Here is a 282,220-nt window from a genome sequence, read left to right as displayed (position 1 = left end):
ACCATGGAGCTACTTTCACTTTAATATCATACTTAGATTCCATGCTTTCAAAATAATTGCTGCAGTGTCTGTCATTGTCATTAAAGGAAGGTATTTTGGGTGTTTCCCCTGGGTCTGATCCAATTTTTTCCTGAGAATTGTACCAAGTGTCCCCATCCATGCTGAGGCAGCTCACAGTGGAGCTTTATTGCCCAAGGAATTTAGTAGTTTACTTTTTAAAATTTTAGCAGACAGCTAGAGTTGATAAATGTGAAGCTCAGCAGATAAAGACATTGTTCATTTTTACAGCACTGGATAAAAATACCTCAGAGACTTATAAGCCTGGCATAAGAGAAAGAGCTAAGCATTATAATAACATTTAATGACCAAAAAAAGAAGCAGATAGTGAGTAGTTTGTAATTGGAATAGAACCTCTTGCCTACAGCTGCTCAGAGAGGCTCTGATGCCCTGGGATGGGCTCTGCACAGCCCTTGAGGAGCAGCACCCAGAAGAGTAAAGAGTTGTTTCTTTGGGAAAATCCAAAGACCCTGGAGACAAAGAAACAGATCCCAACCATGATCTGCAGATCTAAACAAATTCCAAACTCAGACTCCATCTCTGCTTCCTGTTTACAGGCTGGGAGATGAAATGCAGCTGGGTACAGTACTGACCCCTGGAGTGGGAGCTTCTCCTCTTTGCTCCAGCACGCTCATGAAGGTAAGCACTGCATTATATCACAGAGCTTAAGGATGAAGCACAAGGGGACTGTGATCCAGAGCAAGGTCTGCAGCTGCTACACTTGGAGAATTGCAATGGCTGAGCTGAGCCAGGCCCAGCAGCTCTCTGATCACTCACAGGTGAATATTGCCCAGAAGAAAGGAGAAATGCACAAAGCAAAGCAGAGCTGGTGGAACATCCCCAGCTAAATATCTAAAGGATATTTTCTAATTATTTTGCTTCCTTCCTGTATTTGCTTGTACACACAGCAGTCACCTTGACAGCAAAATCTTCTGAGAAGGGGGTGAGCTGAAAGGGCTCTGCAGTTCCCTGGGGGGTTAGGACCAGACATTCCTCCCTCTCTGTGGCAGTGCTGAGGCTGCAGTCACACAGATTCAATGGCAATGGGCTATATGCTAGAAAATGGTCACCTGGAAAACTTTTTGGTTCTTCCATGATGCAGGAAATCTCCTCAATTGCTGCTGAAGATAATTCTGCTCTCACAATGGAAGGATCCTCTTAGAAGAGATTTCTCCCACAGAGAGTTTCCTTACAAGTTGCAAAAGTAGAGAAAATCGGAGTGATGCTTCATTTCTCTCTTTTGATTTCTGCTTCTAGCTAGGAACAAGGCTTACAGTAGTCTCTATTTTAAAATGAGCATTGGCATTTTGTGAGTTGCTGCTCTGTGCAGAGCACCTTTCCCTGCTGAGATTGTAAATCATGGTCCTTGCTGTGGGTGAAGTCACACCCTCCTTGCTTCCTGTTTTTGTCTTGTTCTCCTCTCTTTCTTTTTTCAACTTTTTTTAGCTTTCCCTTAAAGCAGAATTTGCATCACTTGCTTTAAGCCTCCACATTGCAGCTGTCTGAATGAGTCACCCTGGAAAGCCAGAAAAAAGCAGAGTTTCCCAGGAAGTGACTGCTCTGATCCTCCTTGTGCTTGGCTAACTGCACCATCCAGTGTTTTGTGCTAAAGGGAGCAGTGGGCTGGACAAAACTCACAGTCTCATCCCCCAGCCCAGAGCCCACCACCCATCCTTTGGGGCACAGCAAAGAGGATCAAGGTGAAATGGGCTTCTCCCAGGCTTTGTGACCCAGAGCAAGCACTGGCCACAGGGAAACCCTGCAAGGCAGAGAGCAAATCTCCACTGTGCAGGTTCAGCCACAAGGTACCAAAGTGCTGCAGTCATTGCTCCCTCAAATTCTGCAGCAAGATTTCAAGAGCAGGAATTCTTGCTCTTGAGTTCAATGCACACCACAAGGCCAGTTTCTTGCTCTCTGCTGAACAGTTATTCTGTAGAATGCTTCTCTTGTTGTACACACACAGAAAAGAACAATATTCCAGGCAAGATGGGGTGACAGATATGATAATTCCAATAATACAACTCCTCTGAAGGTAGCACCTGACCCAGCTTCCCTTGGTTTCAACCACAATGGAAAAGTCTGCATAGTTTTATATTATCACTCCCATGTCTGTTGGATATGCTATTTCTTGGGCTTTTGCTTATCAATAGTGTCTTGATTTGTCTTTGCAGTTGGTTGGGGATTGGGAGAGCTTTGCAGTGAGGAGTGAAAAGGCACCAATGGGAATTACTACAGATACAGACAGAACAAGCCATTTCCAGTTTGAAGAATGTCCTGCAAGAATCACTTTCACAGGGCAGTCCTTCATTTTCCTTTTTGGCAGATAGATTCAAAGATGCTTCTCAAAGAGCAAAACCCACTTCAGAGATGGTGAGGAGAGCTCAGTCCTTGCTGGGCTGTGGCAGCACAAACAGCTGGAAGCACTCTCAGTGTCTTTGCTCACTTCAGCACTGCAGTGGAGTGGAGAGCACAACCACAGAGGCTTTTCCTGTCAGTACAGGCATTCTGTGGATGATACAATCCCTCCAGAGCCATCTTCCCCTGGCCCCTGGAACTTACTATAATAGATAAGGTCTCCTAGATATGAAGGCTGAGCCAAATTCCTTGAGAATTTGGTCACTCTCTAACACTTTGGAAGATAATTGGTTAGAAATTAGTTTGTGTAATTGGTCAGTTCACCTTTAGAACTTCTCACTTAGATTGGATGCTGTTCTTTGTATAAACTTTTTATTGGCTGTAGTTTGAATCCACCCTGAACCTATAAATGTGACTGTCTGCCCTTTGTCTCTGAGAGAATCCTGCTTGCCCACCCTTGGCATGAAATAAAGATTCTTGTGGAACACAAGCAAGGCTCCGGTCTTTCTCTGCTGGCTGATGTGAGCTCCTGAGAGATGGCTGATGGATATCAGCACTCTCTGGTCCTGGTAAAACAACCACCAGGGACCAAAAGGGAAGCTTATAGCAATTCCTTACCTTGCTCACCCTGAGAAGCAGTCCATGCCCTGCTCAAGGTGCTCTCACTGGAGTCTGGATCACAGATGTAGGAGCAGAGCTCACTGCTGGGTTCAGAGTTTCTGCCTTGGCCCTCATCCACTATGAATTGTGGTTTAGAATAACCCCAGGGTCCTGGCCATGCCCCTCCTGGCTCCTGCAAAAAATCAACCAGGACAACTGAAGCCACTTGTACCCCTTTTATTTTGTAGCTTCTTCAATAACTAATTAAAAAATTATTTTAATAATTAAAAAAACCAAAAATGAAATGTGAAATGTGATTCCTGAGGCATTATGTGGGTCTGATTTTAATTACCTTGTCCCAGATATTGATGCAATGATGACCCTTTATTTATATGCAATCTCTTATTCCATCCATAGCCATAGGGTGTCAAAGGCCACGTCCTGACTGACCTGTTATGTAATGACAGGTGGGAAGGACAGATCTGGCTTTGGAACAGACCTCACTGCACAGAGTGAAGCAAACCAGCATTGGCTTGAGGCAAGATCTGGTGATGGAAGGAGATCTGGCACCCAGTCCACTCACCCTGAGGGGCAAAAATCCCACCAGGCACACGTGGGGATTTTCTCCTCTTTGTGAACCCTAAAACATGCAGAAATGTGCAGCTTGTCCTTGTTTTATCCTGGGGGTTGTCATGATTTGGCAGGGAGTTTGAGCTGCTGTAATGCAGGGGAATTTTGCAACATTCAACTCACTGAGCACTCTTGGAAACCCCTTTATTTTCTTCTTGTAGTTGTGTGGCCTTCTTCCTACTGTTAAATGCAAAGGTGGAGATAATGGTATCTGTTATATTAAAAATACATTGACTTTAAACTTCTAATTATACACTGACCAATTTACAGAAATGTCTCATTTTAATCACTCTTCAGTATGCCAGAAAAAATCACTTTAAAAAGGCAGTTCTAACTGCATTTTCATGTCAGTGGGAGAAGTGCAAGCCAACATTTTGTCAAATATGCTAAATATCACGAGGAAGGGGCTGTATATATCTTTAACTGAGGATGCTGTGTGAGGAAGGACCAGTGTGGAGAAAGCTCTGGCACAGAGCAATGAGTGAGGACAATGCTTTGAGCAAGAACTACTGGGGGAAAAAATTACAAAGCAACATCCATCACAGCTTTGTCCAAATGCAATGCCTTGAGACTGAGGTTCAGACCTGAATCACCAATTCATCACAGTTTTCTTTGTTATTTGTTTATAATTTGCAGAATTATGGAGTAATACAAGACTTCTAAGGATCACCTGGTCCAACCAACCTCCCTTAAGTAGGGCCAGCTTTAAAGGTAGATTTAATTTTCAAATTAATTCAGGTTTTCGAGGGCCTTTCATTTTTAATATCTTCAAGAATGGAGCCTCCACACCCTCACTGGGTTCCTCTTCCAGTGTTTAATTCCCCACTTCAGTGTGGAACCATTTAATATTTAGAAATCTGGAAACAGTAATTCATATTTTTCTAGCAGACTGAGCAGGCAAGTTCCAGACTCTTTTACAGAATTGAAAATTCAGCATGGCTCATGAAATAGTTAATGAGATCAAAACCTCCTGCTCCTGAAAATCCCAACCAAACAGCCTGTTTTTCTCATGTTTTGGAGCTTTTTCAGCACCAACTGGGTGGCACTGATCCCCATTATCAGCTTCCTGGGCAGAACATTAGCCTGCACTTGCTGTGTTCTCTGGAGATGCAATCCTGGTTCCACGTGCTCTGACTCACTTGCTGGAAGAGACACGGGGAGCTCTCAGAGCCAGCTGATTTGCAAGATGCTACACTTCTTTAATTGATCTTATCTGCCTGTGAGCATGTTTGTATTCAAGATAAGACATCTTTGATATGAGATCCAGCTCCACCATGGCAGAGAACATCCCCTGACCAAAAAAAGTGAGATTCTGTTTGTTACCCTCAGTGGGTTTCACATCCAGTCAGAGAGGCCCATCTGCCTGGCAGTGCAGGAGCAGACAGGCAGTCTGTAGCTCAGGCAGATCCAGTCACTCTGCAATAATGTTGGCAGACTCTGGGATGTGTAGGTCTATCATGTGCAAGTCTTCAGTCGCTCCCACAGGATGTGGTTTCATGGGAGCAAAACACTGAGCTAGCAGTTGGAGCAGGCTCTGCACCAGGTTTTCCTGGAGCTGGGGGTGCTAGTTCATCTCCCAGGATAATATTTCCTTTTCAAGGGAGCCATGTCCATGCCACATTGTCTAGGTTTGACAAGTGTCTGCTGAGAAAGGCAGGAGCCTCTCTTTGAAATGGAGAATGTAAACCCCCTCTCTCCAAATTATTATAATTTTGAAATTAAGGAGCTCTCAGGCAAAGATATGGGAATTAGGAATAACAGTTCTTTACTAGGGAAATTAAAATAGAAATACAGCACTACAAAGAACAAACCCAAGCCCTGCCAGAGTCAGAATCCAAGCTGACAGCCGTCAGTCAGGCAGGGTGTTGGCAGCAGTCCCATCCCATGGTGGCTGCATCCTCCTGCAGTGACAGATGTGGCTCAGCTGGAGCAGTGCTCCTGTACAAGGTGCAGTTTCCTCCCAAGCTCCAGTGGTGATGTGGAAGGGTCTGGTTTTCCTCTGGAATCCAGTGGGAAAGGCTGCTCTGATGTTCCAAATCTCAGATTTTATCCAGGTAGGAAATGTTTGGCTCCTCCCCTGGCTGGAGCATCTCCCCATGGGATGATGGAATTTTATCAGCCATGCACTGGGACTCCATGGCCATGAACAGGAGAGATCTCCTGGAGGGAGGATGGGCTGTGAAAAGATAAAGAACACTGCCCCAGCTGGTTTAACAGCTGGCCCATTAACAGGAGATCTCCACAGGAAATTAACAGGAAATCAGGATCCCTGCCCCACCTGGTTTAACAGATGGTGATAGAACACAAACTTTTGGTCACATCCTGTATTGCAACCTAAGACACACATCCATGATCCAGATGCAGTATTTGTCTGCACATGGTCCAGAACAATTCCCATTCCAGCAGGCACCAGGAGGAGATGGGCAACACCTCCAAAGCTGTCTGAGAGGATGAGCAGACTGCTGGCACTGTGTCACAGGGTCTGCCTGGCCATGCAACATCTTGTCGCTTGAGTGAGTCCAGAGCAGGCAACGAGGCTGGGAAGGAAAACAAACCCTGTGAGGAAGGGCTGAGGGAGCTGGGCTTGTTCAGCCTGGAGAAAAGGAGACTCAGGGGTGACCTCATCACTCTCTACAGCTCCCTGAAAGGTGGCTGTGCTCAGCTGGGGTTGGTCTCTGTCAGGCAGCACTGACAGAACCAGAGGACACAGCCTCAAGCTGTGCCAGGGAGATACAGGTTGGATATTAGGAAAAAGTTTTTCACAGAAAGAGTGATTAAGTACTGGAATTATCTGCCCAGGGAGATGGTGGAGTCGCCATCCCTGGATGTGTTTAAGCAAAGACTGGATGTGGCACTGGGTGCCATGGTCTAGCTGAGGTGTTAGGGCATGGGTTGGACTCGATGATCTTGAAGGTCTCTTCCAACCCAGTGATTCTGTGATTCTGTTGCCAGGTCATTTTGTCCCTCTCCAGTGCTCCCCACTGACTCTGTTTCCAGCTCAGCTCTGAGGTTACTCAAACACCTGGTTCCACCCTGGGACAGCTCAGCCTCTCCTCTCTTTAAATGGACACTTCCTACTCTGTACCTTTTGGTAGCTGCATCCCTTAACTCTCCTGCTTTCCCTCACCTCCACAACTTGCTTTTGCAGGCTCAGGCACTTTAGATGAGAGACCCTGCTGTGCTGAGTCCAGCTTTGCAGCCTCCAACACAAGGAAAATATGGACCTGTTGGAACTATCCTTTTTCTCTTGCATCAAGGCTTGGACTGGACACTTGAAAGGCAAAATTAAGCAGCAAATTCTTACAGTTTCTGAAACAGAGAGAAATAGTTCTGTTGGAACAGAACCACAGCATGACAAATGATTTTTTTCTGACATTTTGAAATGAAAGCTTTTCTTTTTAACATTTTAAAATGTATTGCTTTCCCCCTCCCCTCAGTTTTTGTGTTCAAATTTTCAATTTAAAATTTTAAGTAAACTCAGCGTGAGTGGAAGGCAAACTGCATCAACAAAAATGGACAAACATGACTCCTTGTTCATCCTTCCCACCCCACCACTCCTGCAGGAGGCAAATACTCCATTTTGAATAAAGCAGAATATTTTCTTTTGTCCCAAAAGAAGCCATTTTGGTTTTCCAAATTAATTAAATCAAATCCAATATTAAACATAATGAATGCAGAAGCCACAATATCTGCCTTCCCTCCTGTACACAACCATATGTTTCAGAGAAAAGTGCAGGAATCTCTTTATAGCAGCGTTGCCCCAGCCCTACCAGTCCAAACCATCTGCTTTTGGGCTGAATTTTAAAAGGGAGAGGGTCTCTAAAGAGAAATATGCAACTTTTCCTCATGAGATCCACACAGCTCCATCTAGAATTCCCAGGAATGTTTTGGTGCTCCAGAGCTTCTCTGTTTCTCCAAGCTGGTCCTCTTCCTACAACTCTGTACACTGAGGTGTATTATTCTTAATCCACAGATTAAAGAGGGACACTACACACAAGTGTTTGCATTTGTCTGCTGCAAAATGTCTCAATTCTACCTGGACCCACCTGTCCCCACATTGCACCCCCCAGAGCAGGGTCACTGAGCCCCTCTAGAGGAAGGTTGGGCTGGGTGGGAGAAGCTGAAGCACTCAGAGGAGTACAGCCCCATTCACACTGTCAGGATAAGGCCCAAGGTATCCAAAATTCTCCAATTTCCTTTTGCAAGTGAAAATCTTGCTGCTTAACTCAGTGTCAGCTGAGCCTTGCAGAGAAGGTTTCTAGCAGAGGCGAGTCCTGTGACGTAGCACTGAGTCTATATTTGAGCACAGAGAGGACAGTTCACCCACTCTATGTATAGAAAACCTAAATGTGTCCTGTGTGTTAGCTGCTTTTGCTGTGTGTGCTCACACACCCTCTGTAAAACATTCAGGCTGCTCTACAGAACCCTCCCTGCTCCAGACTCACCCTGGTTCCCACAGTGGCTGCATTGCACAGGAGAGAAGAGCCAGCACAACCATTCCCAAACTGGGTGTACAGCAAATCCTGCATCCCCTCTGTGAGTCTCTGTGGATGATACAACCCCTTCAAAGCCATCTTCCCCTGGCCCCTGGAACTTGCTATAACAGATAAGGTCTCCTAGATATCAAGGCTGAGCCAAATTCCTTAAGAATTTGGTCACTCTCTAACACCTTGGAAGATAATTGGTTAGAAATTAGTTTGTGTAATTGGTCAGTTCACCTTTAGAACTTCTCACTTAGATTGGATGCTGTTCTTTGTATAAACTTTTATTGGCTGTAGTTTCAATCCCCCCTGAACCTATAAATGTGACTGACTGCCCTTTGTCTCTGAGAGAATCCTGCTTGAGCACCCTTGGCATGAAATAAAGATTCTTGTGGAACGCGTCAAGCAAGGCTCCGGTCTTTCTCTGCTGGCTGATGTGAGCTCCTGAGAGATGGCTGATGGATATCAGCACTCTCAGGTCCTGGTAAAACAACCACCAGGGACAAAAAGAAAGCTTACAAGTCACCATCACCCAGATCTGGTCACACTAAAGAAGATTTTTGGCTGTGTGGTCAATCCAAACAGCTAACTGAAAATTCACCGCAATGAAAGCCCAGCAGAATTTTAAAGGAGATTTTAAACTTTCATGTAAACTTGGAGTATTTTTCTCAAGCCTTAATAAAAATTCAGCTTTATATTCTGGATTTACTTAGCTCTTTCACTTACATGAAGCTCATTTTTCTAAGTAAATGTTGAATATTTTCCTTTAGAAAAGTTTTGCACCAAAAACGTTACCAGTTTGTCTTCTCTTTGTCTTAGGATTTAGCCTGCATATTAAATGTAATTAATGAGATACTGTGTAAAATATAAAATTTAATAATCCTAATGCTAACTTAAACAAAAAGCATATTGAATAAACTGTATTTCTTAAAGCCTAATTTCATAAACACTCCAGTGGTTTATTTAAGTAGCTTTTCCCTTTCAGCCATTCACACAATCCCTTTCTTTGCACTTCTTCCCTTTAGATTGAAATTAATGAGAAGGAGGTGTCTACAAAGAGTGGGGGTGCTGGTAGATAAATACTGATAGGTGAAAGAAGCAATTGGGAGGAATCAGAAACTCCATAGGAATTCCACTAATTGACACAGACTGTCACTCAAGACTGTGTTAAATTAAATCCCTGGACTTAGAGAAAAAGAAGAGAGACACGAGGAAAATATATAGAGGGGTGGGGAATGCACATTCAAAGGGGGTCTGTATTGGGTGTTTGGGGAAGTCTGGACCTCTCAAGTGCCTCAGCAAGTGGGGAAAGAGAGAAGGAAATGCACCTTGGAAATTGGGATATAAAGGAGGCTGTGCTCTCCAACAACCTGAGAGACCCCACAGGAATGCCCCACGGCCTCTGCCTTTATTCCAATAAAATTACATGGCTCCTGTCTCCTTTTTGGACATAAACCTCTGGTGTTTGTGGATTAATTTTCCTGACAAGATCTTTAGAGCAGCAATCTGTCTCCTCATCAGTACAACAGAAGACAGAATGTGTATTTGGTCTGTGGTACTTTGCTGTCATCCACCTGCTGTAGGGGTGCATGTGCTCTGCTGAATTCATTTGCATCTTGTCTTGATACAAATGACATTTTTCTCAGTGCTAATCAATTTTATTGCATGGTCCTTACCCTGGTTTTCTTCTGATGTTTTCACACACAAGACATGTGAAAAATCCAAAGTCATGTGTCATGAAATTATTTTTCTCTGCACAACCTGGGCTATGTGTGAATTAAATTTTTTCTGTTGCACATCCTGGCCAGAACAACATCCTGGACAGAATAAAGTAATGCCTCAATTGTCTAACACTAAAGATATTGTTGGAGAGTTTTTGTTTTTTCTGCAGTTTCAGTGAACCTGGGTGAAACGTTTTTGTGGTTATTCAGGTTGACATCCAAGCTGTCACAGAGGTGGGAATTGATGCTCCCTTTCTTTGCCAAACACTATTCAATTGATATTCTGTTTAGCCACTCACGTCTCCATAGCCACCTTCCTTCCTGGTACAGACACCCTCCTACTCCTACAAATGTTCCTGCTCACATACTCACTGAGCCAATCTACTGCACTTGATGCTCAGAATATAGGAGGGTTGGAGTAATTAATAATGGTACCCCTGGTGGTTCTGTTATTTTCTTTCAACAACCATACTCAAAGAAGTTCTCAAATGGACTACAGAGGTGGTATCATGAATATCCTAGGGAAGAATTATTAACCAGAGCATTTTGATAACAGCACTTACAGTTAATTATATTCTTTTAAATTTAGTCTGAAGACTGTAAAGTCAAAAATCACCGATTCTGTCTTGGATATGTGAAAGACTTCCATTGTCATTTGGGTGAGTGACCACATAGAGGAATTAGCCTGTCAGGAGGTCCCAACTGGAAAAAGTCCCAAACAAGCTGTTACAACTGGTTCCTTCCATGTCCTTACATCCTGTGATTACATGATCTATTAAACAGTCCTTTACAGTTTGTGGAATAATGTGACAGACATTTCTGTTAGCATTTCAAATGCAGCCCTGAATTTTCAGCAGCTCATTAAAGTGCTCATTAAAGCCAGCTCAATGAGAGCTTTGAGTGGGTATTTGCATCAGTGAAACAGGAACATTGAAACCTTGCAAGGAGAAAATGGGAAACGACACAGAATGCAAAACACAAATGCTCAACTGATAACATGTTCTTTTCAGCTAAAGTAGCACTCAGAACCAGTCTTACTGAACAGTTTCCTCCCAAATGAACTATTGGCACTAAGTCAGCTTTCCTGGAGCTCCTGGACTTGTTCTTGAAGCACAGTTCAAGGCACCCTGTGCCTTGGGTTAAGGCTGTGGGGTGATGCTTTGGGCAGGACAAATAAGCCTCATGGCAGGACCAGAGGTGCTGCCTCTCTTTGCCATATGCACGAGGAGTCTGGGCAGCAGGGTCAGAACCCTCCTCTCCAGAGTGTCTTCAATGGAAACTGCTGAACCTGTCCACAACCATGCTTAGTTTTCCCTTGGACAATGGGCCACAAGTGAAACAACAGGACATTTGATGACTTTGCTGTAAAGTGAAAAAATATTGTCATCATTTTTTGCTGGTCATAAAGTCTGTGAATTAGAGACATTGAAGAGAATTAGCTCTTGGGGCTCTCTCTCAAAATGAGTTTCTTGAGAAATATGATTATTTTCCATGTCCTGCTGTGCAGTGCAAGGGGAAGAGAAAAGTGCTGCCTAAAGGCTGGGGAGTGCAAGAAAGGTGATTATGGCATGGCAGTCTTGTCAAATCACTTCAGGATGTTCTAAAGATAAACTATCAGCTTGTCACTACCCATCATCTTCTTGCAGTCTGGCACAGAACAAGATGGTTCAAGATGAACTGGCAGCATCACAGAGGCCTTGGAGCAGGTACTGGAGGGCTTGAATTACTTTAACTTGAATTGCTAAGGTAAGGTTCTCACCTTTATTTGTGGAGCAAAATCTTCCAAAAGCATGAAACACTGGGCATTTCTGTCCTTAAATCCATCAGGCTGGCAATCTGTAAGCAAACAGATTCAATAACTTCTATCTGATTCTTCCACATACAAGAATGGACTAGTCCCTTCCACAGGAAATGAAAGAGAATGTTTTGAGACAGGAAGATGAAGGCCAGACTCTAAGGAAGATCAAAACCCAGATGAAACCATGAATGATGTGCAGAAGTGCCAAAGGGAAGAACAAGAACATGCAAGAGTTAGGAAACAGCAGCCACTGTGTTCCTCCTTCAAAAGAGCCATCACAGCCTTGGGCTCCCAGAAGGGGAGACAGCAGCTGCTGGATCATGGTTCTGGTTTTGAGCACATCAGATGGAAAAGCAGAAAAAGGCTCAGCTGCTTTACCTAAAGGACAAAGATGAGTCAAACCCCATGGTTTGAGCTCCTGTGTCAGTAGCTCATTACCAGACTTCCTTTCTTAGGAAGAAAGTGTGTCCTGCCATGGAATCAGTGAGTGCCCAGAACCACCTCACTGCAAGGTGGAGAGGAACAAACAGCACAGCTGGATCAAGGGTTTGGTGAAGAGGAGAATGTTTTCTGACATCTTCCACCTCTGGGACTGAATGGCTGATCCTGGAGATCTCTTTCAACTCCACTCCTGATGAGAAGTGTGACAGATGAGAGAACTACTGTCCAAAGATCCTTCCTGAAGCTACCAACAGTGGTCACTGCTTTGGAATTTTCTTCTGGGTCCTGTTTCCTGTGGACCATCCTTTCTATCAACCACTTGACAGCAGTGTCCTGATGGATGGGCAGAATCTGTGAAATGGGAAACAGTTTCATGTGTTCAGATTGGGTTAAAAATATTTGAGTAGATCATAGCAATGTATCTGAACAGTCTAGGCCATAATCTGTATCAAGTGCACCAGCCAAACTATATTTATTGTTTTACTTTTTTGGTTTAAACCATTGTTTCTAACAGGTGCACTAGATAAGCCATTTTTAAGTGTTTTTCTGCAGTCTATCAAATTTTCTGAAACTCTTCAAGGCTACTAAAACACAAATTGTGCTAAATGAAGAGAAAAGAAACTAAAAAACAAAATATTAAAATTTAAAAAGCCAAAATAAAAGTGGGCAGTGATGCTCTAAACTACAACCAGTTGTCTTACCTGCAAAGCACGTAAACAAAATAAAAACAAGAATCAAAAAATGCATGATCATGGAAACAGTAGTTTTAAAATGTATAAGTAAAGTTAAAAGTAAACAATAAATCAGCTTCTACATAATCATATTATGTAATTTGCTGTCCAAAAATCCTTCATTCCCACAGTAACCTGACAGTCAGTTTTTCCCAGTAGCCCTACTTAAAGTCTGCATCTATTTTCTGTAGTTCCAGTACATTTAACTATTATCCCTTTTCCTACATCCCCACTCAACGTGCATCATTTTAACAGCAGGAAAAAGAGTTTTTTCCCTTGGGTAAGCACCATGCACTCACAGTGTTAATCCATGCTCAGCAATGAGCAGTTTTAGCTGGCTGTGTGACCCACAGACCAAAGATGATCCAACACTTCTTTCCACCCGGCAGGTTCTGGAGAAGATGCTGTGTCTGAGGGCCAGCATGGCAGGGGCAGAGGGTGACCCCAGCACCAAGAGGGTCCTTTGTCACAGATTTGGCACGTGATGAGTGATGTCCAAGGTCCATCCCTGTATTCCAAACAGGAACTAAGGGAGATGAAGCCAAACTCAGGGCTGGAAATGAGCCTACACCAGGGGTTCCAGAATGGATGCTTCAAACAAAGAACTTGGAAGAAAAAGCAAGTCACTAAGGACCTGTGGTCAGGGGTGTCTCTGGAGCCTGAGCTGACCACCTGTTTGTGTTTTAGAGTCTCTGTGTCCCAGCCTGAGCACTGGAGAGAGAGTCAGGAGACTCTTCTGTTGTTTCCAGAGGTGTTTATTTTATCTCATCTCAAAGTTCTTTCCCTGCCCAGCCCAGGTCCGTTCAGCAGCTCAGCCCCAGGCACACTGCCCACCCTGGGCTGGGATTATCTTTTTATACTATAAACTACAGAAACATTATTTACAATTATCTCCCAATACCTATCACTTATATTGTACAGTCTGGTTCTGCTCTAAACCAATCTAAAAGTGCCAACATCACCCAGAAGATGGATGCCAAAAAAGAGAAAGGACAGAACACACCCAGGTTCCTCCAGCTTGACCCCAGACCCTTGCTATAAACAATCCTAAAAACCTACTTTTTCACCTTGTGATAATCTAACTTACACTCTACTTATTTTTGTGACTTGTAATTCTTCATGTAAGGGTGGTAATTTTTCTCAGGGAGAGAAATCCAAGGCACAGGGGTTCTGGGCTCTGTGCCAAGGCTCCTGAGCCCCTGCCTGGGTCTGGAACCATCCAGAGAAGCCAGAGGGATGTCCTGGGTTCCCACAAGGACACAGCCAAATTTTGAACCCCTCCAGTGATGGAACCCCCAGAGCCTCCATAAATTTCTGCCCTTGTCTTTGGCCACTCCAAGTTAGTCTGGTTTTGGTTGTGCCTGTTCAGACTTTCCCTTTCTGTATGCCCACTGCCTTTGGCTGCTATCTGTGTGAAAACACTGCCTGGTGAGGCAAGGAGGTGTGGGAGGCTCAAGCAGAGCAGAGAGGATGAAACCTTCTCTCAGAGCCACCACTTTGCATGACACAAAACTTTTCCTGACTGAACTCCTGGCTCTTCACCAAGGTGGAGGATGCCAGAGCTCTTCCAGGAGAACTTGCTCACAAAAATAATATTTTCCTATATTGCTGGAAATTGCTGTGGAATGTATTCAAGCTGTAGAGAACAACTTGGAATAAATGGGACTGTACAAATCATATAGAGTACAGAATATTTCAGAAAAGGATTGTTGAATTACATGTGATATATGGGAGAAGAAAAAGAAAGTTCCTAGTGCAGGTAATTTGAATTTTCTAGCAATATTGTGTTGACAGCTCAGATTTGGAAACTGAGTTGGAAGCTTTGGTACAGATAAGGAAAGACCTTTGTTGGCAATTTGTTGTTGCTGGTATTCATTACTGTCTTGGGGCAAAAGAATTAGATCAACATGTCAGACCCAGACACAGTAAGTGCTTGGAGGTATAATCTGATTCCCCACAAGGAGCAAACACCATTCCAGACCACCCACAGAAAGTGAGTTTGTTTGGCCCTACTAATGACTTCTTCCACCTGGAGGAAGTACAGATTCTAGGATTCTAGAACTCTATGAACCAACATCGGGTGTTTCTGAAATACTCAGACCCATTGTTGCACCACTGGTTTGAACTCGAATTTTGCTCTGATGAGGGCCCTAAGACCACAACCAAGGGTCTAAAAGAATTCCAAAGCTGTTTTTCCTTTGTCATGGCAGTTCATCACATTCAGGGTGGATTTTTTAGTGGTAACTTAATGCTAAATTACTTTTAGCACTTAGATACCCTAAATCAGCACACAAGCCTGTAGGTTTGCATCACTCTAACTACTTACACTCCCACTGCAAGGCATACATGACCAAGTTCTGCAGTGATGCACAGGCAGCACCTTTTTTATGTCACAGTCTTGACAGGATTCACAAATGAGATTTTCTTCCCACCTCATCTCGGGACAGGATTTGTCAGATTTTAAAATAAAAGATAAAGACTGCAAACTCTACCATGCATGGCTCACATCTCTCCCCATTCCTGAGAGTTTACTGTCCCTGTTCTGTGCTCAGGGAGCCAACAGGTTGGATTTGGAGAGAATCATCCTCCTTAGGGCCTTTTTATTGCTTTCTTTTGGAGTTCCAGTGACCCCAGTTAGCTCTTAGAGTATCACTGGTGAAAAACATATTAAAAAAAAGATAGGGAAAGAAAACTGGAGCCCTCAAATGGAGCCAAAAAGCCTAACTGACTCTAAGACTCATTCATTAAATACTAAAAACAGTGCTATGAGCACAGGGAGTCCAAAATGCTTCACACAGGGGGGAGTCTCATGATGTGCTGTGAAAAGAGCTAATCCCTTGTTCTCCCTGCTGAGAAAGCAGAGGCATGTGGGGCCAAATCCACAGCACAGTGCAGTGCTGCTGCCAGGAGACATCTTGGATGAGTCAAGGTTCCCTTCTGGCTCCCTGAGCACTGCCATGCAGTTATCACTAACGTGGGCTTCAATCCTGGAGCTTTGTTTCTGCCCCGTGCCATTGGCCAAGACAACCAGGAGAGCAGATTCCCTTGGAGCCACAACACCTCACCCACACCTCAGCTCAAGGACTCTCTCCCTTAAGGTGTGTCCTAGTTTGGAGGACAGGTGTCTGCTGAGAAAGGCAGGAGCCTCTCTTTGAAATGGAGAACGTAAACCCCCTCCCTCCAAATTATTATCATTTTGAAATCAAGGGGCTCTCAGGCAAAGATATGGGAATTAGGAATAACAGTTCTTTACTAGGGAAATTAAAATAGAAATACAGCACTACAAAGAAACAAACCCCAAACCCTGACACAGTCAGAGTACAACCTGACACAGTCAGAGTACAACCTGACACCCGTCAGTCAGGCAGGGTGTTGGCAGCAGTCCCATCCCATGGTGGCTGCATCCTCCTGCAGTGACAGATGTGGCTCAGCTGGAGCAGTGCTCCTGTACAAGGTGCAGTTTCCTCCCAAGCTCCAGTGGTGATGTGGAGCAATCCCATTTCCCTCTGGAGTCCAGTGCAGAAAGGGCTCCCTTAGTGTCCCAAACCCTCTGTTTTTATCTTGGTAAGAAATGTTGGGCTCTTCCCCCTGGCTAGAGCAACTCCCAATGGGATGCAGTAATTTTATCAGTCCCACAGTGGGACTCAATGGCCATGAGCAGAAAATGACTGGCTGGAGGAAGGATGGGTTGTGAAAAGATAAAGAACACTGCCCCAGCTGGTTTATAAACCATGGCCATGAACAGGAGATATCCCATGAGATAAAGAACACTGCCCCAGCTGGTTTATAAACCATGGCCATGAACAGGAGATATCCCATGAGATAAAGAACACTGCCCCAGCTGGTTTCAATGGATGCCCATTAGCAGAATATCTCCCACGGAGATCAGGATCACTGCCCCACCCTCAACAGATGGTGATAGAACAGATACCTTTGATCACATCCTGTATTGTAACCCAAGACAAGGTGCTGCTCCTTCTCAATAAGCTTTATAAATAAGCTAAAGTGGCCTTTGTGTTGGGCTTTGCCACCCATTATCAAAAGGATCAAATCCCTGGGACAGCCTCACCCCAGACATGATCCCACCAAGGGGACACAACAACAGCTCCAGAGGATCACTCATTAAGAACAAGAATGGTGATTTGGAGGCACTGATGGAGGCCAGGTATCTGGTTTGGGGTAGGGTCCTCAGTGTTTACTGAGTGGGGATATTGGGGGGCTATTGGAGGGTTTTGGGGGTTGATGAGAGAAAACAGATAATTGCACTGAGGAGAAAGGAGAGGTGAGGTTGTTGGAAAGAGAACTGAATGAGGGACTAGGATGGTGTGATCAGTAAATATCTCAGGTTGGAAGGCATTCATAAAGATCAATGAATCTCCCCTTTTATGATGCAGACAATAAACCTCCTCTCTGGAGCAGAGGAGAGAGAAACCCCAATCCCAACACCCCAGGCATTGTCCCAGCAGTAGGATCCACTTTCCCTCCTCCATGAGCATCCAGTCCTTGGCCAGGAGGGAAGAGGCCCTGGGGAGGACAATCCCCCTCCTGTGTTCTGGTGTGGGTGAGCCCTTCAGCTCACACCTTGGTTTTGCCATTTGTTTCAGAGATTTGGCAGTGGTGTGTTGAGATCAAACAGGACCAGCCAGTTTCTCAGTACCTAATGCCTTTTCCAAATTCCTGCCTGCTCTGTATTGCATCTTCCACAATAGCATTGGTTACTAACAGGAGTGGATGAGGGATCAAGCTGCCCTTTTCCCTGCACCCTTCTGCCCTGCCATCTCCACCCTTGGAGTGGAGCTTCTGCACCAAGAGCCTGGGCAAGGGCTGGGACATCTGCAGCAGCTGAGTCCTGTATTCTCCCACCCTCCTAGCCCAGCTGTAGGGTCAGTGCCTGCACTGAACTCAGAGATTTTATGCAGAAAGAAAATCTGACCTGATTGATTGGGAACTAAAAAACTTTAATGCTAGAAAACAACAAACAGCAAAGCTGAACAGTTTGTACTGAACAAACTGGGCAAGATGGTACAGGGAGGTTTGATCCATGCACGAGGGCAAAATGGCCAAAAGCAGGTGTCAGGACAGGGCAGGGGTGTTCATAAACTTGGAGGAGGGGAGGAATTAGGGCTGGGTTTAGGGAGGGGGTCCAATAGGGAAGGGCAATTAGAAATATTTAAATTATTGCAGCAAAGAGGAACCAATGATAACAAGGGAAGCAGAGAACTTTCTGGTGATGATCAACATATGGAGCTGGAGGATTCTGGGGGTGATTTTTTGCTCACCCCTGCTTTAGGGTTTTCCCACAGCCTTAAGCCATGATCCTCTGCACTTTCATTGGAGCTAACTGCAAGAGACTGTGATGGTGAAGGAGCTGGGATGGCTGAGCTGAGCAGACCATGTGCTGCCAAGCATCTCCTCTCCGCCTGCTCATTCCCAAGGTGTGGCTCTTGGACCATGCCATGTTCCATCCCAGAATCTCCTTCAGAGCTTGCATGACCCTGAGGTGGTAACTCAAACCTTGGAGGTGGAGATGTGATGGGAGCAGAGTCCTCCAGTTACCCAGCCCATGGCAGCTCCAGGGCAGCACTGAGCACTGGGGGCAGGATAAAACCCTGTTATTGATCCTAAGCAATTCAGACACACTTACTGGCTGTCACAGCACTTTCTAGCAGGAGTAATGTTACCTTCATCAATAATTTAACTCAATAACTGTTTCCTCAAAAGAGACCAAGATATTATGTTGAAAAATTACACAATAATCTTATTTTTAATGCAGAGGGAAATCAACAGTGATTCTATATAGGGAAAAAGACATTCAAAGTACCAATAACACTAAGAAATTCTAATGAAACAACAGCAACTGAGTAACATGGAGAGGAAGAGGGTCAGAGAGGATGCCACAGATGAGAAAGCAATCAGGAGCTAGTGCAGACAAAGCTTTTAAAAATTAACTTCCATGCTCTCCATATGCTGCATTATTTAACATAGTGTGGTTACAATACACTTTCACTTATCCAAGTTGCCATCTTAGAACCAACTTCCTATAGCTCTGGAGATGTCTGGGACAGAGGAACATTGTGGAAAACACCCAGTTAAAGCTGCTGTCTGAGGACTGAGAGTTGGGTGTGCTCAAGAAGCAGGTTCACACACAGGGCACCATCTCTGCAGCCTGGCACTAACACAGCTCAGGCACCACTTGCAGCCGTGGGTCTGGTACTGCAGGATGAGTTCAGGGCTGGTTCTAACCAGGCAGCAGGCAGGGGACAGCCTGAAAACCTTCCTGTACACCCAGTGGTGTCTCAGCTGCCTGAGGAGCTTTGCAAACCCAGGTGAGCTGAGCCCTCCATTCTCCCTCTCACCCAGTCCTCTCGAGGCTGTGTCTTACCCAAAGGGCCAGGTCAGAGAATGCCAGCAGTGCTGCAGGGGGAACCCTGGAGGGCACCAGCCCACCCTCCCACATGGAGCAGGGCCATTCCCCAAAAGCTCAGGTTGGCCATGGCATTGCCTAACTCAGCTCTTGTTGCACTCCCTGGGGAAGAAGCTTTTCTTCTCCAAGTTCTCACTGCACACCTGGACACCGTGCCCTGGCACACACTGGGCTGTGGTCCCCAGATCACACAGAAGAGTGTGACCCACGTCCCTGCAAGGAACATTCCCTGCAAGGCAACATTCCCCTAGCATGCAGGCTGCTTGGGAAACCTCCCTCTCTGATGCTGCCTTGGCCTCCATCACTGCAAGAGGAGGCAGCTGGAGGAGCTTCAGCTCTCTCATCTGGCTCTTGGTTCCATGAACTCCTTCTTCCCCCACCAGTGGCAGTGGGCAGCTTTCCAGTGATGCTGTTCTCATGGATGATAAGTGGTCACAGCATCCTCTGCCTCTGTGGGGCAGCTCAGCTGACCACTATCACAAATACAGCTTTGTCCTCCCCAAAGGACCCTTCCCTGCAACCCACCTAGGGCTCAGGGGCTCCTGGACATCTCCTGCACTGGAGATGTTGTCTGTGTAACAGGGTTTTCTTCTCAGATCATTTTCCAAGAACATGTGAGCCCTCACCCTCCCTGCTACCCCAAACAACCATGTCTACGTGTTTCACTGTGTGCCAAGGGACTGGCTGTGGTTTGGCTCACATCCACCAGTTTCTTCTGACATCCCCAGATCTTATTCTGGGTAAATGGGAGTATTGAGCCCTTCAATCTAAATGGGATAATCCTGAACACACTCCTGAGCATTTTCTGTGCAGTTTGAGCTGTCCTGATCGATTCAGCCACTTCTCTCACAAAAGTTATTCCTTAACTTCTGTTGTCTTTGCTGCTCCTTTCTGAACTTCTCCCTGCAAGTTTACCTTCTTCAAACAGCTGCTACAGACAGCATTGCTATATGGACAGGCCAGGGATTTAAAGAGCATTGCAAACACATCTTGTATTGTTTTTAAGCCCTTTTCTTAGTTTCTAGCATCTGAGTGAAATGTACAGCCCTTGCTGTCTGGGTAAAATCAGGATCACTTTTCCTACATTGATGGATATCACTTGCAGTAGCTTTCCCAGCCTTGCTGATTTGTCATCAGGGCTTTAATAAAAAAAGGCAGAGCACTCCCCTATGTTATCTTCGAACAGGCTTCAAACCCTCTGAAAGTATTGTACCTTCTGGTCTGCTCTTTTGTTTCTTCTTTAACAAGACTTTTTTTGTTTTCATTCCTCATCAAACACTACTGCAGATGACTTTGTCATTTCACTGTCCCTGCACAAGGCAAATCAAACAAACCCTCTGCCAAACCAGGCCATGTCAAAAGTCAATTCTTTTGTGGGTTCCCTATTCTCTGCTGCTCAAAACAGTTTCACCTTTCTTGCATTCAGTCATTCCAACATCCCTCTGTTGCCTGATTCAGATCTAAATGTTCCTTTAGCTTTTAGGCCTATAACTTCATTCCAAAAGGGCTTTGTGTTATTTATTGAGCCACTTATTTGCCTCAATGTTCCCTTAGTACATGGCACCACATGACACTGGAGATGTTATGTATTGTGCATCCTAGCAGCAGTGCATTCCTGGCACCAGGTGGCTGCTGTAATGTGCTTTCTGGTGTCCTCATTTAAAACTAGGATTTCAGCTCTTCTCTTCTGGCATCTGTGAGGAAGAATGAGACATTTCAAGGGCTAGTGGGCCTTAAATGAGCATCACAGCTCCTGTAACCTGGGATTCTGTTATCCAAGAGCCTCATGTGACTGTCTGCTGGCCACCATGCAGTGCTACTCCTAAATCAAATAAGCTTTTTAAATCCCAGTGGTTGACTTTGAACTACAATCACCTAAGCTTGTCTTGTCCTCAGCATTGATCCCTCAGACTTGCTCTGCCTAAAGCAGACCTAACAATTTCTGTAGCATAAGCAGTAAGAGATTTTCACCCTGCAGCTATCCTTTCATTCCCCAGGGCAGGAAATCATAGCCACTCCTTCATGTTCCAGCACCTGTCAGCTTTCCATCTCAGCACAGCAACATCAATACCCCAGGGTGACTCACAATAAAAATATAAGAAGTGTAAATGCCTTGGGAATGGAAGATAGAAGCCATCCCACTGCTCACCAAGACTGGCATAAGAAGTGAAGAACAGACTGGCACAAAAGGTGGAGAATGTTGCCCTGCAGAGGGCATGTGTGATGGCACAGCACGTGTTTGAGGCTCTGGAGGGCTGCATGTGCCCTGTTTGCACATCCCACCCTGGCACTTCCTTGTCTCCTGGCTCTGCTTGTACATCAGTCTGGATCTAAGTGCAACTTCCAGGTGAGTTCCTCTCCTCTCCCATATGGAACCCTTCCTCTGAATGCAGCATGTGCTGTTTGATGCCCTGCAGACACCTCCCAGAGCAGCCCAGGAGCTGCTGGCAGTGCTCTACAGTGGCAATTAATTCATTGTCCTCCCACCACACCCCTGTGTGCATCAGAGCCAGGATTTCCCCAGTCCCTGTTGGAACCATCAGGCAGCAGAGCACTCCTGACCCAGTGGGACACAGCCCCTGGGGACAGGTCTCTGCCCCATGTCCCTGTCCTGGCAAGAGACAGGCTCTTGCTCACAGCAGAAAGCCAGTCTGAAATCCTGAAGCCCATGGCCAGAGCAATGTGAGGACAAGCTGGCCTGGCACAAGACTAGCAGGGGTGACAGGAACACCTGAGTAGTGACAGCAATGGTCTCCTTTGCCCAAGTGCACCTAGCAGTCACAGCAGTACAGGACAGGGAATGGTGTCTTCATGTTTCATCATGTTTCAATGCAGCTAATTCTGCTGATTCCTGCTTTCCACATCAATTCCTACACCTTGCCCATAGTTTGCCAGCTTGTCATCTCAGGAGCAGCATGTGGGAGGGCATGGCTCCATGGGACAGGATTCCTCAGCCTTCCTGGGCAGCTCATGCACCCCTCTGGCCACAGTCCCAGTTTGCTCCCACTGCAGGTTCTGCTCAGGCAGAGCCTTCCTTATCTGCTGCTTAACACTGACCACCAGAACCTTTCCATGAGCTCCTCAGAATGCTCTCAAGGGTCTCTGTAAACCTTAGATGAGGTAGATGTGCCAGTTCAAAGATGGCTGTAGCATGAGCTTTGTGGGCAAATGCATTTTATAAGTTTTCAGAAGTGTTTCTTTGGAAGGTGTCACATTCCAGACCCAGGATGGTGCAAAATCACTCTGTGAAGGGACCATCCTTTCACTCAGCACATTTGCATTTGTCCTACTTCTATTCCTGTAGACCTAAAAATCATCAAATTCCTCCTCTCTGATATGCAGCACCACCCTCCCCAGAATGCTATACCACAGCATTTGAGCAGAATATGTCAGGACTACACAGAAAATATTTTAAGATCCTACCCCGTGTTAGGAACTCCCCCAAACTCACGTCTGTTCTGATTTCACTTCACCCCAAATCGCCTGAACAGTCAAAAGAAGAGACAAAATATGAACATGAACAATACCTGTTTTATTTTACAGCTTCTCTGTACTTTTTTTTTTTATAAGTAAGAAAAAATCATACAAAAAACAATACAATTTCAGGCTGGTATGGCTGCAATGAGCACAAAGCAGGAGTGTGATTTCCTCCAAGGCTGTAACCAAAAGGCCTAGGGCAGCAGAGGGCTGGAGCTCCTGTGCCCTGCAGAGCCAGGAGAGCAGGAGCAGGGGTCCTGTGCTCACATGCCAGAGAGATGCCAAGGCCATGCTTCAATGAAACAGCATCTCTGAGGGGCACACAAATCCCATCTATTCCTCTCCATCCTATTCAGAGGTTTCTGAATGTGCCAAACCTTCCCACTGGGTTCTCTTCAGCAGCTCTCAGCCTGGCTGGAGAACACAGTCATGTCCTGCCTCCAGCCACACACTGGAATTGTGTTCAGGTCACAGCATCTCCACTGCACAATCTCCCTGGGAGGAGCATCATCACTGCTCTCGTTATCCCATCAGCAATTCCCTCCTGCCAGGACCCTGCTGCTCAGGAGGAACCAACACTCCAGAGCCATTCCTGCAGTGCCCAGCCCTCCCTGCAAAGGGATAACCCCCACCGGGAGAGGGAAGGAGACTCCTCCAAAACCCTGCAGGTGGGAGCAGCTGCCCCAGCCCAGCCTCTGGGGAAAGCTGCTCCTTGGGGAAGAGCTCTGGCAGGGTCATCACTGGCTGCATTCAGACCAGCTGCAGGGATATCCCTGCTCAGGAGGTGACAGCTGGCTCCTGTGCTCCTCCTGCAGAACACAGTGTGTCCCATGCTTCCACATATACAAGGACATCCAGACCACCCAGCCCACTGGTCACAGGAAGCTCCAGCGTGGATGAAAGGGAGCACACGGGGAGAGGAGGTCCTTGCTGCAGGGCCAGGCTTGGGCAGCTCTCCAGGCACAGCCTCCAGCTGGGCTTTGCCTGGAGCAGGGCCCTCCCTGCATTTAGCACATGTATCAAATCTACATATGAATGTATTCATCTGTCTGGGCAGGTCCCACTCCTGCTGCAGCCAGAGGCCATACTTTCCACCCACCGGAGAACATTTATTTTTGCTAATAAACAATAAATAAAGAGAAAAACCAGAGCATTGTCCCAGTCTGGGGCTGGAAAGCAGCTCCCCCTGCATGCCTACCCCCACAGCACCAGGGTGCATGAAACCATCCCCACATTGCACAAAGAAGATGAGGGCAATTGCATACTTAAATCATGAATCCCCAAGTATTTTAATGCACTCAAGGAGCCTCAGGATCTCTAATCTGATTAGAGACACTTGCTGAACCACAGGAGGTGGCTCCTGTTTGCACAGGGGTGCAGGGAGCCAGGGAATCCCCAGGCTGGAGGTTCCCAAAGCAAAACAAAAGGCAGGTAGAGCTACAGGTTTCCAGCCAAGGCAGCCAGGGCACAGAAATAACCAGATTTCACAGAATTTCAGTGTGAAGACTCCTTTAAAGGCCTTGAAAGTTTTGATGTAGGAAGGAGCTCAGTGACAGAGTTCAGATGTGGGAGGCAGTGCCAGCAGCTGCAGACAGGTAATGACACAGATCATCACAGCAGACAATACTCGGGTAGAAGAGCTGTAAGTGGATGTGGGTGGTTTCAGAGAGTTCACTGGTGTTCAGGACCACACCTGAGCAGGGCCCAGTGACACCCAGCTCCAACAGCTCTTTGCCATGGAGGAAGGTGCAGGCTGTGTGCCAAGGCAGGGCAAGCACTGGAATGCAGATGTGGTCCCAGTTCCACCCTGCATCACAGCATGTGCCCTAGGATACCATGGCCTTGTTTTTTCTGTCCTAAAATGCACAACTCACTCCAAATCTCTAAAAGCCTTCCTCATCCAGGAGAGCCCCAGAGCTGCTGTACCACACACAATCACAGAATGGTTGGGGTTGGAATGGACCTTAAAGATCATCTCATTCCAGCCCCTGCCATGGCAGGGACACCTCCCACTGTCCCAGGCTGCTCTAAGCCCCGTCCAACCTGGCTTTGGACACTTCAGTGATCCAGGGGCAGCCACAGCTTATCTGGGGGCCTCTGCACCATCACACAGAAAATTTTCTCTCCAATATCCCATCTATCCCTGCCCTCTAGCAGTGGGAAGCCCTTCCCCTTTGTCCTGTCCCTCCAGACCCTTGTTCAAAGTCCCTCTCAGCTCTCCTGGAGCCCCTTTAGGCACTGCAAGCGGGCTCTCAGGTCTCCCTGGAGCCTTCTCCAGGCTGAACAGTCCCAGTTCTTCCATCCTGTCTCCACAGCCCTCAGAGTATCTCTGTGGCCTCCCCTGTGTTCCCTCCTCACAGCAGCTCCTCACCCAACCCAGCCCATCTCTGGGCACAGCCACTATCAGCATCCCTGGGGGGTCTCTGGATCCAGCATCTCTGGAGTCCCTGAGGGACAGGTAGAGGGGTCTACAGTAACTACTGCTAAAGCCTGAGGTGTGTAAAGCTCTGGGGAAGAGATTTTATTACTTTTCATGTTTTGCAAGACTGTAGGAAATCCATTTCATCATAAAGTAAAAAGAAACTGCATAGAGAGAAAATACAGGAAAAAGCATCAGAAATCAGAAGCAGAAACAGTGAAGGCAGACACCAAGCATAAATCTTTGGAGCACTGGGAGTGATCACAGGACATATGTTTAAACTAGATCATAACTGACAGTTCATGACATTATCAACACAACAATAACCATTGTCACCTGCTGTTCTTCAGTTTAACATTTTTACATCACTTGCAGGTGGGTTGGGTTCCTCCAAGCCATCCATGCCAGGAAATTTTGTACTCATTTTCCTGGTACACCCCCAGGTCACAATGGGACAACAAGCTAATTTTTAGTGATCCTGGCTAGAGCAGGATTTTCCACAGTCACCCAAAATCAGCAGCACTGATGTAACCAGTGAGCCAGGCTTACAGCAGTGCTGGTTCCTGCAGGGTCTGACCAGTGCAATCCAGAGCAGCACAGCTCAGGAGGAAAGATTAATATCAAATTTATACTGCAGAGTTGTCCAATTCCATTCCAAAGGTCCTCCTGGATGAAGGGCAGGCCCAGGAATGCAAAAATCCCCAAAATTATCACCAAGGTTGCTGTATTTGTCTGGAAATATTTGTTTCTGGAGCTGCAGGTCCCAGTTTCCCAACACTGCCCTGTTCATGTGCTGTCCCCATTCCCAGTGCTGCAGCCAGGGTACATCTGCCCCCTCAGCTGACAGCACTGACATTTGCACACTATTTTCCAATTCAGTCTACTATCAAATTTTTTTGATTTCCTTATAAAGATAAAATTCAAATATTGGCCTTCAGTTGTTTTCTCAGTTGATCTTTACAAACACAATGATGAGTCAATGAGGGGTTTGGTAAGGGACAGGTTACCTGCATTTCTTTAAGTACATCTCTAATGTACTTGCCTTCATCCAAGGGCATTTCAGGTAGCCAAAATACTTTAAAAAAGAAATCTGACTTTTTATTTGAACTCCAGTAGGTGGCAATAAAATCACCTGTAAAGAGCTGGATGTTAATTTTTAAAATGCAAGAACCACATGCCAAGAAAAATTTGTCTATGACTGATCAAATAAATTGTTTGGGGCAAAAAAAAGTAAAATACTGAGAACATAACTCTGTTCCAGCTCTCCTGGAGCCCCTTTAGGCACTGGAAGGGGCTCTGAAGTCTCCCCCAAGCCTTCTCCAGGTGAGCACCCCCAGCTCTCCCAGCTCCAGAACAGCTCCAGCCCTCAGAGCATCTCCATGGTCTCTTCTGGACTCTGTCCAGCAGCTCCTTGTCCTTGGGACCTCACAGAGGGGGATGCAGCACTGCAGTGGGATCTCACACAAATACAATTTACACACAAGATTCATTTCCAATTCACAGGTGCCTTTAGAAAAAGCAAGAATTCACACAATCCAACACAAACAGAAAGCAAGTTTATTCCTGTTCTGGTGGACTTGCAGGGCTGGGGATGGCTCCTCATCTGTAGCCAGTGATTCCTTCAGGCCAGTCCTAGTTGAAAAGTGTCTCCTCTCTCCATGTGAAAGTGCTTGGTTATTCACAGGATAAACATTTTTCATAACAGGAGACATTCAGTGAATTTTGATTGAACACAACATCGCACCATCCTGTTCCCAGGGAGCAGGTGCTGCCAGCACCAGGGACTGTGCTCAGGAACTGCACACACAGCACTGCCACCACCACGTGCCAAAATGAGACATCCAAGAAGATTTTGTTTGCTTGAGGAGGGTTAGAACTGAATCAAACATCAAAACTTCTGGATTTTAAGTTGACAAACATGTTTTGTTTTGCTTTTTTTTTTTAAGTTGCCAAACATATTTGTCATAGGATTAACTATAATCCTGTTTTCATGGCCAAGTCTCCAAAATAACCTCGTGCCAGCTTCTTAATTTACACTTCTGTAGCAGCTGTTGTTAGGAAATGTACATTCCTGCTATTCAGCAAGATTAGTACAATACTGCATGTAAAAAGGATTAAGCACAGGAGAAAAGAGTGTCTTTCTGAGGGCTTCTGGTAATGTCTGCCCAGCTGAACTGAAAAACAAAGGCAAACAGATCTCCACAACATGCCAGAACACTGCTATAGAAAAAAAGGGATTTTGAAGTCAATACACACATGCACACAAATTTTCACCTCTTGAAAACAGATCTGCATGGGCACACAGGCTACCTTCCATCCTCCCTGGAAAGAACCAAATGGAGGAATATTGAAAACACACCACTGGGTGCATTCTACTCTCTTCTCAGTCCTTTGAAACAAAAACTTGCAAGCCAGGATGAAGCCAAACTCTTGGTATTCATGTAAGCACAAGGGAGTTCACCTTCATATGGCTGAAGTTTCCCCACAAGGACTTGGCACTTCACAGGAACAAAAGCCCAAGATCACAACTTCCCATTTGTTTCACCATCATTTCCCAAACCAACATTCAGATTTTCTTTTTCTTCATGAGAATTTATTTTTTGCTTATAGTGGTTTTCTTGTGATCTTAAGCATCAGGACACTCCAAGAAAATACTCAAAACAGAGAAACTACTGGCAAAGGTCTTGTGTGGACATAGCAGCTTCAAGTAAGGTTTTTATTCAAAGGAAGCAGTTAGGAGTTTCTCTTCTCCTCCCTGCATGATCCAAAGAATACATCAGGAGGATGTACCTGACACATGGGAACTTGGACCCTTGGAAATCAGCCACAAAGCAAAGACTTCAAAAGATGTTTATTAGGAAAACTGGACATTACAAGAGGACCAAACAGATTGTACAAGGCACGTGCAGTTTCCAGTACAATTCAGAGAACAAGAAAATTCTGCAAACAGAGGTAACACACCCACCTGAACTGCTGCCATGGGCACATCACTGCTCAGCTCACTTGCCATGAAAGGCAGGTGTGGGGTTCTTCAGGCAGCCAGCCAGTCCCTGGGATGTTTCACATTTCCTGCAGAAGTACAGATTGTGCACAGAGCTTTAATGACAGTTAAACCAAAATTACTACTCAGGAATTCCTACATCCAAGTTGGAGCATTAATATACAGTATCTAATAAAATTTTATTTCTTTGTTGCCCTTTAAGGTCATCTAGATTTCATGTTCTTAAAATGCATTTTTCCTTACAGAAATTAAACCTTGCTGTCTTCACATGATTCTGCCTAGCAAAGCATATCTGAGACTGCTTGCTTTGTTAGCCAAGGAGGAGATCCAGATTTAATTACCTGTCAAAACAAGGTAATTCAGATGTATTGACAGGCAAGTCCTTTATAACCCACATCAGAGAACTGAGATATATATTAGCTAATGCTTTGAATAGGCTTTAGAACAAACACATCCTAAATTTGACCAAACTGAGGAATTCTTGTCTTTAAAGCACAGCTAACAGCAATCCCCCATCACAGAGTGGAGAGCAAAACTCACTGAGCTCAGCAGAGAAAAATGAACATGACCAGCTCAATAGTTTCTAGCAACAAATGAGACACTAACACTAAATCAGGAAAATTAATAGGAAAAATATCTCACTGAACAGATTGGTGAATTTGCATCTGTGTCTGTATATTAAAGGATAAATATATACTGCAAGAATGGTTAAAAATCTAATTCTCAAATTAGTCTCTTCTCCTCCTCATATAATATATAATAAATGCCCTGTTTCTTGCCATTTTGTAATGGTTTTAGAAGCTGCCTGATCATTCTGACAGATGTCCATAAATCCAACATCTGCCCATAATCTCTAAGGATTGTATCAGAAAAAAAAAACCAAAACAGATTAACTATCCAGCTTGGTTTTCAACCCTTTCATCCCCAGCCCCAAGCTCTAAACTTACCTTCTCTGTTGAACTCAGCTGCTGGATATGCTATAAATAAAGACAAACATTTCAATCAACACTGAAATTAATAAATGGAGACACACAGCACCTAAGCCTTCTCCTCAGACACATCAGACCACTGGACCAGATAGGAGTACCTGCCACCAGAGTGCACACTTCAGGTCCATGCTTTAGTGCCCATCACAGTGTCTATCCTTCATCATCTAAAAACAGACCAGAAATAATGGCATTTCAAAGAGGAGAAAGTTATTAAAACAAAGAGCACAGATCCTGCAGTCCTACCCCATGGAAAAGAGGAAGCTGACACTCAGCAGATACCAAAGCAGCAAACATGAATAAAATAGAATTCACAGTGTCAGGAAAGGCTCTTCACTAATGTGAATAATTCAAGATTGCTGGGTAGTGATATTAATATGCAAATAGTTCATCAGCTCTCACACACACTGTTTACAGAAGTGCAGTGAGCATGAGCAGGTGTTTTACCATCCTCCTGCCTCTCTAGAAAGCCAAAGGTAACTGAAACCAAGTCACCTATCTCACATGCCACCAAATATCCCAAATTACTGAGGCAGACTTGGAAAGATCCTTACAGGGTTTTTTCAAAATAAGCTACAACTCTTTGCATCATACAATTGTCTGTAAGCTAAAAGTTAGGACTGGATGTGGAAACAAGAATGCAGGTGATGTTCACCTGAGCTGCTGCTTCAGCTCACTAAAGGAAATGTGACATACTGCCAGAGCTGATTTCAGCCCTTTTTACACTTCAGTTTTTGAATACCACTTTGGAGGTTTGGTCCATGGTAAGGAATGAATATCCATGTTTCTTGACTTTAGTGGTAAGGCTTTCTTCTTTTTAATTCTGCTCTTCCTGCTATTTTTTAGATGCTTCTCTTAAGCATGCAGAATGAAAAGGAATCCCAGCTATTGTGGAACAGATCATCATCTTTTCCAAACTGGCCATTGAGGAGAGAGAAACTGTTCAGAGATGGATCAACCTGAACATCCTGCAGATGAAATAAAATGCAACAGTCACTTCACTAACATCTGCTCAGGCAATTCATAACATTGTGCAGCTGTGACATTAACTGGTGTTTGCTTACTCTTTTTTTAAGACAAGGCAAGGATTTAAAGACCTAAATTACTCTGGTGTACTCACATGAATAATGAATAAGCAGGCTGCAAGATTTCACGTTGCCTGTGCAAATGTAAGTGATGATACAAGTCAAGGTGTCAGCAGCAAGGTGGCACCTCAGGAGGCAGTGCTCTACCACACCCCCAAGAGCATTTTCTAAAACTAACAGCCAAAAGCCATGAATACAAACCAGCTTATTCCAGAGAAACTAGAGATTTTGAGATTCAAGAACTGTGATCACAACATCCTATTTCTCTAAAACATAAATGAAGCCTGAAGAGATCAAGAGGCATAAGCTAAGCTGGGATGATGACCCAGCACGTGACAGAGACCAGAGATCAAAGAACCCAGACAAAAATCACCTCAGATTAATGCAACCAACAAATAAGTGCTCAAAGAAGCCATGAAGGTTGATGGGATATAAAGCTCTAAAGCTCACTCAAACCAAGCTGATTTCTGGACTTAAAACTCTTGGGTCACAAGACATGCAATTAGTATCAGAAAGGGCTCAGACAACACAGCAAAATCACAAAGCCAAAAAGGCTTGATCTTGTCCTTCCTGTTACCTCTGGTAATGCTCTGGAAGATGGAAACTCTTCCAAATCAGAGTGCCAGGAAGGCAGTACTACAGACATGGCAACACCTCAATGGAATGGAAAGGTTTTTAGAGTCAATGAAACAGAATCACCTCAAACATCACCTACTAGTGCCACACCTCAGACATTACCCTGGACTCTGAGTGATGTCAGGATGGACAAAACCCATCAAAATGAACAAAAGGATTGAAAATATTTTACTTCTTGTAAACATAAACCAGGTAGGAGACTGGAAGACACCAAGACTTGAGGAGCCATTATGAAAAGCAGAAAAGGTCCAAGCCCAAAGAGGATGAAAAGCAGAAAAGGTCCAAGCCCAAAGAGGAAAGTGTCACACAAAGTGGAAACACAGACAAGCACAGACTTCTGTGGCAAAACACATAAAAGCTGAAAAGCTGCAGGCAAAGTTACACTTTTTGTTTGGATTTTATAAGACCAGGAACTTCCCTGAGAGAAACTGGAAAGGATGAAGGTGTACAGGGCCTGACACCTTTGTGACCAAGGAGAGAGAGGCTGCAGGAATAGGTCAAGCACAAGGAAAGCAAGGGTTGAGCAAGGAAAAGCTGCACCAATGCCTTACCTCTCTGCAGCTCCCAGGGGCTGCCCTCCTTCAGCCAGCTCATGCAGCTCTGTGCTGCTCTTCACCAGCTATCAATGGACAAAACACCAAAACTATTGGTTCAGTTCTTGTCCCAACCCAAATCACACATGAAAAAAGGAGGCACTGAGCTCCACTTCTGAGAACACAATGGATTTTTATCCTCCTCTGCCTCTCTTGTGTCAGTCTCACAAATTTTCCACCTGAGCCTTGAAAAGCAGCAGGTTCCTGAGAAGGCACTGAGTCAAGTGACAACCAAAAAATTATTTCAGACAAATAAAATGAGCAGTTACACAAATCCTTCTCTATCTCACCTCTAGTAAAAGCTCATTAAAACCCAGTTCCCTAATCACTTCAATTTAAAATATAGAAAACCAGGAAGATGTGAAATACTAGTTTCTTTTTTTTTCCCTTCTTAAATGTTTGCAAGGAGAATCAGTTCTAAACTGTGAGGTAAATATGACCCTTCTGACTACTGGTGCATGATGAACCTTAAGAGATTGAGAAGGACAAAGCCTAAATCCAGCAAATGTAGAAAACACCTAGAAAAGGAAACATATTTTAAAAATGTAACAATAAATAGGGCAAAGAAACTAGGGAGCCATATAATCTTCTGTCCAATTTCACTATTTGTCCTTTATTTCTTCTTCTTTTTTCTTTTTTTTTTTTTTTAATGGAGCCCTGAGAAGCCACCTACTGGTATGCCCAAATTCCTTCAGTCCAGAGTCAGCTGAAATTTGTATGCAACACTGTAAGAAGCAATTATAAATACATCAAAAACAAGTTTTGCCTGAGCAGTTTCAATTCAAAAACCACTGGGATAAAATAAACTTGATTTAAGTAGTGGAGCCTATGTTGATTATTCCAGGTATTATTTAACAAGTTGAAGAGCATGGTACCCAGCCCAAGAATCCAGGATGAGATTGATATTTGTGCTCTAGTATCTTGTTTCCTGTTCTGCCAGACATCCTGCATCAGCCAGGCAGGGAAGAGCAGCATTGCCCTCCAGGCTACAACCCCAGCACTGCCACAGGCCAGGGAAATAGGAATTTTCATACAGGGAATAGGAATTTTGCTAGATTTTTGTAAATTTAAAAGCATATCCAGGCTCCAGCTGACTTGATAATGTAGCAAAGCTTTAGTACCCAGTGTGTGTGCAAAGGCTGTTAATACCAGATGGCATCAATGAACTCCTGAAGTCCTTTCAGGAAAGCCAGAAATCAAACTTCTCCACAGGTACAAGGAGGGGTTACTTACCAACTCAATTCATACAGCATCATGGATGCTCTTCAGGGATTGTGAGATGAGATGAGAATGGAAGCTAAAACATTATTAATAGATAAAGGGGTCCAGGCATTTGTGCACTGAAGATAAAAAAAATGAGTTTTAACTTCTTCAGAGCTTGATTTCTGATTGCTGTTAATAACTACAGTTTCAAAAATAGCTTATTTAGACAACTAATAAAGGGGGGAAAAAAGTGTGCATTTGCACAGCCACAGATTTGTGCTTCTCCCTTCATTCTGCCACCAGCATCTTACAGGCAGCAGAAGACACCTGCACTGGCTGAAGTGCTTTAATGACAGGACTGAACCATGAGTCTAACAAGGAAATGAACATCTAATCAAACTTACATCTCAATTTTCATCAAGCAATCTTATCTCTGTAAGTAACTACAATCATTCTCATGCTCTTGGTATTAAAGTCTGATTGTGGGTTTTTTCTCACTGAAGGTTTTGTGGTCTCAGTTTGGAACAGAGAAGAATTTTTTGCTAACACAAGCAGAGGCTCTGTGCATCAAAAATGAGTCTGTCTTTCCTTGAGACCCACCTGGCTCTGCCAAGCCCACACTTCCTCCTGGAAGTCTTCTCACACATTTATACCCTGCAGTTCCTCCATGCCCAGGGGATTAATCAATTCAGGCATCATTATCTAATTTTCACCTACCAACACAGTACCTGACAAGAGGGAATCAATCTGAATTATGTACCCCATGTTTCTGTTACATCAAGAGCAAAATTCAGAGTCTCTGTGGCCAGATCCAGCTCAGTATCTGCAAAACATGTATTTTTAAATAGAAAAAAAAGTTACACCAAATATCCTCATGGTCTGTCCTGCATTAATTAATTTACTACTAGAGGCTTTGTAAGAAATACACAATGGTTAGAAGGATGTAAAACACAGAACTTCTTTGTATTTCAAGCTTGTAGAAGCTCAAACTGAAACAGCCACAGAAGACAGCACAGATATTTAGTGTTAGTACTTCCTACTCCTCTCCTGGTTACCCAGCCTACAAGCAAGTCACTACTTTGGATTTGGGTTTCATGCTAGAGAAAAGCTGCTTCATTGCTGCCATGCTTTTCACCATGCACTTGTAAAGCAGTTTTCTCCTGTATCCTCTGTCCAAAGGGATGCACTCCTAGTGGGACTAACTGAGCTGAGAGGAAGAGATGAAAATGGAAAGATACATTAAAAAAAAAAAAATTCTTAAAAAAAACTTTCTTAAAAAAACCCCTGCAACTTTACCAGCTTTCTTCTCCCCACCTAAATACTATTGCTGCTTTGTACCCAGCCATCATATTTAGAAAAAAATAAGCCATAACACAGAAGACTGAGACTACATCAGACTACATCAGCTTACTTTTAATGCAATTTAGATATTACTGCAAGTGTTCCTTTAACTGCCAATGCAAAATTCCTTTGGAAACTTTTACTTCAGTTCAGGGTTTTAGACTTCCCATACACTTCACTTCAAAAACCTGAGATGACTTTACTTGCCTGACATGCACATCTCAGAAGTGGAGTCCACTGGTGTGTGGTGGGCACACTTTCAGGAAAGCACTCCAGCAGCACAGCCCACATGTGCTCTTCAGAGATATTACAGGAGACTGAAGTCAAACAGCAGTGCTGCCTGCCAGACAACTCCACAGCACACTTAGAACAAGATCCTGTAATCCCACCCATCTCTGCAGTCTTTGGGTGGAATTCCCCAGCTCACCCACACAGATCTGTGCCACTTCTTTATTCCCTGTTTACAGCAGCCACTGTCTGCATCTCACATACATCACTCATTTCTCCTAGCCTTGTATTTGCCTATTCTCACCAGATGATTTTATTTTTTAACTGAAATGAAAACCTACAAATAGCTTGCCAGCACTTGTCCTCAGCTGGGGAATGTTCCATCACCACGTGCCTACATCTTAAGCTGAACACCTGAAATCATTTCACCTATTTAACTCAGCCTTCCTGCCCAACTCCTGGAAACTTCTTTATGGTTCCTTTAATGTAGCTGCTCATTCTGGCAGGGAATGGCTGCCAGCCTAGCATGGAAATGTGGTCACATGTACTATCAAGGAGATGTAACCAACACTCTCCCAGTAAAATCAGACTAGCAGAAGTGTTTCCCATTTGGAAAGTCATGAGGTAAATGATGGGATCCACCCCACTCAATCCTTTTGTATGATTCACTCTCCTACAGCCATCTTCCTGGAGTGCACAAAAAGCCATATCCTGGCTCTTCCCTGGCTCTCATTATCAACCCTAAAAAAACCTGCACTGCAGCCAAACCAGAAACCAGAGTGTTAGTGTGAGAAATTAATGAAGTCTGTTTGCAAGGACCTGTGTGCACTTAAATATAAAATATTTGTTCCAGCCAGCTCAAACAAATTACAGATCTCTGAGACAAACTCCTAAGAGAGCTTCAGAAGGGAAAATAAAGTCCATTAGTGAAGACTGCCTGTACTGGTCTAATGTACAACTATTCTAAATGTCTGATGCCCCCTCTTTTTCCTAAGGTCAGTCATTCTGTAGAAGTGTAGAGTAGAAAACTTTCTGAGCTAATTCACTTCCACTCTTTGCTGACATAAAAACAGCACTGAAAATAGCTCATCTCAGTAGGAACTGCTCAGGAGATCACATCTGCAGACACATGCTTTCAGTTGCACTTGACAGTTCAAACAAGACAAGTTTACCAAAAAATTAAGCAATTTTCTTCAGAATGCCAAAAAACTCTACCTTGCAGAAATAATCTTCATGGAAAGTCAGGATATCACACCTGAATGCCCAGAACTCAAATATATGGCCTTTGTATAATTAGAGAACAGAAAACACAGAATCAGTACAAAAAATTCAAACAAGTGGAAATTACTGAAGTTAAAGGAATAAACATTCCAAGTGCTGTTTCTGAGAAGAAGGATGATTATTCCCACTGCAAAATTGGACTCTACATTTTTATGCTAGAGTCTAGACTTTGCTATAACAGAAGAGCATTGCTTTTCATGTATTCCTGCAATGCAAATTTCCATTATTACTTATTCTTCAGTCAAAGAAGGGGTGGAGCTAATCACAGCAATTAAGAGCTGAACAACCACATTAATTTTCTTCCATATGTATAAACAAACACTCTGCCCATCCCACAGTGCCCACATCTCATACCAGAAAAATCACAGAGCTACACAAATACTTGCACATCTGTATCTCATTTCAGCAACTTCTACTGATACAGCCACACATTTGATGTTCTTCAGCTGCTTCTATTTTAACCCTCAGCCTAGCTGCTAAAAGGATTTTTCAAGCTATTTCCAAGGAAAGAAAAAAGATGACCTACATTGATGGTGATACTTCTCTGGCCACACAGCCTCCCACACTGGGGAAGGTGCAGCCTTCACTCCACAGACCCCACTTTGGCCCAGTGAAATAGATTTAATTTGTGACCTTTAGATTTTACATGCTACACTGCACTCCTAAGGCATGTAGATGAAAACATCTATTTGACATGAGAGAAAAGGCTAAAACTTTACAACCAAGAATCAGTCAAGCAAAAAGCAGAGGGGAAAAAAGCACATTTATTTTCTATGAACTGCCATGAAAGAAACATAGAGATTTAATGTTTACCAGAACATTAAAGAAAAGATATGTTTTAATGCTTCACAAACATGATGAATGATGAATGGTTTTTTGCATAAAATTATTTTATGAGCAAATTAGCTCCTAAGTGCATGACTACATTTCTCTGCAGCATCTATCATCTAGAAATGCTGACACAAATTCTGAATGAGAAGCAGCTGAGAAATCCTGCTGGCAAGTTCAGCAGAACTGCTACAGACTCACTCTTCAACCTGAAACTGAATTTTGCCTCTGACCTATGTGTTCAGCTCAGCAGTGCTCTATGAAAAGCCTACAGAATGTTTATTAGATGTAATGCAATGTATTGGCATACTGCAGATGTACAGCAATTTGGAAAATCAAAGTTACAGAAATCCAAAACATGGATGGCATAAAGACTGACTAGGTATTCATTAATAGGGTTTTTGTAGTGAATCCCTAAATAATACCTGAAAGAAAATCAGTAGGGTAGAAAAACAAATTTGACAGAAATGGTCATGGTTAAGAGTCATCTTTAAAGCTGTGTCCACCAAAAATTTTTAATTTAATCCAGAACTGTTTGGAAACAGTATAAAGGTGGCTGCTCAGCTTTCTGGAGTAAGCACAATGGGATAAGCAGGACTGTCCTTATTTATGAGCTTACTGCTCAGCTATCTGGCTATTAAAGGACCCTCTTATGATCTACACTCCTCCAGTGTTTGACCCAGTTGAACTTCACTTGCAGAATGCTAGTGTGCTAATACTCTCCTGGCTTCATTTTTAACACTGCACAAGATCTCTGGAATCCCAGCAGATTTCCATGAACACCTCACCACAGCCCTTTTCAACTCTAACCTTCCTGATACTGCATCAAGGACACTTCCAAGGTGGGAAGACAACACCAACTGCAGCATGAACAGATTTATAAAATACCTGAAAAGTGGCCATACCAGCAAAAACAGAAAGCAAAAAGAATTCACAGTTCTTTTCCTCTTCCTGGAGCAGCACACTTTGGTGAAAGCCCCCAGACCTGATGTCAGACTAGAGCCATTCCTGCCAATAACTCATGTTTACTGAAAAATGAACCAGCTGTTCCTGAACTGCTGCATTAGTGGGGTGTTTCCCAAACCTGACCAGCTATCACCTACCTGCAGGACACTACTGCAACTCCTCTGTCCTTCCCAGGCAGAGAAGGAAAAGGTGCCCAGTCTGCAGGGTGCTGTGGGCACAGCCATGGTGTCTTTCCTTGCTTGGGACTTTGGATTTTTTTTGTAAAGGTTGTTTGCTTGGTTTTGGTCTTTTATTAAGAACTGCAACTATTTTTAATGACAGGACTTTTAGCCCATGCAGCTTCCCTTTTTCTGCAGCAGTTAAAGCAGCACAGCAGGGAACTTCAGGAAGAAGCATCCATTGCTAAGACAGCTGAATGCTCTCCAAAATTAGATTCCTTTCCTATAATGAAATTAATGCTTACACCACATCTCCTCTGAAATTCCAGCTGGGTATGCACCTTCTGCACACCAAATCTGAAATGTCTCAAGGTATGTCAGAAAGAGTAATGTCATGTGAACAGGTGCTGATGCAATGGATGCTCATTCCTTGAAATTAAAACAGAAACACGATCACCTCTCACAGGCTGCTGTGAAGATTTAAAAACAAGAAAGAGAAAAATCTGTGTATCCTACACTTACACAAACTCTGCAGGAAGTTCAGCAGGAAAATCCAATGAGAAGACTGTATGCTCACTGGTGCTTAGGAAGGAAAAAAAGTGAAGCTTGTGTCTGAAGCAAGGGCAGAACTGGAATTTGGTCTGCTTTTCATTCTTTTTTCCCCCTTCTTTTTTTTTTGCATTTAATGCAATTTAGTTGCTTACAATCACATAAATATATACTGACATTGTGTTTAAGCTCAGTGATAAGAGACTGATGTTTTATGAAGGAGCATGTCCCATTCCCATTATTTCCAGCTATCTCCAAATTCCTCATGTGCAAAAAGCAATCCATTCAGTGGCTTTTTCTCCTGTAAGGACCTTGCCATCTGCTTCCTTTCCCAGAGACAGGCCACCTGAGCATGTGCAACACATCCTACTACACTCACTATCAGCAGCTTTATGGGACATGCAGACTGGAAAATCCAGAATTAAGAGATCCTCTTTTTTCTGTTGATGATCTTTCAAGTGAAACAACATTGATGACTTTGTGTGATCATAACTGTTCTCAAGTCGCAGTATGCTGAGTGAAGTTTATCTGGAATTAAACAAATACTTCATTTCTGAAAAATCCTTACAAAATACCTTTACTCACCAGGCACATTTCTTCTGCAGTTGGTGTCAGAACTGGCATGCTATTCAGTCCCACGGTAAACAATGAGTGCACCTGGAATGCTCCTCTAGCCTAGTAAGCTTTTCCAACTTCTCTGCTCCTTTCCAAGTACTGCATGAACAAGCAGGAAAAGACAAGTCTGCTGGCTGAGGAAAGGTGCAAGATGAGCAGGTGCCATGAAGAATTCAACATGTCCAAGTATTTGATTTGCAAACCTGTTCTTCAGCTTTTGCTATTTGTTTAGAATCAACATATGCCCTCCACAAAATGAGATGATTATTAAAATCCAGTGGGATTTTATAATGGGATCAACTACAGCTGTCCCTTGGTACAAAAGCCATTCTCTCTCAATTAGTGCCTTCTAAGCATTATCATGTTCAATATGGAAATGATTCAAACTCATGATATGCCAGTTTTGTTATTTCCAAGGCAAAATTTTATTATTTTCCAGAGATCTACTTGGACACATTTCTTAACAGCATTCTTAAGCTTTGAAGAAGTGTGCTGCAAATTCTTTGCTTTTCCACGGTTGGGGAAAGAAATCCAACCCATACCTGGATTTAATTAGAGAGGAAAAATTTAAATGTTCAAAATGTTTTATGCTTCCAGCACCCCTAAAAGAGCATCCACCCTTCTTCTGAAGTGCAAGCCATCTTTATTTTCAAATTAATTTCAAGAACCTGTGCCACGCCTCTCTTGGACAAATTTAACCTCAACCTTTACCTTCCACACTTGCAATCTCTCCATGGTAAAATGGCAGATTTTGAAAACTACTCCAGTGCTCAGGTCTGTGGAGCTCATATCCCCCCTCCTCCCACACCAACCCTTTCACCTTACTGAAGGAAATGAGAAAGAAAGGTTTCTTACCATAACTCCAAGGTTAATGTCCCCTGCGAACCCCACCTAGCAAGTCGACATCATGACATGTCAGGTCAGCCTCAATCACGCTTCCCTGATAGTCAGGTAAAAGGAAGGAGTTAAAATACAAAATTGACACTTGCAGATTTCTGGACATCAGAAAATATATTCTGAACTGTCTTTCAGAGCTTCTGGTAACCTCCAAGTTGTTAAAACATTTCTTCAGAGGGATTCTCCTGTTCTAAAATTTCAGAGGTTCCTGATCAATAACCAAGTATCGCAGATCCACCTTGACTATTTTATTTGAATGAGACCAAAAGCTTATGGTTTCCCTTTACTACAAGTTGTTTGTTTTCTCTCTTACTCTACACATTTTATCAACTAATACATGCTCAACAAAACTGCTGTGGATTTCAAAGGACAATTTAAGCCAACAGACTACAACAGCTTCATTTAAATTCTAAGTTAACAGAAGCTCTAACTTCTTTTTTTGTAGTTGTTTTAGAAAAAACAGGAACACAACGTGGTACACTCTTTCTATAAGGCTCTGAGCTACTCACGTAGGTCACGTGAATGCCACAATTCCACTGCCAACCTCCAGCTCCAAGCAATCCTTAATCACACACATCCTCCACCTCAAGTCATGCAAATCAAAGATTGCTGATGACACATTTCTAGGCTAGGTCCTTGCTGTTCTATGGATGGGCCACCAGCGTTTTTGGATAACAATTAAGTCTTGCTGAAAATGCATTCATTCAGTAGGGTCTACAGGTCTTGGTACCAAATGTTTTTGAGAGGTTGAAGACTTTTTGCTCAGCACTTCACATTTATTTCTCTCCTAGCCTTATAATAAGAGTGCCCTCTGTATTTTTTTTTCTGTGTAGTTCAAATTACAGAAATGGGCTTAATGTCCAAACACAGAAAGGACAAAAAGTGAGGTCAGGTTTTTATACAGAGTCACCAAAATCATGCGGTGATCTTCTACTTTGAGTTTATTTTGGAAAGGTTTAAGCAATGCAGTTGTCATTCTTTAATAATCAGACTACAGAAGCTGAGATTTAAAAATAAACAATTGCTAGAAAAAAATTTACCCTTTAACACTTTGAAAAAATCCAAACTACTTTGAATGAAATACTAAAATTTTAAGTTGAGTTTAGTAAACTGACTTGTTCATAAAGTGAAATTAAGTATATAATAACACAGTAGCTGTAAAAGTATTTTGCTCAAGTTTTGGAACTGCTAGGAATCTGGTAACTTGCTTCTAAAGTCAAAGACCTTATCAATACAGACATTTAAGCAACTGCTATAAATGAGTGATCAAATGATTACTAAAACTCCATTTCATGGCTCCTCCTCCAATGCCAGCAGGACACTCATAAAAGCAAAATATTGGTGTGCAAGTTGAAATCCATTTTCAACATATTATAGAGGATCTTTGCTAAGTTATACTGAAAAAACAATCAAAAGAAATGCACGAGAGTAAATTTAAATTTATTTTGCAACTAGATGTCAAAATTGTGCTGAGAAATTCTTCCCTTGAGTCAGGCATGGTAGTTTTCCACTGAACTACAGTATCTTTGCTTGATAATTTTCTCCATCATTTCATTAAGTTCTTCAAGTTCAGCACACACCACTATTCAAGTAAGCTGTAGCACACCTTATCTAAGGATTTAATAAAAGTACTGCTGCAAATTTAAAAGGTGAATTTGAGTAGCCATAAACCATCTAAGTCAAAGAACTGGTAAATACAAACTTCTATTGAGTTTAACTGTTATTTTCATTTATAAAAATGTTTAGCTTTCTCCTGATATTTAATAGAACTACTAGAATAAATGGTGATTTGGGCAGCAGCAAATAAAAGACGCAGCCTTACAGTTCTTGAGGAAGATAATTTAAACAATTCTGGTTATCAGCTCTTTTATAAGCACTGTAATTGAGGTGTTTCACTTCCTCCCCACTCCCCCCACAGCATTTACTAGCACCTCACCTCTCCTAGGCTAACATGCAATATGGGAACACTACCTTCTTCAAGGTGGAGAGGACTTGGAACATGATTCCAGTTAAGCTCCTTGTACTAGATCCCCTTTACAATCAATACTGAAAAGCCAATGCTCATTGGGACTACAGGGTTCTGCTCAGCACTACAGCAGCTGTATAACTATCAGAAAGTCATATGGATAGGGCAGCAAAACTTTGTGTTAGAACAGAATTGCAAACCACATCCTTCTCACAGGTGAAAACCTGAACAGATACTCGGGCAATAGCCCTCTGAGTTCACTGCTCAGGTAAGAAACAGAGCACCTGATTTGGCCCCATTAACTTTATAAGTGGGGGAAAAAAAAACCCCAAACCCCAACATACTAGGTATTGATTTTTTTAAAAGCACTTTCAAGCTACTTATGACCAATTGTATTAATTGGAAGAGCCTGACACGGGCAAACCCATTTCTGAGAAGCAGATAAGACATCTTCGATTCAGGGCACAACTCAAACCCTGCAATCCCATTCCAGATCCACAGCAGTGTGGGCAGGCTCATCTTACTGGATATATTCTGACATAACACACTTGAGACACCAGACAGGAATAGAAGACAAAGGGAGGAGTATGAAGTTTAACTTCCTCAATAGTCTGTGTTTGGAATGCTGTAAATCAAGTATGAGCAATGTATTGGATTTGGATATTTAGAGGTCCGGCAATAGTTTTCTTTAGAGAAAGTATAAATCCGTTTGTTTCTCTCTTTTCTTGAGAAGCAAATGTTCTTCATTGGGGTACAGAATGGTTTAGATGCAACACAAGAGTAATGTCATGATTTGCCAGTTAAAATTGACATCTGGGAATGTCCAAGACAAGGGTCAAAGCAACACATAATATAATGTAGCTAGCAATGCCCTCAAAAGATAAAGTCTTAAATTTTTTAACAGCCTTTATTATAAGGCAGGAGAATTCTAAGGCAAATTGTTCATCATGGCAGAACATCAAATTAAAATGTCAAGATAGAAATAAGCAGAATCTGGAGAGTATGTTTGTGTTATCCGTAGCAAGAAGTTAGTTTAGTGTGCCACAGCACCCAAGTTGTAATTCTCATTCCTAGTCAAGTATTATTTTAGATTAGACTAAAATGCTCGAGATCAAAATAATTTCCCTGTGTGTTTGTACGCTCAATTGTACAGAAAGGCTGGATCCTACCAGAACAGCCTCCACAGGACATCAAAGGAACAAAATTAACACCATTGTAGGATCTGCTTCCTGCTCCACATTACGAGACTAGATTTAAATTAGATCTCTGTGAATGCCTGGATACAATTCGACACTTTTAAATAGGAAAAAAAGTTTCAAAATTAGATGCTGATAAATTATTGAACAGCAATTAAACAGTGAGTGCCTTTTGGGCTGTCTGTAATTTCTCCTAGTTTTCAGTCTGATGTCCACAGTGCTACATGTTGGAAAGCACAGGAAATTTTGCATGAATTTGATCACTCACATAGGCAGTTATACTTTGAAAACAATATTTTTCACAAGAATTACCAATGAAATAATGTTTTAGGACACAATTGAATTTGAAATAGGTAATGTTTTGAATAGATTTTTGAGTTTTATTGAAATCTTACATGAACAAGAAATTGGAAATACAATCACATCAAGGAACAAATTGCCACGGCTTTGACGTTTTAAGCCAAACAAATTTTGTAGGGCAGATTTTCAAAAAGGTGTGAAGTTATAACAATTTAAAAACACAGTTATCCTACTTCTAGGAATGCAAAACATACAATCATGTTATTTTCAATACAAGAAAACTTAATTTGTTGTAATTTCTTAAAACTACTAAGACAAAGCACTAGCTTTTACTTTTATGTACAGCATACTCCTATGTAGTCTATCCCAAATCAAAAAAAAAATTAAAAAAAATTAAAAAAAAAAATAGAAACTGTCCAAAACCAGAGGTTCTGCAAAATCATGATTGAACAGTGTGCCATTCCTGCTTTTAAACTGCTAAAATGAAGCCTAAAATGATAAAAGCGCTGAAACCCCGTATGGAGTTCAGGAATTCTGCAAGCCCAGTAATGTCCAAGTGCGTTTATGAAAAAAGAAAACTAAGAGACTCGAGTATATACACAATAGAGTGATTCTTCAGCCCAATACAAATGGCAGCCAATCGCTACTGAAGGATGAAACATTAAGCCAATTTTTTTTTTTTGTTGGTTTTTTTTTTTTGAAAGATGTAGAGCTATAGCCAATTCTATGTTTCCAATATTCTCAATCCCTCCTCACTTGTCTACTTCCACTGTTGCCCATAAGTATCCTGATAAAATTCCTGGTTGTCATTATTGTAACCATAGTTACCGGCATAGTCACCACCTTGCTGGAGCGGCTGCTGAGCGATGGGTTGGGAGCCCCAGTTCTGCTGGTTGTTGGTCTGCCGGCGCTTGGAATCAGGCTGGTTGTACCCATCTGCCTTTCTCTTGCCTCCTACGTTGCCCCCACGGTTGCCCCTGGCTCCGCGAGCACCGCGTCCTCTCTGCTGCTGCGCAGGGCCCCCTCTCCCCCCCCTGGCTCCTCTCGGCGGTCCCATGGGTGCCCCCCTCTGTGAGTAGCCAGCTCTACCTCTTGGTGGTGGTGCTCCCCGCCCCCTAGGTGGTGGAGGGGCACCTCTCCCACCCCTTCCTCCTCCTCCTCTTCCTCTTATAGCATAGCCATCATCATAGCCGTAATAGGGATCTTCATAGCCACCACGGTAGTCATGATAGTCATAGCCATAGTAATCATCGTAATAATCTTCATAGCCATAGTAATCTGGGGGATAGCCATATCCACCTCTTCCTCCACGGCCTCGGCCTCTCATAGGAGGTGGCATGCGAGGTGGAGGGTAGTAATAATAGTCTTCATACCTAGGAAGAACAAAACACTGAATTATTTATCTCCAAAAGGAGCCCAAAACACAACACACGTTTGCCCTTGTTGAGTAACAACATGCAGCAAGGAGAGAAGTGAAGTGGGTGAGGTTCTGTAAGCAGCCCCAGTTTCCCAGCACAGCATTGCCCAGGGCAGGGTGACACTCACGCAGTGCTCCGGGAGGCCTGTCTGGCAGCCTGACGTTCTTTCCTTTTCTTATCCGGTGGCTTTGCTAATACTATTTCAATTTCTTCCCCTTCTATCTCTTTCCCATTCATTTCATTCATAGCCTGTACAAAAATTAAAAGAAGAACAACTAAAAATTTTTTTCCATTCAAAAAGGAACTAAAAGTTACTACAAGAAACGAGGCAGTTGGGCTGCTCCAGGCTGAGCTGTGCTTTGCTTTTGTGCTACATAAATAGAATTACACATCACTTTTCCAAGTCCTACTTTATTCACCAGTTACAGGAAAGTAGTATTTTTTTTCAATATACTCTATCATAAGATAAAATAGAGGATTAAAACATATTAAGTATTATTTTTATAGTCAGACATAGCACCATGAGATTTTATGTTCCTCTATCTCCTAGAAACCTTTCAGAAATAGACAACTTCTCACTATTCACACTGACATAAACACTCACTGCACTTATAAGCCTGGTAGAACATGTGCTTACAAGAGAAAGAATTGTTATATTTGGGGTTCCCAGGTAGCTGAATGTGAGTCAAGTGACTGAGAAAATGAAGTAGTTCTGAGGACACATACTTGAGGAAAAAGAAAAAACCAAAAAAGATTACTGAATCCTGGTGATCTCATCAAGCAAGCCCCGAATCCTCCAGAAAATTAATGTGCAAATTTTTACTATCAAATGCACCCACAGTGAGAACTTAATACACAATTCCTCACCCAGTATCTGCTTTGCATTAAACTTTTTGGGTATTAATATTTGCATTAATGAAGACTGTGTCTGTACAGTTCCATGCCTCAAAAGCATCAGAAATTATGGCAATTTATTTCCAGGACGGTATGAAAATCAGTAGACACTAGAATCAATGAGCCAGTTCCCTGCACTCCATACCATAACTATCTCCATGCAAGCTGAAACAGTCATACACCAAAGTATCTCATGAAGTTCCTAAGCCAACTTAGTGCCATGAAGCAGTCACATGAGCCAGATGTGATATTTCCAGTTTGAGATGAGCATTAGTGATGTATTCGATCTTTTTCCCAACTGCTACAAGTTTCCAGCTGCTGAAATCTAACAGAGCATTTAGCAGGTACTGGGAAGGGGCTGGAGATTGTTTCCACACATACTACAGAAAACCACGTCCAGAGAAGGTGTTGCTGACTTACCCCTTGTTTCAACAATTTCTTGTCCTCCCTCAGACATAGTCTAAACCCATCCAAACCAATCTCAATCTCATTAAATATGTCATATTCATCCTAAAGCTATACTCAAGATATTCTGATCTCATGTGTAGTAAAATCCAGAGCAATTAAGTGGCTATAAAATCATTAGTAAGATGGAGTACAGAGCCTTTGAACTGTCCATGTAGCCACATACAATATATCTGCTTCAAGACTCCCAAATGCAAAAACACTTCCTACTCTCCTTCTCTGCCCCTGAATCATTGATTTAAAAAACAAATGGAGTAATTTCTACAGAATTCAATACACTGAAGCACAGACAGCAGATATTAATGACCTTCTCAACAGCTCACAAAAGAGAACTCTGAAGCTTACAATAATCATCTTCAAGATTAAGGAGTCATTGAGAAGAAACCTCAGGTGCAAGCAGAGTTAAGAACAGGTAACACTCAGAGTTGTCAACACCTTCTCCTCTCCTGCACAAAGCATTTTTTAATTACCTCCCACTTTCTATTTGATACCTTTGTCACTCCAAAACTACACACAGTCTTTATATAGGGATCTTTGAGAGACAACTGATACCTTCTGCCAGTGTTTACTCAGAAAAATGTCTGGGTTGATCTTTTTTTATTTCCTCTTCTCTAGACTCTCCTGCATTGCTCTATACCTCTTTTCCAGTCTACTTGTCAACTTGCTACAGTTTTGTCCTTTAAAGTTTCACATCCTCCTAGCTACTGAAATCATAGGAACAAAATTATTAGCATTAAAATTCTCACAGTGGGAACCATTTGGGCTCTATGGTTTCCTTTATCGAGGTATTTATTGTAAAGAAATTTCTTAAAACCATTCGTACAAAATAAAGTGTTCTCACCAACTTAGCTAGGAAAGAATAATCAACCTACCTTCACTGCTGCACCTCTGTCCTCAAAATGAACAAATGCATAATCCTTCAATTTCTTTACTCTTTCCAACTTTCCAAATTCAGAAAAGGATTTCTCAAGAATTTCTTCTGTCACAGTAGTGGCCAAGTTTCTTACAAATAAAACTTTAACCTGGTGAAAAAATGAGAACAAAGATATAATCTTTAAAAGTCAAACCTCAAAGGAAACCACCAGCAAGCAAGATATTACTCCTTTTTTTGTTGCATTAAGAAATTTGGGTAACTTTACTAATTCTGTATCTGTTAAAAAAAGAAAGAAAAAAAAGAAAAGTGCCTTGTTATTACCTTCATGAAGTTTCTACAACTTCTCTCCTTCCACAGTTCCCTTCCATAACCAGAAGAATATCCAATTTTGCTTTTCTGCTTCTGGGATGCTACAAATCCCAGCAAAATTTTAAAAACAGACCTCAAGGACAGCAAAGAGTTACCCCAAAACACTGGGATAAAGTGCACATCATTCCCCAGGCTGAACTTCACATTCATCTCAGTCTGGAAAAGTTTCACACAATACCTACCTGGTATTGATTACAGCTAAAGCAGAAAATGCACAGCCTGATGTGTCAATCCAGCAGGATAACCCTGCATAAGACTGGTTTAGATGTTTCAATAATTAGTTACAGCACATTTCCAACATCTTCCAACAGCCTCATCCTCAGTGCTCAGACCATGCCACTTGCACAGCTTATTGTAAAAATGTCTCTAAAATTGCTTTTTGTGCCTCAAAACTAGCCTTGCTCAGCTGGAACAAATCTTTGTCACTATAGCATAAAGCAATTCCTCCCAAAGCTCAAGAGCATCCAGTGAAGTCTTTACTGACCTTTGCCATGACTTCTGGATCAGGTTCCTCTACTGGATCAGCCCATTCCACTGTAACAACATTTCCCCAGACTTTTACTTTGCCACTCATCAGGCGCCGGCGAGCTTGCGCTGCTGACTTGTGATCCTCATATTCCAAGAAGCAGAATCCTCGATTCTTCTTTTTATCATCAGGTTGATGATACAAAATTACATCCACCAAACCCTCTGAAAAACAGATCTTTAGTACTGAGCTTCAAAAGGAAAAAAAAAAAAAAATCTAGAGTTTACCCTAAGATGCCTTCACTTGTGTTTTGCAGTGAATTTGAATTTTATACCTGAAAAGGGGTGGGAGCACAAGAAAAGCAAAACAAAAAGCAGATATCCATCCAATTAACTCAAAAACAAGTCACCTGACAAGTGAAATTCTACAGAAGAAACTTACCTCACAATTAGGCTCTGCAAAACATCAACCTCAGCAACTCACACAGTTTTAAGTTTTCTATACTTTTAAAATAATTTTTACATCTTTGAAAGGTAGCCAGCACTAACACATGACCTCTCCCCTGCCTCCTGCAGAACTTAGAAGGAACATCTTGCACATCTCTCCAAAAAAGAGGAGAGAGAACTAAATGAATATTCACCTTCTGTTTTCACCACTTCCCTGAAGTACTTATAAATAGCAATCCTAAAAAAGAAGCAGGAGGTTAAAGCTCTCCTACAGGAACAACAGCAAGTGACTCAAACTCTTATCTAAGGCAGAAGCACCCTTTCAGTGATGAGCTGACTTCTCTTCTTCCTACTTGCTGCACATAGTGGAGAATGCTGAAAAACTGGGACAAAAATTAGTCTGTTTTTAAATATTTCTCTAATAATATTCCCTTTAAAAAATTTAGTATTCCCTCCTCCCCTTCACTGCTCAGGAACACATTTGCTTCAGGTTCTCCAAAAAACTTCTCTGTGTTGACAGCAGAAACTCCTGTAGATCCAGTAACAAATACAGAGCCTTCAAGAGAAAGCTAAAACAGGTAACAGAACAGGAACCTTCATTCTTTTCTGAGTTCATGTGTGCTGGTTTGTCTAACTCATTTGAGCTGTTTCCATCCAACTGTAAAGTCACATCATCACTCATTTAACACTCACTAAAACAAACATGAGTCACTTTGCACTCCACCTTAAGATATAGTACATATATAAAATTTCTAACAGAATCAAACTTGGAGTCCAACTTGATACCTGAACACATCTAGACACACAGGGATGAACACATCAAACAACTACACCTACAAAACAGAGACTAAATAAATGGTATTCTGGGACTCAGCAAGTCTTACCTGTGACTTTACCAAACTCTTCCAATATGTTTTCCTTAGTTTTGTTCTTTGGAATTGACCCAACAAATAACCTGTTGTTTGCCACGGAGATGCAAACTCCAAGGTGCTTTCCAGGACGGATTTCATAGTTGTCACACTGAAAAAACAAAGCCATTGATTTGCTTTATCCACAATACTATGCATAAAAAATCCCCAAATCATAAAATCAAGTATTTTCTTCATCATCTACTACTTTTATACATAGCACATTGAATTGGCATTGCAAGAGAATTCCTAGAGCAGCTGTTTTTGTGTTGGCATTCACTTGGAAGAACAGTGCCAAGCTCAGGATTTCCACAAACTTCAGAAGTCCTGTTGAATGGAAAGCTACAAAAAAATTACAGTAACAGTAACAACCACATACAAATTGCATGGCATAAATTTATTCACCTACTGTTTATCTCAGACTTGAAAGATCTTTCTAGCACTTGTTACTGCTTCCTCTGCTGTCAGTCAACTGCTGCTATCAGTAAGCAAATACATGGCATTAAAGATACTGGGAGTTCTTCCTGTTTCCTTGGATAGCTCTGAACACTGAGAAGGTTTGCCAAGACAATCAACAGCCTAAATCAGTCTGTGACCTGATCTGCAATGAGGTACAGATAACAGTCTTACAAGTATCAGTACTTACTAATGAAATCAGGAGGCAATTTTTAAGAAAGTAGAATTTTGAGTCTGTCAATGGATGCTTTAAAGACTTCATTACTTAAGAAATTTCCCACATGTTTGCTGTTTACTTTGTCTTGACCTGTCTAGAAATAAGTTAACTCACCAGTTTGACTGCTTCTTGTGCTGCATCTTTACTACAAAAGGTAATGAAAGCATAACCTCTGTTTTGACCAGAAAGAGGATCCATCATGAGACGCAGATCCCAGATTGGACCAGCCTTCTCAAAGAGTGGTACCAATTCATCTTCATAAAGGTCTCGGGGAATTTTACCAACAAAAACCTAAAAAGGAAGAGGACACTTGAAACAAAGCTTTTTCAGAAATATAAGCTTCTTTTTAACACTTGAAATTTCCTTGGAAAGGAAGAACAATGCAGATAAACCAGCAGAGCAGAAACACTGCAGTCACCAGTGCAGCCTTCAGAGCAGCTGATGTGATTGTATGTCCCAAGTGTTCTAATCCTCCTGCCCCTTGTACAAGGCTTTACACACAGAAAACCTGGGTTTGTTATTTATGTTGAAGAGGCTGTGAATTTCCCCTGCTGAAGAGATAAATGGTTCTTACCTGGTTTTAGTTTTGGCAGTTAAAAACTAAGACTTTACAGACTATCTAGTGGGGTACCATATGTTAAAGCAGGCCAAGCACTTCCTTGCTCTTGCAGTATTTTCAAATCCCTCTGTAAATTAATCTTCCTTGGAAAGTTACAGAAATGGAAAAATAATTTAATAATTATTATTTCCTGTTAATTGCTTGATGCACGTTTTCCACTTCTAATGTATACTGTAGTCTTGTTTCAGCTTCCACCAACTGAATGTTTAATATTTACTTAAGCAAACCTGTGAGTTTGCTCCTTACAAATAACTTGGGTTAAGTTTTGTTAAGGAGTTAATATCTTTAGCTGAGGTCTCCCCACAAAGACCCCCCCAGTTGTTTAATCACTGCAGCTCTCCTCTCAATTCTCAAAACCTCATCCTTGTTAATACAAAGAAAACATTCCAAACACCCATTAAGATCAAAATACATTTATTTTAACTTCAAAAACTTTTTGTAGAAAATAAAGCCATGAGTCAACATCTTCCTTCTCAGTAAGGCCTTGTCATAACTGGATCTCACACTGAAGGCAGAATTAGCAGAACTAAATAGCAGAATTTCAGAACTAAAGACACCCAGCATGCCCATGGAAGTACCAAAATAACAAACTCATGAGAATGCTAGAAACTTGAAAAACAGAGAACACAGTAGAACTTCTAGAGATTTCATGTTATACATATTCCTGAAATTCAGTTTCCAGAACATTCTTTAAAAGTTTAGCCTCTCTCAGTTCAGTGTGAATGCTGACTGAACATTATTTATTCAGGAGAAAAGAAAGGAACTGATTTATTACATTAAGTGAAAGTTTAATAGCAGAGCCAAAAGGTTCTCCCCACCATCTCCCTAGAAAGCTTAAGGTATTCCTCTAAATAGGTATTTACATTGTCATTACTTCTAGAACACTTAATTGTAACTCATTTGGACCTTTTTAAGATAAAACCTCAATTAGCATAGAGCACACAGACCTGAGCAAAGCTTGAGGAGTTACACACATCAGTTATTATCTTTCAGTTCAAGGACACATTCTAACGATTTAACACCACCACTAAATTAATTTTCCTTCATGGAATATGAACATTCCCTTTAGATGTCATCCTTACTGTGATACTTCTTGACATCTTCTTGACAATAAATGCAAGAGCTTCAGCATCTCAAAGAATGGAAAGCTTCTCTATAAATTGAAAGAAATTTCTCAAAACTAGTCTGGTGACTTATAGAAAAATCTGAAATAACTCCTGCATTAGACACACAGCAGTGTGACAGAATATATACAGAGTTGAGCATGGATTACAAAGCAACCTGCTAGAGACTAAAACCTTTAAGAATAGCTATGTGAAGAAATAAACAGTTCGAGTATTTTCATAACCAAGCCTAAGTTTGCTCACAGCTTGCTAGGAAGATGCACAGGTTGAATCATAACCTTAAATTTCCAAATAACTGCTTGCAGACTAGACTTAGCTCTTTGGAAAGAAAAAAAAATTAAGTCTTTGAAACTCTTTCAATTATCTTTTAACTTTAAAAAGAGCAGCAGGTGTAACATGGGGTAAGAAAATGCAGAGAAACAAAGATGTTAGAAATGTTAAAGCAGAACTAAGGAACGCTGCACAAGCCCCTCAGGATAAGCAGTTATTAGTGTGTGCAGATGCAAAGGACAAAGTGAGTGTAAGGACAGAAGGAAACACACTTTTATTCTCATCAACATACACCCCAAATACCAAGTACCAACATCATGTGGCCTCACTATAAGCAAAATGCCTTACAGTGGAGCAGCAATTCCTTCAGTAAAAGGAACACTCAATATTACACAACAAATCCTACTGCCATTATTTTCTTCTTTAAAACCTTCTGCGCAGCTGTACCTTTGTCTTTATTACAGAATCACATTCCAGGAAAGTCCAACTGCTCTTACAGCTCACCCACTTAAAAAAAATACACAGGACTGCTTCACCCACCCAATCCTTGCAGCCAAGTGTTCATTGTGCCAGTCTGTTAATGTTCAGCATGCTGAGCAGCCAGAATAGTTTATCAATACTTCAGCTTTATTGCAGAATGCAGCTTTAGCTCTCAAGACATCCATCTCTATCTTGAGGGCTAAAGCTACAATTAACATACAATGAATTCCACCTCATGTTTTAAAAATGAGTTGGTGTACAGATATTTACAGCAGAAAGACCTGTGCATCTTAGAGGGAAAGAAGTCTAATACACATCTTCAAATCAGTAACAGTACTTGGGAATCCTCAAGAACCAAATTGCCATTATTGTCACATGAGTGACAGATCTGCATCTGTCTGAGCTGACACAAGCTACAAGAGCTTTAGTATTATTTAAATAAGTTTCAGACAAAAATGCACTGTCACAATCCAAAGGAATACTTTAAAAAACTTTTTTATCCCTAACATTGGAAAAGAAGCATCTACACTACTATATAACCAGAAGTGCCAGAAAAAATGAGAAGTGGTACTCAAAAGCTTAAGGAAAAAAAGGAAACAAAAAACACCACCAAAAACCAAAACCCCACCCACCTCACTGTGGCAGAAAAGTGCCCACAATGATCACATCACTATGTGCAAGCATGCTCTGCCTGGCACCAAATCCCAGGATCCTGTTTAAATTGATCCTGTGCTCAGAGCCCAACAGCAGGAGCCTAAGTCTGCATTCCACAGAACATACACCAGTTTCAGCAACATGTTCAGTGTCTCAGGATGTCAAACCAAACAGCATGTCTAACTCAGTAACCAGCCCTTAAATCCCACAAAATGCCACCAGTACAGTCATTTAGTAGAGGTATCATTTCTAGAACCAGCTGGCTGAGGTTTGCTATAGCTTCTAATGCTGATTCAAGGCAGAAGTATTTCTATTAAGGGAATTTCCACAAGTTCTAGCTTCAGGAAACTTAAAAATATAGAAACACTCTTCATAGTATGAAAGTGCAGCTAAATTTATGGCTTTCCTGTGAACTCCTAAAAAGCCAAACCACCACTGGACAATATATTTAAGAGCAGCAGTCAAGGACTTGCAGTCATGAGAGGAGTTCACTGTAGGAAAGGACCTAAAACAATCAGCCAGTCCAATGGTCTGTCCACTTCAGGGCTGACTAAAAGGTAAATCATGTTATCAAAGGCACTGTCCACACACTCCTGAACCCTGGCAAACCTGAGGCACCCACCAGCTCTGACCACCCTACTGGTAAAGAGATGCTTCTTTACATCAGTGAGACACAGTGCAATTAAATAACTTTATACATCCCATAATCACCCTGGCAACATCACTAAGTTGGTAAACCTTTTCAAGTGCAGAAATGGGGAAAAAAACAACAAAAAACCAAACAAAACCATGAAGCTACAAGGTCTCTTTCCAGTGTAGTAGTTGTGCTAGTTTCATTATACTGGTCCATGCAATCATCAAGGATTTCTTCTTTTAGATTGAAACAAAAGCAAATAAACAAATCCTTGATTATTACTAACCTCAGCTGTCCTCTTCAAAATTTTTATGTGAGTACTTCATACAACACCCAAGTCTTTTTCATTTTTAGCACACTGCATGAAACCAAGCTACTATTCCATTTCTTGTAAACAGCATCAAATATCTTGAAGTCACATGTTTACCTACTCATGCAATGGACTATAAACTTGAGGGTGAAACATGAAGTCTGATGATTTAATTTTAAGAAATTTGCACAGCCTTTCTTAGTATATTCCACCTCTTTTTTTTCCACTTTAACCCATCCTTACTGGGGAGTAAGAAAGACTGATTAAGACACACACACAGAAGATTATTTTCCTCTACAACACATTAAACTTGTAATATCGTTTATTTTCAAGTTTTTCCTATTTATGAGTTTGCAAAGCAATTATCAGATTAGTCTATGTATACCAACCTCTGTTCCAATGCCAGGCTGAACACCAGAATATACAGTATCTGGAGGAGGACCCCCATATTTCCTCTGTCCTGTAGTTACATCCAAAGTGTAACCAGTCCGCTCTAGCAAAGCCTGAAAAAAAAATTAAAAAGTCAGACTGCTTACAGGAGACAGGGTAGTGGGTTAAAATATACAGAACAAAAAAGATAAGCAATTCTAAGATAAGCAATTTTTTATCTGCTCCTTGCCACACTTGATAAGGTATAAGAGACAGAACCTACAAACCCTGTGGTTTTGTGGGTTTGAAAAGCTGTTATAAACAGCAACGTTTGTTTTATTTACAAGGTCGCTGGAAAGAATTTGTTTGTCTTTTCCCTTATTTTCCATTTTATATGTAGCACCCCAAGAAGTGCAGAACACCAGAAAACTCAGACAATTCTTAAACAGATATCAATGTTCTTATAGAGCTTAAATTTTGGCAACTGTGTGATCAGAAAGAGCTGCATTTCCAACAAGCCTTCTCTCTAGAATCTCTGTCACACACACACTTCTCTAAAGCCAAGTGTGAATACACTTATCCAGGTGCTATTGATGTGTTTTAAGTTCACATTCAGTCTCTGTACAAGTAATATCAGCTAGTACAGAATAACCAGTATCTCTAAGTGTTACCTTAATCTTTGCTTCATCTGGTCCCTTCGTTGATTCCTGTACTTTGCTGCCTTGTTTCTCTCTTTGCCTGTAGGTCTTCATAACTCCACATAAAAATGCACTTTTGTTCTGTAGATACAATTTACAAAACAACTCAATTGTGTGTTTGACATGCCCTGGGAATCCACTGACTCTTACACTCCATACCATGAAGTCACTACTTCAAGTCAATGCAATAAATCAAATGCCAAAAGAATCCTTCAGGAAAATAGAATCATTAATTAATAACAAACTTGTCAGATTAAAAAAGCCATCAGATTCCAAACAGCATTTTAATCTATTTTCTCAACTGCACACATATTTTTATTATCTGGGAGCTTTTGCTTTGTGCTTAAATACCTACACATTTAAGGCAGTTTTTAACAGACTTGTTATTTGGGTTTGAAATACAATACAGCAACATCAGTGAATTTCTAAGTTACAGCTCTCCTGCCAGCAGTGCCAGAACACCATTTACACTCATGTGCTCACACTCCTGGGGCTCTCACCTTACCTGTACATGCGACAGGTCACTTTCTTTAAATTGCTGTAATACAGAGAGGGCTCCTTCTTCATTAAATTCCCTAAGAGCATCAATTGCTCTTTCATCAAGATCGACATAAGCTACCAACCCTAAAAGTTAAAGATAAACAAGTTACAGATTTCTATTGAATTGCATACAAACTAAGAACTATGCAGTTTGCTTTTAAAGCCAAAAAGTTACATTCCATAGCAACAGAATTATACATTTAATTATATATTCCTACACAAGTATATGAAAGAATATGAGTACAATGAAAAAGTTAAATTAAAATGTATATACCTAAACACTAACTGATGTGCAAGATTATATCCCGTGTGTAACAGTTTTGTAGCATTCAGGAATGCAATCTGCATAAAAGCAGTATTACACACCATGGTCTGAAACAATGAACTCTGGCTCACTTTTAATAATTTGAATTTTGTTTGTTTATCCCTCATTTTAAGTTCCACACTTCCTTCTCTTGAGTTGAGCTATTCTAGAGTAAACTGACGGGTGAACATTGCAAGTATCCTATTGTATGGGAAAAAGGAGCTACAGAACTGATGATCAAATACCTAGCAAGCTCTACCCCACAAAATATTAGGAAGTAAAAATTGTTTGTTCACTCTTTCCTCCAGCTTCAATAAAGCAGGAGTCAGTGGACTTCATGTGTAACTTCAACAGTGTTTGGGGTTTCTTGAATTCATGTTGTTGCTCTATGCAGTTCCAAGAGCCAGAATTCAAAAAGGTATTATTTTAAGCCCTGCTATGTACCCAAAAAAGATGATTTTACAGGTACAGACTCCCCCAAGAAACACTGGACCAGTTCTGAAGCATTTTCTTTTTAAGGATCTTTAAAATGTTGTTGTTTGTTTTTTTTTCCTTTTGTAATGCACTTGCATCAGTTGTGGAGTCAAGACATATAGACTGAGATTTACACTTTTAGAGTAACACATCCAAATTTAGGACAAATACCAAAAACTCCACACACTTTGCAACAGCTTGATCTCCAAATTAGAGAGATTATTTCACTGCTACTTGATTTGGAAAATGCACAGTAGTGCCAAGCCCAAGGACTACATTTCAGAAGTGATCCTGCATATTGGAAGGCACCTGTATCTCTCGTAGAAGACTTCAGCAGATTAAAAAATCGCTGAATTCAACTCCAAATTTGGCTCAAGTGTCAAAAGCAGTTTGCTTCACTGATAAACCCCTCCACAATGCAAACACCTTCAGTGGCATTAATGAAGTGTAAATAAATGTCTTCAGTTTCTCCTGCAGTGGAATTCTACTTGGTAGTCAGGTTCTGGGCTGAAAAGATTTTAAACTCTTTAAGAACTGCTCACAACACAACCTAACTGCACCACATGTCAGAATCCCACGAGTTCCTCTGTTTATTTACACCTTCTCTCAGACCATCAAGTGCACATGATCATGACCCACAGTTGGAAAGTGCATCTCTACAGCCAATAAAAGCTGGTAAAGGCTTGAAGAAAGCTCACTGTGAATGACTTCCAAAAGGCATCACCCACGTGAGCCAGTTTCACACTGAGGATTGGTAAGGTCTTGGTTTTGAACTGCCTTCACTTGATCAGTGTAATTTTAACTCTTTTCAAGAAAAACTGCCACCCAGGCATTCAAGATAAGCACATAGAGCAGTTCTACTGCTTCTTGTAAATCTGTTCACAGAACACACTCTATAAAGGAAAAGAAAGCCTGTCTGTAAGATAATATAGGGTGGTTTTAAAACAAAATAGGAAAACCTCTGTATATAAAGAAACCTCTTTAGAAGTTGCAGAGACCACTTGCTACCAGCAAGGTGTTACTCGAGTTGCTAGATAGCTTAGTCCTCAACTTTGTTAGTGTCAGGCTGAACATTTCAGTGTAGTAACCAACATGGATTAAACTGTCCACTCAGAACCAGAGAGAACAAAAAATCCACAGGCAGACTCAATTCAAATGTAGTCCCAGGCAAGACAAGCTAGTTGCTTCCCTCACTAAGTCACCTATCCAGCCTTTGAGTGTTTTAGAATCACTGTGACAGTAGAAACGTAAAAGCAAAATGATGATTCAGACTGAAGAAAAAAAATATGTACAGTTTAGTATGTGGACACATACATCTTCATTTGATGTCTAAGAAACTAGTGCTCTGTGCCCTAAAGCAACTAAGATATCACATACAACTCCAAGGATGTGTCAAGTAATTAGTCAATGTCAAACCAAATTTGCCTTTAGGGAAATCAAAGTAGCAAAACATTCAGAGCTACACAGATCAAAAACAATGAATTTTTAAATCTTAATCTATAAAAATTTGAAAATGGTATGCCCTCACTTTCATAACCAATCAGAAACAAGAAATGCATATTATACCTGTCTGAAATATTTCATCAAGTCTCTCTGCCACCTTCTGTGGGAGGCCTGCCTCTATCAGTGTCTTGTAGTGTTCTGTGTGAGTTACACTGGAAGTATCCATTGGTTCTTCCTCTTCTTTTAACTGTACCGCATTACCATTCACCTGATTAGCCATTTTATTATGCTGCTGGAAAAAATTCAGGAGCTATATTACAATAAGCCAGAAATAACTAGTTTGTAGGACAATGCATGATTTATCTAAACTAATTTGTATACATGCTGCAAAATCACCTGTATCAAGTTTTATTTAATACTGTTTGGATGCAGCTGATCTAAGTTTCAAAAGAAAGTACAACCCTTAATACTGTGGAAAATGTACATGGAAGAATTTACATAACTTTTAAAAAATGTACTTCATGTACATAACAATGTCTAAACTCCATCTACTGATTGTCATTAACTGGTTACCATAGCAGCTAGAATGTATGGGGACATGGCAGTAACATCCTTCAGCAAAGACTCAGAAGATCTAGGGCTATTTCCATTTCCCATTCTGCTACTTTTAAAACAATCCTTTAAAATGTACTGAACACATAACCCTGCAGAGTAGCTTAAGGTATAAAAATGTTAATATTTGTTCTTGTTAATACTTATTTCCACTTGCTTGGCTTGTTGCCATGTCTTCCTTCAAACCCAACATGCTGCACAAGACTAGCCACACGCGTTCTCACGACGCTGTCAGAACTCGAGGACAGAAAGACAAAAATTGCACTTTGATGGACATTGTCATTTGAAGCTGCAATGAACAGTTTCCATGCTTTCAGGTTCCCTCAAATAGGAGCTGTACAAATCACAGCTACTATTTCAATAATATATACCTTATTGGTTTGAAAGGAAGGCATGACTGCAGCATCTTCAGTTCTTTATGTTAATGAAAGTACTTGCTTTCAGAATTAACAATCTGATTCCAAATACGTGCACCGAAAAATGCACAACTCTCTTCTCAGACAATTCCAGTGGGCTTTGCCCAATTCATTAAAGACTGTTTCAATTTCCCAATTAGCCAGCCAGCTGATATTCAGTGCTTTCAAATAAAAAGGCTGCCAAGAGACAATTCAACTACCCGGCAGAGAACATAAGGATGATCAGCTGTTAGGTTCAGAAATGAAACAAGCCTGAGGCTTTAATTGACAGGGCAGAAGTTGACGAGCAGCAGTGAAATGATAACCAGGTAGACAATGCAGCATGGTTGGAGCAATGCAATTAAGTACTGGAATACAGGTATGAAGATGATTCAAGAACAGGTTTTTTAAAACATGCTGAGGCCTCAAGCTATTTACTACGCTGCAAAACAGGTCTCCAAGCATAAGCACACCTCTAACAGTCCCTTGAACACCCAACCTTTCCAGACTACAGCTCATGAACTGGTTGGAAGATATCCTATGAAGATTTGCAAGCTAGAGCAAGGGAAGAAAAAAACCAAATCATTTTTCTTCAGACAGTAATGATTTTACTAAAGCTGTCTTATCTTGAAGGGCAATTTTAGAGACATACAAAGCAGCCTCACTGTTTCTGTCAGATGCCACTTCTTTAAGCCATTAGTGTGGAAAAGAAAGGAAGTTTTCCATAGCTACATGGCATATATATACACACACATTCAGTTACTTGGCAAAGAGAAATTACTTTCTAACCAATTCAGTTTACTTAAAAGCAACTACAGCCTATTTACAGAAGGAAAAAAAACCTGCTACCTGAAGCTACAATAATGCTTCCCTATCCTTACAGGTATTAACTATCAAAACCCTAATGAACATCAATTTTCTGTAGGTTATGAACATCACAAAAGGCAAAACTCAGCTACATGTCTGCTTGCTAGACAGCCTCAGCAAGAGCTCAAATTTGAAACAGTGCAGGGCAGAGGGGGTTTAATTACTCCAAAAATGCTTTGGATACAGTATCATTCCCAACCCGTCTTCTCAAAAACTCACAAGCTGAGACACACAAAAAAGATATTAAAAGGAAAGCATTTTTGTGTTTACCTTTCTACTGCCTCATAAAATCATTTAATTACATGTATACTGTCTCCTCTGTACAGAGAAAAAACCAAAACAAACCATGATGAACTGAGAGGTTACAGCAACACATAAATCCAGAAAATTTACTTGAAGCAATTACTAGAACCTTCTGAACTACAAGGGCTTATGGTGACACTCAAGGACAGTTTTTGTTAAACCAGAGTAGCTTCCAAATGTCACATACCCAAAAGTTTAACAATTTTTTCAGCATTGCCTATAAGTGTACAAAAGTTTGACAAGCTATGCTGTGCTCAGGTAGAAACACCTCAGGAGTACAGAAACTCAAACTTCTGACAGGCAAGATTCACAGCACATAAAGCTATCAGCCTTCACCACCAGCACACACAGTGTGGGGAGCAGGATCTAACCCTAAGGATCAGATTACTACCCAGCATCACAGCTCAAAGGCTTTTAAAAGCAGGCTTTTAGGCAATTTAAATCAATACTCAGCTATGTAATTCACTGGCTGTATTGTTTATTTTTGCTTAAGAATTACTGTCTTCATAAAGAACTAAAGTCAAGTGCAATGCGTGTTCTGTTTGGGTGTTCAAATTTTAGCTATTTCCTGTCACACAACTTAATTTAAAAGGTTTTCCTAAAGAAATATACTATAGAAAATTCTGAAGTGACACAGCTGCCAAAATACTCAGGTACCAAGAGCATCCAGAAGACACATTTCTTCTCACAGATACAGCAATAGATCCCCTAATGGCTTGGCAAGCTTGGCCTGAGATCTGAAATGGAATTGACTTTTCTTCCGCAACAATCACCAACAAGCAAAACTGCATCCCTTCTAACACTGATTCCTCCCTCTGAGTTCAGCAGAGATATGTGGGTGAAAGTCAGCTGAAAAACACTGTTTAGCTCTCCCTCTAGGTAACATCAGTAAGTTGTAGCTAGAAAAATATTTTTAACTGAATTTTATCTAGTAAGTAAAGCACGCAATGATTACTTTAACATTTTTATTCTGCTCTAAAAAATACTAAAAGCATGTTAAACAGGAGTGCTATCTCTGAATGCACAGTGTGTCCATGTGACTCAGCCTATGGCAGGCCAGGCCATGCAGAAGAGCACCTGCATACACTCAGTTTTTTTAAATAAGATATTAAAATAGCTAGAAAAGAGGGAGACTGGTTGAATCAGAAGGACTTCAAGGCTGGATTATAAATAAAGAATTAGGTATATAAGTATATGTGGGATATGTATTTGTTTTTAAAACATGCAGAAATGGATGAATTTAGAACAGTATACACAAAACTATGCTTACCAAATGAGCAGAAGTAATAAATTGACATTGGGGACAATTTTACATAGGCAAGGAGAATTCTCACTGGTGCCCAAGATGTTACCTACCCTCATCACATCCTAACTGCATGCTGGGAAGGGTCTTGTTTCAAGTTTTAACTGTTGCTGCAAACAATACTTTTTCTGAAGACTTCATGACAAAAAGGATGTTTTTAGCTGTTCACTATCCTTCATCCAAAATTCCTGCATCTCAAGTGTCATTTACAGAGTTACTAGCCCCTTTTTAAAGTTCTCATATGACAAGTAGGAAGTTAAAACTACAGGTGCTGCCAGTGTTTCATAACTCCAACAGCTCAATTTGTTACTTTTCTAGAAAACAGAAAAATTAACAGAGGTGTGGTCCTGACAGTGTATGGCATCTTGAAAAGAGATACCTGATCACAGCCTTAATCTGACAATCACTGGTTAAACAGCCATGATGTTACTATTCCCTTTATCTTCTACCATGCCTCTAACAGAGGTTGCCACCTACAGACTATCTAAGTATAACTCCATCCAATTAATTATAAATTCAGTCTAGTTAACTCAAAACATGCTTAGGGACAGTTTAATTGAGAAGAACAGAAAATTTCTGGCAAAAGGACAATATCTAAAACGACCATAATGAACTTCACAGTAATTATAACCAATACTGGTTTTTGCTGCTGAAAATTTAGTTTCATGCAGGAATGGAACTTCCTTAGCTCAGGTGCACAGGAAGCCAACTAAAGCATACATAAAAACTCTGCACCAAAGTCATTCCACTTGCTGCTGCTGCTGCTACTCCTTCTAACTAATATATTATCTGTGCCAAGCTGTTAAGTTAAATCATGTTAAAAATAACACAGCAGGAAGTTTGGGAGACATTTGTTTGGTTTTGTTGTTTTAATTGACCACAAGAAAACAACTGCAGTCCCTAAAATTATGTCTCACACTTCAAGAAGGTTCTTGTCGAGCAAGGAAGATAAAACATACAGGGAGGGAAATAAGAATTCGCATCTAAAGACTGAACAGGGGTTTTACTAAAACCTCACTTGTTCAGAAACATTTCTGTACATGAAGGGTGGGCTCTTTATTCTGTACATGAAGGCATTATAGCTATTTCTTTTGTCCCTTAGCTTATTCAGACACAGAAAGCACATTTTAATAGCTTAATTATGATATGCTAAGTGTTTCTTAGCATGAATTACAAGAAACCTTATTTTAAAGTCATCACAGCCTAAAGACCTTTACACAGTGGCCAGGATTTTTCACTACCTGAAAGTCAAAATGCAGCTGGCACCCTCAACTCTCCAGCTCAGCCTTGCTCACTCCACAGCCCCTCAGAAAAATCTGAGAACCTCCAGTATGATACTAAACAAGAGACCAGCACAGCCCACAGAGGAAAAAAAACTTAACTTCAATACCCACACAACTATGATTGGGAGATGACTTTAGCACAGCAGGTTAGCAACGTGCCCATCAGTGCCATTAAAAAACACTCACTGCACCAACAGCTCCTATGTTTGCTAACCTAAACCATGAAGTCTGCCCATGCTCACTTCTCACTGGAGTTGGCTTTTCAGAGCTCATCTGCTTGTCTGGGTTGCACTAAACAACACTCCTGGTACTCCAGTTCCAAGCAACACTTTAACAAAAATGAGCTTTGTTCTGAAGAATTTATCCTCAAAGAATTGTGCAGATGTCAGTCTTATAAAGCAGGGAGTATTGGGATTTTTGACTAAACTAGGAACTTGAGTGCTACCAGGAGACTCGAGCATTACTTCAACACCTAGACAGAAAAACTGAGAGGTAAGGACATGTAAAGCTTGTGGGAAATACAATTTCAAGGATGCAAAAGTATCAAGCAGACACTGCTCGTTTGCAAACACTACGAAAACCTTCTACTGTGAGATGCAAAATTCGTTAGATTACTTTTATAAGTAAAAAACAAAAGCAAAAAAGTGCAGTCTCAAAGGAAAATAAAAAAACCAACAAACACTAACCAATCAAAAAACCAAAGCACCAGCTTCATGAGCATTAATGTCCTCTGCAGCACCAAGTGGTAGCGGGATCCTTTAGAGCCATAAACATGGGAAAGGGAACCCAACACACTGTTTCAAAAAGAGTAGCCCAGCACAGCTTATGCACTGAAGTAGCATGTTCAAAGACTGACAGGTAACAAGGCTGCTTAGACCGAGTAAATAAAGTCTTATTTCGAAAGTATTTGCAATAACGATGCATTTAAGCAAAACTTTTCAAGATTTAGCAAAGGCTTTAGACAAAAGTTAATTGAAGAAAAACAATGTCTTAACAACAAAACTTCGGACAGTTTCTCCTTTAAGCGCTTGACACGCGTGATTCCCTCCATGGAAGGAGGAAGCGCAGAGCCAGCGCTGCGGGTGGGTGCAGCTGTCCCCTCCCGGCTCTAGCACATCATGCGCTGCCCAAGATCTAAGGGCGCGCTGCGGCGGCGACGCATTTGCTGCTGAGAGCGTTCTTCTGTGCCTGCGGGCAGAGCGGAGCGGGCACAACCGCAACCGCCGGGGCTGCTGCGGCTTTAAGAGCCCGGAGGGACCGAGCAGGGACCCGACCCGACCCACAGCCCCGGGAGAGGCGCGTCCCGGCCGCCCGTCACATGCAACCCTGATCCGCAAGGCTGGGCGGAGCGGGCCGCCCCCCCACCACCACCCGCCGGGCCCGCCCCCGGCCCCTCCCCGGCGCCGCTCCCGCGCCCGCGCCCGCCCGCCTTGCCCGCGGAGCAGCCCCGCGATGGCCCCCGCCCCCCTCCGATCCGCCGCGCCAGCGCCCCGGGCCCGTCCCCGCCCGCGCCGGGCCTGCCCGCAGCCCGCGCTGCCCGTCCCCTCGCGGGGCCCACGCAGCACAGCTCGGCGCGGCCGCGGAGCGCCCCTGTCCCGCGGGGCGGCCCCGGCACTCACCGGAGCGGGGCCGGCGCGGCGCAGCTCGGGCCCAAGCAGCGACGGCAAATGGCGCGCGCTCCTCCTTCTCCTCATGGACGGCGGCGCGACCCCGGCAGCACGCGGGGTTTCCCGGAACTGTTTCCAGGGACCGCTGCTTCGCCCACTCAGGAGCCCGCGCTACGGACGGGCAGCCGGCGGGGCCAATCAGGTGCGAGAGGCGGGGCGCGCCGGTCCTGCCGGCGGCCAATGAGAGCGAGGCGCCGTAACCAATCGCGGGGCGCCTTCCACCCGGCGCGCCGGTAGGGCCGGACTGGGGGCATTTAAAGGGGCAGCGCCCGCCGCGACCCGAACAAAGGGAGCGCGCGGGGCCGCTCCGCTCGACTCCGCCTCGCGCGCCCGGGGCGGGGCCTGCGCTGAGGGGGCGAAACCGGGGCCGGAGCCGCCCCGGGCCCTGCGGCTGCCCCGGGCCCTGCCGCCCGCGCTGTGCCCAGGACCCCGGCCCAGCCCTGCCTGCCCTGCGGCCTGTCGCGCTCTCCGAGCCGTGCCTCGTGTGAGCCCCCGGACCGAGTCTGGCCGCGTTGCCCTCCAGGCCCGAGGCAGGGAGGAGAAGCTCTGCGGCCGCGAGCTGCGGGTCAGGCTCATCTCAGGACGCTGGCGTGCGGGGCTCTGCAGCTGCTAATCTGTAATTAATCGGTGATTAAGTCTTACGTGCTCACCAGATTTCCTTGATCAGGCTTTCGATGAGTGCAGACTGGACACAATAAATAGTTAAGTCAGGAAGAAATCAGCCTGTTGGCACCGCTGGTGTCGTGCGGCCTTCACGTGCTTGCCGTGCTGTTGCATAACGTGGAAGTCAATGTGTGCTGGGATGGGTCAGGCTGAGTCCCAGAGTGCCGTGTCAAACTAAACCCAGAGAAGCTGCGTGTGTTCCTACGGTCATGTGAACTGAGCAGCTGGAGTCTGGTAAAGAAAAGTAGCAGCTCACATACTCTCAGGAAAGGTTCTTCCAGTACCTTCACCCCAAAATTAGTCTCCTGAGGATGGCATGTACCTGTGTGGTGAATCACGTGTGTGTTATATCCTACCACTGGTAATGAGGGACATGTGGGAAAAAGTGGAACCAGAGTGGTATGTATGCTTCCAAAGCAAAGCTGGAGGCAAGGTTGTGCAGAGACTGGAGGTGCTCAGTCTGTCTTGCTGAACCTGTCTGGTGTAGACATGCTCCTTTTGTAGAATTGGCACTGCCTCAGTGACTTTCCTCTTGAGATTTGGCAGTACAGCCAGCCCTTCATTGTTGGATGTAGGGTCTGCTGTGGTGTAGAAGTGGAAGGAGGGGGAATCATTCATTGCCTTGTCCATCCCAATTCACTGCAGCAGTTTTTCTGGGAGTTAAGAATGATGAGTTAAAGGAGTTCTCGTAATACAAATATTGAGAGTAATTGAGGGAGCTGAGCATCTTTAGTGGTGCTATTAAGCACCACTAAATGTCTCTCAAATCTCTTAAATTTTTTATAATATAGTATCCAGGAGTGAATGATGAAGTATAATGACATATGTCCTGTGAGCTGGCAACTGAACATGATGAGGCTAATGAGCAAAATGTATATTGAGGTATGTATGATTCTGCAGTGTAATAAATTGAGTAGTTTCCAGAATATCTCTAGCAACTACCACCCTATCTCCTGTGTGCTTTGCAGTGCTTTGTTCTCTGGTCTCATGTTCCACACTACAGCCTCTGCCCAAAATGGTCTGAACTTAGGACACCTCTAACCAGGAACCAGCTTATAGCCTGCAGGTAGTTGGGTTAGTGCCAGACAGCAAGCTGTGCCTGAGAGGAGGTCCTAGATGCTCTGAGATGATAAAATTTAAATTTTTGCTAGATTTCTGAATTTTAATTTTTGCTAGAAAATCCCAGAATGAGATTAGTTACAGCTCTCTGTGATTGGAGCTGAATAGGTATATGCAAGATCTGATTTAGTCCTTGGCCAAAGCAAAACAAAGATCATCTTGGAACCAAGGAGAGGGTTAATCTCAGCTGCTGAGAGCTGGGAGGGCAAGACATTCCTGCTGCCCCTGACCATGCAGAGGGAGAGCCTGCCTCTGGCAAGGCTGCCCTGCTCTGCTCCTTCAGCACGTTCGAGTCCTGCAGGGGGAAACGCTGAGCAAACCCGTGAGGGAACAGACCAAAGGAAGTGAAGGGATCCAGCTTTCCCACAGCTCTGTATATTCACTCCTCAACCTGTTGTCATTTTTGTATGTTCAGTGCCCAGAGGTTACTGAGGTTCAGCATGTTCCCATCAGTTTGTTGCTTCTCTTCCACACTGGGCTGAAATTCCTGTGTTCTACATCACTGGCAAGATGACAGAGTAGAATCTGTTGTAATTTGTGGGTGAGCTGTTAACTTATTTATGGAACATGACATCTCCTGATGCTCTAGACTTCTCATCCTGGCCAATCATTAGTGCAGCATATTATGGATAATATGTTACAGATGTACCTCCTTCCAGCAAGTATCTTGTTCCCTGGAGCTCTGTGTTGCAGCTCTTACCTGTTTGCTAAATCCCAGGCTTTCAGGGAAAGGTCTGTCTTAAAAATCTTTATTTATAAGGAACTTTCTGAGCACCCCCAGTGTGTGACAAAAAGGCCCAAAGAAACAAGACTGGGCTACCTGGGTGCCTTGCACTAAAACCAGCTTGCTAAAGATCTTGGATCTCACTCTCCTTTAATTTTTTCCCCCACCCCTGAGCCAAGGATTCTTGGCAATTTCCATCACAGGATGGAATGTGTAGGATGCAGCACAAACAGAGCAACTTGGAAAATAGCTTCTGTTTGCTGCAGCAAAAATCACCAACTCAGTTTAGCTGAGAACAAATTGCAGTTTTCCTGCTCCTGCAGTGGCCAAGCAGTGTTAGGCTGTGATCTTTAGAAGCGCAGTGCAGACAGAGGATCTGGTGCTAAGGAAGGATAAGCATCTCATTGAGACATAAGGTGGCTTCAAGAAGTGAAACTTTTCATGGAGCTGCTCTGTAGGTGGCTGTGGGAAGTCAGGCTGTTGTGAATAGGGTCAGTCCAACCCTGAAGAACTAGAAAATAACAAAGATGCAGCAGTTCTGGCAAAGAAGAGAGAAGAATCCCTTCCTTTGTGTACCCCTGTGCCTGTGGGACAAAGCAGGGGCCTAGTCATGCCATCAGCCATTCCAGAGGGACTGAGGAAACCCAGAACAATTAGCCTCTCTATGGCCTGTTATCTGAGTTCAGCACTGTCCTTGCAGCCTTACCAGTTCCAAACATCAGCTTTGGGTTTTGTTGCTCTGATCCAGAATTGCCTGGAAGCAGATGGCAGAAGTTTGTAGCTTCAGAAAGAGAACTAAGCCCTATCTTCCAGGTCACACAGACTGAGGGGGAGTCCTGGAAAGGTCTCTAGACAACTTTTGCCTTTTTAACTCCCCAGCAATCACCTAGCTCCAAGGTATAATCTTGTTTTACTCCCTAGCATTCCTGCTCTGGAATCCTGCAGCCAACAGCCTGTAGCTGGCATCTCCCCATCCACGGGCCCTGGAAGTGGTGACTGAAGCCAGACAAACTGCTTGCTGCAAATCATTCAAATGCTCATGTCATATGGTGGTGTAGCAAGGTACTGACTTGCACACTGCAGCCCTGAGGGACTTCAGAGTTTGTAACACCTCTCTCTGTGGTACAGTTGATCACAAAGGTCCAAATCAGTGCATTCCCAGTCTCAAAGAAAATCCTTACAGGTGCACAGAAACTCTGTGGCTGAGGTTACATGACAAAGTCAGTGCACCAAAATGCAGAATAAAACCCAGAGACATGAATTTAAACCTTCATCTGTTCCCTTCTGAATAGAGTTGTCCTAATATTTATGTCAGCTCTCCACAGTCCACTGAACTGTTATGCCAAACTTCTCACTAGTGACTCTGCAGCTTTTGGGGAAGCCAACCCCAGATGACAGATACAATAGGAAAAACATTCTGAAAAGGGTAAAAAAATTGGATATACCTATATATATGATATATTTAAATAGGTATAACCCAAACAGGTCAATTGCTTTTCATGACTGTTAATCTCACCAGGTTCAGCGGTGGGGAAGGTACTCACATTTTGTTAATTAACCATGACTAAAAGGAACAAAGCCCACAGCAAAGCTCTGTACACAGCCTTGGCAGAACTCACCACACCACCCTTTCTCACAGACTGAGCATGGCCAGGCAAGGACACTCCACAGCATCTCTTCCAGGGCTGATCACATGGGTGACATCTTCATGAAGAACAGTGTTTAAGGGCATCACAGTGGTGTCATTTACTCTGCAGACAAGATGTGCCACTACCTGCAATATTCACCAAGTGAGGGCAGCCCAAAGGGAGCAGCTGGCTGGGGATGTACCAGGAAACACAGGAGAAACTGGGACACCTTCAGCCAGCTAGTCACACCCTTGTAAACCACTTTCAACATCAAAGGCATCGTCTGCCTCCTCCACTTTCACACAGGGCAGTTCCAGGCGTGGACCCACCCACTCCAAAGTTGTTGCCACCCTTCACCAGTGCTGCACAGTGAGCCTGTTTGGGGAGATTTACAGACATGACAGTGCTGGTACACAAGGAAAGACTGTGTTCTTACCTGCCTGTTGATGCAGTAAGGGCACATTGTTCCAGATCACTTATTGTGTACTTTATGATAAGTTTCCTACATTAAAGTGTCAAAAGTGATGTGAAACTGCATAAAACTTGTCTGAATCCATCCTTCTTTGGAAAGAGACTGAGCTATGGAACAGAAGTTAAGACAGTAAAAGAACCCACTAATCTACTGGGCAGGTGAAGTCATTGTGGAAGAGAACATTCACATGAAGTTAGGATCTCAGCTGTCTTGCTCCAGGAATTAGGACTATAAATGAAATCAGCATAACTTAGAACACTATTTTTCTCTCTAGTTAATAAATACTATTTTCTTTCTCAGTTTATGGCACTATGCACTAAGTGCAACAAGTGAACCTTTTTTTTTTTTTGTCATCTGTTAGTTCAGTGGAGATAATGCCCATCTAGGCCACAAAGTCTAAAGTTTCTTCTCTGTGAATGGATTGCTACACAGGTACTATTTTCCCCTAACACTTCTTGCAGCTTAAAATTTAAAGTTATTCCACTAGGCACAAATGGTAATTTCTTTCAAAGAAATTGAAAAAAATAGCTCAGCTCTATACAGGCCTGCCTACTCAAAGACTGGAGCTTTACTTTGGAAGAAAATGAAGTTTAAAACCAGATAGTGAGGTTGGTTGTTTTTGTTTGCATTGAACAGTTACTGAGCAAGCAAGTGAAGCTGAGTAGTTTATTTGATGTTGTTGCAGATATAATTGTATGGATTTGGATTATGTTGACCAAAAAATACAGTCTTCACGCTGTTTTACACCATTATCAGTATTGGCCATGCACATTCAACAACAGCACCAGCTTAGTCATCTTTCAGCTGCTTAATCTTATGCTTATGGCGCTCGATTTCTTTCTGCAGACGCTCAATCTCTTTCTGGTGGTGGTGGATCTCCTCCTCGTGGTGTTTCCGTAAGGCAGAGAGCTGCTCCCGCTCCTTTTCCCTGCAAGAGAGCACGGCAGCAGTGCAGCAGTGCAGCCCGGCAGCAGTGCAGCCCCACGGGAGAGGCGGCCGGGCCCTGCCCCGGCTCGTGGAGAGCGGCCCCGCAGGCCCCGGCCCCGCTCACCTGAAGTACCGCTCCTCCTCGGCCGCCTGCTTCTTCCCGAAGGCGCCGCCGGCCTCACGGATGGACCCGCCACCGCCTCCGCCCTTGCCAGCGCCTTTACCCAGCTCGCCCAGCTGCGGGAGAGACGGCGGTGAGCGCGGAAGGACAGACGGACAGGCAGAGGGACAAAGCGACAGACTGCCGACAGTGCGGGACTGAGGGGCAAAGGGACAGACGGGCAGAGGGGAGGAAGGACAAAGGGACGGACGGACGGACGGAGAGGAGAAGAGACACTCTCGGAACACGCACCTGGTCGGCGCCCGATCCCGAGCTCCAGCGCTGCTGCTGCACCAGCAGAGCCCCTCGCAGGCCGCCCCGCGCCGCCGCAACCGCCACGGCCGCCATAGCCGCCTGCCCTTGGAGCGCCGGACGAGCCGCCGGGCGGGCCCGCCCAGCCGCGCCTGCGCAGCCGCGGCCCCGCCCCTCCCGCCCCAGGGCCCGGCGGCGCGGGGCGGGTTCTGTGACGTCACAAGGCGGGGCCTCGGGCCCGCGCGCGCTCTCAATCCGCCCGCGCGCCGTGGGGGGCGGGGCTGTCACTGCGGCGCGCGCCGCGGTCACGTGTGGTGACGCCGCGGTCACGTGTGGGTGGCGATGGCGGCGGCGGCGGCGGGGCCCGGCGCGGGCGCGGCCGAGGACGCGTTCCTGACCTTCTATAACGAGGTACCGCCCGTGCCCCCGCCGCCCCGGGGCCCGCGGGCCGTGCGGAGCCGGGCTCTGCCGGGGGCGGGGGCCGCCAGGGGGCGGGACGGGCGGAGCCGCTCTCGGCGCTGGGCAGGGAGTGGGCGAGTGACGAATGCCGTGGGTTCGTGCTCGGTCCGGCCCTCCCACAGCCCTGCTGGTGGCTGGGGTCGGGACCTCGCGTTCGCTACTGGTTCCGCCCGGCTGAGCCCGGGGGGAGCTGTGCGCTCTCGGTCCGTGCGCGCGTGGCCCCCGCTCGGCCTTGCTGTGGGCAAACTGTCAGCGGGGCCGGGCCCGGCTGTGGGCACACGGCCTGAGCGCTGCCCGCACAAAGCCTGTGCACTTCGGTGGATGCGCATTTCTTTAAATAAAGGTGAACATTAGATGTAAATGCATGGTTTGGTTCGGCGTAGTACTGTGAAGGGTAAAAACGGAATTAAATAACCTGGTCGGAGTAAAGTGGGCTTGTGTGTTTGCATCAGTATCAGTTAACGTGTTTAAAGGGCTGCACTGCCAACAACAGGTTAAAAGTATTAATGCCGTGGTTTCCAAGGAATCACAGTGACAAAACTGCTGGAGGTGCGTGGGGAGGAGGGAAGGCACGGCTGTAGAGCAGGCCATAGAAAAGACAGGCAGAACTGTTTTGCTGCATTTTTTATCGTTAAAATGTGATGCTGAAAATACTGTTGGGCTGTAGGAAAAGCTAAAAAATATGTGTCTGAGAAAATAACTGCAGGCTTGGGGTAAGTAAGGGGCATTGTGAATTGTAGTACAGGACAAGGATGACGGGTATACTAACAACATGGAATAAACAGGTGAGGGTGTTGTGATGGTCAGTTCATACAGGTCTCTGTTGTTCTTTAGGTAAAGCAAATTGAGAAACGAGACTCTGTTTTAACATCAAAAAACCAAATTGACCGGCTGACCCGACCTGGATCTTCATATTTCAACCTGAACCCTTTTGAGGTTAGTTTGAACATTCTGTCCTCCTTTCTGAATTGGTGTATGAGCTTCCTGATTTCCTGAGTATTTATTCCAGTAAAAGACAATATAAGGAAAGAAGAAAATTCTCTGGGCACACATTACTGAGCAGAAGTTTTGCACAAGTCAGCAGGATGATGTTTATGTGCTCACTGTCTTTCTCAGTGTTTGATGGCAGCACAAACTGTAAATTGTCCCATTTCCCTCATACAACAGGACTGAATGATTTGGCTGGATACTTTCTAAACAGGGAGGTAGTAGCTGGAGGTGGCAGCTTGGCAGGTTTTTTATTTTGGGTGTTCATTGTGTTCATCCCCCTGAACTTGTATAGTGGACAGAGTAAGAGAAGGTCTCTCAGTGGTCGCTCAAATGAGTAGTCTCTGAGGAACCGTTGGGTAATGGCTAATTAATCCCCTTGAACTTTATAGTGTTTGATTCCAGTTGGAGTCAGTTATAAAGTCTTAGTAAGTAGGAAAGCCTGAGGAAGACAATAAATAAACAATCTGGTATTCATCTGGAGTTGGCTTGCCCTGGGTGTGTTCCTTCCTGGTGTCATCTTCGCTGTTGTTTTCAAGCCTCAGGTGCTTTTTGTAGTCCCAGTTCAGGGCTGGTCAGCCAGATGAGTCAGCAGATTCACTTTGGCAACATTCAGTTTTGTGTAGGTCTTAGCCCTTTACTTGAAGAGTAAATTAAGAAAGCCATTTCAGAGTAGACTGTAGCTTTCCTGTGGGAGATTTATTTACAGATTATCTGAGTCAGACCAGTGCACATCTGATCACTTGTTGCTTAAATCTTACGTTCAGTAAATTAATTCACAAAAGAGTTCCTAAACTTTGCTACATCTGTATAGATCAATAAACAAGTGGTCTCACTTATGGAAACCAAACAGTAAAACTCTACTGTCTTCTTTCAAAATGATAAAATTAGTAAATTCTTATAAAATCCTATGTTTCCTGTCCAGCATTCTGAGTGATCTGACATTGTCCCCAAACCACCGTATGCTGTTGTTTCTGTCAGACTGAGTGTTGCTATGGGACTGGTGGAAGGTTCAGACCAATTTATGGATCATAGCTGTCTACACAAGATTTGAACAGAAAGGACACTGGCATAGCCAGAGGAATCTAGCATTGCTGAAAGTAGTGTCATGAATGTCAAAAAGACTGAAATGTTTCTGTTTTACTGGGTGATACTTCGTGTCGTTGTGGGGCAAGCTTTGTGGTATGTGTCTGTGTGCCAGTGAAACAAGTGTTACAGAATCATAGAATGTGCTGGGTTGAAAGGCACCCATCAGGATCATCCAGTCCAACCCTGTCCCTGCCCAGACCCTCCAACAATCCCCCCTGTCCATCCCTGGAGCTCTGGCAGCCTCGGGGCCGTGCCCATTCCCTGGGGAGCCTGGGCAGTACCAGCACCCTCTGGGGGAGGGAAGAACCTTTTCCTGATATCCAACTTAAACCTCCCCTGACTCAGTTTCATGCAGTTTCCTCATGTCCTGTCACTGGTCATGAGAGTGAAGAGATCAGTGCCTGCCCCTGAGCTGCTCTTGGAAGGATGTTTGAGTATAATGAGTTCTCTCTGAGCCTCCTCTTCTTCAGGCTGAGCAAACCAAGTGACTTCAGCCACTCCTCATGAGAGTGTTAGAGCTTGGTGACAGAAACCTGAAACATAGAGAGTAGCATCAAACTTGCTCTGCTTTCATGTTCTCTTTTAGGTGTTGCAGATGGATCCTGAAGCCACAGATGAAGAGATAAAGAAAAGATTCAGACAGGTATTCAGCTTTTTTTAGTCTTTGGAAGGGAAATAGAAGTGCTATAGAGATTGTGCAGCTGGGTGTGGGCACAAGAAAAATGGTGGTAAAGCTGTACCTGGGTAGAGGGGTGTCTATTTTTGGTAGAAATGCGTAGAACAATGCTGGTATCAACAAGAGGAGAGCTGCAGCAGTGTCCATGGTCCAAGCATGAGAGGCTGCTTTGCCTATGCCATGAGTGATGGGGCTATTGCAAGCTAATACAGCCATGGATAATCAGACTCTTGAGCTTGAGTTCAAAAGGAAGATCAAAAGATATTTTTGTCAAATATATGGACTTGGATCCAGATTTTCTCTGAGATTTCTTTAAGAATTTCCATGGTAGTTTTTAGTGGCTTGGTTACCTGGAAAAGAGGCAGTCCTGCTTATTGGCAGGTCTGCAACAGGAAACATTATCCCTCTGCTGACAGACCTGCAAGAAAAGTTTTGAGTTTAATCAGTGCATACAGCAAATAAACAGTATTTGGAGGGCTGCTACCTCCACCTGAATTAATGGTGTGAGTGTCTTTAGACAGGAAGATGCTGGATGGCAGAGGAACAGCATGTGGGCTGCTCCTGTATGTGGGAAGTGAGAGGATAACTTTTTGGTCTGTTGCTGACTTCTCACTTGTGCAAGACAATCAAGTGTGACCCCCTCAGCTTGGGGCTGCTAAAACACTACAGGGAGATGTTTTGAATTCAGGGTAATGAAATGAAAAATGTGCATGTAATGAAGAAATCAAACACCTAAGTGTAGAATGTGGAGCAGCCAACAAAGGGGAAAAAAGGCAGAAGTAAATCTGTACAGGACTGAAGGCAAACCTTTCCCTGGGAGCTCCAAGCTGGCAGCTGTAGAGTTCCAAAAGTGGTTATTTTTATACTTCAGCAATTTCAGTTGCTGCTCTGTACAGCAATGGCAAAAATAAAAGGTCTATATAAAAAAGAAGCCATATGGGAGAAGTTTGAAATAACTTTCTGAAAGAGGAATGTGGAGGATGTGGTTTCCAGCCCAGTTAAAGTTCCCCTCAGGATGGTAGTGATCCATGTCCTGTCTCTGCCAGGTAGAGTACAGGCAGAAGTTTTCTTAACTTTCAGTAAAGCAGCCTGAGCTAAAATGACCACTCTTAATTGGTTTGGTGTTTGGACAGCCTTGGGGATGCTGGAGAACTCCTTGAGAGACTGGTTGAAGATTATCCTTTTATGTTTGTTTCCTGTCAAGACCAAGGATACAAATCTTTGATGACCCAGGGGTTCATACCAGCCCAGGCACTGCAGCTGAGGGATGTGAAATTGTTCCTCTCATCACAAGCTGCAGCTTTTCTTGGACAGCATGTTTGTTACAGGGATTGTTTGTTCTATCAGCTTGTACTGGCACATACTCATGCATGTTGTCAGCTGGTTTGTCCATCTACAAAGGAATGTGATCTCTTTGGATTCTTTCTGTCTGAGACTATTTCCCTTCTCTCAAAAATCTCTGAAATATGCTTCATCTTTTACCGTGATCTTGACAGCAAGATCCTTTTCCTTGCAGCTGTCAATATTGGTGCACCCAGACAAAAACCAAGATGATGCAGATAGAGCTCAGAAGGCATTTGAAGGTAATACTCTTTCTCTGAGTTAGTAGCTGCAGCTTTTCTGGTGCTGGTTTAAAAGTTCATTAAGGTGCAGGGGACAGAAGGGTGGCTGTGCAGGTGCTTTAGCTGAGGCAAAAACAGCTGCTGTGAGGTGGTGGCATTTCAGCAGGTGGCACTAGGTGGCAACAATGCCATTGTCATGTCACAGCAGGGAGCAACATCTTCATGGGGTTTTGGGATTGTTCAAGAAAAACTGTTTAATCTGTGCATTAGATTTTATTCAAAGGCCATATGACAAAAGCAGAGTGATGGTTTTGGGTGTGTGCTTTGCATCACAGTGAGGTGTTCATGTCCATAACTACAGCTGGTGGGGCTGATGCTTTCACCTGTTCCCTCCAGAAGGTATCAGACAGTTCCTGCCATTACTGTACCCCCAAACTCATTCAATTAATTATGTTATCACTTTCCTAAATGTATTTAGTAACAAAACAGACTGCCAAACAAATGATCTCTACAAATTCTAGAAACCAAATTAGTAATGCCAACAAGTAGCAGTCTTGTGATGCCTTGTGAACATGACTGCTGGTGCTATTAATACTGATGCTTTTTGTTAGCTGTAGATAAAGCTTACAAGCTGCTGCTAGATCAGGAGCAAAAGAAGAGAGCCTTGGATGTGATACAGGCAGGAAAAGAATATGTGGAACACACTGTGAGTATTCTGTGGGAACATTCAGTTGGGGGTGTGGGGTAATCAGTCATATTTTGCTTTTTGGTACATTTGCTTCATGTTTAGGTCACTAAACTGAGCAAACCTTGTAATGGCACTGTGCAGGTGGTTTCCAAGCTCTTCACAGCAGAAACAAGTCTGCTGTGTCCAGGACTGCTGTTGAGCTCAGTGCAAGATAATTCAGTGAAATTCAGTACTTGAAATAATCAGGTCAGACCACATGATCTGACCTAAATATTTTTTTCCAAGAATGATGCAGTTGAGATATGTGTAGGTGGAAGAGAATAGGTGGTGACAGCAGGAGACTGGGAAATTTGGGGGATACTGACCTATAAGATAAGAAAAGGAGCTTGGATTGCATTGGCTTAGGTAGAGTGATGTGGGTGGATTAAAACACCTAAAGCTGGGGGAAGCAGATGATACAGGAGAACTCAGATACTCTAAACACAAGGAACACTTGATGTTCTGTTTGTTCTTAGTCACCTAAATATCATGAAGTAAATAAACCTCCTGCTGGATTGGATGGTGTATGTTGAATAAGAATATATCTTTCAAGAAACCAGAAAGGATTATGTTGAAGGAATAGTATCCAACACAGCATTTTTGATTACTACAGTTCATGTGATAATAATCTTGTATGTGCTGTCTGGGCCTAGGAGGGTTTGGTGTAAAACAAAACACCAATCAAGAACAGCTCTTTCTGTACATTGGAATAGGAATGCAGAACCACTTGGATACAATTATGTAAGCCCTACAAAATTTTTAAGGCTCTTATTTTTGTTCTTAATCTTTAGGTGAAAGAAAAAAAGAAGCAGCTGAAGAAGGATGGAAAACCTCCCACTGTAGAGGAGGATGATCCTGAAGTTGTAAGTTGTACTATGTTCAGAAAAACTGGAGAGTACAAAATGTGTTTTGAGGAATTAAGATTCAAAGCCAATACAGAAGTGTTTATTAGACTTGTTAATGTTGTAAACCCTTTCATTTACAGAAGAATAAATTCTGCTTAGCCACTGTAGAATATCATGTGTCAGGTGATGCCTGTGTACTGTGCAAAATAGCTTTACTGTAGAGTAAAGTATAAATATGTTGTGAGATTATATAGATGAAAATACCCTGTTCTTTTCTCAAAGCAAGTCTTCATTGCTTGTGCATCATGTATTCTTTTTTGATTTGAATTTCTTTTCTTCTGGCTGCTGGAACCATGGCAATCCTGCTGCTGGCAGAGGCACATGTAGCACTCACTGCAGTGTGGCTAAAATGAGCTTGTGGCTTCTTAATGAAAGTGGTTTCATGCCTGTAGCACTGAGGGACAGATGTGCTGTTCTGCACCAAACCACTTGTATGAAAAAGGGCTGGCACAACTTAGTTCTTACCTGGGTTCTAGACTGGAGAAGTCCAGCAGTATGAGAGGCTGTAACAGTGATAGGTGATTACCAAACATTGGTTTCATTACTCTCATTGCCCTTTTTTTTTCCTGGAAACTGATTTTTTCCTGTCAATATGACCACAGTAACCCCATAACAATCCTATTTTTCATTTTTCAGAAGTCTGTTGCTCTTCTTTAGTAATGAAGATTGGTTTAAGCATACTGATTTCCTACTGGGAAGCCAATGCTAGATTTTTACAACAATCAAGAAGATCTGCTGGATAATTACTCTCTCAAACTGTGACCATTTTGTCCTTTTTTTTTTTTTTTTGTCAAATGTAACAATGCAAGACTTAACCCAAAAAATAAGAGGGTTTAAGTGAACAGTTCTGTTTAGGCACAGCTTCATGAATACAAATTTAAATGAGACTAATATGAGGTTAATATGCAGTTTCATTGTGCTAGGACCAGAATTTAATCAGCAGTGGTTTGTACCTTTCTTTGGGCTGCTGCTATTGTCAGGGTAGGATAGGGGCTATGTGGGCACACCTGTGGTTTGCTTTCTTCTTAGCTTCTTATATTTGTATGGAAAACTGACTTTAACTGTGTTGAAAGGCATTGTTTTAAGACTGGATTTGTGTTTTTCAGTTCAAACAAGCTGTATACAAACAGACAATGAAGCTCTTTGCTGAACTGGAAATTAAGAGGAAAGAAAGAGAAGCAAAAGAAATGCATGAAAGGTATAAATGACATTCTGCTTGTGTAATTCAGACTCTTCTTCCCCCTCATGCTTCCTCAGAGAAGATAAGGGATCAGAGTCTTAGAAGAGTCTCTAAATTGGAATGAACCTCTGGAGATCATCTGCTGAAAGCAGGGCCTTGGATTAGTTTAAGAAGGGTCCTGTCTAGCTGATTTCCAATAATAATAATATATTCTGCCACTTCTCTGGGTAGCCTGTGGGTTGTAGACCCCTATGCTTGAGAAAAACACACAGGAAATTTGCCCTCCTGTGCTGAAGATGTCAATGTATTTTATATCCTTGTATTCTCTTATGTGTACACATGCAGGCCAGCCACAATAGTGAAATGGTGACAGAATCCTGCATGCTATTAGCTTGCAAAGGATTAATTTTTAATTTTATTTAAGTGCCAGAAATACCCTGTGGCATGTGTGATCCTGAACTATTTTAAGTGTTTTGATCATGATGCCTGTGTGGTCACTGTGAAACACTTCCTGCAGCAGGGTTCTGTGGGATGATGGCTGTAGGAAATTGCTTTTGATTGCAGGTGAAAAACAGGAGTTTAAAAGTGTAATTTGTACTTTGCATGCTGAAATGGTTATTAACTTCTCAGAACATGTACTTTCAGCAGTTCTAGAGACTTAACACTACAGTGATGTCCAGCTTCTTGAATAAAGCAGTCCAGCTTGTTTTGCTGAGCAAGAGAAGTCAACTCCTTAATTGTACACCTGCTGTCAGCAGGGCCAAACCATCTTCTCTGCTCACTGCTTGACCAAATTTGAAACCAAATTCTGTTTGCTGTGCTATCTTAGGTGTGCATATTTATCTCTTCTGTAATCTACCAAAAAAAATTAGAAAGTATATTCAAGATGTTTTGAAAATATTGCCTTACTTTTTAAAATAGGTGCTTGTGGGTTTGTAAATTTTGTGGCTTCCCTTCCAGGAAGCGGCAGAGGGAAGAGGAAATCGAAGCACAAGAGAAAGCTAAACGAGAACGAGAATGGCAGAAGAACTTTGAGGTATTTAGCAGTTTAACTTACAGAACAGGCCTCAGCAATTCTTATCTATGTTGCAGGGAATGCCCCTAGAGAGATGAGAGACCTTTTGTATGCAAGTCTGTAAGATAATTTAATAGATCTGCACCAGCCTGGATTTTGTTCATGTGTGTGGAGACCCCATCAATAGGGTTTTGGAATCACCTATGCAGAAACAGGTCTGGTAAATTGAGGTATACTATTTCTCATCTCTGTCAGCAGTTCATTCTTGACTTTAGTTGCAAAAATAGAATTGCTGTTTAGTCCCAGGTCACTGGTGACCACTAAAACTTACTCTGGAAAGTGTTTGTGTGGACTGTTGGTGGTACTTTCCACTCTGGTTGCCCCAGCATCCAGATCCCTGCTGGAACACTGGGCCCTCTCCCATCCTGCCATGGGAAAGGGGGCAGGGAAGGAGACAGCTGCTGTAGCCAGAGCCCATCTGCAGCTCTGGCATTGCAGAGATGGACCTGGAGTGGATGGGTCACATGCTGTGAAGTGGATCCTTCCTGGACTTGTTCTGTCCTGCTGTGAAATCTTCAGCCTGTAGAGACCATAGGTTGGGTTTGTGGGGAGAGTTGGGGTTTTAGGAGGTTTCTTGTGGGTTTTGCTCTTTGATTTGGTTTCTGTTTTGGGTTTTTTTATCTCCTCAGGAAAGGTTTCTGCTGCTCAGCAGATAGGGCAGAGAGATCAGAGAAGTGCACCAGAGGCCTTTTTTCTCATTGTGTCGATGTGATGAGACTTTGGGCAAGCATGAGAGAAGGCAATAAAACATTTCCCTTCTCCCTGCCTCCAGTCTGCAGCACCAGGAGAGTGAGGAGCTGAGACAGAGAAAGGACATGGCACATTCTGGGCTGACAGATTAGGAACATCCATTTCAGAGCTTTCTTGTTTCCTTTGAGGATTCTGTAGAGAGTAAGAACTGCCCAACCCAATCTGGTGATTCTGAAACAAGAATCCAGTACAGTGCTTATACTGGGTGTGTAAGCTCACTTGTAGTTCCAGTGCACTGTGTTGCTCTGGCTCTTCCCAGTGTCTTTGTGTCTTGGCTGCATGCTGGATAAGGGGAAATTGCTGCTGATCTCCTGAAACTGGTGTGTACAACCTGTGCTTTGGCTCTTGCACTTGTTAACTCTCCACTTCCTCCCTGCTGTTCCCAGGAAAGTCGGGATGGTCGTGTAGACAGCTGGAGAAATTTCCAGGCAAATACAAAGGGGAAGAAAGAAAAGAAAAACAGGACCTTCCTGAGACCTCCCAAAGTAAAAATGGAGCAGCGTGAATGATCGTGGCAGCACTGCCCAAGTGCAGCTCCTCAGTCCCTCTCTGCTTTTAAGGACTCATTGGCACCTAGAGTAAGATTTGCTTTTTAGTAGACTGTTTGTTTCCAGTACAGTTAATTATCAGTCAAAGTATTTTTTGTACTCTGTCTGTTTGAAATAGGGCCAGAGAATGACTCTGGCCAGGGCCCCACTCCACATAGAGCACTTGGCTTAGGAGAGTCCCCTCCAATCCTGCTGTCCCGTGTGTCTGCTGCCCTGTAACTCGGTGTTTTGTACTTCACAGAGACTGTGCTGTTTCACCACTTCTGTTTCTAGTTTGAGAGCTGAACAAAATACTGGAAATGCATCCAAACCCTTCCAGGCACCATCTTTCTCTCCAAGTTCAGCTTGGGAAAGATCTGGACTGACTCTGGGAGGTTGCTTCCAGCACTGTGCAGTGCAGCTGGCCTGCAGTTAAATCCTGCAGCTCCTCACTGCATTGAGTGGTGCTTGGAAAGAGCCTACCCCAAGATCTGATTTCCAAACTAAAATTCCAGCTCTCAGGCTTAGACTTCTGTTAATCTCAGACCAGCTGGTCACTTCCTATAAAGGAAAATAACTTCTCTTGATTAATAGTTAAGCTGCGATGGTCTGTATGTAAAATAAATTTTTACCCAAATTACCCGAGTTTTTTTCTTGGAATTATTAAAAAATGCAATAGCAAGGGTGTGAATAGAGTGCTGTCACTGAGATGCTGCTGCTCTTCAGCATGAGCCTGTACCCCAAGCTCAGACTGTGGTGCCAGCTTTCTGCCTTTTCAGTTCTCCACATCCCATTTAAGCTGTCCAAGCTGTTCCAAGTGCAGTGGCACCAGCCTGGTGCAGAGGGGACATTAACTGTTCTCATTCTCTGGCAGTGCTCCTGGCAGAGCCTGGCTGCCTTAATCCACAGCCTGGCTGTCTGCTGGCAAAGAGCAGAGACAACTGTCTGTGCTGGCAGCTGTCTGTTCAACTGGTGCAGCTTGGTTGTTTGGTTGGGAAGTTGGGATGTTTGCTGCAGCTCTGCAGTTGGTGCCTGGGGAGCTCCAGGGCACACACAGCCAGCCAGTTCCTTTGTGCACCTATGGGTTGTGACTGTCTGGCTCTTCAGGACTGTCTTAAAAGCTTCACACTTCCTTTTCTGGCAAAATGAGAGCCAATTCTTATTAACAAGGAAACCCCAAGAACATTTCCTTGTTAAATAACCCATGGGCCATAAAGGGAGCAGACAGAAACACATGATTTCTTGTTATGAGTGACTCAGGTGGATGTTGTGCCTGTGATCTGAGCCATGCCAGTGCCACAGATTATGTTGGGGAAACCCCCATGTGGAATCTGGGCAGGGCAGTGCCAGTGGCAGCAGGAAGGAGTGGGTCCCCCATGTGCCCATCCACCTTTTCTTCCCAGGCTGAAGGAGCACAAGGACCAAGGGTGGTTTATAATGCTGCAGAAGGGGTACAGGAATGAGCTGACATAGCTTGGGGTATCTCCTGGCTGATATTTTCTGATTTGAGGACTTCACAGCAGAGCAATGCCCTTCCTGGCTCTTGGCCCAATGAATCTCCACCTATCATGGAAGCCCTGGAACAAGTACTCACTGTGCTTCCTCCAGGACCTGGAAGGAAATGAGGAGCCCAGAGGACAGATCTGGTGAGGGTACTGGCCCCCTCTTGCTGAGCTGGGACCACTTCTCTGCTCCTGACCCAACCAGGGAGTGCTCCTGACCTGGAGCTGCTCCAGGGCTATCCCATCTCTGCCCTGTGAGGCACCAGGTGCCACAGGAGTGCAACAAGCCCTCACCATCGATGGAGCCTCAGCCACTGTTCCTTCTACTGCTTGCCCAAGGAAGAACCACAGGAACTGGTGTCAAGATCCAGGGTGCAGCCAGGGCACGGCTAAGCATGTAACAAATGCCAAGAGGGAAGTGAGTCACTCACCTGGGAGCCAGCACAACGCCCTCTTTCCTGTCAGTCTCTTCCCAGACAGGAGCATACACTCAGCTCAGCCCTGCTGCTCCACTTGGAGCACAGACTCGGTGGGCTGGGGTCTGTGAACTGCAGCAGGTGCTCTGTGACTCCAAGGTAAGATGCTCCTTTCCCTTCTGCTTGCTCTCCCAGACCTCTCTCCCCAAGCTCTTTCTGTGTCTGGGTAACTGAGGGCATGGGCTGGCTCCCTATTCCCCATGGATCTCTGAGCCATGGCGTCTCAGACAGGGCCAAGGCTTCTGAGACATCTTCAGCCTCCCAGTGTGGGTGTGGGAAGACACTCCTTGTTCCTCACTCCCAGCAAGCAGGGATGAGGTGACGAGGTGCATGGTGACAGTGTGAGTCAGGTGAGTGCTGCTGGTGCCTGTGGGGCTCTGGGGAGGGGGACTGCTCTCACCAAGGTCCCATTCCACCCCTGAGTGAACAACCCTGGCTTCACTTTGATGCTGTGAAGCAAGGTGAGGAGCCCTGCCTGGTCCTTACTCCTGTGAGGAAGAGGAGGCAGTGCTTGGAGCCTCTCAGGGAGGGCAGCTCTCTCATCCCACTCATGCACAGCCCCTGCCCAGGCTGGGCAGGCAGATGGGGCAGGAGGCCAGCAGCAGCTGTGGCAGGAGGTGTCTGGCTGCAGCTGGAGCAGCAGGAGCACTGTCCCAGCTGTGGCAGGAGGTGTCTGGGAGCAGCAGGAGCACTGTCCCAGCTGTGGCAGGAGGTGTCTGGGAGCAGCTGGGAGCAGCAGGAGCACTGTCCCAGCTGTGGCAGCTCAGGCTGGACGTGGCTTTTGCCTCTGGCAGAGCTGTGACAGCCTGGGGCTGTAGCACACAAATCCTGACGTGGTGAACTCACCCCTCTGCCCAGTGCAGCAGGGCTGGGCTTGGGAACCAAGAGCAGCTGGAGGCTGCCCTGCTCCCTTACCTCAGTGCTGTGAGGCTGTCCAGCTACCAACAGTGACATTCTCTGCCAGCCTGGGCAATCCCTGTGGCACAGCCAGCAGCTGAAGCCATGCTCTGCCTCAACAGCTGTCAGAGGGTACCCAGGCAGTGCCACTGCCCCAGGAGAGGCTCCTGGCCATTTGGTTGGTGTGTTTTCCTGCTGAGCAAGTCCAGCTCCAGGGCACATTCCTGCAGAGTTGGTAGTGAGGTGGTGACGGGCTGTGCTCATGATAGGGCAAGCTGAGTTTATTTAATGTTTCTTTCCTGCAACAAGCAAAAGAAATTTTTGTGGAGTGTTACATGAGTAGTGTGAACTCACAGACAGTAACACTGAGCACCAGCTGACTGTGTGCTGCAGCTCCAAAAGAATTTCATGGTTTTTCAAAGACCCATCCTGGCACTCAAGAATGTGTCCTGGGGACTGGAACCAGCAGGGACCAAGCTCATCTGTGTGCCAGTGGCTGGTGCTGTCACTAGCTGCATGTTGGCATTTCATCTTGTCCTTACTTGCTGCTTGTGTCACTGACAGTCAACTGAAATGCTGCTCCTCCATTTGCACTCCTTAGAGGGCTCTTCTCTGCCAAGGCAGTGTACCTTGCTCTTGATAAGAAATCTCTGAATATTTGCTTATAAACCCAAGAGTTTCTGATCCCTCCAAAATTTACGTGTGGTTATCCAAAGTGAGTGTGTTGCTAATGGGTTAAGTCTAAGAAGGAAATGACCACAAGGACACGTGCCAGAGGCAGGTGGGGCTTACAGGAGGCACTGGGCATCTGGCATGGTGCCAAACCCATGGGGAACAGACACTGCCCACCAATCAGCCTGTGTGGGATTATCCCCAGAGAGTGGAACAGCTGCTCTGGGACCCAGCACATACAACAACCAGTGCTCCTTAACAGCATATATGGGAATCAGAGTAAAAGAAGATTATTTTTTATTAGGTTGCAAGTTGGCTTGATGAAAGTAAAGGCATATTCAAGATTGGTTTTTTTCCTCAACTCAGCCTTGCATAGAACTGTCAGCCAGTGCATTCCCTGGGTGGGAAGAGCAGGAAATAGAGTACAGGGCAGTCAGACTGCCAGGAGTGCTGAACGAGCCCAGCCTCCACTGGCAAAATGCACCTTAATACTGGAGTCAGTTACACGCTCAGAAATCGGCAGCAGGGCCAGGAGAGCAGGGAAGGAGGATCCCCAGGTGGGAAGGGAGTAAAAGAGAGGAGCCCAATGGGCAGTGTATGGGGACAGAGAGACCTGCCAATGCAGAATGGCTGAGCAGAGGAAGGATGAAGACTTCTGACGGTTCCTCCCCTGCCCAAAACTCCCTGGGCTTTCATTTCCTCTAAGGGCTGGGTTGTGGCAGGACAGTGAACCAAGATTTATCGAGTGTTGCTACCTCTCCACATTGCTGGCTGCTCACCCCAGAGATTTGGGCTGCCTGTCAGCCAACCTCTGTAGCACGCTCTTGGCTTTTGTTTGGTTTTAAGTTTAAACCCTCAGGAGCAGCATAAAGAGCAGAGCTGGAGCTCTCTCTTATCCATGGAGGGTCAGGTTCCTTTATCCTTACAGCAGCTGATGGGAGGGGGAAAGGAGGGAGGATTTCTGGTGGTAGAGGGAGGGAGATGGCTGCAGCTTCCATCCCAGCACAGCTCTGGAGCATCACTGCAGCAGCCTCAGCTGGCCTGACAGGCAGAGCTTGGCTGTCCCTTGCTCCACATGCCAACCCCCATGCAGCCCACCCTGCTGAGCCTTCCATCCCATGTGGTGCCATTTCCTCGGGGCTCCCTCACATTGCAGGGGTTCCACTGCTCAGGGGGCTCCCAACTACCTTGGCCACCCTGTGCTGTGGTGCCAGTTGTGCTGTCCATGGACTTCTGGTTGTCTTGCAGTTCTCCCTGAGTGGGGCTCAGAGCAGCAGGACATGGATTGTCCTGCAGTTTGCAGAGCACTTGCACGTTCTCAGCCTGGCTGGAGCTCACCTGGGGATCCTGGGGCTGCCTGGCCCCTGGCTGCACACCTTCAGAGCACTGTGCTGAAGTGAATGCCAGGTGTTTCACCTTTTCCTCCTGGAAAAGGCCACCTGCACCCTCTGGAGAAGAGCCAGGGAAGAGACAATGCAGGCAGTGAAGCCCAGACTGGTACTGGGGCTCTGTCTGCCCCTGGCTGGAGACAGCCAGGCACTGGCACAGATGGTGAGTGGCTTCTGGCATGGTGCTGGCTGCAGCCACAGCCTTGGGGCTCCTCAGGCCAAGTGAGCCAAAAGCCAGCAGAGAGCAGCACTGCTGCTGTCCACCTTGGCCCCTCACTGAGGAGATTGCCATATCCCAGCTTGGAGCCAGGGCTCACCAGCCCAACAGAAAAAGTGTGACTTGAAAGTGTCCCAGTCTCTGTGCCAGCTCCTTGCTCTTGGAGAAGTTTGGCTGGTGTCCTCAGTGGGGAACCCAGGGCACCCTCAGTCTGTCCCTGTGGCTCCCAGGACATGAAGCCACACCATGGGGGTCTCTGGTGCCCCCACAGCATGGACATGGCCAGGACCTTCCATGGAATGTTTGCCATAGAGGGCACTTCCTGGGAAGAGCCAGGAGAGGAACTCCAGTGCACGCTGGACTCTCCTGCTGCTGCTTGGGCCCCTGTCATTGCTCAGCAGCCTGGTGGCAGGCTCAGACACCCCTTTGTCCTGGTGAAGGACTCTGTGACTGTTCCAGTGTGTTTCACAGTGACCCCACACACCAGACTCAGGATCTGGTTCCTGTAGGTGTGCCAGGTGAGAGGGTTTTGCTCTAAGCTCACATCTGTGTTGTGTGCAGGTGCAAGAGCAGAGGAAGGCATGGAGGGCAGGTTAATCACTGCCAGGGGAGCTGCAGCCTGGGGTTTACAGCTAGGCTGGAGGGGAGCTGCAGCCTGGGGTTTACAGCTAGGCTGGGACATGTGTACAGCTTTGCTTGTCAGTGGTGTCCCTGAGCACCCACCATCAGCATTACCATGCTGAGTGAGCTTCAGGCTGCCACAGACGACAGTGGCCATAATGTGATGGACTATGGGACAGGTAACAATGTGCCCTGCTGTGGTGTCTCTGTCTGCTGAGCATCCCTGACATAAAGAAAGACTTGGGATGGTGGAATCCCTGAATTAGTTCCAACACAAGTGTGAAGGAGACTGCTCGGAAATGAGTTTGTCCATATATGAGTTTCCTGGAAGTTATTAAATGGAAGCTCTTCTGCCATTCATGTCTTTGGGAGGAAGGTGCTCAAAAAGTTCTCTAATCCCAAATCTAACTGGGCACACAGAATGGATTCCTATTCTGCCTTCAGAGGAAAATCCCAATTTTGCCTTTTTTCAGGATTATCAGAAGCAGAGACACTCTGAGGAAAAAGCCTTAAGGACTTGGCAGACCTTTTCTGGCTAATTGTCTTTCCTCTACAGCTTATTTTTTCATTTCCTTTAGCTGATGACACACATTTCCTCTCTTCTGGTGACTCTGCAGTCATGCTACAGTTGCTCCCATTCTGCCCTGTTCTTAAGAGCTGCCAGTGTGGAAACGGTCCAGCCCCAGGGCAGGGAAAATAACAACTGGGAGACAGCCAAGCATCCTCAGTGAAACCCCCACGACTACTAAGGCTGAAGATGGACATATTGTGCTGAACTTTTTCAACTCTGGTAAGCAGAAAATATACTTTATTAGTACCATTCCTCTTGGAATTATACTCTTGCTGATGGCAGAGCTTGCTTGCATCTATAAGCCAGTAAATCCTGACTGGGAGGGCACAATCCATGGCAGAGTCTATGGACTGGGAGTAGGATCAGCAGGTGCTCTGACCATGCTGGTTACTTCCACCTTCAGGCCTGCATCCAGTGCAGCTGATGGCACAAACCACCTGGGATTACTGCCTAGGGGAATGTGGGCTTGGGCTGGGGGTCTCAGGGGGTTTGGCCAGGCAGCAGAGGCTGCTGCAGCAGAGAACAGGACTGTACCCTGCCTTTCTGCTGGCACAGAAGCATGAACAGGCTTCAGAGAAAGGGGAACTTCTCAGCAAGACAGGCTGGGGAGAGCCCCCCCAGAGTGCCCCAGAGCCAGGGCTCAGGGAGCCCCAAGTGTCCAGAGACATGAGCCTGGGTTCCTCAGGCTGAAGAGGGAATTGGGCACTGGGTAAATTCTGTGGGGAATGGTGCTGTGTTCCCTTCTAGCTGTGCTCAGTAGAACATTCACTTGGCTCATTAGAAGGCAAGGACACCTGTTGTGATTCCCTGCAGGACCCTGGCACTGGCACAGCAAAGCCTCCCAATGCCAAGCTAGGTGAGCTCTACCAGGTGGTGCTGGGGCCATCTCCCACAGACCACCTTGCCAGAGGTTTCAGCAGACTGGGAGCAGTCACAGGGCATGTTCTCACACCACCTCTCCACTTCAGAGCACAGCCCTGTGGCTCAAGCCCACCTTCTGTGCCAGACTCTGCCGTGTGTGGGACATGCGTGCTCACTCTCCCTTCCACCCCATGCTAAATCTGGCAGCTGGTGTGTGGTCTGCAGACAGTAAAATTCTCCAGAACTCCTGGGTAAAGTTCTGCCACCATGCTGTTGTGCAGAACCAGAAATGGAAGTGTGGGTAGACATTGCCCTGGGGCACTGTCTGAAGGGACTTTGTGAACAACAGCTGTGCCCAAGTGTTGGATGGAAGCACTTCTCATCAATACCGCTAGAAAGTTGCATTACCTGCTTTTTTTCCACTCACTCCTGGTATACTCAGGTCTGGTGCCACAGGAATAGACCACCTTTAATTGCAAAGATCCCAACCCTAAGCAGCAGAACTATTCGCTGGTGTTGCAGATAGTCCCAGATGTGAATTTATGATGCAGATTTTGGGGGGTGGGGGGAAAGGAGTTCTCTAATGATCTTAGGTAATTAGGACTTCTTGGATTTTTATTCCTTGTTCCAATGTCAGAGTAGTGTATCAAACATTCCACTCCCTGTGATGCAGCCCACCACCTGAATAATCTACTGCCCTTTGGAGATCAGGGGGCTCTCAGGAGGGTGGCAGAGATCAAGGTGAATGAGGAGAAACCCATGTGACATCCAGGTGTCACCTGGGGCCAGCTCCCAGCACTGCCATGCTTGTGTGTCCATTCCATGGCTGGAAGACTGAGCTTAAGGACACTTAGAACTCAGCACTGCCCAGCATGCAGCTGCCTGGGAAGGTCCAAACCTTGTAGTTGTTGTGTCCTCAGAGGACCTGAGAGGGGTGAGGAAGGACAGGGCCCTCAGGAAGATGACTGCTGCCTTCCTCTCCTAATGACTGGAAAACAGTACTGAGGGGGGCTGCAATTCTGCAAAAAACAGAGAGCAAGCTCCAGCTGACTTCCCCATTTGCAGAGGAGAATTGCAAATGTGTAAATGAGGAACAACACCACAAGGGCACCCGGGGGGGGACTCAGCCCACAGAGGATGGGATGGGGTTTCCTGGAACAGCCTGCTGCTGGGGAGGATCCACATTGCTCTGAGGAAGGAGGACACCTGCTCAGGAGCAGCAAGGGAGGAAAGCGATCCTGCCCCTCTACTCAGCTCAGGTGAGACCACATCTGGAGTGCTGTGTTCACTTCTGGGCTCCTCAATCTATCATTAAACCCCTCAAGAAAGCCATAGAGCTCCTGGAGTGGATTCCAGTAGAGGCTGCAGAGATAATGAAGGGACTGGAGCATCTCTGTGATGAGGAAAGGCTGAGGGAGCTAGGGCTGTTCAGCCTTGAGAAGAGATGTCTGAGAGGGGACATTATCCCTGTCTGTGTCTGCAGGGAGGGGCCAGGGGGACAGGGCCAGACTCTTTCCAGTGGTGCCCAGCAGCAGGATGTGGATACCAGGCACAAACTGAAACACATCCGGAATTCTTTAAAACAAATATAAAGAAGTTAGAAAGTATCAGGAACTGTGGTGGGAGGTAGGGCCATGGGAGAGGTGGCAGGGGAAGAAAGGAGAACCAGATGCAGGGAGAGGAGGAATCGTAGAAAGCACTTCTGATTCTAGTAAAAGATTAAGAAACTTGAGACAGTGGAGAGGAACAGATTATTTTTATCTAAGAACTTTCATGCAGAAAGGTATTTTAAGATCAGTGAACAGTGATCTGAGACCTCACTACAGCAAACAATGCTGGATGACAACACACAGGTTTGTACACTGTGGAAATGGGACCCAAGAGAGGACCAAGGAGACATGGCAGGTGTCTGGCTGGAGCCAAGGCATCAGCAGAACTCCTATGGTCATAGATAACTCATCATGAAAGGTGGGGTTTGGCTCAGCAATGGTGCCAAACCAATCAGCTTAAATTCTGCTGTCTATTTTTAGGTAAGAAGAAAAGCTGTGGCAGGAAACTGTGCTTCAGACGTGCCCATCAACACCATGATATCTGGAAAGGACAAAGGAGATGTGGAAGGAAGTCTTGATTTCTACACTGCATGCCACATAGACTCTGAGTTTCGCTACAACCTCTTCACTGTTTTCTACAGCATTATTTTCAGTCTGGGCTTCGTTGCCAACTGCTATGTTCTCTGGATTTTCAGCCGTATTTACCCCACCAAGAAACTCAATGAAATCAAGATATTCATGATGAACCTGACAGTAGCTGACTTGCTCTTCTTAGTCACGATGCCAATGTGGATTGTTTACTACCACCACCATGGAGATTGGATCATGCCTGAGTTCCTGTGTAATGTGGCTGGCTTTTTATTTTTTGTTAATACCTACTCTTCTGTTTCCTTTCTGATGGTCATCACATACAACCGTTACCAAGCCGTGACTAATCCTATTAAAGCAGCTCAGCTGACCACCCAGAGAAGAGGTATCTACCTATCAGCAGCTATCTGGATCACAATAGTGGGCAGCTCCTTGTATTACCTTTTTGACAGTAATATCAATCAGGAGCAGGTTGGCTCCAAGAATTTCACGCGGTGCTTTGAGCGCTATGACACCTCGGGTGGTGTTTCAGCTGTTCTTGCCATTCATGTCATCATCTGCATTCTCTTCTATATCATTTTCTTTTTGATACTGGGCTGGAACATTGTCATTATCAGGACCCTGTTCTCCAAGTCAGTGCGTCCACGGAAGAGCGCTCACGTCAAGCAGAGGGCACTGTGGATGGTGTGCACTGTGCTGGCTGTGTTCATCATAAGCTTTGTGCCCCATCACATCGTGCACCTGCCCTGGACTCTGACTGTTCTGGAGCAGTGGAAGAAGGAAAACTGCCAGCTGCGCCAACAGCTCAACGATGCTCACCAGGTGACTTTGTGCCTCTTGAGCACGAACTGTGTGTTGGACCCCATCATCTACTGCTTCCTCACCAAGAAGTTCCAGAAGCATCTTTCAGAAAACCTGAAAAGCATGAAAGGGAGTCGCAAATGCTCCAGGCACACAACAGACACGGTGATTGAGGGCACAATTCATCAAGAGGAAGCCATTAGGATCTGTTAGGGCCACTCGGTGTGTTCTGATTGCACAAGGAGGGGCATGGATCATTCACTCATCTTTTCTCAACAAGAGGCACCAAGGAACACAACACAGGACCAAGATTTTACATTTTCTTTTTCCCACTAGACAGAAGAATGGGTGCCCATACAACAGGCAGAACTGGAACCTGGCAGCAAAGCTCCTTCTGTCCAGGCTGGTGTTCTCATGGGCACTGAGAACAGCTCAGATGACCTGCTTTAATGTGAAAGAAGTGTGTCACTGAGCCTCTGCAGTGAGCAGCTAGAAGCTGAGTGTACCAAAATTACCCATTGTGTTGGTCCAGACAGCACCATCCCTGCTCCTCTGCCTGCCCTTGCAGCTCTCACAGTGACCCAGTATCAGCTGTAAGAGACTTCTAAAAGACCTGGAAGAACAGACTGAGCTCTGAGTATCATTGGGTGACCCTTCTAAGCAGCTTACATGGTCCTGTGAAGAGAATCTGAGCTGATGAAGCTCTTGAGTGGCTGTAAGGGATGCAGTCCACAGAAATCCTCAACTGCTGTCAGAGAGATCTGCACCTCTGATCCCTTCAATCCCTTCTTAGTGACTCACATGGTCCGCTGGGATCCAAACTTGATAGATGTCTGGGAGTAGTAATTATGAATCTTTCCTTGCAGATCTTGGGTCAGTAAAGCAGGGAAGGAAGAGAAATTAGCAGTGCCTCAGCACATCTCCACCCCTCCCTCCACCAGATCAGCATTATGGCCAAAGGAAACCATGGCCTGCCCTGGCTTCCCGTGTGAGAGCAGAACTGGCCAGCCAGTGGCCTCATGCACTCAGTTTAGTAATTTCTGACTGGCTGCATGTGTCTGCAGACACTCAGTCTAGCTCAGGAGGCTCCAGGTAACAGAGGGCTACTGTCAGCATGGGCATTATGATAAGGAAAAAAAACTTAAAATGCTTCTGTACCTTTGTACTTATTTATTTAAATTAGGGTTATAGCCATTACATCATGCCTTCCTCCAGCCTTTCTAGTTCTCTGCAAATAATTGAAGCTGACTAGTTCTTGATCTAGAGTGAGTGAAGTGTTAGGTCAGGACACTTGACAGACAAATAATTCACACAGTCCAACAGCACTGGAGGCCCCTCACCCAGGGCTGGATGCAGTCCACTGGGCAAAGGGCAAAGTGGTTTTCCATGAGTTCTGTTAGAAGTCATGAGACACTTGGGGTTCCTTTTCTGACCCAAATTGCTCAATCTAGCACAGGAAATTGGGCAGGGAAGGGAACTTACTTGTTTTCACAACAGTTGTTGGTTCCCTAAAAAACATAGTCTGTTGATGACAGGAAGAGTGTATCTGACCTGTGACACCAATTATTCATGTGCAGGACAGCAGCCTTCCCGCACCTGCCTGAGAATGGGAGAGATAAGCTCAAGTCTTTCCAAAGACAGGTCCAATGTCCTGCTCTGCCTGTACCCAGAGGACATACAGGTATCCTCTGGAGCTCCCCAGGCAGCCTGTGCCAGTGAGGAAAAGAACTAAGATGTTTATTTTTCTAAGGCCATTGTGTGGGCCAGCCCTGCACTCCAGGCCCAGTGCCAGAGGAAGGAGTCTGATCACAATAAGAATGCATCCCCTCCTAGTCCTGGGCTCTGCTCCAGTAATGGCCATCCACAACAAATATTTGCCAGTACCTCATGCTCCTCAGACACGTTCAAAGATGCACCCTGAATCTGCAGAGCCACAGCACACAGGAGGGGAACAATTTCTGTAACTTAAAAGCCTAAATTTGGTTTGCTGGAGGAATCTGCCTCTGTTTCTGTGAGCACATTCTGGAGGAGGAGCTCTTGTAGCTGGCAGATGGGGGGACCTGCTTCCCCCTGGGCTCCCAGCAATAGTGGAACTCTCATTTCACAGACCCTAAAGTCCTGATAGATGGCAACTCCTGGAGAAAATTGAAAGGATTTTTTACATGGAAAGCTGGCAGATGCATGATCTTCTGATTCTTGGAAAGCTTGAATATTTTAGAGTTTATCTCTTTACTGTGGGTACATAACAGGCTTTATTCCACAGCAAGCACTGTGGGCTCAGGGAACAAACATAAACTTGCATCTGAGGAAAAGGATAAGCAGAGGGGAAAGCCCCAAAGCCACTTCAGGAGATGTTACGCTAACTAGTCAGTAAAAATGCATTTCTAAAAACCAGGCTAAGCTGCTACTTCTGCTCCTGGAAATACTTTCTTGTTCTTACCACAATGTTGCATTACTCTGCTTTATCTTGCAATGAAATGGATCCTCAAAAGTTCTTTTAAATAAAGTGTGTTCTCCAAGTTTGCCTTTTAACTTTTCCCACCTTCTTATCTTTCTGTATTTATACTTAAGGGAAAGCCTTGCTACCACACTGAAACAGCTTCAATGGGTTTTTTAAATATATTTTTTAAACCATCACATGAACTCTTGGGAGGGGTGAAATAAAAGGCTTAGCAAGGTTCTACCTGCTAAAAGGGCAAGAGAAGAAATCATTTCAGATAGGAAACAACTCCTGAAAAATCTGCTAGAGCTCTCCAAAACCCAACAAGACAAAACCCCTGAACTCTCTGACCTGCATATGAAAATATATACAACCAATTGTGTGGCTGTGATGTGACAAACCATTTTAATGCATTGAGTTTGTAGCAGTGGAGGAGGCGAGGGCTGGGGAGGGCTGCAGGGGTGGTTTCTGTGAGAAGCTGTCAGAAGCTTTTCCCGTGTCCAATGAAGCCAAAGCCATTAAGCTCCAGGGTGGACCTGAGCCTGAGGGTGACAGCACCTTTGGGACAACATAATAAAAAACACTTATTGCAGAGGAACAATTCGGAGCCAAAGAAAAGGGGAGTGATATTGTGTGAGAAACATCCCTGCAGAGCCCAGCGCCGGTGGGGAAGGAGGGCAGGACCTGCTCCAGGTGCTGCGGCTGAGATTGCTCTGCAGCAGAGATGTCCCTGCAGGAGCCGGGAATAGGGCAGTGCCCGAGGAGCTGCGACCGCGTGGGAAGCCCGTGCTGGAGCAGGGTCCTGCCAGGACCTGCGGAGAGAGAAGCCCACCCTGGAGCAGGGTCCTGCCAGGACCTGTGCACATAGAAGCCCGTGCTGGAGCAGGGTCCTGGCAGGACCTGCGCACACAGAAGCCCGTGCTGGAGCAGGGTCCTGGCAGGACCTGCGGACACAGAAGCCCGTGCTGGAGCAGGGTCCTGCCAGGACCTGTGCACACAGAAGCCCGTGCTGGAGCAGGGTCCTGCCAGGACCTGCGCACACAGAAGCCCGTGCTGGAGCAGGGTCCTGCCAGGATCTGCGGACACAGAAGCCTGTGCTGGAGCAGGGTCCTGCCAGGATCTGCGGACACAGAAGCCTGTGATGGAGCAGGGTCCTGCCAGGACTTGTGACCCCATGGGGGACCCGCAGCGGATCTGCCTGTTCCTGAAATGACCCCGCAGGAAATACCCCGTGCTGGAGCAGGGAAAACAGCGGCGTCCATCCCTTGAGGGAGGGGAGTGTGTGATGATCCCTATTCCCTATAATACTGCGGGGAGGAGGGAGAGAAACGGGAACACAGCCGAGTGCGGCAAGCAGGGAGGGGTGGGGGATTAAGATGCGGCTTTATTTCTCATTACCCTACACTGATTCCTCTCGCAATAAATCAAACGGATTCCCGCAGCCCAGTCACATCTGCCGTACCGGTGCTGGGTGACAGATCGCTCCTGCCCTGCTCCCGTCCCACCAACCCTTCTCTGTTTTCTCTCCCCTGCCTGGCTGAGGAGGGCGGTGATGGAGCGGCTTTGGGCTGGCCGGGCCCCCTCTATTGAACTACCCGGCAGGAGAGTGAACGGAGGGGCAGCCCCAGCAAAGCGACAGCACCCAGACCCGCAGCGGCCCCGGAGGCTCCCTCAGCTCCCTCATCCCCCTCAGCCCCGCGGCCCCGCCCCGGCCGGGCAGGCCGTGACGCCACTGCCGGCGCCGCGCTCTGTTCCGGCGGCGGGCGGGAGCGCGGGCGCCGCTGCCATGTCCGCTGCGGGCCCCGGGCCCGGCTCCGGAGCCGCCTCTCGGTAAGAACCCGCTCGGGCCCTGCGCACGGAGCACCCTCACAGCCCCCGGTGCTGTTCACAGGCTTGGGCTGGGACCGGCGGGCCGAGGCTGCGAGCGGCGAGGCCGCCGCGTGTGCTCAGCGTGTGCTGTGCCCCTGCCTGCCCGGAGCGCGGGCCCGAGGGGCGGCGGCAGGAGCGGGGCGCGGGGCTGGCCCCTGCCTGACCGCCCCGAGCCTGGCGGCGTGTGCCGGCTGGCCCGGCTGCTTCGCCAGTGGTGGAAGAGCTGCGGGAAAGGCAGGAGGGGCAGGAGGGCACTGCCCGGCTCCCTGGGCTCGCCCGGGCACCGAGGAGCGAGCAGAGGGAGCCTGGATTCAGAGGCGGGCCCGCGACGTGCCCAGGGTTCGGTGGATGGGCCGGGCTGGGCTCTGCGGGCCTCCCCAGGGCACAGTTCAGCACTCCTGCATCGCTCGTGGCTGCCTTCGGCTGCTGGTGCAGTCTAATAGGATGCTTGGGCCTCTCAGGCGAGGTTGGATCCCCATCGGCTCTGGTGGATGTTCCTGCTTTTGGGAATGCTGTGCAGAGTTGATGGAGCTTTATGAACACCCAGCTCCAAGAGCGCCTTGTTAGTTGGGTTGCTGTGGTGCATGGTGTGGCTGAATGGTTTCTAGAGCTAGTCCTTGATGGAGCTTAGCTGTAGCCGTTCTGATGGAGCATCAGAGTCATGGTGAAGTTTGCTTTCAGAATGGAGTTAGCTCTGCTTCTGTGACGCACTTGACATGTAGTGTACTAACCTCCAACTGGTAATTAACAGGCAACATACTGATTAGGATAATGATAACGATGAAAGTCTTATCTGCCACTTGTTTGATTTCCTTCAGTTTTGTCTGTTGTGGATTATCTTAAACTCTGGAAGGTGAATAAGGTATGTTTAGTTGAGAATCACAATTCATGTGCCTCGTGTCAGTGGTTTCATAATAAGTTACTTTTAAAAATGCATGAACATAGCAGCTTTCTCAGCTGCAGACCTACAGGCTTGGGCTGAACCTACTGTTTGAGGGATTTTCCTCATCACCTCATGTACAATCCCTCTTACTTGTGGAGTTCTGCTATCCAGCTTTTGCCTCAGAAGCAGTGATCTGCTGGTGCATTCTCCCTGCTCTGTTTGAAACCTTGCTGAGCTTGAGGTGCTGCAGTTTCCAAGCTGCTGCAATTCCTGCAGTGTTTGCCTGCAGCTTTTGTGTCCCCCTCAGCTCTTCCCTCAGCCTCAGCAGCAGTTTTGGCTCCTGGGGAACCCTGTATTATTGGGTTGTGCAATTGAAAAATTGTTGCTTTTCAAATAATTTGTTTAAAAAACTGTCATGGATGCATGCAATAATAGCTGTAGGAATTCCCAAGTAATGGATGACTTTGGAAGTATTTCTAACTTCTCAGAGCTTTGTGCTGGAAATACCCAGATGTTGAATGAATTTTGAGTTGAGTATGTCAGAGGACACTATAAATAGGTTTTCCTGTGTTGTATGAATGAGTTGGAGCCCCTTTACAGCAGACTAATGTACCGTTTCCTAACTTCTGTGTACCAACAGGTGGTTATAGATGGCTAAAATAACACTAGATAAAATAACACTAGATAAAATACACTGAAATACTTTATTTGAACTAAAAGTCAGGCAACTAGTGTGTTCCTGTGTGCCAGCCATGCTGCACACAAGGTGCTCAAGGCATAAAGCAGATGATACATCATTGGGATGTGAGAAGCTCTGTGCCTGTACTCTCAGTTAGCAGAAGTAGGGTTATTTTTTTCCTCTCTTGGCAAGTCTCTACTCTTTTTCCCTGAAATCTGCTCTTAGAAAACAGGTGTTTGATAAAACTTTTACTGGGTCTGCAAAACCCTGTGATTGGAAAAGGAGCTGCCAGGATGGAGAGGTGTGAAAATTTTTGAGCCTGAAATGGAATTGTGTCAGGACTTAACAACTGGTGTTTTATATATGTTCTTGCATCAAGCAGTGTCTACAGACACCCATCTCCAGACAGGTATAAAAGTTGAGGAAGGTTATAAGTTATAAGTTGAGGAAGGTCTTTCAGCTTTTTCTTGCTTTGTCTTACCCTTAATTGGTTTTCTTTATTTCATCCTAATTTGTCTAGAATTTTTTTTCCTTTACTTGGTTAAAGGGCTGCAAACCAGCATCTCTTCAGCAGTATTCTCTGGTGGCCCCTCTCCAGCAGTGATTCTGGGATAATTTGTGCAGATGCCAGGACTGGAGATACTCCAGTATCCAAGGGAGTAATTTCAAATCCTTTCTTTCTTCTTGCAGCTGCCGCCAGAGCCTCAGTGAAGGTGATGTTGCAAGGGCATGGATCTCCTCCTGATACCTTATCCAACATGATGTTTAGGAGAGTGCTGTGACACAGCAGGGCATAGCAGCCTCCTCAGGGTTTGGTGTCATTGTGATTCACACCAATCACTGTCCTGATTTTCCAGGTTGTCACCCATCAGTTCTATAACTGAACAAGCTAACTAGAAAACAAGTCTTGTATTTAGAAAAATAATAATTGTGATGGAGCTGAAAAATAATAATACTGTGATGGAGCTGGCTGGCAGCTCTTCTAATCTCTTAAATAGACTTTTATTTGGGTTAAGGGTATGTCTAGCCTAATTTCAGAGGTGATGGAACAATTCAGTAGCTGATGGATCTCTCCTGAGATAAGACTTGACCAGAACACTATTCTTGCATCCCAGGAGCTTCCTGCTGTGTCTTGAAATGTTTGTTGGCTGTGCTTGAATACTGACAGTGCTGTTTCTTTGAGAGTCACCAGCTGGAACATCTCATAAAACATGTGGCAGCTTTAAACCTTGGGTGATGGTTCCTATTTCTATACAGAATGCACTATTATCTGTAATTGCATTTCTGGGATTTTACAGGTCAGTCTCATTCTAGTGACTTTGCTGTGATGCTTTTTTTTGCCCTGTTCTTTTTGAGAGAGCTTCAGAAATTCTTAAATACTACAGACTTAAGATGATCAGGGTAGAAAAATGAATATTCAGGACAATGATTATTAATCATTCAGAACAGAAGACAATGTAGCAGTTGTTTTCAAAGCCATGTGGAGGTGTTTTGGATAGGAAAACAGTGATAATGGTTTTCTGTGCTTCAGATTTCCTCATGCTGTTCTTTTGGTAAAGGCATAGTTGTTCTTATCTACCTGTGGGGGAAAATACTGTACCAGAAAACAACAATGTTGGTTCAGGACTTTGAAATTTAACATGCAAGTCTGGTCCCATTGGCAGTATATATCTGGTACTTTGTTCCCTACCCTTTGTAACAGCTCTTGAAATGTCAAAGCTGTTGCCTTGATTGTTCTGTGTACTTTAAATCCCTATTTCCTGTCCGTCCAGAACTTTTGGGGTATAGGAAGGGGAGCTGGCCTTTCTAGAAGATGTGATTCAGAATTAACAGGGGCACTTCTGTTCTTCAATAGCTTGGCTGGTATTCTGAAGGACTACACAAGTTTTAATTCTTCTTAGTCTACTCTTTTTTCCCCCCCCCTTCTCTCCAGTAGTTAGCTCACATGCCAAGTGTCCTGCTATGTTGATGTTTCTGGATATGAGCAAAATTTAATTCTTCTGGTTTAAAAAATAGAAAGTTACAAAATACTCATTCTTGCCTGACCTGAGGAAAACCAGAAAGTCCCTATGAGTCAATTGTTTCACTGCCAGTGGCATTTTACAAGATAGCAAAAGTAGTTACAGTAATACTGTAAATTATTAGTCTGTATGTTAGCTACCCAGCACCTAAATAATTTAACTTTATGCTAAATAAAAAACAGCACCAAGTTGTCATCTTTCTCTAATGAATTTTTTTTTTTGTGGCTGCAGTTGTAAAAAACCCAAATATAACAGGTCTTTACTGAAAGTGTGGTTCTCACTGAACCAGTGGCAGAGTCCAATGTTATGTCATGCAGCTTCTTTTTCCAGTGAGGGAAGTAAAAAGTGGACTGAAAAAGCAGACTAGGCCTAAGCCAGAGATGACAGCCCTTTGGGTAAGGTCTTGATACTGACAGGTTTTAGATCTAAAATGCAGCAGAAAGTTCTGTGGGCTCTTCTTTTGCAGAGCTTACCTGGTGTATGGTGAGCCAGAAGACACAAATTCCCTGGGCTGTCCTCCAGCCCAAAGGTGTGTGTCAACCTGGTGCTGCCCAAACTTCAGTTCTGTGTCTCATTCTTCCAGAGCCCCTGGGAACAGCCCTGTGTTCACAGGTGAGAATTGCCAAGGCCCCAAGAGCTCCTCACCTGTCCCAGCTGGAATAAAACTGGTTGTACCTTAGTGGAGTGTTGGGTTAAACATGCTTTGGTTACCACTGCAGGAGTTTGCATTATGTGACACCTCTCAGCTGGTGTCAGCTGAAATGAAAGTGCACAATCTTATCATTGGCCACACACTAATTACACTAATTAGTGTAGTCACTAATTACAAAAACGAATTACAGATCTGTTAGTAAAGCAATGACCAGCTCATTCATCTGCCTGCACTTGAGATTTTCTGTGTCATCAGGCACTCCAGGACATACAGCACTGGTTTTACTGGGATTTGCTTGTTATCCAGTTAGGGATTGCTTCTCAGTGCCAAGGTCTGAAGAAAATATCTTTATAGCAATGAAAACATCTTGAAATCTTGTTCATTTCCTCCTGGAAGCCACACTTCAGCTGTTCTGGTGAAATCTTCACAGATACAGTACTTCACAGGTCTTTGCTTGACCTCCCAGATTCTTCCTTTCTGAGCTTAGTCAGAAATTGTCTGTCCAGCAAACTGTTCTCCCCCTACATTTAATCATTTTCTTGCATCTTGGGGTGGACTGGGCTCTTGTGCTTGGGGAATCTGTCCTTGATGACCAGACATTGCCTCTTCAGGCTGCCCCATAGCACTGCAGATCAGATCAGCCTTCTGAGCAAACTGTAAGCTGGCTCTTTAATTTGTTACTTGTCATCTTCCCTTCTCCTGGGACCTTGAACTGAGTACAGCTGAGTACTGAAGGAGCTTCTGTTAGACAAGAGTAGGTGCATTTTGTGGTAGCCTCTGGTGCTAGCTATGTGATTTCTTGATCTGTATGAGTCAAATCTTATTGAAAATGAAATTTAGAGCTACATAATGTCAATAATTCCTTTTTGCGGTTAACGTGATGCAGATTTGCTGTCTGAGAGAAATTTTAAATGTTTAGTCTTTTGTTCAGGATATGTCCTAATCTATTAGAATTTGTCTGAAGTGGCTTTTAGGAATTAAAGGCAGAGTGTCCTGCTGTTGGGAAGTTTGTTTATAAAACCATGAAAGTCAAACAGCATTCTTTTTCTGTCTAGGGCTGCAGCTCTAGAAGCTTGTTACCTGTTTATTAATTCCCAGAAGCACAATGGGGCTGTGAGATTTTAAGTACCACAGCCTGTGTGATCTTCAGGGGAAAATCTGTCCAATCTCACTGCAGGTTATATCCTCAGGAAGAGAGGAGGGAATCAAATCTTCCTCTTGGCTGATGTTTCTGTAGCTCACTGGGCTTTGGTTTGTACTGAAAGCAGCAGTTCTGTGTTCTCGTGCCCTGTGGGCGATGCATGTTGGCTCTGTCTAGCAGGAGTTGCCACATGATTTCTGGGCTCAGTGGGAGTTGTTTTTCTTGAGCATGAAGTTGTTCTTTCCAAATCTTCCGTCAGTGAAAACAGTTCTTTTCCGCATTAAAATTTTCCCTGCTGTGTTTCAAAATGGAATTAAAAAGCATTGCATAAGAACTGGCAAAACAAACATGTGTCATCGGTCAAGCAGAGTGAGCTGCAGACAGTCAGAGCACTGATAGCTCTTCAAGGATCTGAAAATCATGGGGAACTTCCTGTCAGTGGAACAGGCATTGCTTAGTAAAAACTAGATTTGTATTTCCATGTTTGATCTCAGTTATTTTCTCACTGTGTTTATTTCTTATTTTATTTCTCGCAGCACAATTTTTTAAGGTTATGAAATTTTAATCAAACCATGATTTTTCAGTCCTACAGGACAGCATTTGACTTGTCATGACCATCCATACCTTCAGAAATAGGGCATACAAAATGCTTTCCTTGTAACTTTTACAGTGTTTGCTTCTGAAGTTTCCTGGTTGATAAAGGAGGGAAGAAGGAGCATGGAGAGAGAGCAGGGAATCATCCAGCAGCATTCATTGCAAAGGTTTATTCTTCTGGTTGTCACAATGTTTTGCAGATACCTGTGTGTGTTTTACCTAGGGACACGTGGGTGTTTGTGGAGGATGAGAAAAGCCAATAGTGGATATCAGTGTTTGCCATGAGCTGTGCTGGATTGTTCAGGACACAGTCTGCAGCCTGGTGTGTAGCCCAGCTTTCATTCATTAACTTGAGTCCTTTTTCAGGTCTGCTTCAGAAGAAGGAAACTAGGAGGAAACTGCTTACAAGGAGATGGATTTAATGAAAGACACCATCCTTCAGGCTTGAAGATGGATTTTAGAGGGCATTTTCAAGATTTGTTTTGGTGAGCAAGGCTGTTGAGGAGTCAGTAGTGTTAGAAAGTAGGACTCAGGGCAGTGTGAAGTGAATCCCACTTCCTTTTCCTTCTTACTTCAGCTGATTTTCAAACACTGGATTAAGGTATCATTCCCATTGGCTTGGAAGCTGTGGGGTGCCAGTCACAGACATGGGCTGTGCATCCTGAATTTGCCTGTTACAAATGAGCTCCTGCATGCCATGGGAAGGAGGGCTTGCATTGTGCCACTGCAACTCTGCATGAGGGTGAATGACTTGTGTGGGGGATTTCATTCCGTGGTGGAGGAGGAAAGCTCACTGAGCCCCTCCTGTCTCTGTGTAGGGTTGCACTACTGTGGAGAGTCCTTTTCTTTTAAGTATCTTTAACATTTTTTTATTTTTTCACCAGATTAAACATTTCACACACCAGTTTACTCACTCATTTTGTTTGATCACGGTGATGTTAAAACTCACGAAGGATTTCCATGATCTTGGTTTTGCCTGAAGGAAGGAAAAAAATGAAGCTTAGTATACAAAATTGTTCAATTCCTGACAGTTCCTTAAGGGGCTGTTTTATTCTGTAAACCAGGAACCAGCCTGATGCTGTCATTTCCTGAGATCTTTAATTAAGCTGTTTCAAAGCAAAATGGGAGATTCTTCAAAACTTTCTAGAGAATTCCTGTTTTTGCCAAATCCTCAGGAAAGATCCTGTAGGAGCAGGCAGCAGGTTGGATGTGCTGCCTTGATATGATTAGAACACTGATCTGCCTGTGTTGAATAATATGTTGGAAATATTTCATCAGTTTGGCAGGTTAAATACTATCATAATTGGATATAGGAATGCTGAGATACAGGGAAGAATAAAATATGTCTGTGTTCCTGCTTACACCCAAACGTGGAGGAGCACAGGCCATTGCCAGTGCTGGGGATGACTGACAGCCTGAAGATTAAAACTGAAGTCAAACCTTCAGAATAAAAAGCACTCAACAGCTGTGCAGTGCATAGTAATGTCAATATGTGTCTCTTCTACTTTTGTTTTTATTTGGTATTTTAATTAAATCTAAAAAAAGAAAGGGGGGGTAGATCTGCCATGCTGCACTTTGCCAAGTTTTGCTTCTCTCTGTCAGAAGCTGATTGTCATGTGGTGAGTGGCATGGAGTGAAAACATTGTGAGGAAAAGCTCTGCTCCAGTTGGGTGATGTCTTGGATTGCTTTGGCTGCATTCTCTGATCCTCTGTGTGTGTAATGCAGCAGCATGGGGCACATTGTCATGCAATACTCCAACAGAAAATATGGGAAGATTGTACTATTCTGCTTCCTAATTCCAGTATTTTTGTTGCTGTTCATTGTAAGGTGGTGGTCCTTGAATAACTATGGAGTGAAAATAACTGCATAGGTTATTTGGGTTGAACTTGTACAAAACATTACAACCATTGCTGTAAAAGATAATAAAAAAGCATTTGTATAAGCACGTTCTACACCACTTAGACAAGTCTCTGGGGCCAGATAGGATCCAGCCAAAGACAGAGGTGCTCATGAGCCACTTTCCATCATTTCCCAGCCTTCCTGGATAACCAGGAAGGTCCCACTTGACTGGATGTTTTCAAATGCCCATATAGAAGGAGGATCAGAAAATCTGGCCTCTGCATCTGGGGACTGCAGCCTGACCTCAGTGGGGTGGAAGGCTGGAGCACAGACCATCCTCCCTCCTGCCTTCATATGGCACATACAGGGCAAGCAGGGGTCAGTCCCAGGCAGCACATGTTTAGGAGAGGCAGATCCTGCCTGACCAACCTCATGTCCTTCTCCAACAAGGGGACTTGCACTGTGGATAAGAAGGGCTGTGGATGTGTCTACCTGAACTTAGTAAACCCTTTGACACCATCTCTCCTGGAGAATCTGGCTGCTCAGGGCTTGGGCAGGTGTACTCTGCTGGGTTTAAAATTAACAGGGTGGCTGGGCCCAGAGAGAGAAGGGGAATGGAACTACATCCCTGTGGGGCCAGGCACTGGTGGAGTTCTCCAGGGTTCAGTACTGGGACCAGTCCTGCTTGGTATCTTTATGAATGTTCTGGGCAAGGGAATGGAGTGCATCCTAAGCACAGCAATTCCATGGAACACTCCAGGCTGGGGGAAAGTGGCTGGAAGGGGGTTAATCAGAAAAGGACCTCACTGCAGTACAGATATGGAGGGGTTGGAGCATGTCCAGAGAAGGGAACAGAGCTGGGGAAGGGGCTGAAGCACAAATCTGATGAGGAGAAGCTGGTGTGGCTCAGGCTGGAGTCGAGGAGGCTTGGGAGGATCTTCTTGCTGTCCACAGCTCCCTGACAGGAGGGTGCAGCCAGGTGGGGTCAGGCTCTGCTCCCAGGGGACAAGGGACAGGACAAGAGGAAACAGCCTCAAGCTGTGCCAGGGAAAGTTTAGATTTGGAGATTTGGATATTAGGGAAAGCTTCTTCCTGAAAGGGCTGTCCAGCCCTGGCAAAGGCTGCCCAGGGCAGAGTAGAGTCACCATCCCTCAAAGGATTTAAAAGACAAGGCACTTGGGACATGGGTTGGTAGTGGCCTTGGCAGTGCTGGATATTGGTTGAACCTAATGGTCTTGGAGGTCTTTTCCAAAATAAATGATCCTATGATTTTATTCCAACTCTGTTTAATAGATGTAATTTCATTACCCCAATCAAAGCTTTGTTCTTAGGCAAATAGTGACTGTTTTAAAGTAATATAAAACCATTCTTCCCTAACTAGTATAATTACTGTGTTGGTTTTATCACAGTATCCTGACTTTAATTATTTGCAGCTTGGGAGAACCGTTTCTTGCGTGAAACTTTATATTCAAAGCCCAGGCAGATGGGCTTGAAAAGCACAAGCTGAAAGTAAATAGCAGTCTATCCAGGTGCTGCTCGTAGCAGGCAGCTTTCAGAAATTCTATCCAGGGTATCTAGTTTGAGAAAGCCTGACCAAGCTGGACTTTGTATTTTAGGATTTTTAAAGCAGGATTTAGTGCAAGAAACCAGAGGTCACTTGCCAGAGCTTTTAATGGTGAATTATTGGCATTAAGATGATGTGCAGAGCAGAAGGCAGCTGCTGAGAGTGATTCTGCAGCCCATTCCTCTGCTGTGATGCCTTCTGGTTTGAAGTTTAGATAATGTGACTCTTAAATTGAGCGAACAAAATAAAATGAGATACAAACCAAATTCTTAATATTTTGCATTGATGGTGCTCCATGCAAGTTGGAATTAAACAGGATGGTTATTTGAAACAAATCTAGATCAAACAAAACCTGAATATTACAGAATACTTTTTATCAGGTGATTAACAAAAATGATCCCATAAAAGAAGAAGGTGTGGTATTGCTGATTTCCAGAAGCAGAACAATGGACTCATTTTTCTGAATGTTTCTTTCAATGCTGCAGCTCATTTAATGGCTTCTTGCACACCTGCTTCCATTTTGTGCTGTTTTTCTCATTCACAAACCCGTTGGCCCACGGGAGCATTCTCATCGCCTGAATCTCTGATATCTCTGCTGTTGTGTTCACTTAGGGTTTAAAAATGTTCTGTAATAATGCGTGATAAGCTTATCTGAAGTGCAGTTAGCTTGAGTTTTATGCAAGTTACAATCTAGTTTTGAGATTTGATATGCCAGAAAACCCCTCAAACAACCAAAAACCAAACAAAAAAAAACCCAAACAAAAAACACCAACAAAAACCCGGTGTTGTGTATTTTGGGTTTTTAAAAATCCTCTTTCTTGCTGGTGAGCTGCTGGCTCAGTGTGTTCCTCTGAGGCAGCCCAGGCTGAGCAAGTGCAAGGTGCTGGGTTTGTTTTTAGCTTTTTAGTTTGTTTTTCAAGCTCTGGGTGGTTCAGACCTCTCATGCTGGGCGAGGGGGTGTCCAACAGCACCTGGAGGGGCATGTACCCGCCAAGGGCTGGGGCTGGGGATTAACTGTGGTGGAGAGGGCTCTTAGGGATATGAGCAGGAGCAGCTGCTCCCTGGATCCTGGCGGCTTCAGCCTTGGAGCTGGCAGCAGCTTCATTCAGTGCAGGAGCAGAGCAGCAGGGAGAGGTTCCTGCCATGCCAGGATCCAAGGATTTTCTGTGCCTGCTCTGCATGAGAACTGGTGCTTGGGTGAGTGCTACAGGTGAAAAGGGTATTGTGTATTTATCACTGTCACGTCTCTGCTTCATCAAAGTGAAACAGCAAGTAGATGCTAAAATTATGGTTTCATTTGCCATGGCTGTGGTTGTAAAGGGACATCCTACTGCTCTGCTTGTGTGTTTTTCCTGACCCTCATTGTGCTGCCTCCCCTGGAACAGGGCTTAGATGATGTATTTCTGAGATCATCTTAGCAGAAAGACTCTGCTTGGGTCTCTGGTTTTTCTTTCTCTTTCTTTTCCCTTGGCCGATCCTACATGCAGACTGCTGTTTAACCACACAAGTCTCTGTGGCCATGAAGGAGGGGTGGCAGGCAGGCAGGAGTGGGTGCAGGAGGTCAGGAGAGGCAGGAGCTCTCCCTGCTCCCACACCACTGTAAGCTGCTGCTGGCCTGGGCTGGGGGAGGATGCCCTCACCCCTTGCTCCCAGATGTGTTCAGTGCCTCCATCTCACCCAGACACACCCTGCTGCTTGGTCTGTGGAGCCACAGCCCCGGGCACACCTGAGCGTGAGGTGTTCTCTGCCTGTGCTGCTGTTCCTGGAGGTGCAGGGAAAGCACAAAGCCACCCTGGGCCAAAGCTCTGACTTGAAATTCTCACTTCCCTGGTAGGAGGCATGAAGCCATCAGAGGTCAAGTTCTGCCTGCCTTAAAGACAGGCAATTTCTGTTCACCTGCTTTGGTTCAATCTGCTTGCAGGTGCTACAAGGTGTCCAACTTATTTGGAAAGAATGTTTTCTTCATGCACGTAACATATTCCAGTGGGACTCTGAGAATCTTTTTGTCTTTGTAATTAAATTATTTAAATCTTTCTCAAAACCAAAATTAAAGAACCACTCACAGCTTTTAAGCAAAGCATGGCATGGGAAGTTGTTGCTATATGGATCAGTAGAATGTAAAATATTTTTCCATACTGAAGAGTTTAGTTTGGGATTTTTCTGTGAAATTACACAACAAAGCAGTGTTAAATATCAGAAGTAAAGAATGAGGGACAGGACCTCTTGGTATGAATTTCAAGTCTTCTTCCTCTTGACCACTGTATTCTGTATTCCTTTTTATAATCTGTGAGTGGCAGAGTTTCTATTCAGTCCTAATTGTTCTGTTATTTTACAAAAAATAAATAAGATTTATTTTTAAAATAAAACTGATTGAAACTGGTGGAGGAAAAACAGTAAAGGGGACTGTAAGGGCTTTATACTATAGACTTGTGTGTTGTGAATAGGGTTTTCTCCAAAGAACCTGAATTGTGGAAGAGACTAATGGTGAATTCAGTTGACTTAGAGTTCAGGCAATAACGGGAAGTAGCTTCAATTAGGAGTGGCATCCTTGCAAAAATCCTCAAACCATCAATAAAATTTTATCCTGGTGCATACAGGCTAAGACCTGCCCTCAACTGAGGGAGAAGCCTTTTGTGTTTTTGGTTAATATGAAATTCTTGCAGGCTGCGTAGCATCCCTGCGAGTGGCACGTGGGAGCGGGCTGCAGGCGGGCTGCACGTGGAGGGAGGTTAAGTAGGTCTGCCAGGAGCCAGGGAGGGGACAGAAACAGAAGTTCTTTCTGTAAACTAGTTCAGTCAGTCATTCTGTGGGGATAATCCCATGATTTGAAGGTGCCTGAATGCTCCAAATAGGGTGGGTAAGCAGAAGGTCCTAGAAGAGAGAGTGGTGTGTAAAATAGCCCTTTCATTTCTACAGACACTTAAAGCTGGATTTCTGTTGCTGTGGAGGCAGGAATAGGTTGTACCTCAGCACAGAAAGTCGCTGGACTTGATTTCTCCAAGCCACTAAGTGTTTTCCAACATTTCTTCTCATTTCTGCAGTCCCCTGAAGTTGTGCTGTGTGGGTGTGTGGCAGAGCAGGCTCTACCGGGGTGGCAGAGGAGGCAGCGCAGGAAAAGCTGCTCTGAAGAGGTTGGGGATGGTTTTAATAACTTGGCTCCAAAATAAGGTGGAGAAAGAACAAAAACACAGATCATACTGCTCATGCACATCAGGTGGGCAGAGGGGGAAGCCAGGAGGACACAGGCAAATTGCAAAAGTTAATCAGGTTGTGAAAATATTCTGCAAATTTTCTTTTTCGTGAGTTCAAGCCATTAAAAGGCAGCAGCCTTTTGATGTAGTATATAAGATCTCTCTGGTAAATGATTCCAAAATCAAAATCGTTTTATAAAATTTAATCAGGCTTCTCTTCTTGAAAGGTGCAGTTGAATTAATGAACTTGCTTTGTGAATTTGGTGGGGAACAGCGCTGTGTGTAAATGCATTTAGGTGTACAGTCTTGTCCTGATTTTTTTGATTGTTACATAAATGTTCTAAATTAAAACAGGTTAGATTGAATCATGCTGTTTACTGACCTAGTAGACCAGACTTGATCATTTAAAGTGTCTTTAAAATCATGGTGCACGTGTCTGATTAGTGTGTTAGCTTCTGAAGTCAGTGTGGTCCAAGTAAATGATGCAGAAATGTGCCATGTGCATGAAAAATCTGTATCCTCAAAGCTTAAAGCTAAATCCCTTGTTTATGAAATTTCCCATATATGGGTTTTGTATTTTATTTGGGAGATGGCCACACGAGTTTTGTGGGAGGAGTATATAACAATTAATATTCTCTGATAGCCTATATGATAAGCCCCCAAAAAGTACATAAAGCTATGAACACCTTTCTTTAACAGGGCCTGAAGACTGCTGAGGAACACACCATTTGAATAATTTAAGCATTAAAATAGTAATACCCATGGAAGAGCCACAAGACTTACCCGAACAACCAGTAAGTACATTTAAAAATCCTAAAAATGAAAACATAAAACAAATTAGCGATATCACAATTTCAGTATGCACAGTTATTTTAGCGAATACTGGAAAAGAAGGCTTAGTGTATTTATCCAGAGGACAAAAAGCATTTTGTTGTTTGCAAAATGTGCTGTAGATTTCATTTACTATAATTGTACAGACAGGAGTAAGAAAGGAATAGTTATATAAACTATTATATAGTACTTGAACTTATGATGTACTTGAACTCTGGGATGCTTCTGATTAAAATGATTACTTGTTATGCTCAGAAAATCAGACTTATTTTGAGCCTGTTGTAGAGAAAATAAAATTCACTATTTTAGGGACAGAATCAGCACACTGGTTGTTACAGAGTGTGTAGTCTTTAATTCTTCTTATGCTTGAGATCTTGAAAAGATCATGTGATTCATTGTTTCCATAAGTGGAAGGCATTTTTTTAATAACTAACAGTATGTTGGGGTGGGGAAGTACAGTAATTTCACAACTATAAGGCGCACCGGATTAGAAGGCGCACCTCCGGGAGCCGGCAAATTTCGCAACTTCGTACATTATATAAGGCGCACCAGACTATAAGGCGCACTTTTTATTTTGCAGTGAGGATCTGTGCTGCGCGCAACAAAGTAATGAATTAGTAACAGGGGCTGCTCCAGCCAGGCTGGGGCTGACGGCTCCCTGCCTCCCTACCCCGCTCCAGCCGAGCCAGGGCCAGCGGCTCCCTACCTCCCCTCGCCGTTCCTGCTGGACCCCGGCTCCCAGCCCCCCCTCGCCGCTCCTGCCGGGCTGTGGCCACCGGCTCCCTGCCTCCCCTCGCTGCTCCAGCCAGGCCGGGGCCGGCGGCTCCCTGCCTCCCCTCCTCCCAGCTCCCTCCCCCGCTTGTGGCTCGCCACTCCCGCGGCGCTGCCCCCCCTTGCAGCTCCCACTTCCGTGTTGGAAAATTTCGCAACTTTTTCCATATATAAGGCTCACCGGACTATAAGGCGCACTTCTGGGTTCGGGCCAAAATTTTAGTCAGAAGGGTGCGCCTTATACATGTGAAATTACTGTATGTCAGAAGGTTAAAGTTGCTGCATGTATGCAAAGTATTTGCTATACTGTTTGCATTATCAATAACTGATGTTAACACAGCACGGAAGTGTTGGGGAGAGAATTATCAATACAGTATAAGATGAATAAAATTGTGTATCTAAAACATAACAGCATAGGACTTAATAATGTTCTGTTCCCAAAATAAACCTGGTACAAACTCAACAATAAATCACCAAGTTAAAAAAGGAGTGATGCTTGTAATCTTGAGACCTTGTCAAATGCACACAGAAACAGAATAATGTCTTGAGGGCACTTTGGATGTGTTGTAATTGATGTGAGAATTTAACATTCTTCAGTTAAACTAGTTTAAAAATACACTGTAATATCATGTATGCAGTTTTATGACTTAGGAACAAAGTCAAATTAAGTGGAAATGTAAACTTGAAATTATTCAGAACCTGGCTTGCTACAACCTGCAAATGATGGGCCTGAGTAATACCCACAAAATGTGAAACTAAGCAGCAAAACCATACGGTTTGTACTCCAGCTATTTGAGGAGTTTAAAAATGAATTTCCTGCACTAAAAAAGGAAATCTCTCTAAATCCATCCTTATATAATGAAAACTATCTTTATTCTTCAGGGCATGAGAGATAGGGTGCAGCTCATTTTCAGTGGTGATTCTGCTGTAGTATTCAGCTAAAGATTTTCTTGGTAATTTCTTTTAAGTCAGTCATTGTGTGGCAGAATATGAGACTAGATGGATCATAATGAATGAGTGAGGTAGTATTTTGGGTGTAATGGCACGTTCTTGCAGGAGGAACTCACCCTGGCATCCTGCTGAAGGTTTCACAGTAATGTTTGTAGCCTGCAGAAATTTGTGTTCCAGCCAGTGCTATGGTGTAATATCCTGTATAGGAACAGGATCCAGCTGGCACCTACAAAATAAGGAAAAGTGCTGTATTGGTTTTAGTCAGGAGTCAAATCTCCTGATTTATTACAGAAAAAGCACTCATGTTCCTATCTTTATGCAACAGTAAAATATAGGAGGAGAGGAGCAAAGTTTGTGGCTGTAGTGCTGAATCTGTGCAGAATAAGATTTTATTAAAATTTGTGAGTGTGTTACTCAATTTCCACAAAATTCTCCTTCCCAGCCATTTTTGGGGCTCTGTATCTCAGCAGCTGTTATTAATATTGCTAACATGACAATTCTGCTCTACAAGATGCAGTGTTAGCCCTTGTTTTCTGATTAGGAAAAGGCTTGTTTGGAGATTAGGAACCCATGGTTACTGGTGAGTTCTGGAGTGCAGGACAAAGCTGTGTAATTATTCACCACTGTGAACCCTCCAGCTTGTCTTAGTTGTAACTCTGAACATTTTTGTCTTTGCAGGTGAAAAAAGCTAAGATGCAGGAGTCCAGAGAACAGAGCCTGAGGTACAGGATTTTAAATTTCATTTTAGTATTGAACAGTTCTTTATAGTCTTTTATAAAGCTTATTTTAATAGTCTTCTATAAAGCTTTTATTTTAGAAATTTGCCTTTTGATTTATTTTTAACAGAACTATAGAAAATATGATTGCATTTGTATTTGGTATAATTTTAATTAAGTTCCCAATAAAAAACAATTAACTGACCCTATGGTATAAAGCTTTTATAAAAGTGACTACAAAGTGTCTTGATGGCATCATCACACCCATCTTTCACCGAATGAAACTGTCACATGCATTTAATTTGGTAAGCCTCAGGATATTTTAATAATATCTGTGCTACTGTTCTTTGTGAAACTTGTGGATAACTGCTTTGAGAAATGAAACTTTTGAATTGGTGTCCTCTCCTGTTTAAAGCTGTTGTGTGATACTGTGGTGCTTTCTGATGGTTATTGTATTTAGGAATTGACTATTATTACTACTTAAAATGAGAATAGCTATATTAGGATTTATTCTGTTTCTCTGAGTAGCAGAAAATACAGTGAATAAATATTTCTTTTTGGAGTCTCTGCCATTCAAATAGGAGCAAGGAGAAAATGCCCTTTCTTCAGGAGTAGATGTGGTATAGTCTAAAAGTTAGAATTTTGATCTAATCACACAAACTCCCTTTCTGGCTCATCTGAGGTCAGAGGATCACATCCTAGCGAGGGTTTTTTCCCTCTCTTGGGTAGAGGGCCTGAGGGCAGCATGGGCAGGTCTGAATATGTTGGGGTGCTCTCCCTTCTCCCTCTGTGTCACCCTGCTGTAGCACAGGGAGCTCAAGGTCTGAGTGGAAACATCCTTATGTTCTAAAATTGTAGACATCCAGTATTTAATAACAGAAGAGAGGGGAGGAATAAAGTTGCATTTCTAACTTGATTAAATATTCTGTTTAAATAATCTGGCTCTGTTTTTACAAAGCTGTACATGATATTAAGTTTGACCAATGGGTTAGTTTAAATGAATTTATTGGACCTGTTTCTCCCTTTCCTCTGCACTGCAGGAGTTGGAGGAGGGAGAGAAAATCAGTTTAGCTGAGCCCAGAAAGCAGGGATGGGTGGGGGAAGCCGTTGAGATTTGGGTTTATTTCTCATACAGCCTCCTGCTCCCTGTGTAGTTCAGCTCAGTCACCTTTAGGCTCTTCCTGAGAGTTTAATTTGCTCACCCAACACAAAACTGTGCAGTTGTTTTTTGTTGGAATGCTGAGTGGAGCCAGGTCACAGAGGAAAGCAGAGAGCACCATGCTTGGTGCACACCTGAGCTGCCTGAGCAGCAATAAACAGTTCCTTTGGCTCCTTCACCTGAGGAACTGCAGTCTCAGAATGTCACAAGGACACACAAATGGCTCAAAACCTTGTGGAAATCTCTGCTGCAGAACTAGCAGTAATAAAACTAAAGCCAGGAAGGCAATCATTGAGGGAAAAACCAGTTTCATTCAGAAATTACCTGTTCCTCCTACTCTCTGCACGAGCAAAGCAACATTGACATGGAACTGAAACAATGTGGGACAAATCCAAAATAATCCAGTAACCTGCAAATATCTGAGTACAGAAGTGCCCCCCTGTTCAAGGGTGTTTCAACACTGGTGTTAGGTACAAATCCAGCAGTGAGGCAATGCCCATGGGCAGGGGAGCCTGTGACAGCAGGGTCACACACTGCTGCTGGCAGCAGTTCTTTGTGTGCTGCAGCCTGGGGGAATGGAGATGCCAAGAGGTGTTTGTCACAGGAGCCAGCCCTGCAGTCCCCCCTCTACCAAACCCTGGCCACTCAAACCCCATAGAGTTTGGTGTCTAATTCCAACTGCAGATCTCTCTCTCAGAATTTCTTCATGAAACAGCAAAGAGCACAGGGCTGGGTTTTGTGAAGAGTTGGTTTACCTTGGTCAGCAAGGCAAACCCAGGGGTTGTGGTGCCCAAGGATGTTAATTTAAGAGTTCAGAATGCTAATACCGAGCCTTTGTTGTCCTGGCAGTCATGTGAGCAACACAGAAGTCAGCGATCAGAAAACTGAATCTTCAAACCTTGGTTCAGACCTTCCCATGTCCAGTGAGAGTGAGTATCTGGAGTTCTCCCTTTGCCTTCTCTCCTGTCTGTCCCTGGTACAATGCTTCATCAACCACAAGCTGCTCCTTCTTGTAATCCTTAACCTGCCCTCACTGTCAGTTGTAAAGTGAATGTTTGCTGTGGTGTTTACAAGGTGTTAGTGCCTGATGGTAAGAAAATATCTGTTTCTAATAAATATTTTTGCATCACTGCCCCTCAACTTGCTGTTGGGTGCTTCTGAGTACTGCTGTGTCTTAGACATGATTCTTCTTGAGGGTTGGTTGAGTCAATATCAATTATAATGCTATTGTAAATATGTTTTATAAATCACTCTCTACACAGCTGGTTGGGTCCTTTGTAGCAATATGCCAAACACTTCATCTTAGACTGAATTGTATTGAATGTCTGCAGAAAGCTCTTAGGAAAGAAACAGAGAGGAAACAGGCAGGGAATACAAAGATTGCATAGTCAGTGGAGAGTGGAGTGTATCCTGTCTCTTGGAAAAAGAGGGCTGGAAGTTATTAGGAAAGTCAGATTGCTGTGTAGTGTACCTTTCACTGCCAATACATATTTCAAAGTGTAAGTCAGCTCATCTTAGTTGAAAGTGTGTAAGGTGTAACTTTCCACTGTAAATGATTTAATCTTTGCTGTTTTAATCCATGTACTGTGGTGGTGCAGGAGTTACAAGAAATTTCAGCTGGCAAAACCTGCAGCTTAACTGGATAAGCCATTTACAAATCTCAGAAATTGCATGCAGTGTTATTTTGGGTTTTCTGGTTTTTTACAACATTGCCTAATTCTGTGTATGCATTTTTATAAATATGAATTCTAGAAATACCACTACTACATAACTATTCAGATGAATATTGACATTCTTAAAAAAAAACCCTACAAACCCAGATTTTTGCAGGAGGGATGTGGGGACTGGCAAGTGTTAAAGGAAAACCTTTAGGTCCAAAAGTTCCCAGTTTGTCTTTCCTGTTGTATCCTTGTGCTAAGAGGGCTTCACACTGTGAGTAAAGGCAGACACTGAGAAGCAGAGCAAGGTGATTCAGGGGTCATTTGGGGGGTCAGTGGTTGATGGTTTGTACTTCTCAGCTGCTTGTGTTCAGATGACACAAGGAGAAGGTTATTGAGGTGGTAGAATGCACATTAGGGTTAGAGTTTCCTGTGGTGACTGTCTTGCTTTCCTCAGTGTGACTCTGTAGTAGTTAACTCCATGGTCATACAAGAGCAATGATGCACGTCCCATATGGAAAGCCCAACTTTTTGGAGCATATTATTGGCATTTGGATCAAATCCTAAGGCAGAGTATGCTGTTATCCATGACCCTGTGCTGTTTTGAAGGCTGTTAATGGAGGGAGAGGGAAAATGTGGGCACTTGTAATGGTGGTGGTGGGGGTGTGGGGCTGCTCGAGGGATACACTCAGGCTGGATTACCTCCTGGGCAAGCCCTGGGTGCTTTGCTTTCAAAGGGGAATCAGCTGGACCCACAGCAGTGCAGCTGTGTTTGCTGAGGGTTTGGGTCTGGTGCTTGCAGATGTGAATTGATAAAGCCCTGTGCTGTGCAGACTGTGCACAGGGACAGCAGCTGTGGCTCCCAGCACTGTGCTGATGGTGTGTGCCACAGAGGCTGCACGGGGCCAAATCCTGGGCTGGGCTCCTGCCCATCATTGCTTTCCTGTTTGATGGACATTTCATCAGGTCATCTGCTGAATCCAAGAGTGTTTGATGGCTCTTGGATTAAGCCATAGGAGCCCAAGCTCCCATGTCCATCCCAACTGCTGTACCAGAGCTCTTTCCACAAGCTGTGCTAGAGCCATAGGCTGTGTTGAGTGAGAACATTGGAAACATTTCATCCATGGGTTGCCAGCTGAGCCACTCTGTCTCACCAGTTGCAGAGTGCAATTGCAGTGGATTTATTCAAGCAGAAAAATGGAAACATCTGGCTAAATGTAACTACCAGGTTACTTTAGAGGAATCTCTGAGCCTTGTGCACTGCAGCTGTGCTTCACTGGATGTGTGTAGTTAAATTACTTGGGCTGGAGCTGTTCCTTTTTACAGGAAAGACTTTTTGCTGGAGCCATGCATGGACACAGTAGGTAGGGGTAGAGGAAAACTTTGCAAAGCAGGCATTTCATCTCTGCTCCAGGACACAGAAACCTTACCCTTGGTGCAGATGAAGCCCCTTTGGCAAATATGCAAGGTTTTGGGGAGGACTGAAATCAAAGTTGTTTAATAACAGTTGCTAAACATTATAGTACCAGCTGATAAAGAGCAAGAGCACTGTTTCACAGGGAGGAATAGTGTTGTGACTGACTGATCTACCTGCTGTGAGCTGGCAAAACGTTTTTGTGCTGGTTTAACAGTGTGCTTTTGAGAATTTGCTTTGAAACAGATATTCAGGGCACTAAAACTCTTTGTATAGACTGTGTGTTGACTACAATGCACCATTAGTATTGATATTTGGCTTTATTTGTTGGGTTTTGAAAGCACTTCTGTAATTACACAAACTTTTGTTTTTCAGTTATGACATGCACTGATTATATCCCAAGGTCATCAAATGATTATACCTCACAAATGTATTCTGCAAAGTAAGTCAAGACATTGTTTCTGAGTTATCTCTGAACTAATCTTTTTGTATCTGCATGCATTTCTCTAGGGCTGTAAAACCCACTACTGGCAGCAGATACTTACTGCTGAGGACACTGAACTTACAGAATTCACCCTTTGGCTTTAGTGACTGTTGTTTTATGTTCACAAAGATAAATGAGACCCTTTAAGTAATTAAGATGATAGTCTTGGTGAATAATGCACATAATATTTGTCAAATAAACAAATTAAACATAAATAAATATAAGGGAAATATAAGATTTTCTCATAATTCATTGTGTTTAGGGATCTTTGTAATTCTTCCTGTTGGAGCAGGATAGGCCTTAACCCCTGCTGCTTGTTTTTGTGTTTCTGTGTGTGTCCCTGGTTCTTACAGGGACATTACAGTAGCTGCAGGGTCTGGTGTGGGAAGGCAGGGTAAGTGGGACTGCTCCTTGTGCCTGTTGGGATGGGGAGTTTGTCCCTCCCAGTCCTGGATGAGCACTGCTGCTCTGGCACTGTGGAGGAGGGAGTTTCCCTGGTGTCACCACGGGAAGCTGGCAGCATCTGTTAACTCAAGAGCCTGCCTTGAGAAGCACAAGGAGCTTATTGCAGGACATGTCAGTCTGGGTAGTTTCTCCTTTCTGGAGCAATTTTTTAATGTGTCTTCTGGTTTGAAGGCTGAAAGATGCATAATGTAAACAGTTCTTTCTGACTTTTGTTCTCTCTTTTCACTAGGCCATATGCACATATCCTTTCTGTACCAGTGTCAGAAACAATGAGCCCTTACCCTGGTCAGCCTCAGTACCAAGCACTCCAGCAGTCCCAGCCCTACACCATCTACCCCCAGACCACCCAGACCTATGGACTACCTCCTTTCGGTAAAAAGTGATTTTCAAACTCTTCTCTGTGCCTGCAGTTACTGTTTATGTCTCATTAAAAAACCAATGTTAAGCTTAACCAGGTGTGTTGGAGAGAAGAGTTTGTAGGGGAGCACATGCATAGACTTGTAGATGGGCCCTGATCTCTTGGTGGGACTTCAACTTAAAAAATAAGATTTTTTTACAAAGGTGTTACTTTGGATCTCCCCATGAAGTTTGCCATATGGTTCTTGGTTTGGGATCATAAATGTCTCTAGTTGTGTTACAGCTATGTTTGTGCAGTTTGCTTGTTAGTGAAATGACACAACAGCCCACACTACAACTTCTCTGCTTTTTTCCTTTCCTTTTTGTTGTCCAAGATTAAGACATTTTTATTTCATCTTTCACCAAATGAGAGCTCATGCTAAAATGTTTCCAGGTTTACTAAGCAAATAATTTGCTTAATTTGCTCTAATAACTGAGCCCTCTTGATAACTATTCCAGTGTTTGCAAATGCAGCTCTCAAAAAAGGGAAGGGAACAGAGGCTGTTTTATCTCTTAGCAAGCAGCACTGATGAGAGGGGAGAGCAGCCCTGGATGCCTGTGGAAATGGTGGAGTTTCCACCCCTTGCAGTGTTCAAAAAATTCATGGATTTGGCACTTGAGGACATGGTTTAGTGGTGAGCGTGGTGGTGCTGGATGAATGGTTGGACTTGACGATCTTAAAGGTCTTCTCCAACTTTTACAACTCTGTGATTCTCAGTATGTGTCGCAGGGGTTTGTGGTGTACTGCACAACCATATGCACTGAGCCTCTTGCAGATTTATCTGTAGTGCTGAAATCTAAGTACCTTGATGTGTGTAAGGATTAATTTTTCTTTTGTTAAAGAATTAGATGTCTTTGAATAAAAACAGCTACATTTCTGGCTTTTGTTAGCTGCTGACCAAGTATGGGCTTTTCTAAAGGTTACAAAACAATTGATTTGTCATGATATAATTGAAATATGGTGTAGGAAAGATAATAAATCCAGACTTGGCTTTGTTAAACATAAGTTAAATTGCTAATACTGTAATTACTAATGGTTGCTGGAACATACTCCTCCTCACTGGGTGCCTGCACTTTGGTTTTAGTGCCTTGTTGCAGTTTTTTGCTGTTTCTGAACTGATGATTTCTTTGCTTCATTTATTTGATGTTTCTCAATAGTGTGTTGTGCATAGTGCACTGAGCTGCTGTTGTGTGTTTTAATGTGTCACATGTTGGTGTTTTTAAAGGTAAATATTTGTTAATACATGGAGTGTTCCAGTGAAGTTGTTTAAAATAGTGCTTTAGACTTGCACAGTTTTGGAGGGAGGGTGTGGGGGTTTTGTGTTGTGTGTGTGATGTTCTGTTGGTGGCAGTAGTGGTGGCTGTATTTGGGGGGGAGTGTTCATTTTTTCAAAGCCAAAGGTTCTGGAGTGCAGGGGTACTCAGCTGCTTCAATATTATAGTCTAAATGTAACACTAGAAATTGTTCTGAAGACCTGGAAGGAGATTATTTACCTTTTCTATTGACTTCAAGGGAGCTTTTGTCTGTAAAATATCCAAAATGTCATCAGTTACAGAAATCTGGTGTGCATTTTGAGATCTGTTGTTAAACACTTAAATTTTTAGTGTGAAATCAAGTGTTAGGAAGATGTTAAAAGTCATTAATTCCAGTGATGGGAATCACAGTGGAGTGGTACCTGCTGAGTCATGCTGAGAAGATTGACCTTGGTTTGATGGAGAGGTAGAGGATTGAACACTGCAGAGGGAATTCTGGAAATTGTTTCTACTCACAAAATCTCCAGTGAGCAGGTGAGGGCCAACAGCTTGGTCACATGTTTTAGCAGCACCAGAGAGCTTCTTATGGAGGTTGGTGTGTCTTCCTACCATGTGTTTGTTTCTGTGCCAGAAAGAAGGCACCATGGGTTATCTAACTGGGACAAACCAGCATGAAATTCAGGCAAACTGACAAACACAAGCATAGTCTGGAGGTGGCTGAAGTCAGGATGCCCCTTTTAGAGAAGGGATGGCCTGTGCTCTTGCTGCTTTGTCACCTCTCTTGGTGTTCAGTGCATTGTTCTGCATGGAATGCCCTTGTGGTCTGGAGAGATTTTTTTAAAGAAGCATTAATGACGTCCAGGCTGCATATGTGTAGCTGTAAATTTGTGTTAGAAACACCATGGATGTGATGGCTTCCATTAACTCAGAAAAAATCCTACAAGTGATTGGATGTCCTGTGTGGGGCCTTTGATGTATGCAGATGTGTGCTGTGACATTGTGACATGGAACAGTCTCATTCCTCCTCTCACAGCTTCTCCATCATCCTTGAGGCTGTGCTAGCTTATAATGCTGTCCTGCAGAATGAGAGGGGAGGTGACAGCAAGGACAGTCATGGAGGGCAGGGGCTGGCAGATGCCTCAGCACATGGCCTGAACCAGCTCCTGCCTTGGCACCCAGGCAGTGCTGCCAGCACCTCTGTGTGTGTCTGACCTGGTGCCACAGTCCCTGTGTGGTCATTGTCCTGCAGCATTCAGGGTGGGTTGTGTTCCACTCTCAGGTTATTTGGACTTGTGCATGTGGTGTGACCATCCCATTGTGTCACTGTCTGCTCCCTGTCCCTCTGCCTTGTGGAGCTTCTGGTTACTGTCCCCTGTAAAAACTGCTCACCCATTTGGAGATGGTGGCATTCCCTTTCCAGACTAAGCAAACACAGCTACTCCCACTCTCCTTGGAGGATCTTTTTTCCATATATTTTGTTCTGGAGTTTCTGCAATGTATCTACAGTCTTTCTTAAATCAACCTTTCCTTTTTGTTTGCTTATTATTGAGGTTCTGGAGGTTTGAAACCTTAATGAAGACACAAATTGAGAGTTGAAAAGTCAAACCCTGGGGTGGCTGTGCAGAGGGGAGTGATTTAAGTTGACTCATAGGTGTCAGTTTGAGATGAGATATGTAAATAAACCAAAGGGCCATTGCAGAATTTAATTCTGACAAAGCTACAGCATGGAGTGACCTCTTGGAGCTGCTGCTCATGTCCAGCTTGATGGAGTCTCCCCTGTCTTCTGGGGAGGAACCTAGAGCTCACAGCCCATGGCTCAGTCCTGCTGGAGTGGCTGAAGGGGGCTGCAGGTGGCTTCCTGGTGCTGTTCTTGGGGTGTTGAAAAAGGAGGGTGGTCTTTCTGATGGCCCTGAACTCTGTCTAGCTCCAAATGTCCTTTGTCCCTCTGCTTTGCAAACTCCTGTTTGTTTTTAAGTAAATCCTCTCAAAATATTTCTGCTTTCTAACCAGGGCCAGGCAGAACTGTCTTTGACTTTGGCTGTAGATTTGAAGCCATGAAAGGCTGAAGAGCCCTGAAGAGTGAGGCCTGAGCTGAGCTGCCTCAGTTGGGCACTGTTGGTTCCTGTCAGTGCAGAGACCTCAACCTTAACACAGCCCCTGAGCTGAGCCACGTGCTGAGTGTGCCCTGTACACATAATTACAGTCACTCTGCTCTCTGTGCTGTGCCCAGAGTTGTTACAAAGGCATTCCAAAACAACAGGAAATCTGGAGGAAACATTTGGCTTTTTAAAAAAAATTCTAGCTCTATATTTATTGTTGTTATTCTAGGAAAATTACTTGTGGCTTGGTTGAAAATATTAATCCCAAAGCCCAGTGAAGTGGTGGAAGTGTTGAGCTTGGCCTTCACAGATCCCAGCTTTGGCCTCACTGTAACAGCTGATGTCACCTGCAGTGCTGTGCAGCTCAGCCCAAAATCACAGCCATGGGCAGCTCTTTGTCTGCATGGACAGTGAATCTTAGTGAAACAAGCAGTCTTAGTTAAAAGCTTTGCAAATTAGTCTTCTTGGTGCTTTTAATTTTCTCTTTTTCAGCCATTTTGTCACCAGCTCTAATCCCTGCACAGCCTGACAGTCAGTGCTTACTCTTGCTGAAATTAAACATTTTCCTTGTGTCATTTGTTACTTGCTTTTGTGATGAGCAAAAATCTTAATCTGAGGTAGGAACATGCTGTTTGGTCCCAGCATATCTGTTTGTAACTGGTCCAATTTATCTGATTCAGGTGCACTGTGGCCAGGTATGAAACCTGAAAGTGGTTTAATTCAGACTCCATCTACAAGTCAGCACAGTGTTCTTACCTGCACTACAGGGTTAACCACAAGCCAGCCCAGCCCAGCACATTATTCTTATTCCATTGAAGGTAACTTGGCATGGTTTTTATCTGCATCTCTCTCCACCTAACTGAGTCCAGATACCAAACTCTAGAGAGGCTTGCACGCTTGTCCTTGGTTTGTGCATGTTTTTCATGCTTTGCCTCTTTTCTCTTTCTGCCTGTGTGTTCCTGGGTTTGTGTTTGCCTCATACCTGTGTGTGCACCAGGCTGGCTCGTTGGTGCCATGCTGCTGGGCTGAACAGGGTGAAGAGCAAATGGGAAGGGGAGAGAGACATGTTGTGTTCCTGCATGCTGTATTGGGAATGCTCCTGCATTTCTCTTTGTTTGTGGTCTGTAGTTTGATGTCAGGAAATGTGCTGACTGCAGTGAGATTTTTAAACATTTGTTTTGAATTCCTTCTGGAGGTAGATGGCTCTTGCATATCACACACAGCAGATTGGTAGATCTGCTAGGAAGTGAATTTCTCTGTATAAAATTACCATTTAAATATTGTAGTTGCTGGAGCTGCCACATGTAAGAAGGCAGGGGCTGAATTTCACCAACTTCCACAGCAGTTTTTAGGAGTGAATGTGCCAGATAGCTGAATAATGGAATATTGTTGCTTGTGGCATATATGTGGAAATTGATACCTTTTCTTTAGGTTGCCATTTGTGTGACAAATGGTGAAAATTTGTCTTTCTCTGGAAATGTAATAAAGCATTTCAGGAAATTTGTAATTTATTTCTTGTGGAATATTTTCACAGAATAATTCAGGGACTTCAAGAAATTTTTAGTTCAACTTCCTGCTTGATACAGAATTCAGAACCAGCTCAGAATTCAGCTTACAACTTTATCTAGTTGGATCTCCAAAACCTCCAAGGATGGAAAATTTTGCCAGTTCCAGAACCTGACTGTCATTATAATTAAACATTTTTTCTTTTGTCAACTCAGAGCTTTCCCTCTTCCACGTTCTGACCATTTCTCTTCTGCTGCACACCTGCAGAAAGATCCTCTGTCTGTCCTCTCACTAATGTCCATGCAGGTACCAGGAGGCTGCATCAGGTCTCCAAAGCCACCTCCTCTCCCCTGAAATGCCCCTTGCAGGGCAAGTTCTCAGATCCCTGACTGGTTTGGTGTCTCTTTATCAGACTCAGCAAATTTTATCAACATGTTTCTTGCATTTGAGGGGCCAAACTGAACACCATAACCAGGTGTTGTCTCATGGGAGCCAAGACAAGAAGGATAATTCTTGAAACCAGCAGTGAATGGGTTTTAGCATGTCTCTCCCATGGAGGAAAGTCATGTGGTGTGTCATGGTACTTGCTTAACTTGCATTATTGTGACAGTCAATGACCCAGTGTAACATTTATCCTTAATTCACTTTTCACATTCATAACATGAGGAAAGCAATAGAGGAAATACTCCCTTCCTTCTGGCATAGCCCTCCTTCCCAGCATGACTTACTGTGTCTTCCAGCCCCAGCTTTAATTGCTAAGGGTCAGGACTGGTTCTACACAATGTGGCCCCTGCCAGATTTGCCAGTGATGTCCCAGGGGGAGCAGGTGGATCCCTGGAGCTGGTGAGGTGACAGACCCATGTCAGGCCTTGGTTTGTAAAAGAATTATAAAATCACAGACTTTTTTGGGCTGGAAGGGACCTTAAAGATTATCCACTTCCAACCCCTCTGCCATGAGCAGGGACACCCTGCCTTAGACCAGGCTGCTCCAAGCCCTGTCCAGCTTCCTTCCAGGAACCACAGCTTCACTGGGCATCCTCACAGCCAAGAATTCCTTCTCAATATCCCATCTAACCCTTCCCTCTGGCAGTGGGAAGCCATTCCCCCTTATCCTGTCACTCCATCCTTTGTCCAGAGTCCTCTTCAGCTCTCTCTGAGCCCTCTGGATGCTGAAAGGGGCTCTAAGGACTCCCTGGAGTTTTCTCTTTGCAAGCTGCTCAGCCCCAGCTTTGTCAGGTTTTCACAGGAGAAGGATCTTAATCTGTGCTGCTGGGAGAATGTGTGGTGTGAGAAGTTTCCCTGCAGGCTGCTCTCTGGAACTGTGCACAAGTCACCCCAGAGTGTGCAAAAGTCACTCCAATAGTGCAAATACTGTTGCTTTTTCAAAAATCTTTGCAGACTTGCAGGAAACTTCTGCTTTTTCCAGATTTGCTGTATTTCCTTCTCAAGCAGCCCACCAAGGGGTCAGGTCAGTCCAGGGGCTGGTGCCAGGGAGGTGATGGAGGGCAGAACTGGAAGGATGGACAGAGTTGTTTTAATAGTAATCCCTGGAATATTTGTCTTTTGTCTCTACTCAAATGAGCAGGGTGAGACACAATCATACCGTGATGCTGACCCACTGAGGGGGATTTCAGTACATGGTTCTGGTTTTGGCTCTTTGAAAATGATTGAAGCAAAGCAGAATTGGGATTAATAACGTAGAGGAGGCAGGGATGCAATGTCTGAAGTGGGGGATAAAGAAAGGAAAAGAGGAAAAGACATCTTTGATGCAGTACTTGTGTTTGCTGGTCGTTAAACCTCAGCCCTTGAAGTCATATTTGGCAAATCCGTGCCAAATACTTTTGCATGGTTCTGTTCCAATCACAGGTAAAAAGAAGTGGCCCACAGTGCAGAAAGAATTGGTTCATCCATGTAGTGGGAACTGTTTGAAAAAATCTGATATGTAGCACTGTTTAGATACAGGATTATTAAAAAGACCTGGTGGAGGGAGACCAGAGTTAAGATAAACAACGAAGTTCATGTGAGGGGATGCCAAACCTTGAAATCTTTTTTCTCATTTCTTAACTTCTGTAACCAATCTCAGTGGAGAAGCAGCCTCTGCAGAGCACTACAGATGAGAATCACTTTCTGTTTCCTCTCCATGACAGTCTTGAGAGCAGTGGTGTAACAATCTGTCTTGCAGAGAATTGCTCTGCCCTGGCTGCATGGCAGGTTTGCTCAGTTAGCAAAAAAAAGAAAAGGGTCTTTTCTGGAGAGCTGGGCTTCACAGGGGCCTAGAAGGGACCTTCTCTTAATGTGATAACATTGATTATTTCCATGATGTGTATATGGAATGAGCTTTATTTGGAAACTGCCTCCTGTTTTTGAGCAATTACTTATGAGTAGTGTCTGTGACAGGTTCCTGGGTTTCAAGTAACTGTGGAGCTACTGTTGGTCCTTGAGTGTCTTCATTGCCCCTTTTGCCTTTTTCTAATTTTTTCTGGGGCTAATGACTTCCCTTTGTTTCTGCTTCCACAGAGATGGCACCCTTCGTATTTCTCATCTCCTGCAAGTACTGTGTATTGCCGCACATCTTTTAGGATCCATTTCTTTTGTTTTCTTAACTTTTTTGAGGGATGTTTTAGATCCATTCCCCTTTCCAAGAGGCACCAGGCAGCATTGGTGCTTGCTATAACACAAAATGCACTTGTTAAGAGTTCATGATGAGTCTGTTTCCCTGGGGGAGCAGGACTGAAGCCTTCAGAAGCTTCTTGGGGTGAATTCTGCATGGTGATGTTTGCAGAAAAGAAGGGTTTTGCTCAGGGTGATGGTAAAGTAGGGATACTGTGAATTTCTGCAAGTCTTTACATAAGCATCTAAAAGTGACTTTTTGGTTTTATTTATGTGCAGAGGAAGGTGGTTTAGAAAAGAAAATAGTTCTTGGTGGTATCTGGTTTTGTACATTCTGGTTTTGTTCCTGCTGGTTTAATTATTTGTTGTTACCCTTGTGAGTCCCAAAACTCCATGCTGAGGAATGTTTAATGGAGTGGCCTTGTGTCTGCAACCCCCCCAAAACTACTGAACAACTGGCATTCCCAATTCTGCTCTAGCAGCCTGTTCTGTGATTTGGGAGAACTGAATGCAGTGACATGGAGCTTATGAAACATCTTCAAGTTGGTACTAACAACTGCACATCTCTAAGAATTCATCCTTTGAGCTGTTGACAGATTATTTCAGAAAGTCACATCCAAAATGCAGTTCTAGACACAGGGGTGTTGGGAGAGATGCTCATTTTCTCCAGCAGGAAACACTCTTCTTCTACTATTTGAAAAATTCTTAATATTTCCTTAAATTTTAAATTTAATTAGACTAAAAATGCAAAGTTTGATGCAGAGTTTTTTTACAGAGCTGATTTAAACACATTCATGTCCTTTTTCTTGATTGATTCTGATTAATTTTCAACAGCTACTGATTGTTCATCAGAATGGGATTGTTGTCTTATCAAAACATAATAAAGATCTAAAACCTTTTGCTTAGCAACCATGGAGGGAAAAGGTTTCTGAACCATTTAAAGGACTGTTTTTAAAGCTGTACTAGCTCTTCTTTCCTGTAAACCCAGTTGAAACTGGTGTCAAAATACACCCCAGTCCTTTTTTGGTATTAGTAGCAGAGTGCTGCTGGATGCACAAATGCTTGCACATTTGCCTAGTAAGTATTTATTTCACAACTTCTCATTTCTTATGCTTTTCTAGAATATTTAATGCAGTAATTCTCAATTTTACAGCATCAACTACCAATGCCAGTCCAGTCTCTACATCCTCAACTGTTGTCAATATTTCCACATCAGCAGTAGCCAGTATCTCACAGGTAAAACTTCCTTGGTAAATTTGTGTGCACCATCTCCTTTACCTTTGTTTAATACATTGCTCAAAACTGACATGGAAATGTCACTTCAAATGGAGCACAGTGGTGCTCAGTGTGTAACTCAAAGTCACCAAATCACTCCTGCTGTCTCTTTGACAATGATGCTTCTCCCTTTGGTCTTTGCAATGAACTCACTTCTTCTGCTCAAAGCTGTTGCCTTATCTGCAAATTTTGAGGTGAGTCTTAAAACATTTCTGCAAGAGAGATGGAGGGGAAGAAACTAAACCTGCAGGGAGGATTAAGGGTGAATGTTTTTTGGACACCTTTGTTCTCCCTCAGCAAGAATAGGAAATGAGATTTTACACAAACAAAACCCAATAAAGTAAGGGTGTGCATTCTGATGGTAGACTAGAACAAAGTGAGACAGCCCTGCTAGCTAGCAAAGACCATTTCCCCTGCCTTTTTCCTCTGTGGGGGGTTAACTGCAATTCTGAATACTTGGATATACAAAGGAAACCTTCAGTGCCCAGCTTTTCAGAAAAAGAATACAGGAAGTGTGAAAAATGCAGTGGATACACAAAAATCCTTCTGTGCTTATGTTGCTTTTTAAGTATAAACTTGCTTGGAACAGAAAAGGGAAAAAGTATTTTCTTTTAGTATTTCAGACCAAGGTGCCTGGTTCACAAACCCAGGCTGCTCTTCAAGGGAATCAGGAGAGCACTGTCCCAGAATAGTGTGATGTGACATTTGGGGTTGCTGCATTTTTTACTGTCAGTAGCAAAAGTTAAAACACTCAAGTGCAGCTCCAGGTGCTGAGTGATCTCCTAAATGAATTAAAGAGTTTTCATAAATGGATTCCTTCCAGCAGGCAGAATTATTCCTAGATGAAGTCAGGACATCAGTAAGGACCTTTTATCCTGTAGTTGTGCCCTCAGTGAGACCCAAGGTCACTTTCTGTCACTGTCAAATGCAAGACAAAACCACACATTCCAGAGCACAGAGTGCTCTGATGTCTTAGCACCCACTCAGCTCCCCTGTGACTGTCACTTCATTCATTATTAATTAATTTTTGCAGACACTGGAAGCAGAGGAATGGCCCTGTGATCATTGGTCTCTACAAAACCTGTCTGTGCAGGGGCCATGGGGCAGCCAGAGCTCTCAGCCCTTTTTGGGAATGTCTTACATTTGCAGAATGAAACAGCATAAAGTCAGACTGTGCTCTTGCTGGGATTTTTATTGCACAGGATATTCTAATACCAAAGTTACCCTGATTGAGAGTGTTTTGTGAGTGAGGTGTGCTGCCATCACTAACTCTTTCCTCCAACAGGAGTATCCCACGTACACGATCCTTGGCCAGAGTCAGTACCAGACCTGTTACCCGAGCTCAGGCTTTGGAGTGGTGCCACCAGCAGACAGCAGCACAGAGAGCTTGGCCTTGGCCACCACCACCTACCCAGAGGAGAAACCAAACGCCCTGGTGCCAGCACGGGCAGTGCAGAGACCTCCCTCCGGTGAGGCGGGGTCTGTGAAACCTCTGCTGGCCTGGGCAGGGGCAGCTGTGGGGAAACATCTCAGAGGGTACCTGAGCATGCTGGGCCCCCTGGGACACTGCCTGCCTTGTCACACTGCTCTCACTGCTGTGCAGAGTATTATGGTGGGACAGCCAAACTTATGTACCAGAAACCTTCTCCTGCTGCCATTCCAGGACTGTGCCCCAGGGAGGGGGAGTGCCCTGAACACCTCCTGCAGGACAGAGAGATGCAGGAGGTGGTGCTGTACTCCTTCCCTAGGAAGGGTGTTCTTATCAGTATCACATCTTCCTGTCAGTCATGGCCATGCTGATTGGCCAAGGCTGTGTCCCCAGGGCCAGCATCATTGCTGTTCCTCATTTTATTCAGCTGTCTATTAAATAAAATAGACATAGCTGACTAAGAGAGTAGTTCCAGGGTAGTGAAATGGCTGCAGGGTTCCAGGCCTTAGGGTGGAGGGTGCTCTGTTTTGGCATTGCTCTGCAGGCAATAGAACTCAGTTCTGGGGGACTGAATTGAGGAGATGGAGCTGTTTTGAAATGATGGGACAAAAAATCATGGTTTATGTTCTAATCAGGGTTCAGCTACTACTGCATCCACATAGTAAAGTAAGATTTTAGCTTTTGGGAGGTGGTTTGTGGCCAGTGCTGTATTGGTGTTTGTTTTGAGACAAGGGGATGAAAGCTGTGTGATTTCCTTCCTCAGGAGATGCATCCACAAGTCCTTTGCTACCAAGAGCAACAGCAAGTAAAGAGTTAGATGAGCAAGCAAGAAAAAACATCCCTGGAAAGAACAGAGGGAAGAGGAAAGCAGATGCCTCCTCCTCACAGGACAGTGAACTGGAGGTAAATAGTGATCTTTTCTACAGGTAGCATTGCAGAATAGTGTGATGGTGAAGATTCTCTTCCCTTTTTTTCATTCTGTCTCCATGGAAATAGAAGGTAATTGTAGAATGGTTTGGGTTGAAGAGACCTTTCAGGGTGATCTAGTCCAACCACTCTGCCATGAACAGGGACATCTTCAAGTAGATGTCAGGCTGCTCAGAGCTCTGTCCAACCTGGCCTTGAATGTTTCCAGGAATGGGGCATCCACCACCTCTGTGGGCAGCATGTGCTAGTGCCTCACCACTTGAATGGTAAAAAATGTCTTCTCTACATCTAGTCTAAATTTACTCTGAGTTTAAAATCATTCTCCCTTCTTCTATCACTACAGGCCCTACTAAATGGTCTGTCCCCATGAGTTCAAATTGAGACCAGGTTTAGATTAGATATTAGGAATAAATGTCTTCCCTGTGAGGGTGGGGAGGCCCTGGCACAGGCACTTTGTGGCTGCCTCATCCCTAGAAGATTTCAAGGCCAAGTTGGATGTGGCTTGGAGCAGTCTGGTCTAGTGGAGGGTGTCCCTGCCCATGGCAGAGGGGTTGGAACTGGATGGTTTTCAAACCCAAAGCATCACTTGAATGCATCTTGGAATCCTAGTGGTGTCATTGAGACATCCAAGTGTCCCCAGTACAGGCTCATGCTCAGAGCAGGGCTGTCCCCAGCACTGGGGCTGTGGCTTTTCCTGAGCCACAAGAGCTTCCAGGGCTGGAGATCCTGTAGCTAGACAGTGACATCTGTACCTTGTGATCTGTCCCAGCAACATCCACCCAGGGAAGGAGGTTTTCTGTCTCCACTTGGAATCTACTGCAAATGTCCCCTTCTTCCACAGCAATTTTCCATCTGCCACTACTGAAAAGAATTTGTCTGTATCTCCTATGCAGTTCCCTTTCAATTAGTTGTGTCTCCTGTTAGATGTCCCTTGTTTCCTCTTGCTCAGATAAGCCATCTGTGTTTCCTTAGCCTCTCCTGTGGGCTGCTGACCATCTCAATAGCATTTTGCTGGCAACTCTCATTTCCTCACAGATCTCTGGGACCAGGGATGCAGTTTGGGGTAACCTTCCCAGTGCCAAATAGGTTGAGACAGCACCTCCTTTCTGGCACATGTGGCAGACTCCAGCAGGAAAGTCATCCACAGGGACAGAGTGCTGCTGGTTTGTGCTGGTGTCCAATTTACCCTCCAGCTCCTTCAGCCTGGACTGGTGTGAGGGGGGATTCCACCCCACATGTTGGCCCAGCTCTCAGTGTCAAAGTCCTTCTGTACCAAAACTCCACTGTTCCTCCTTTTTTATAACAAAGGTTTCTCTGCCAAACACCAAGGGCATGCACCTGGTGCTCTCCAGATCACAGGAATTACACTTTACCTCAGCTGGGCTCTTTTCATTTGCACTCTACACTTTACTTTTTTAACTATAAAAGCAAAAGAAGCTTTTGAAATAGTTTGACCAAACAACCATAGGCTGAGTGTGTACTTTTGTGGCAGTAAATAAATTCCACTGCAATAAACTGAAGAGTTGAATGTGTTCAGCCTGTAAGATGACAACTGTTGTTCATACCTGGTAAAGTACACTCAGAAACTCTACAACTTGTTCCTTTGTTGCAGTTCCATGCCTGGAATATCTCAGCTCTAACCTGCTCTTGTTCTCTCTGCAGAGGGTGTTTCTCTGGGACCTGGATGAAACCATCATCATCTTCCATTCTCTTCTCACAGGGTCTTATGCTCAAAAATATGGCAAGGTAATAATGTATTTTCCATGGAATAAAACACATGCAGAATTAAATGTTAGTCTTCAGAAAAGGAATAGGTTGTTTTATTAACTCTCTGTGGTGGTGCTTTTAAGTTGGTGTCAGTTTGGGCCAGGGAAAGAGTTAAATTTGGCTTTATGCAGAACTAGGATATGGATATCATCAACAGGTCCCTTCTTTTAATGCAAATCTCTCAAACTGCTTTCATCCTCGCTGGGAATAACTGAGGTCTTCACATATATGGAAAAGTAGTTTATTTTCTCCTTTAAAATACATTGTAGATTTTTGAATGTTTTGTATGTGCTGACTGTGAAAATGTATCAGTCTGTCCTGTGGAGCACTGAAGTATTTGGGTTTTTTTCAAATTTTTTTTTCAATTGAGTTGTTTAAAGTATTAGGGAAATTGTAGTTCACACCATTGAATGTAGCTGGAATTATGCCAGCTTTGATAGGCAGTAGAAAACTCTGTGCAATTTAACTGATGAGAGATTTATGGCAATTCCCTTCTGCATGTATCCACAGTGCATTTGCATTTTCTTTTTGTGTTTTTTTCCAGGATCCAACTCTAGTGATTGGCTCAGGTCTGTCCATGGAGGAGATGATTTTTGAAGTTGCTGATACTCACTTGTTTTTCAATGACTTGGAGGTATGTGGCAAATGTGTTTGAAAGGCAGAACTCCATGTTACCATGTCAGAATTACAACTCACTCTTTGTGAGGGCTCTGTGCTTCAGAGCCTCTTATTGCCTGTGGGAAGCACAGCCAAATCAGGAATTCTGCAGCCTTCTAGGGTCAGGAGCTCTCTCAGTTTCTGCTAGGTTTTTGCTTGAACCCATACAAATAAAAAGAGTGATGTCTGATCCATCCTGTGTTTGCATTTCTGGACTGGTGAGCACTTTGCTTCCACTGGTCCTCTTTTGAAATGGAGACCAGAGATGTGAGGAAAAGGCAATCCTGAGGATGTCAGTTCTCAAGGGCTGTGACTAAGCCAGGGACAGAATGCAGGAGGTGGCTTTGGCTGTGGAACAGCTTTGAAGGACATACTGCACAGACAAGCTGCACCCATGGAAGACCCACAACACCCTCCCTTTTTCTTTTGTGTTGTCTTTGATGTAACTCCACTCAATGTAATTTGCAGAATTGACAGCACTAGTTTAAGGTTTAGGAAGGCTGAATATGAACAGGTTAGTTGTAGGTGTATCACTGATGCACATAGTGGAAAATCAAGATGGTTTTGATGCAAATTTGATGCAAATAGAGACTTAAATGATATTTCCATTGTGACTACTGGCAGCAGTGAACTTTGCAAAAGTGGTTATAAGTTGTCTTCCTGCTTCAGGGAAAAAAGCAACAAAAACCTGTATGAAAATGCCAGTTAGTCCCTTGTGCTGGAAGGAGACTCATGGATGTGTTAGCTGTGTGCTCAACCACACAACATACTGCTGTAGGTGTTGGTTAGTGAGTTAAATCAGCTGCACTGAACACCAGAGCCATGGCAGTGCCAACACACAGCTGTGCTTCTACCCATGTTGAGAAAATGGAACAACAATGACCAGATAATGTGCTTTTGGGGTATTTTTGTTTTGTTTTGTTTGCTTTTTTGAAATGGCAGAAGGGTCTCGAGTGAGGAGTGAGCTTTGAGTCCAACCTATTCAGTGAATGTTGAAGTTCTTTTTGTGCAGACAACTCCAAATGCCATAGAAATGTGCTTTTTTTCAATCCTTGCTGGTACTTAAGATCTCAGGCTGGGCAAGGACCTCTAGGGACTGGGGAGTAAAACCCATTACTGGCAGGTACTGGAAGCTCTGTGGGTTTGTGGAGGCAGTGTGTTGTGGCTTGTTGATGCTGGGAAGTGTGAAGGGGCTGGTTTCTATCACAGTTTCTTTAATCTGCAAATGTGAGTGTGTTTCTGGATTACCACAAAATGACTTTATTTTTGGTGTTTTTTTGTCTTTGACAGGAGTGTGACCAGGTACACATAGAAGATGTGGCATCTGATGACAATGGCCAAGATCTAAGGTGTTGTATTGATGAATGCAGGAAATGCATTGCTGATGTGATCAGGTTTTGTTAAGACTTCAAATGCAGATGGGGTTAAGGGATGGAGCTCAGCCTTGTGCAGGGGACAAAACCTGGCAAAGGGTTTGTTTGCTGGGGGACATTTCTTTGAAGACCTGCAAAGCATTAAGAGTTTTGAAATTATATTGTCTGCTGTTGAGTGCTGCCTCTGTGCTCAGTGACAAGCCAGGAATGGAGAGCCAACACTTCATATCTCATGGTGACAGCATTAGATCAGTAACCTAATCTGTGTAATTAGATCATTGGGAAAAGTTCCTGCCTGTGGCAGGGCTTTAGAATGAGATGATCTTGAAGGTCCTGTCCAGCCTAAGCCATCTGTGATTCCATGTCCCCCTGTGGTTTGCATCCCTCTGAGAGCTTATGGTGCTCACTGTCAAACAGGGGAAGGTAAGTTTTTTAACTGAGCTGAACTGGCTCATGAAAAAGTCTGAGATCTGTCAGGGAGAAAGAAATACAGGGAAGGTGGTGAAGCAGGACTTGCCTTCTGCAGTCATAAACTGGTGAAGCATCTCATCTGCTTGTGGAGATGCAGTTGTGATGGAAAGGCATGGATGTTATGTTCAGAAGATGTGCTGGGGTTTATTGCTGCAGGATGAGGAAGGGATCAGTGGGAAGGATGCTCTGTATGGCAGAGGAGTGAGCAGCCAAAGAGTAAAGGAAGATTTTGTAGTGAAAGGAATTGTGTCAGTGCAGCAGTGTAGTTGGATGTCAGCATTCCCACAGGAGCCAGGCTCTGCTCTCCAGGTGTTTGTGCTGCTCCTCTCTGAGCTGTTCTCCAGCTGCTGCCAGCACTGCCATTGGCAGCCTGCCAGAAATGCTGCACTGGTTCTGCTGCTGTGGCACCTCACACATCTGCTTTCCTGGAACAGCAACTACAACTTCTCCACGGATGGCTTCAGTGGCTCGGGAAGCAATGCAAACCACAGCTCCTCGGTGGGAGTGCAGGGCGTGGACTGGATGAGGAAATTGGCCTTCCGCTACCGCAGGGTACGCGAGATCTACAACAAATACAAAACTAACGTTGGAGGTGAGTGCTCACCTGCACTGAACAGAGCTTGTGGAGCCACACTGTCCTTCCTCAGAGCTTTGGTTTTCTTCATGTGTGGGTGTCCTAGTTTGGAGGACAGGTGTCTGCTGAGAAAGGCAGGAGCTTCTCTTTGAAATGGAGAATGTAAACCCCCTCCCTACAAATTATTAGAATTTTGAAATCAAGGGACTCTCAGGCAAAGATATGGGAATTAGGAATAACAGTTCTTTATAAGGGAAATTAAAATAGAAATACAGTACTACAAAGAAACAAACCCCAAACCCTGACACAGTCAGAGTACAACCTGACACCCGTCAGTCAGGCAGGGTGTTGGCAGCAGTCCCATCCCATGGTGGCTGCATCCTCCTGCAGTGACAGATGTGGCTCAGTTGGAGCAGTGCTCCTGTACAAGGTGCAGTTTCCTCCCAAGCTCCAGTGGTGATGTGGAGGAATCCCATTTCCCTCTGGAGTCCAGTGGAGAAAGGGCTCCCTTAGTGTCCCAAACCCTCTGTTTTTATCTTGGTAAGAAATGTTGGGCTCTTCCCCCTGGCTGGAGCAACTCCCAATGGGATGCAGTAATTTTATCAGTCCCACAGTGGGACTCAATGGCCATGAGCAGAAAATGACTGGCTGGAGGAAGGGTGGGTTGTGAAAAGATAAAGAACACTGCCCCAGCTGGTTTATAAACCATGGCCATGAACAGGAGATATCCCATGAGATAAAGAACACTGCCCCAGCTGGTTTCAATGGATGCCCATTAGCAGAATATCTCCCACGGAGATCAGGATCACTGCCCCACCCTCCACAGATGGTGATAGAACAGATACCTTTTATCACACCCTGTATTGTAACCCAAGACAGTGGGCATGAGAAGTAAACCATTCTCCTAGTGCTAACTGGGATCAAATTTTCATTGATTCTAAGAGGGTGCATCTTCCAAAACTGAACAGTGTGCCACTGCAGGCTGTGATTTATCATGGAGATAAGGATGGTCACTCAGTCCTAGAAGCAGAAGTTTTGGTGCAGATGGTATCCCTTTGCTAATTAGGTATGAAAGGCTGCCTGGCTCTCTGCTCAGCAGTGGCCTGAATGATTCATTTGTCCTGCTGCTCAGGAGATCTCATTCATGTCTCCACCAAGTCTGCCTTTGGTCATGCCATTGTCAGGAAATACAGTGATCACCCCTGGGCTATCAGGCTTGGCTTCTCTGTTCTCTCTTCACAAAGTCAGTTAAAACCTTCTAGTTTTGCTTCCTTTTCAACTCCAAAGCAAGCATAATCATGCAAATCATAGTGAGCAAATGGAGATGAATTTTCTGGTTAGTCTGAATCTTGGCATTTCCATCCTTGGAAAAGGAGCACTGCTGGGGCAGCTCACCTGGTGGTGACTTAGCCTGGTTGGTTGTGGATTTGGGTAGCCTTTGCCTACACAAAAAACTTGATAAATGTTTTTGTTGGACATATTTTCTAAAAACCAGGTGTTCAAAGCTACAACTTTCAGCCTTAAAAATCTGCCAGTATAGGTCTGCAGTTTGGTGTGCTGCAGTTACCTGATTTCTTGTTGAGGGGATCACACCATGATTTCATATTTTGCTCATGGGAAACCTGGATGCAGAGTTTTTCAGGACCTGTGGAAAGCTGCATGATGAAGCAGCTGTCAGTGCAGGCTGCTGTATGTCCCTCTGTGCCTCAGTGTTACTGGTGTAACAAGGCTGGAGTGATGGGGGGCCCACATGCCATGGATGGAAATTGGAGAGACGTGCAGGGTCCACATGCTCCTTTCTTGCTGTGTTTATTGCCAGGAGCAGAAATGGGCTCCGCTTCTGTCTGCTTTAAATTCAAACTGGAGGTTTGAGGAAAATTATATCTAAAAGCAATCACAAGCATGGGAATAAAAGAAAGGAGGGTGGTTTAAAAAAAAGTGTGTAAACAGGCTTAAAGTGGAAAGGGTCCTTGGAAAGCGGAGGGTGACTGTAGGAGTTCCTTCCCCTGCTCTGTGGCCTTGGACCCCTGCTACTGTGAGTGCTTTGTACAAGAGAAGTGGCTTTGCCTGTATCCTGAGAAATGCTTTGAAATAATCAAACCCAGACTCCTGGATGGATGTCTGGACTCATTCCTGTCACTGGGAGCTGGTTTCTTCCATTGTTTTTGAGACAGTCCAGCTTCCAGAGGCCTTCAGTTGTGTTACTTATGGCAGAGCAGGCAGCTGGTGCCCTGGGGGACAGCCCTCCCCATGTCAGACCTGCCAGGCAAACACGTGTTCCTCACCTTCCAGGCCTGCTTAGCCCACAGAAGAGGGAAGCTCTGCAGCGACTGAGGACCGACATAAAAGTGCTGACAGATTCCTGGCTGGAAACCGCGTTAAAATCCCTGCTGCTCATCCAGTCCAGGTATGGAATCTGGAAGTGCATGTGAGGTTTTCTCAGCCCTTTCTTGCTGACTGCCCCCATCACACTGCTGCTGTTCAGCACAGGTGCCAAGTGACTGAGGGCAAGAATCCAGCCCTGTTTCTCTGCTGCAACACCTGTAGTTAGCAAGCTCCCCATGCTCACCAAATGGTTTTTCTGACAGGGAATTCTGCCAGAAGCAAACAAGCAAAAATTGCAAATGCCTCCTGAAAGCAAGACAGCAAAGCACATGGCACCTGGGGAAGCTGATCAGGCTGCCAGGAGCAGTCCTGGCACCACTGCCTGTAGATGTGCTATTTTAAGTGTTTTTCTTCTTTTAGAAAAAACTGTGAGAACATCCTGATCACAACTACCCAACTGATGCCAGCTCTTGCCAAAGTTCTTCTGTATGGATTGGGCGAGGTGTTTCCCATTGAAAATATTTATAGTGCTACAAAAATAGGTAAGGGGTTGTGCCAAGTGTCTGGCACTGTGGCATCTGCTGAGAATTAGCTGGGATTTTTATTTGGGGAAATGCCATTTCTGCAGCTGAGCAGCCCTGTGCTGTGGTCTGCCTGGTTGAGGCTTCTGGCCTTGGGAGCTGAACTGGGTGCTACCACTGCTCAGTGAGACAAGAAATGTTTTTGTGCTGGGAGGAAGGGACCTGCTCAGGCTCTGTTTCTCTCTGCCTGAGGCTCCTTACAGGAAGATTGTCTTTGGCAGGTAAAGAGAGCTGCTTCGAGAGGATCGTGTCGCGCTTTGGGAAGAAGGTCACCTACGTGGTGATTGGAGATGGGCGTGACGAGGAGGTGGCAGCCAAGCAGGTGGGTCTGGCTGCAGAGCTGGGGCAAACAAAGGGAATTGCTTTGCCTACAAGGACTCTTGTTCCAAGGCTGAATTCTTCAGGCCAGGGCAACCAGAAGCAAAGTTTACCTTTGATGCAAGAGGTCTTCCACTCTGTTAGGGTGGGCGGTTTTCTGGCTCCTGGGTGTTTAAAGTTTCTCTTTTATTATTGTTTAGGATTGCATATCACACTGTCCCTGTCAGCAGTGTCTTAGTGTAGCATGTTAAAAGGTAGGACTCAGTGATCTTGGAAGTCCCTTCCACCCTTGATGATTCCGTGGTCTGTGAATAGCCTGTGACTATCAGGATACTGCAGCTTCTCAGGAGTGTGGAGGAGTCAGGGCTCAGGAACAGCAGCAGATCAATACAGCACCTGCCATTAGGCTGGATTACAAACAAGGAGCAAAGAGTTTGATTGATTTGGACAGGCCTGGATAGATCAGTGGTGAAGTGTAAAGATGACTGTCAGGCTTCACACATTCTGCCATGTGCCAGAGATGTTGCCTGTGCAGGTTTTCTGGGGACCCTGGACAGGCATTCCTGGGTGCTGCTGCAGCTCACAGCCAAGGTTTCCACTGCCAGCAGCTGACAGTCAGTGCTGGTGCCTGTCACACACAGATGTGCACATAAGATGGGCTCCAGATACAGATGTGCACATGGCTGAGGTCTGTCCTGAGAGTGGTGTGCTCAAACCACCTCACTGCACAGCCCTGCAGCTCCAGCCAGCCTGCTTCCACCCCAGCTGAAAATCCCTGCATAAACCTGCCTGTCCTCTCTCTTTCCAGCACAACATGCCATTCTGGAGGATCACAAATCATGCTGACCTTGTGTCCCTTCACCAAGCCCTTGAGTTAGACTTCCTGTAAGAAGTTGGAGCAAAGACATGACTGCAGTTCCTGCAAGCCCTCTCCATTACTGGGGGGGCAGAAATCTCACATGTTTGGGGACTCACTTTTCAGCTTGATGAAGAAAACATACCTAATGCAAACTGTACAGTGGAATATGACAGCAGGTTGTTCCTTGGGAGCATGGGCCCTGCCAAGCCCAGAGGTGTCCTGTAAGGAAGCCCTAGACTCAGCAGAGCTAGAGCTTGTCTGCAGAAGGGACTTACAGAGCCAGCTGAATGCCTCTGGCAGGTGTCTCCAGAGGGAGGGGCCATAAAACAGCAGATTTATTTGTAAGAGCCTTCTCCTTTCTATTCAGCTTAGTTGTAGAACCCAAGAAAACACAAAACTTTATTTTTATAGGAAAACGCTGATGGCAGAGCTTAAACCTCCCTTGTTTTGCAAAGCCGAAGAGCTATGGTTTTTTTCATAGGAAATATTAATGAAAATGTCAAAAATACCTCTATTGCTGTAAAATGTGTCCTCTCTCCTTCCCTGGGTGTTGAAAACAGTTAATTTATTACAATGTCCTTGTGTTATTTCCTCAGTGTGGGATGACTGGAAAATATAAAAGTAAGGGAACGCTTCTGGGATATGTGGTTCCTTGTAGAGGCAAGTGTTGGTGTTCTGAGTTGATCCCGGTGGCTTCTAGTCAATGTGTGCACAAGCCCTTTCAGCCAGCAGGAGATCACTGGATTCCAGCCTTGGTTTGGACTGTAGATCCCACAGATTTTCCTTGCAAAGAAAAATGAAGCTACCTGTGAACATCAGGTACAGCAGACTGGTGCAGACTGCTCAGATGTGAACAGAGTCTTCACCTGGACTAGGAATAATCTCATTCCTAAATCCTCATGAATGTTGCAGAGAAGGCTCTGGCTATGGTATAACCTTCATCTCTGTATTCCTGACCCTATTTGTAAGTTCCTTTTAGTAGAATCAGATTCAGTTTTCTTGTATTCTTTGCATTAGCCTAACTACATAATGAGAAACAAACGCCTTGTTAAGAGGGACTTAATTTTCTAAGACACTGTGACTTGGCAGCATGGAGCACTTGGGAGGGATGGTGATGCTGATTTTTCTGCTACTGTCTCAGAATAGAGGCTGGAGTCAGTGACCTGCAGCTCTCCTGGCCAGGAACAGCCAGCTGGGGACTGGGGCTGGCATGGGGGCTGGTTCTGTGCCAGCTCAGGCTGTGTTTGGTGTCTCCCCCGTGTACCCTGATGGCACCAGATCAGCAGGTGTGTGCTGTGCCCAGAACCAGCTGCTGCTGCTGCTGCTCCTGGCACAGCCAGACCTGTGGCTGCCCCCAGACCCCTCCAGATTGTGCTCATCAGCCTCACATCAGCCAGCAGGAGACTGGGCTGAGAGTCTGTCACTGCAGGGAGGACACTGACCCATTTGCTGTGCCCATACAGGCAGGGATGTGTTTGCTGCATTCCTTTTGTGGCATTAATTACTGAGAGTTAATTTCCATCAGTGCAGGGGGAGCTGCTGGGCCAGCTTGGCACAGGCTCTGCTGTGCCCTGGGAGCAGCTGTTCCTGGGCCAGCTCCAGTGACCATGGGACAGAAGGTGCCTAGAGCCAGGGGTTTGGATGCCTCATGCTCAGGGACTGGACTTGGGAGGTCTGTAAAACATGGTACACATGGTACCAGCTCCAGTTTCCTTTTATATTTTGGGTTTTTTTTAGATTAATTAAATTGGAATTAAAGGCAATTCTCCTTCTCCAGGGTGGTCACTGTAGTCAGGACTGATCTGCTTTGCATTCAGCTCCTTGCCAGGTGTTGGCCTTGTGCTCTGATCCCAGGTAGATTCTGGGTCTGTGCATTTTCCCAGGAGCTCTGCAGCAGGAACATGCTGTCCATGTGGGAGCTGCTGCCTGCCAGCAGTGGAACTGCTCATCCCATCAGGAAAATCTGAGGAGTCTGTGTGGGTGTCACTGGGCAGCTCAGCAGAGGGAAAGGTGTTTGGCTGCCTGGTGTTTGGCTGCTGGCCCAGCAAAGCCCAGGGAGCAAACAGGCTGTGCTGGCAGAGCTCAGCAGTGGGTTTGGAAAGGGGAGCAGGACCCAGGGATATTCTCTGTCTACAGCAAATGGAGAGCTTGGTTTTGCACCTGTTCCAAAGCAGCTGAGGCAGCTCCAGCTCCTTTACTGCTGAGTCCATAGAGTCCAGTTCCTCTGGGGTCCCTGTGAAGTGCCAGAGTTGTGGTGAGGAGCAGCCTCATTGCTCCCAGGGTTGGAAATGCCACCAGAAGATCAGGACTCAGTTTAGTCACAGAAGAGTCTGTGCTGATGCTGAACATCCCTCAGCCCATCCAAAGGTCTCCTGTAAGCAGGTTTGGGAGCTGTCCCAGCCTGTGCAGCAGCCTGTTGGGAGCATGTCTTGTACTCCAGCTGGCTGAACTTTGGGATTAAAACCTGTGCCTTAACCTCTCACCACCGGCACGGCCGAGCAGCCCGTGTGCTTCACTCCCATCAGCAGCTGACCAGAGCCGTGCTGGAGAGGGGCTGGGTTTGCCCAGGCACTGGCAGCAGGTGCTGGACCTGCAGGCCTGAGCTGCCTGGCAGCTGGCTGTGCTTTGTGTTTGTTTACTTCAAATGTTTTAAGGAAATTTTAAGATGTTGGTAAAATTTTAGCTGAGTGTGGAACTCGCAGCCACTGACATTTCATACTGGTATTTATATGATGTTTCCTTGAATGTATGTAAAGTACTTTTATAACAGGAGGTTGATGGTACATTTCTGTGCTTGTTAATAAAGGGGTGACCTGGCTATTTTATTTTTTCCTCTACTGGCTGAATTTAAGCCTTTTCCTGTGTCTCTTGAGACAAGAACAGCATCTCTATCCAAGCATTGATTTTTCTCCTGTCTCTGTCACCAGTTCAGCTACAGTCAGGTCAGGGGTGATGGGAGAGCAAACCTGAACACCTGAAGGACAGTCAGCCTGCAGGCCCAGACCTGGGCTCACCTGAGTGCTGCTGGCTTCCCCTTCAGCTTCACCACAGCCACAGAGGCTTTAAAAACCACCTGATCCACTAATATTTGTTGCCTCCAACAGCCCTTGGGGAGATGTCTGTGCTGGCCCTGGTGGGAAGCAGTAGGACCACTGGAGCCCACAGCACCTCTTTTGCTGTGCTACAGGGGGCGAGTCCCAGGTGCTGCTGGCTGTAGGGCCTTTGCCTGTTCATGGTCTGTAATGGGAACTGTCCTGTGAACTGGAAAAAAATAATAAAGTCTTTATTTTCTATAGTCAGTGCTTCAGCCTGTTCTCTGCCCCTGTGCCAGTCCCTGCCCCTGTGACAGCCTGAGCCAGGCTTGGCAGCAGCAGGAGCAGTCAGGGTGTCACAGTGCAGCCACCAGAGCTCCCCATTGCCCCTGGGGAGTCAGTGGGGCAGGGACCTGCTCCTGGGCCCTGCTGAGGTGCCCAGGGGAGGCACATGGTGCTTCCTGCACAAGTGTTCCCTCCCCATACTCTTTTGCACAAGGCAACCCCTGTCTCCCACCCTCTGCTGTGGTGCTGCTGGTGTTGGGAAGGGCTGAGCTTCCTACAGGAGCAGCTGTGAAACAGCATTTCAGCTGCTCCTCCAGATGCCTTCCCTGGTATGAAGTTCCCTCCTGGGATGGGGTGCTGGGAGGGAGGTGAGGGGAAGGAGCCAAAGGTGGGCAGCTGTGGGCAGCCAGGATGTGCAACAGCAGAAGGCAGGGGCTGCTCTGGGGCCTGCCTGGGTTTGGGGACTGAGCTGCATGTGGCAGCCCCACGTGGGAAGTGCTGGGTGTTTGTGCCCAGGAGCTGGCTCAGCACTGACCCCACAGCAGCCACCTCTGGCAGAGAAATGCCATGGCCACCTCCAGGCTGTGGTGGTGGGAATGGCAGCCAAGGGAGTTTGAGGTGTCCATAATAAGCCAGCAGCCCTAGGCCACCCTGCAGCCACTCCTCCCAGCACAGGCCTCCTTCCCCATCCCTCCCTAACATAGTGATAACAGATGAGCTTTGACCTTAACACCAAAACTACACAAGGAGGAAAATCCTGGCTGGAAACAGAAAGGTCATTTAGCCACTACCATGGAGGAAACAAGTTCTCCCTGCCCCACCACCCGTATCCCTGCACAGCAATGACAGCAGCAGGCACAGAGAAAATAAACTCGTGCTCTTGTTTTCATTCTTCTTTGAAAAAAACAATAAATAACAAGAAAAGTTGACACAGCAGTGCAGCCATGCTGAGTGCCATGGGACTCATTGGGTGTTTCCACATCACCCCTGGCTTCTGCCAAAACAGCAGCCTGGAGGGCACAACCAAGGGCACAACAAGTTTATCTCCTCCCTCATGTCCCTCTAGAGGAGCTGCCCTCAGACAGCAGACTCCACAGCAGCAGCCCCATTCAGGACATGCTGCTGTGCTGGCTGGGACAAGGAGAGGTGGGTCTGGGCCAGATATTTCATCCGCCTGTTCACAAGGTCTGGTTCCAAAAATGAGCGAAACTCTGTCCCATCCTCTCCACCGGCATCCACCTCGTCCTGTCTGCCTTCCTTCTGCACCTGCACGTTGGGGTGCAGCCACTTGTAGTAGGTGACCCTCAGCCCCAGCCCCAGCAGGTAGCAGGGCAGGGCAGCAACCACCACCAGGAGGAGGTAGGAGTGCTCCTCAGAGGGAGCCCGGCCCCAGAACCAGGCCAGGCCCAGCAGCGTGCTGTCCACCAGGATGAAGCCGTGGTAGATGATGCTGCGGTACAGCGTCCTCCCCTGAGCCACATTGAACCAGCTGAAGTAGAGGATCACGGCCACCATGGCCCGGTAAAGCTGCTCGGGGCCCGGCGATTCCATGAAGTCTGTGCCCTGCAGGCTGACCCAGAGGAACATGGCCAGCCACACCAGGGGGAAGTGGACAGCCACACCGTAGGGCCAGAGCACAGCGAACAGGGCAACCACCAGGATGCGGGGGCAGATGAGGAAGAGGTTCCACAGGAAGTAGACGATGGAAGAGCGCAGGCTCAGCTCGTACTTGTCCTGCACGAAGGAGCGCAGAGACTGGTGGTAGTCCAGCAGAGACCAGGACACACACAGGAACGCAGTGACCATCCCCAGCCCTGCAAACACAGAGGTGAAAATGCTGAGGGGGGACCAAGGGGAGGCCCAGCCTGGCCCAAACCCCTCCCTGCCCACCACTGCTAAAATGAATTCCCCCCAGCTCACAAAGCAGGTGCTGTCAGGGTCAGAGCATCAGCCCCTGCATCTCTGCCCTGGCCTTCTGCCCTCTTGAGAACAAGGAGGCTGGTGCCTGGCCTTGCTCAGAAGATGGGGAAGAGGTGCTGGCATTGAATGGCCCTGCAGAGCCCATCTCCAAGGATGGAAGCCCTCAGCCCACACAGGCAGGTGAGTGCTGGCTTCCACGTTGTTGGGCTCCCAGCCCTGCGAAGGGCACCACAGCACCTGTCCAGCAGCCTGTGCTTCACCCATACCAACATCTGCACCTCCCTACTCCCCAGAAGGTGCCTGATTTCTCACCTGACCCTCACCCTCTCCTGGGGCACATAAGAGAATGACCACAGTGGTCCCCCAGCTTCAACCCTCCCCACTCCAAACCCACCATGGTCCATTGGGGCATGTGAGTGCAGGACAGGGGTCCACTTTATAGTGTGACACATCAAAGGAAGGAGTGACACGAGAGCAGAATGACACTCCAAGTGTCTTGCTGGGTCCTCCAGCCCCTGGATGGCCTCTCTGATCTGCCCCATCCAAGCCTACTCTGACCCTACTCAAGCCTGCATCCCTCCTCCCTTGGCCCCAGCCCCCTCACCCTGGGAGAGCTCAGCCTTGTTTGTCCGCAGGATGATGTAGAGGAGCAGGGTGAGCTGCGGGGTGTTCTCCAGGAAGGTCTCGAAGAGCCGCAGCATGCTGATGTCGTGGGAGAGGAAGGCCATGTGTCTCTGCTCATCCTCCTCCTCTGCCTTGGCCCAGCACACCCTCCAGCCCACCTTCAGAGCATACAGGCACCTGTGTGGGGACACAGCTGGGGGTGAGGGGCCACGCAAGGCACCACAAACCTTGGTCCCCACGCTGCCCTGACAGGACAACAAACTCCTGACAGAACAACAAACTCCTGACAGAACAACAAACCTCACCAACTTATGTCCAAACCCCTCCTTCCCCCTACTCACACCACGCACCACAGTAGCCACACGATGCCCAGACATGGGTGAAGTGGAAGTGTAAAACACCGAGCACCGACCTCAGCGGACCTGCCTGGATTATTGCCCTCCCCGGCTCGGCCCCGCTGCTCCCCTCAGCTGCCGGGAGCGCCAGGGCCGTGCCGAGTTTCGGGGCGCTGCTCCGTTTGTTCAGAGGGCGGCGGTAACAGCACCGGGACACAGCAGAGCCGGAGGGAACTGCGCTAGCAGGGACACGGGAGGCTCCCTGGGACACTTCAGCCGGCTCCAGCCCGGGGACCTCTCGGGCCTCCCGGCAGCCGAGGCACCGCTCACCCACCCCGGGAGCCGTGTGGGGCCCACAGAGGCGGCTGCTGAGGGGCGGGCACGGGGGAGGGCACGGGGGACACCCAGGGACGCGCGGAGGAGAACGCGGTGCGGTTTCTTTACCTGAAGAAAAAGCCGAGCTGTAGGAGGTGGAGGGCAGCGAGCAGCAGCGCGGGCACGGCGGGGCGCAGGGCGGGCGGGTCGGAGCGCAGCCAGAGCCAGCTGCAGGCCTGGGCGGCGGCCGAGGCGGCGGCGAGCAGCGACAGCGACAGCGCGGCCCAGCCGGGGTGGCCGCGCCGCGCGTACTCCGCCGCCACCCACCCGTCCATGCACAGGTCCAGGGTCGCCGCCGCCGTCCCCGCCGCCGCCAGCGCCAGCTGCAGCGGCCCGAACCGCGGCGGGGCAGCGGCCGGAGACATCGGCGCCCCACGGCCCGGCCCGGATCCGGCGCCCGGATCCGGCGCTAGCGGCGCCGGCACGGGCCGGACCCACCCCGGACAGAGCCCGCCCCGGGTGTCCCGCCCCGCCCCGGGCCCTGTGTCCCGCCCCGGGCCCTGTGTGTGTCCCGCCCCGCCCCGGGCCCTGCTCCTTTTGCAGCCCGGCACGGCCCGGCCCCGCACCCGCGAGCAGATGTTTCCTGTGACAGAAAGTTCAGCAATAACTGGAGGGACAGTACACCGTGCAGATCACCCCTGATCAGGGACAGCAACATGGTGCAGATCACTGCTGACTCGGGGACAGTGACACCGTGCAGATCACTCCTGACTCGGGGACAGTAACGCGTTGCAGCAGCCACCCCACAGCCAGCTGGGGGTGCAGAGAAATGGGAAACACAAATCCTTTCTCTTCATCTCAATCCAGGACCACTATTAGCTTCTATCCTGTTTTTCTGTTACACTTTAAAAATGGTTTAAAGAACAAAACCATGCTTCACCTGGTGTAATTCATTTGAGCTTCAGCTGAAAGCACAGCTTACATGGCACAGGATAGCATGTTCTGAGCTGGATCCTTGAGTCCAACTCCTGGCTCTGTATAGGACACCCCAACAATGCCACCCTGAGCCTGAGTGTGTTGTCTAAACAATTCCTGAGCTCTGGCAGCCTTGGGGCCATAACCCCTTCCCTGGAGAATCTGGTTCTGGCCCTATTTGAAATGCTGATGTTGTTTTCTTCAGCAGTACAATTATCTAATTTCTTACTGGCCAGACATTCACTTCAGCTGAACCTTCAAAGTAAAAAGTTAAGGAAAAAATAAGGACAGTTAAACTGAAAGTATGAACTGTGCTTTTATACCCTGGTTTTGTCAAGCAGTTTTCTTCTTCAAGGCAAAGCCTCTAGAGTCAGACGTGATACAAGGTGCTCCAAGTTACCATTTTATTGGAAAAGTTCAAAAGCCCTAGCAAGATCAGCTCTAGTACAAATATAGATTTAAATGAATGAACTAAACAATGAAAACATCTTCTCATGATTGCTGTACATTAGTGGAAGGTTACTCTTGGCTACCCACTTTGTAAAGAAAATGAAATGGAAGCTGAGTTAGGAGAAACAGCTCTAGAAATAAAGGACATTATAAAGAGGTTCTTCTTTCTAACAGGCACTCTCTAAGGAGCCAAAACAAAGTGAAAGCTCTGAAACTTTGAGGAGTTCAGTTTTCCCATGTCTGATTATCCTTTCAGAGCATAGAATCAGGTCCAATTACCAGAATCACACACGTTCTGCTTGTCCTTGAATTCCAAGGAGTCAGCATCCACCAAGTAACCAGGACTTCCCACAAAGAGCAAAGGTCTCACTCTATGTAACAAAGCTCAGCAAGGTATCTTGAAAAGTGGACAAGCATTTGCTTGGAACTAAAATCAGATGGAAGGAACTTCACTCGGCATCTGTTGACTTATAGTGATCATCATCCACCGTGGAGTAGATGTGTCCCTCGCTGCTGAGGAATTCCACAGCTTGCCTTGAAGAAAAACCCCACAGTTGGTAACTAGTTAGTAATTACTTAGCAAAGGGAGGTAGGTCAGCAGCTTTCTGCCAGGTAATTCCCACTTACAGACCCACCCCCACAGTTCCTGCCTAGGGAAGCTCTTGGTATCTCTGTTTGGTAGGCAGTGTAAGTGGCACAGAAGTTTCTCCAAAGCTATGGCAATGTGTCCCCCCTGAAGTTCAGACTCTGCCTCAGCCACCACTCTGCACTTCCTAGGTGGTATCCACCACTCTGCTCCAGAGGGGACAAAACATACAAAGATCATGGAAGATAATGACTATTTTTGTAAGTCTCAAGAAGAAGTTATAAGAGTGAAGTAGAATAGAAGACTATGCCTAGATTTTTTATCAGTGTGCAGAGAGCAAGGTAGTCCTTGAGCAGGAGAAATGCTCCTGAGGCACAGCAGTACATTGCCACTGAACTGATAAACAGCTCCTTTTGAAAACAAGGAGCAAAGCAACTGGCAACAGCTCATTTGGGGCAGTGAATCTTTCAAAAGCTCTGGCTCCTGTGCTGCTGGGACCACCTGAATTATCTACCCTGAATCACAGGTGAGTGTCTGGGTTTGTTTACTGTCCTATCTGCCTGGATTTCCACAGCACCCTTCCTTTCTACACACTTACTTGATCGTTGACATACTCATACTGTGGAGCTGCTGCTTCAAGTCTTGTAGACTCATCCCCTCTGGAACATGGCAGCTTTTGATCAAGTTCAGCACCTGGATGAGAAAGAACCACACTCCATCACACTGGAGGAGCCTCTGCTGCCACTGCTGTGCTCCCAGAAGAGCTGCTGGCACCCACCTGGCTCTGGTGTGCTGTGAGCCCATTCACTGGCAGGTTGCCTCCTCCTCCATAGCCCCCCATGTCATTCATCCCAGTGGAGGAAAACGACTGTGGCACTCTTGATGCTGACTGGAATTATGAAAATAAAAGTGCTGTGGTTACCCAGGCTGCCCTACAGATTTAGATTCACTGTTATTTGTAAGCCAGTAAGTAAAAAGTTTCTTATGGAAGTGGATTGCAACACAATCTCTCCCCAAGGAAGCCAGAACTCCTGTTACACCTTCAGCTTTAAGCTTTCCAGCCCCACAATGAGGCATTTTTCCCAGGGAAAGGTCCCTCTTTGGGGGATCACCAGTCACACAGGAAGGGCCATGATGGAATTAGGATCTTTGTACTTACCATAAGATTTTTTCTGAGGATCATATGTGCATTGACAATTTCTAGTATGTGTGTGGTGAACTCATTCATATTTTCCAGAGGCATGATCTTAAATGCTACCAAACTCTTCTTATTCTTTCAGAGGAAAAAAAAACACAAACAAAACAAACATAAAATAAAACAATTTATGGCACAGCAATGCAAAGATGCCTAACAACCAACCCAGCCATTCCCTCCAGGACAGCAGTGGGAGAGAGTTTCTCTCCATGCAGCTCTTCCAAAATGTTCTGACCTAGACCTTGTGCTGGTTTTGGCTGGGGTGCAGTAGCATGAGCTAGTTCTGGACCTGTGCTGGAAGCAGTGCTGGTAAAGCAGGGGTGTTTCAGTCATTGCTCAGCAATCCTTGCACACAGCCAAGGGCTTTCCTGCTTCTCACACAGCTCCACCAGTATTAGGCTGGGAGGGGACAAGGAGCTGTGAGGGGAAACAGTTGGGACCAACACTGCCCCACAGGAGACCCCAGACCAGGCAGTGTCATGCTCAGTTATAAAACTGGTGAAAGAAACAGGAAGAGGCACACCTGCCCACCCATGGAAAGTGTGGAATGAATTCCTTGTTTTGCTTTACTTTTTAAACTGCCTTTATCTGAACTCATGGGTTTTCTCACTTTGACACTTCTGATTCCCCCCATCCCACCGGGAGAAATCAAACAGTGGGAGGGAGGTGATTTTGAAAGACAATGGAGACAGAATCACTCCTCTTTTAACCATCTGGGAATGAACTGCACCTTGCCTTAATACATATGCACCATTATTTGAATGTTTAAACCACATGTGCTACATGAAGTGCTAAGAGAAGTCTCCCCATGAGCCAGAACTTGGTCTAAGCTTGACAGAAACAACACCCCAGAACCTGGTGGCCAGAACTCTGCTCTGCTGAAAACACACAGATGATGAGGGGAATTTGAAAAGAATTCTCATTTTAAATAGTCCTCTGCATTCAGGAACAACTAGAACGTTATTAAATACAACCCTAGCAGGGACACTGAAGGATTTGTCCAGAGACCACAGTTGAATGGATATTCTAAAGCAGCCCCCTAGCACTGAGCCAGATCACCTCACATCCAATTCCTCACATCCCTGCTCCAGCCTCATGGCCATGACTCACACACAAACAACATGATCTTACCTGAAATGATCGAAGGTGGCCAGCTACTTTAACGTAAGTTCCTGGAGGTATCACAACATTCTCACCTCCTGCCTCCTAACACAGAGGGGGGAAAAAAGAGAGGTTTGCTCATTCATGTTTCCATTTCTCAATTATCACAATAAGCAACTTAGCAAAGCAGGCTCATCTCAAGCAAGCACAAACAATGCACATTTCTACATGCAGTAAGAGCAGTTACAAAAATAAGTGTGAATAAAAAATGAATAAAAACATTGGTACACATTTCAGAGCAGTCAGAGCCAAGAGTTTGCTCTGCTCTGTCCATTTAAGAGAAATTCTCACAATGCAACAGGAGGAAAGGAATCGGGAATAGCAACAAATTAGGTGTTGAATTCCATAATCTGGCTGGTGGATGGGGCAGGCCAGAGCTGTTTTTGAACTCATGCTAAACTTGCAGTAATACAACTGAACATCTGCCTTATTAGCCTCTCAAAACCGTTCATCTGAACTCAGCTATACTAAACAGGCAGACAGTCTTATACAACACCAGTGACCTCCACTACAACAGCATCTGCACTGGATTTCAGAGACATGCTATCCCTGAAATACTTTCCAGAAAAACCTCATCTTCTAGATTAAAAAAGCTCTGTGACAAGTAGGGAGTTGGTGTTGATCAATAATCCCTACGGGTTCCTTCCAGTCGAGACACTGTACAATTCTACAACTTTTCTCTACCCACTGCTCTCAAAAGCCGCTGAAGAAGCCTGCTCATGGCAAATCTATGCTTACATCGGTATCCACCCACTGCCTGACGTCCATGGGGGCTGCCGTCATGTCATCCACTTTGTAGAGGATGTTGGTGGGCGCCTTCTCCGCGTGCCGGACGATGCCCACAACGGTGACCTGCGGAGGAGGAGGAGAAGGATGAGGATGAGGAGCGGTTGCTCGGGCCAGCCGCGGGTCCGACCCGGCCGCGGGTCCGCCCCGGCCGCGGGCCCGTCCCGGTGCCCACCTGCGAGATCTCCACGTCGCAGATCCGGAAGGTCTCGTCCACCTGCTCGGCCGCCAGCAGCTGCGACACGGTGCAGGGCACGATGTTCTGCGAGCGGCTCCGCTGCAAGGCGGGGAGGCACCGTCAGAGCCAGCCCAGCCCGGCCCCGGGCCCCTCCCGCGGCCCCCGCCCGGCCTACCTGCTTCTTCTCCGCCTGCCCGCCGGCGGGAGACCCGAACCCGCCCGGGGACTGCGTGTAGCCGCCCGGGGGCCCCGCGCCGCCCATGCTGCCGTACCCGCCATCGAAGTTCCCTAAGGAGGGAAGAGAGAGGAACCGTGAGGCGGTGGCGCAGCCCCCTTTCCCAGCGCTGCCGCCATCACGGGGAGCGGCGGGCTCGGGCCCCGCGTCCCCCTGAGGCGGCGAGCGCGGCCCGCCCGGCCCCGCGCGCACCGTGCCCGCTCCACATAGCGCCGCTCCGGGACCGGCCGCACCCGCCCGCAGCGACCCGCGCGCGCCGCCGGCCGCCCAATCCGGGAGCGCCACTCTGCCGGGCGGCAGCCAATCGCGTCCCTCCGCCTTCCGGCGCCGTCCAATAGGAGGAGGCCGCAGAGAAGCCGCGGCCGCCATTTTGAGAGCGGGCGCTGCCCGGCCTGGCAGGGCTGAGGGACGGGTCCGGAGGGCGGGTCCGAGGGGCGGGTCCGGAGGGCGGGTCTGAGGGGCGGGTCCGGAGGGCGGGTCCGAGGGGCGGGTCCGGAGGGCGGGTCTGAGGGGCGGGTCCGGAGGGCGGGTCTGAGGGGCGGGTCCGGGCCCGGGCCCGGGTCCAGGTGAGGGCCGGGCACAGGGAGGGGCAGCGTAGTGGCCATGCAGCCGATGGGTCAGCTCGTGGTGCTGCTCTTGCTGTGCCTCCTGGCCGTGGCTCTGCCCGGTGCGGGTGGCCGCTCCGGGAGGTTCTGGCACATCACAGACCTGCACTGGGACCCCGGGTACGAGGCGGCGGTGGCGGCGGGACGGCCGTGCCCCTCGGCCGGCGATCGGAGCGGGCCCGCCGGGCCCTGGGGCAGCTACGTGTGCGACTCGCCCTGGAACCTGCTCCGCTCGGCCGCCCGGGCCATGCGGGACCGCCTGGCCACGCCGGACTTCGTGCTCTGGACCGGGTGAGAGGGGCCGGGCCCGCCTGGAGGGATCCCAGGACTGGAGGGACACCAGGGCTGGGCAGCCCACACGGAGCTCGGGGTGTGTCAGGGCTCTTTCCGTGGGCTCTGCTTTGAAAGGGAGAGGGGAGAATGTGCCTTGGAATGCAAAACAGGGCTTTGGAGGAAAGCACAAGCCCAGCGAGGGCTCTCAGCACTGGTTGAAGCTTGTGGCAGTGAGGTGACAAAAGAATCACAACTCACTGTGCATCCCTGTGTGTCCTGTCCAGCGGGGCAGGTCCCACAGGGACTCAGTGCCGGGGATGCCCAGGGGAAGGAGCTGTGGCTGTGTTCGTCTGGCACTGACGGTCAGGGCAGCGGGAGGAGAGCACTGTAAACCAGCTTGCAGCATTTCTTGTGGCTGCAGTGAGGCACCTGGGAGAAGTGTCTCAGGAAGGGACAGTTTTGCTTTAGGAGTCAGAGGAACCTCCCCAGTGGAGGGTGTTCTCTCCTGGTATGGTTTGCAGGGGTGGGTGCCCTGTCCCATGGAAGGCCTCAATAGCACTGGGAGATGGTAAAAGCTTTATTTTGTGTGGTGATTGTGTATATGGTCTTTCTTAGGATAGTGCAGCCTCAACTTGATGCAACCTCCAGTTCCAGTTTGCAGGGCTCTTCCCTGTCCCATGTTTTCATTTTCTGTCCCTCCAGAAGCCAGTCCCTGCTTAGATGTAGTTATTGGTTCTTGTGACCTTATATTGATTATTCTTTTTCCATCAAACAACTTTCCCCAGTCCTTTGACATGATTTGGAATGTTCTTCTCTCTCTCCAGTGGGCTTGTGGACAGCCCAGCATCATCTACAAATGCCATAAGCATGTTAATGCAAACAGACATGGAGCAGACATTGCTGAATGTCCTACTGGAGGCATTCCCTTGTTTCCTGTGACCACAATTATATAAGCAGCTCTGCTTCATTATTGCAGATCAGATGCCCTCAGTCAAAGTGCTGATCTTGCAACGTTTCCAGGCAGCTTTAGTGCCTGTGACACACCCCAAGGCAGAGGGAGCCTTTCCTTCACACCCTTGTGCCACAGGGGTTTTAAGGTAAAATGAATCGTGGAATCACAGAATATCCTGAGCTGGAAGGGGCCCACAAGGGTCATGGATTCCATATCCCAGCCCTGCACAGACACCCCAACAATCCCACCCTGTGCATCCCTGAGTGTTGTCTGAACACTCCTTGGCTCTGGCAAGTTTGGAGTGCAGCTCATTTTCCCTGTGAGCAATTTCTTGAAACTCCCTCAGTGTCTTGGCCAGTCAACACAGCACTGACTTCTGCACCCAGAAGCTTAAAATTCCTCTTCTAGGATGCACAGAGAGGAGTTGGCAAGTTTCTCTGCCTGCTTATTGCTGTAAGTACAGGCCCTGTTAGTCCCAGACAGTGACTGTGCTGCTTCTTTTTTAGAGATGACACTCCCCATGTCCCCAATGAGCAGCTCGGAGAAGAAAAGGTTCTGCACATCATAGCAAATCTGACTTCTCTGATAAAAGAGACATTTCCAGGTAGGATTTGAGGGGAGGAGAAGAGACTCATGGAGGGGGTTAACCAGGATGGAGAAATGACAGAATTGTGACAGGGAAAGGCACAGAAGGGCTGTGGTCACTGGGACTTGTTTGGTGGCCTCAATTCTGCTGTGCCACAGCATTGATGCACACTCATGTTTCAGCTTAGCTCACTCAGAGGAAAAGAAAGACTTCTGTCATTAGTCATGAAGGCAGAAAAGGTTGCAAGATCCCTCAGACACAGCCTGTGTCAGCAAGGAGCATTGCTGCTGGTGACAGCTCAGTCACTTGGCAGAGGGGGGCTTGTACCAAGGGTGGGTGGTGGCCCCTGGGGCAGAGGGTGACTGGCCTTGGCAAAGCTCTCTTCCCAAGGCTGGGAGTGCCTGGGGGAGCTTGGAGAGCTCTGACCTCCCCTGTGCCTCCTTGGCTCTGTCTCCAGATACCAAAGTGTATGCAGCCATGGGCAATCATGACTTCCACCCCAAGAGTCAGCTTCCTGGGAAGGGGCACAGGATCTACAACCGAACAGCGGAACTGTGGCGGCCCTGGCTGAGCGATGCCTCCCTTCCTCTCTTCAGAGCAGGTCTGGCACCACTGCACCATGTTTAGAGCACACTGGGGATATGAGGAGGGGTAGGAGAATACCATGAACAATTTTCTTTGCTTCTATGCTCAGAACAACAGTATTCATGGAGGATTTGCAGAGGTAGGGTCCCATGTAGTGCTGATTTCTGTCTTGGAGTTCTGCTTGCAAGAAGAGAAATTATCTTATACTTTAATCTCTCCTGCCATTGTCAAGTTACTGGCAAGAATGCAGAGTGGTGACCTGCAGAGGGAGGAGAAATATCTTTAAAGGTCACAGCTTGTGCAGGCAATGCTGGGGTTTTCCAGAGCTGCCCAACTCCTGGTGCTGCCCTTTGAGCTCTCCCCCTCTATCAGGAGAAGCATGAGCATGATGAGACACACAGGGAAGAGTCACTCCAAATCCACATCCTGGAGTGGTCAGAGCACTGTCCCAGGCAGTGACCCTGCTGTGGCTATTGCTAAGGAGAACAGAGCGAGGTGGAAACAAAGGGATGTGGGCTTACAGCCACCAGTATGACCAGACCTCCAGCTCTTCCTCTGTTGGTTGCATTTTTCAGGAGCTTTCTACAGCGAGAAGCTGCCTGGCCCAGGGACCAGGGGGCGGATGGTTGTCCTCAACACCAACCTGTACTATGACCAGAACAATGAGACAGCTGCTGAGGAGGATCCTGCAGGGCAGTTCCAGTGGCTGGAAGAAATACTGACCAACGCTTCTAGAGCAGATGAAATGGTATTAAAAAGACTGAATAAACAACCTTGGCTCTCCCCAGCCCAGAAGCTCTTCCTGCTCTGCTCCCTCTGGGTGCAGACACAGCTGGCTGGTGCTCCATGTGGGCTCTGTGCTCAGGGCAGCTTTTGTTCTGTAGGTTTATATTGTGGGGCATGTCCCTCCTGGCTTCTTTGAGAAGAAACGAGGCAAGCCCTGGTTCCGGAGGGGCTTCAACGAGCGCTACCTGGGGATTGTGCAGAAGCACCACAGGGTGATCGCTGCCCAGTTCTTTGGGCACCATCACACAGACAGCTTTCGCATGTTCTACAGCAGCACAGGTACCTGTTCTGGTCAGCCAAGCACTTGTGTGGCAGCTCTGACAGCTCTCACAATCACTGCGTGTGAGCTTTAGTGGCAGTTGGCTGAAAGCAGCAAAGAAGCCAGCAAAAGCTTCTGAAATGCTTCAGGCAGCAAGAGGCAGCAGTGGTTCTTATCTCTACCCCCAGTCTGTAGTTCCTGCCCTCCTTCCTATTCACCCTCAAATGTTGTTTCCCTCAGCCTCTTGCCTGCTCCCTCTTGAGGGGTTTGGGCACTGCTGAGGGAGCAGTGCTGAATCTCTGTGTGGGGGGCGCTGCTCTGGGTGAACACCTTTGCTGAGTGTGGCTCCTTGGCCACCCTCACTGCAAGAGCCTTTGCCAGCATTGGAGAGTCCATTCCTGGCTGCAGCAGCCCTGTGCTCAGTCCCCAGTATTCTTCATGTTCATCTTTGTGTGTGTGCTGGTACCTTTGGGAGCTGGTGACAGAGGTGCTGTTGGCAGCACAATCTGTTCCAGGTTCTCACTGATGGGGACAGGGTGTGGGACAAGCCAGGGTCTCCAGTCACAGTTTGCTTTGCATTTCTGTGAAGGTGCTCCAATCAATGTGATGTTCCTGGCCCCTGGAGTGACTCCCTGGAAAACAACATTACCTGGAGTGAGCAATGGAGCCAACAACCCCGCGATTCGGGTGGTCGACTACGATCAGGACACCCTTCAGGTCTTGGTAGGGGATCCCTGTGTGCACCACACTGCAGCTCTGGAACAACTTTGATTCCCCCCTGTAGTCAAAACAGGCTTTTCAGGAGTTGTCAGTCCACAGGAGCTGAGTGGCTGTGTGGGGGAGGACTCTGACCCAGGATATTTCAGCCTCGTGTCTAGTGCAAAGATTCAGTCAGAGTGTCAGTGAGTCAAAGCATGGCCCTGGCAGCCAGTGCATCCTGCTGGGATGAGTTCCCCCAGGCAGGGTCAGACACTTTTTGTGGTGTTCTTCCTGTCCTTAGTGAGTTCCCTTTGACATTTGCTTTGCTCCCCAGATAATAAGCATCACAGAACTACTCTGAGTAGTAACAGTCCCCCTCCGAATTGTTAGACCCTCTCCAAAATCTTTAAACCGTCTAAAAAATTATTCGTGTCCCTCTGCTTGCTAAAATGATGCATTTGGAGTGGATCTGAATTGAGGTAAATTGTAGGGGCAGCTTCTGTTTGCCAAGAGGTGGAGGATGGGTGCTTAGGTGCTTATGGGCTCCTTTGTGTTGAAAGAGTGAAGGAAGCTCTCTGTAGTTGCTCTGTTTACATGTTTGTAGCACATGCTGTGCAAGGCTGGGGAGCCAGTGAAGGACAGAGAGAAAAAGGGCAGGAGACTGAGAATAGAAGCTGTGAAAAACTTGATTCTTGAGTTTATTCACAGTTGAAAAGATAACTTTGCTTAGTAACACTCCTGCAGCCCTTGCTTCTGCTGCTGGACAGTGTTGATAGTAACTGACTGCTGTCTGAAGCAGGCTCAAAGCTTCTGGAGTTTGGAGGTCTGTGGATGATACATTTCCTCCAAAGCCATCTTCCCCTGGCCCTGGAACTTGCTATAATAGATAAGGTTTCCTAGATACCAAGGCTGAGCCAAATTCCTTAAGAATTTGGTCACTCTCTAACACTTTGGAAGAGAATTGGTTAGAAATTAGTTTGTGTAATTGGTCAGTTCACCTTTAGAACTTTTGACTTAGATTGGATGCTGGTTTTTGTATAAACTTTTTATTGGCTGCAGTTTGAATCCCCCCTGAACCTATAAATGTGACTGACTGCCCTTTGTCTCTGAGAGAATCCTGCTTGACCACCCTTGGCATGAAATAAAGATTCTTGTGGAACACAAGCAAGGCCTCTGGTCTTTCTCTGCTGGCTGATGTGAGCTCCTGAGAGATGGCTGATGGATATCAGCACTCTCAGGTCCTGGTAAAACAACTACCAGAGACCAAAAGAAAGCTTACAAATGTCAAAGTCAAGCAGAGCAAAGCCACCCCTCCACCCCTTAGGAGACAGGCTCTGTTTGGGGTGGGTTCTGGAGGGTCTCACCCGAGGTGTCCCCAGGGGCTCATCTCAGTGAACCCTGTCAAGGGCAGCTGGGCCCTTGGGGCAGAGGGGGCCAAGCCCAGCCCAGTGTCTCACTCCAGGGCCAGTCTTGTCCTGATGTCTCCCCACTTCTGTTTTTCTCTCCCTCAGGATATGGTGACTTACTACTTGAACCTTACTCATGCCAACACGATGGAGGAAGAGTTCCCAGTGTGGGAAGAAGAGTACAGACTGACAGAAGCCTTCCAGGTCCCTGATGCCTCTGCCCACTCCATGCAGATGGTTCTGGAGAGGAGCTGGAGGGTCCCATACTACTTGCAGCTGTACTATGAGTTTAACTCTGCCAGGTATGACCTGGAGCCATGCGATCAGGAATGCCGTGTGGATCACCTGTGTGCCATCAGGGAGGTGGATTTTACAAAGTACAATGAGTGTGTGAAAACCAACAGCTCTGCCTCTGCTGCTAGCAGTGTTTGGCTTTTGGTTTTCTGCATGTTCTTAACATTTCTCAGTTCTCAGAGAGCGCTGTGATGACCAAGAGCAAGAGAAAAGGAGGAGGGCACGAGATCACACTACACTGCATGTGAACTGGGGATTCTGGCATTGAGAACTTGCTTGGAAACCAGGACAAAACTGTCAGTTGTTTACTAAAGCCCTGTGATGCTGATTTGAAATTTTCTCAACTAGCTTGATGTGTGAAGAGCAATATTTTTGAGAGCCTTGCTGTGCCAAAGTGACTGCAACAAGGAGTATCTCCCCTCTGCTGGGGCCACCTCACAAATGAGATGAAGACCAGGCCTCCCTGTGGAGGGTGGGGAGCAGCCACGTGTTCCAGAGGCTGCTGCCAGCATTCCTTATGTTGGCACATGCTTCTGCAAGTCTGCGCAGCTGGTGACTCAGAAGTTTTGTGGTGGCTTTGTTCCACAGCCTGTGGCTTATGAGCAAAGCAGGGTGGGGTGGCAGTGTCTGGACTTCACCTGATTTTGGCGTTTCAGGGCTGAAATGAGGTTCTGATGATTATTTGTGCCTCAGTTGTTGAGCATAAATAACTCTTCACTCTCTGTTCTGTGCTCTCTTCACTTGTCTCCACTGAGTTCCCTCCCTCAGCTGGGCTTGGCAGCTGATCTGGGCCCCTTGGCCAGTGAGGTGTGAGTGGTGATTTACAGCGCTGGGTTTGCAGCTCCTCTGAGCCCCTGGGGGGAGCCAGCCCACAGTGCTGGTACTGCACTCGGGTGCAGCTGGAGGGGGGTGCAGGATGAGTGCTGTGTTGTGTGCAGCTGGCTCTGGGCTCTCTCAGGGTCTGAGGGGGGTGGGGGGGAAGACTGGAGAGAGAGTTCTTTTTTTTTGCTGGGGTTGGTGCTTGCCCTGGAACCACCTCAGTGTGTGTGGAGCCCTGTGTGGGTGCCCAAACACCCAGGTAAGGGCCGGGATGGGATGTGCTGGTGCCTCCCTGCCCAGGGGAACGCAGCTCACTGTGATCACCCGGCTCTGCCCCGGGACTCGCAGCCCCCGCCCCTGTCCAGAGCTCCCCAGAGCACACGCGGATCTGAGCGGGAGTGGTGGCAGAGAGGCAGCAATTGGTGTTGCCTGTGTTGAAATGCTCCTGTTTGCAGCGGGAGGGCCGAGCTGGCAGGTCCCAACCGTGCTGCTGTGGGACCAGGTTGGCTCCAAAGCAGCTCCGAGCATGGGCAGGAGCTACAGGGGGACACAGGGACACTTTGAGGTTTCAAATGTTACTTTGGTGTAATTGCATAAGTACGCACTTCACCTGGCCACTCACCTGTTCTGCACTGGAAGCTATTCCTGCTCTCCTGAAGGGCCCCAGGGAGATCTCATCTCCACCCCAAGTCCTGCTGACACAGGCTGATGTTTTGGTACCTCACATCAAGCTCTTGTGCTGCCTGCTGCAGACTATTTATTTACATATTTCCAGGGAGGAGGGGTTACAGTGGTAACCCAGAAGTTCTGCAAGGACAGACATTCCTGGACACTGCTACCATTTTCTTTAGCTCATTGATTCAACTGCAAACTAGTCTCCACTTTGTCCCCATCTCTGCATTCCCACTGCAGAGGGCTTCAGATTATTCTGCAAGTTTCCTCCCTTTTAATCCATTTCATAGAGATTAATACACCCAAACTGACAGTGTCAGACCACAGAGGGAACACCTTCACCTCTTCCAGCTACTTCTGCCTGTGGCAGGTGAGCAGCTGGCACATGAACTGTGAACTTCAGCCTTCTGTCAGCACTGCAGAGCAAGTGCATCTGCCCCAGCTGCTGCTGCACTGGGAAAAATCTTCTGTATGCCCTAAATAGTACTGAATCCAGCAAAGCTGGGGAGTTTCTTTCAACCCTACAGCTAACCTGTGGTTACCTGTACCCAGTTTGCTGTTTGTCACTTCAGCTGTCCCCAGAGAGCCCAGGGCAGGCTGCAGCTCCAGAGACAGGGCATGGTGCCCTCAACCTGCCCAAGGCAGGCTGAGTAAGGAGAGCAGCAGAGCTGGGCTCTGCAGTACAACTTGCAAAGAGGATTATGCCAGAACCAGATAAAACTTGACTTGGAAAACAAAAGCAACCACTGTTCAAAATCCACTGTTAAGTGTCACTTGTGTACCAAAGTGCAGCATGAGGTAGCAGGTCACAAGCAAAGCAGCTGGGGCAGCTTTAGGAGCTGCAGCCTGAGGCAGCCCAAGGACAAGGCCTGCAGGGAAAAGAGCATTGTGCCAGGGCAGGATCCTCCCAGGAGCCACAGCAGGATGGGCAGGCTCAGCTGTACCAGTGCAGACTGCAACGAACACACTACACTCTCCAACCTGGCAAAATCTGCATTTAATTTACAACATAGTAAAGGTTACAGGTAAAAAGCTCAACAGAAGTGTGAAAAGGCCTATTACATATTACACAAGTGTACAAATGTCTGTACAAAGCCCCTCGATGTTCTATCCCCTCATGGCCAGCTGTGGCCCCTAAGCTCTGAAATAATAAGAGCTGGTTCAGAGTCTGGGAGGAGAAGAGCTTTAAAAAACAACGAGCAGTGAAGTTTCCCATGTCAAGAAAAACCTTGCAAAGAGCCACTTGCAAAAAAAAAGTCCCCAAAATCCCAAACCCCAACCCTCTTCCCCCCAAAATAAAACAAAAAACCCCAAAACAAAAAGAAGGAAACCTGCTCAACTTTTGTTTGTCCTGACTAGTCCTACCCTAAAGAGTTGCCTTCAGAAAGCAACTGGCTGGGAAATGAAAATCCTACAGGCCAGACTAAAGACAGGAAGATTTTGAGTTATTGTGGGAGCACTGGGGAGCAGAACAAATGTCCAATGGCTGAATTATCAATGGCAACTTAAACAGAGCAGCACAGCTGGATCATGGAGCAGGTGCTGAATGCACACAAGGAACAGTCTGAGCTGGGTGTGATGGTGTGGGGAGGAAACAGAGTCTCCAAAGCCATGGCTCTTGTGAGCTGGGCAGCTGCCTGCTGGCACCTCAGGGACATGACAGAAGCAATCACTGCAGAGCAGAACTCACACAGATTCTGGGGCATCTGAAAGGGGTCTGATGTATCCAACATCCCAACTCACTGAACACTGCACTGATCCAGCACCATCCCAGGAACACAGCACTGATCCAGCACCATCCAACATCCCAGCTGACTGAACACAGCACTGATCCAGCACCATCCCAGGAACACAGCACTGATCCAGCACCATCCAACATCCCAACTCACTGAACACTGCACTGATCCAGCACCATCCCAGGAACACAGCACTGATCCAGCACCATCCAACATCCCAGCTCACTGAACACAGCACTGATCCAGCACCATCCAACATCCCAGCTCACTGAACACAGCACTGATCCAGCACCATCCAACATCCCAGCTGACTGAACACAGCACTGATCCAGCACCATCCAACATCCCAGCTGACTGAACACAGCACTGATCCAGCACCATCCCAGGAACACAGCACTGATCCAGCACCATCCAACATCCCAACTCACTGAACACTGCACTGATCCAGCACCATCCCAGGAACACAGCACTGATCCAGCACCATCCAACATCCCAGCTCACTGAACACAGCACTGATCCAGCACCATCCAACATCCCAGCTCACTGAACACAGCACTGATCCAGCACCATCCAACATCCCAGCTGACTGAACACAGCACTGATCCAGCACCATCCAACATCCCAGGAACACAGCACTGATCCAGCACCATCCAACATCCCAGCTCAATGACCACAGCACTGATCCAGCACCACCCAAAATCCCAACTCACTAAACACAGCACTGATCCAGCACCATCCAACATCCCAGCTGACTGAGCACAGCCCCATCCCAGTAACTCAGCATTACTTCCCCAAGCAGCTGCAATCCTGCACACAGTGAGCAGCAGGTACATGCTCTCATTCTGATGCACATTTCCTGGATCCCCCAAACAGCAAAGGAATGTGACTTGTAGCTGAACTGCATTAGAGTGTGTACAAAAATCCAGAGTGAACTGAAGAACAACAGAGCTCTGGCCTTACCTTGTATAAAGTACAGCCACAATATGTCTGAGTATGTGAATCATTTTCAAATCTAAACCCAAGGAACTAAAGGGCTTGAGCAACAACCCAAGTCCACTGAGAATTCCTATTCTGGCTCTCAGTAGCACTCAATTCCCACCTGCACTTCCAAGCAGCCAAAATATCTGTGTGGGAAACATGCCAGTCTTCCCAGCTTTCTGTCTTGTTGAATCTCATAGACTCTAAACTTAAAAGTTCCATTTGCAAATAAAAATGAAACTGTTTAAGTTACAGGGGCCACCAAGTCTAAAAGAAACTGCACTGTGTTAACTTCACCCTGAGTTCTCCAGGAGAGTCACAGTGCAGACAATGCCTGATCCTTTGCACCCTGTCTCCATCCCACAGACTGCATTCTGCAGCACTAGAACAAAGCTAAGGAGCCCTCCTGTTGCTTATCCATCTCAACTCATGGGATGATCTAGTGTTTTATGTGGAAATTAAAACAAGCTGTAGCCAAACTAAAAATAATAATAATAAAAAAAGAGAGAATTGGTGGTGTTTTGAAAACATAAAAAATACAAGCTGACCTATATTCTGCAAGTTTTACAACTCCTTCCAATGAGATTCTGCAAGGCTTGGCCCCACAAACATTTCCTCTTGACAGAGCTGCCCTGCTGTGAGCATGTCCAGCAGGAACAGTGTCACCAGAGCGAGCTCAGCACTGAAATACACGGACCTGCAGGGTCATGCCATAAGTGATAAATTGTGTGACTGCCCCTTCGACTTGTGGATCCAAACTCAGCATAAAGACCTCTGGGACAGTGGTGGCTAAGAAAAGGCTGTAGGGGTTTTGGTTCAAAAGGAGATGGGAGCTGTATTTTTTTTTTTTTTAACAGACATATAAAAACATTTGAAGACAGATCTTTAAAGGATATTTCACTCCTCCAATCTTGATATTACATCTGTTAGGACACTGAAATTTTAAAAAGACGATACCGCACATGAAAAGTTTCTGGAGTTGGTGACTCCTGCTCTTCCCCAGCCCAGCTCAGATCAGCAGGGACGGGGTCGGCTTCTTGCCCGGCCAGGCCTCCTTGGCGTATTTCTTCTTCTTGGGTTCATTCACAGCTTCAGGGTTGAAGACAGCGGGGTTTGGAGCTGGGTTCATGTTCACTGTGGAGGGCACAACTGGAGTCAAGTCCACGTCGGGGGCGAGGTTGGGGTAGGGCATGGGCAGCCCCCCGATGAGCGCGGTGCCGTGGACGCTGTGGGACTGGGTGCCCGCCTCGTTGTGGGTGGGGGGCAGCCCCCCGTACAATCCTCCGCTGTAGGGGAAGCTCTGCATGCGCCGCGACGCCGACTCGTCCGTGCTCAGCGAGCCCGCGTTCTCCAGGCGCTTCTTCTGCACGCACACAGCGAGTTCAAGAATTAGTCACAATGCATGGAACCATCAGCCTGTTTAAACTGGCTGTCAAGACCGTTTTCCCCAAGAGGTGCCTAAATCTAACACATACAAAGTGCTAACAGTCCATGTCCCAGTCTTTGTTCTGCAAGGTTTCCTCTGGGTTCCCTTGAAAACCACAACAATGAACTCTTAGAGGTTGTCTTAGGTTGCAATACAGGACGTGACCAAAAGTTTGTGTTCTATCACCATCTGTTAAACCAGATGGGGCAGTGATCCTGATCTCCATGGGAGATACTCTCTGCTAATGGGGCAGCTGTTAAACCAGCTGGGGCAGTGTTATCTTTTCCACAATCCACCCTCCCTCCAGGAGATCTCTCCTGTTAATGGGCTATGTGTTAAAACCAGCTATGGCAGTGTTCTTTATCTCCAGGAGATCTCTCTTGTTCATGGCCATGGAGCCCCAGTGCATGGCTGATAAAATTCCATCATCCCATGGGGAGATGCTCCAGCCAGGGGGAGGAGCCCAACATTTCCGACCTGGATAAAAACTGAGATTTGGAACATCAGAGCAGCCTTTCCCACTGGATCCCAGAGGAAAACCAGGCCCTTCCACATCACCACTGGAGGGAAACTGCACCTTGTACAGGAGCACTGCTCCAACTGAGCCACATCTGTCACTGCAGGAGGATGCAGCCACCATGGGATGGGACTGCTGCCAACACCCTGCCTGACTGACGGGTGTCAGGTTGTACTCTGACTCTGGCACTGGTTTGGGTTTATTCTTTGTAATACTGTATTTCTATTTTAATTTTCCTGCTAAAGAACTGTTATTCCTAATTCCCATATCTTTGCCTGAGAGCTCCTTAATTTCAAAATTATAATAATTTGGAAGGAGAGTGTTTACATTCTCAATTTCAAAAAGAGGCTCCTGCCTTTTCTTAACAAACACCTGCTCTCCAAACCAAGACAGAGGTGCACAACGCAGGGAGACAAAAGCTGACACTCAGGTGTAACTTAGATGAAGTGTGAGCACCTCGACACTTCCTGTACATCCTGCCAGTCTTGAGCTCGTCCTCAACAAAGACCAAGTAGGTCACAGAATGTCCTGGGTTGGAAAGGACCCACAAAGCTCACTGAGTCCAACTCCTGCCTCTGCTCATGACACCCCAACTCCCACCCTGTGCCTGAGAGAATTATAACACAAACCTTCCCTCTCCCACAGAAAGGGTAATTTAGCTGCTGATCATTGAAATCTTCTCCTGCAGTCTGGATTTATGGAATATTATCCTTCTCCACACGATGTTATTTAGTCTATACCAGCAACAAGTGAAACTGCTGTTGTACAGTGGTTTAGCTGCTCTGAAGTTCTGTGGGTCTTTCTTCCTCCTTGCATATTCCACTTAAACAGAACACTGGCAACACGCTCATCTTGGAGCAAAGCCTAAACCTGCTTGTACTAGTACACAAACTTATCAAAAGTCAAATACAGTATTTAAATAAAAAAACTCTCATTTTTCCCTTCCATTTTCCACATTTCCCACAGTTTTATCTGATGCCTGGAACTAACACAATGAATTTCTATAAAGTGTTTTGTTCTGTGAGAAAAAAAATCATTGATTCCACATGTTATTAAAGAAATAAGCTAAAGCTGGGTTCAAAGGGAAATGGTCAAATTTGCTAAAAAAGACAACTGTGAAACACAGACATAACTTCTGCTTAACAATGAAACACTTTCCATGTGGGAGCACTCTGTTTCTAAGGTGCAATTCATAAATCATAAAGTGAGTTCATCAATGTAAATGTGCTAATGAGAGAGTCAGGAGTCAGCCTGTACCTTAACAGGGACCACTGCTGTCTGTACCATGTTCCGGAACCGCCCCACAGACGGGTCCACGTCCTCTGCAAAACAACAACAGAGATGATTCAGTGAGTACAACCAGTGATGATTTCAGTGAGCACAACCAGTGATGATTTCAGTGAGTACAACCAGTGATGATTTCAGTGAGCACAACCAGTGATGATTTCAGTGAGCACAACCAGTGCTGATTTCAGTGAGCACAACCAGTGACGATTCCAGTGAATACAACCAGTGATGATTTCAGTGAGCACAACCAGTGCTGATTTCAGTGAGTACAACCAGTGCTGATTTCAGTGAGCACAACCAGTGCTGATTTCAGTGAGGGAAAAACAGAACCTCTCTAGGGTAAAGGAATCTACATGAAAAACTGGAACAGACCTTCTCCTCCCAAAGCCAGCACTCCAGCAGCTCCCAATAAGCACAAATGTGACCAAATAAAGGGAGGAACAAAGTGGTTTTGTCTCCAGGTGGCCCATCAGGCATCCTGGCTTTCCCTCAGATGGAGAATGGGAGCAGCTGGATGAGTGGTTTGGGATCAGACAGGCTGGAGTTTGGGCTGAAAGCTGCTGCTGACAAGGCACAGCAGCCAGTCCCTAAAGTCCTTGGGGGCCTTGAAGCAGGAGTCAGAAGCAGGACTCTGAAAGTTCAGAAAAATTCTTTTTTTTTTTTTTTTTTTTTTTTGTGATGAGAATGGCTGGTGTTTGCATTAGGATGTTCTGAGCACTGATTGCATCACATTATAAACCAAAATAGTCACTCTGGGTGGCAAAGGAACCACCTCCACACTGTATTTCAAAATACCTGCTCATTAATTAGCTGCTCTTATTAACAAGAATATTATCCAAATTAAGTATGATTGATAAGAATGCCATTAATATGGAACAGCTAAGGGAGAAAAAAAGACTAATATGGAATTGGATACATCTTCAAATGCATCAGTTTGAAGGAAGATTAGGGATGACTTGGTTCAGATGTGCAGAAAGTAGCAAAAACCCTCTGAGCTTGAGACATCCCAGAGGCAACAGGTCAAGAAAGCATTGAAGGACAGGTGAAAAGCAAACAAGTTCTGTTCCCATTGAGATTCTAAAGAGGGCAAAAAATGTAAACCACCTTCCTCCTTTTGGACCCATGACATTTCTCCAGTATCTGACAGAGTACTGAACAATGAGTCTGAAATCCCCATCCTGCTCAGAGCTTGCAGTTGCTTTCCAGGTAGAACAGCAGAAACAGAAAGAGGTCACAGACTTCAGTGAGATGTGGCAGCAGCTTCTACTGACTGCCAAATTTATTTACTGCTTATCCATATGCACCCATGAGGAATCCCTATGAGCACACTGGAAGGAGGTCCTGGAGGGCATCAGCTGAGGATTAAAGTAAATTCTTTACCTGGATTGATGATCTCATCATCATCACTGAACGTCACTCGCGAGTTCTTCCGTTTTCGCTTTGGCCTCTGGATGTCCAAGTTCCCTTCCTCAATGGTCAGTGTGGAGATCCTTTTGTTGTGGGCTGTATTAAACTCTGTCAGATTCTAATAGCAAATTTAGAAATGAAAGACTTTAAGCAACTAGTGCATGAAGTCTGATTTAATCACATGACTGTCCACATCAGCAAACCACAGGACATTGTTTAGTCCCAACCTCACACCCTGAGGAACAAGCAGAGGTTCAGGGCTGCAATGAGCTGCCCTGAGAGGCTGCAGGGTCTCTGCAGAGATATTTAGAATGGAGCACAAATCTGGGCAGCCTACTCCAGGTGGCCCTGCTTGAGCTGGTTGATGATTCTGAGAGGTCCTTTCCCACAGAGCTAACTTAGGGAACAGGGATGCATCCACAGGTATCTGGCAATGGGAACAGAGTGGGAAACTATCCCAGCCTGGGGCAATGTTAGCTGGAGAGCATTCCCTGGCAAACCCTGGTGAGATGACCACTGGCACAGTAAGATTATAGATCCATGATTCTGGGAAGCAGCATGATCACAGGTTAATCATTGCAGATGAGATGGTTTGACACCTCAGATTATCCCAAAAACCTGAACCTAAGGAAGTTTTACCCAGGGAAGTTCTTTAGTCACATTCCTGGAGGTTATTTAGACATTGAACTTAAGGACATGGTTTAGGGTCTTGTGGGCCTGTGTGACAGACTGAAATGTCAATGGCCTAAACAACTGGCCATTTGCAAACTCAGTGGGTGCTCTGCTGACATGCATGAAGGAACAGCCCAGGCACAGAGGGTGTGAGCACCAGAGGATGACTATGTCAAATCAACTCTTGTTTAGCAAGAAGCTGAGTTTTGAACCAGGTTAAGGGAAGAGGCCAATGAGAAGCAGATTCTTTGAGGGGGGATAGTACTTTTTAACAGAGCAGTGCCCTGCCTTACACAGCAGCTCTCTGTAAAACTAAACCCCTCAACTCTCTGACCCCTCCCCCCCTCTGGGGAAGGTGCTGGGACATTCCCATTCCCATTCCCACCCAGAGCTGAAGGTTTCCTTCCCTCTGATGGGGCATAAGTGGCTCAGCTGTACTGATGTGAGAGCCAGGGTCATGTACTGGAAGGGTCATAAACCACCAAAGTACCCTGAGGTGCCCTCAGAATAATTTCTGGGCCCTTCACGAGAGGACTGCAGATCCACAGTGTTACAACAGACAGTATAAAACTTCCCCTGCCCAAGGGAGGTACCTGGGTGTTCCACTTAAAGCCATTAAACTCTGTGGTTTGAGGGCTTCTCTCACCCTCATGCATCAAAACTGCAACCATCACTTCAAGCAGTGGACATCAAGTCTTGTTGCTGGGCCCACAGAGTGCTGAGATCTTTCTACTCATATCCTTTAATTATTTTTGTTATACATATTTTTAAGTGTTATCTTTATATTTTGTTTTTCTGTATTATTATAGATAATTATAACCAAAATGGCTACCTACCTCCTTTCCACTACAACTTAATAGTTCTAAAATAAACTCTCTCTATATCAATATATAAACATTGGTCATTCAGTATTGTTTCACCCCAATCTGCCACAAGGCATCTATTAAAAAGAAGCTGAGTTGACCTCATCTTCAGGAGTGGGTCATAACAGCTTGGCAGTGTTAGATTTACAGACCTGATCTCAAAGATCTTTTCCAACCTAAATGATTCCTGACTAAGCAAACCAGCAGGGAATGCTGTCCTTGCCAGCAGTGCCATCATACTCACATCCAGCTCTGTCTCCTCCTCTGGCAGCCCCAGCAAACCCTTGAGCTCCTCATCCTCACCACCCATCTTCTCGTCCCCCTTGACCGCTGAGGGCAGCGTCTGCGGCTTCTCGCGCAGCGTGTACGCACGGGTGGAGGCTCCGAAGGAAACCGTGGAGTCAATGGGGATCTGCTGGGGTTTGTGAGCTTCCAAACGGATGTGACCCAAGAAAGTGCCATGTGCTGAGGACATCAAAATGCAGAACAGTCTGTTGAGCTTGGGATCATGGCATTGCAGCTCAAGTTTGAGAATGTCAGAAATTGTAACGATTGTTCCAAGGTATAAGGCACTGAGAAAAGCATCAGCCATGCACACCCACCATCTCACAAACTGACACAACACACACCAGAAGTGCTCAAAAATCACTGGAAATAAATTATACCTGGAAATAAATTACACTGGAAATAAATAAAAACACCTTTTACTTTTTGCATTCCTGCAGATCCCAAGGTACTATGTATGGACAGGACCAAAACCCACCTGACAGGTTCTAGACCTTGGGAAATCACCCTCAGAAGACAAGGCTTCACTGCAATTGTGACAGGAAGGCCAAATCATTTTCCTCCTTTCCTTTGGTCTCTTACAAGTTAGAAATGTTTGAAACACCCAGTAAGGCAGCTGTAGGCTGACTGGAGCAAACACTCCTTTGCCCTAACCCTTGTCTTTCCCTAAATTCCAATTATATCCATTTGCCCACAGTGCAGACAACAATGGAAAAGGAAAAAGTGTCTAAGACTGAAGAATCTTTAAGCACTGAAGCATAGCTCTTCTGTCTGGTTAAATGCCACACTACTTACTGCTGTTCAGATCTATGAGGAAAACCCTCTTGAGATGTTTGTGATAGACCAAGGCAGCATGGACCCGAGAGCAAGACTGGTGGTCAATGGTAAAATCACACAGATCAGGATTTCTCCCAAAGAGATAGTATTTCTTCTCATCAATGATGAGTTTCTGAGGTAGAATATCAAACAGAGAAGCACATTAGACTCCTAGAATCTTTTGGATCTTCCTGAAAAAAATTCAAGAACGTGAATAGAGCAAATTCAAATCAAAAGCATCAACAGCTCATCAATATTTCAGTTTAGTTGGGCACTGTTAAATACATAAACTCAAATCTGCTCTTGATAAAATCAGAACAGCTGAATATGGGAGAGTCTCACTTATTCCCTTCTCTACCAGCCAACACTGGACACTTTGGGAAGGACAGTCACTCTTCAAAGCATTACACTGTCTCATACAGGAGCTTTTCTCTGACATCTGCTCCCAGAGATTTTAACACATTCCTCAGTGGATGACCTCAGGCTTTGGCTAAGACAGGAACCTGTGCTCAGTGATGTCTGGTCTGATACAGGACATCAAAATGATACTTCTGGAACACAAGTGGACCTCCAGGAGATTTCTGGTATGCAAAACTATACTGAGTAAGTGGTGTGATCTGAATCCATATCAATCTATTCAAGTAAACCATTAATTTCAGGTATTTCTTCTTTATTGATCCTAGCTCTAATCTCTTCTTTAAGAAATATCTTACAACTCTTAGTATCAGCTTCATAAAACATCTCTATAAAGTGAGGGACATGCTGACAATGTCCTGCAGTATTTCTGTTACCAGACCACGTTGTTAAAGGAACTTTTTGCATTTGAATGCTGCAGCACTGAGCAGGGCATGTGCAGAACCTCCTCACTGGAACCCAAGAACTGCATCTAATCTGGACTTCCTGTTCCAGCTGCACAAGGCAAAGGTTGGCAGCACACTACAGATCTGTCAAACAGGCTTCTCCTGCTTTTTAAAACATTTACCAAAACCCACATGTTTCAATAGCATCACCAGGGATGTTGATACATCTTCCACTGAAAAAACCTGCACATCTTGGTGCAGGAGAGCACTGCTTCCATGAGATGCTCTGGGATGAACATTCTGCCTGCTTGAGCACCTGGCTTCCTCCCCCTGCCTCCCTGCATTTCCAGCTATCCAATCCTCTCCTTGATCCCACTGCCACGTGTCTGGGAAAAGTTTTTGACTTGCACAGCATTTTTTTCCTGTGCTTATCTTCCCCCATTTGAGTGGGCTGGATTAGAGGCACAGGGGGGTGATGCCAAGGATCTCCCTCTCTGCAGCAGATGTTTGCTCCTCACTTTGCCAGGTACAAAGCAGTGACAGTGACAGTGTGTGTGGCCAGGCCCAGGGCTGGGGGTTTCCTGAGCTCTCAGGTGACACAAGGAGCACCCACACAGTCACTCACCCTGGGGCACCACCAAGTCATACAGAAAATAAGGAGACAGATTGGAACAAGAGGCAGAATTTATATTCCCCTGCCTTATCTGTGAGGACAAAAATCCCACCATGGACCTCAGTTTCTACTGCAGATCACCTTGCAAATCACATCTATTCACCTCCCTACCAAGTAGGGTTTTAGCACTGCTACAGTCACATGTCACTTCCCCACTGTTTTGGTTTTTTTTTAATTTTTCCCCCATACACATGCTCTGTATTTTCCAGGCTGGATTTTCCAGCATTCTACTCAATATCTGTCAGCCCCCATGCTGTAAGTTCTCATCATCTGGTTGTCAGTAAGAAGCATTTATTTCTGCATGTTTAAAAGAATTAATTGAACAGCACAACTTGTATACACATCATGACAATTTTACAATTGATTGGTCCTTTAGGTAATACTCTGTTAAATGTCTTATTCCTCCCCAAACCAAGGTATACAATTAAAGCATCAATTCATGACAGTGACAGCTTTGAGAAATCTACTGACTGACATATTTTGGCCTACCATCTTAAAAAAAGAGGATTTAGGTGATCAAGGTGTGTATATTTATCAGCTCTGACACCCGTGACTAAACCAAATAACTTCTAAACCTCTGGCCAGTTTCAACCAGCAGCACAAGATTATTAAATTCCACACAATTCTGTGAAAACAAACAGCTAGATAGAATGATAACTCCATCAATCCCCTCAGTGAAACACAGGCTGGCAGAAAATCCCAATATTTAGATTTCAACCACCAAAATAAATCTTTGTGAGTCCACATCTCATTTAATAAGGCAGCAAGGACAGCTCAATTGGCAATTCACCTGTAAGTACATGGTGTATTGACAAATGAAGTACAAATCAAAATGAAGTGATTTTCCTCCAACTGAGAGATGTAAAACATACAGATGTCTCCCCTGAATTGGTTTTCCTGGTGCAGAGCAATGCATCTCAAAGCTTCAGAATATTCAGATTAAAACCATGAGAAATCACTTATTGAGTTCATTGGGTTCTGCTCTCACCTGGCCACTTTATCATCAGTTTCTGTCTCTTCACAAACACTGGTTTTCACAAGGCCTTCAGAGTTAACCAGAAAGTATAAGCCACAGATGAAGAGCTTAAACTAGTATGTAATCTCCTCAATCCTTCCTTGTTGAATTGTATTTAATTTTTTATTCATCTGTAAACAGAGCCCTCCCTGGATGCTCTACATGTCAGTGTGCCTTTGTGAAGTTTTTCCTTGCATTTCATGAGTCTTACTGATATTTTCCCTTAAGATTAGAGTTGTTTCACCTAGCTATTGATCCAAGAACACCCTGTTTGTTACATCACATCCTTTGAGGAACCCTGGTTAGGTTTTTTGGGGATTTAATTCCCCAGCATTGGATTTATATCCCATATTCTGCAGTTCCTTACTCATTCAGTTTAGCACTCTGACTCTTCCCACACTCAACACCTTTGCACAAATGAATTCTATGACTCCACACTGTAAAAAAAGATGAGTATTAACTTCTCCTTTTATTGCAAATTTGAAAGTAAGTCCTATATAAACACAGCTGTGATATGAAGTGGAAGCTGATTTATTTCTCCAAACACTGATCAGCTCTGCAAGCAGCTACCTCACAATTTCAATTACCATCAAAACTTATCCACCATTTCTCATTCTCGCCTCAACTGAAACCAAAAGCATCCTGTAAGCTTTCATTTGCACCTCTTACACACAAACAATACAGCCCTGACTGGGCAGCACTTCCAAGAGAGATTTTGTAAAGACACAAACTCATGGAAGTACTGCAACAAATCATCAACAGAGAAGATAATTCAAGATAACATTGCCAAAATGTTCTGTGCCTCTGAGCTATAACCCAGTGTCTTCCTTCACACACTGAGCTTAAACACTGCATGGCTTGTTTTGCTGTTGCACTTTGCAGACCCAGCAATCACAGGGTGACCCTCAGGCCTCTGCAGAGGCTGGGGCACTGATGGCTCGGTTAGTATCAAGTGCTCAGGAAATCCTTGTTTTAAAGCATTTAACAACAGTTTTCCTTGGTTACTACTGGCTACCAGAAAAGACAAAACTGCAAAACTCTCTGCCACCTGTATAGAACAGGGAACCACAAGGATCACATCCAAGTGCTGGTTGCTTCAGTGCTATGGGATCTTGCAAGTCTCTTTAAACTACTGGAATTTGCTGGCAATGGTACCTATGAGCAGCATTTTTAATTCTACACAAAGAGGAGGTGGTGAGAGCATGTGAGGGAAAACAGCATGGTGGCACCAAGGCCAGTGGAGAAGGAGCTGAGATGCACCAAGTGATGTTGATTTGTTTCAACTCTCTCCCTCCCTTCATACTTTTTTTAGTTTGTATGTGGTTTCTCAGTTCATACCAGTTCTTATTTTTTCTTAAGTTTTTTAACTGCTTCAGTCTTTCTGGATGTAAGGGTAAAAAAATAATAAAATCCATATGACAGAAAACTTGTGTGTATTTAAAGACCCAACTGCTCCCCTATTTTTATTTTTTTTTAAAGACTGGATGTGGCACTTGGTGCCATGGTCTAGTGGAGATGTTAGGGCATGGGTTGCACTTGATGATCTGGAAGGTCTCTTCCAACCTAGTCATTCTGTGATTCCTCTTCAGGCCATGGTGAGGACAATGGTGACACAAACTGTGCCCCTGCAGAGCATGAAGTCCATGGGGGAGGCAGAGATCCACTCACATCCATGAGAAAAGTGCTCATGGTGGAGCAGGGACATGCTGCAGAAAGCTGTGATCTAGTGGGAGACCCAAATAGAGAGACAGGACCCTTGCATCCAAACTAGAGCAGCCTGGCCTTGGAAGATTGCACCCCATGGACAAGTGACCCATGCCACAACAGTTCTGGGAAGACTGTTTGCCTGTGGGAGGGACCTCATGGCACAGAAGACTCCTCTCCCAGAGTGAACAGAAAAAGCTTTTGAGTGATGAACTGACCAAAACCCCCAGGCCCTGTCTCCCTGTGCTGTTGTGGGAAAGAGGGAGGGGTTAGGGGGGAAAAAATGTGTTTTAAAGGCTTATCTTACTTGTTATTATCCTCCAACCTTTAAATTTGAACCTGTTTGCCCTTTTTGTGTTTTTTTTCTCCCAATCCTTATCTCAAGTCATGAGCTCTTCATTAATTTTTCCCCTCTCCTCTGCCCAACTGTAGCAGGAGAGGATAAGTGAATGACTTTGTGTCTGGCATTTGGCCAGGATCAGACCACTACACCCAGAAACATTTCTGTTTCAGTCAACTTCAAGTTAGGAGTCTCTCCACAGCTGAAATACATTCACTGGTTTGGGTTCTCTCTGCCAACAATGGTAAAGAGACTTTTCTTTATTTATTACTTTCAGTGTGATATAAGACAAAATATGAAAAAGAAAATGAGATGGTGCTGTAATAAAAATAACTTGCTGTATCTGTGCTGATCACAACACTTCACAGATCCTGAATGTGGGAGGAAAAATCAAATCAGATTGTATTTCATACAAAGGACAGAGCAGCACTCTTGTGAAATGCAGGATGCCTGGTTAATCTGACTGTAATGCAAAATAAAAAAATGAACTGACCAGACATGTTTCTCAAACAGGCAGAACAAAGGGAAGAGGTTTAACTGATGGAAGCCCTGCATGGCACAAGGTTGCCTTGCACAGGCAAGGAAAAAGTCACTTCATTCATTGTCTCAGTGCAAAACAAACTGATCTGAAGATAATGAATACATGACAGAAACAAAATACTTATGAATAAGATGCCAGGGAACGTTCTGCTGCTGGTACCTGTGATACACCAAATCCATCACACCCTACTTCCATACCTCAATGAGTTTGTCTCCTTTCACTACATCCAGGTGTAAGCCAGGTGGTGGTTTCCCTGCCCTGGAAAATAAAGAAAAGAAAAATATAGCATCAAAACATTTAATAAAAATGTTATTAGTATTAGAGCTGCTCGAGCTACAGACCAAACCTACACAACTGTAAGCAGAAGTATTTTGAGGAAAATATGAAAATCCCATAATTTTCTTGTCCTCCCTGCAGATTCATCTGACAACACATAAACCAAGATTTTTTTATGGTAAGAGTGAAGGTAACAGGACATGAAGCACCTCAAGCTTTACCCCTCCAGGTGAAAACCATGTGAATTACACAATAAACAGAGCAAGTCCTGAGAGCACATGCTATGAGGCAGGGAGACACCAACAACTAGAGATGGGATAGGATGGGACTGTTTGCTGAAGAGCTCTGTTTTGTCATGTCACCCTCAAAATAGCACATCTGTACTCTTGGCTGCTGAGAGGAAATTTCTACCACCTTTCCTCTCTAGGCTGGGGATGGCAAAGATCTCCAAGGGGCTCTGCAGACACCTGTACTGTTACACAAATGCTGGACAAGAGCCAGGGCTCCCCCACACTCACTCACCTGTGCTCACACCCTGCCAGCACAGGTAACAAACAGACTGCAGTGCTGGAGGGACCCCTGCCCCTCAGCAGCACATTCCACACAAACAGCAGCCAGCTCCCCAGCCCTGGAGCCCCTGCTCAGCTCCTGGGGAGCACATTCACCTGCCAGCAGCATTCCCACCTGGGCACAGGGAGCAGGGGCTCAGCACATCACAGCAGGGGCTCAGCACAGGGGTGAACTGGGCATTTATCAAAACTGCAACCATCACTTCAACCAGTGGACATCAAGTCTTGTTGCTGGGCCCAGGGGGTGCTGAGATCTTTCTACTTGTACATTTTTGTTTTTCTGTATTATTATAGATAATTATAACCAAAATGGCTACCCACCTCCTTTCCACTACAACCTAATGGTTCTAAAATAAACTCTCTCTATATCAATATACAAACATTGGTCATTCTGGTACTGCTGTGGTACCAACACCTTGCCTTGCATCACACAGGATCCTTTGGCTCTCGACAGCAAAGGATCTTTTCCTGCTCAGGTATCTCAGAATCTGCATCTCTAGATGCACAGATAACATCTCTGCTGCTTGTCTCTAAGGCTGGCCCAGCTTTCCAGGCAGCAGCAGTGACCTAGTTCTCAGCTGCACCATTGCCCTGCTGAGGAACTCTGCAGAGATCACGTTCCCATTCTGCTCAGTGCATGGAGCCAGCCCAGGGAACAGTGACAACGGGCAGGGATGCTCTCAGGGTGGCTGAAGAAAGAAAGAAAGGTCACTGGTAGCTGAAGTTGTTTGAAGGGGTTAAATAGAGATGTTCACGTTTCTGGGGTGTGCCTATATTTACTGAGTTGCAAGGTCAGCTCCCCTAAATAATTTCATGTAAGAACACAGTCTCCCTTTATTTCCACTTCATTTCTTTCCCAAGAATTTTCCTTTCTTGTTTCCAATCCACTATACCAGCCTGCCCAGACCTCTCTGGCCCTTTCTGAATTGACCACTTGGGACTTTGCTAAGTTTTCTTGTCAGGCCCTTCTCAAAGACTGTGGATACACCACCCTAACAAGTATATGGTTAATATTAACTCTTATTTCAGATGAACAAACAGCAGCAAAAGCAGAGGATGCTAAACTCCAGCACAATGTTCTGAAGTGGTGACTTCACCACTGAAATGGGATTATGGTGATGTGGGGGACAGACCACCAAGCAGAAATGTGGGACACAGTGTGTGTGAGGAGCTGAAGTCCCTACAGCACAGCCAGGGAAGCTCCTCCTCTCAGGTACAAGTTACAGCTGAGTTACTGCTGTCCTGCTGTGCTCCCTGCAGATCTCTGCTCAGTTTTCACCCAAACACAAATCCTTTCATGGACTCCTGTCCACTTCTCAGTATTCCCTCTTTCTGCCTCTGAGCACTGGAAAACTTGGTTTCCCCCCTTGCTCTGAAATTGCCAAGTTCTGGTTACTCTGCACCACAACACATCAGCATTACCCTGATCAAACAACAGCTACTTCCCCAATTCTTTTTTATTTTTTTTTTCTTTCCAAATAGGTAAACCTTACAACAAATTCATTCTACAAGTCTACTTCTTACTCAGTCGGTCCTCTGCTTTTCCTTTCAGTGATCTCTTCCTGGATACTCAATGCTCAGCCTGTCCTAACATATTTTAGCAACTTCCTCCCTGCATCTGTCAGATCACAGGAAAGCCCCCAAGAGCTCCAGCTCAGCTGAATTCTGTTTGATGGTCATATTTTGTTATATACCAGCTCTGCTTTTTCACTGCCCCCTCTACTTTTAGTTTCACCCTTGCTCATATTTTTACTCTGCCTTTACTCTCAATTTTATTTCCAGCAGACAAACCAAGCCCAGCAGCATTACAAGGCAGTGCCTCCAGCTAAGAATGAAAGTGCCTGAAAAATTCTTTGTAGGCAGTATTTCCCCCATCTACCTATTCCTGCAAAACACTGAAGGCTATAAATGCTGGTTATGATACCATGAAAACAAATTGACAGAAGTAATTTTTGATAGAAAACTCCTTTGGAATATTTTAAGTCAATGTCACAGTTGAAGCTGCCCAAGTTAGACACTTGAAAAGCCTTTTAATGAAAAAAAGTAGAACGATTTTTCAGTTTTATATTCAAAACTAATTAGCTCCAAAGACACCAAAGGGCATAAGTGATGCCTGGATTTGGAAGTATCAGTCACCCTTCACATGCTCTGCCCCATCACCTCATGGATCAAGGAATAAAACATGAAATCTCTTGCAAAAATCTCCCAGAAGAAAGTTTGTTAAAAAGCTGGCCTTATGCTGTTACAGGGGAGCAGTTTTTTCCCATCTTATGCCCAATGTTAAAAAAGTCCCTTTCCACTAACTAATGTGCTAAAATATCCAATAAACTAATCTTCCTACACTGTTCTGAAGGATGAAGAATTACAGTAATTTCATGATTATAAGCCACATGTTACAATACAGGATGTGATAAAACGTTTCTGTTCTATCACCATCTGTTGAGACCAAGTGGGGGCAGTGATCCTGATCTCTGTGGGAGATATTCTGCTAATGGGCATCCATTGAAACCACCTGGGGCAGTGTTCTTTATCTTTTCACAACCCATCCTTCCTCCAGCCAGTCATTTTCTGCTCATGGCCATTGAGTCCCACTGTGGGACTGATAAAATTACTGCATCCCATAGGGAGTTGCTCCAGCCAGGGGGAAGAGCCCAACATTTCTTACCAAGATAAAAACAGAGGTTTTGGGACACTAAGGGAGCCCTTTCTCCACTGGACTCCAGAGGGAAACGGGATTGCTCCACATCACCACTGGAGCTTGGGAGGAAACTGCACCTTGTACAGGAGCACTGCTCCAACTGAGCCACATCTGTCACTGCAGGAGGATGCAGCCACCATGGGATGGGACTGCTGCCAACACCCTGCCTGACTGACGGCTGTCAGGTTGTACTCTGTGTCAGAGTTTGGGGTTTGTTCTTTGTAGTACTGTATTTCTATTTTAATTTCCCTAGGAAAGAACTGTTATTCCTATTCCCATATCTTTGCCTGAGAGCCCCTTGATTTCAAAATGATAATAATGTGGAGGGAGGGGGTCTGCATTCTCCATTTCAAAGAGAAGCTCCTGCCTTTCTCAGCAGACACCTGTCCTCCAAACTAAAACAGCAACTTTTTGTTCTTTGTCCATATATAAGCCACACCTGATAATAAGCCACACTTCGGGTTTGGACCAAAATTTTAGTTAAAATGTTGTGGCTTATAATCATGAAATTCCTGTACTTGAGGACAGCAGATTGTCCTCTCTACAGAACACACAGAGCCCTTAGCACTGCCCCAAGGCCAACACTCCCCTGTCCCAACCTGGCTCCAGCACAAGTGTTGCTGTTTGAAAATGAGAAACAAGCAATTCCTTCTGTGCCTTCCAGATGGTGCATCACAGTCCCAGTGCCTCCCCAGGGCAGCATCCTGACCTGAAAATAACACCTGCAAATGCACTGATTGTGGTGGTCCACTAGCTGTGTGAGTTTGAGTGAGACACAGGATGCTCTGACTGCCTCCAGAATCCCCAAAGCTCCCAGGGGAACGTGAAGTCTTCCACAGAATTAACAGAGCTGACTGGCAAGGAGAACATGAGCATTGCCAGTATAATTAAAGAAATTCTTTGGATCAGAGAGATGGGAGGATATACCACACCAGAGCTTTTCTTCTCTAACAGTGAACCAAGGAACTCAAAGAAGTCAAAGAACTGCTGAAAGGAGTGACAAACTGCAAACCCCAGCAGCTTCAAGCCAGGCACTCTAAGAGAACTCAAATACCAGTTTTCTGCACTTAACAGTTCAGCAACCTATTGCTTAAACCACTGTCAGTCAGAAATGCAGACATCAACTGCTGCTGATGCTGCTAATTTTAAAGTGTATTTCAGGAGTGATCTGGAAATGACATTCAGCAAAGTCAGGCTGCTCTCACAAGCATTCTTCTTGCTAAACTTCCAGTTGTACACAACCCAGATCAAAAGGCTCAGATTGGATGACTACAGACCTTTACTGAATTAGGAAATTACACTGTTTTCTGAAAGATTTCTGATTAGAAAACGTGCCCACTTTGACTGAACAAAGCACTCCACTTGGATTAAAGCATTTGCCCAACTTCACCTTGGCAGTGTGCACCTTTTCTTGCTACAATGCAGTTCCACACAGAAATAGGTGTGACTGGCTTGTTTTGGTTCCCTTGGTTACTTACTCAGGAACAGTCTCCATGGAATACAGTGAAATTTGGAAATTGGGAGAAAAATTTAATTTTTGAGAACAAGGCCATAAATATTCTATTAGAGAGAACTTCAGGTTTTATGACATCAAAAATTAATTCAAATGAGACTGAATTAATAAGAAAACTAGTATTAAGTAATGAGCAACAATGGAACAATTGTTTCATAACATTTTCAGAGCGAGAACAAATATATTGGAAGTATAATTTACTTGTGGAAATCAGAGGAAGACAGGACTGTAACATTTATGTCTACCAGGAAGGCATTCCTATTCTGACACCCTGATTTCCATATAATTTTTCATTTCATTCTTTAATTTCCATTCTGATTTTTCTAATTCTTTCCCTTCAGTTATAAAAAATATTCCCTTTTTAAAGTAAAGGTAAGCTTCAACAAGTACAAGTAACTCTGCATTTCCATGAACACCTTTTACAACAGCACTGACACTTATCTACCTCATACACAGAATCCCAGAATGGTTTGGGTTAAAGGGGACCTTAAAGATCATCTCACTCCACCCCCTGCCATGGCAGGGACACCTCCCACTGTCCCAGGTGCTCCCAGCCCCAGTGTCCAGCCTGGCCTTGGGCACTGCCAGGGATCCAGGGGCAGCCACAGCTGCTCTGGCAATTCCATGGCAGCCCCCGCCCACCCTGCCAGGGAACAATTCCTTGCCAAGATCCCATCCAGCCCTGCCCTGTGGCAGTGGGAGCCATTCCCTGGGTCCTGTCCCTCCCTGCCTTGTCCCCAGTCCCTCTGCAGCTCTCCTGGAGCCCCTTCAGGCCCTGCAAGGGGCTCTGAGCTCTGCCTGGAGCCTTCTCCTCTCCAGGGGAGCACCCCCAGCTCTCCCAGCCTGGCTCCAGCCCTTGCAGCAGCTCTGTGGCTCCATGTCCTGTGCTGGGACCCCAGGGCTGGGGGCAGCTCTGCAGGTGGGATCTCACCTGAGCAGGTGCAGGGTCAGAATCCCCCCTGCCCTGCTGCCCATGCTGGGGGATGAGCTCAGGGCACAGGGGGAGGTTCTGAGTGCCAGCTCACTGAGCTTCTCATCAAGCACCACCCCCAAGCCCCTCCCCTAAGGGCTGCTGCCCATCCATTCTCCAGCCAGACTTTACATGGGCCCAAATGATCACCTACCAGGGGGTGTACTGGAGTTTTCATTGGTTTTTGAACAGTTATGTGTTACTGGTGACTGCTGGTCACCCTGTGCTCAGACTGTATACTTGTCTATCTGTTCTTATTTCTGAAGATAAACTTGTATCCTTTGACTTCTGAACAGTTCTGGCTTTTACTTTCTGGCTTGGAGAAGCTCTTGTTCTTAGTGTCCATTTTTCACCATTTTATCTTGTTTTTACTGCCATTATATTCGTATTACACCAAAAGGACTGGATAATTCTCTGGTGTCTATGATCACACTTATGTCACTAGCAAGTATTGTGGTCACTTTTGTTGAGGTAATTAATAAAAAACCCCAACACCAGTAGGGTCAGACCACAGATTCTATTCAACTGCCATTACCTCCTCAAAGTCAATTCCTTATAAATGTATGGCTCTTGTCTGAATCCTCTAATGCTTGCTGAAATGCTCATTTCCTGTGCATCCTGTGAGACAGTCCTGAAGAGCAATGACCCATCTGACAGCCCTGGCAGACACAGCACCTCTGTTTTGCTGCCTTGCATAATTAGTCCCTTTCCTTCATGGCCAAGCAGCTGGACATGGTGACACTTGGGATTTCCCACAGCAGCTGCATGCATGGATTTGCTGGCCTTAGAGAAGAAATCAACAGTTTGTAGTTAAATATTTACATAGGATACCTCCAAACAAAACCAGGTTCCAGCATGGATTTTTAAAAGATTTAAATACCTATAAGCAAAGAAATATTTCTTCTGTACTAGAAACAGAAAACTGTGTTTCTTTGCTTTCTTCACCTCATGCTCCACACAGGCCCTGTCTCTGTAACAAACCATTTAGGAAAAGAAGGACAGGGCCATTAACACTTTGGAATGTGCCAAGTAAGAAATGAAGTTTTAAAAGTCAGGATCTCCTCCAAAGTGCAGATACAATGCTGACATGCCAACAGGGTTACAATATCTATATCCAGCTGAAACTCAGCAGCCTGACTGAACTAAGTCACCACAAGAATTTTGGGTTGTTGCTATTAAGGACAGAGACAGGACAGCCATACTTCTATTGTGTTAGTTTAAAATTAGGTCAGTTATTTGGGTTTCTAAACGTGGACTCAGAACCTAAATTTAGGCACTTCCTAAAAATCTTGGCCTCTGTGACAAGTGTACACACCTTCATGTCCAACTTCAAGGACAGGGTGGAATCTGCAGAACTCTGGAGCTCATACTCTCCAGAAATGTGTGCAAAAGCACTGCCAGGAACTGCCAGTTCTTGGTCAAAGAAATGAAAGAGAAACAATTGCTGCTTTCAAATGAATTATTTCTAATGTATATATCCATTCCAGGGCAAACCTGACATCCCCATTACTGATGTGTCAAAGAGGGTAAAGAGTCACAATTCCAAATGCAAATTACACTAGGACAAAAGGACAGGCAGGTGATAGCATTAAACATCTGATGGTCACTTCAAAACTACACACCACATACTCTGTACCTCAGAGAAGTCACTTTTACTGCCTAAAGCCAGCTCAGAAGGTTTGCAAAAGTCTTAATCAAACTAAGATATGTAATTGTTATCTAAAGACATTTTCTGATCTCATGGAATGGTTGAATTTTTATCTCCAGGAAGTATTGGTCCCCTCTTTATGCCAACTGTAAAAGCACAGCCCAAACCTTGGCTAACATGTACACAGGAGTTACAGTACATGCAGAAACATGTTGTGGCATCAGCAAGTAAAATTCAGGTGGCAACCACTGCTTTTCATCTGTCTCAGGTTTAGCTGCTGGACACACAAGGAAAGAAAGAATAAATATTGTATGAATCATGAAGTAGTAACCTATTAACAGCACAAAAACCTAAATCAAAGCCACAACTGAAATGGGATGAAAACTGGGAATTTCAGTGCAGAAGTCTTTTCTGGAAATGGGTACTCAGATACTCTCCAAGTTATGCAAGAACAGCTACAATGAAAGGGGACAAAGCTCAAAAGTATGGGCAACAACTAAAAGGCAAAGAAATAAGCTACTCCTTTTGATTATATCTAAGATGTGTTTCTCACATGATTGGTGTTCACAGGCCCCAACCAGCTTTCCTTAGAAGCAGGAAAATAAACAGACAGGTAAAGACTTTGATTTTAATAGAGATTGAGGAGGCTGAAGATAATTCACAGAAGAATCTGCTTCTGACTGTGAAGACTCTCTGCAGCTCCATGCTTTTGGGTGCCCAAAGCTCTTGGAATGAAGCCCTACAATGCTGCCTGTACAGGAGGAGACTTTTGGTGCTTGTGCAAGACCAGGCTTCCTGCAGGGACCTTTTACACCCTCTTAAGTCAGAGCTTTGAATAACACCTCTATTGGTCCAAGCCTGCTCCTGCAAACCACCTCCACCCTGGAGAATCCTACCTGGGCAAGGTCCATCACTGATTCCACATCATACCTGTGCACTCTTTGGTTGGCTCTGAAAGGAACAAATACTTTAAAACCATGAGATGGAATCTGCAGCTCAATACATGGCAGCAGAAGGTATCCAGAGCTTTAGCATGAAATATACTCTGCTTGGTTTGTAGAACAGAAAAATAACCAGAGATAAATAAATCCACCTGGTAGGAGAGCTCCTTGCTTCCTTGGGATGAGGCCATGGTTATCAACAGTCAGCATCACCCAACACTTCCCATTTTGGGTTCAGTGCTCACCAGAACACAAACACTGGGACTGGAAGCTCTGCTGGCTTCCTGCTAGTTCACTTTTTAATTTTTACTCTTATGGAACAGCTTTTGGATTTCAAAAGCAGCATAAAGGAAAACCACAAAGCTTTCACTGGTGTTAGCTGCCATGTCTGCAAATACCAACTGGACAAGATCAAATTGTCTCAGGCCCTTCTTTACTTCACACATGCAAACCCAACTTGGTCCCTAAAACCATTACAATGTGCAAACATACAGCACAGTCCAAGAAAAAATAAAAAGTTACCTTACAGTGTATAAGGAGAGAGTCCAGACAGGAACTTTGCTGTACCCAAGAACTATTTTGGAATATGACTGTAAAATGACATTCAGGTTGCAGTAAGTGAACTACAAAAAATCTTAAAAATGTGAGAACAGAACAGGACCTGGCATCCAAACATGTCCCCCTCATCTCTGGGTTTGGGTCATCTCCCAGATCCCACCTCATTTCTCATCCAGCACAACAGATTGTGCTTCAGAACCAACCCAGGGAAACTCTCTCTGTCAGACCTGCCCTGCTGCAGCTAGACACAACCCAGGTACCTGAAGAGGCCCTCACAGTTACAGGTGCTACAGTTCTCTCCCTCAGATGGGATTTCTTTAGGAATTCTTCTCAAAAGCATGCAAGCTGCTGAGGCTGAGCATTTCACAAGCTGTACTTCCCCAGCTCCTCCATCTACAGCTTTCAAAGGTACAAGTCATTCCAACTTACCAGGAATATAATGCATATTGTGATCATTGTTGTATAAGAACACATAATTTTTGGCTTTTTCTGATCTAGTGTGTCATCATCTTACAGAATACCATCCTATCTCGTGTGGATGTTTATTATTGTGTATGTTCAGCACAAATAAGACCCTAAAATACACGAGGAATTCTCTTCCATGAGAGGGTTAAATGGCTTTACCAACAAAAGCAAGCACTTAAAAACCAGGTCTGAACTAAAACACATTCATGAGCTGAGCACTATCACAAAGCACAAAGCTGAGGGAGCAGGGACAGCTTGGACTCTGCAAGGACAGGCAGGGCAGGACCACAAACCTGCTCCAGTTCTCAGGTGCGGAGATGTGCTTGTGCATCTAAAACACCACGGTGCCCATCGCAATGGCACCCAAAGAAGGCAGGAGAACCAAGATGATGCATCAGAACAGAACAAATGAACACGGGTACCCTGATCCAAAGCTCTACTCCCGGCAGGAGGGCGAGGCAGGACATTTTCAGGGATCTTTTCCACCGCGGCTTCCCCCCGACTCCAACCCAGCCCAAGGCACAGTCGCGATGCTCCTTCTCCATCACTTCACTCAGCCCTGACTTCTTAACTCAAGCTAATAAAAACCCCAGGCTAGTTTCAAGCTGACAGATTTCCCGTACCGGATATATGCACACAGCAGGATGTTTAATTTCTACCACACCACGAATTCCGTCAGAGCTCTTGGCAAAAGCCCCGACACCCCAGGGAGGGCCCGGGGCCCCCCGCGGCGCTGTCGATGGCGGCACCCGCAGGGCCGCGCTCCGGCCCGGACCCCGTCGGCCCGGCCAGCACTGTGCGGGCCCGGGGAGCGCAGCCCCGCGCCCCTCATCCCCCTCGGCCGCGCCGCCGCTCACCAGCTCGGGCACTCGAACAGGGACCCGCCACCCGCCGGAGCCGCGCTCGCCGCCATCTTGGCTCTGCCCCATTCAGCCGGCGCGAGGCACCATGGGAGGCGCGGATCGGCGCGCGGCGATCCCGGCGTGCCCCGCGCGACGCCGGCGGGGGCGGAACCTAGGGATGCCACGCCCCTTGAAGGCTAGCCCCGCCCCCAGCCCTGGCGCGGGAGCGGCCGGCAGCTCCGGTACCGACCCTGGGACACGGTGACAGCTCCGGTACCGACCCTGGGACACGGGGACAGCGCCGGTACCGACCCTGGGACACGGGAACAGCCCCGGTACCGACCCTGGGACACGGGGACAGCTCCGGTACCAACCCTGGGACACGGGGACAGCTCCGGTACCGACCCTGGAACGCAGGGACAGCTCCGGTACCAGCTCTGGGACACGGGGACAACCCCAGTACCAACCCTGGGACACGGGGACAGCTCCAGTACCGACCCTGGGACACGGGGACAGCTCCGGTACCAGCCCTGCGACACGGGGACAGCTCCAGTACCGACCCTGGGACACGGGGACAGCTCCGGTACCAACCGTGGGACACGGGGACAGCTCCGGTACCGACCCTGGAACGCAGGGACAGCTCCGGTACCGACCCTGGGACACGGGGACAGCTCCGGTACCGACCCTGGAACGCAGGGACAGCTCCGGTACCAGCTCTGGGACACGGGGACAACCCCAGTACCAACCCTGGGACACGGGGACAACCCCAGTACCAACCCTGGGACACGGGGACAACTCCGGTACCAACCCTGGGGCATGGGGACAGCCCCGGTACCAACCCTGGGGCACGGGGACAGCCCCGGTACCGACCCTGGGACACGGGGACAGCTCCGGTACCGACCCTGGGACACGGGGACAGCTCCGGTACCGACCCTGGGACACGGAGACAGCTCCGGTACCCAGCCCTGGAACACGGGGACAGCCGCGGTACCGGGGACAGCTCCGGTACCAAGCCCGGGCCAGCTGGCCGAACAGAGCCCAGGGCACGGCCCGGGCCGAGCACACCCGGTCCGAGCCGGTAGGAGCCAAGAGCCGCCGCTCCCCGGGTCCCCCCGGCCGCAGGGTGACCCCCGGGCTGTGCTCGGAGCCCGCAGCCCCCGCCCCGCTCGCTCGGCCCCGCTCTCACGGCAAGCCAGGCTCCCCAGAACGCTTCCAGAAACTCCCGGAGGGGTAGCACACATCTGAGAGCCAGGCACACCGTGCCAGCACGCTGCAGCAACAGCCACAGGAGTTTATTTGTAGTTTTCAAGATAGTGGCTTTTCAAGCTCGGGAACATTAATTAGTTAAGGCTTAAAAATAGTGTCTGCAGTTCTACTGCCACGGTCAGCGAGGTGCAGAGAGGAGAAAGGAGCCAAGCAGTTACAGAAACCCTGAGCTCAGCAGCCTGTACCTGTGCCTTCAATTCCAGTTTCCAGAGGACCTAAACAGGCTAGATGAAGGATGGAGCCTACAAACAATGCTCCCTTTTAGATCTGGAGAGGAGCTAAGTGGTTTTGTTCTTACATGACAGTGTGACATCCAAAGGACTCTGCTTGGCAGCAGGCATGCACAAATCAATAGCTTCTACCACTTCCAAGGAAAACTTCAAAAAAGGAGCAGAACACCACAGAGTTCCCTCGCTTTCAAGTCAGATTTTATCGTACAGGCTCACCAATGCCTCCAAGTTCTAGCAAATGGCAAAGAGTCAGAGCTGTCCCAATGCTGCTCTGAGGTATGAGATTCATTTTTCTGGGATCAGCTATTGCACAGGATTCTGCACAGAAGTACTGCAAATGTCCTCATGAAATAAATTTTGTGTATTCAGGGAGTTTCATTCTGCAAAATCAGGGACCACAGAACTAAAGCTGCAGGAAACACGACTGTCCTGATGTAAAGTCCTCTACTACTACTAGGGGGAACTGCAAACACACCTGTGCAAATGTCCAAACTGCAAGAGAAATGAGCTCTGAGAGGCTTTTAAAAGTGTTTATTGATGATTATTAGATGGAATGATGGCGCAATAGTGCAAACTACTGTGCAATTGGGAGAACACTCCCTTCCCAGCTTTCACGTTTACTTTATTATAGACGAGACATGGAATAAGGATTAAATACAAAATGGGTCAATGTGCTGCATTTACCACCCCAGCTGGGCTTTGGATAGATTTCTGTTCCCTCAGTGCATGTCAGTTCAGAACTACATTGAAGTGGGGAGTGCCTGCTTGTTCTGCCCAACCCTGTGAGCTGGAACCAGCAATCTTTTTCATTTGCACACACATCCTCAGTCTGAGAATCCTAGCACTTCACTCAGCCAGTTTCTGCACCTTCTGTTTCATAAATAATTGAAAATACCAAATGTTCACAAGCCACACATAATATTTACTACAACACTACAAGTGAGCTTCAAGAGCACTGCTTCAGAATCAAGATTTCTGCTAACACTCTTCATAATCTTGCTAGCTTGTGAACTTAAGATGCCCACTTCCTCATTTTTTAAGTGTTTTTCCCCCTGGAAGCCTCTAAAAACAATTGGGAGTGAGCAGCTAAACTTTTTATATTAAGTGCTTGAGTCAGCATTGGAAAAGGATTTATTTGTCACTAGCAAGCGACCAGCTAGTTTGTCTAAGGAGATTGCACTGTTAGATTCTAAGTCAAAGAACATTCTTTCCTCAAGTGATGCATTTTGTGAAAAAACAACCCCAACCACACCCAAAAAAATTAAACAGTTATGAGTCTCAAGGCTAAACTGACCAGCATGTAGAGGTTCAAATTATCATCCACACATACCCTCTTTGCCTCTCAAATCTGTGACAACGTCCTTTTCTCCAAGAGAATCTGAAACCACAGCTACCTGGAGACAATAAAACCATGGGGCAGATACTGGAGACTTTAGAAACTGCTGGGTATACATCATGTGGCTTGGTGGTGGGCTGCCTTTGAACATCATTCTCATTCCAGTCCAACAAAATTACCTACACACACAAAATGTTGAAGTTGTGTGACTTGTCAAAAACAAGACATCTCCAATTATTGATCACACTTCAGCATACAGCTGGGACAGGGAATAACACATTACAGAAAGCAAAACCACAAGATTTTAGTTACATAAAACAATATAATTTGTATATAAACTGATAAATACTGTCTCCATGGTTCACTAATTCCAAATACTAGTTATCTGCACGTTAGTTGCTAATATCTATTACTGGAAGTAGTTCCAACTTGTGCTCTCTCAGGTTGGTCAATTCATCTCCGAGACTAGTCAGCCTGTTTGCTCTGACAGAAAAAATCTCAGCAGTGAGACTGGGTTCCATGGGAAGATTTCATGTTGTCTTCCAGATAAGGAGTCCTATGATTATACAGACCACAGCAAGGCCAAGAATCAGGATACAGATCTTCTTACGGGATTTCTTCTAATAAGAGAAGGAAAAAAAAAAAGCCACTGACACCAGGAACACTTGAGGAAAAAGCAAGGCTACCATTCATGTCACTAACCTGGGTGAACAAGAGCACTTGGTACCCACAGTTATTTGAGAGAAGTAACCAGTGTAGTCTGCACACTTTTGCATGTTCCTTAAACTCCATGATCCTACAGATGACTGTAATTTTAGGAGTGCAGTGGTCTAAGAGATGCAGTTAAGTCAAAATGTGACAGGTTTTGCTTCTCTTAAGGAAAATACAAGCCTCAGAGAAGGCCAAACCTTTCTAGCTATTTAGATTTTTCAGGTAATCTTTATCAAACTCCTAAGCAGCTCTCCAATACAATCTCTAAATGATTTCATGTACAATTACTGACTTGGATTTTACAGCTTTGCTCACTTTATTCCTCACAGGAAACTACAGTCCATCAAGTATTTTTAACTTGGCATCTAAGGATTTGAGGGTAGTTATATATAACCATTTCTTTCTCCATCCAGAAAAAAAAACACATGCAAAATATGTCCAACAGCTCCCAACCTTAGATTTAGAAATACCTCAGAACTTTGGCAAGGAAGCCATGGAGAGACAGAGAGGATACCACTACAACATTCCCACTCTTGCACTCAACAGCACTGGAGTTTTACTTCCAGTACCTCCCAGTTAACAGCTTGGAAGAGTCCAGTATTTCTCTTGTGTGGAAGCCTGAAGTCCCAGCAGTACTGGGACTGACTAAAGCAGAACCTTTACCCCTCCACAGAAGCAGGACCTACAAGGATGATGAAAGGAACCTACAGAAAACTTGGGCTACCATACAGCAGTGAGAGCTTGGATGGGACAGGGAGCACAGGATATGGGACAGAAACTCAGCAGCTGCACAGGAGTGCTGCAAATCCTGGTCTCCAGAAGTTACCTGAGTCTGGGCATAGATTTTTGCATTCAGTGTCTTGGCCAATACATTTACAAGTTGGATACAACATCAGAATTTGTTGTTGTTTCTTCTCCTAACTCCTAACAACAAAGACAGGTGAACACTTAGGCTTGCAGAGTGTGAAGGGCCACACTCTATCTACTCTAAAGTAGAAGGTGAATTTCTATATAATGTTTTTGATTCAAGTGCTTTATATATTCCTTGCAGCCAATTTTGAATGAATGCAAGCTTGCATGAGCCATATAATAACTAGTCTGGTGTGCTGCAGCCCTCAGTGTTTTGCTCTGCCTGTTTCATTATCACTCAACCATACAGTGACAATCAAGCAAGCACACAGAATTTACCTGATAATAGGCAGCTCTCTGTAACTGCTCACTGGCTCTTTCCACATGGACTTCTGCACTTTCCACATTTGCCTCTATGCTATCTATGGAAAAAACAGGAGAACTCATTGCAAAATATTTCAGAGCTTCAGTGTTTATAAAAATTTTAGCCAGAATTAAAATACTTTTAATGCAAAACACTGAAAAATTTAATCCATGTTGGCAAAACATGTAACTGAACCAAGAAAAAGTTATTATCCAAATGCACTTACCAATCATATCTCCTTGGTCATGAATCATCATGGCTAAATCCTTAAATATCTGATTGACATCCAAAATGTCTGCCTGAAGACAACAGTTTAACAAGTTACAATGAGCATTGGGTAAAATATTTTCTAATCCTTACTCTTAGTACCTCTTCTGACCATCACTCAATAGTGAGAATAGACACCAGCATTCACTGAGGTGATTTGGTGTTACCACCTGTTCAATTTGGGATTAATTAGGAGCTGACATTACTCCAGCTACTGAATATTTGTTTCATCACAGCAGCAATTAGCACAGTATGAATATTGTAACATGAGTTGCTTCTGCCATATCTGAGGATCACTAATCAACACTGAGGGAAAATACATCTCCTTCAACAGGAGCAGGGAGATGATCTTGGCATCAGTCCTGTCTGTGAGGAACTCTCCTCCACCATCAGCTCTCCTCAGCCCATCCCATTAATTAACACTGCATCCTGTGATTTATCTCCCAGTACTGTTAACTATGCAGGATTGTCACCTCTAATTGCCTGATTGCAGTTTCTCTTTCTTTAATGAGTTCAAGGTCCTGTTCAGTTATTGCCACATCTTCTTCCTGAGACTGCATCTGATTCCACTCTTCACCACTGGAAAGAGAGGGAAAGTCAGAGTGTCTCTGACTATAGGTACTTCCATGCTGCATTTTATGGCAAAATGAGTTAAAGCTGAAGAGTTTCCTACAGAACAGCCCCCAGTTGTTGGCCCTGGCACTGTACAAGGACAGGACTGATTTGTGACAACAGTCACAAACTGGAACAACTGAAAAAATTGACAGATCAGGCAATGTGGAGATACAGGAAAGCAGTTACATGCATAGCACACTCTGTTCTAGAATGTACCTATAGCATTTCTTTATCTTCCTTGCTTCTTACCATCCCTCCAAAAGGGAGAAATTAAGGTGAAAGTTCTGATAGAGAGCAGCCTGCAAGCACATTAACAGAAGAACACCTGAAAAGCACCTGGATTCAAAGATTCTTGCCTATCTGACATTTGGAGATAAGACTAAAGTGTTTTAGTATTTTAATTTGTTAGTCTAGTAGGAACTTTGAATTAAATTCCACACCAAAAGAGATACTAAAAACTCAAGTAATTTTACATCCCAGTCTACCTCTCTCCTGATGAGCTGGTTCTTCACAACTGCTGCAGAAGTTAAATCAATTAGAGTGGAGCCAGCATCTATAATACAAGGCCATCTCTATGTTCAGCTTAGAATGTTCCTCAAGGGCAACATCTCCATTTTTTCAATAGAGAAGTATGCCAGAAAACATTGTACCAGTCCAGTGTTGAGTACAACACTAACTATTAAGTTTAAAAGTCTTAAAGGCGCCTAAAGAAATGAAAATAAACTACATGAGTAGGTCAGATACAGCTGACCATTCCAGTAATTCTGCCCTGAGATGACCATAGGGTTTGCAGATCTCAAAAGCAGAAGTTTCTGACACATGGCACACAGGAACAGCTTTGAATGTGGAATAGCTACTGTGTGCCATCATGTCTTAGCTCTGGTCCCACTGCTTTTGTGGGCAAGGCCTTCAAAGCCCTCCCAGAACCTGCATAACTGAACTCCTGGGGTTTCCTCCTGGCTGCCAGTGAAAGCCCAGGGCTAACAATGGACACACACTGAGCAGCTGAGCAGAGGGAGGAGGAGACAGATAGCAAAGTCTCTAGATTCAGAAAGTGATTTCTACAAACAGGGCAAAGATTTCAGCCCAGTTGACACATTAATCACAAATACTTCTGCAGGAGCTCAGGCTCTCTTTACCACACTGCAGAATTGATGCAACATTTTACAAAGCCATCTACCACACAGGCACATTGTCACTGCAGAACAGCACAACTGTCTGACAGGTGACAGCAATGCTGTCTTGTGCACATTCCAGGATTATTCTGCCAGTGCACAATGTCCAGGACTTCTGAATTTTAGGCAGCCCCATCTGCTATTCTGCTGTAGCTCCAGATGGGCTGCTAGAGAACATCCAAACCCGTGATACAAATACAGAGCTCTCAGTGGAAGGAGTCACAGAGAGTGAAATCCTGTCTGGTAAATTTGTGTTTACAGGCCAGAACACCAGGAGCTCCAGCTGCCACATCCTAAGGGCACTACTATTCCCCTCAGGGTAGTAATCACACAATCTATATTTAAGGAGGATAAAATACTGTCATATTCAGTTTTTTACATAGTATATTACATGTGCTGTAATAGTTGCTTTTCAATTCTTTTGCTTTGTGTTCAGCCAGCAGAGCCTGGCCCAAGTTACAGTAATACATCACACCAGAAAAACTTTAGTTCTATGTAGTGAAAATCTCAAGAGTATAAGAAGTTATTACCTATCAAATGAAACAAGCTGTTCTTCTCTGAACCGCTCATCAGCCTGGAAGAGATAAATGAGTCACTACTCTCACAGACTACCAGGATCATGCACAAAATCACCAGCAGTATCTTCAAGACCAAGGCACATACTCTCCAAGAGGTCTTGGAGAATGCCACTGTCACTGCAGCTTTCAGATTAAACCCAGGTTATGTAAAATTAGTTTTAGCTTCATCTTTAGATTCAATTTTTAGATTCAGATTGTCTCTGCAAATCAGAGGCAACTGAATGATCAAAAGCAGCCAGTCCATGTTCTTGGATCAGCTGTCAATGTTTGCAACCTCCTTTCCCAACATCAAGCAAAAAATTTAGAGCATAATTCAATGGATAAATGTATTCCCTTGCAGAAAATAAGAATGCAGAGCTAGCAGAAAGCCCTGAGGTAAGAGGAGAGAAATGCTTTCACTGGCCATTTTATTATGAATTCTTAGCAGCCACAGGGGTTTATCAAAAACATAACAGTGAACATACATTGGAGATATCAGCAGGACAAAAATCACAGGAATATAAAGCAACATAGTGTGAGATTTGAGATGTAATTGAAGGTGTGGTAAGCTTCCATCTGAAGTCTTAAATTTTATAGCACAGGGCTGACATGAAGTGAAGAGCAGCCTGCAATACTTTGCTGTTCACTATGCTTTGACTCCTCATCTCATCATCTGCAACATTTGCAACTACCAGGATTGCTTTCCTCCTCTACACTGACACTGGAGCACACTGAAATGAGAGATTACTTCCAACACCTGCAATGGAAAACTACTGCACCAAGGCCTCAGCTTGAGTAAGGTGTCAGTAAACAGGTGTGAGGTTGGAAGGCAAGTACAAGATCTCCCAGAAGACTTAGACCTCATCATATCACTCCAAAATTCCCAGCAATACTTACAGAAATACGGGAGCCAGCTCTCGCCCTTGCTACGGTCTCTTTTTCCTTCTCTGACACTCTCCTCTGTACTGCCTGGAAATTATTTAAGGCTGTGGAGAAGTCATTCATTAATCGTTCTTTCTGAAGCCTCTGTTGGCGCTAAAGAATCAAAACACAAACAAAGTGACTGTCAGACTCTTGAAAAACCATCATAACAACAACAACAACAACAAAGAGTGCTGGCATTCAGAGATCTTTAGGTGCTGGATAAAACAAAAAGCCCACCATGTTTTAATTCCTTAAACCAATGCTCCAGGCCTTGCCAACTGCAGGACAGTTTTGTGCAACAAGGCTCTCCAATTTAATCTAGTTTTAAAGTCTGAGCTATACCATTATTTTTACTCTCATCACATTTAAAAATTCCTCATTTATTACATACCTTTTGGTTACCTACAATGCCTTTTCCCTCCATCCCTTCACTTAGCCAACTTCATTGTACTTAACAAAATACACACAAATACACACTTCACTCACAAATACAGGAAGCCACACATTTCCAGAACTCATGGTAACACCCTGAGTCTCCTAAGCTGCCTCTCCCAACCATGCCACACTACAAGCCTGTTGTTATTAGATCAGATAAAACCTTAGTCCTGATAACCATTTCAGTTTTTCTCCAAATACTAATTTACAAAAATCTTTTTCATCCTCATTTTACAGTGCCAATTTATTTAGCCTCCACAGGACATCTCTTTGAGTGTTGTGACATTTCCAGTGATGGGAAATAAGGAATTGTGGAAAAGCTTGTCCCAAGGAAAACATTACGTCAGTTCTTTTGTTTTCAAGTAGAGAGATTTGCAATAGCTGGCTCAAACTGTGGGATTTCCACGATTGTAATGAGCATGTACCAATTCAACAATCATTCCAAGGAAATAAATATTTTTAATTCTATTTTTTCTATAATAAGCCACTACAGCAGCTTCATGATACACTGAAGCTTCCACCTGAACCCTCTGGAAGCAACAACCCTTCTGTCAGAGCAGATCCTCAGCATGCTGATTCCAGCTTCTGCAGATTTTGACTGAATTTTCCCTGGGCTGCATTCAGGGAGATGCACATGACAGTATTTTGTTCATCACAGAAGATTAACTGAAAAATATTTGCTGAACAAAGCAGCAAAGCATGGTCATGCATCCAACTGCCATATAAACCTTAAATACAGAATTAAACCAAGCCAACATCTGCTGACCCACATCCCCAGATCATCCTACAACAGCACCCCAAAAGCAGGCAGTTGTGAATTGGAACTAGCAGCAGAGAACTGTCCCTCCTCTTTCCCACAGGGAGCAGGAACTAGTATTTGTTAAGAGAAAATCATGATCTTTGCCTCATCATATTTTGCTTTATTCAAATATAAGCAAGGTGAGTCAGCTTTCCCCCCTCCACCACTAACAAATCACATGCAAGGGAAATCTTTCTGGAATACTCACATTTCATACTGACAGGCAGTTTGCTCTGAATTCTTATCCTAAAACACTACCTTCAACACTACCTTCCACGACCAAGGCACTTTGTAAACAACATTATTTTTCAGAAATTTACTCCAAAAACCAGAACTGCACACTGAGTTCTCCCCTTATTCTCATGTGGGAAAGTTTTATACCTATTTGCTCCTGGGAAATATGGTTTTCCCAGTGTCATATGAACAGCCTGGATGAAGCCAGCTTAATGAGTTTCTCTATTTCACCATCATCTTTCTGCTGTCTGTTCAACTGTGCCAGTTCAGGCTTTGTGACACTGTGGTCTAGCCTAGTTCCATGAAATGAGTGATCTAGAAATATAAATATGTCCAGAAAGTTCTGCCTACCTGCTCAGAAGCAGACAGGGGAAGTGGCAGAGACCCCAACTCCTTGAGATATTCATTGGTCTCTTTGGCAAGGCGGTTTGCAGAGTGCTGCAGCTGTTGTCTGAAACAGAAGTTCAAAAGCAGTTACACACAGAAATCCAAAAGCAGTTACACACAGAAATCCAAAAGCAGTTACACACAGAAATCCAAAAGCATTTACACACAGAAATCCAAAAGCAGTTACACAAAAAAGCAGCCACTGAGCGTTTTAGCACTCAGAATAATGACTAAATAGGGATTCTGAGATCACACAGCTTTACAGCTTTAACCTACAGGATCAGAGATGTACTTTGGTTTTTAACATCAACTTGACTCTGGACTACATTTAAAAAAAGATTCAAATAATTTCTTTGCTCCCTGCTAACTAGTATAACTCAGCAGCTTAAAAAACATTTTTTTTCTCCAATGGCATAAGAGAGAAACAACTTTGTTCAGTGAACATAATTCCTCTTTTAGGGTGAATTCCTTATGGTGCCAATTAGTGACAACCACCAACTCCATTAGTTAAATGTACATTTGATAACAGTTTAGGGACTCTGATACTAAATTCTTAATTTTTGTGAAAAACAGTGGTCAGAAAAAAGAAAATCCAGCTTCTACTTCAGGAATTGCAAGGCCTTCCCTTGAGCCTTTATGTTTTCCAATAACATTGCAATATGAAGCCATTGCTTTGAAGAATCTAATACTATTATATAAAATCTATACACTAGGAAGAAAAAAGAAAAAATACTAAAACCAGAAGCAATTTCTTTTGCATTCATTGGGTAGAAGATGCTTAAGTGAAAGTCATTTACTTGGCCTAATGGACACACAATTCAAGACATTCAGACTCCATTATTGTATAAACTGTATATGCAAACTAAACATACCATCTATGCATTTTGGCAAGTCTGTAAGGCAGCTGACAATGTGTGGGGTGCAGTCACTCTCACCCCAAAGAGGAGAGATTATGCAGTGATGTTAAAGGGGAAGGCATTTGTTTGGTCACCAGTGATTACTTCTTTAATCTACTGATTAAATAGAGATTGAGTCAACTGAGCAGCTCAAGGAAACAAATCCCCTCTACTCCCAATTGGACTCTGATCTCATCCTTCAAATGTGGTATGTGTGTCTTCCACCACAAGTCATGAATTTATCTAAAATCACTGCTATAAAAACCAGGATAATTGTGCATTCAGAGATTCAAGGTACTGTCACATGAAGAGAGGGTGAAAGAATGTACTTTCAAGTTTTCTTTGATGACCTCAGAAATTATTCTTTCCATAATGTGCTATTTATGCTCCATGAGTTTGTAAACGATGCACAGACGCAGAGAGCCCCTGTCCAGCCTCTCCAGGGCTCAGTTTGAACTACACCTGTTTAAATGTCTTCTACACTGTCCCCCACTGGCACATTATTCTTCTGAAATTACAAATGACATTTTGTCTGCCATATATTATTGTTAATCTTTCTACTGCTCACATCCATCTGTACTACAAGCTCCTTTTTCACCAGTCATGGGACTTCCTGTTTTTCCTTACTGGTGTCATGTGAGCACCAAATATCTGGTATGGCATTAATTTCTTCTGAACCATGAGTGAAGCTAGTATGACTGCTCCTCAGAGGACAGCTAATGCTAATGCATGGCTGAAGTACTATTACTTTTAAAAGAAACTATAGAAAAACTATACAGAAGAACAATACAGAAAGAACTGCTCCTACCCAGCAGCTTTGAATGGCTTCTCCAGAGTCCTGCAGAAACACCTTAATTTGTTCAGTAAACTACTTTATGCAGCTAGTCATTCTGGGTTTGTAGGACTGTATTAAATTTATCTAATAAAGCATCTCCCCAAAGCAAGTAACCCACTATCCTAAGAACACAGACAGAAATGAAAGAACATTTATACCAATGTTTGCTCATTTAATACTCACAAATTTTCCTGAAGTTTGCTGGAATCCTGTTTGGTTCCCAGCTGGCTCATCAAATTCTTTATTTGAGCAGCTGAAGATAAAGACACCACAAGATGAGTTAATAAGACAAGTTCAAACATATTTTTTTCCTTCTTGAATGTATTCTTTTAGGTTTCCCCAAAAGAAATCTAAAAGCTAAATTTATTTCAATATCTGACTTAACCTCTGGGTGGATGCCAAGAGGATGGGGCCAGAATCAGGACACAGGACAACAGCAACAACTGAAACACAGGAAATTCCATCTAAATATGACAAAAATTTCATTTGCTGAGAGGGTGACAAAGCCCTGGAACAGGCTGCCCACAGGAGCTGTGGAGTCTCCTTCCCTTGGAGATATTCAAACCCTGCCTGCATGCACAACCTGCTCAGGGGGAACCTGCTTTAGCAGGGCCTGGATGAACTCCAGAGGTCCCTTCCAAACCCAGCAGTTCTGGGATTCTGTGAAATGCAAAGTGTATTTTAAACCTCCCCACCTATACATGATCCAGCCTAACAAAATAACTTTCAGACAAGAAAGTGATAGTGAGGCACAGATACCCTGAAGAGAAGTCACTGGAGCTAAGAGTTTGTGCACTCCTTTTCCTCAACCTTTTTAAACCAATAACAGAGCTGTTTCTACCAGCCTTGCTATTTCAGGCTATAACTGCTGCAGAAAAACTTCACTAGGCTGTGTTGCCACTTTTACATTACTTTTAAATTACTTGAATTATTAGTGCTCTGTTAAAAAAAATTAAAAGACAATGCCAAGTGTTGCTATTAGTTTCAAACCACCCACTGCACCCCAGACCTGAATTTTTCTACTCATGATAGTCCAAACCTTTCACAATACTGGCACAAACTATCTTTCAGGAACAACAGATAGCAACCTGCACCTCAAAGTTTGCCTTTGCCAATTTGAATTCATGCTGTAGCACAGAGAGATATTTTAGAGCTCCTTCTCCCTTATCTCCAATGTTTTCCCACTATTTTCTTTGTGTAGGCACTCATGATCATGAAACCACACAATGAATCATATCAAACCATTAACCTACAAGAAAAGCAAGTACATTTTCTCTCTCCACTCCCCCTACCTTAGAATTCTTTTCTGACAGATCAAGAAGCTTTATTCTTGATCTACTTTATTCTGCAGCAGCACAGTTTTTATCATTACTGAAGTGCTGGGCTCAGCACTTAGAGCAGCATAAAGATTGATTGTGCAAAATCAGTCATGAAATCTCTGCTATTGCATCATGCCAGTGTGAGGCAAGACCAAGAATCACCTTAATACAGTTCCACAAGCAACTGAATTGAACTGAATTATCTCATGAATTTAACAAGAGTTTCTTCCAATTCAGAGACACCCTCCTGTATAATTTCTGCTTTCAGCCTGGAGCCTCTGCAGTTGATTAAATGTGCTGCTGGAGAAGCATCAGATCCCTACAATGGCCACTTGTTTTAAAGGATGTCCAATGGCTAATAGCAACGGCAGCTCAGCTAAAGCTGCAATACAAGTTCATCAGTAATTAGCCAGTAATTAGCTTTTACATCCACCAAGTGTATTCTCACCTAGGATTTCAGACTTCCATTAGGTTATTTTGTGAGGAGTTGGTTGGCAACTCCTCATACACTGAGCTTGGCTTCCAGCAAGCAAGACTGCACATATTTCACAGCTCTGTCAGACACAGGAAGGTCAGAGAAATTCACAGTCAAGTTGATGACAAACTGCTCAAGGACTGCACTCTCTGTGTGTGGATGCTGAGGACTTGGCAAACAGCATTTGTGCCATAATGTCCAGACACTCTGTGACTTATTTCCCTCTGCATGGGGAGATTCTTGCAGTCTTGTTTCCAGGCTGGGCAATGTCTGTCCTGCCCTGAGCCAGGTTCAGCAGCTCGCTTTGCTCAGTTTATCTCGGCCAACAGCAACACACACAGTCTACACAAAATGAGAATAAAGTGTCTGGGAAATGAAAGGAAGAGGCTGGAAATCTTTATTCTTTGGATAGTGGGTATGTACCAACACACAGAGCTCCTCAGTCAACAGCTTTCCATCTCCAAGCCCTTTTAGTTTCAGGCTGTAGAGCCTTCCACATGCTCACTGTCTGACAGCTAAGATTTCTTGAAACACTTCAGTCTCTCCTCTAGCTGCAAGTCTGTTACATTACCTGAGCAATCAACAATTTTGCCAGCTCAGGCTACCGGTTTTCTGTACATTTTGTGTGAAATGCTCATTCCACAGAGACTCCCCATGGAAGTGAATAACACTCAGCTGTGTCTATTTTTCTGCTCTTTTCCTAATAGGGGAAGAAGAAATGAAGAGAGCCTTAAGATTTCAATGTATCTTCTTCTCAAAGGTTTGAATGGAAAGCTATCATATAGAGTGCAATAAAGTAAACTACTGTAACGTTAAGTCAGATGTTCTGTGTGTTCCCACCCACCTCGATAAAACTGTAAGGCTATTTGTTTAACTTGAGATAGGCAGCATGGAGATAGGATGGCTGCAGGTCATGAGACAGCAGAAGCCTGTCCTATGAGAGAGAGAAGCTGAGCTGCTTAGAACAGGAGGCTCTAAGAAATCCCGTGGAAGGAAGAAACAAGGAGTGTAAAGGAAAAAAATAAAAAAGGGAAAAACCTCAACAAACCATGCTATTTGGCAAGCTTTGAAGCAATTCAGCAATGCCTACACCAAGGAGAAATGAATATGACTGAGCAAAGCATTTTCAGAAACATAAATAGCTTTGCATCATCAGAGGAGTCACCAGCTTTCTGAGGAACCAACATGTTCGACTGATCTTGCCCGTAAAAACTTGCACAGGCACTTGAACAATTAATGTCTTTTTTAACAAAGGCTGTATCCTAAGGAAGAATTATACCAAAAAATCTCCTGAATGTACTTACTTTAGTGAGCAGCATTTCAGCCATCAGTACTGAGATTTTTATTATTATCACACAATACCGACAACTTTCTCTAATGACAACCAGGCGACCAAGGAAGTGCAACACCCTGTCCCTAATTAAATCAAACATCCTGTCCAGGAGCAGGACACTGCCAGCACAGCGAGGGGAAAGCCGCCCGTTCCCATCCCCACTCGAGATCCTTGGCACAGCGAGGGAGTTCCCCGGAGCCCTCACTGAGGGCACCGATGGCAGCGAGCGGACCGGAGATGTCAGCGAGGCCGGGGAAGGGAGGCTCGGTGACAGCGACAGACCCTCAGCGAGAGCGTCAGCATCACCGAGAGCGCCAGCAGCCGGGCTGGGCATCACCGAGAGCGCCAGCAGCCGGGCTGGGCATCACCGGCCCGGTCCGCCCGCCTCGGGCACCGCTGCCCGGCACCGCCACGGAGCGGCTCTGCCCCCGCAGCTCCCGCCGCACCCTCATGTTCCCGGCCCCAGCCCCGTCCCTCCCCGGCCGCGCACTCACTGTACTGCGCAATCCGCTGCACGTTGCCGCTACATGTCTGGATGATGCCGCCGAAGTCCCGGGGCGGCGGCGGCGGCGCCCCGGGGCCGCGCGGGTCCAGCGGCCCGTACGACATGGCCGGGCCGGAGCGAGCGCGGGCCCCGCTGACAGCGCCCGCCCGCCCCGCGCCTGCGCGGCCGCCGCGCCTGCGCGCTGGGCACGGACCGGGGGCCGGGAGGAGCGGCGGGAGGAGGGCGCGGCCGCCGTGAGGGGAGAGGAGCGGAGTGTGCAGCCGAGGGGTCCGGGGGGGTGGCAGTGGGCCTGGAGCATCATCCAGCACTGCCGCTGTAACCCCTAAACCACTAAAACAGCACCCAGCGCCGGATACCGGCGCCTCTTCAGCACCTCCAGGGGTGGTGACTCCACCACCTCCCTGCGCAGCCCCTTCAGTGCCTCGCAACGTTTTTTTCTCATATCTCATCCCAATCTCCACTGTCTCGGCTATTTCCTCTTATCCTCTCACTGCGGGCACAGCAAAGAGACCAGCACCCACCTCACTACAGCCTTTTCTTGGGTGTGGAACCCAGGACATCCCTCTGGCTGCCGTGGATGGTTTGAGACCCTGGCAGGGGGCTCAGGAGCCTTGGCACAGAGCCCAAAACCCCTGTGCCTTTGATTTTAGCCCCTGGGAAAAATTACCACCCTTACATGAAGAGTTACAAGCCACAAAAAATAAGTAGAGTATAAGTTAGTTTATCACAAGGTGAAAAAGTAGATTTTTAAGATTTTCAAGAATAAGGATCTGGGGTCATGATGGAGGAATTTGGGCGTGTTCTGTCCTTTCTCCTTTTTGGCATCCATCTTCTGGGTGATGTTGGCACTTTTGGATTGGTTTAGAGTAGAACCAGACTGTACAATATAAGTGATAGGTATTGGAAGATAATTGTAGATAATGTTCTACATGTAGTTTGTAGTATAAAAAGATAATACCATCCTGAAGGCGGGCAGTGTGCCTGGGGCTGAGCTGCTGAACAGACCACAGCTGGTCAGGGAAAGAACTTTGAATTTAGATAAAATAAACACCTCTGGAAACCACAGAAGAGTCTCCTGACTCTTTCTCTGGTGCTCGGGCTGGGACACAGAGACTTTTAACATACCCAGTGGTTGTCTCAAGCTCCTGAGACACCACTGACACTTGGGGAGTTGTAGAGAGCAGTGTGATCCCCCTGAGCCTCCTTGAGATTACACAAACCCAGTTTTTCATAAAATGTGATTTCCAGAACTTTCACAAGCCTTGTTGCCCTTCTCTGGACATGCTCCTGCACCTAAATGTCCTTTTTGAAGTGAGGAGCCCAAAATTGAACGCAGTACTCACAGTGTGGCCTCACCAAGGCTGAGTGCAGGGGCAGAGTCACTCCCCAGCTGGGATGGGATAGGATATAGGATATAGGATATAGGATATAGGATATAGGATATAGGATATAGGATATAGGATAGGATAGGATAGGATAGGATAGGATAGGATAGGATAGGATAGGATAGGATAGGATAGGATATAGGATAGGATATAGGATACAGGATATAGGATATAGGATAGGATGCCTTCCTTCCATCACCTGGGAGTAACATTAATTTTTACAGAGATGTGCTCTGCTCTGGGCAGTGTGCCTGCCCCAGTACAGCCATACAAGCCCAGTTCAGGATGCTGTTTCATGCTGTGACAGCTTGCTGTCACTCTTCCCCTATGGAATGGCAGAAGGGCAGCTTGTCTGCAGGAGCACAGGAAACTCCTCCTGTCCAAGACCTTGGTGATCTCCAGGCAGGATTTGCTACTAGGCCAGGCATAGCAGAGAATGCCATTTGAGGGTGGCTCCCTTCGAGAATAAAACTGCTCAGAAATGGGAGTTATTAACAACAAAATGTGTCCTGGCACTTATTTTGTGATCAGCTGTCTTTTAAACATTTCCATGTCTTGGTAGGAGTTTGGTGAATATGGCCAAAAGTTTTTATGGTGGATATTCAGCAGCAACACTGCTAAAGAAGTTTTTCAAATGAGCCCTGCCAGGGTGAGGGGTGCAGTGACAGCCTGGCACAGGGTGAGGAGGAGCCATGCTTCCAGTTCTGAGCAATCCCACCAGCAAGAATGCAAATGTTGGCAAATCAAGAGTAAAGGAATTTCAGAGATGATCCCTTTCTGCTCCCTGCTGCAGTAGTTGTAGTATTTTAAGGAAAGTACATCCAATCTTTGAAGAAAAAAACTGGGGTTCTGTAAGAACTAAAGAAGTCAGTGTACATGTAAAATAAGAGTAGAAATATTTCTTTGAGAAGTGCTTGGTACAACAAAAAATTCCTAATTTCAGAAGCATCCACAACAGGTCAAAATGATGGTAAATATGGAGCAGGGCCATGGATGAAACTTGTGGAGAAGGCTCCAGGGTAATCTTATTGTGGCCTTCCAGTGCCTGAAGGGTCTCCAGGAAAGCTGGAGAGGGACTTTGGACAGGAGATGAAGGGACAGGACAAAGGGAATGGCTTCCCACTGTCAGAGGGCAGGGGTAGAGGGGATATTAGGAAGAAATTCTTCCCTATGAGAGTGGTGAGGCTCTGGAAAGGAAACTTTCCTGTCTGCCCACCCACATGCTGCTCTGGGAGTCACACTCATACCAACCTGTGACACAAATGGAAGTGGGAAGATGGGACATGGGGAGCTCATGGGGCAGGAAAGGAGTTTTGCAGGAGGAGTTAAAGTGACAGCAGTAGCTGTTGAGGGAATCCCCACGATGCTGCTGTGCTTACAGTGTGTTCTGCTTCAGCAAGGAGGACTCCCAGAGCTCTGGCTCCTCGCTCTGAGGGTGCACAGCATGAAGATACAACCACTGTAACACACAGCCCACACATCCCCACATCCCTGGAGCAAACAGCGTGGCCGTGGGAAGGATGGGGCCAGCACCTGCTTCTGAGAAGGCACCCCAGTGTTGTGAACCCCAGGACCCTCAGCACTCATCACCCAGGTCTTGGCACGCCATCCCCGAACTCTCCATCCAGCGCTCAGCACCTGGCACCCCGCATCCCAAACCCAGCACCCAGCCTGCACCCAGCACCCTGAACCTCACGCTCAGCGCTCAGCACCCAACACCCTGCACCCCTCATTCTGCACCCAGAACTCAGCACTCAGCACCTGGCACCCCGCATCCCAAACCCAGCACCCAGCCTGCACCCAGCACCCTGAACCTCACACTCAGCGCTCAACACCTGGCACCCTGCATCCCGCACCCAACACCCTGCACCCTGCACCCCTCATTCTGCACCCAGCACTCAGCACCTGGCACCTCGTATCCCAAACCCAGCACCCACCCTGCACCCAGCACTCTGCACCCAGCACCTGGCACCCCACATCCTGCACCCAGCACCGACCCCTCACTCTGCACCCAGCACTCAGTACCCAGCATCTGGCACCCCACATCCTGCACCCAGCACTCAGTACCTAGCACCTGGCATCCTGCACCCAGCATCCCATGCTCTGCACCCCACACTCAGTACCCAGCACTCAGTACTCAACACCTGGCACCCCACATCCTGCACCCAGCACCCTGCACCCCTCACTCTGCACCCCACACTCAGTACCCAGCACCTGGCATCCCGCACCCAGCACTCAGCGATCAGCACCTGGCACCCCGCATCCCGCACCCTTCACCCCTCACTCTGCACCCAGCACTCAGTACCCAGCACCTGGCAACTCGCACCCTGCTCCCCGCACTCCGCATCCCGCTCCTCGCACTCCGCATCCCGCACTCTGCCCCCACTGCCCGGTGTTTCTCGCCCGGTGCCGCGCGGGGGCAGCAGCGCCCCGCGGGAGTTCCCGGGTGGCCCAAGGTGGCCCAAGGTGGCCCAGGGTGGCCCAGGGTGCCAGGGACCTTTCCTGCCCCCGCCGGCTCTATCAGTACCACGGCTGCTTAGCGGTGCCCGTGCTGGGGCGAGGTCACCACCGATGGCCCCCAAGCAATCACCCCGCAGCCACGGGCACAGCCATGCTGGGGTGGGGAGGACAGACTGATCACACCCTGCCCATGCTCTTTTCTGCTGTATGCTGGGTTCTCCAAAGAGCTGATTTCAAGATGCTGCCGTGGCAATGAACCCAGCTATAGACAGGGTTTTTCTTCCCCTCCACCCCTACCACTGCAATCCTCACCTGTCCCTTCTAACCCTTTCGTACTGGGCATCAGAGCAGTCGTGGGTTCCCGGGAATGAAAACAAAGGGAAAAGTCAGAACGTGCCAAGATTCCAGAAACTTTGTCTCCACTAGAGAGGTCTGAGTGCTATTTTGAGCTGGACGAGTCCATAAAGTTCCCATGGGGCTCTTCTGGGCTGAGCTGCCCAGTGCTCAGAGCAGAAGCTGCAGGCTCCCTCCCATTGCTCCTAGCTTTGCTGTTGCCAGTCTCACACTGGCAGACTATTCACCTGTTTTTCCTCTGGGATACCATGAATTTAACCCATAGTCTAGCTCAGGTGATCTGTTGAAGTGTAGTAATGTTCTTCAATGAGGGGCTGTGCCCTCACACCCTGGGTGCTGTTCCAGTATGCTGAACCCCTCTTGAGCATAACCCAGGTCAGCAGCCCAGAAATGAGGGCCCTGATTACACATCCTGTGTTAACGAGCCTGCCTTCTGCCTGGTGGCCACGTCAAAACTGCCACGAACATTTCTGTGGAGGATGTGACTCAGGGTCTCCTGCCTGCCTCGCTGGTGGCTGAGAGGACCCCAGCTGTGCCCTAAATGCTGGAGCTTGCTGGGCACATGGAGGCACGTTTTGCATGGGAAGATAAGGAGGGCTTTTTTCAGCTCTGAAAGCTGTTTATTCTTTACAGCGTACTGACACCAGAACGGAAAGGGCCTTTTCCTGAAACTGGCTATTTATAAACAGCCTGCAGTGCTGAGCCTTCCCTTGCAGGGGGCAGGGACTCTTGCAGATTTTCTTTTGCTGCCTTGAGCTCACCCAGAGATCCTTCAGACAGGAGCAAATAGAGCAGGTCTTGCTGCCCATCTGCTGGAGGCACGCTCCAGTACTGACAGCTTGTAGTAACTCTTTGGAAATGTCAAACTCCAGTGAGTACTTAATTCAGCCCTAAATCCCTTGGCTGTGCAGGTGGTGCTGTTCACAACCCTGAATTCTCACAAAGGCTTTGCAGGAGCAATTGGCCATTTGTGGCAGTCATGTCTTAATGTGTGACACAGCTGGGCTTGTGCAAAGAGACAGATCCCTGTGGTGCACGGGCAGAAATCAGGAGCACTTACCTTTCCAAGGTATTGGACAGTTGAGTACACTAGAGGTGGGATTTGGCTGCTCTGGGAGGTCTAAAACACAGCCTTGGAGCCTTGGCTAACTTTGTTTCTGTGCTGTGTGAGTCAGCACAGGGAGGCAGTCGGGACAGCCACAAACCCATGGCTCAAGCACAAAGAGCAAATTTATTACCATTACTGAGCTGTCCCAGGGATCCCCAAAGCAACAGCCAGGCAGAGGTACACAAACTTGGTCCAGTCTGCTGCTTGCACTGCTTTATCAAGGGTTATTCCCAGCTGCAAGGTCAGTTGAGCATTTACAATCCTCCTCACCAGTCTTCTTTTAACCCATTCCTCCCAACACCTGTGAAAGGAAAATAGGCACCTTCAAATCTCATCTCCATGAGATGAAATGAATCTTTTCTTTGGATTTTATCCAGTTTGTGTTGGAATGTTGGGCATGCTCCCTCCCTCCTTCTCTCCCTCAGCAGGTCAGTGGCTTTGTGCTGAGCTCCTCTTCCTTCAGGGACACTGAGATCCTCTTTTGGACCCTGGCAGAAATTCTGAGGAAGCTACAGCTAGGTTTAGTTACTAAAACTACTGTTCCTTCCCTTATCTAGCTGTGCCTTCTTGACAAACCAGCTTTGCTCCTGGCACTGCTCACAGTACTGCAGCATTACCTGTATTCTTCCACCTGTAGGGATGTGGTGGCTTTTGGTTGTGGCTCTGGCACAGAAGGCCAGTGTGCCTGGCAAAACAACTGGCACAGGGGTTTGGCTGAGAATTAAGGAATTAAATAAAACCCTCTGTCCCTTTCTGGAGTTTGTTTTGTGCTGTTGAAGAAAGGCAGAGGTGTGCAGAGGATTGGGAGAGGATGGGGCAGACACACAGCTCTTCAGCCATGCAGGGAGAGCCAGATTTCCATGGGGGAATCTGCTTTCTTTTTGCAGCTGAAGCAGTGAGGATGGACCATGGATCAGAGCCAACAGCTCTGATGAGAGATCAGAAAACTTGCATTGAGATCTCTTCACCCCCCTGGTATTTCAGTGGTCATGAGCAGGTCATGAATGTTTGGAGCAGGCTGAACTTGCAGAATTCCCTGGAAATGTGAACTCAGGGATATTTTTGGCAAATCTGGAAAGGAAATAATAATCTGTCCAGAGGCTGCAGGATGCAGAACAGCCCCTGCACACTGAAAGGGACTGAAAGGTCTCACTGCCTCTGAGCTGCACACACACAACTGACACGGGACTTGGCTGGCTTGTCAAAACTTTCCTCAACTCACTACAATGCATTGCAATCAACTGAATTTTGTATTAACAGTTGAAACAGGAAAAGCAGGACTTGGTCCATACCTTGGTGTAGCAATTATGAAGCAACCTAACGGCAGACTGTAACCAGCATCTGAAAATCGGGAGTGTTGTAACATGCTGAACAACGACATGCCCCAGAGGAGCCCCTCAGCATGCAAATACTGCTGAGATGGACCACAGTGTGCCACTGGCTTTCTAAATGACAACATGCTATCAAAGACTGGAGGTGCAGATCCCTGTTTTCCCTCTTCTTCAGGGCAAAGGCTGATCTGGGAATGGGCTGGGATCAGATGATTGCGAAAGGAGACACTCGCCAAGCTTTTACTATGGGCTTAGTCCTTTGTCTCTGGAATATCACTTGGATTTGGCCAAGAGCAGCTTTCCCTAATCCCTATTCATGTGGAGACATGTAGAGGCTCCTGGGAATTCTTGCTGCACTAGGGTTTTGAGTTCAGCAAAGTGGGAATACTCCCTGGGAATACTCCACAGTGGGATGCTCAGGGGCCTCCAGCCCCTGCCTGGCCCAGGGCAGTGATGTAGAGCCCCTTGCATTGATCCTTCTGACTGTGATGTCCTTCCCCAGGATCCAGACACCTGAGAGATGAAACAGCAAGTCAGCAAGTATGAGCCAGAGCCTTGGCTGTGTGTCCATGCACTGAGCCTGAGCTGGCTCCTCTGTGGGGTGGATGGGGACACGAAGGTGAGTGGCGGCAGGCTGAGCTTCCCCTGCCCCTCCAGCACTGCTTCTCTGTGCAGATGGTGAAGGTGAAACAGGAGGGCAATCCCACTTTGTCCCCAGTCTTGGGCATTGTGGGGCACTTTCTGTGATTTGTTAGATGAGTGTCAGCCCTTCCCTGTGTCACACACATGGACACTGCACTTCACTGCCTATTGGCTCTGACCTGGGGACATCCCGGGCCAAATCTGCCCTGCTGTGATTCCAGATTCCATTTGGTGAATTGTTAATAACAAAGAGGTGAATTGTTACCTATTTCTCACACTGTTTTGCCTGGACAAACCTGCTGCCTGGTTCTTTGCCCTGCTACTGGCATTGCAGGGTAACCCAGGAGGAGAGGAGAGGGGAGGGGAGGGAAGGAGAGGAGAGGAGAGGAGAGGAAAAAGGAAAGGAAAAAGGAAAGGAAAAGGAGCAGGCTGCCTTTTGAATGCAGTGTATGTAAGCACAGTGTATGTGCGTGGGGAATTTTCTCACACATGGCACCCCCACTGATGGCAGGGGTCAGGAAAAGAACCCTCAAAGAAACCCCTAAAACAAAACAAAACAAAAAAACCCATTTTCTGGGTAGGGAACCTTTGATTCAGGAGTTCTTTTGAGCCACAGATCAATGATTTTGGTCATACAGAAATGTTCAGGTATCCCCAAGTGTCCATGGAGCTCCCATATTGTCAGAAAGAGCTTCAATGAGCTACACATTGCCTGCAGAAACACCTCTGTTTACTCAGGTCTGACCCTGGCCGCTGCTGAATTTGCAGAGATCAGCAGATCTCTCCCATCACACTTGGGGAAAATAATTCCCTGTCACCTTCTCCCTTCACTTACATTATAAACTTCTGTTGCCCAGCTTCTTCCTGACTGAGGAGTCCCAAGTTATTCTGTGGCTTCTTCTGAGAAACATTACTATGCCTCAGTTGTCTCTTCTTTTTTTACCTTTTCTCTAGTTTTACATTATCATTTTTCTCTAAACAGACCAGAATTTTTGACAATTCACCATCATGGGCAGTGCACAGGATGCAGATAAATTGGTTCTGTAGGGCATTCACTGTTTGATTTTACTTTTCATTCATCTTCTAATGATTTTGCTTTTGTTTGTCCGTCTCCTCATGAACAGCAAGCTGAGATTTTTCAGAGAAACATTTATTGTAACACTAAGATCTTTGCTGAGTGGCTGTAGCTAGTTTAGAGCTCAGCACTGTGTGAAGTCAATGAGGATTAACCCTCTAGCCATCATTTTGTATTTGCTCATGCTATTGCCTGGGCACTCACTCTTAGATCCTTCACCACCTCTGCACCAGACTTTCACCTTTGCAACTCTACATCACCCTGTGCTATCAACAAACTTCACGTGGTCAGAGGCAGGGATGTGGAGAAAGGCCTTTTCCTTCTGTGCTTTCACACTCACATACTCCCAGGGGCTGCCTGAAGCCCTGGACACCACACAAATAGTTATTTGGAGCATTACAGAGGATCCAGCCTAGGTGAGGGGACCAGGTGGGGTTTGAGAGCCTCTCTTCTTCCACAACACAGAAAATAATCTCCTGGTACCTGAGGGGTGGTGCTTGTCTGTAAACATGAACTCTCCATGTAAGGAGCTCATTTATGTGCCCTCAAAGCTCCCAAACTGATGGGCACTGTCATTCAGCAGCAGTGTGCAGTGCCCTGCAGAGCCTGTCAGTCCCCAGCAGAGCTTTGGGGACCACCCTGCTGCCCTCCTGCCTGGTGTGGGATGGAGAGCTCAGTGTCAGCTGGATGGGAAAAGCAGAACTCAGCCCTGTTACACTTCTGGTGACCTTTGAGGAACCTGCTGCAGACCCAGGTAGCTGGGATGTCCCATTGTGCCACCTGGCACCTCTGGTCACAGTGGGGCCAATCTCCCTGCCAGGGGGCCCAGGCAAGCAGGGTGCATCACTCAGCTGAGTGGAGAGCAAGACCTGAGCTGTCCAAGCTGCAGCTTGTGCTGCTGTACATGTCCTGTGTGCCTGACAAAGGCATTCAGAGCCTGCAGCACAAGGGTGTGGGGGACAAACTGCACCTGAACTAGGAGAGCATTACAAAGGAGATGATCACAGCATGTGTCCAGCCCAGCCCAGACAGAAGCAACAGGCCTCTAGCAGAAATAAATGGTTTTGACCTGGGTACTCTAGAAAATCACAAACTGATCACACCTAACAGGGTCTTTTGGGGAAATGAAGGGGTGACATACTCAAAAGCATTGAAATAACCTCAGCTGAGCCTGCTGGGACAGACTCCCAAGAAAATCCTGACTGTGAAGCCCCAGTCACTCCACATCTCTGCTGTTATCAGCTCCCATACTCTGACTTCAATCAAGAGCATCTTTCCCAGTGCACTGAGAGGATGCACCTCTGGCCATCAAGTGCCAAGCTCTTATCACACAGAAACCTGGTCCTGGGAAAGCTCTGCAGAAATTGCTGAGTTGATAGTCCTCATCTGTGGGCTGGACACAGCTGTCCCTCTGTAACTGGGACAGGAGTGTGTACCACAGAGCCTACATCCCCCAACAAGAACTGACAGCCTAGAACATGCTTATTTTGTGGTTGAGTTACTTTTATTCTGAGATTGCCAAATCTTCACTGCTTACCTACAACCTGCAGCTGCACAGAGATAACAAAGTTCTTCCAGGTCTCCAACAGCCCACTGCCACAGAGCTGACAGCCCAGCCAGGCTCTCCCACCTTCAACAAAAGCCCCTCCAATAATTTTTTAGACCAGCTCTCTGGACTGTACAGGCATAAGCACCAAAAGGACAGGACTTTAACAACTGGTCTTGAATTGTGCAAAGACCAAGACCAGGGGACATTAACAGACAGTCCAAAGTGGTTTGGCCATTCCAATACTTGTATCCTCAGCCCCACTACTGCAGGGCAGGAAAGGAGCACTTGGGTATATCCCTCAAGTCTGCAAAGGAACTGCCTGGAAACCCTTTAAAAAGAAACATCTAAGTCCTGTAAGAGTAGGAGAACAACAGCTGTCCTGATTTTTAGAGTTTTTGTGGCATAGAAAACTGCAGCAGAGAGCTGCTAGCAGAGCTGTAGCCCAGCTGTCAGATGTGCACTCAGTCTGGAACAAGTCATCACCCACTTGTCTGAGCAACTCTAGATGAAATTTAAGTACTTTCCATCCCAAACCATTCTATGATTCTATCACCTGGGTCAGTCAGCAAAAGCAGGCATTCTACAACAGACTATCCACACCTTTAATTTCTCCTCAGTACAGAGCAGGAGCATCTCATCCTCCCAGCCACACTTCAAGGACTTAGTCCCAAACATTAAACTGGAAACCCAATCCTTCCAACTCGAGTATCACAAGTGACCAGGCTACAGCCCACAACAGGAGCAAAAGCAACACTTCCCCTAATGATGCACACTGCACCAGTCCGGACACGGGCACTGAACAAATGCACACGGGAGATATTTCAGTTTTTATTGGCAAATCCATCTGTACACACTGCCAGGGCCGGCAGCACCAGGGGGCAGCAGCAGCCAGGAGTCACCGGAGCTTCCCCAGAATGGAAACAGGAGCCAGTGAGGAAACCAAACCCCGCCGGCTTTTACATCTCACCCTCTCTGAGCAAGGGAATTGGAAATCGAGTCATCTTTATCACATTCAGAAAGGTGTTGGGTTTAGAGTCCTGCGCGTTCAGCATAACTATCTCGAGTTGAAGGGACCATTCTGCAGAGCAGCTTGAAAACTATCCCAGGCTCGCTTTTCCCAAACCAGCATCTTAAAGCTGCAGTACTCTCCAGGCATCTTTCCCAGCAGTCCCAGAGCCAAACAACAAAAAGAGCCCTTGCAAATAAATAATCACAGGAAAAATAAATAAGATTAGAACTGAAATATACAGTTACATGGTCTTTATTTGGTTTCAGAGGTGGAAAATAGTGGAGCCAGACTGCAGCTTTAAGTCTCATGCCTGAATCAACCTCAAACACTCGGTGAATTTTACAGCTGATTAGCAGTACATGTCCGAAATCCGAAGTTCCACGGAGATGAACATTTAGGCACAAACGCACACCCTTCCCCAAGGCATACTTTATTTTTGCAAATTAGAAAAAAAGCCTGCTATGGGGAAGTGCCCCTTCCCGAGCTGAACAGACATGACTGAAGACCTATTTACTGTCACAGTAAAACATCCCAACAAATAACTAACCCCACCCATGGTTGCAAGGGGAAAACTGGTTCAAACCATGCACCAGGGAGACAATTCTCTCTCCGGATCCTTCAACTCCCCTGGTACCACAGAATCCACGAGCAAATCCAGCTACCAGCAGGGCTGCCAGCTGCCTATTGCTTCTTGTGCGCCAAGCCTAGTTGAGGAAAGTCGTAGTCCATTATTTCTACTTAAGCCAGAAATCCTGTTAATGTCATTTAGAGGCATTTCTACAGCAGGAGCTCTTGATCTGCTCTCTGTTTGGGGTGTACCAACCCTCTCTCCAGAAACTGCCACACAGAAAAAACACACAGAAGAGAAAAGCAATCCATTGCAAGCCAGTGTCCGATGATTGTCCTTTTGGGGAGGGCAGGAATCCAGGACAGGGCAAGGCAGGGGGTGGGAGGAGGATGGCAGGTGGGGAAAAGTTAGAAACAAACTCAAAACCACCAAGACACAAGGAGGAGCTCAAAGCCCCTCAGCAGCTGATGGCACTGGGTTGCTGTTTACTAACAAAGTCTGAAATGAAGTCGAACTCGTTCTGTCCCAAGAATAACTCTGGCAGCTCCTGAATCCGGTCCAACCCCAGTTCCAGGACAAGGGACGTCAAGACCTCCTCGTCTATAAGATCAGTGTCCATAACATTCAATGTCAGCGCAGGTGAGGGCATGTGCTGCATGCCCGGGTGCTGGCCCGGCCCCACTCTGTACTGCTGCCCACCAGCTCCCATGGGCCCGTTGCTCATGCCCAGCGGGTGCCCCTGGTACTGGGTGTTGAGTTTTTGTAGGTGCATGCTGGCCATGAGCTGCTGGGTGCCCACCGGCCCCATGTACTGCTGCTGCTGACCCGGGCCATTGAACATCATTGCGTTCTGCATCTGGTGGTGGCCCATCTGTCCGCTGAGGCTGGCTCTCGGCCTCATGGCACCGTCCATGCCAGCCCCTCCGTAGGGCATCATCTGAGCGGCGGCGGGCAGCGTCCTCAGCACATGCTGCCCGTGCTGCGGGGGTCCCTGCAGCCCGCTCACCCCCATCCGGTAGCTCTGCAGCCCGGCGCCTCCGTGGCTCATCGGCATCAGCATATGCTCGGCCATGGCTCCAGCTCCGTGCGAGACGAACGCGGCTCGGGCTCGGGCTCGGCCCCGCGCCCCGCCGAGCCGGCTCGGACAGCGGGTCCCGGAGAGCCCCCACGGCCGCCGGGGGAAGGCTCCGCTCCGCTCCTCGGCAGGGAGGCTGCGGGAGCCCCGGGAGCCGGGCTGTGCTGCTCGGTCCCGCCGGGAGCCGGGCTGTGCTGCTCGGTGCGCCCCGCTCCGGGCTCCGGCGGGCAGCGGCTCCGGGCCGGGCTCGGCTGAGCTCCGCAGGCTCGGCTCGGCGGGGCTGGCCGGGAGCGGGGGCTGCGCTGCCGCACTTATAGCGCTGCGGGCGGGGCGGGCAGGGGGCGGCCCCGGCGCCCATTGGAGCTCGGGCGGCGCGGCCCAGCCCAGCTCGGCACGGCACGGCACAGCACGGCCCCGCGGGCGGGCGAGAGGCGAGCACGGGGCGGGGCGGGCTCGCTGCTGGTTGTGCTGTACTCGCCAGTGCCGCGCTGCATCCCTGTGACACCGACAGCTCTCCGGTGTCACCTCTCCCGTGCCTTCCTCCTCCCAGTACCGTCCAGCCCCTCGCTTCCCCAGTTCCCCCCAGTAACCCCTCCCAGTGCCGCTGCCCAGGAGGCATTCAGGAATTCCACATTCTGGAATTCCACGTTCTGGAATTCCACCTTCTCTGTGTCTTCCCTGATCCAGGGCCTCACCACTTGCACAGGGAAGAATTTATTCCTAATATATCATCTAACCCTGGCCTGTCTCAGTTTGAAACCATTCCCTGTTGTCCTATGAAGGGGTTCAGGGGCTCCTGGCTGTTCAGGGCATTTCCTGGAATGTGGGCTTTGTGCCCACTCACACAGTGCCTGGCTGGGCTCAGGTGCCACTGGGTTTGTGCCGAGCTCCCAGTTCATGCTGGAGGATGCACCTTTGGCAGGCGCTCCCAGGGCCGAGGGTCGTTGTTGGCATTAGCTCCGTGGTTGGTACTCACTCGGCAGCATCTCCTAGCAAGAGTGCACCACTCTTCCAAACACATATGGTGCTAAGGGTGTTGTACACACAGGGTTTGCTGGTGTAACTCTGCAGCAGTGTCTCTGTCACCTCTGAGGTGAGCTCTGTCTCACGGGCTCCCACTGCAGAACCCCCTGCCCACCTGCTGAGCTTTGCCAGCCAAATTATAACAGCCTGGCCTAAACTGCAGCAGCTCTGGTGCTCTGCTCAGGACCTGGTGCATTCCAGTGGTGCGTGAAAGAACAGTGCTGATCTTCCTTGTCTGCTTTGTGTTTTGAAGGAACCTACAGACTTCTTTTCAAAAGATATTAGTGTTGCATAGTTAGCTGCTTGGAAGGCAAGGAATGACATAGTTCAGCTTGCTTCCCCAACTTCATTCTTTATCCTCTCCCAGACAACTCCTAACCACAACATTATAAACCATGGCACTGGCAGTGACACACAGAACTTTTCTGCTGGCTTGGAGTGGTTGTTTCGTGGAGTTTTAAGTGTTCTGTGAATTCATGGTGCTTGCAGACCCTGGAGAACAGAGGAAATGTCTAAGTAGGGCAGAATGGGCATCTTAGGGAAGTTCTGAGCCACGTTTCTGACCCAAAGCGTTACTTATATAGAATATTTCTGTATCAAAACCAGCAGCTCAGAGCAGGTAGCACCTGGGAGCCTTCAGCTCCAAGATGCCAGCAGCCAGGAATGGAAAGTGTCTTCTCTTATCTGGACAGAGCACAGGGCCATAAATCTCTGGGACATTCTGGGAGTTGCTTTTGTTTGTGCCACCTTCTGCCTTGTTAGGTGGCTGGCATAGGTTTCAGATGCTGTTGGTGAGCCTCCAGCTGATGAATCAGTTCGTTAATTGTTCAATATAATTACGTAATGATTGTTTTTTAACTCTAGAGATTTTGACAAATGCATTTTTAGTACTAATAAACACACGCTCACACACATATACCCACCTGCCTACAAGTTCACATGCAGATGCACACCCAGGTGAGGAATAAATGCTAGGGGAGTGTCTGCCCTTGTCTTTTCAGAGGCATCCAGCCATGAAAACATCTCTCACTTGGAGGAGAGGTGTGGTGTGTCCTGCAAGAGCTGAGCAAGGGCAGGAATTCTTGGGCAGGAGTAACAGGTGGGAAAGGGCTCTCCACAGCATTTGCATTACTGAAGACCCCAAAGGTGATAAATTGCCCTTCATTTTGGAAACAAATCTGCAGATCATTCTCACTCACTCACTTCTTCTGCAAGGGTAAGACCTATCAGCTACTCATCTAGTCTGAAAATATTTTGACCAGAACCAGAGCTGTGCGCCAGCTTTGTGCCATTGTCCCTAAATGTTTCCCCAGCATTACCTGGGGTGTTTGAGAAGAAGCAGTGCCTGCAGGAAGGGAAGGGCACAGGGGGATGGGAGGCATTGCAGTGGGCAAAGGTGTCCAGAGATCCACAGCTTCCCCATGTGTGTGCCAGCTTCCTGTGCTCTGTGTCCTGAGAGCTCCCTGTCCTTGAACCAGTGATGTTTGATTTTACAGAGACCAGCTTAGATGGGCCTGCTGCAATCCACACAGCCCCAGCTGGTGGCTGGGGAGTAGAGCTGGGGAAGGGCTGACCAGTTCTGGTAGCATCTCTCTCACTGCTCTTTTTGGCCCAGAACAACCCGTGGGTCCTTGTTGTGCTGAGGTCTTGATAAGGACCCAAACCACTGCAGCCATATTTACAAACTCTGTGTGTGACCCATCTAACCCCAGGCTTGTGTCTTTCCTCTCTGCCCTGCCATCTGTCATCAGCCCAAGGATGAACTGGCCTTTTTGGGAAAGCAGATAAACTGCCAGATCCAGCCCTTGGGCTGTTGGTCAGTGATTGAGCTCACCACATCAGCCACCTCCATCACTATGTCACTCATGGCTTCCTGACATGGGACTTCCCCAATGTCTCGGGGTGATTTTATGATGGTGCTTTATTCCCTAATCTGCTTTATGCCCAGAAATGGCTGCTGGAGTTTTGTGATGGACCTGGGAGCCTTGGGCTCCTGCACAGTTTGGTTCAAGCCCTCTCTTTCCAGTGGGCTCGGGCTGTGATGTGTGCCAGGACACCACACTGTCCCTTTTGTTGGATTCGTTTTTTTGCTAGCTTGAAGCAAGAAGGTTTTTTTTCCCCTGTTCCCTATGCAGGAATCCTCTTGGCAGCTTTTTGGTTTTTTTTTCCTTGAACTGTTTCAGCTTTGATTATTTTTTTTATTTTTTTTGGTCCATCTGGGGAGCTGGCGGGGGGCCACCCTGAACCTGAGACCTTGGAGAAGCTGAACCAACACAAGAAAGGACATGAGAACCCACCAGCTTTTCCTGCTGTGAGGAGGAGACCATGCCAGGAAGGTTCCCATCTATTCTGCCTGAGCAGCTGCATGAGCTCCTTGTCCCCCTCCTTTCCTGAGACAAAGGGGGGCAGCCACCATCTCTGTGTCCCAGCCACGAGGTCTGGGGAGGGGTGGGAGTTAAGTTTGGAAATTTTAATACCTGGCGTTTAGTCATTCCTTTTCTGTGCCTTGTGGGCACCCCTTTGATTGCTTTTTTTTTTTTAATAAACAGTTTTGTTTGTTTTTTATTTATTTTCATCCATTGGTATTCATTTGTCATCAGAAAAAGGGATTACTGGAGCCCTTCTCTTTAGAGGAAACATTAATTTCAGAGCATTTTCTCCTAAAGTTGTCTTCAAACCGAGACACCCAGGTCTCCACTCCACTGGCTGTGCTGGTATCATCAGCCCTGTGTTATCAAGGCTGCTTTACCCAGGCTGGGAATTAGTCAGATTGTTGCTCCAGTGGCACCAGTTTGGTATGACCTTGGTGTGACTGGGGATGTGGCAGCACTGCCCACATGTCCTTGTCCCAGGTCAAGGCATCCATGTGGGTGGGCAGAAGTTCAGATTTCTGACCACCAGCACATTGCAGATCTTCTCTTTTCCCTCCTAGGAGGCAGATCCACAGCTCTGTGCCACCTGGGATTTTGTTCATGTGAGATGTTCCCTCCACACATTTGATGCCTGCTCACCAGGCACTGACTGTGCAGCTCCTGTGGCATTCCTGGTAAACTCCTGCCCCCAAAGTCCGCAGGGATGAGAGGTACCATGGGCATGAGCTTTCTGTAAGCAAAGACTTTTATCTTTTAAGGCTCACCAGCCCATAGGCAGCTCCTTGCTGCTGGTTCAGGCTCTGGGAAGAAAGAGGGGCCATGAACCAGGCAGAGGGAGGCTGGACAGATCTGTGGGACTTGGGGGAGCCCAGAGCCCACACTGCCCACCCCACAGGGCCTGCTTTTCCCTTCTGGTGGAAGGGTTGCCATGATCTGATTGCTCCAAGTCCTGCCTGGGGACATGTCTGCTGCCTCTCCTGCAATGCCAGGGGGTTGAAAGCTTTTCTACCTAATGTTTGACTGTCTAGGGATATACACTTTAATAAAATATTCACAGTCAGCTGCTGACGGTCTCTATACCAGATCTGGAAGGATCCTAGGGAGTTTCTGCTGCACATCTAATGCTTTCCCAGCAGATTTGTTTATTGACAACCAGGAGATGAGAAGGGAGTGCAATGCTCTGTCATTTTTTGTTTGTTTAAGGACCATTGCAGTTTGCAAACCTCAACTCTGGAGCTGAGAAGTTCAGCAGAGACTATAGTGCTATAAATACTGAACCAGGAGCAAATTCTGGTGGAATTTCTTCAGTTTGGCTTTAAATAAGTATGTCAACAAGCCAAGATTTAGAAGTTAAATTAAATATCAATCTTCTTTACACCGAGTTACAGGTGTCTCTGACAAAGAGAACTGGCCAACAGCAAATTCTTTGTTACCAAACCTATTTCTTGTCCCCAGATGGGTCTGACATGGACAATTAAGGTGACAACCACCATGCACTGGGCAGGATATGGGGAATCTGTGGCTCCATCAGGGCCAGGGGTGCCAGCACAGTCCAGCAAGGTGTGGTGGATCTGAGCTCTCTGGGGCTGTGAGGAGGGCAGAGCAACATCTGGGAAGGTGCCCCAGGCACTGGCTGCCTGCTGATGGGTCTGTGGAGCTGTCACCCACAGGTGATTTACAGGGAAGGACTTTGCCCAGCACAGTCATGGTGTTGGACCATCCCTCAGTACATGTAGGGCAGGAACAGGCATGGAGCTTCCTTGAGCAAATGCCTCTTAGATGAGAGGGAGGGGATGAGTGTGGGTTTTCTCATTTCTCTGAGAGCAACTGTGGGTGTGCAGCAGGAAAGACTTTTCATTAAGATTAAAAAAAAAACCCCAGATATTAAGGAGGAAAAGCAAAGAGCTCAGATGTGGCTCCTCTCTGGGCACAAGGAACTGCACAGCCACACAGCAGCCACACAAGCATTCACCCAACAGCAACCCCAAATCTCCTCTCCCTGAATTCTGCCTGGTAAACAAATGGGTCCTCCAGGAGAGCAGAATCCAGGTGCTACATTAGCCTGTGATTCTCATCGGTGTTAAATGGAAACACTTCATAAAAAGCAGGAGGTGTTGGGCAGAGCCTAAGGGGGCAAACAGCACATTTGGGGCGCAAAGGGTGTGTTGAGCCCTGAGAGCCCCGGTGGGTGCAGGGCTCTGGGGAGCCTTTAGCCCTGCTGGCTTGCCAAGGCTGTGCTTCCTCTCAGCTCTGTGGGCGCCTGCCAAGCGTGCAGGTGGTGGGTGTGGGATCTCCCTGCCCGTGTGTGCGCATGTGCTGCCTGCAAACTTCCTGTGTGTGCTGATGTGGGCACACTTGCCCCCTGGCAGCATCTGCCAGGGCCACTAAAGGGTGCAAAGGTGGCTGAGGCCAGAGCTAGGCAGGAGGGGAGCGGCAGACACAGCTGATCCCAGCGCCCTGTGCGCTCCAACCACCAAGCTGGCTTGCCCAGCTTGTAAACAATTTTTATTTTTTTTCCCTCTGGGCTAATCTTGCTCTGTGGGGTCAGATAACATCGATGGAATTTTTCCAGTGTCCTTTGCAAGAGCCTCCTGCTTTGGACTTTGGCTGAGACGCACATGAATGAGACACGAGCTTCCTCAATTGCTTTCTCTTGTTTGCTTTCCTCTGGGCCTGCTTCCTGCTCTGCTCACTGCTGCTGGTTCCTGGTCTCATGGAGAGTGGCCAGAGCAAGCTCAGCACCACCTTGTGCTTCCCTGGATGTCCCTGTGGAGCTGGGGCTGGGATGGTGGCAGGAAGCAGGAGGGGCAGTGGGGTCTGGAATCTCCTCCCTGCTGCCCTGCACAGTGGGGCTGGCACTTGGTGAGCTCCTGCTCTGCATCCTGACTCTTTCCAGGGCAGCTGCTTTGGGTTGAGGCCTGTACCATGGCTGGGATGGGCTGCACTTCAACCCCAAAGGGGCTCTTGTCCTGTGGCAGAGCCAAACCCAGTACAGGTGATGTGGTGCCTGAGCCCCAGCCCACCCAGCTGCCTGTCCCCACCCTGCCCAGAGATTGCTCTTATCGCCCCTCAAGCCCTCAGGGACATCGCTATAGGGTCTGACAACAGAAAATCTGTCCTGCTTTGTGGAGGGCTGGCAGCCCAAGCAGCACTCAGCCATGGAGGTGCAGCCTGAGCCCGGCCCAAAGGGCTCCAGGTGCTGCTCCGAGCATGGCAGAGCCGGCAGGCAGCCAGACCAGTCTGCCAGCACAGCTCTGACTGCTGCAGGGCTGTGATCGTCACCAGCTCCTGCCCCAGCAGGGACACGTGTCACCACTCACCTCCTCCCCGTGCTGGCATCCCTCCCCAGCACACTTCTGTGGCTTGCTGCAGCCAGGGAAACTGAGGCACTGAGCCTGTCCTGCTGCTGGCCACAGCTGAGCCACCAGCCTGCACAGGCCTTGCTTGTGCTCTGTTGGTGTTTCCCACTTCTGTTCTTCCTTTCCACCCCGGAGTTTTCCAGGTTTCTGTGTGTTCAGAGTCCACAGACTATGAACTAGCTGGCTCTGGTGCCCAAGGGATGGTCCATTTGCCAAGTCATGGTGCTCTGCTCTTGCACAGTTCCATCAGTCCAGGTCCCCCAGCATGTTTTTTCCTTCTAAAGACAAACCAAGGAGTCAACCCTGTGAGTGACCATAGATCTGCTTCAGGGTAAGAAGCTGCTTTGCCCAAGGCTCACATCGCTGCCCAGGCTTGTGTCCATCACTGTATGGCCTTTCTGGATGTTGTGGTCACCATGATTCCCTCAGGCTGCATTTGAGGCACAGGTGGACAGAGCAGAGCTGTGGTTTCTCTGGCAAGAACCCCACTGTGTCCTGTCTCATCATGGGTCAAGATTGCCTCTTCTTGGGTCCCCCTGCCCTTCCCTGTCCCTCTGCCCATTCCTCCCAGGACCTGCTGTGGTGGTGGGCTCAGTGGAGATGGACAGCAGTGGGGTTTTCTCACTCAAGTGCTGCTCCTTTGAGACCCAGCATTGTCTGTGGCAGGGAGCCAGAGAGGCTTAGGGTTATTTCTTGTTATCTCCAGGCACCTGCATTGCTGCTGTGCTGAGGCAGATTAGCTGTGGCCGTTTCTCTGGTCTGCTGTTGCCTCATGCCTTGCATTTGGAGGTTGGGGTAGTCAGGGCTGTGGTGGTGAGTCTTTGGGGGGGCTATAGGATGGTGTTTCATTATCATTAGGAATATCTGTTGCTGTTTATCTGCCTTCTCTTTCCTTCGTGTTATGCAACCTCCTTTTGAGATGTCGGTGGTTGTTTTTCCAGGCTTGATGTAGCAACAAAACTCTTGCTGGTATTTCCAGACCCTTATGGCTGTAACATCCAATGTCACACCTGCCCCTCTCTGACTGCATTAGGATCACCAAGTACTTTTCCACTCCATTAATGAGTGCAGGTCTTTTGAGCAGGGACTGCAGCAAAGCCCTGGGAAGATGCAAGCTCGTGAATGGGCTGGGTGCTGGCAGCTCTGCTTTGTATGGCCAGGGGAGGATCAGGGTGGGTGACTCAGGGCAACTGAAAGTTTTGTCCTGGGAGAGCTGCCTGGGATCCAGGTCGCTGGGACCTGTTTGTCAGGTTCCTATTTTTGTTATTCACTAGCTCAGTATTCCTGAAAACAAATTGTGTTGTTGTCACCTGATTGGCATCACAGGCGTCAGAGCGTGAAGAGTGTCCCGTGGAGAGCCTGTTTGGGTGGCTGGATCTCAGCTCTGCACTGACTTTGGCTCTGCTGTGCCCCTGTGCAGCTGTGCCAGTCCTGCAGCCAGAGCTGCTCCTCTGGGGCTGCCTGGAACAGCCCTGGTGCTGCCTGGGCACCTGCCCCCACCAGCTGCTCCAAAACCAGGGCAAAGCGCCCCAGCCTCTGCTGACAGAGGAGACCTCCAGACTCTTCATGTGTGGCTGTGTTTTCTGTGAGGGGACTGTGGACTGAGCCTGCAGCAGGGACTTCATAGAACTGCAGAACATTCCTGAGCTGGAAGGGACCCATAAAGATCATGGAGCCCAACCCCAGTCCCTGCCCAGCCCCCCCAGCAATCCCCCCTGTCCATCCCTGGAGCTCTGGCAGCCTCGGGGCCGTGCCCATTCCCTGGGGAGCCTGGGCAGTGCCAGCACCCTCTGGGGGAGGGAAGAACCTTTCCCTGATCTCCAGCCTGAGCCTGCCCTGGCCCAGCTCCAGCCCTTCCCTGTCCCTGTCCCTGTCCCAGGGAGCAGAGATGGGAGCTGCCCCTCCATTGCCCCTCGTGAGCAGCTCTCAGTGAGCTCTGCCTTCAGTCTCCTCTGCTCTATCTGAACAAGTCAAGTGACCTCAGCTGTTCCTCTTATTACTCCTTCTCTAGACCCTTCACTGGGTTTTAGGACAAAAATCCCTGGGTTTTCTCTCCAGCTGCCCCCCTCCAGCTCTGCTGGCCCCCAGCTCAGGCTGATGATGGTCCCTGAGTCACTGCTGGGTTGGGGTAGGACAGGACAGACTCACTGCTGTGTGAGAAACTGCTGGTTTTACAGAGCAGAGAAAGAGCTGGCAACAGGCAAGGGCCCTTGACAGAGCCTGAACAAGCTCAGGAGGCTGCAGACAGTTCTGGGGAGAAGGTACTCAGGGCAGGACACTGCTGTTTCCTTCATCTGCTGCAATGTCTTTCTGGTGCTGCACATTCCTTCTTAGCAGAAAAACCTGCCAGCTAAACCAAGGATTTCACTGATAGGTAATTTTTTGCTTAATATTAAACCTGTCATATTAAAATGTTTGTTTTATTTTGAAGAAATGAAGAAACAGTTTTTTCTTGCGTCATCCATTCTTCTTTTTATCGTGGTAAAAGCTGACAGGGAGCAAGACCTGCTTATGATCTTAGAAACACAGAAGAAAACATCTGTTAGTGTTTGTGGTGAGAGAGGCAGAGCTGTGCCTATCTCACTGAGCAGCCCTGCTGCTGCTGCCTGCCTGAGCTTTAGTGATCTTGCCATGTCACCAGGGCAGTGTGTCAGAGCTCAAGCAGCACTGGTGCAGTGCACATGAAGATCAGCCAAAGCAAAGGTGTTTGTGGCCAAAGGAAGGCCAGTTCTCACGTGGACAGGTTTTCTTTTCACATGAAGAAAATTGTCTGGACACTTAAGTGAATTATTCATTTATTTGGAATAAAGTGAAATTGTGTGTTATCTGAAAATGCACGTTGCTGGCCAGTATCCACTGAAGTCCATGAGAGCTGCTGGCATATGTGATGTTAGGAAAACAGCTTGTGTTGCTGCTGCCATTGTCAGGATTAAAACTCAACTGCCCTTTTTGGGAACACTGACTGCTGAAGGCATCTGTTGTGTAAGGGACAAGCTGGTGAAAGTAGATGGCTGTCAGGTGGGGAGAGAAACCCTCCTCCTGCTGCCATGGCCATGCTGTGGGCTTGTGAAAGGAGTTTGTAGTGCCACACTGTGCCTGGGCTTCCTCCTGCTGCCATGGCCATGCTGTGGGCTTGTGAAAGGAGTTTGTAGTGCCACACTGTGCCTGGGCTTCCTCCTGCCCAGCCTGCAGGGACAGTGGTGTTGGGATGGCTGGTGCTGTGGGTATGGGGGTGCAGGAGGGTGGGAGCAGCATCCATCCCTCCTCCCCCATCCTCTTCCACTTGCCCCATCCATCTCTCTCTGCTGCTGAATCTATGGACAGGGTTGTACAGGCAGGGTGGTCTCAAGGGGCTCTCCTGTGCATCTCAGTGGAGAAGTGGCCAAGGCCAGACCCTGAGGTTCTCCTGTCACTGTGGTGTCCCTGATGCACCCAGCAGAGACATGAGGTGGTGCCAGTCATATGCTGGCATCCCTGAAATACCTCATTTCCTGACACCAGTGCTGCCAGTGCTGGCCTTGGCAAGGTCAGAGTTGGGCTCTGCAGTTGAGAGCATGATATGAGTTTAGGGAAAAGCTGGGGGTCTGAAATGGGGAAATCCACATCAAAAAACTGCAGTTCCCAGGAGACACCAACTTACAGAGCTCTGCCTAGAGTTACAGACTCTGTTTGGGACAAAGTTGGAGGTTTTGAGTGAGACTTGGGCCATCACAGCTCCTGCTGTGTTCCTGGCTGTGGCTTGGGTGTGCTGCACTTTTCAGCAGCACTGTGAAAGCATTCTCCTGTCTTGGGGTGAGGTGGCTGTGTTACTGTTGTCCTGAGGAAACAACACACAGAACTGTGCTCCATGGCTGCATTTTTGCAGGCAGCTTAATTGCCTTCTCACTGGTGTAGTTATCTCATGCTTTAGGGACTTCCAGCATCACACACAGGAGCTCATCCAATGCTGGAGCTCGTGATAAGCTGGGAGGAAGGGCACTGGGCTGGGAGTAAAGGTCTCCTTCTTGCTATGAATATGTGGCATTAATCTGGTCCACTATATCTCATGTGATTCACCCTCAACCTTGGAGAGCAATCTGGACCTGCTTTAAGCTCCCACCTTGGTGGCACTGCAGTGCCCTGCCAGCTGTGCTTCAGAGAGGGAAGGTTCTCCATGAGAAGGTTCAAAGGGTCTTGTGTCTCAGGAACTGAGCAAGGAGGAGCAACCAGGAGGAGGGAAAACAGCAGGAGCCACGTTGTGTCTGAGACCTGCTCTGGGCACTTTCAGCTGGATGCTCTCAGGAGGATTTGGACTGAGCTTGGACTCCAGAGGACTGGCAAGGTCCAGCATGGATGTGGGCCCTGCAAAGTAGCCCAAGGTGGTGGAGAGCTGCTGCTGCTCTCCCTATGAGTAGCTGATCCAAGCTGCACAGGTTTCTGCAGCATTCCCAGCTAAGAGCCCCTTTCCCAAAGTTATATGAGAATTGCAGTTTCCTTCTCAAGGTGTGGGAGCAGGTGACACAGCACACAGACTTTGCAGGCACTCCTGGAATGATCACCATTCACTGGGACAACGTGGGAGATGCATGTGCTCCATGAGTTCAGCCAGATTTCTGTGTGTGTTTCAGTCTCTGCCCCATGGCCACAGGGGAATGCCTTAGAGCTTGTGACTGGCTGACCCAGTGTCACTGCTCAGGAATGTGGCAGGTGTTGCCCATGTTTTGTCCTGTGCAGAATTTGGGTCCCTGAGCTTTGGGTGTGTGCTGGGGGAAGGGGAGAACAAGGCAGGTGAGGGGTTCTGTGCACTGCTGGCTTTTCTGGTGGCTGAATGCTCGTGCTGCTCTCTCAGGGCACCCACCCAGGTGTCCCCAGAGCAGCTGCCTTAAGATATTGTACCTGGGATGTGGTGAAGTCTGTGGCTGCACCCTGGAGTGGTCTGGCTGGAGCATTGTGCTAGAACAAAGCTGCTCCAAACCTGCAGATCAAGGTCTGAATCATTGCAAAGGTCTGCCCTGCTCACTGGGGCTGCCACACTGGCTGTGATGGCAGGACTGGGAGCACAGGTCTCACAGGCAGAGGCAGCCTGCTGTGAGGCAGAAAGTCTTCCAGCCTGACAAACCTTCCTGTGACATCCCTGCCTTGTCCTTTGCCCCCATGGGCTCCTCTCTTGGGTCAGGAGATCACCTGTCCTCATCAGCTCTGTGCCACAGGGAATGGACACCTCTTGGACCTCCCAGCTCTCTCAGCCTCTCCTCATACAGTAAATGCTCCAACCCCTTCATTTTTTGCCTTGCCTGCTCCAGTAACTCCACACCTTTTCTGTCTTGCAGTTTGTGCAGCAGTTTCTGGGCACTGCTTCTCGGAGATCTTGAGATCTCCTTGGGCTTCCAAGCACCTTTGGGAATGCCTTGGAGGGTTGTGCTGCTGATGTCTCACTGCTGTATTTGCAATCTGCATTAGGGATCTGGAGCCACCGTGGGTGCCCATGTCCTTGTGTGCAGAGGTCTGCCTGCCCTGGGGTGCCCCGTGTGCTGTCCATCACCACTGCTCCTCACTGCACCTCCTGCTCCAGGTCTGAGCCATGCACAGCTGTGGGGCATGCCAGGGATTTTGTGGACCTGAGCTGTGCCTGGGTTGATGGGGGGGAGCCCCAAGGCCAGGACAAAGCACACCAGTGGGTGGGAAGGTCCACTGGAGACAACTTGAGGCTGTTCTGTGCTGTTCTGTGCAATGTTTGAGCAATGAATTACAATGGAAGTGAAGGAAGTGAAGAGAGGTGGCCTAGCCCTGCTAGTCCTTTTGTGGGGTGAGAAGTATGAGCAGGTTTTGGAGCTGGTGACAGCAAGGAGCAGGAAGAGGAAGTGTGAGGGATTATAAATATCTGTCTCTCAAGGGGCAGAGCAGTGAGATACTAGTTTCCATGAATAGGCTCCTGGAGTGTGACACTCTCTTCCCTCTTTCGTGTGGCTGTGCTCCAGATAACAGAAACCACTGTTGATTTCCTGAGCTCATGATCTTTGTCAAAAAAACCCCAAACAGCAGCAGTTTATAAATAAGGCTTAGGAAACAGAGCTGCTATTCTGAGGAGCAATGAAACCAGCAGTTTGTCCAGCTCAACACTTCAATTCTGGTTCACAACAAATTTGAGCCATCACAGAAAGAAACCTGAAGCCTTTCCCAAAGAGGAAAGTGGAGCTGGCCTGCAGAGCAGGCCATGGAAGTGCTGTACAGAGTCAGGGTCTTGGCTGCCAGGGGCTGCCTGCCTCTCTCACTGTGCTAAACTCTTCCTAGAGTCACAGATTCTCCTGAGCTGGAAGGACCCACAAGGATCATCGAGTCCAGCTCCTGGCCCTGCACAGGACAGGCCTGAGAATCCCACCCTGAGTGTTGTCCAAACACTTCTTGAACTCCCAAGCTCCACCAGAACACTTACCTGCACCCTGGCAAAAGCCCAAAGACACATCTACCTGCCACACCTGCTACACCAGAAAACACACAGCTTCTGATTCCCTCTGCTTTTGCAACATGTGCCATTCCAGGGCTCTGGGCTTTGTACAAATACCAGTGGAAAACACTGCATCTGGATCTGTTCTACCTCAGCCAGATGCTGAGGAAACCATCAGCAAGATGGCAGGAGCTGAAATGAGTGCAAGGATGTGTGCTGAAGGTTTTCTCAGAGTTTTGTGGCCAAAGGGCCCCTGTACTGGGGCTGCTGGTGCTGCTCCTTCCCTGCTCTGGGGTGTGAACCTGGCCCAGACTGTGCTGCAGTGCTGCAAACGTGTGGGGATTTTTGGGTCAGTGTTGTCCTGGCACACAGGAGCAGATCTGATGGGATGGCTGTGAATGGGGAAGCCCTCAGGAAGGGAATTCTTGAAGCCCCAGCACTTCAGCAAAGATATGGATCTTATGGACTGGAGAGTGTTTTGAGATGAGCAATCACCAGCAGAGCCCTGGCAGCTGGAGGTGCTGATGTTTACCCTGGAGAACAGAGAGCAGAGGAAGGCAGGAGAAATCTTCAAATGCACAGAGAAGGTGGAGGATGGATCTTTCTGCCATGATTGTGGTGTGTATCATGACTAAGAGGCTTCAGCTGCAGGAAGGAGGATTCAGGTGAGATTCAAGGAAGATCTTCCTGCCTGGAGACTGCTCTTCATCTTGTAAGAGCTTCAAAATAGGACCATGCAAGGATGGCTGAGCTGTCTGAAACTGGAGGGCAGGCCAGTCCCTTCCTGTCTCAAGGTGATGCCACATCCAGTCTGTGAGGTTCTGTGGTCTGTAGGGTCTCTTGTGTCAGGGTGTGCTGAGTGTCCAGAGTGGAGCGTCTGCCCTTTGCAACTCCCTGTTTGTAGCTTTACAGTTCAGGCCAAGAGAGGACCAAGCTGCCTGCTGCCATGTGGAGCATCCTGAAGCAGCTTCCTTGAGGGCAGAAAAAACATCTGTGCCACCCAAGACTTGTCATTATTCACATTTCAAGACGGTCATGGATCTTGGGGGTCGTTGCTGCCAGGGCTTCACAGTGATGAACCTTGATAGAAGCTGCCTGGCCCACAGACTGTCCCACAGCCAGAGCTCTGCCTTTCCACAAGGCAAGACCTGAGGTGCAGAAGCTTCTGCTGAAGGCATGGTCAGACCCAGGCAGGGCAGGCCACAGCTTTATGCTGGAAACTTCCTAGCTTAGAGTATAACAGGGAAGCAGAGCCACCACTTCTGGAAAGTAGGTACACCCCCATGCCATGCCATAGATCCCATCCCATCCCATCCCATCCCATCCCATCCCATCCCATCCCATCCCATCCCATCCCATCCCATCCCTCCCTGGTCTCCAGGGCAGTGAAGCCTGGCACTCCCACCTTGCAGGAAATCAATCCCTACTCTTGGTGCAAGAACAGATGATTTCCAACACGTTGCCAGCTCTGGCTGTGCAGTTGGACTTTTGCAAGCTGCAGTATTGACAGAACAAGCAGTTAAACAAACACTGTCTTCTGCTGTAATATTTGTAATTGCTGGCCACAAACCACAGGCAGCTTGGCCTGGCTCCAGGAGAGAGAGCTGTGCAAATATTCCTGTGTTAGAAGTTATCTCCAAGATGCTGCCACAGCTTGGGCCTCCCAGAGAGGGTAGAGAGAGAAAGGTTTATAGCAAAGGTGGATCATGCCTGCACTCTGCCAGGACAGCCTGGGCTCATGGGAAGCTGCTCCTGCTCTCCAGTGCTCCATCTCCTGCAGCTCCCAGACTCAAATAGAAATTTTCATACAGCACATTTGCCCATATACACAGAGAGAAGTGCACCAGGCTAAAGGAGGGTGTGTGGTGTGTTTGTTGCCATCCCTGTGGGCTCAGCTTTGGCACTAGCAACAAGGTAAAATCCATGCCAGTTTGAGTTCTGTCACATCAAAAAACTTATCCATGTTCCCTACTGATATTTTGGAACTGACAGCTCATTACAGCTATGACAATGGGTTCTGCTAATCCAAAAAAAGTCCTGAATATGGACAGATTTCATATTTATTTTATGCATTGTGCCTGTAAAATAAAAGGCTGTTTAGTGTAGTACTTCTAGGTTTCCTTGTTTGTGCCCCTGACACTATGGATGGGATGGGATGGGATGGGATGGGATGGGATGGGATGGGATGGGATGGGATGGGATGGGATGGGATGGGATGGGATGAATGGAGAAAGTGCAGATGGATTTATTTATCTGCCATCTCCTTTCTCTGAAGCAGCACAAGCCTCAGGGCTTCCTGCTCTCCCTGTGCTGCTGCAGAGCTGGGACACAGGTAAGCAAAGAGCCCTTTTCTGGTGGACTAAGTTTTCAGCTGCAGCAGGTCTGCCTGTCCCTAGAGATGGGTCTGATTGCAGTGGAACAGCTCAGGAAGGCCCATGGGCCCAGCCCATGGTGGCCACTTCCAGCTCAGCTGGGAAAGCCAATCCCACACTCACAGTGGAGGAACAAGGAATGAGTGATTTGTCTCCTCAGCTGAGCGAAGTACAAAGGCTCTGCTTTCCTGTGCCTGAGGCAGCACTGGCTCCCTGACATGATTTTTAGGTAACAGCAGCACTTCCAGACACATTCAGCACAGCCAGCCACCAGTGATCACCTGTGGCTTGCAGCTTTTGGTGAGGGACAGCCTTGGGAAGGGTCCAGCAGTGCTGCTCCTCCTGCTGCTCTGAGCACAGCCAGCCTGGCTCTGTGTGCCCTGCATCCCTCTGCAATGCAATGTGGATAATCTTGGCTCTCCCAGCCACAGCAGAGCTTTGCTGGGCATGCCTGGCTAGTTCTAGGACTGAGAGAAGTGCAGCAAAAGCCTTGGTGGCGTGATTTGCAGAGAGGAGCCAGGAAGATCATCACCCACTGTGCCCTCAGGCTGCTCAAGGGCTGACTGCAGGACACAGCTGAGGGCCAGGGTGCCTCCAGCTCAGATGGAAATGCACATTACCATTAGAAGTGGACTCTATGTTAGGGTCAGAAGTGGCTGGGAAAAATTTCTTGGAACTGCTATTGTCTCAGCATATACAAACTTACTAAGAAGTCATGGAACTGGGCCAGATGAATCAGAATTCATTCAGGAAAGAAAAGTTCAGGATTAAAAAATGAATCTGTTTCAGAGCTCTTTCAGAATGAAACACTTCCAGGTTTTCTTTTGAAGTGGATATTTCGAAATCTTAATGTTTTCCTGCTGTTTGTTATAGCAGAAAATGATCTCAAGTTCAGAACAGAAAGAGAAACTTGGAATTCTCTAAAATAACAACTGCAAAATTTTTTCCAAAAATTGAGATGGAAGATGTTTCCAAAAGTTAAGATGAAAATCAAACTCTGACATCTTGAAATTCCTGGTGGAAGGGGTCTTTGCACTTTGTGTCACTTACAGAGAGATGTCCCAGAGAGAAAAGCACATCTTCCCATTGTCAATGAGTAGCTCTGACTCTTCTGCTTTTCTTCACCCCATGCAGGACAAGCAGGTGTGTTCTGTCCTGTGCAGCAGAGTCCTCTGAGTTTTGGTGGTTGCTGTCCTTGCTCAGTGCATGTGGCCAGGTGGGAACAGCTTTGATAAAGTGATAAAGAGTGATAACAACTGGAATGGTCTGTGCAGGGAGGTGGTGGAGTCACCATCCCTGGATGTGTTTAAGACAAGACTGGATGTGGCACTGGGTGCCATGGTCTAGTTGAGGTGTTAGGGCAGGGGTTGGATTTGATGATCTTGGAGATCTCTTCCAACCCAGTGATTCTGTGAATTCTGTGAATCACACAGATCATGAGCAGAAAGGAAGATAAAGATGGAAGAGGGATGATCATGGCTAAAAAGGTGGGAGATGGAAGGAGACACATGAGGAGGAGACAGCAGAGAAGGACACAAATAGTCCTGGAAAGGCTCCACATCCCATCTCTATGGTGAAGCTCCTACAACCTCCTTCCAGGAGCTGTGGGCCTGAGAGAGCTGGGCACAGGTCCTGAGGCAGCAGCTCCCAGGGCAGCTCTGGGTGCAGGAGGTTGTTTTTCACTCAGTGCAGGTTTTTCCCCGAGTTTGTGCTCAACGCTCTCAGGGCTCTATAAATACCCCGGTGCTTCCTGTGGGCTCTGTGAGGAGGAAGCTCAGCAGCAGCCTCAGGATGCAGGCAGTGTGTGAGTTTGGGGGCAGGGACTGGGGGCACACTGTACCCCAGCCCCCCTGATCCCCTGGCAGGTCTGGCTGCTTCCACCCAGCCCAGGTGGCACAGCCAGGCTCGGCTGCTCCACGTTGGAATGATTTTATCCCAGCATTTCTAGAAAGCAGCACGTGGGGAAGCCATGGGGGCTTTCTGGGACTCGAGGCAGGAGGAGGAGGAGGAGGGTGAGCATCCAGGAACAGACAGCAAGGCTCTGAGGGTGTCCTAGCCCCTGTGTGACTCAGGGGTGTTGGGTGAGAAGATGCTGCTTTGAATGGTGGCACTCCTGGAGAGAGGATTTTGGGGTGGCTGCCGTGGGTTTGACTTGCTGAGATCTCTCACAGCTGGCAAGGAAGGATTGCACCCAGACAGGAACAGGCAGTGGGCTGGGGGTGATTGTTCCCAGCCTACAAACTGGTGATGGAAGCACCTGGTGAGACATCCACAGCCCACCTTGTGCTGTTCTCAGAAAACTCCAGGGTTGCTGGGTGTTTTCTGGGGCTGCACTGATGGAATGAAGGCTCCAGCCAGGTTCTGCACAGCCTCTGCCATCTCCTCTGTCTGCTTCCAGTGCTGCCAGCTCCTTGGCTTTGCACAGCTCTTTCTGCAGTGATGTCCTGGCTGTCAGAGCAGCTGAACTGGAGCCTCAGGGGAAGCTTTGCTGCTGCTCCTGGGCTGTGTGGAGGAGCCCTGCTGCTGCTGGGCACACTGGGCCACTCCACTGGGCCCCACTGTGCAGCCCATGCTTGGGGATGGGTCCAAATGAAATCTCTGTCCGGGGAGCTGGGGTGGGTGACTGCTCAGAGCCCCCACGGTGCTGCTGTGGGTATTTCAGGCTGCACTGCCCATGTGCTGGGGTTGTGGGCTGTACCTGGTCCCCTCACTTCTTCACCCCTGCCCTTCATCCCCCAGAGGTTGGGAAGATTTGCCTGGAGACCACAAAAAAGTTTTTGCACTTTTCGTGCCTCTCCAGTATTTCTCCACAGTATTTTTTGCAGCCTGGGAGACTGATAAAATCCTGGCAGCATTTTGAAGGACACAGCTGTCTGGGCTGCTCTCTAACATTTTTTTCAGTGGCACTGAGTGGTTCAGAGCAGGGGCAAGGAAGCTTGCAGAATCACTGAAGTGCTGCTGTCAGATGTCTGGAGGTGTTCAGCCTCACACATGGAGCAGGACTATTCCCAGCACTGGATCAAGCTGGTTGTGTCTGCCTTGCTTAGTTTTGAAAAATTCTGAGATGAGGATGGATGAAGATCTCCCTTTCCATCCATAGGTTGCTCTCACCCTTCTCTTTGCTGTGCTGGCTCAGCCTCTTTCTCCTCAGTTTCCTCACATCCCTCCTGAACTGGGCTCCACTGCTCCCCATATTCCAGGCAGGGCAGAAATATTCATATTCACACAGGGCAGAAAATCCCTTTCCTCAGCCTGCCAGGCACATCTCTCCTGCTCTCCAGTTTAAGGTTTGCCACATTTGCATGGGTGTGCTCTGGGTTCTCCTGCATCAGGCAGAGCCCAGGTCAGAAGGAAGCACCCAGCTGATGTTGCATGCCATTGTGAGAGGAACTTGCCTGAGGTTTTGCATTTGGGAAGCCCCAGGGCTTAACTTGAAAACAAAATTTGTACTCACACGAGCTCTGCTCCTCAAGGAAGCTCCATTCAGGGCAGATGGTGAGCTGAGCCACAGCTCTCACCTAGGAAAAAGGGTCTTGGGTGCAGACACTTGGACAGAAATGAACTTTTTCAAGAACTTTTTTCAAGGATAGATGACAAAGCACACCAAGCTAATTTTCCCATATTTTTTTTAAATTATGCTTTAAATGATCTTTAAGCCAGTTTGAAGATATGGGGGATAATTTTGTTTGACTGGAAGTGGCAGCATTGTATTTACAGCTAAAAAGCAGACTTGACATGGGAGCAGGGATCAGGTGAGTGGGGGTGGGGGGGAAATGACAGATTTTTAAATTGAAAAACTGCCAAAATTGATACGTGTTGACAGCATGTTTCTAAATGGTAAGTACTGCATTTCCTGAGACAAGGGAATGTGGGGAAGTGGCACAGAGAGAGAAAAGCTGCTCCACAGCATCCTCAGCTTCTCCTCATGGGGAGAAAGCCCCTGTGCTCCCCAGCTTGGCCATCCCCTGATTGTGTTTCCCCATGAAATGGGAAAAATGTGTGGGATGGGGACAGGAGCCAGGGAGGTGTGAGGAAACCACCCAGAGCTCTTCTTATGACCAGGTTCCCTTTGAGGGAAAGCTGAAGAGACCAAAGGACAAGTTGAGTCTTTTCTTGTGTTTGGTCAAGATCAGAGCATGGGAGATTTTCTGAGTTCATCACTGAGGGAAGTTACTCTGTGATGAAGAGCTTTCCTGCCAGCTGAACATGTGTGCTAACTAAAACAGCTAAAAAATATTAGCTGACAAGCAAATATTGAGAACTGCTGCAGCTAGAGTTCTGTTTTGGGATGTGGTAGCAGCCCTTGCTCTGCTCTGCACACACAGCCACATTATGGCAAATAATGCATGAGAAATCACTCCTGTCTTGATAGGAACAGGATGAGCTGAGAGATAACTTTGTTAGACTTTTTTTGGGGAGAAAACTGAGCAGGAGGACAGACCTTTAGGTTTCTACTCCCTCTTTCCAGCCCAAAGCTCCTGCCTGTGCAGGTCTGTGCTCATCCACTCAGATTTCTGCCATCCCTGTGATTTGGGGATGTTTCTAGAAGCTCTGTTTCTTCATTCTGTGTGTGTGATTTACAAAGGACACACCATGGATTGCCCTTTTCTGCAGTGTGTCAGCTGGGATGGACCCTCTGGGAATCAAGGACTCTGGTCCAGCTCCTGCCTCCTGCCTGGTGTCACAGGGCTGCCTGGTTCTCTGCAAGAGGAAAAAAAAATGTGTTCTGCAGTGGAAAGGTACAGATTGTGTTATGGCAAGGACAGAGTGAAGGGAAGGAACACAGAGTGTGGCAGGGAGGGGATGAACTGTCCTCTGCAAAGATCTTCTCTCTCATGCATCCATTTCACTCCATGGCTGGTGCTGATCTGAATGGAGGCTTCCATGACCCTGCCAGGGCTCCTGCCCTTGGTGGCATCTCCCTGCTTGCCCCTGAGCTAATTCAGGGAAAAATAAACTCACAACTGTGCTTTGTGCTGGGCCAAATCAGCCCCACCACTGTGATGGCAGTTTGCATGCCCAGAGCAGGGGAAGGGGCTGGTTCCAGGGAGGGCAGGTCCTGCCTTGGCAGAATTAGAGGAGTTTAAATTGCAAGAGGACTGACTTCATGGGGCTGAGGAGAAAGGGGGAAAAATTACTCCACAAATCCCTAGAGCTGGCTGGCACCAAGCCAAGCAGTCCCTGACCAGAGTCCAGCACCCACTGCCTGTGAGCTGAGGCTGCCTCAGCTGCTGAATGACATCTGGCTGGAAGATAAATATCCTTGCTGGCTCTTGCTTGGGTTATTGGTAAAGGTCAGGGTCTGGGGGTGGGTGCTGGGTCTGCCTGAGCAGTCTGGAGGTGCAGTTTGACCTGGGACTGTTTGTCCTGACAGTGCAAGTGGGCAGATCTGGGATCAGGCTCTGCTGATTTTGCTCACAGGAGCAGGAAGAAAGGAAGCAATTTCTTCAAATTTAGTAAGAAAGTCCTTAAATCTAATTGCTGGAAGTGGTTAGGGAAGCTGACAGACTATAATCAGCTTCATGACTCTTTTCCAGCTCATCAGCAGTGCCAGTGGTCCTTGGCTTTGCTCTGCTGCAGCATGTGAAAAATGAGAGCAATTCTCACCTACCCACAGAGCAATCCCACCTGTGAAAGCAGCCAGAGCAAACAGCAGGGGTGTAAACACCTCTGGATGGGCAGCAGCCAGGAAAATCTGATTAGATGGGGTGCCCAGGTTCGAAAATTGCTGATAAAACATTTTCAGAAGTTATTTATACTCAGCTGTAGCAAATGGGAAAGTCAGGCTAAAGTTAGGTTTAAATTGCAGTGACCCTTCCAAGAGATGAGCTTTCCTAATAACAGTGCCATGGTTTCATGCTAATTGAGAATAATAATGAGTGACAGAGCTGTGAAAGTCAGGAGGAATGAGAGCTGTTGCAGAAGGAAGTTTCTCAGGGGTGCTAGAGGCAGAAAGGCCTGTTATTTCTGAGAAAGCATTCTTGAAATGTGATGTCTCCCTGAGATTTTAGAAAATTTCATCTGTATCAGGGGCTGAGAGTGTGTGCTGGTTCATTGATGAATCAGTGGTGGGCACACTCCCTGACACCACTTTTATAATGGGCATTCTTCGTGCTAGTGTTATGTGCTAATACATAATTTTGTTGTAAATTTTCAGAAATTTCACTTTGCACCTAGACAAAAGTTCCTCAGAGAGTTACAGAATATTATGTGTTCTTCAGATGTCACCCAGACATGAATGCCTGGGGAGAGGGGACTGTAATTCAGCCTGAATGCCTGAGTCACCAGGACACAGCTGCTTGGTGAGCTGACATAGTGGGGGGTGACAACACATGACTTAATGTGATGTAATGCAGCAGAGCATGACATCTAAACCTTTATCCTGTGGGTTTTGGATGCACTTGGGGAAAGCTGGGCACAGGTTAAAAATGGCACTGACTCCCATGGGGAGAGCAAAGGGCTTCTCATCACTGGGGAGACAAGTCAAGACACTGTGCTGGTGCTGCTGAAAGGACTTTTCTGCTTGAGAACAACAGGTCTGAACTGCAGTGGATTGTGGATTGCAAATTCCCTCTGGCTCACTTAAAAATCTTGTCCTTAATTCTTTTATTACAAGTCATCTGCTGTCCTTCTGCTGCTGAGGAACAGAGCAGGAAGGGGCAGGTGAAGCCAGGAAAAGACATGAGACTCTTGGAAAGGTGAGGCACCAGTGAGTGCAGGGAAATGGGGATTTTTCACTGTCCTTGAGTTTTCAGGAAAGCACAGCACTGACCAGGGCAGGGACAGGCTCCTCCTCAAGCATCATTTTCAACCCCTCAGTCATCAGCAGCCTCACCCAGACCTGTCCTGGCTGGGAGGTGTCTGACACCCTTCAAGCTCCTGCTCCTGCCAGATGGTTGTGTGCTGGTTTCCAGGAAATGCCCTGAACAGCCAGGAGCCCCTGAACCCCTTCATAGGACAACAGGGAATGTTTTCAAACTGAGACAGGCCAGGGTTAGATGACATATTAGGAATAAATTCTTCCCTGTGCAAGTGGTGAGGCCCTGGATCAGGGAAGACACAGAGAAGGTGGAATTCCAGAATGTGGAATTCCAGAATGTGAAATTCCAGAATGTGAAATTCCAGAATGTGGAATTCCAGAATGCCTCCTTTGCCTCAGTCTCCTCTGCTGGTGTTGGCCCTCAGGAGTCACAGACCTCAGAGTTAGAGAGGAAGGCTGAAGAAGGGAAGGCTTGCATTTGGACATGGATGGTTGGGTTAGAGATCATCCAGGCAGCCCTGACACCCCTGGATCAGTGGGCCCTCCTGGGATGCACCCAGGGGTGCTGACAGAGCTGGCAGAGGTCTCTGTTTGGCTGAGCTCCCTGGCTAAGCCAGACTCTGTTTAGAACAGCTGCCCAGGGAGCTCATGGGCTCTCCTTCTTTGGAAACATTCCAGATGCTCCTGGATGTGCTCCTGTCTACCTGCTCTAGATGACTCTGCCCTGGGGTATGTTGGACTGCAAGATCTCCAGAGGTGCCCTGAACAATTCTGTGATCCTGTGATTGTTTCCCAGTGGCTGCCCCATTCCCTGGAAGTGTTCAAGACCAGGTTGGATGGGGCTTGGAGCACCCTGGGATAGCAGAAGGTGGAAGGTGTCCCTGCCCATGAAAGAGGAGCTTTAAGGTCCCTTCCAACCCAACCCATCCTCTGGCTCTAACCCCTGGGGGTGGTTTCTCTGCTGAAGCTGTGGGATGGAGTGTTTGGCTGCTGCTCACATCAATCAGAGGCCTCCACCATCTCAGACATGGCATGCTCTGGGCCTCAGTGGTCCCATTAGGACAACCAATAATTATGTTGTCCTGTGACTGTCAGTGATAATATTCATGTGCTATTTATTTGATGAACATTCAAATCAACTGGGATTATGCCAATGCCCATAATTTTTCCTTGTATCACCCTGGAAAGTCACATGTGGAATTTGAATTATCTAGTGTGATGGGTCTGAGTTTGGTTCAAGCCAAAGCAATGCAGAGATCTAAAAGCTGTAGGGACAAAGGACTGATCCCTGCTCTCTGCAGGGACTCTGGTGTCCTGCTTGGCCAGCAGGAGCAGGCTGGGTGGGTGCAGGGGGTGCAGAGCCCCCCCCAGAGCAGATCAGCCTCCCCTGCTCTGGGGAAATGACTGATAAGGGCTGGGACTTCATGCAGTCCAACTGGATTCCCAGCTATTCCCAGAGCCAGGTTAAACACTGGGAAGATCTCCAAGTGCTCATGCATGGCTCACACAGAGACTGCTGTGAAGAAAAGGTTTTAGTCCCTTAGGGGCAGGATTCCATTCAGATGGAATTTGAAGAGTTTTGTTCTGATATTTGTAACAGACACAGCAAACGTGGTAATTTCCCTACATGTGAATGAAACCCCTTGGGACTGGCTGAGCTAAAGAATGAGCTTGTGTATAGACAGAGAACCCAGAGAGGATTAATCTGGATCCTCCCAAGGCCAGAGCAGCTCTTATTCTGGCTCTAATGAGTGCTGGACACCTCACTTAAAAGCATCCTGCAATTTTGGGTACAAAGCAACACCCAGTGTGGTGTGAGTTAAGGAGCTGAGTGAAGTCTGTGGCCGTGTGTAAACAGGCTGAGCCACAGGGAAGTAGTTTAAAGCTTGTTCATGAGAGATCATGGCTGGGATGAGGTGCTGTGATGGGGGACACCTGGTTATTCCCAGGGCCCACAGGCTGCAGGGCACAGCATCAGCGTTACTGGCAGGGCAGAAGAAAAACTCTTTGGGAATTGGATGAGAGTCTGGGCAGGTGTAGCAGAACCACCCATGCCATGGACAGGGTCACTGCAGTGTCCCCTGGGTGGTGTCCTGCAGTGATTCAGGATGTCCCAGCAGCTGGGATGAGCGGCTGGGTGGGGCAGCCAGGAAAGGGCTGGCAGGGCACCGCTGGTGCAGCTCCTCTGGCTCCTCCCCTGTCGCTGTCCTGTGAGATGTTTTGCTGGAACACACCGAAAGTGGAGCTGCCTGGGGTGGTTCTCTGGGAGGGAGCCGTGTGTGCACTTTGTTATCAGCTCTGGTGAGAAATTTTCAGGCTGGCCTTTCCGTGGCAATGCCAGCAGCCTGATGCCAGGGACAGGTGCCTGCTGTACCCACTGGGGTCACTGCTCAGGTCCCACAAGGTTTGAGTCCCAGGGATTACCTTATCATCCTTACAACTACCCAACAAGAGGCTGTAGCAAGGTGTGGGTCTGCCTCTTCTCCCAGGCAACTGATGACAGCAAGAGAGGAAGAGAGGACACAGCCCCAAGTTTGCACCAGGGGAGGTTCAGCTTGAACAGCAGGAAGAATTTCTTCACCAAAAGGGTGGTCAGGCATTGGACATCCCATCCCTGGTGTCCAAGGAACATCTGGAAGTGGCATTCAGGGTGACAAGGTGGGGAGCTGTCACAGGTTGGACCTGATGATCCTGGTGGTCTTTTTCATGTTAAATCCTGTCTCCCATTGGTGCTACTGGCCCTTTGCAGTCTGCCCCAGGAATGGGCTCTGCCAGGAGCTGTGGGCTGCATCCCAGGAGCTGGGAGGCATCTGGCTGGTGTAGCAGTGGGGATGAGGTGCAAACAGCACTGGGGCACTTGGAGCCTGTGATTGGAGCCAGAGAGGGGAGGCTGCAGGGGGTTCCAGGGTCAGGCACATCCCTGGCCCCTCTCCCTGCCCCTGCACATGCAGGGCTGGCTGTGCAAGCAGAGCTGCAGCCCCTGATGCCCCCACACCTGTACAACCCAAGGGGAGATGCATGGAGGCCTGGCAGGAGAGAAGGCTCCAGTTTGATGGATGGGATTGATTCTTTCTTTCTGTATTCCCCACCCAGCTGTCAGGGCTGAGATGACTTTGCACAGTCATGTGGACATTGCCTCCAAGCTGCAGAGGAACCACTGGGTGCCACCTGCCTGGGCAGACCCAGCTGTCCCTGGGCCCGTTGTTTGGTTGATGTTTAAGGACAGGCTGCTCTGTGTGCTCTCTGTCTCCCAGGCATGGCTGTATACTGCCCTAAGGACTGGACAGTGCTTGCACAGAGGCTGCCCAAGGCTCAATGATTCCCTGGATGACTCTCCTGTGACATTAAGCCAAAATGCAAAATATTTGTCCTTGGGGAACAGCAGATGGGTTAAGCAATGTCCTGCTGCGACCATCTGCATTGGGGCCTGCCACTGACTGACTGGGACAAGAAAGTGAGGGAGCAGAGGTGGATTCTCGATGTTGTGTTGTGCAGGAGCTTGTTTCTGCAGGGACAACAAGGGCTTGTAACACCAGTGGTGGTCTCAGACAACCCCTCTGCTTGGTGCCACCAGATGACCAACACAGAGGGATGGCAGGGGCTTCCAGGTGAGCTGTCCTGGGTCAGTGTGCCACGTTCCAGGTGTGCCCCGCTCCAGCTGTGCCCCGCTCCAGGTGTGCCATGCTCCAGGTGTGCCACGCTCCAAGTGTGCCATGCTACAGGTGTGCCATGCTCCAGGTGTGCCCAGCTCCAGGTGTGCCATGCTCCAGCTGTGCCATGCTCCAGCTGTGCCATGCTCCAGCTGTGCCATGCTCCAGGTGTGCCATGCTCCAGCTGTGCCACGCTCCAGGTGTGCCACACTCCAGGTGTGCCACTCTCCATGTGTGCCACGCTCCAGCTGTGCCACGCTCCAGGTGTGCCATGCTCCAGGTGTGCCATGCTCCAGCTGTGCCATGCTCCAGGTGTACCACACTCCAGGTGTGCCACTCTCCATGTGTGCCATGCTCCAGGTGTGCCACGCTCCAGCTGTGCCACGCTCCAGGTGTGTCACGCTCTAGGTGTGCCATGCTCCAGGTGTGCCACGCTCCAGCTGTGCCACGCTCCAGGTGTGTCATGCTCCAGGTGTGCCACTCTCCAGGTGTGCCACGCTCCAGGTGTGCCACGCTCCAGGTGTGCCATGCTCCAGGTGTGTCATGCTCCAGCTGTGCCACGCTCCAGCTGTGCCATGCTCCAGGTGTGCCATGCTCCAGCTGTGCCATGCTCCAACTGTGCCACGCTCCAGGTGTGCCATGCTCCAGGTGTGCCATGCTCCAGCTGTGCCATGCTCCATGCCACGCTCCAGCTGTGCCATGCTCCAGCTGTGCCATGCTCCAGCCACCCTCCTCTCCAAGACACTCGAGTCTTAGGAGAGAGTCCCCAGGAGATGTTTCATGAAGGCTAACAAGCCTCATACCCAGGCTGGAACTTTCCCAAAGCAGTGAATTGTGACTGTCCCCATTTCTAGGGGACAGAGAACCTGAGGCATTGCAGAGGGCCTGGGGGTTTCTCCTTGCAAAGTTTGGTGTGAGCCTGGAGCATGCTGCATGGCAGAGATTCTGAGCCTCATGCACCACGTTTGCTGCACAGTGTGATGGGGCTGAGGCTGTTGCATTCCCCCAACCCCAGTGGTGGGGTTCAACCCCCACCATCTCAGAGGGGCTGGGTCCTTGTGTGCTTTGGGAGGTAGCTGAGATAGAAGACCCCAGTTGCAGGGATCTCAGCCTCATGCAGCTGCAGCTGGTGGTGGGCAGGCAGTGCAGAACTGCTGGGGGTTGGAATCGGTGTGCCAGCCTGAGCAAACACAGAGCAGGAGGAGAAGGAGCTGGCAGTCAGCAGCATTTACCTTGTCTGTGTCCAAGTAGGGCAGAGTGCAGGAGTGAGTGGTGACATTTCTTGTGCTGGGTGTGTTCTCCCTCTTCCCTCAAAGAAATGAAGCCTGATTTATCACTCTGCTACTGTGATGTGCAGGCTTCAGGGGGGACTAAACCCCTTGAGATGAACTCCCCATGTCCTTTCTCTATCCAAGCTGCCCTGAAAAATGCAGCAGCTCTGGGAGGAATGGGAGTCATAGAGCTGCTCTGGAGGTTTTGCTGTGGGCAGGAGGCTGCCAAGGTGGGAATGTGTGTGTGCCCCTGGCAGCATGGGCAGTCTCAGCAGCATGGGCAGTCTCAGCAGCGTGGGCACTTGGGCTGTTCTCTGCTGTTTTCCTCGAGCCAGCTGGTGCATGTGTATAGATAAGATAGAAGGAGGTTCCCAAGCCCTCTGTGGTGGGGGTAGGCATAACCCATGGAAAAGACTGGAGGAAGCATCTGCAGGTGATTTTGTGATGCCCAGTTCCTGGATCCAGAAGCTGGGGCTGTCCCAGGTGGGGCTGAGTGCTGCTCCCTGCCTCCCTAGGGTGCATCCAGCCCTCTGCTCCTCACCTGGGAGTGTGGAGCTGCCGTGCACTCATCCACGGGCACGTCCTTGCCACGGCAGCTCACTTCCAGGGAAGGCAGGGAGTGGCTCTGCACCAGGCTGTGTTTGGGAGGGCAGGGCAGGGCACACTCACACACATCACACCTGCTTCTGGGAATGGCCAGCTGCCTCCTGTCCAGTAGGACCTGCCCCTTTGGCAAGGTCTGAGGGAGGATCTTCGGGGGAAATGGTTGATCTTACAAAATGTGCCATGGGCTCTTGTTCCTGGGTCACAGAACCCGTCATTCAGCTGAAGGAAGCAAAGATAATGTACATCCAGTGCTCAGAGGAGTGTTTGAAGTCCTAATTAAGGCCCAGATCTGCAGGTCCAGCTTCCTGGAAGAGCGCTGGGATTAGTGCACAAACAAGGATGCTCCTTCTTGCTGTGCCCTGCCACTGCTCCCCTCCAGCCTGGAGCCGTGCTGCTCCAAAGGGAGCTTTTATCACCCCAGACAGGGGCAGTTCCATACTCCAGAGTCTGGGAAGGGAGCAGGGAGCTCTCAAAGGGATGTGGATGGGACATGTCATGATATGACTCAGTTCTCAGGGTAAGTCCCTGTGCTGTCCCTGCTGCAGCATTCCTGTGAAACTGTGGGCACCGGAGAAGCACACAGGGTGTGACTCAGAGCAATCAGCTCCATCTGCATATTTTTGCATGTGATCAAATCTTTTTGGCAGTCCATTAAGAAGGAGCTCAGCTGGAGCACTATCTTGTGTGACTGAAGATCCCAACTTCATGTGGATTGTTGGCCCCAAAGGCTCAGCTCCCCAACTCTGCTGATGTGAAGGGGACTCTTGTTCTCATGAACCACTTGAGGCCATTTTTGGGACATGTTGCTTTAACAGGGGATGAAATCAGGAGGGACCACTTGGATCCTCACCTGGGCTCTCTCCAGGTGCCCATAAGTGCATGGCAGATCATTAAGGTCACAAAGTGGCCTGGGTCACTTGGAGTGGTTCTGCCATTGCTAGAGTGTGAGCTCATGTCTGAACTATGGAAACACAGAGGCAATCAGCTGAAAATACACAGTGGAAACCAAGGGAACCTATAATTAAAGGTTAAAAGTTGCAATTAATGGTGCCTATATGAGGATCTCAGCTTCTTATGGAATCCAGACACTCTCTGCCACTCCCTGCTTCCATGGGGCACAGCAATGGCTGAGGCCAGGAGGGCAGGTGGGCTTGGAAGGGACAGCACCATGCACACACCCACAGTGAGCAGAGCTGCAGACATGAGCAAAGATGGAAACAAAACATAAACCCTTTGTATATTTGTTCCCACAACATTTTGGATTTTATCTGCTCCTACTAAACCATGGGTTGGTGGGAATGGGGGATGAGTGCTGGGCTCTGCTTGGACACAGGTGCCAGAAACAGGTCTGGTGTAAGTGCCAGGAGGTACAGCTGTGATGGGTAAAATGCATCCAGAGAAGCCAAGTTATCTCCTTGGGTGGTGTGTGAGGGGTCTGTCCTGGGGATCATTCTGAAGAGCAGCTGCAGCTCTTGGTGGCTTTGGTAGAAGCTTCTCCATGCATCTGTGTTGCTTTGCAAATGACCTGTGAAGTGCTGGGAAAGAGGGAAGCTCTGAACAGGTGCTGAGGATTAGATATGTGTTTGATGCATTCACTTGGAAATCAATATTAACCCAGGCTGTAAAACTGTATTGACATGTGTGGGTAAATAGATCCATCTCCAGCTGGGAAAATGAGGTCTGCAAGAGGAAAATGAGTGGTTCATGCTCACAAAGAACTCAGGGACAGTGTCTTCTCCACCCTCCACAGGACCCAGGCATCCTGGTTACCAGCAGCATCACAGGATGAACCAATGAACAGATGAACCCGATGAACTGATGACAAAAACAACTCTTATAATGTGCAGGTGAACAAAGAAACAGAGAAGAGGACACAGACAAGAAGAAGCCTGATCTTAAAGAGGAGAAAGAGCTCTGAGTTTTTCTAGGAATGTGCTTGAAGTTACATTGAGACCAACTGTCCCTGATAAAATTTATGCAGGTTGATTTTTTGGAGGTGTGTTAACTTCTGCATGAGGTTTCTTGTCCTGTTCTGTGTGAGCCCAGCATGCTGGTTCCTTTTCCCTCTCCTCTTGGGTGAAAAGGGGCCATGCAAGGCACACTTCAGTCTCAGGGTAGCCAATGTGACTTCTTTGACACACAAGCTCTTTGCACAGAGGAGTGTGACACCTGGAGCAAGATAGGATCTGTGTCCCTGAGGATTTTCCTCTGCCAGGTGACTCACCCTGCAGTCCCCACCCCAGCACTGTCCCAGCTGGAGCCATGTGGATGCCCTTCAGCTGCTTTCAGAACTCCCAGCAAAAGACAAGAGCACAAACTTGCTGGTTCAACAGTGACCAAACCTTCCTGGCCACACTGCCAAGAACTCCTTCAGCACCCAGCCTTGGAACAGTCTCATTCCCCTGCCTCTTGGCCATGTTTTCCAGAAGCTGCTATTTCAGGCCTGCTGTCTGTACAAAGTTAGCTCTTGAGAACATGTATTCCTGTGCTTCAAGCCTCCCTGGTGTCCCTGCAGCTGCTCCAGGGTTTCAGGGCTTTGCCTGCTGGCTACAGCAGAGGTTGGGTTGATGTGTCCCTTGGTGCACAACTGGGATTTTTGTCAAGTTCCTGCTGTTCTGATTAAATGAAGTTCCTCCTGGGATCATTCAGCTGCTTGATCAGGATAGGGGTGATAGCTGCTCTGTTTTGTGAAGGTTTTCTCTCAGTCAACTACTGAAAGCTGTTCTAAAGATTTGGAGGAGCTGGGTTTACAAAGAACCAGTGCAGCTGGGATGGTGAGGAGCAGCTCACCAGGGCTCTCCTGCCCTTTCCTCACTGTGCCTTTCCATCTCTGCATTCCCTGCTCTTCCTGCACCCCTCCCAGCCTCCCCCCTCCTGTCCATGCTGCAGGAGGGCAGTTGTGCTCAGTCCTTCAGCACAGCCCAGCTGTGGGACCACAGGCACGTGGGGATGAGCAGTGGGGTGGGGACTGGGGTGTCACAAGCTGTGACAAAAGTGACTTTTGGGTGCCCAGGAATGTGGGCCATTGAGAAGACATCCACAACAGCCTGATAGCACCTGCCATGTCCTCAGTGCCCTGGTCCCCAGAGGTCACCCTGAGAGCCACTGCCTGCTGCAAAGCCATGTCAGGAGCTCTGGGATGGCTCAGCAGTGCCATTGTCCTGCCAGATCTGGGTGGCCTTGCTGTGACAGCTGTGCTGGCAGCTCCACAGGGCAGATCCATCCCCTTGTTCAAGGGTGGGCAGCACCCACTGCTTGGAGCTGGATGTGTGCAGTGGGGGTGGCCAGCAGCCATCCTGCATCCTGGCATGTTGTGCTTGGCTCTGCTGGGTTAATGGTTGGGGTTGATGATCTCAGAGAGCTTTTCCAACCTAAATGGTTCTGTGATCCATCACCAGATCGTCCCTGAAGAAGTCCTGGCTGAATCCAGACCATTGCAGGGCAGGTAGGGGCTGTGATTGGGATCCAATCCTCAGGCTGCTCCACTCGGGGCTGCCTCTGAGTGAAGCTGCAGCTGGGCAGGTGAGTGAGCAGAGAGCCAGCCAGCAATACAGGCACAGGGAAGGGAAAAATGGAGATCTTGTCTCAGGATTCTGCTGTGTTATAAAAGAACAGTTACAGATTCATGTTCCTCCCACAGCCAGGGTTATTTTTTATCATGAAGGAGCAAGAAGACAAATTAAAATACAACAACCTGCTCCTTTACAAAGCAAGCAAACAAAGAGCCCCACCAGCTCTCAAAAGACAAATAGAATGAACCATCTGATGTTCATTCAGTGCATTACAGAAAGACAAGAGACAATGGACATAAATAATTGAAATAATAATTGGAAACTGGGGTTTCAGAATGGATATAAGGAAAAACATCTCTGCCATGGGGACAGTCAAGTGGTAGAATAGGTTGCTCAGAGGTTTTGCAGTCTCCACCCTTGGAAATTCTCAAGACAACACTGGTAAAGGTGTGACAGCCTGGTTTGATCTCACAGCTGAGCTGGAGGCTGGACTAGAAACCTCCAGAGGTTCCTTCTGACCTGAATTCCTCTGTAATTCTGTAAACCTAAGAGCAGAATGGGACCATGTCCTCAGGGATCTGTGCCAGAAGGATGTGGGGTCTGGGGGTGGCTCTCCAAAAACATCTTCAGAAGAGCTTCACAATGAGCCAAAATCTAACAGGCCAGTACAGAATCCAGGGGAGTGCCTGAGCAGGGCCAGGTGTGGGTCCCTGAGCAGGCCCAAAGCTGGAAGCACACATTGCTCCATGCTCCCTCCTGACCCTCTGCATGCTTTTATCTGCAGTGCTTCCTTTGTGGGATAAGCCCAGACTGTGCCTGGGGATGCTGGTGGCTTTGCAGACCCTTGCAAGATGTCCATTCCTTATCCAGAGATTTTTCTGTCCTGTGTGGGAGACCCCAAAGGCACCAGGGAGCCAGAGTGAAAATGATGCTGGAACAATAAACCCTTCACACTCTGCAATTTGAGATTCTGCAAGTGATTAATTGCAGCATTGGAAACACTCCCTTTCCTTGCACTCAGGAATTCCAGGTGCATTTGGTGATGCTGTGGGTTTGTCCACTGTCTATTCCCAGGAAAACACCAAATCATTTGTTACATGGGAGTTTGGGCCAAAATGTTGGACACCAGAATAACCAGGGTTTCTTTTTTCCAGGCTGTGAAAAAGGCACCCTTTTAAGAATCAATAAATTTGTGTGCAGATTCCCAGCACATGAATAATTCATGGCTATAAGAAAGGGGAAACACTATAGTGGTTTGATTATGCAGTTGGTTTAAATAAGCAAAATTAGTTGTTAATGAGATCCCTATGCATATTTAGGAAAGCTGAATAATTTATTAAGAGCCAAGAAGTGAGGCTGGAGAAAGGAGGAGAAAGCCAAGCAGCTCTTTTGAGATTGATTGTGTTCCTGTGCTTGGGGGATAAGAGGGCACAAATTAACCCCTTTTTGAATAAAACACAGCTAATGCACAAGCTGTCAGGAAACAGCTCTGGGAGAGAGAGACCAGGTGATGTCCTTGCCCTGACTGCAGAGGCAGACACTCGTACAGCAGACTGTGAATTAAGGGTAATGCTTAGATGGCATCCCAAATGTTGGGCAGTTCAGGGCCCTGCAGCCCAGGAATATCCATTTTGTTCCAGTGTGTGATGAATCACCAGGCTGACAAGGAAAATACACTTTCCAAGCTCCTAAATCACAAATGCTGGACAGGAGAGGGACTGTCAGACAAGGAAGAAAAAAAAATTAATCAGAAAAGGATCCTACCTAACTTTCCCCAGCATTTTCTCCTATCAAGGGTGAATTATTTCTCTTTGTGAAGCTCTTCCATGTTAATAATATCCACAATCCTTTGTCTGCCATGCCCAGGTGTGCTGGGGAAGCCTTGGTGCTTCATTCCCTTAATGTGGGAGCTGCAAGCCAATGCATCCTGCTGCTCCTTGGTGTGCAGGCAGGGTAGAGAGGCTGGGTTGGGATTTTAGGAGAGTCACCTGAATTAAAGATGTTGCACATGTGAACCCTGTGTGGACCACTGGTGCTTTTCTGTGTTGGAGCAGCAGCTGTGACATCTGCAGATGTGCAGGTGTGGGATATGTGTGGGCCTTGGGGGAGCCTCAGCATTTGTGTCAAGTAGACTTGCAGAATTATGGAATTGTTTGGCTTGGAAAAGACCTTTAAGATCATCAAGTCCAACTGTTTCCCTGGCACTGTCAAGGCCACCACTAAACCATGTCCCCAAATGCCACATCTACAAAGCTTTCAAAACCCTCCAGGGATGGTGACAAGTTGGGGTGAAGGAAGAGAGTTTGGAAAGCAGAAGGGAGTTGGCTGAAGTCTCCTGTGCTCAGACATGTGGCACTGGAGAAGCTCACAAACCCTCCCCACATCCTGGAGTGTGACTGTGCTGCTCCTTCAGCCAGGCTGCTGAGTTTGCCCCACAGTGCCACAGCTCCCACAGCCCCTCTGTGTGCAGTCCCTGCCTCCCCCTGCAGCACAGAGCATTCCTTACCCTGAGGAGCTGGAGGAGCCTGGCACAGTGTGAGTGGCTCTTTGGCTGTCAGTGACCCTGGTTACACTCTGGGACACCTGCCCTGAGCTCACCACCAGGCTTGTCCCTGCCCTGGGTGCTCACAGCCAAAGTTTGTCTGGTGCTTTTGCTGCAGAGATACCCCTGTGGTGGAAACAGGAGGATAATCTCTCCCAAGCCACCAAAACACTCCCTCATGGGCTGCTGGTCACTGTCCAGGTCTCCTCAGGTCCCCATGTGATGAATGTGGGACCCTACAGGAGGAATTGTCTCACTGTCTGCCATGGATCTGTGGGAACCTGTCTGTGTTGTGCCTCTGCACAGTTCTGTGGTTTGTTCCAGGCAAAGTGCACCTTGGGAGAGATATGGGCTCAGGAACTTGGGGACAGGCCAGATAAATGACCTGCTAAGAGGTGATCAGGATTTCACAGAGGCTGGAGCAGATGTGTGGTCGTGGGCTGCGTGTGGCTGCTCCCAGTTCCTGTGCTGGTGGCTGAGCTGGGAGGGGTTTGATCTTAATCTGTGTGGTGGTCGAGTTACTCACTGAGTGTGTGCACCCCTGAGGAGTGTGCACGTGTTTGACCCCAGGAACTTGTCCTGTTTGTGTGCAGGAAAGGGGCTGGAAGACATTCCCAGCTCCCAGGAAGTGGGTTTTTCATAGCCCATGAAATGCTGAGCTTCCAGGAGGAGCATGGTGGGTTCACCACGGTGTGCTGGCCATGAGGGACAGCCCAGGGGCTGCCCTGCTTTTGGCAAGAGAGTCCTTGCCATGTGCCAGCAGAGAGGAAGGACGGGAGCAAGCAGTGAGTGCCAGGTCACGGCTCAGGGTGAGCAGCAGCTGCTCCTGGTGGGTCTGGCACAGCCATGGACCTTGCCCTGGGAGCTCCCCTGGGCGCTCCCCTGGGCTGCTGGCTCCTGTGGGAGTTTGTTTTGTGACCTTTGATCCCATCAAGGTGTCTCTCTCCTGTGCAGGGTTTGTTGACTCGAGCATCAGTTGTCACCTGCGCGGGAGCTGCTCCCCATGTGCCCGGTGGTGCCACAGCTGCTCCTCAGCTCTGGAGCTGACAGCCCCCCTGGGCCAGGGCAGATCCCATGCTGGAGCTTGGGGTGTCACAGCAGAAGGCTGGACCTGGCTCCTCTCCTGGAATTCCAGGGTCCCCATGGCCCCAGAGCTGGCACCCAAACGTGCAGGGGGAGGTTACCGGTGCCCTTGGCCCTGGGAAGGCTCGTGGGACAGAGGGCAGTCAGTTTGAACTTGTGATAGGAAAGAAAACTGTTTTCTCAGGGAGGTGGCATTGGACTGAGGGCTAAATTGATTTCCATAAATATTTGAGCAAGGCTGAATTATTTATGACCCTCTGGTGACACAAAAGAAGGAACCGATGGAATCGGCTGTGAATTTTCCAGATGATTTAGTTTAAAAATGCTGCTCGTTATTATTTATGTGGGTCAGATCCCCCTTTGCTTCTGGCCAGGCCTTGCACATGAGTTACATAAACACAGAGTCAATATACAAATCTCTCCCTTTATCCATCTTAATCTGCCAGTCAGTAAACGAGCAGCAGCCTTGGTGTTGGATTCCCCAGGAGGACTGAAACCAGAAACCTTTGTCATTCAGATGGTACAGAGGAAAAGGAAGAAAGAAGGAAAGAAGAAAGAAAGATAAAGCAAGAAGGAAGAAAAAGAAGGATGGAAAGAAGGAAAGAAAGATGGAAAAAAAGAAAAAGAAAACGAAAAAAAGAAATAGAAAAAGAAAATAAAAAGAAAAAAGGGAGAAGAAAGGAAAGGAAAGGAAAGGAAAGGAAAGGAAAGGAAAGGAAAGGAAAGGAAAGGAAAGGAAAGGAAAGGAAAGGAAAGGAAAGGAAAGGAAAGGAAAGGAAAGGAAAGGAAAGGAAAGGAAAGGAAAGGAAAGGAAAGGAAAGGAAAGGAAAGGAAAGGAAAGGAAAGGAAAGGAAAGGAAAGGAAAGGAAAGGAAAGGAAAGGAAAGGAAAGGAAACTGCAAAACTTCAGGGCTAGAAAATCCTGGGTCTGCTGACTCAGAGGGATTTTGGATCTGTACCTAGGTGAGGTTCACCAAGGTGGGTTGAGTAGGGGTGTTGCTGAACAGCACTGACAGTGGGTGTGAGGTGTCCCTTTGGATCTGTGTACAGAGGTGGAGCTGAAGTATATTAATGAAATGGCTTTGAGCCCTTAAATGACAATTGAAGTGGACTTCATTTACCTAAGATCAGTTCATATTCACTTTTCTGTTCACTTGAGCTGATGAGAAGCACTTGTGAGAGCCTTAAGTGGTTTCCTCTTCACAAGAAGAATAATATTAACTTGAGTGGGAGGCTTGTGTGAGAGACATGTCAAGCCTTGGCTTTCCCAGAGCCATGCAAAGCAAAGCCCATGAATAACCCAACTCTACTTACACCCAAGAAAATCCAGTTCTTGGGTTCACCCAAACTTGCCTTGGGTGGGACCTATGGATAGGCCCATTTATTGCTCTGCAAAGATCAGAAGTTCAGGGAGCTGAAAGAACCACAGAAAGGATTAATTTAGAAAGAACCTCTGGAGGTTCCTGGTCCAACCTCCTGCACTGTGAATGACTGGCTTAAAATCTGTGATGAGTTTCTCAAGCCCAGTCCATTAAAATTTTGAAACTGTCTGAAGATGAAGAGTCCACATCATCCATGTGTGTTTGTCCCAGCATCAAACCATTCACGTTAGCAGAGATAGGTGCCTGCCAGAGGACATGTCTACATTTAGTCTCCTGCTTCAGCACCACAGACAAATCCTGAACTGCTCCTTCTAAAGGGCTCCTAAGCCACTCCTAAGTGAGTCCCTTGGACATGCCATATGAAGCAGAGCAGGAACCCAGAGCAGCCAAGCCTGGTCTGCTGTGCTTGCTTGTTCACACCCATGTTCTCTGGCCCTTTGATCCCACGTGCAGCATTCAGGCAAGGCAGGCTCTCCATTCCTCCAGCCTCTTGGTCCTGACATTTTTGCTGGCTTGGGAGAAGCACAGAACCTGCTGCCTTCAGCTTTTGGTCAGAGGGTGACATTAGATGAGGTTTAGCAGGAGTGTTTCTCAGGTAGGCAGGGATCTGTTCAGCCACACCTCGGTCTCTCAGAGGTTGTGATGGTCTCTCACTGCAGAGCTGGGGTAATTCCCTGTCCAAGGCTGTTCTCATCCCATGTGCAGGCTTCAGGTAGGATCCTGGGGATGTGGGAATGGCCCAGTTGTGTGTGCTGTGTAAGCAGAGGCAGAAGGGCTGCTGTCATCTAGTGTCCTTGAATGGCCACATCCTGCCTGGCTATTCATTAGCCAGGTTAAACACAGCAGGGCCAGGATGCTGCAGAGCAGTTCTGTGCACCCAGGAGTGGACAGTGGCTCCTGTGGAGCTGAGCTGGGACAGCCCCACACCTGCCAGCCCCACACCTGCCAGCCCCAACTTCCCAGCCCCATACCTGCCAGCCCCACGCTTCCCAGCCCCACCTGTTTCATCTCTGCTGTAGCCCACAGGCTGAGGCAATCCCAGACCATTTCACAACACAATCAGAGCTTCTTCCTCTTCCCCAATAGTAAATTCTGTAGGGCCTTTTGCACCCTGTGACCATTGCTGTCTTGGCTCAAAGCTGTTCAGATGCTGATGCTCTCTCTGTCCCCCAGAGAGCCTTGAGCCCTGCTCCCCTTTGTGCAGCACCCTCCTGAAACACTTAGAACCCAGGGGAGGGGAGCAGCACGTGGATAGAGTCACCAAAGGTGTCACCTGTGGGGTGATGGCAGGGTCAGGGTTGGCTGCAGAGGTCAAACAGAACATCTCTGGGGTGGAATGGTGTAGGAACAAGTGAAACAATGCAAAGCTGTGCCCAGGAGCTGGGGCAGTGATGCTGAGGGTCTGCTTGGCACATGCTGTGTGCTATACCAGGGCTGCCCAGGCTTCACAGCCCAGGGATGTGCTCTGGGGGTCTCACTCAGCAGCTCCTCATGGGGCTGAGCTGCTGCCCTGGCACTGCATTGCCCTGGGATGATCCTCCTGCTTTGCCCACCTTTAAGAGACAGCCACGTGTCCAGCCCTCCTCATCCCTCTGGTAATGCCAGATCAAGGCCATTTCTGCAGGCAGCAGGGATGGCACAGTGTGAATATGGTGCCATTTCTCTGGTGGCTTCACCCAGCAGGGCTGCAGTGCTGGCAGCCACTGCCAGGATGTTGAGTCCTGCTCATGGAAGTGAGACACAAGGATAAATGAGTCTAACAAACTCCTTCTCACCCCCAGCCTCACCATCCAGACCACTGCCCACCTTCCAGTCCATGGCAGGACCTGACCAGCTGGTCCATCTCAGAGCTGAGCTGCTGATATCCCAAACCTGCCTGCTGGGAGCGGAGCTGCAGGAGCAGCTCCACTGTCTTGGGTTACAATGTGATCAAAGGTATCTGTTCTATCACCATCTGTTGAGGGTGGGGCAGTGATCCTGATCTCCATGGGAGATATTCTGCTAATGGGCATCCATTGAAACCAGCTGGGGCAGTGTTCTTTATCTTTTCACAACCCATCCTTCCTCCAGCCAGTCATTTTCTGCTCATGGCCATTGAGTCCCACTGTGGGACTGATAAAATTACTGCATCCCATTGGGAGTTGCTCCAGCCAGGGGGAAGAGCCCAACATTTCTTACCAAGATAAAAACAGAGGTTTTGGGACACTAAGGGAGCCCTTTCTCCACTGGACTCCAGAGGGAAACGGGATTGCTCCACATCACCACTGGAGCTTGGGAGGAAACTGCACCTTGTACAGGAGCACTGCTCCAACTGAGCCACATCTGTCACTGCAGGAGGATGCAGCCACCATGGGATGGGACTGCTGCCAACACCCTGCCTGACTGACGGGTGTCAGCTTGGATTCTGACTGTGTCAGGGTTTGGGGTTTGTTTCTTTGTAGTGCTGTATTTCTATTTTAATTTCCCTAGTAAAGAACTGTTATTCCTATTCCCATATCTTTGCCTGAAAGCCGCTTAATTTCAAAATTATAATAGTTTAGAGAAAGGGAGTTTACATTCTCCATTTCAAAGAAAGGTTCCTGCCTTTCTTAGTGGACACCTGTCCTCCAAACTAAAACACCCACACAGAGCTGCAGAGATGCTGGGAGGTGCCTTCCCCTGCCTGCCCAGGGCCAGCAGGACGATGTCACAGGGCTCCAAACACCCTTCAATGCTTCCCCAGAGCCACCCATCGTGGTGGCCCCTGCCAAGCCTGGAGGAAACAAGCCTGTTTCCCACAGCCCTCCTGGAGCAGGGGAGCAGCAGGTCCTGGCTGTGCAGCCCAGAGGGGGACAGGAGGTTCCTGCAGAAGGAGCTGTGTGCTGGTCCCTGCTGCTCCTGGTGCTCCAGTGAAGGGCTGGGTGACCTTGCTGCTGTGCCAGCCCTGCCAGCCTGGCTGGAATCAGGGTGGTTCCCTCATTCCCTAATTCCTGCTCTCCTGAAACCATCACTGTTGGCAATACAGGGAAATCAGGAACGTTTGGGGCTTTTCCTCTTCTACCCACGGTACAGGGACTTCCCCTGAGACTGAATCAGTGCACATCTCTTTTTGGGATGTGGCTGTATCATCCACAGACATCTGTGCCCCTAGGAAATGAGAGCTGCAGCTTCCCACTTTGTGGCAGTGTGGGCAGGGACAGCCTGTGGCCAGTCATGGGCAGCAGGGCAGTCCTGCCCAGCCCTTCTGCTCCCTGCCCTCCTGGCCCAGGAGGGTCCCAGGGTCAGCCAGGCTCTTTTCCTAGAGGCAATTAAGCAGTTGTGTGTTGTGGGGGTGGGGGGTGCCTTGCTGTTCAGCCCTTTGTTTTGTGGGAGCTGCCTTTGATAGGAAAACAGGTGGATGCGAGGGGATCTCAGCTTGGTGAGAAGTCACAAGGCACAGACAGTCCTGCTCCAAAGTCCAACTGCTTCCTCCAGCACCGCCCTGGGCACGTCATCCTGCAGGAAGGGCACCAAGGATCAGCCTGGTTCGTTTTCTGCTCCCTGCTCAGGAGCCCTTGCTGTGTTTGGGGGCTGGGGAAAGGGGCTGGGGACCACGGGCTGCTGAGCCTTTGGCTCTGGCAATGGACGTCTGTCAATGTCACATGAGCCATCAGGAAACAGATGGCATTTTATTGCCTGGCTGGAAATCACCCCTTTCTTTTTTTTCTTTTCTTTCCTCCCCTCCTTCCTTTTTTTTTTTTCTTTTCTTTTAAATGCCGTTTTTGTGCTTGAAAGAAACTGAGAGTGAGCCTGAGAGTGAGGAGAAAGGCTGCTTGCCTTTTGAACTGCTATCTGATGCTGGCAGAGGTCACCTCAGCGTGGCTTGGGCTTCTGCTGCCTGGCCAGTGCCAAAGCCCCCAGGGCTCAGCCACGAGCAGGGCTGCTGGGGCTGAGGAGGGGGGTGCAAGGCAGAGGAAAGGGGGTGGCTCTTGGTTGGAGTGGGTTTCCAGCTTGCCCAAGTAAAAACACACTTGTTGGCTGTAGCCCCCTTGGCTCTTGATTCTCTGGGAGAGCTCTGAGGGATGGGGTGAGCTCTGAGGGCTGGGGTGAGCTCGCAGGGATGGGGAGAGCTCCCAGGGATGTGGTGAGCAATCTGTGGAACTGGGGGAACACTGCAGGGGCACAGCAGAACTTGGGCAGTGCTTCCTGCTGGCAGGACATGAACCCTTGAACCTTCTGCCTCACAAACCCCTCAGAGTCGTGTCCTGCCCTTGCCCACAGCCAGGACCTGTGCAGGGTGGGACACTGTGGCAGACAGATGTGAGCCAGGCTGCAGGGTGAGGTTCAGGCTGGGCTTTGGGTTTTACTGGGCTTGATGAGGAAAACCTGTAGGGTTGGTGACAGCAGCTTGGACAAGGACTTCCAGACCCTTTCTACCAGCTCCTGGGTTCACTTCCTGAGCTGATATCTGGTGACTCTTGGGCTTTGCACATAGTCATCAGGAAAGCTGGAAGAAGACCAGCAGCCCTCCTAAAACATTCTCCTCAGGCCAAGGGTGTCCCCTACCCTCTGGCTTGCCATGGGGATGTGAGTGAGGGCATGGGAGCACACACAGCCATGCAAGTGCAAAGTGGGTGAGTGTCTGCAGGAGCTGAGTGCACAAAGGCACAGGAGTCAAACCAAAAAATAGTGGGGATGAAATCCTATTTCATTATAAAAATAAGGGATACAGGGTCAATCTGAGTCTATGACAGCAAATCAGCTGGCTAGAGAAACTGAAAAATCTTAAAGGGAATTAATTCCTCTGGCACTTCTCCACAAAATGTATTTATTTAAGTATTGACAATTAAATGTGTTTTTGAAAAAATAGTGCAATAAATTACATATACTGTATTGTGTTTTCTTTTGAAATGACTATCCACTTAATACCTAAGCTTTTTGGTAGTGCTGAAAATAAACTTACCTTTTCACTTTGAATTTCATATTTCCTGTTCCCCTCAAGATTTGATTTAACTGTTTCAGCCAGGGCTATGAGATAATGCCAAGGGGTAAAGTCACATTCTCTAAAGCAGCAACACGTGGCTGCTGAGCCCTGCTGAAAATCCCATGGAGAGTAACATCCCTTCCCCTTTGTCAGTGCAAGCTGGTGTATCAAGAGAAAATCTCCATGCCTGATCTTGCCCTCCCACCTTTGCTGGCTGGAAGAAGTGCCTGCCTTGCAGGGTCTGGATTACTGAAGGCTGTGGCACAGAGCAGGACCTGGGAGTGAAAGCTTCACTCAGTATCTGGGCTGCCAGCCTTTGCAGCACTGCTTCTGCCCTGGGAATCACTTCTGACTCCTGGCAAGGGAAAACCCCAAAAGTATTTGGGATTCCCTGGGGTTTTAGTAATGTTTCCTGCTCAGTTGATGTTATAGTGAAAAAATGTTGGGGTGAAGTCAGGGTTTCTTCAGCCCTTCCCTCCTGTTTTTTTGGGATGGGTGTGCTGAGCCCTGCTGTGAAATCAGCCTCAGAACATCCTTTCTACACCCTTGTGTTCCACAGGTGTCTGTGCACAGATCCCCTCACCTCTGCTACTGTGCCTGGCCCCAGGGCTGTGTCTGAGAGCTGTGGGGGGGCTCAGACCAGGGGAGCCTTCCCCAGTGTGCACAGCCCTGCTTCACCTGCAGCTCAGGCAGGTGCTGCACCTGAGAGAGCCTGGCAGGGAGGAGGCAGTGGGGATGCAGCAGTGGGGATGCAGCAGAGGCAGTGGGGATGGAGCATAGGACACTCCTGACTGCCATGGTGTCCCTGGCACCTGCACAGGGCACTGCCCAGCTCTGGGTCAGGTGCACTCAAGCTGCACCCCTGGGATGGTGCTTTTCTTGCAGCATTCCCTGCTGCCTGCAAGAGATCTGTGACTGGCCTCGGGTTCCTCTTGCTCCTCTTCTCTTCCCTCCTGTCCCCTTGAGATGATGGGAGAGGGATCTCTGAGCAGCTGGACCTTGTGCTCTCACCCCATAGGGCCCTTTAGCTGTAAGCAGCCAGTAGGGATGGAGTGTTCTGATTTCCTTCTCTCACTGGCAGGAAACTGGATCTGTCCTGAAGGCCTTGACCAGGGATTTAGGATGATCAGCTGCCAGCTCAAGGCAAAGATCACTTCCTCTTATGCTGCACCATCTCAGGTGCTCTCAGTCATCTGTCCTGCCTGTTCTGCCCAGACCACCGTGTGAAGGACCCTGCTCTCCTTCTGCTCTCCTGCCTAATCCCTCTTTCACCTTCTTCTTCACACCTGCTCTGACAGGTAAAAGTTACTTTTCTTCACCTTCAGTCTTCCCTCAGTCACCACAAGAAGAATCTGTCTTATCATTAAAGATTTGCTGCTCCTCACCTCCTGCTAGCCCAAAGTGTGGCTGCTCTCCCCTGAGCTCTGCAGCTGTGAGTGAGTGAGGAACCAGGGCAGGGCTTTGTCCTGACCTCTGGGGAGCTGTGACACCAAGGACTCGTGCTGAGCCCTACCCTCCTCCTGGAAAACACTCCTGCTTTGACTTATTTTCAGGAAACAGGTAACAAATGAAGTGAAAAGCTGAGACTTGGGTTGGAAAACAGCGAAATGGTTACCCCCAGATTTGGCATCATGGTGAACAAAGAGGCTTCTGCACTTGGTCCCTGAAAGCATTTCTGTGGCACCAACCCAGACACCTCTGTCAGAAATTCGCCTAAAAGCTCTGCTCCATCATCATATAATCTTTTAATCTCAAGAAGCACCATGCTAATCTGACAAAATCCATTTCTGTATAACCATGTAATTGGTCCTAATTATATTGTTCTATTTGAATTCATCACTAACAGAGTGGTGTAGCTATTGCTCCTTTACTTGGCATCAAACCCACACTGATGAGTGAGTGCCCCTTGAACCACTATTCCTCCCCTTGCTCCACATGTGGCCCCTGTTACCTCCACCTGCAATTTAGGAACTCCCCAGGGCTGTGGGAGTCAGGGAACAGCAGCCAGCTGCTGACCACTTATCCAGCTTCTCACAAATTCCACAGAAAATGGAGTGAAATTAAAATATTTGGGCTCTGTGACAAGCTCAAACAAGGCAGGGGACTCCATTTTTCTACCTGTCAGCCTGGGATCTTAGAAACAACCTGTGCTGTCTGCTTCCCTCACATCATCATGGCAGCAAAAATGCTGCAGGGCACATCAATGCCATCCATTTCCTTTTAAACAACATCCTCATTCTCTGAGCATGCCCTTGGTGTCAAGAACCCAACTTGGTAACCACACAGGCCTGATGGCACCTGGAGCATGCTGAGGATGCTGCTGATTTACGAGGAGGAGGAGGAGGAGGAAGCTTTCCAGGTCCATTCCCTGGGTGGGTGAGCCCTGCAGAGCCCCATCACAAAGCATGGCTGGCACCTGAGGATGGGAAGGTGAAGGTCTTTGGCACAAGAACAAGGTTTGCCCTCTCCCTGGTTTGTGATTTGACACACATGGTTTGGTGTTCATGAGCAGATCCCAGCACACAAACCATATGAGTAAGGGCAGGTTCAATTATAACTTAGTTATACTCTGTGAATCACTGTCCTGTAGAGCTGAAGTTTTATTTCCCTGGCCTCAGTCCAGATATTATCTTTATTTATAATGGGAAATTGGAGGGAATTCTCATCAGTCATGACTTAGCTATGCACAAAGATGAGCAGGAGTCAGGTTGGGAATGGCAGCCTGGTGTCCTGCAGTGCTGGGCTTCCACCCTGCCATGGCAAAGGACCTGGCAGGGACTGCACTTCTCTTCTGGACATCATGAGCTGGATGGGACACAGCCCACCTCCAGCACTCAGGCTGGAGATGTGCCAGGAGCTGGAGGGAGGGTGCTGTGTTTATTAGGGGGTGAATAACCCCCAGTGCAGCTTCAGAGCAGCTCTTCCCTGTGCAGTCACCTGGTGCACCCCATTTTGGAGGATTGACTCTGCTTGGGTACTTCTGTGCATCCCTGTTAGAGTGAGAACTGCCCCTCCCAGCCCTGTGTCTGCTGTCTCCAGGTCAGGATGGTGCAACCCACACTGACTTGGCTCCTGAGGGGGTGCAGAGTGGGACAGAGCACAGAGTGGGGACACAGAGGGACAGAGCATGTTAGAAAAAACCCAGGGCATCAAGCAGTGTGAGCATGAGCTGCACTGGCAGCAGTAGCTGATGGACACAGGCTCTGCTCAGGGTTTATTTCCTGTGTTACCATGACACAAACATTTTCTGCCTGTTTTTGTCACTGGCAATTATCATAATTGTTTGTTGCAAAGCTCGAATTCCAGGGCAGAGCTGCTGAGCTGACCCAAACCTCAGCTGCTCTTTGCTTGGCTTTGCAGCTCACTGCCTGGATGAAGCCCTGAACTTGGGGACACCAGAAAGCTCCATGTTGGAGGCACTGAGGGGGGAGTTAACTCACAACCACAAAGCTTCTTTTAGCCCTAAAGCAGGACCCAGAGACCCAGGCTGCCTGGTCCTCTGCATCAGCCCCACTCCAGATTCAGCCCTGGGGTCTCTTCCCTCACCCAGAGCTGCCCTGTGCCTCCTGCTCTGTCCCACTGCTGGGGCAGGGAGGGTTGAGTGCAATAAATAATGTTGGAGGAGCTGGAGGAGGGCGAGGCTGGTCCAGCTCACCCAGCCAGTGGTGCAGGAGGACGCTGTGTGGAAATGGCAGGAGTGATGCCCACGGTCCCCATGGGCACTGCAGCCCTGGGGATGTGGCCCTGGCTGTCCCTCCCTTGGCCCTGCCTGCAGCTGCACCAGCCCTGCTGTCACACCAGGGCCAGGTCCAGTGGATGTCCCACAGCTCTCCCTGCCTCTCACTGCAAACTTCCCTCCAGTTTAGTGGTGAATTATCAAAGCAGAGTGGAACAGTCGATGGAAAGGATGGCTGTGTGCCCTTGGCCTGATTTTGCAGAGGGAGATTGAGTGCACAGCACACTGATTGCATGGCCTGGCTGGCAGCAGAAGTAAGGCCATGTGCTGCCTGGATTTCTGTACATGAGAAGCAGCTGGAAACGCTGCCCAGGACTTTCTACATGGATCCTGACTTTCTTGTCAATGTTTCTCAGTGCTCTGGCTTGTGGAGATGCTGGGAAAGCCGTGCTGGGTTGGCCCCTCATCCCTGCCAAAGCTTGCCCAGTTTTTCTCAGTAGCCTCTTGAGATGTTTGATGTAAGTGACTGGGATGTGTGACAGCAGAGGACAGCAGAGGGAGAAGATTTTGCCAGGTGAGGTCTGGTGTTGCTGCTCTCCATCAGCAGAGCACAGGTGGAGTTGTGGGGTTGACCCTGTGAGAGCCAGGTGACATTGGTGTGACACACCTGGGCTGCCCCAAAATGTCCCATTTGTGCACAGACACTGGTGTCACAATCCCATCTTCAAGGCTCTGCCCCAGCCAGTGTGTGAGGTGGTGAAATGTCAAATCCAGATGTCACTCCATCTGTCTGTCCTCAGTTCCCACCGACCCTCCCCATACCCACCTCACCCACATACAAACGTGCCATTCCCAGTGGAGCTTTGTTTGCTGTGTCTCATAATTGCAGCATTTCTGCAGCAGCTTTGGCTTTTTCTGGGCCCTCCAAAGGAGAGAGGGTCCCTGCTGATCCTGGCTTTCCCCACATGCTTTACTGAGCACAGGATGGAGCACATGGGAAGGCCAAAGCAAGCCACATCTCTGGTACACCTTTTATCAGGATACTAATGAAGTTATTCCTGATCTGTGGTGGGAAAGTACAACCTCTGAGCTTGCACTCATAACACCTGATTTGTTGCAAAATGACTGCAGGGAAAAGCTAGAGAGTCCCTCTGGTTGGGTGGGTGTTGGGAACCACCTCTTGGGGTGGGCTAAGAGGAGTCTGTGGATGCTTTCAAAGCTTTCTCATTAAACATGAGCTCCGTGCTGCTCTGTTCCTGTTCCTGGCAGGGGAAATGGCTCTTCCCTGAGTGAGGGCTCCTGCACACCTTGAGCAGGCAGAGCTGCTGGATGTGCACCAAGCACCACTGGAGCAGAGTCTGAGCACAGCACAACAGAGGGAGGTCCCAGTTATGGTGGGGTGAGGGTGGACTGTGGGATATTGCCCCTTCTCCTGTCCCTTGATGTGGGAACCCAGGACATCCCTCTGGCTTCCCTGGCTGGAGACCCAGGCAGGGGCTCAGGAACCTTGGCACAGAGCCCAGAACCCCTGTGCCTTGGATTTCTCTCCCTGGGAAAAATTACCACCCTTACATGAAGAATTACAAGTCACAAAAAATAAGTAGAGTGTAAGTTAGATTATTATAAAGTGAAAAAGTAGGTTTTTAAGATTGTTTATAATGAAGGTCTGGGGTCAAGATGGAGGAACCTGGGTGTGTTCTGTCCTTTCTCCTTCTTCCTGCATCCATCTTTTGGGTGATGTTGGCACTTTTAGATTGGTTTAGAGCAGAACCAGACTGTACAATATAAGTGATAGGTATTGGAAGATAATTGTAAATAATGTTTCTGTAGTTTATAGTATAAAAAGATAATCCCACCCCGGGGTGGGCAGTGTGCCTGGGGCTGAGCTGCTGAACGGACCTGGGCTGGGCAGGGAAAGAACTTTTAGATGAGATAAAATAAACACCTCTGGAAACAACAGCAGAGTCTCCTGACTCTTTCTCCAGTGCTGGGCTGGGACACAGAGACTCTAAAACACACACAGGTGGTTTAGCGACACCCCTGACCACACCTTGGATTGTTCCCTGCAGGACCTGGGGACACAGTGATGCTCCTCAGTGCATTCTGATTGTCCATGCACTCCTTCTCTGCTCGGGGGCTGTTTCCATGGAGAGAGCCCAGGTTGGCAGAGCAGCCCTGGGGCCCGGCTCAGGCATTGTTGGGAGCTGAGCGTCTGCCTCGTGTGCCTCCATTTACCCATCTGTGGAGCCTGCCCCTTCCTTGACTCATGGAGATACTGGAGCTGGGCTTTTCTTCTGTCATTGAAATAGCTTTGGCCCCTGCTTGCCCCCTCCCCTCAGCCCTGCTCGGCTCGGCATTACCATAGCCCTTTGTGGAGAGCCACACTTCTGTTTGTCTGGGCGAGCAGCTGAGGCACGGGAAATGTGAGGGAGCCATTCAGGGGCTTAGTCTGGGATGCATTGTACCTCTGAAAGGGATGCTTGGGCCATTTACATAAAAATGTGCTTGATACAGATAATATGAGTGGTTGTGGGGGTGCTGGTGAGTCCCTCTCCAGCCTCATTAATCAGCAGCAGCAAAGGTGTGTGAGGAGAGAGCGGGGCTGCTCCTCACCCCAGGGCTGTGCCAGGCATTTCTTCACCTGGGGACACAGACACCTGGCCGGGTGTACTGGGCTTGTCTTCAGAGGGGTGCTCAGGTGTGTCCCAGCGCTCTGCTCCAGTCCTGTCCCTGCTCTCAGAGCAGGATGGTCCCTGCTGAGTGTCTGTGTCCTCTCCAGGGTGCTCTGTGTCCTCTCCAGGGTGCTCTGTGTCCTCTCCAGGGTGCTCTGTGTGGCACTGACAGCTCTGGGACCTGAGATGTGCCCCAACCCTTCCTCCTCATCCTCCAACCCCTGCATGCTGAGCTCACTCTGCCCCTTGTCCCACAACAAGGCACCTGAGCCAGCTGGCTGTGCCCTCTTCTCAGCCTTTCCTTTGCTTTTCCTTTGCCATGGACCACATTTCATCTCATCAACTCATTAACCAGGCTGGATTTAAGCAGCAAAGTGAAGTTTGGCCGTGCTCCATTCCAGCCATGGTCCTAAATTCACCCTGGGGTTGGACCTGACCCCATCAGGAGCCCTGGTCACAGGAAAGAGGCTGTGGGAACAGAGAGGAGAAAACACAGCCTGGCTCTGGCTCTGTGTGCAGATTCTGCTGCAGTTCTGTGTGTGTGGGACCTGCCAGAGTCCAAGTCCCTTAACCCCAAAACTGCTCTCAAAGCTTATGACTCAAAGTTTACAACCACAAGTAAAGTTTAGAGGTGACAACACATGCCTGCCTTCATCTTGCAGTTGAAATCAGTGAGCTGAAATCCTCAGGCAGTTGAACAGATATTTTTTCCATGACTAAAATGTGACCTAATGGAAAACTGAGACCTGGTACAGAAATACTGTCCCTAAGGACAGTTTTTCATGAAGTTTATGATGGGTCCTGGGTTCCTCTTAGACTGCAGCATTATTAAGTGCTGTGGTGGTGCCCAGAGGCGATAATGTTAATAAGCACCTAATTTTAGCAGTAATTTAGCTTCTGTTATAATTACCAGGGCATTGTGTTAGGTGCTGTACAGACACAAGTGAAATGACAGCTTTAGCCCCAAAGGGCATGTGCTGGGGACAGGACAGTCACAGCAATTGCTGTGGGTGGGGGAGGACAGGGCAGGCTGGGGCTGGGACAGGGGAGGGCTGGGAACAGCAACAGGAGCCAAACCTGGGGCAGACTCCTCTGCACTCCTGGTAGGGAACTGCCCTGAGAGGGGCTGGCCCAGAAATGCTGGATGCAGGGTGAGGAACTGCATTAAAGAGCAAAGGAAAGGATCTCTACAAGTCTCCTACAAAAGAGAAATAACCCTTTCTATTTTCCCCAAGGCTTGGGAAGTCTTTCTCCATAAAGCCAAATCTCAGTTCCAGATTTAAATAGATTATTTTTGCATAGCATGAGAGTTCTGAGGACATTAACTGTGATTTGGGTACCAGTCTGGTTCAGGCTGCACTGGAGCAGGATGGATTCATAAGGGAAAACCTTTTTAAGTGCTGGGTCTTTGCCTTGTTACCTTTGGGGAGTGCTTGAATCCCAGGTAAGTGCTGCAAATGCTGCTCATTCTGGAGGCTCATCAAATGATCCAATGCCAAGGGCACTTTGCTGGGCTTCTAGGATAGATCCTATTAGACAAGGTTGCTTCAGCCATAAGAAAATATACGTGAGTTCACATCAGGGCACAAATTGGAAGGTTTCACCAAGGAAAAAAGGTAGTTGTCAAGAACAGGGGAATGCAGAACTCAGTAATTTGGTACTGGTGGCCCAGTGGTACTGGCGGCAATATCTAATATCTAATATCTAATTTCTATCTCTAATGCTGATTCATGTATGTTATTCTTGTGCAGGAGGCTATTTGACTTTGAAGGTTTAAATGAAATAAATCATGGTCAAATGAAATTTTCTGCCTCACTGAAATGAGAAAAAATCTTCTGATTCATTTTGACTTTTTTTTTTTAACATAGAAAATATGATCTAAATGGACACATTCCAACAACAGATTTCTATTTTGGCCCACCTGTATTTCCAGTGGAAACTTATTGAGATGAACAGGGCTCAGACAGGAGCTCACTGCTGATCTCCCTCTGGCATGGCCTGAACTAGCTCTGAACGTGGCTTCAGTTCAGGTGTCACACAGTGAACCATCACTCCCACCCTCTTTCCTCTTTTTCCTTTAACTTCTCTGGAATGTGTTGTTTTTCTCATAATTCTTCCTGTTTTTCCCCAGACCCTTTACCTTCATGGGTGTGGTCAAAGATTTTGTCCAAGAGAGGGACAAAATGTTGGATTAATTCTCCCAGTTTCCAATGAACTGCAGCTCTGCAGCTGGTGCAGGGCAGGATGGTGGTGAGGGCTGATGGGTTTGGTGCCTTTTGCCCTGGTGTTGGAGATGTTCTCCTGGACTGTAGGCATGATTTTAGATCATCTGGAGTTTTATGTGACTGGAGAGGCAAAAGAGTGCCACCAGCACCTGGGAAAACCTCAGCACTGGAGAGGAAAAGGAGCAGGAGCAGGCAAGATGTGGAGCTGCTGCCTTGATCCCTTAGAGTACCTGATGCCTCTCTCCGTGGGCTGTGTGTTCATCTTCCCTCTCCAAGGCTTTGCTGTGGTTCCAGACTCAGCCTGTGACCCCCATCTGGCCCCAGGGACAAGCTGTCTTTGCCTGCTGCCTCTCCAGGCTGCTGAGGGTCTGAGTGGCAGTGCTGTAGGAAAGGAGAGCCACTGGCTTGTGTGGCACAAGGCATGGCCTGGAGATGCTCTAGGGCTCACTGGGGTGGGGCTGATGCTGCCCTGGCACTGAACCACAGAATAGTTCGAGTTGGAAGGGACCTTAAATCTCATTTTCTTCCAAATCCTGCCATGGACACTAAACCAGGCTGCTCCAAGCCCTGTCCAACCTGACCTTGGGCACTTCCAGGGATGGGGCAGCCCCAGCTTCTCCAGGCAGTGGATTCCAGGGTCTCACCACCCTCATGGTAAAGAATTTCTTCCTAATATCCAATCTAACCCTGCCCTCTGGCAGTGGGAAGCCATTGCCCCTTGCCCTGTCCCTCCAGGCCCTTGTCTGAAGTTTTTCTCTATACCCCTCTCAAAGCTCTTCCAGCCCCTTTAGGTACTGGAATGTGCTATAAGGTCTCTCCAAAAACCATCTCTTCTCTTCCTTTTCTTTTTAAAATCACATCCTTCTCTGGTCCTGGCTCATTTCAAAGGGGCTCTGGAGCCTTGCAGGCCTGGGACAAATGAAGAAAACATCTGCAGATGTATGAAATACAACTGCAGCTCTTTATCCAGCTTTGAACAAAACCAGAAATTCCTCCTAGGGTAAGAGATGGGCAGGTCTTGGTCTGCATTTGAAGCTCACTAAGCAGTGACTATTGAATTTGCTCATGTGGAATGAATAAGCCCTGCCATGTGGGTTTTGTAGCTGAAGAATGAAGGAAAGTGGCAGGGAAATGGGGCTCAAACCCCCTGACTTTGGCTGGCTGGCTCCCGAGATGTGTGTGGGAAAGGGGACTGTCCCTTCCCTCAGGCAGTGCAAGCCCAGATAATAAAAATGACTTTCAACCAAATTTATGCTGCAAGTTAAACCTCAACAAATCACATTTTTTTAGCAAATAAACTATTTGCCAAATCACAATTTAATTGCCTAATCCCTGCAGAGCAGGGTGAGGGAGCACATCTGTGCAGCTTGCACCCAGGTCAAACCAAGAGCAGAGGTGGGAGAGGAAACCTCCACGGTTTTAGAGACTCCAAACATGGGACAATCACACCAAAGCTGCTCTTGGGAATTATCCTTCCAGTCAGCAATCATGAGAATTTATGTACAAAGGTTTAGCTAAGCCCCAGACCCAGCAGCCCTCCTGTGAGAACTCCTAGGCAGAGTTTTGGCTCCTAAATCATCACTGTGCTGATTTTTACACATGAGCATCTCCAGATCCTTATCTGCCCTGTGTGGGTTCAGTAGATCCTGTTCAAGGTCTCTTCACTGACCCAAGATTTACCCTCTGCCTCAAACCTTTGGGACCAAAACTTTAACCTTGATGTAGCTGTGAACCCCAAGGTTCCCTTGCCAGCTTTGAGGCTTGGACTTTACAAGACCTCATGTATGGGAGTTTCTCATTCTGCCATTGCACAGGAGGCAATTTTTTGGTGCTGGGGAAGGAAATAATCACCTGGAGTCACCTTGTGTGGCTGCATGGGGATTCCTGGCCCATCAGAGCCTTCAGGAGCAGCCTGGGAGTGGCAGCAGAAAGGTTCTGCTGTCTGCCCTTGGCCACCCCTTCCAGCAGGATGGCTGCACCATTCCCCAGAGGCAGAGGAGTGCAGGGCTGCCCTGCTCAGCCCTGGGTGTGCACAGAGCCTTGCTGTGGTGTTTGTAGGATCCTGGATGATCCTGGAGTGCAGCCCTGCTACCCAGCAGCGTTGGGCAAGCGCTGGCAGAGCGCGGGGATTTCACAACCCTCACTTGCACAAGTCCCTGCTGCTGCAGGGAGTGTTTGTCTGCGAGCAGCGCTGGACAAATTGAAATTGCATAACCCCATCCTGTGCTACTTTGGACTCTTTCATTAGATTTGTATGTTTTGTGGGTTTTTCTCCTTTTTCTTATCATTTTTCCTCTTTCTTTTTCTCCGTGTTGTTTCTACTTAAGCAAAGCTGGCACACCCTGGCTGTGTTGCCTCCACGCTGCTCCAGCCTCACACACAACCCTCCAAACCTGCCCCCCAAGGCTGTTTTTTCTGTGCCTGCTGCTCACCACTTTCAGCTGAGGAGCTTTTTGGGTTTTTTTTTGCCATAACTTGGCACACAGGTCTGCAAGGGTCAATCTGCCACTGATGGCCATGGATTATTTGTCTCTGTGCTGTGAAAGCTGAACCTGCAAATGATCCTAAAACCCATCTGTGCTGTGGGCACTGCAAACTGCAAGGCAGCTCATGGAGATTTCATGGGAAAGCCACGAGGGCAAATGTTGTGTTGCACTTGGAGGTTTTTGTTTTGTTTTGTTTTTATGACTTTCACAGCCTGAGATGGGTCAAACTGGAAGGCTGGGGAGGAAATGGGAAAAACATTGTCCCAAACCTCTTCCATGGCCTGAGCCACAACAAGGGAAACAGCAAGTGCCTTTATTGCTGAAATGGCAGTTGATTTTGGGGCTTGAGTAGCCCAGTTGAGGGAGGAGGGGTTGAGGCAGAGGACAAATGGGCAGGAAAAGTGATTTTTAAAAAAATAGCAGCTGATCACAGAGTTCTAGATTTTCTCTTGGTGCAGAAGACGAGGTGTTTACCACACATTTATTGTTCCCAGAGATTCCTGCAGGACAGGAGCACATCCATATTCATACATGGGGACAGTCACATACACCTTCCATGTCTGCAGTGGCTCCTCATCACAATATTTAAATGCCCATTGCACTATTGCTGTTAGATCTGGGCGAATAATCCACAATGAATAATGTATCCAGCGAATCCCGGCCCTGCTAATTGTGGAATATTCACGAGCAGATGGCAATTCCAGGCAGGTTTTTTCACATTCTTTTTTTTTTCCTGCACTCGGGACGGAGGTTTTGCTGTAAGTAGGTGATATTTGAAATTCAAGCCGTGTTTCTGAGCGGCGATTGGCCGCTGCTGACATGGGGGTGTCCCTCTTCCCGCATTGGCCGAGCCTACAAAGTGCTTCGGGTACAAATACTCGCATGTGCAAATTTAAAATTCTGTTTCCATGGTTACTCATGCGTGCAGCTTTGAACTTCACTTTCCTCCAACATTTGTGCTGGTAAGACTCATTCAGTCGCAGGTTTGTGGCAAGTGAATACAAAAGCTGCATGAGGCTGTATTTGCATGCTCAAGTACGGATGATTCCTCTCTATAAACTCAGCCTGGATATTCACTGGGCTTTTCTGCCACCTTTTTGGTGCTGTCATGGGTTTCAGCCTGCAGGAATGTTCTTTCCCGTCATTATCAGCCTTTATGACTCCAGTTTTAGCGTCACAAACACACGCACGGCTGGGTGATCTCTGCAGGGAGATGCAAACATCTCGCAGTCAGTACTGGGCAAAGCAAGGTGTTTATTTTTCTGGCAATTGAAATCTCAGTCGGTTTTGCAAAATCAGGTTCTCTTCTGGTTAATCCTGCGTCATTCAGAAATAACAAGGCATAAGGACATGTTCAACTTTGCTTTGCAGCGGTGATAGAGGGGAGGGAAAATGATTTGCAGGAGTTTTTAAAGTCAGAGTAGCTGCAAGGAGCTGAGCTGATGGGAAAGAAGTTGTTTTGCTTTAGCAAAGACGTCCAAGTCAGAGCCAGAGTAAAAATCCCTTCTGCAGGTGAGTCATGAGGGGGTGTGTCTGTCCCCTTTGAGATCCCAACACTGCCTTTACCTGCTGATAAAGGACTACCTGCTCTGCCTTATTCTCCAAATGCATTGCCTTACTGTGAGAAGCACCAAAAACTTCCCCACCACTCCCACTCTGGGACACTTTAATAAATGTTATTTTTGCTTCTCTGGCTATCACGTGTCTTGTGCAATATTTCTGTAGCCTCTGGACAAACACAGGAGAAGAGAGCAAAGGTTAACCACGATTTATGTCTGGGTTTGTGATTGCACTGTGGGAGCAGCGTGGTGGGGCGTGTGCCTGGCTGGCCGTGGGTGCCTGCTGTGCTTCCAGCAGCATCCCGGGACACAAAGCAGAGATAAAGCAAAACCAGCCTTTGTGAGCACGTTCTGTAGCTCACACCAAGAGCACGTGAAGGCATTGACTGCAGGGTCCCACCCTGGCTTTAGTCCTGCTCTGCAGCAACAGGTTGTTTGTGGGGACACGGAAAGCACAACGTGCTCCAGGTCTCAGCTGGGGGAGAGATCAAAGCTCTGCCCTCCTGACTGGGAAGGCAGCGGATGTTCAGACAAATATTCGCACCTGGGAATATTCTCATCACGCTCCAGGGCTGGGAAAACACCCCACTGCCCATGCTCAGAGCCTGACCTTTTTAACTATTCAGAGTGCAACGCCAAATGGCTTTAAAGTGCTATCTGCTCTGAAACGGGTGACAAAGCATAACAATGGCCACTTCTTATTCAGCAGATGTGATCTCCAGCCACTTTGTGCCCAGCTGTGTGTATTCAGGCTCTGAGCTGTTGACTTTAGCAAGAAAATAACTTGCTGCTGCCCTGCAGAGCCTGCCAGGCTGCCCCTTCTGCTGGGTGATGTTCCTCCATGTGCTGCAGAGCTGCCTCCCATCTGTCCCAGGCAGGGGATGGAGGGAGATCTGTTCTGGAGGGTGTTAGGATGTGTGAGCAGGACACCACAAAGCCAAGGGTCTGGTCTGATAGCAGTGAGCACATCTGTGGAGTGCATTCCTGCTTGGGAAGGGGTTGCTGTAACAGAGGGCTTTGGTAAGAGCTGCTGACAAAAGCGGTGTCGGTTGCCTTGTGGGTTGAAAATCTCTTTAAACTCCCAGTTGCACAATGTAGGTTTCTCAAGACTTTCCCCAAATTACCTCTCTGGCACTAAGGGACAAGTCTGAAAATTTCGATGCAAGAGGAAATTCCCTGCGAGAGCCCAGAGCTATTCAGAGGAGAGAGAGTGCTCAGCTCTGTGCTTGCCCTGCTGCTGTCTCATTGCTGGCACTGCTGCAGTGGCTCTGCCCTTTGGCCAGGATGGCAGGGAGAGCAGGTCCCTGCCCTGGGATGTGCCAGGGGCAGAGCAGGAGGAGAAGGAGAGTTTGGAGTGTCCCTGTGATCTGTCCTCCTTCCTTCTCCTGTCCCCTGTCCTGGCATCACAAGGGTTGATGTGTGCAGGAGGACAAGAGCATCTCCCCACTTCCCTGTCTTGTCCACAGCATTCCCTCCAATTCTGCCTGCCCAAAGAGTCACAGCAAGGAGATCTCCAGGAGCCACAGGCTCTCGCTCCCTCCTCAGCATCCCTTTGTTCCAGAAGGCCCTGGCAGCCCCGGCTCTCTCTGGGCTGGCTGCGGGAGGAGGGGCTGCTCGGGAGCAGATGGTCCCTGCTGGAGGGTCCGGGGCCTCTCTGCCAGCAGGGCGAGGGGGGGATCCCCTTTCACCGCTGGGCTGGGGGAGGGCTGCCTGCCTCTCACACGGGCAGCTCCCAGCTGAGTGCCTCTATGGGATTACGCTGCTATTCATCTAATTGAAATTGTATTTGGAGCAAGGAGACAGTATCTCTTTCCTCGGAAGATCTATTATGCATAAAGTGCGCACAAAGGCATCCTCCTGCGGGGAGAGGGAGTGTCCGGCCCTGCCCAGCTCCCACCCTGCAGGAGCAGCCCTGACCCCTCCTCTGCTGGGCACAGCTCGTCCCTTCGCCCCTCACTGCCCAGAAAGGGCTTTTGGTGCCTTCCTGCCCTGCCCTTGCACTGTCCTCACAGCCCATGTGCCTCTCCAGCGTGGATCTCCACACCCCGGCATGGTGGGGTCCCCATCCTTGTATCCCCATCACAGTAGCAGGCTCAGTGCCTGGGGACTGTGAGGAAAATTGCAATATCGAGCTGGGCTGCCTGTCTGGAGTTCTGCTGTCCTGCAGAGGACACCCATCCTGAGCATGTGGCCAGCCAGGACCTTTCACAGATGTCCCTCAGCACATACAAACCCATGGGGACACACAGAATCTGTAAATCAGTGCAACTTTCTACCTGCAGAATGAGAAGGGTGAAAAAAAAAAAATTCCACTCCACCCACAATGGGTTTATGGCTGAAATCACCTTGCTGCTCACACCCTCCTGGAAGAGCTGCCAGAGTTCATGTGCTATCAGCTCATGCCTGCAGATAAGCAGACCCATTTCTCTAAGTTCTATAGGAGCAGGAGAACTTCTAAATGAAATAGGAAAATCTATAATGAAAAAAAAATTCAAGGTGATTGCCCTTGCAAAGAGCTGTGCGAGCACCTGACCTGAGGCAAAGAGCAAAGCTCTTGGGTAGGGAAGGAGAGCTGCCCTGGTGAGTGAGACCCCTCACATGGCTGTGGCCAGGGCAGCAGGGGCAGGGTGGGATCCTCCTGAATTGACAGCCCCCTTTGCAGTCTCCAAATGCTGGGAATGGAGCAGGGGATGGTCCCTTGGCTGCATAGGGGCTGTTTTGGGAGTCCCAGCCTGCTGAGCTCATTTCCAAACAAAATTTCTTTGAGAACAGCTCATGGAGGGTGCCAGAGGCTCTGCTTGCAGCCCAGGAATGCTGTCCTGTCTGCTCTGGGCTTGTCCTGTCAGCTGTGGATTTGCAACCCAGGCTGGCTTGCTGGACCAGCTCTGGCAGCTCTGGCTCAGTCTGGAGGTGTGGGAGCTGCTCAGGCACTCGGTGGCTCCATGAGCAGCAGCTGCTGATGGCACAGAAACACCCCTGTGATGGCACAGACACTGCTGTGATGGCACAGACACTCCTGTGATGGCACAGACACTCCCTGTGATGGCACAGACACTGCTCTGATGGCACAGACACTGCTGTGATGGCACAGACACTGCTGTGATGGCACAGAAACACCCCTGTGATGGCACAGACACTCCTGTGATGGCACAGACACCCCTGTGATGGCACAGACACACCCCTGTGATGGCACAGAGACTGCTGTGATGGCACAGACACTGTGTGATGGCACAGACACTGCTGTGATGGCACAGACACTGCTGTGATGGCGCAGACACTGCTGTGATGGCACAGACACACTCCTGTGATGGCACAGACACTGCTGTGATGGCACAGAAACACCCCTGTGATGGCACAGACACTGCTGTGATGGCACAGACACTCCCTGTGATGGCACAGACACTCCCTGTGATGGCACAGACACTGCTGTGATGGCACAGACACTCCCTGTGATGGCACAGACACTCCCTGTGATGGCACAGACACTGCTGTGATGGCACAGACACTGTGTGATGGCACAGACACTGCTGTGATGGCACAGACACTCCTGTGATGGCACAGAAACATCCCTGTGATGGCACAGACACTGCTGTGATGGCACAGACACCCCTGTGATGGCACAGACACTGCTGTGATGGCACAGACACTCTCTGTGATGGCACAGACACTCCCTGTGATGGCACAGACACTCTCTGTGATGGCACAGAAACACCCCTGTGATGGCACAGACACTGCTGTGGTGGCACAGACACTGCTGTGATGGCACAGACACACTCCTGTGATGGCACAGACACTCCCTGTGATGGCACAGACACCCCTGTGATGGCACAGACACTGCTGTAATGGCACAGACACACTCCTCTGATGGCACAGAAACACCCCTGTAATGGCACAGACACACTCCTCTGGTGGCCCAGGCAGGCCTGTGCTGCTCTGGCCAGCAGAGGTGCCTTGGCTGTGCCACAAGTGCACTGGGCCAGGTCAGGTTCAAAGGAGAACTTGGCTTAAGGATCCCCTTTGTTAATTTGGGGACCCCAGCCCTGGAGATCCAGCACCTTCCTCTGGGCTTGGCAGTCTGTGTCTCCACTCAGAAGCCAAAAGGAAGATCAACAACCCCCTGACCTCTGTGCCAGCCCTGAGGGTGCTGTGTCCACAGCTCTGAGTTGCCCTTTGCTCTTCTGCTGGGGCAGTTAGAATTGGGCACTGATGGCTCTGATGGGAGGACTCATCCCATGGGAGGACCCTGCTGTCCTCCTTGATCTCCTGGTGCATCCTGTAAGGCAGCTCCTTTCTTACAGCCCATCCCTGCCTCTCCTTCAGTGAACACCCTTCCTCTGCTCAAATTCCAACCCTTCCTCTTGTCACATGTTAGAATCACAGAATCACAGGGGGTTTGGATTGGAGGGACCTTAAAGATTATCTCATTCCAGGGCAGGGACACCTCCCACTGTCCCAGACTGCTCCAAGCCCCATCCAGCCTGGCCTTGGGCACTGCCAGGGATCCATGGAATCCTCCTCTGGGCAGCCTGTGCCAGGACCCCACCACCCTCACAGGGAAGAATTTCTTCCCAATAACAAATCTAACTCTACCCTCCTTCAGCCTAAAGCTGTTTCCCCTTTTTTATATCCCTCTTATCTTCTCCTTCTCACAGGAGAGTCCATAGAACTGCTTGGCTTCAGGGGCACCTCCATGGTTTTATGGGGCACCTCCATGGTTTCATGGGCCACATCATTCCTTCTTGGACTGTCAGGGGTATTCCAGGCTGTGTGTGCAGTCCCCAGGGCATTTCCCTTTCACCTCCCAGCCAGGAACAACCTTGGCTTCTTGTGGAGCTCCTCGTGGGGCTGAGGCCAGGAGGGATCACAGCAGAGCACAGGGGACAGCAGTGCCTGAGCAGTGCTGCTGAGGGTAAGGTGTGATTGCTGTGGTCTTGGGCTGCTGGAGCCCCTTTCCAGCAGGAAACTTGTGAAAGGGGCTCCAACATGGACTTCTTCAGATTCCTCTGTGACTTGGAAACATCTGTGGTCTCCCTCAACCTCTTCTGGTCTCTCTCTCCTTTCTTTGCAGCTTCATCTTTTGTTGGTCATTTTTGGAAGTGCTTTCCCATGTGGCTGGGTGATTACCTGAGCTTTGATCCTCCTTGATCCACCTGGCTTTGTGTGTAGAAACCCTTAAGAGCTTGGTTGGGAGAGGCTGGAATAATCCTAAACATGGATATATAATCCACCCTGCAGGAAGGCCCAGACAGGCTGCAAGAATGGGCTCACAAGAACCTTGTGAAACTTGGCAAAGACAAATATAAAGTCTTGCACTTGAGAAAACAATCCAGGAGTGCAGCACAGGGATTGACCTAGCTGGGAAGCAGCTCTGGGGAAGGGGCCCTGGAGATGCTGGTGGACACCAAGCTCAGTGAGTGACCAGTGTGTTGAGAGTGACCAGATGTGAGGCTGAGACCCAGGGGGGGCTGGGCTGCATCAACAGGAGCATCCCTGACAGATGCAGAAATCACTGTCCCACTCCACTCTGCATTTGTCAGGCTACACCTGGAGTGATGTGCACAATCTCAGCCTCTGCTGCACAAAGAGAAGTGGATGGACTGGGGAGGGCTGGATGGAGGAACACAAAGAGGATCCAAGAGCTGGGAATTTGCCATATGAGGAAAAGCAACCTGGGTTTGTTCAGCCTTGAGAAAGGAAGGATTAGGAGAGACTTTTCACCATCTTACAGTGTTTAAAGAAGATGGAGACTCCCTTCTCACATGGCAAAGATGAGGGGCAATAGGTGCAAGTTACTCCTGGGGACATTCTGACAAGAAATATGAGGAGAATTTTTCACCCTGAAAATAATCTTCCCAGGGAAGTGGTGAATTCCCCAGTGCTGGAGACTTCCAAGATTCAACTGGGCAGGGGGTTGGGCCATCTTGTGTAGACCTTGTTTTTGCCAAGAAATGTTGGACCAGATGATCCTCGAGGTTCTAACCTGGTTTTCTATGATTCTATGACATCAGACAGGAGAGATGTCACACAGAAAGAGCCTCATCTCACCAACAGGCTGTTTGTGAGCTTCCAGAGCCTTTCCTGGGTGTAAGATTTGTGTCAGATCTCATCCTTTTTAAACAAACCAGATCTTCTCTGAACATGCATGTATCCAAGTGCACATGAAGGTGATCCAGTTTCAAAGCTGCAGGGTCCAACAAATTATAGCAAAAAAAAGGTGGGACTATTTCAGGAATCTACTGAACTGGTGCAAGGAGTGATTTCAAAGGAAATGTCCTGGCAAACAAGACAGTTTTGTGATACACTCAGTGCCCCCCATCCTTCTGCAGAGAGGATGAATGGCTGAATTCAGGTTTTAATGTGATGATGAGGCTCTCCAGGGAGCTGGCAGGAGGGAAGTGTGTTGTAGCTGTCCATGTGTGGAACAATGACACGAGAGACCCAAACCTGCTGTGCTTTTAGGAGTTTCTGTAACGTGTCAGCAATTTGGAATCCAGCTCAGGCTGTGGAGATTTGTAACAAAAACTTAAAATTGCCCTGACTGGAGATGTCTGGGTGTGAAAGCAGCAGGAGAAACAGCGAGAGAGGAAGGGTTAAAGGAATGGCATGTGCTGATCTGCCTGATCAGCAGCTCATGAGAGCAGAGCAATTGGCCTGAGCTTCTCAGGACAACGGGAGCAGCAAAACAAAGGACAGCCTAAAACAAAGGAGAGATCACACCCCAAAGGAGCCCAACCAGCTGAGTAAATCAGCTGCTCCTCATGACTCACAGGCAGGACTGAGTGAAGAGGCAAAAGATCACAATCAGGTCTGTTCCCACAGGGTACAAGAGGCATGCCTGAGAACCAGGCACAGCCCAGCCACCTGGGGAGAACCCACGCTGGTGGATGAGGAGCTGGGACCTGGTGTCCCTCCTTTCCTGTGTCACCCCAAGCAGTCCTGGCTGGGCTGCCTGGACACAGATCTCTTGTATGAGAGCATGAAAGAACAGTGAACAAAACCTGGGAGAGACCGAGTGAGCTGAATCACCTTTGTCACAAATACAAACCGTGTTCCCCTCGAGTTGATCCTGCATTGAGTTTCCTGCTGCAACTGCAGTTTTTGCATCCTGCAGTGACTTCCAGGGCCATTTCTCATTGGGGTTGTTTGCATTTGTATTTCTACAGCAGCCAGGTGACAGCTCTGGCCCTGTGGATGCTGCTGGAGTCTGAGCCATGGGAGACAGACAAGGTTTGGATAATAACCCAGGTAGAGTGTAGGTATCAGGGATTAGTAGTGGTACAGCAAAAACCCAAAGGCTTTGCACTGCTTACCCCTGTGCACAGGACAGGCTGGCCCTGACTGAGCCCCCCAGGTCAGCTCTGCAGTGCTGGGCTGGCTCTGGGCAGCCCCAGTCCCAGCCATGTCCCCCAGCCCCTCAGGAAACGTGGGGCTTTGCAGGGAAGGTGTTTTCCCGTGGGTGCTCAGGTCAGAGGCATTAACTGATACCCTGTGGGCACACGGATGAAACGGTTTGTGGCCAGTTTCAGCTGGCCAGGGCTTCCTGTAATAAAACTGTGTTTGCATGGATGAGGCAGAATGTAGCAGTGTGCCTGACCCTTCTGCCTGGCAGGGCTGGGGTCTTGTCTGTGGGTTGGGCTGTGCTGTGGGGATGTCCCACCAAGCCAATCCACCTGCAGCATCACTGCACCTCAGCTGGGCTGGGATGGGCTGTGGGGATGTCCCACCAAGCCAATCCAATCCACCTGCAGCGTCCCTCTGCACCTTAACTGGGCTGCAGCAGGCTGGGAGCTTGCAGGGAGCATCTCTGCTGCACCCCTTGATGTCTCTGCTGGGGTAACTGGTGCATCCCCCTGCAGTCCCAGGCACCTCTGTGCCCTCTTTACTCTGGGACAGCTCTCACCATGCTCAGCCTCCCTGCATCTTCATTATCTTGACATCAGCAATGTTATAGTGATTATATGGACATTGCAGTTTGGATTGTTTAACCCAGAGTTTCTTGCCTGGAGTCCCTGGCTCTGATGTTGTTAACCAGGTAATTTGTGGCTCACTCACACATGGGTAGCCTCCACATCACAAAAAGGAGTTTCAGTTTCCTGCTGGGTCCTAAACACAGCTCAGTGACAGTTTAAGGAGTGCACAAATATGGGTTCTGTTTTTCTCAATGCACCTGCCCCAACTTGTAGTGACACAGCAGGCACACAAAAATATTTGGTACCAGATGTGCCCTCACTGTCCTCTTCCTGCGATGAAAATGTTCCCTTTATCATGTATTTATTTAATATTCTGTGTTCTATACAATGTTTGAAGTAGGTGAAAGGGTGATAGCAGCACCAGAAGTGCTATTGCACTGAGCCAGGCAGTCCCTCTCTGCTAATGGAGAGGAGATGAATCCTGACAAGTGCTTGGAGCTTTTGAAATCCAGCTTTTGTTTTGGAAAGTGTATGGACAGCAAGCATCAATGTCCTTCTATAACTGTTGGAATCTTCTTCATCCCATGGACAGCATCCCAAAGTGCTGGGTCCTGCCTTCTCACTGAGGGCACCTTGCCCTGGGAATTCTAATCAGTGCAGCAGGATCTTTCCAGATCAGCTGGGCCACACAGGCAGCAGCTCAGCCCTGACCCCAGTGTGACCTCAGAGCCTTCCACTGCCCAGATACTCTTCCAGTGCTGCTGTCACATAGTTCCAGTGCCCAAATTCACCTCAGACATGAGAGGGTCTCTGCCTTCCAGCCCCAGCAGTGCCTGGGCAGCAGCTCCCAGGGGTGCTGCTGGCTTCTGCTGTGTGTTCCACTCACAGTCACGAGATGCTGAGAGCAATGTCACCTTCTGGGGCTCCTGCCCTGTGTCCAAGCACAGAGCTTGACCTTGTCTGGTTTGTGGGATGCTGAACAGCTCCTGTGCTCTGCTCTGGGCAGCCTGTTTGACTCCTGCTCCCTGCAATATGTGGGCTGAGCAGTTCCACCTGTGCTGGCCACTGGCCAGTGATGCTCCCCTCTGTCTGTTGATGACTTGCAGAGACACAGGAAAATAATTTGCCACTTCCTGGCTTGGTCTTCCCCTTTCCTTTTCACTGTGCAGTTCTGAGATTTACTTGCCTAGGAGACCTGAGCATCCTCTTTGCTGAGCAAGACAGACATTCCCTCCCCAGTGAGGGAAAGGAAGAAGTCAGTCAGACCCATCCCATCAGCAGGTGCAGTGAGGGGCACTGTGACCAGCAGGGATAGTTTATCCCAGTGAGGATGGTGCAAAATGCAGCTATTTTACACTTTTGACCTCTCAGTGACTGAAAGTTCTGCATCTCCACCCAGAAGTGGTGCAGAGGGTCACTGGTGGCCCCAGAGCAGGCGATGTGAGATGATGGTGGTGGGTAAGGCACATCCTGCTGCCTCTCCTTGTGAACTTTGTGAGCTCCAAGCAGCTGGGAATGATCCAGGATCACTTGGTGCTGGATGCTGTGTTCAGCCTGAACTGTTTGTCCATGTCTGCATCCCCTGAAATGGGGAGCACTGGGTTCCAGCCAGCATCTCTGGGCCTCTCAGGTGTCAGTGTTGCAAGTTCAGTTCCTTGGTCTCAAAGGAGATGCAAACTGTTTTGTTTTCACCTGCTGTTATTACCCTCTGATTAAAAACTTGTGGTTTATTAGTTTCATTTTTACAGGGATGCAGTGCTCAGATGTCTCTGCAGTTTCATACCCTCTGTAGACAGAACTAACTGAAAAAAAAAAACTGGAACCAGGAGGTGCAGAGGAACAAACTCCTGTGGGCTCTGGACATCCTAGAATCATAAAATACAGAATCACTTTAGGATCACTGAACCATTAACCAAAATTCATTATTCTCAGCCACTATCCCAGCTATGGCCTGGCTTTTTTACCTGGATGTGCTGTCAGGTTCCTTTTAAACCTTTGCTGTGGTTTATTTTACCTGGAAGGATGGGATTTGAAGGATGAGGGTCTCAACCAGTGTCAGATCTGTGACTGCTCAGCATCATGGCACAGAACTTGTGTGCTCAGCTCCAGCTGATCAATGCCTCCTTTGCCCTGGATCAATACCTGGGACTGGTTAAAATGTCCCAGTGGGATGAAAGCTCCGTGTGGGAGCTGGAAGGCTGTAGCTGAAGCCCTGACACCCATTGCAGCTCCCTCTGTGCTTTGTTTTGAATTCAGTCAGACAAGGGCACCTCGTGCAGGGCTCTGCCTGCCTGGCACAGACACTGCTCCTGGGGACAGCTCTCCTGCTGGAATAGCTGGGTTACAAAACACTGTCAGCACAGAGGTGGAGGGGTGCCAGCAGTCAGGATGGAGAGTTGAGCTGCAAGGGACATCAAAGCCCAGACAACAGCCACGGTGTCTCAGACTCTGGGTAACCTTGCCAGGGGAGTTGCTGAAGTCCCTCTGCAGTGGATGCAGGGAAGTTAACTGAGTTTCTGGGATATCTTGGACTGGTTTTCCTTAGTAGCAATTCACCCTCAACCTGTGAATTGAATGCAGAAATGATTGTAGGCTGCAAATGGAAAATGCAACAGGAAGGGATCCAAGGAGAGTGAGGTGGGAGCAGAGGAGGAGCAGGAAATGGATGGAGCACATTCCTGGGGCAGTGGAGGATGCCACAGCCTGGCCCTTCAATCAGGGGTGTCCTGGCACCACCAGTGCTCCCTCTGCCCCACCAGCACCGTGCACTGCCCAGTGAGTCAGGAAAATTAACCCACAAATACCAGAGAAAGGAGGCAGAGGAGCCTTTAACTTTATTGGAATAAAGGGAGAGGCCGTGGGGCATTCCTTGTGGGGTCTCTCAAGTTGTTGGAGAGCACAGCCTCCTTTTTATCCCAATTTCCCAGCCACATTTCCCTGTCTCTCTTTCCCTGTGGCTGAGGTACTTGAGAGGCACAGACCTCCCCAGACACCCAGCACAGACCCCCTTCCAATGTACACTCCCCACCCCCTTTATTCTTTCCTTGTGTCAATCAGTGGAATTCCTATGGAATTTATAGTTCTTCCCATTGTTTCTTTCATCTCCCAGTATCCAATTTAATTTCTCAGCAGACCTACAGTTTGTCTGTGAAGAAAATCCCTTCATTCCTTTCATGAAACACGGGAGGAAAACATCAGCATGAGTGTTCCCTGCCCCATTGTTCCCCTCTGTGCCTCCTTCCCAAGCTGGGCTTGTCCCCACTGCAGCAGCTCAGCTCAGACCTGCCCTGGCTCCATCCAGCCCTGACAGCAGCAGCAGGAGCTGCTCTGCTGTTTGCAGAGCCAGGACTTCCAGAGAACAAACCCTGGCCAGGGGAAAGACCACAAACTGTATTTGCATGGGGCAAAAAGAGGAGACCAGGAAATCCCGTGAGTCACCAGAGGCTGTGCAGGCAGAATCCACCGGTGTGCCTTTTGAATCCAGCCTGTGCCTCTCACCTTGCCCATCTTCATTCCTTCTGCTGACTTGTTTTTTCACGAGGCCTTGCCAAGTGATTTAGACCAGCAATTATCAGCTGATTTTCACTAGCTCTCACTTCCCATCCTACAGTTCTGAGTATCTGAAACCATTTTCTACTCGAATTAGGGCAAATTGTTGAAAATTTCATTGAAGAGGCTATTTCAAGAAAGATTTGGTTTGCTTTGAATTAACATAAACATTTCATATGAATAATTTATAAATATTTTATCTCTTTTAAAGAAACCTTTTAAAATATAAATTTCCAGAAAGGTCTAAATGAAAAGCGATTTTTTTTTTTTTTTTTTTGGTGAGGCTTGGGTTGTTGCCTTCCAGTAATTGCAATTTCTGTTCATGCCTGTTTTCAATGACACATTTCAGCTGGCCAGGTCCAGTGCAGACTCTTGGGGTGTGTTGGGATGACTCTCAGATTGCTGTTGTTTATGATGAGACTGTTAAAGCCCAGAGTGTTGCTGCTGGTTTGGAGGACAGGGAAACTTTGCTGTGAGAGCCCTGCAAGCAGAGGATGCTCCTTGTGGGTCAACACTCCTGCCTGCCTGGGGACAGAGTGACACGAGGGGACAGCTCTGGGTGATGCCAGCAGCCACTTCCAGTGGAGTGAGGACACAGCCCCATCCTGCCTGGACCCTCCTGTGCCTGCTGTCCCTGAGCTGAGCTCCCAGCCCCCAACACTCTGGGAATGCCCCAACCCCTCTTCTTCATGGCCCAGGGGCTCAGCAGCTCTGCTTTTGTCAAAGGGAATGAATGGAAACCTGAGTGGTGCCCTGCACATGTGAGGGAGAGCAGATGGGTAGAGTGGGAGAGTTTAGGAGGGAGGATGGTGCTGGGCTCCTGCAGGCAGCTCCCAGTGTCTCCCAGTGTCCCCCAGTGTCCCCCAGTGTCCCCCAGTGTCTCCCAGTGTCTCCTGTGGGACAGCTGTGCCTGTACTATCCCCCAGTCTTGGCTGCCTTATGTGGCCACAGCCCCAAATGGAAGAGAGGCAGTTTTCCCTGTGGGTGTTGGTTTGTTGGATATCAGAGCCCCATCCTTCCTGCCTTATCTTGCATTGGATCTTCCCTTCTCTTTGGTCATTTATTGGTTCAGGCAGCAAGCAGGATGATGTTTCTGTGGGGATCCAAACCTTTCCTCTGTGGAAGGCAGTGCCTGTGGTGCTCCTGTTGCAGCTCTCTGTTCCCCTGGGGCTGAGCTCACAGTGGTGAGGGGGTTTGGCCACTGCTTGTCTATCCCAACAGCCCCTCCAACTGCAGGAATCCTGCATCCTTGCTAAATACCAACAGGAGAAAATGAGACCAAAGCTGTAGGATTCAGGAGGGTGGATGAAATCTGGCAAAGGCGGTGTCCCGGCAGTGACAGCTGAGTGCACATCCTGCAGGACATGACCCTCATTTGGCAAAGTCTGGCTCTCCTTGAGTCTGTGGGAGCCTCCCCACACAGGCAGGGAAGGACACAATCCATCTCTCTGCTTGGCTGGATGTGCCCCACACTCTGCTGTGGCCACAGGAATTCCAATAACCCCTGAGATACCAACACCAGCCCTGGAGATTCCTGCACTCACTCCCTGACCTCTGTGCCCATCTTGCCTTGGCTGTTCTGTGGTTCAGGGCTGATTCAGACAGTCCCTCTGGGCTTTTATTTTTTTCATCTGGGATGGGACTGCCACAACTCTAATTAGCACAAAACATCTTGACACATTGGAGGCTTTGAAAAGGAGCATGGCCAAAAGGAGAGGCAGTGTGGGCAGTTCTCCAGGACACCCAGTTTTGCACCCTCTGCCACGTTGGTTGGAAGCTGGATCCTCACAATGGGGAGCCATAAAAGACATCTGGCTCCTTTCAACACAGAGGTATTTTTTTTTAAATGGGTCCAGTCCCAGACACTCTGTCTGTTGGGTTTGGATGAGCTAGGACCAGGAGGTTGTGATTAATACCCAGCTCCCCAGCCACAGGTTCATGGCTCTTTCTCCAAGGCTCTGCTTTCCTCTGGATGGACTTAGACCCACACACGACTCAATGTCACAGAATATCCAATTCTCTTATCAGCCAAGCTGAGATGTAGTTTACAGGAGTACAATGACCTCAGAAAGATCTGCTGAGGAAAAATAAATGGGCTGTGCCCATTTTCTACTTCCTCAAAAAGCCTGCCTAGGATGGCTTCCTTGTTTTTCACATTTGATTTGCCAGGAAGGTCACATCTGACATTTCTTGGGTTTCCTGTAGGACTTGTTAGAGGCCCCACATGCAGAAAATGAGCTTCATCTGACCCTCACTGATGAACACTGAAACTTAAGAGCCTTAAGAAAAGGACCAACCTTTTCTTCCAGCTGTTTGTTTAGTTATTGAGTGAAGCAAACAAAAATGACTGACATGTTTAACCATTTTGTCACAACTCAGCAATAGGACTGAGTTTTCTTGGTGCATCTGCTGCTACAAAACCACCTGCTCTTTTCCATCCAAGAATTCAGAAAGTTAGATGTACAAGATCTGACTTTCTGATGTGGAAGGACAACAAACAATCCTCTAGTTTCCCCCTCAGGAAAACAAATGGGTTTTTATTATTTCAGTGTGGCCCCCTGCCCAGCTCAAGATTGGATATCCAGAATTAGCATTTTTAAAAAATCCCAAGCATGGATTTTGCAATCTTGTAATTGCACTACAATCCCTGCTAAGAAGGAAAAGCAAAGAGTGCAAAGCCTTTTACCATCACTTATGGCAACTCCTTCCTTTCCAGTCTTCTTCCTGTCTAGTCTTTGCTTGGCTGCTTGGCACTGCCCCAGGACGAGATTTTGGGGAAGATAGGGAGCTATCCACCCCCACACCATGAAGCAGCTCTGCTGTTGCCTTTCTCCATCTGTGCATGCTCCTGCACCCCAAGAGGACACAACTTCTCTCAGGACCAGGCTGAGGTGGAAAACAGGGCAAGGAGAAGAGAAGTTTCATGTTCAGGATGTGGAAGGAAGGGCAGGAGCAGTGGTTTTACAGGCAGGGAGCACAGCATGGAAAACCCTTCCCCTGGGCCAGATGTCCCTGCCCTCCCCTCGGTGTGTCAGGGTGGGGGTGACCCAGTGGCAATGGCCCTGCTGGCCCTGCTGGCCCTGCTGGCCCTGCTCCTGTCCTGCCAACCCCACCCCATGGTCCTGTGTGTGCTGCCTCTTTCCCCTGCAAGTCCCACTCTGTGGCCATGAGCACTCCAGGGAGAATTTCTGAATGGACTTTGACCAAGGGCTGTGGCCTGGGGATGAGTCAAAGGAACCCCTGAGAGAGATGAGAACTGCACTGCTCAGACAGCATGAGCTGACCTGGGGAGTGGGGGCACAGCAAGGTCTGGGACCTTCCCCACGGAGTGAGGGTGGGCTGGGGCTGCTGGCCCTTGGAAAGCCACAGGCACAGAGAGTCTGTCTTAAAAGAATGTGAGGAGCAATGTGGTCTCTCCTGGGATTCTGCAGCAATTTGAAATGCTGCAGATCCCTGAAGAAGATCATCTGCACTCAAAAACAAAGCATCCCAGGCTTTGAACAGAGAAATGGGGAAGATTTTCACTCAGCAGGTGAAAATCCATTTGGTGTGACCTGAAACCAGGCTGGGGTCCTTGGGTCAGGAAGTTTGCACATCCAGCTCTGTGTGCTGCTCAGCCTGTTAGCTCAGGCTCATGCTCAGTGTGTGGGGCTTTGGGCAGCTATGAACAGTCCCACTGAGTCCTGAACCTCCTGCTCTGACCTTCCAGAACCTTCCAGTGTGAGATGTGGGACTGACTTGCAGAAAGCTCCTGGAGGGAAGGCTGGCCCTGGCATTTAGCACAAGGCTGTTCCTTGCTTGCTGTCTTGCTGTAGGACTGGCAGTGCCCAGATAAGAGCTCTGAACGCTCAGTCCTGTGCCTTTGTGTCCAGGGCATGTCCCTGGAGCTGCTGGCTGCATCCTCCCTGCCCCCACAGCCCAAAGATAAGTGCAAGGTGATGCCATTCGTTTGCTGGGTAGATGCTACCTGCCCTGGCCTGGGGCTGCCTGGTAAATCCCAGAGAGGGGAGGTACTGCAGCAAGACAGATCCCAGCAGGCTCTGGACCGTGTCTGTGCTCAGTCAATGCACTCAGCAGTGTCCCACCTCTTTCCCTGGCACCTGAGTCCTGACACTGCTCAACTCCCACATCCTGCAAGTAAATAGACTGTGAATATACCCAAGTTGTGTGTATTTATGTGTTTATGGAAAGGTTTTTTCACCTTTGGCAGGACACTTTTATTTTTCCAGGGTGGTTTTGCAGTGTCTTTCTACAAAAAGCTTCCCAACAGGTGTCACAGTGCCATTTCCAAAATGCCTTTGTGACAAATTTTCAAAGCACCAAGTACAGGTGTCAGCAAGGTGTCCCTGTCCCTTTAATGCTCACAGTGTCACAATGCTAGAGCTGAGTCACAGCCACCTCCCAAGGAATCGATGACCTGAAAGGTGTCCTCAATCCATCAGATCCCCTGAATTAAGTCCTGCAAAACGAGACCAGTAACAAGGCCAAGGAAGGGACACGATGTTGTGCAAATATTACAGACTTATCTACTTATCTGGATTATGCAACAGGCCTAGAAGTGCTTCCATCCTGTGAACTCCTTTAATGTGTCTCCTGAGCTTGCAGGAGCTGTTACAACACCCTGGCTCGCTCTGCTCCAAGGTTGAGGCATGCACTGGGGAAATTCTTGACTCACCTGCTGGCTCCTGGACAGATGCCATCAGCACCTCTTGCTTCACCTCTGCCAGCACTCGCTGTGGGTCAGCCTGACTTTCCTGCTTGCTGAGCAGCAGGCAGGGAGAGAACCTGTGCTCAGGAGGGGCTTGGGACACCTCTCCTGACCTCCTCTGGTTGTGGCAGGAGGGTAGGACCACAAAGAAATTTTTGTCTCAGCTCCCAAGGTGCCTGTCTAAGGTTTTGCCATCAGTGGGCTGAGCAGAAGGGCTGTCCATGGATCAGGAGCTGTAAGCTCCAAGGCATTAAGGTCAGCAAAGCCACTTATGTCACACAGCATCAGTGACAGGGACCCACAGCCAGCTCTGCCTGCTTGCATCTGTGGAGGCAGCTGCTGCTGGTGGGTTCCTTGAAAGGCAAGAAAAAGGACTGGGCTGTCAGAAATAACCAACCTTCCCCTTTCCCAGAACGTCCTTTAGAGGGGAGGGTGTGACAATGTGAATGCCACATGGCCTGGTGCAGCTAACTGGAGCTGTCCTGTCCCTTTTCCTGATGGGGCAGAGCAACTTTCAGAGCACTTGTATGAAATTATTTGCCTCCTTCTGTCTGAACAGCATGATGCATTTACATGGACCATTGGTGTGCTCTGTCCTGGTGTGGTTTGTCCTGCTGTGACTTGTCCTTGCTGGCACAGATGGTCCTGGGATGTCCCCCTGGCATGTGGCTGTGATAAAAATCCTGCTGCCCATGCCCTGATCCACCTGTAACCCCTGATCCACCCTGCATCCCTCCCTGTGCAGTGCCTGGAAACTTTGCTTCCCAAAAGCAGACCTGGCCCAGCCAGAGGCCAATGGTGTTTTTTGAGCCCATGGTTGCACTTCATCCCCCATGAGCAGAGCAGGAGCAGCCTGGCTCAGCTTCTGGCACAGGGATCTCTGTGGAGCCAGCCTGGGGAGCACAGCACTCACTGCTGCACAGGAGGCCCCAGTTCAGCTGAACTGCAGAGCTTGGCTTCCTCACTTGCCCTATGGTATCTGTAAGGAATCTGAGTTCTGGTGAACCACCAGTGACCCATATTCATCTCCACTCCATCTCACTGCTGATTAGAGGTGTCTCTCTGCCAGATCATCAGAAGTTCATCAAAAATCTACAGCCATCACCAGGAATCACCAGATCAAACATTCCCCCTAGGGATGGGATGGCCAGGACAGATCTTCCTCTCTTGGCCTAGGTGATGTCCAACCCTCTTTGACCACGTTGTAACATTGATTGGGAGCATTTGGAGAGGCCCAGCAGCTGCCAAGCTGGTTTGGGAGCCCTCAGACTTGGGGCAGAGTGTGTGCCCATGGCTTTGCTGCCTGCAGTGATCTCTGCCATGCTGTCCTGAGGCCAGCAGAGCACACCCAGCACTGCTGGGGCAGTGAGCAGCCAGCACTGCCCTGAGTTCCTTGTTTCTCCCAGTATTCCTGTGCTCAATGAGCATCCAGCACTGCCCTGATTTCCTTGTTTCTCCCAGTATTCCTGAGCTCAGTGAATAGCCAGCACTGCCCTGATTTCCTTGTTTCTCCCAGTATTCCTGTGCTCAGTGAGCATCCAGCACTGCCCTGAGTTCCTTGTTTCTCCCAGTATTCCTGAGCTCAGTGAGCAGCCAGCACTGCCCTGATTTCCTTGTTTCTCCCAGTATTCCTGAGCTCAGTGAGCAGCCAGCACTGCCCCTGATTTCCTTGTTTCTCCCGGTATTCCTGGGCTCAGTGCTTGCTGTGTGCCCACAAGGCTCAGCTGCAGGTGCAGAAGCCCTGGGTATTCCTTTTCCCCCATCCCCTTTTTCACTGGTTTCTCTGTGAGGTAGACTCAGCTGTCCTGACCCTCCCACCAGAGCTCTTCCAGACTCCTCCTGCCCAGAGAAAGCCCCCAGAGAGCAGGGTGTGTGTGCTGTGCACACTCTCATGTCCCAGCAATGCTCAGGACACCCATCCTGCCTGGCCCTATTTCCATGTCCCTGTCTCTCCTGAGCTGCAGCTCCCCAGCTGAACTGGAGCTGAACTCCAATGTGTGTCAAACTCCACAAATCCCCCTGCAATAAGCCCTTGCCACTAGAAGCTCTGAGTGTCCCTGAGCATGAACTAAATAGGATTTTGTTCCAGTTTACCTTAATGCAAAGACCAACTGCATCCCATCAGGCTGGAGGGTCTTGGCTTTGCAGGACTGGGGAAGGGCAAATGTAAATTTTACCTAAGGGTGGAAAAGATGTCAAATGCCTCATGTGAAATGCTTTTATAATAAACCACTGCAACAAGCACAATGTTCACTGACCACTTGTAAATCTGTGTTGTCAAATATTTGATTGAAGCAAAGACAAAAATGTAGATTTGAGTGGACAGGATTTTTTTGCAAGAGTCTTACAATTCTGTAGCTAGTAGAATAAGCAATGAAGGATGGAAAAGTTTTGGAGATAAAGCAAGGTGTTTGATTTATTTTCCTTAGTTTAATGGGCTGTTTTTCTTTGAATATAATACCCATGAATTTATTTTTATTTAAGAGCAGATGTCTGCTTGCACCAGAAAGGTAATCCAGGAAGTGATTCTTACAGAGAAAGTTTCAAATTTTTGATTTCCAAAGAATCTGAATGCCTATTTTTTGTTAGTTTGGTGCTGGCTTTTTGTTGTTTGTTTGGTTTTTGGTGTTTGTTTTTTTGTTGGGGTGCTATTTTAGTTTTGGTGGATTTTCTCTTTTATGAGCGGTCACCTATGTTGTGAGGGTAGTTTAGACCTTCTTTAGTTTAAATAGGGCTCTCAGAATGGGCACAGCCAGACCCCTGGTGCTACCTGGATTCTGGAAATTCATTTAAACCAGCTGTACAGACTCTGCACCCTCCAAATCCTGGTGCAAGAAAAGAGGATTTGGAGGGGCTTGCCCTGCTGCCACCATGCTCTGTGACAAGAGCACAAGACCTGGGGCTGCAGGATGGGGTGAAGCT

General features: G+C 47.3%; 11 protein-coding genes, 3 long non-coding RNA genes and 1 other non-coding gene across 24 annotated transcripts in view; 6 read left to right on the top strand and 9 right to left on the bottom strand.

Annotated features, from left to right (window-relative positions):
• The window catches only part of LOC117007611, a 3,272-nt gene extending 670 nt beyond the window's left edge, over positions 1-2,602 (top strand). The window contains exons 2-3 of the long non-coding RNA XR_004420177.1: positions 615-696; positions 2,229-2,602. This is a non-coding gene — a long non-coding RNA (uncharacterized LOC117007611). The remainder of the gene's footprint in view (positions 1-614; positions 697-2,228) is intronic.
• Positions 2,603-27,970: 25,368 nt separating this feature from the next.
• On the bottom strand, positions 27,971-38,568 carry LOC117007619. Of its 2 annotated transcripts, none has more exons than XR_004420179.2 (2): positions 31,394-38,568; positions 27,971-29,288 (listed from the first exon to the last, which is right to left on the bottom strand). It is a non-coding gene; the product is annotated as an uncharacterized LOC117007619 (long non-coding RNA). The 2 variants fall into 2 exon arrangements; XR_004420180.2 differs by lacking the exon at positions 31,394-38,568 and adding an exon at positions 29,777-29,858.
• Positions 31,014-32,878, top strand: LOC117007620. The gene is made up of 2 exons (XR_004420181.1): positions 31,014-31,088; positions 31,122-32,878. It is a non-coding gene; the product is annotated as an uncharacterized LOC117007620 (long non-coding RNA).
• Positions 38,569-43,020: 4,452 nt separating the features above from the next.
• On the bottom strand, positions 43,021-64,640 carry HNRNPR (heterogeneous nuclear ribonucleoprotein R). Of its 4 annotated transcripts, none has more exons than XM_033080898.2 (11): positions 64,476-64,640; positions 57,519-57,684; positions 55,140-55,258; positions 54,608-54,715; positions 53,957-54,070; positions 49,591-49,767; positions 48,780-48,915; positions 47,468-47,673; positions 46,613-46,762; positions 44,509-44,630; positions 43,021-44,336 (listed from the first exon to the last, which is right to left on the bottom strand). In XM_033080898.2, the coding sequence occupies exons 2-11, from the start codon at positions 57,673-57,675 to the stop codon at positions 43,724-43,726; spliced, it is 1,902 nt and encodes a 633-aa protein (XP_032936789.1). In that variant the 5' UTR covers positions 57,676-57,684; positions 64,476-64,640; the 3' UTR covers positions 43,021-43,723. The 4 variants fall into 4 exon arrangements, with proteins under 4 accessions (XP_032936789.1, XP_032936787.1, XP_032936788.1 ...); XM_033080896.2 differs by lacking the exon at positions 64,476-64,640 and adding an exon at positions 63,778-63,889 and having other exon boundaries at positions 57,519-57,687; XM_033080897.2 differs by lacking the exon at positions 64,476-64,640 and adding an exon at positions 63,778-63,889.
• A 4,443-nt stretch (positions 64,641-69,083) lies between these two features.
• Positions 69,084-69,896, bottom strand: ATP5IF1 (ATP synthase inhibitory factor subunit 1). The gene is made up of 3 exons (XM_033080671.1): positions 69,771-69,896; positions 69,483-69,595; positions 69,084-69,359 (listed from the first exon to the last, which is right to left on the bottom strand). Exons 1-3 carry the CDS (start codon positions 69,864-69,866, stop codon positions 69,221-69,223), a joined length of 348 nt encoding a protein of 115 aa, XP_032936562.1. The 5' UTR covers positions 69,867-69,896; the 3' UTR covers positions 69,084-69,220.
• Positions 69,897-70,097: 201 nt separating this feature from the next.
• DNAJC8 (DnaJ heat shock protein family (Hsp40) member C8) lies at positions 70,098-80,347 on the top strand. Its single transcript, XM_033080936.1, has 9 exons — positions 70,098-70,181; positions 71,064-71,165; positions 72,892-72,948; positions 74,498-74,564; positions 75,155-75,249; positions 76,062-76,133; positions 77,282-77,373; positions 78,316-78,391; positions 79,567-80,347. Exons 1-9 carry the CDS (start codon positions 70,113-70,115, stop codon positions 79,687-79,689), a joined length of 753 nt encoding a protein of 250 aa, XP_032936827.1. The 5' UTR covers positions 70,098-70,112; the 3' UTR covers positions 79,690-80,347.
• Positions 80,348-81,103: 756 nt separating this feature from the next.
• Positions 81,104-92,415, top strand: PTAFR (platelet activating factor receptor). 2 transcript variants are annotated; one of them, XM_033081005.2, is made up of 3 exons: positions 81,104-81,784; positions 86,098-86,270; positions 88,943-92,414. In XM_033081005.2, the coding sequence occupies exon 3, from the start codon at positions 88,997-88,999 to the stop codon at positions 90,062-90,064; it is 1,068 nt and encodes a 355-aa protein (XP_032936896.1). In that variant the 5' UTR covers positions 81,104-81,784; positions 86,098-86,270; positions 88,943-88,996; the 3' UTR covers positions 90,065-92,414. The 2 variants fall into 2 exon arrangements, with proteins under 2 accessions (XP_032936896.1, XP_032936897.1); XM_033081006.2 differs by lacking the exons at positions 81,104-81,784; positions 86,098-86,270 and adding an exon at positions 88,109-88,171 and having other exon boundaries at positions 88,943-92,415.
• A 1,631-nt stretch (positions 92,416-94,046) lies between these two features.
• Positions 94,047-138,890, top strand: EYA3 (EYA transcriptional coactivator and phosphatase 3). 4 transcript variants are annotated; one of them, XM_033080629.1, is made up of 19 exons: positions 94,064-94,121; positions 100,497-100,615; positions 107,425-107,519; positions 109,957-110,000; positions 112,003-112,082; positions 114,601-114,667; positions 115,404-115,546; positions 119,604-119,741; positions 124,193-124,275; positions 125,600-125,783; positions 126,507-126,646; positions 128,333-128,416; positions 128,982-129,071; positions 130,385-130,443; positions 131,373-131,530; positions 133,805-133,919; positions 134,258-134,379; positions 134,640-134,740; positions 135,545-138,890. In XM_033080629.1, exons 3-19 carry the CDS (start codon positions 107,487-107,489, stop codon positions 135,623-135,625), a joined length of 1,722 nt encoding a protein of 573 aa, XP_032936520.1. In that variant the 5' UTR covers positions 94,064-94,121; positions 100,497-100,615; positions 107,425-107,486; the 3' UTR covers positions 135,626-138,890. The 4 variants fall into 4 exon arrangements, with proteins under 4 accessions (XP_032936519.1, XP_032936522.1, XP_032936520.1 ...); XM_033080628.1 differs by lacking the exon at positions 100,497-100,615 and having other exon boundaries at positions 94,047-94,121; XM_033080630.1 differs by lacking the exons at positions 94,064-94,121; positions 100,497-100,615 and adding an exon at positions 95,002-95,022.
• Positions 138,891-139,779: 889 nt separating this feature from the next.
• On the bottom strand, positions 139,780-142,531 carry XKR8 (XK related 8). The gene is made up of 3 exons (XM_033080680.1): positions 142,236-142,531; positions 141,437-141,633; positions 139,780-140,726 (listed from the first exon to the last, which is right to left on the bottom strand). The coding sequence occupies exons 1-3, from the start codon at positions 142,529-142,531 to the stop codon at positions 139,990-139,992; spliced, it is 1,230 nt and encodes a 409-aa protein (XP_032936571.1). The 3' UTR covers positions 139,780-139,989.
• A 932-nt stretch (positions 142,532-143,463) lies between these two features.
• Positions 143,464-147,928, bottom strand: RPA2 (replication protein A2). The gene is made up of 9 exons (XM_033080999.2): positions 147,865-147,928; positions 147,613-147,725; positions 147,435-147,536; positions 147,212-147,325; positions 146,444-146,518; positions 145,277-145,390; positions 144,896-145,006; positions 144,716-144,810; positions 143,464-144,065 (listed from the first exon to the last, which is right to left on the bottom strand). Exons 1-9 carry the CDS (start codon positions 147,878-147,880, stop codon positions 143,981-143,983), a joined length of 825 nt encoding a protein of 274 aa, XP_032936890.1. The 5' UTR covers positions 147,881-147,928; the 3' UTR covers positions 143,464-143,980.
• Positions 147,929-148,228: 300 nt separating this feature from the next.
• SMPDL3B (sphingomyelin phosphodiesterase acid like 3B) lies at positions 148,229-154,839 on the top strand. Of its 2 annotated transcripts, XM_033080592.1 has the most exons (7): positions 148,229-148,568; positions 150,009-150,106; positions 150,546-150,689; positions 151,249-151,421; positions 151,558-151,738; positions 152,308-152,441; positions 153,929-154,839. In XM_033080592.1, exons 1-7 carry the CDS (start codon positions 148,276-148,278, stop codon positions 154,307-154,309), a joined length of 1,404 nt encoding a protein of 467 aa, XP_032936483.1. In that variant the 5' UTR covers positions 148,229-148,275; the 3' UTR covers positions 154,310-154,839. The 2 variants fall into 2 exon arrangements, with proteins under 2 accessions (XP_032936483.1, XP_032936484.1); XM_033080593.1 differs by lacking the exon at positions 150,009-150,106 and having other exon boundaries at positions 148,486-148,568.
• Positions 154,840-156,588: 1,749 nt separating this feature from the next.
• Positions 156,589-181,271, bottom strand: PPP1R8 (protein phosphatase 1 regulatory subunit 8). The gene is made up of 7 exons (XM_033080594.2): positions 181,164-181,271; positions 170,866-170,926; positions 165,575-165,728; positions 164,739-164,959; positions 162,933-163,077; positions 161,523-161,587; positions 156,589-159,685 (listed from the first exon to the last, which is right to left on the bottom strand). The coding sequence occupies exons 1-7, from the start codon at positions 181,217-181,219 to the stop codon at positions 159,332-159,334; spliced, it is 1,056 nt and encodes a 351-aa protein (XP_032936485.1). The 5' UTR covers positions 181,220-181,271; the 3' UTR covers positions 156,589-159,331.
• On the bottom strand, positions 168,878-169,041 carry LOC117007717. The gene has a single exon (XR_004420208.1).
• Positions 181,272-183,160: 1,889 nt separating the features above from the next.
• STX12 (syntaxin 12) lies at positions 183,161-196,818 on the bottom strand. Its single transcript, XM_033080841.2, has 9 exons — positions 196,650-196,818; positions 193,212-193,281; positions 191,262-191,361; positions 189,416-189,553; positions 188,492-188,535; positions 186,645-186,750; positions 186,131-186,203; positions 185,880-185,962; positions 183,161-184,600 (listed from the first exon to the last, which is right to left on the bottom strand). Exons 1-9 carry the CDS (start codon positions 196,762-196,764, stop codon positions 184,511-184,513), a joined length of 819 nt encoding a protein of 272 aa, XP_032936732.1. The 5' UTR covers positions 196,765-196,818; the 3' UTR covers positions 183,161-184,510.
• Positions 196,819-207,379: 10,561 nt separating this feature from the next.
• CITED4 (Cbp/p300 interacting transactivator with Glu/Asp rich carboxy-terminal domain 4) lies at positions 207,380-209,337 on the bottom strand. Its single transcript, XM_033080632.2, has one exon. The coding sequence runs from the start codon at positions 209,211-209,213 to the stop codon at positions 208,599-208,601; it is 615 nt and encodes a 204-aa protein (XP_032936523.1). The 5' UTR covers positions 209,214-209,337; the 3' UTR covers positions 207,380-208,598.
• Positions 209,338-282,220: the final 72,883 nt, after the last annotated feature.

This window comes from Catharus ustulatus, chromosome 26, assembly GCF_009819885.2.
Source record: "Catharus ustulatus isolate bCatUst1 chromosome 26, bCatUst1.pri.v2, whole genome shotgun sequence".
In the NCBI taxonomy this organism is placed as follows: Eukaryota; Metazoa; Chordata; class Aves; order Passeriformes; family Turdidae; genus Catharus; species Catharus ustulatus.
Note: the sequence above shows the minus strand (reverse complement) of the source record. Positions and strands in the feature narration are given on the sequence as shown.

Excerpts from the sequence above, each read along its gene's own strand:
- EYA3 (XM_033080628.1), top strand. The coding sequence starts at position 107,487 with ATGGAAGAGCCACAAGACTTACCCGAACAACCA. Across the intron at positions 114,668-115,403 it reads TCACAAATGTATTCTGCAAA|GCCATATGCACATATCCTTT; the intron begins GTAAGTCAAGAC and ends TCTTTTCACTAG. Across the intron at positions 124,276-125,599 it reads CAGTAGCCAGTATCTCACAG|GAGTATCCCACGTACACGAT; the intron begins GTAAAACTTCCT and ends TTCCTCCAACAG.
- STX12 (XM_033080841.2), bottom strand. The coding sequence starts at position 196,764 with ATGTCGTACGGGCCGCTGGACCCGCGCGGCCCCGGGGCGCCGCCGCCG. Across the intron at positions 186,751-188,491 it reads CAGCTTGTTTCATTTGATAG|TGGTGAAGAGTGGAATCAGA; the intron begins GTAATAACTTCT and ends CTCTCTTTCCAG. Across the intron at positions 184,601-185,879 it reads AGAGAGCTGCCTATTATCAG|AAGAAATCCCGTAAGAAGAT; the intron begins GTAAATTCTGTG and ends TTCTCTTATTAG.
- HNRNPR (XM_033080896.2), bottom strand. The coding sequence starts at position 63,852 with ATGAGGAGAAGGAGGAGCGCGCGCCATTTGCCGTCGCTGCTTGGGCCC. Across the intron at positions 54,071-54,607 it reads CAGATGAAGCAAAGATTAAG|GCTTTGCTAGAGCGGACTGG; the intron begins GTAACACTTAGA and ends TTTTTTTTTCAG. Across the intron at positions 46,763-47,467 it reads ATCCAGAAGTCATGGCAAAG|GTTAAAGTTTTATTTGTAAG; the intron begins GTCAGTAAAGAC and ends TTTTTTCACCAG.
- CITED4 (XM_033080632.2), bottom strand. The coding sequence starts at position 209,213 with ATGGCCGAGCATATGCTGATGCCGATGAGCCACGGAGGCGCCGGGCTG.
- RPA2 (XM_033080999.2), bottom strand. Across the intron at positions 145,391-146,443 it reads GCCACCTTCGATCATTTCAG|AATAAGAAGAGTTTGGTAGC; the intron begins GTAAGATCATGT and ends TTCCTCTGAAAG. Across the intron at positions 145,007-145,276 it reads TCCTCAGAAAAAATCTTATG|TCAGCATCAAGAGTGCCACA; the intron begins GTAAGTACAAAG and ends TCATAATTCCAG.
- PPP1R8 (XM_033080594.2), bottom strand. The coding sequence starts at position 181,219 with ATGGCGGCGAGCGCGGCTCCGGCGGGTGGCGGGTCCCTGTTCGAGTGC. Across the intron at positions 164,960-165,574 it reads CCTCATAGATCTGAACAGCA|CACATGGCACTTTCTTGGGT; the intron begins GTAAGTAGTGTG and ends TGATGTCCTCAG. Across the intron at positions 161,588-162,932 it reads TGATGAGATCATCAATCCAG|AGGACGTGGACCCGTCTGTG; the intron begins GTAAAGAATTTA and ends GTTGTTTTGCAG.
- XKR8 (XM_033080680.1), bottom strand. The coding sequence starts at position 142,531 with ATGTCTCCGGCCGCTGCCCCGCCGCGGTTCGGGCCGCTGCAGCTGGCG. Across the intron at positions 141,634-142,235 it reads CAGCTCGGCTTTTTCTTCAG|GTGCCTGTATGCTCTGAAGG; the intron begins GTAAAGAAACCG and ends GTCCCCACACAG. Across the intron at positions 140,727-141,436 it reads CAAGGCTGAGCTCTCCCAGG|GGCTGGGGATGGTCACTGCG; the intron begins GTGAGGGGGCTG and ends CTGTGTTTGCAG.
- DNAJC8 (XM_033080936.1), top strand. The coding sequence starts at position 70,113 with ATGGCGGCGGCGGCGGCGGGGCCCGGCGCGGGCGCGGCCGAGGACGCG. Across the intron at positions 76,134-77,281 it reads AGGAGGATGATCCTGAAGTT|TTCAAACAAGCTGTATACAA; the intron begins GTAAGTTGTACT and ends TGTGTTTTTCAG. Across the intron at positions 77,374-78,315 it reads GCAAAAGAAATGCATGAAAG|GAAGCGGCAGAGGGAAGAGG; the intron begins GTATAAATGACA and ends CTTCCCTTCCAG.
- PTAFR (XM_033081006.2), top strand. The coding sequence starts at position 88,997 with ATGATATCTGGAAAGGACAAAGGAGATGTGGAAGGAAGTCTTGATTTC.
- SMPDL3B (XM_033080592.1), top strand. The coding sequence starts at position 148,276 with ATGCAGCCGATGGGTCAGCTCGTGGTGCTGCTCTTGCTGTGCCTCCTG. Across the intron at positions 150,107-150,545 it reads GATAAAAGAGACATTTCCAG|ATACCAAAGTGTATGCAGCC; the intron begins GTAGGATTTGAG and ends CTCTGTCTCCAG. Across the intron at positions 150,690-151,248 it reads CCTTCCTCTCTTCAGAGCAG|GAGCTTTCTACAGCGAGAAG; the intron begins GTCTGGCACCAC and ends TGCATTTTTCAG.
- ATP5IF1 (XM_033080671.1), bottom strand. The coding sequence starts at position 69,866 with ATGGCGGCCGTGGCGGTTGCGGCGGCGCGGGGCGGCCTGCGAGGGGCT. Across the intron at positions 69,596-69,770 it reads CGGGATCGGGCGCCGACCAG|CTGGGCGAGCTGGGTAAAGG; the intron begins GTGCGTGTTCCG and ends TCTCTCCCGCAG. Across the intron at positions 69,360-69,482 it reads GAGGAGGAGCGGTACTTCAG|GGAAAAGGAGCGGGAGCAGC; the intron begins GTGAGCGGGGCC and ends GCTCTCTTGCAG.